Source organism: Capsella rubella, unplaced genomic scaffold (assembly GCF_000375325.1).
Source record: "Capsella rubella cultivar Monte Gargano unplaced genomic scaffold, Caprub1_0 scaffold_7, whole genome shotgun sequence".
Lineage (NCBI taxonomy): Eukaryota > Viridiplantae > Streptophyta > Magnoliopsida > Brassicales > Brassicaceae > Capsella > Capsella rubella.
The window spans coordinates 10546315-10815027 of NW_006238917.1; the positions used below are offsets into that span (position 1 = coordinate 10546315).

Genomic DNA, 268713 nt, shown 5'->3' on the forward strand with positions numbered 1-268713 from the left:
GGGGGGGAGGGCATGTGGATAAGGGTGAAGGGTGTTCGTAATGGAATAATGGGACTCAGAAGAAACTGGTAAGGGCCATGTGATATGCTGTCTCAAATAATTATTTTTCTGTATATTTTATTAAATCATTACCTTTAATATTTTTATATAATAAAACCTTAACAATGTTGGTACTATAATTTTTTTTTAATTTATAGTGATTTAATATTTTTGGACATGAAAGTTAATTATTGAAAGTTGTTTTTTTTTTTTTTGGTAATTATTGAAAGTTGTTTAAGTTGTTTAAACTTTTAAGATTACTACAAGAAAATATCTGATTTTGGACGATTGTATTGGTCGTAAATTGCGTATCTCGACAAAAAATCCAATTTGTTAGAATTCATTGGTTGGAAACTAACATTCGTCGGAAGTTATCCTTATTAAAAATAACATTAGATGTTAGTTTTACGCTTGACAGGACTAGCCTACTTAACGACTAATCAACTATTCGAAGATTATTTAGAGATTTGTTTTAGGTTTTAACTATATATATCCATGCTGAGAAATTGTTGAAAAATATTTATTGCTTTAAAATAAATTGGCACGTCCAATTTCTTTCTAAGAAAAGAAGTAATAAGCTTTTTGCGGATACGACAACCTGATAACACATTAAAAAAAAAAAAAAAACTAGTTACTCATATTATTAAAATATTATTAATCAAAAAATTATTACTACAGTTTATTCATCTTTGGAAATAAAATTGGGAAATTGTAACTGGTGTACCCAGTTGACCATTTATTTAGATATTTAACTTCCATAATTTTTTTATTAGCTCAATTTTTATGAGACAGTTTTCTCCCTATAACCTCCTAAGAAACTAGGACAATGATTTTTGCTTTGTCTTCCTTCTTCAACTGCAACAACTAAAGTAGAGAGCATTGGTTATTTTTTTGGCAAGATCTTTTATCACCACAAAACTTTTGATTTGGTCGATCCAATTTGCAATTTTTTTTTGATTTGGACCTTCACTAACGGGTTCCACCTATTGATCCTCCACTTAACTCCGCCGTTCACTACCAAATCAATCACCGGAACCATCACTGATCTTCCCATCTTTTTGGAGCTGAAACATGACTTGAAAAGCTTCAAACTTCCGACTCTCAACAACTTAGCTTCTCTCACAAATTCCCACCAGAGCCTTATACACCGTTACTGTAGCTCCGATCTCTTTTCCGGTGGTGTTGGGAGTGGAAAAGTGTTGATTGAGGGTCGTGGAGGTCGAAAGTCTCATGGTGTCTTAGTCTTTCTCCGTTGCGGTTCGGTAGCTGTTTGAAGACTGTTGCAAGATCTGCTAAGATTATGGAGCAAGACAAAGGTTCTTCGGAACCGCAATATTCGACAAATTGAAATTTATCGAATATTGAATAAGTTAGCATATGAACTTATCTTGTTAATATAAAACTTATTTGTATAACAACTATCTTACCATGTGCATACGATATTATGCATATTTTTAATATGTTATCTAAGAGGAAGAATCAACCGATGGTCATAAATAAAACTTTGGCTACTTCACTCAGAGACATGTGGATAGGAGAAAATCGTTAATTGATCGAATATTGAATAGTTTAGCATGTTAAATTTAAATTTATCAGATATTGAATAAAGAGAATTTTTGAGAAATACCCCTTTTGGTGTACCCCTTTTTAAAAATACCCCCTTAATCTATCAATTTTCAAAAATACCCCTTTTTAAATATAAAAAATTATAAAAGTTTTATATAGTTTATAAGGTACTTCTATATAATAACTACTACTGGGAGATTCGATACAAATATTTTAAAATGTTTTAAATTGTTTTAAATTGTTTTTATAAGTTTTATAAGGTTTTTAAAAGGATTTATACGGTTTTTATAAGGTTTTTATAAGTTTTTTATAATTTATTTTTACGCTATTTATGAAAGGTATATAAAGTTTTATACACATATAAAGGTAATTTTTGTATATATTTATAAGCTTACACACATATTTAGATAAATTTCAACATTTTTAGTGGGGTTTTTGATAAAGTTTGAAAATGGGGTATTTTTAAAAAGAGGTATATGAAAAGGGGTATTTTTGAAATTCCCCCTCGAATAAATTAACATGCTAAAATTATAATTTATCGAATATTGAATAATTTAGCATACTAACTTAGCATCTTGATATAAATATTATCCGTATAATAACTATCTTAACATGTGCATACGAATATTATTCAAATATTTAAATATCTTAGCACATAATATATCATTAGTATAAATAGTGTTAGCATTAATTTAACAGATATAATGTAACTTATCGCGATAACAATTTATTTAACATGTTAAAAAATAAATTATCGAATGCTAAAAATAAGTTTATTTAATACACATGTCCCTCTCGAATGTTATAAGTATTGTCAGAACAAGTCAGAAGATTATTTATATAATTTAACCTGACACTACACTCTTTTATAGCATATGTCAGAACCTATATATTTATTATTTAGTTAGCTTAGGGTTAGTTGTGTAAATTGGTTATACGAGAGTAGGGAAAACTAATTTTTCAATTATCGATCATGTTTTTTTCGTTTTTCGATTATTACAGCACCTATTTTTAACAAGCCCAATAAAATTCTAAACAACATATTCACATGTCACTTCATGATTCACTTTGGATTCAACATGTATAAATCTAGCTCTGAATGGTGTCAGAGAAAGAAGATCCGTGCAGGGAGTTTTTTTTTAGTTAAACAACATATTCACATGTCACTTCTTCATGATTCTTTTTTCTGTTTTTAGAAAATTAGAATTCTTTTTTTTTAAAGGGCTTCCAAATTAAATCCATAAAAAAAATTACAAAGATATGATTTGGTGGTCATATAGTTTTTGGAAGTAGTTAAAAGAGAAGAACATACACTTAAGTAAATTCTAGATTATGTAAAGAGAACACAAAGGATAAGGTCGATTAACCACGTCCTTCAACCGTAATCCATTGATTCTCTTGAACTTTTTGCGTAGGCTTGATTGGCCTTCCTCCTCGGGTTCTTAGAAAGGAATCACCCATCTCAAAACATGTATCAACTCTACAGTCTAAGGAAGCAAACATGTTGCTCTCATAAACAGTCCCTTGCAAGACTTCATTTGCCAATGAGCCTGGTAGGGTAGGAGTAAATAGGCTAACTATGGCTGGAGGGGTATCAACCAATGACGAAGCCTCAGTTGGTGCAGCCAATTTTAGGAGAATCTTTTTGTGTCTTTTAAACGATTTCACATACACTGGTTTCTCCTAATTACTTAATGAAATTTTAGCGTCGATTTTTTCTTTTTTTCACCAGTTTGAAAAAAAAAAAAATTATTGTCATTATTTAAAAAAATAAAACGATTTGATAGTTGTATTTTTTTGGAAATCACATGGTATGTTAATACAGTACTCGAGAGCGTGCAAAAGTCAAGAGGAATGGGGACACGATTCACCAGGGGACACTTTTAGAGTCGTTGGGTAAACAATGAACATGCCAATGCTCTCTCAAATTTGATGTGATATGCACTCACTTGGTTCTCATTTCTCTTACGTGTTCTCTCTTCTCTGTTCTTGTCTATTGAAAGATAAGAATTGATAAGATTGGTTGCTAAAAAGGTTCTTAAAACATCTAATTTAAATTTTGTAAAAAATAGCTTAAGATTACTTAAGTTTTAGTGGTTATATATGGCCTCAAGTTTACGGTTTGGTTATTAAAAGATTTAGGAGTCAGGATTTTCGAAAAACTAAGTCATGGGGTTAGGTATTCACCATTTTTGGGTAAATCACTATAAAAAAATATTGAAATTATCAAAAATATTATTCGAAAATGAATATTCATCAAGGTATACAACATTACAAGTTTACATAAATGCAGAATAAGTGAATAAACAGATGTATAAGCGTGTGCATTTAATTTGCGAAAAAACTATACCATGTGATATGTTACAATGTAGGTACATTTTACACTCGTGTGATTTCCTCACAAAATTTGGAACGTATTGATAAAAAAGGTATGGTCCAAAATCAAATAATAGAAAGGACAAAAAGCTGAGCCACAAAGATCCAAGTCACAATGCAAATCATCTACACACACATACCATAAACTTAAGAAATGCACGTGTGTCATCTTTAAACCTCTCTTTATTTACATGCCTCGGTTCGAATACTCCCAACTGATCTTATGGGCAGCTTGAGAAGCCATCAAGCCTATGTATGTAAATGTACCAACTTGAAATTTCGAGGAAACTCTAAACTCCAAAGGCTCATAAATAGGTGAATGCAAGGGGATGTTGTTGGCCAAAGACTTTCACCTAATCAAATACAATCCCTACGTGGGAACAAGATCTGTGAGTTCCACTAAGAAAGTGTCAAGTCATTGATGGCACCGTCACTTCTACTTCGACTGTTGGAATATGTCTTATTTTTATACTTTATATAATATAATTTCTAAAGTTTACGTATCAACGTAACATAAAATTACAACAACTACGAAAAGCGTGTATACATCTAAGTATAAATAAGAAATGAAAGTACTATATAGATGTTGAAAAAGTGAAAACTCAAAATAGTTTTTTCTTTTTCTTTCAAGTTGTGTATATGCTTTATAATGATTTTGTTACGTTCTTTTTTGAACAATCTTTATAATGATTATGAATAAAGTATTGTCTTCAAGATTATTTATTTTTGTCGCGATAAAGTCGAAAATGTCCCACCATTTCATTTAGACATTTCTTTATGTAGTGAACGAAAGTCGAAAACTAGACATTTTAGCTTAGTTAAGAAAAACTTTGCAAAGCTCGACAGTCGACACATAGTCTCCTAAGTCTTGCAAGCTGTCTCCAGCTGAAACATTATTCCAGAAATGAATAAGTGCTGCTTCCTCTAATACTAAGAGAGTTGTTCCAGAGATGACTAGTCTCATGAGTACTTTTCTTTGGAGGGACACATGCACCGAGTAATACTTCTTGAATATGAAAGAAATATAGATCTACTATTTTGTCAAAAATCAGAACTTGTTTTAGGTAAGAAGAATGTGTAAGTTTATGGGTTAGAATTGATAATTGATGTTTTATTCAGTAATGGCTCTATTTGAGTAGCTTAGACGACTAGGCCAAGTTACTATTCAGTAATCTTTTTGAACCTTAAGTAAATAAAACATAAGTTTTTCTTTAGGGAAATTCTCAACTCCGAGACTTGGCAGTCACTTATCTTCGAATCAAAGTAGGTATTGTATGTACATTTTCTTTTACTGTGATCTTTGAACCCTTATAGCCTTACTCAGCTACTTGGGTAGTTATGGTGAAGGCTTATTAGGTGTCTGAATGGCCGTTCCTATCTTAAAAAAGAGTTTTGCGTTGGGCCATATTAATTTTATAAAGGGCCAAATGCATTTTGGACAGCTTAAGTTAGAAATTTAGAATGAAATCTTTTTTATTTTCTTTACGATAAAGGGTATTCTAAATCGACGTAATCTTAAAGCCAATTCATATGTACTAAGCATTTGTTAGATATGTATGCCTTAATTAGGAGTTTCTATTTAAATTTCATTTTCTTCTTCTAATGTATCTGCATTATACATACTACATACATTCATTATCCTTGAGAAGCAAATATTATATGACTATATGAGCATTGGGCTACAAACTTTGATCACAAGTCTATTCTTTGGAGGGTACTCTCATGTCTAATCAAAGTACCCCTCCTGTCTCATAAACACATGAAATGAGAATCGCAAGCAAGTTTTCGTGGTCATGAATGACTCTAGCTTCACGCTTTGCTATTATTAGACTTAACGTTTCTACCATGCTATGATATAATTACCGAATCCCAAATACTATCTTCCATAGCATTTGCAAAATCCGCATATATGAAAATCTTTGGAACGTCGAAAGCCAATAAATTTTATTACTAACAACTTTATTGAGGTTTAATGATTAGTGAGGTAGGTATGGCTTCTTATGTTTTTTTCTTCTTTCTTGAACGACTTCTGTGGTTATGTTTTATATTTGTTTCTTCTACATAAAATGAAAATGTAAGTTGTGGTTTACTTTGCTACCACGGTCACAAAAAATATGTGAAATTTGATCTTAAGAATTATATAAGACGTTGAAACATATTTAAGCAGAGGTGCCTATCTATGGCCAGCCCCTACCATGTCTCTGGTTCCACCAACATTAAGAATCATATTTATCAGTGCCAGATTCTCTTATTTATGTCTATAATTTGTAACGTATGTAGGACCTTGTTTTTAAAATCTCTACAATATAATCCCTTTTCTATAACTTTACACTAATCATCAAGTAATATAAATTTAACCACTAGGATATAAAAATAAAATTTGACTTTGTAAGGAATAATTTTAATTAAATAATTTGTAAAACCAATATAAACTTTGATGTAATGAATTAATGCGTTGTCTCTACATATTTTAGATCCAAGAAAATTTTAGTGGTCCAAAATTGAGGACTTCACTTCACTTACAAGAACACTATTGTTGATGCATGTTCTATATTTATTATTGTAACAGGTGATTCTAACTGAATCACTAGCTAAACAATAAATATACAACTGTCTGTGTATAATTACATAATTAATTTGACATAGTAGCAGCAAATTGATAAATTAAAATTCGGTTGTTGTTAATTAAGTAACCAATCAGTTATTTAGAAAATAAAATATTTAAAAATAAATAGCGATCTCTCTACTAAGGATATAAATAATAAGAATCGGAATCAAGTTTATAATTTACAAATACACGTAGCTAATCAATCTATCATTAATATCCACTTACGTATTAAACTGTCATATTCTTGTCTGTCCATATATAATCTTAATATATATATAATTTTAATTTTTTAATGCTATATTATCTTTTCAAAGATGAATTGAATATATATAATAATAATGGTGACACAAAAAAATATGTAAATGTGTTCGATTTCGTTTATGCGATAATTATCATTTGAAACTCAATTTTTGGGGAAGATGTTTAAAGTCTCTTTCCTTAATTCGGCTTATTTTTGGTATTTTACTATAATTAAAGCTTCCAACGAGTCCATTTCATTGGTATGACTATTCATATGACCCACATTTTTATTTTGTTACATAGATGTGATCACATGCTAGAGCCTAGAATACGAATGATCATGAGAATATTTTGAAATCCAAATTACTCAACCACTACTCAATCAAGGTTTATACATATCAGTTTAAGTACTTGAATCTTATACAACCTAGATTTTCTACTAACATATCAGTTTTGACAATTGGTCATGGACTCTAGACGTAAGATCAACCTCGCTTGATCAAAAATGTGGTAACTACTTATTAACTATGAGCTATAAACTGTAATGGACGTTTAAGTCTTGAAATTAGTTTGAGTTTGGTTCGAAGTCTAGTTTTGGTAGACATAAGAATTAATTGTTTAATTTGTTTGGCATATATTTATATGTAAGGACCTTTGTATACCAAACGTGAATTGATTGCTATCTAAAAGATTACATTGTCAAATACAATCTGTTGTGGTCACAAGAGAGACCACAAGAGATTTGCATATCATATTGAAACACCACGTATAAGTTGGTGAAAATGGCTTAACATTATAACCCGGACCATCTCATAAATCTCTTCATACCAATCATTCACTAATTTATTTGGACCTGTCTCGTCTTGTCTAGTCTTGCCTTATCAATATTATATTGAACATTTATTTTCTTGTACTAATCTTCAAGTGGTATGATATATATCTTATCATGTCATCTTATAGTTAAATTATTCGACACTTTTACGAACATGCATGAAAACAGAAGGATTTTTCTGACCACTACTTAGTTTTGGTAGTTCATAGTCAGTTTCTCGTATTTTAGCCACTAGCTAAGTACCTCATGGATGCCATGGGATATATATATATCTTAGTTCAAATGAACTTTTGTTTTTGCTGTTAACGCCATTTTTGTGTGGTCTAACGTTTTGGTTATGGACCTACGCGTTCAAGATTATATGCTAGGTTTTCATGAATTTGGACTTGGTAATATCAAATTGTAAAGAACCCATATAGGTTTTTCGATAACCCCTAATCAATCCGGTCAATTTCGGTAAAAACGCTGTGAAATGCTAAAGAATAACCATTTCTCCGAAAGAACAGTACACTGCCTAAAAAACTCATATATGTACTTGTGTCTTGAGGTATGTATGCCTATGGATCCAATAACTATGTTTTCTTGGTGTTATATATGTGTCTTATTATTTCTCTAACAAATAGCAATTTTGTAGAACCTAACCACGCCGATTGATATGATGCTGAAGATAATTTCGAATCATTATATTTGATTTGCATGAAAATGGTTCGATTTGTATTTTGAACCTTGGCTAATCTTGTCAGTTGGTTTCTAATTTCCATGTGGCAAGCCAAACTGTGTCGAGTATAATGGTGCACATAAGTTAACGCTAGAGCAATTTCTTTTATAATTAGTTATCATTAGAATCATTATTTTAGGTTTTTCTTCAAATAATTAGTTTTAGTAATTTCTATTTTTTTTTATATAACTCATTGACATCTTTTTTTTATAGTGTATGCGCATGTTACAAGAAATAAATTATTTAAGTTTCATGCATATTCTATATTATAAGAAGATTTACGTTATATGATTTTAAAAGAAATTGGAAAACATAGATGCTAACTTCTCCTTTCTTTAATTTACCAAATGATCACAAATCCTAAAAACATTATCATATAGTGATTTTTAATATATATAAAAACTGTAACAAACTAGATAAAAAAATATACTGTATATAATAGAGTAGACCTTTTTTATGAATCAGAGTAGACTTTAGATTTAGATGTTTTTTTTGTGCCCTAAGGATTGATTATATACGTATAAACAAAATATTGCAAATAATTTGATTTTTATTTTATGGATAGTTTGTTTTGGATATACATATCCAGTCCAAATTCCTCACCTTTTCCCTTTTTGGAACTAAATTGTAGGAATTAATTACATTTGCTTATTAGTCATCGTAAGTAAAACAACTAATGGGCTTAACGAATTTATGTTAAAATTCTAATTCCTAAATTTATTTAGATATGTTTTTATCTTATATATAGTTAGGAAACTATGTATGTATAAATATCTTATTCTTCTATTGAATAAAAACACATAATACATTCTATTTCAACGTATTCTAATAACACTTGTATAATTCGATATCAATCAAATACGATATCGATATGCATATCAACTACCACAAGACCATATATTTTAAGTTAATTGCTAAAAGTCAAGCGGAAGCCTACCATAATATCCATAATGCATAATGAAAAATAGATCTCCACGTCTTCATATTATATCCACTTTTTACATCTATCATACATACAATATTGTATCCACAAGTTCACCAAAATTAGTTATTTACACTTCATGATCTTTTCTTTTTGGAACTTGAAGTAGATAAGCTTCAATTCATATATATATATATGCATTGGAGATAATTAATCGTACGCATTAATTAATCAGCTAAGAAGAAAACAAAATTATTTGATGAGGAAATTAATTCGAGGGACAAGTGCATATGTTGTTGCATCTATTGAAAGGTGTTTATGCAGAGATGGATTTGTGGTTGGGAAGATGGCCAACGAATAAGATGCTCTAAGAGAGAAAAATAACTATTTTCATCTTATCAATACTAATGTTATAGAAACATGTTATTAAAAATCTAGAAAATGAATATTGGGAATTTGAATGGTGGGAGTGATAGAAACACAAGGACGTTCATGGGGGGAGTGAGGAGATGTTGACAAGGCAAAAACGTAGCCTTTGGGGGTTTGGTATGTTTATTTCTTCCCCAATTGGATGTGACTTGTCTCACTATCTTCACCGGATTCAATTGAATAGTTCTTTGACTAAGTGGGAAGATGATGTTTTCTTGTGGATATAGGTCGGAGATCGAGTTTACCAATCAATGAATATCTACTATTAGTGTTTTTTGGTCATATTCAATGCTTTAAATGATACTTAAATCTGACCTTTAAAGATTTTAAAAACTATAATTGTTTTGGTTATCAAAATAAATAAATAAATGGAAAGAAAAAAAAGCTACATGTATTTGTTCAATTGTGTCATCAATCTAAAAATTAACAAAATTAGTTCTAATGTTTATTTTCAAGACTATATAGTCTAATGTAATTATGTTTTACTTTTCTGTAATTCCATATATAACAAACTACGTACATTGAAAAAAAAAACAACGTATTTACGTTTAATTAATAAGCTCTCCAAGATGTTTAATTAGTATACGTGAAAATGTTTGTTGTGGTCTAAAATATTAACGTCGAATTGTCCATCATAAATATGGTGCGTTTTTTTATTTTCTAGTGGTTTATGATAATGTTGTTACTATATCATATATATTGACAAAATGAGTAAAATCGTATGTTGTAAGATGATCAGATTTAATTATATATAATAAACAAACCTAATATTGTATTACTAATAAACATAAAACTATAAATGACTCTATTATATCGATAATATTGAATTGACTTGATCTTGATTTACTAATACTTTATAAATACTTTTACTTTAATATTGTCATCAGATTTGAATATTATTTTTTGCTGGAAATTGTTTAAGCAAAGTATCCTTGAGAGATTTATAATGTATCTAAGAAAAAAGGAGAAAAAAATAAAATATTTTGGTGTCCACAAAACAATGGGTGTGGTCTAGTTATAATGAACAATGAGGTCGCCAGTAAAATCCATGTGCACTTATAATTTTTAATAAGTTTGTGAACGGCTCATTATATCATACTTTGATTTATTCTTATTCTTTTTTTAGTATCCAATGATAAAATAAAATCAATATGGAATATGATTATATTACGTCTAAACTAAGAAAATGTAATTAAGCATGCAAATAAATAAAGTCACCACCACTCACCAACCCAACCTTTCCGTCGGACTCGGACATATTATACTTTCATGTGGGTTATACTTGAACCACATGATTGGAAGGTTCGGAAAACAAAGCTTATTTTTCCTAGAAATTGCCCTTATCATTCACGGACATTAAGGAGGATGTTTAGAGAAGATGGTCCTAATTGAAATAATATATATATTTAGAATTATTTGTTGACTTAAGCTTGAAGTAAGCTTGCAGAGCAAGCATAAGAAAATTAGGATTAGGCTTTATATATTTAGGAGTTATCTAAATATATTTTATGTGTTTCTCCTAATAGGAATAGGAGTTATAGTATAGTTCTTTTCTTATTTAAGGAGATGTCAAGCTGTGACATAACTTAAAAGTTTTGAGATTGAGAGATTAAGAGTTTTAGGTTTTGAGAGATTTTCCTAAAGAAATAAAGAGAGTGATTCTTTAATTTGGTCTTGATCTTTATAATCTTGAATTCTATATTTGGTATCAGAGCAAACAACAAAACACACAACCACGTTCGAAGAAAGAGCCATGGGTGACATTGTTCCGTTTGTCAAAACAAGTGGAGGATCATCCTCTATTCAATGCCCTATGCTCACGTCCACAAACTACACAGTTTGGGCCATACGAATGCGATCGTGTCTCCGTGTTCATAAGGCTTGGGAAACAGTTTCTAGCGGGACAACGGATGCTGAAAAGAATGACATGGCCATCGCCCTGTTATTTCAGTCTCTGCCCGAAACCCTTGTTCTCCAATTTGGACAGCTCACATCGGCGAAAGAGGTCTGGGACTCTATTCAAACAAAATATGTTGGAGCTGAACGAGTGAAGGAGGCAAGACTACAAACCCTTATGGCAGAATTCGATCGCATCACGATGAAAGAAACCGAGAGCATTGATGACTTCAGTGGAAAACTTGCCGAGTTAGCTTCTAAGACATCGGCTTTGGGTGAAAACATTGAGGAACCAAAACTTGTAAAAAAGTTCCTCAAGAGTCTCCCACGAAAGAAGTTTATTCACATTGTTGCCTCTCTTGAACAAGTCCTTGATTTAAAAACCACTAGCTTCGCAGAGATTATCGGACGTCTTAAAGTTTATGAAGAAAGAGTGTGTGATGAAGAAGACAGTCATGAGGAACAGAGCAAGCTAATGTATTCAAATTCGGATAACTCCAACTATTCAAGAGACGGAGGCAGAGGTCGTGGAGGCCGTGGACGTGGACGAGGACGCGGAAGGAACGGAGGAAGAGATTTGTCTCAAATCACATGTTTCCGTTGTGACAAACTAGGCCACTATGCTTCGTCCTACCCAGATCGCTTGCTTAAGTTACAAGAGGCACAAGAGAATGAGAAAACAGATAAGGATGATACACAAACAGCGGATGAACTCATGATGCATGAAACAGTTCACTTGAATGAGAAGCATTGCGTGCCTAGCAAGTTTGAGACAAATCTTGACGAAGAAAACGTGTGGTATCTTGACAACGGGGCAAGCAATCATATGACTGGAGATCGACGATATTTTGATACTTTGGACAGCTCAATCTCTGGAAAAGTAAGGTTCGGTGATGATTCTAGAGTCGATATCAAAGGGAAAGGCACAATTGCTTTCATTGATTTGAATGGAACATCACGGATGCTGACGGATGTATACTTCATACCCGACCTCAAGAGCAATATTGTGAGTCTTGGACAAGCTACGGAGTCCGGGTGTGCTATACAACTAAAAGGAGAGTATTTAACAATGTGCGATCGTGATGGAAAGTTGCTTGTAAAGGCACAAAGGAGCAAAAACCGGCTGTACAAAGTGAGGATGATGTTAAGGGACAACGCTTGCTTGTATCTAACCAGCATGAGTGAGACAAGTCGATGGCATGCTCGTCTAGGTCACGTGAATCTTGCAAACCTGAAATCAATGATAGACAAAGAACTGGTGTTAGGTGCTCCGACCATTACCATTGCCAAAGAGATTTGTAGCTCATGCTTGCTTGGAAAACAGACCCGACAAGTTTTCCCACAAGCAACCTCATATAGAGCGACAAAGCTCCTTGAACTGATTCATGGAGATTTATGTGGTCCAATAACACCAAGTACAAGTGCTGGCAATAGATACATCTTTGTTCTCATTGATGACCATTCCCGATACATGTGGACTACTCTCTTAAAGGAGAAAGGAGAGGCGCTTTGCAAATTCAAGACTTTCAAATCCATGGTTGAAAAGGAGTCAGGGGAGAAGATACAAACCTTTAGAACAGATCGAGGAGGAGAGTTTGTCTCTTTGGAATTCAACACCTTTTGTGAAAATCATGGCATTAGACGTCACTTGACTGCTCCTTACACCCCGCAGCAAAATGGAGTAGTGGAGAGACGTAATAGGACGTTGATGGAGATGACAAGGAGTATATTGAAGCATATGCATCTTCCAAACTACCTATGGGGAGAAGCTATACGACATTCTACTTACATTTTGAACAGAGTCGTGACAAGAGCACTCAAAGATCAAACTCCTTATGAATGCTTTCGAGGGAAGAAACCGGATATTGAGCACATCCGCATCTTTGGTTGTATTGCTTATGCAAAAGTCGATAAACCACATCTAAAGAAGTTAGATGATCGAACGCGCATACTCATTCATCTAGGGACAGAACCTGGATCAAAGGCATACCGATTACTTGAGCCTCAAACAAGAAGAATTGTCGTTAGCCGTGATGTAGTGTTTGATGAATCAAAAGGTTGGGAGTGGAGACATGTTGATTCATCAAAGGAAGGGGATGGAAGCTTCAAGATTCATTTTACTGAAACAGGAAATCACGGTCTTCGTGATATAGAAGGGAGAGAGGATCAAAGTGATCAAACTGAAAACAAAACAGAGGAAGAAGAAGACGATCTCGATCAAATGGAAGAAGATGTTCGGGATGAAGAAGTTTTTGCTGAGGAAGATGGTAAAGCTGAGTCAAGTATTCAGTCTCCGGTTTTACGAAGATCACAAAGAGACAGGAGATTGCCAACATACCTCAAAGATTACATCTTGCTTGATGAGAAAGAGGTAGAACTGTTATTGTTCTCTTTAAATAACGAGCCAATAAATTTTGAAGAAGCTAGAGGTTCTAAGGAGTGGACTCAAGCTTGTGAAGAAGAGATAAGCTCCATAGAAAAGTTCAAAGTTTGGAATCTAGTTGAGCTGCCACAAGGAGTCAAACCCATTGGGTTAAAATGGGTGTTTAAGCTCAAAAGGAATTCGGATGGGAGCATTAACAAATACAAGGCTCGGCTGGTAGCTAAAGGATATGTTCAAAAGTTTGGAGTGGACTTCGACGAAGTGTTCGCACCAGTAGCAAGAGTGGAGACAATAAGACTCCTCATCAAACTCGCGGCTGCACATGGGTGGCAAATACATCATCTCGATGTAAAAACAGCCTTTCTTCATGGAGAACTTAAAGAAGATGTTTATGTGTTCCAGCCTGAAGGATTTGAGATCAAAGGAAAAGAAGAGAAGGTGTATAAGTTAAACAAAGCTTTATATGGTTTGCGACAAGCACCAAGGGCATGGAACAACAAGTTAAACAAGCTTCTCCTAGAGCTTAATTTTACTAAGTGCAACAAGGAGCCTACTGTCTATAGAAAGGAGGTTTGTGAGCATCTTTTGATAGTAGCTGTTTATGTTGATGATCTTTTGGTCACAGGAACAAGCATGGAAGTGATTAACCAATTTAAGGTCGAGATGTCATCTAGATTCGACATGAGCGATCTTGGAGTATTGTCATACTATCTTGGAATTGAGGTGATGCAACACAGCGAGGGAATCACTCTGAATCAAACACGATATGCACTAAAAATCTTAGAAGAAGCTGGAATGAAGGATTGTAATCCAGTTCACATTCCAATGGATTTTGGCTTAAAGCTTGCAAAATTTGCTCATGAAAAGGAAGTCGATGCAACAGCTTTTAGGAAGAATGTTGGGTGTTTTAGATATTTGCTTCATACAAGGCCGGATCTATCTTATGATGTGGGAGTCCTAAGTAGGTTCATGCAAAGCCCTAGAGAATCGCATGCAGCTGCAATGAAGCAATGTCTTAGATATCTAAAAGGAACCACAACTCTTGGCTTGGTTTACAAACGCTGCACGAGTATACCAAAGATCATTGGCTATAGTGACAGTAGTCATAATGTTGATCCGGACGATGGAAAGAGCACAGCTGGCCATGTGTTTTACTTTGGAGATAGTCCGATATCTTGGTGCTCGCAGAAACAAGAAATTGTTGCATTATCATCATGTGAGGCCGAGTTCATGGGAGGTACCGAGGCAGCAAAACAAGCTATTTGGCTCCAAGATCTACTAAGTGAAATCACATGAAACACATGTGAGAGGGTTACAATACGTATAGACAATCGCTCAGCCATTGCATTCACGAATAATCCGGTGTTTCATGGTCGTAGTAAGCACATACATCGACGATACCATTTTATAAGAGAATGCATTGAAAATGGTCAAATCGATGTTGAACATGTTCCGGGGAGTGAGCAAAAGGCGGACATTTTAACTAAAGCACTTGGAAGGGTCAAGTTTAAAGAGATGAGAGATCTCATTAGTGTTCAAGACTTGAAGAGTGATGGATTCAAGCTTAAAAGGGAGAATGTTGACTTAAGATTGAAGTAAGCTTGGAGAGCAAGCATAAGAAGATTAGGATTATGCTTTATATATTTAGGAGTTATCTAAATATATTTTATGTGTTTCTCCTAATAGGAATAGGAGTTATAGTATAGTTGTTTTCTTATTTAAGCAGATGTCAAGGTGTGACATAACTTAAGAGTTTTGAGATTGAGAGATTAATAGCTTTAGGTTTTGAGAGATTTTCCTAAAGAAATAAAGAGAGTGATTTTTTAATTTGGTCTTGATCTTTATAATCTTGAATTCTATATAGTATAGTTCTTTTCTTATTTAAGGAGATGTCAAGGATCAAAGTGTTGTATGTCTTAATTTATTAGGATTAAACTTATATATAGTTGGTCGTTTAGTCATAACTCATTCATGGATGCTGCCTTCGAAAGTTTAGGAAATAGGTTTAAATGACCAAATACGACTAACCATGTACATATAATAATGTTGACCAAATACGATAAATGGAATTTTTACCGTCCAATATCACTAGTTGTTGTATACATAATACATGTGATGTGATACGTGAACAGTTGACTAATGGAGGCAAACGTTTAACAAATTGGTAGGCAATTAAAATAAAAAGCATTAATCATAGAAGTGATCAATACATACATTAATTAATGAACATGTTGATACATGTTTATAGAACCTAAATTTTTATAACTCGAATCTTTAATATATTGTAGATTGATATATTTACGTATATATTAATTAATCTATAATTTATATATCTCAATCAAACTAACGTTAAAATAGATCGTTTGGCACGTAAAGTATGTAACGAACCGTTTTTGAGATTTTAATCATTCTACAGTTTTCTTTTTGTCTTCGAAGCTGAATAACAAAAACAAATATGTGTATATCCATTTTGTAAGAAGTCAGATGTATAATCTCTGAATAACCCATTTAGATATTCAACAAAATATCTAAACAGTAGACTCACAATATATATGTAAATATATTTTTTTGGTAGGAAATATATATGTATATATTAGATATTTAATCAATAAATGGCTCCTTCAATTTTATAATTCTCTCTATTTATACTTATTTTAATTATCTACAAATATAATACATGTATATTTTAATATGCATCTAAAATTCATATTATAGCTTAATATTTCTTCTTAAAAATAAACACAAATTTTATTTTTATTTGCTGTAATATCATAACAGCCACCGTTTGTAGTATTCATTTTTGTCTGTTAATCAACATGCTAATCCAAAAATTTGAACAACCATATTTACAGTCCATATAAATAATGTAGCTCACCAACCTCCACACTGCGGGAGCTTCTTTGGATTAAGGACAAAGATAAAATCTTACCTCCAACTATTAATTTTTGTTTACAAAACGTTTTCAAATGGGGTTTTAATCGTCCTTCTTATTTTGTCGGTTAATCAACATGCTAATCCAAAAATTTGAACAACCTTATTTACAATCCATATAAAAAACGTATATAAATCACTACGTTATTTTTTCTTATATTTTGTGTATATGTAAATCGTTTATGACTTTATGCATCTCATTCCATTACACTAGGTATGCTCTAACTCTAGCATAATCATCTTTTAGATTATCACAAATTTGTAATTTAGACTTTTTCAAGTTTTTGACATGAAATGGTGATAATGTACTAAAAATGAATTGGGACGTGGTGAGTACTATTCAAGCGTAATCGATTCCAGCTTTTCTCCTTTATTGAGAATGGCGAATCAAGATTTATTTCAGCTGAGAGAAAACAAAATACACTTAACTTGATAACAAAATTCAAAGAGTATGAAATGCTCATACTTCAAAATCATCCCTTACGCTCCACAAGTCATGGTAAGACAGATGTTAGGAATTATAATTTTTCCAGTATTGAAATTCTTGTTCCTTAGAAAATAGAGGCGAAGAATCTCGGCTTGTTGTCTGGTGAGAAGTTATTGGAATTTGAGTAATAGTTGAGACTAAAAAAAAATTAGGAATTTGTTGATATGTGGCTTAATCCAATTAACAAAAGAATATAGAGCAAAAGTTAAAAAAATTGATGCTTGAAGGTCGAAAAAAGAAAATATTAATTTAAGTTGTTAAAAGTACTAAAACATATTATAAACATCTAAGAGAAGGCCACGTGTTGTGAACCTTTCATATCAAGAAAATGTAGGGTTTTTGTTCTTTTTATTCCAACTAAATGATTGCTTACAGAAACTCAGAGTAATCTCGGATTTACATAGCTTTTTTTTACCACTAGCTATAGTCTCTCTCTTCCTTATATCATCGACTCTTCTCTCATTCCCCTTTTCTTGCTCCCCTCTTATCAAAACTTCACCCCCCAACAAGAAAATTTAGAGAGAGGAAAAGAGATAACGAGAGACAGAAACAAAAACAAAGAAAGAAAGAGAGAAGAGATGAACCTTAAAGAAACGGAGCTCTGCCTTGGCCTCCCCGGAGGGGCTGAAACCGTGGAGAGTCCGGCCAAGTCCGGTGTTGGGAATAAGAGAGGCTTCTCTGAGACCGTTGATCTCAAACTCAATCTTCAATCTAACAAACAAGGACATGGGGATCTCAATGTTTCTGGATCTATCAAAGAGAAGACTCTCCTTCAAGACCCTACAAAGCCTCCAACTAAGTAAGTTCTAGTAAGACATTTACACAATTTCTCAAAAAAAGATCCAAAGATGTCGAACTACATACATGTGAAATATTTATGAATATATATACATAGATAATAACATTATTGGATGTATATATGTTTGTTATTTTGTATGTAGAGCACAAGTGGTAGGTTGGCCACCAGTGAGGAACTACCGGAAAACTGTTATGGCTACTCAGAAGAACGGTGAAACGGAGGAGACAATGAGCAGTGGTGGAGGAACTATCGCCTTTGTGAAGGTTTCTATGGATGGAGCTCCTTATCTTCGTAAGGTTGACCTCAGGATGTACAACAGCTATAAAGATCTCTCTGATGCTTTGGCCAAAATGTTCAGCTCCTTTACCATGGGTATTCATTTACAAAAACATAAAAATTAAATTTCGATTAATAGTTTTAGTTTTGTTATATTTTTTATAAACACAAACAATTAATTGAAGTCAATACTCTTGATGATTTTTTTTTTTCATGTCGGCAGTGAGGTCGTTTTAATTATATGTTATTTAACTAATATACATAATAAACTTTTCGATTTTTGATGATTCAAAGGGAGTTATGGAGCACAAGGAATGATAGATTTCATGAACGAGAGTAAAGTGATGGATCTGTTGAACAGTTCTGAGTATGTCCCAAGCTACGAGGACAAAGATGGTGATTGGATGCTCGTTGGTGATGTCCCTTGGCCGTGAGTTTTCTCCATCTTCTTGCCTCACACTCTTTATCATTATTTTTCATCAATAATATACGAAACTATTCTCTAACTTCTTGATAAGACCACTATTATTGATACTAATGATTAGAAAATACCAAAGGACAATCAAAATCCATGTGTTATAAATACGCACAAGTTGGCATGGGACAGAACTAAAAGAATAAGATGTTTAAATTATATGTTTAGCTCATTGTAGCTGGCACTGTAATATCTTTTTCACTATTATCGTTAAAGTATGTTTATTAATTTCAGTATATAGAGATTTCTATTTTTAGTAACCAAAACATATTATTGATTTCAGGATGTTTGTTGAGTCGTGCAAACGTTTGCGCATTATGAAAGGATCCGAAGCAATTGGCCTTGGTACGTTTTGTTCATTGTTCGTTTCTTTCAGTCTCATCTTCTTACAAATTTGTAGTTCCAATGTTTATATGGTTCTTGCTTTTGGGTTCCAGCTCCAAGAGCAATGGAGAAGTGCAAAAACCGATCCTGAACAAAGAAAATGAAGACAATAATGGATTCTTGATTTTATTTTTTTAATTTGTATTGTTATATATGATCATATATATGTGTGTTGAAATTTTAAATATTAATGGTATATAGGGTAATAGTATTGTTTACGAAAAAGTGGTCAAAAAATTGTATTTGATCAGAAGTCGAAAGTTTAAATATGTCTGTGTTTCTGTTTCTTCTCTTAATTAAGTAGAAATTAAACTTTAAGGTGTAATTGTGATAGTGATTCTATAGAGTTCTTTTTTCCCTTATATGACATACATATTCAAGTTTTATAATAGTTAATAAGTTTTACGTTGATTACTAGTAAAATTTAGGATCGTGCAAAAACTTCTTTGCTTTTAATTTTGTGTTTGATTTTAATGGTATGAAACTTAGGAACGAGATCCTACCACAGTTTACTCTTTTGTTCTCTAATTATGTTAGGAGAATTTATTAAATTCAGGACCCATGAAAGCAGTGGGGGAACAAGAGCATGTGCATGTTCATGGGTCTTTCAATTCATCCCCATTATGTTTATGGCACTCTATTTCCTCGATTATGAGTAAAACTTTATATTTAATATCTTTGCACTTCTTCTTTTATTAATAAAGAATATATATATATATATATATCATGTTCAGAAAGTTTAATTATCATATTCCCGATCAGTTAAGCATAAAGAAATGAGTAAACCGTGAACCAAAGTGCAATATGATAAACCAATAAAGCCATGAATAAATAAAAAATTGTCATGAACAAGATCGTAGCAATGTAACCTTTTGTGGCCCTGTTGGATCTCACACTTGGGTTTTAACCCTGAAAGAGTCCATTGTCTTTTAAAGGAAGTGATATATAAACCCTAGGAAGCTCGATCATTATCGTCGTTGAAGTGTCCTAAAGAAGCAGGCTTCTTAATATCCATCAAAGAAGGCTCAAAATCAGATGCAATGGACAACGAATAGTCCAGGAAGGAGAAAGCAACAAAGGACGTAGAGACCGTCGAGGGCCTCGTGGCAATGGATCAGGTATTCAGGTTGATATGATTTTTTGTAGCCATGTATATCACTCTTTATCTTAACTTTTGTTTTTTCGTAATGTAAAGCATAATTTCTACTATTTTTTTATTTTATTTTTGTTAACTTGGTCAAAAAATTTCCTATTCTTTTATCATATGTACTTTTAACATCTTGCACTATGACTTGCGGTTTATGGTTGTAAAACGAAGTCTAGTCGAAGTGACAGACGTTAAATAGTTTGATGGTCGAGTTTACCACTTGTAGGCTATATTGCCTTGTTAATTAAATTCTCTCTTTGCAAGTTACGTTTGATAATGTTATTTAGCAAATTTGGTGTTTTAGACAAAACTTTGTAAAATATGACTCTGAAGAAAGAAAGCAATGATTTGGATAGGGGTGGGCTTTACTCTCATTAAAGGCCAACTTCAAGATCCAGTCAAGAAAAGTCTGTTTTAGAGCATCTCTAACAACAAACTCTTATTAACAAATTTTTATCAATAAATAATGATTAAATATAAATTAAAGTTTTTTAAAAAGTGACAAGTGTCGAGAAGGAGAAGCGCAACCAATTTTTTTTTTCTTGTCCAACAGTTCCTGACCAATTATACCATACCACGTATGCTAAGAACCAATTCTTAAACCTATTTTTTGAGGGTCGATCTTTACCATTTTAATTGTTTCTGATTTATTTTTAATATGTTTTAAGCTAAAAACCCAGCTAATAACTTTACTTTGGAGTTGCTCTTAGTCGGCCAGACGCTAGAGAAGGAGAAAGAGTATTTTGGTTAGTTTTTAAGAAGAACGAACCAAAACATTTTCTTATAAATAAGAAATTTATCGTATAAAAAAAACATAAGAAAATATTCCGTAAATGACAAAAAAAAAATAGAACATTTCAATTTTCAAAATATATGTGTTAAACGTAAAAAAAAAAACGTATTTTTTACTGAGTTTTTCTAATCACAGTGAAAAAAAGAAAAAATTTATATTTTGTACAATTAAAATCAAAGTTGAAAACATTGGTAAACCTTAAAAACGTATGGCAATTTTATCACAGCGTATAAAATCTAATTATAACCCTATCCGATTTAATGCGATATTTAGACGTTAAATGAAAGAAATATATATTGTATATGTAATATAATGTGAAACTAATGAAGTGACATGCACATCTTTATCAAACAAAATAACATGATGTATAAAACAAACTAATACATTGCGGTTTTAAGTTGAAAAAGAAAAGGAATAAAAGAATTTTCTAAGTTTGGTAGAATGAACGTTTTATTTAGTTTCTTTGCTAAAAATATTTAAAAAGTTAGCCTAACGTTTAAGTGCAATTTCATGAATGGGTTTTAGATAGGTTTTAAAACAATTAAAATTTTGTGAGTGGGTTTGAATTACCTACTTTACTAACATTATAAAACAATAAATAAAAAATACTATGAATCTCTACTAAAAGTTAAACATTTATATATATATCATTAATTAATTAATACAAATGATAGTTTTGCTTTTTATCATTTCACAATTAAAAAAAAAAAATTAAGAAAAATGATGAGAAAACTGATGCCCCATCGGAACCATACCACCACCGTACATCGGAGCTCCTCCGCTTCCACTTCCAGCTCCTCCACCTTCCTTATCGCCTTGTCTCCCCGCCGTAGTAGTCTTCTCTCCTTCAACCTCCCTATACTTTTGCAGATAGATCTTGAGAGGTTCCACGTAATCCTCAAACCCTAGCGTAGTCATCGCCCAAAGAAGATCATCGCCGTTGATCGTCTTCCTCTTCTCTCTCTGACACTTGTCAGAAGCTTCGCCAGTGATGAAACTTATGAACTCTGATACACACTCTTGAACCGTTTCTTTAGCGTCTTTGGAGATTTTGGCGTTCGCCGGAAGTGCTTTCTTCATGATCCTGCTAACGTTAGCGATCGGTAGAAACCTGTCTTGCTCACGAGTCGAAGCATTGCCGCCGTCCTTGTGTCCTCCTGAATCGTTGTCCGAATCCGCCATCTGAGATCGAGGAGACAAAAACACAAAAAAAGGGTGGGAGAAAGAGAGGTTAGATGTTTTGGGTCCGTTGGATCAGTGAGGATAATAATCGTATCGTGATGACACGTGGGTTGTTATCGGTCGTTTGTTTGTCGATAAGATTATTACAAGTGGATGTTATTTGGATAGCAAAAGTGATAGAGAGACTTGTGTTTTGTTAGAGCAATGGCATTGCTAGGACTGAGATTTAGGTCCCATTGTTATTTTAACATTTTTTTTATGAAGGAACAAATGTGTAGTTTGTATGTACAAGCATCAGTGTCCTACTTATTTTGTCCCACTAATAAAAAAATTAATTTTTTTTATTAAATTAATTTATTGTATAAACCATGGCTATAACACAGTTGTATAAACCAAAAACATGAATCAATTATAATCTCAGCAGCCAAAGAACTTTCTCATTCAGACATCAGCTACGGTTTAGTTGTTATCCCTTTGAGAGATGGATAAAAAATGGACTAACAATGAAAATTTTACCCAAGATTGACTCAACTAGAAGGTGTTATCTCCTCAGTAGCTGAAGGAGTCTTCTTGCTGATAGGTCCTAAAGAGACTTTAACCTCCACGGTTCAGCTCCTCGGTTATTATCCCTGCTTTAGTTTCAGATTCTTCTTGCCTCGTGCAACTATAACAAAAAAGAGTATTGCTAAGTCACTCAAAACCCAGACAAACATTACACAAGTATCCAACCGCGCTATCACTAACCGGCAAACAAAGGTCACATAACTGAGTTGTGTAAACAACAATTCATTACTTCATTTCATTGTCATCACTCACTGGCAAAAATGAATCATGTAATCAAGATGTTAATACAAAACCTTCTACCTCATTTGCAACCACAATCACAAACTCTGTTACCGATTTCAAGTAGGTTTTATGACTACCTCCTACACTAGATAAAAACTTACCAAAGGATCAAAAGGCTTGCCAACAGTTGCAATAGCAGCAACACGAAGATGTCTCAAAACCTCAACGAACTGCCTATAAACACTAACTTGAAGCTTAGCTTTATCAAAACTATCAATAAGTGGTAAAAGACTCCTCATAATCTGAACTTTTGCATTAGACTCAGTACTAAGCATGCAGAACTAAAAGTGGAACATCAAAAACAAACCCAATGCTGAACTTCATAAAGACAACAGAAACAGACATCATATATGTACAAACAGACAATGTCAATAAGCAACTGATACAGGCACTGCGAATAGAGTCCATAAGCAACTGATACAGGCACTTCAACTTTCATCTTTACTCTGAAATTCTCCATAGAGAAAGGTTTAAAACACTTATAGAACGTTCTTGACTCAAGAAAGCCCACTTAATAAAATAGACTTCAAGTTATCTTTTAAGAAAACAAAATTCACACTTTAAATATAAACATGAAAAATGCTATCATCCAATTCCAAACATAAACATTAGAAGAAGTAAAAAAACAGCACTGTGAAGAATTGACATGAACACTAAAAATCATCAAATTTGACTAACTAAAGCCACATGTTAGTAAAATCATCAAATTTGACTATCTAAAGCCACACTAAACCAATCACTGGTACTATAACATCATAAACTAATCAAAATCAGTGTGCAATTTTGTAAAATTTGCAAGGAAAGAATCATAGTTCTAAACAAAGGCAAGTATGTTTCGTAATATATAGCCAAAGTTACATCTACAATTACTACAAATTCCTCAAGTCAGAGAGCAGAAGAATTAGAATCGCCTACTTGCATTCTTGCCACTCCATGAGAGTATCAAATCTTTTAAATACTGAAGATTTTAAGGATCGATTTGGTAAAATTAAAGAAGGAGAGAATCTAGAAGAAAGAGTCGAAGGCTTCATCGGAGAAGAAGAAGAAGAAGAAAGAAGATATCTCGAGCTGGGTTCAGAAGGAAGATATCTCAAGGTTCTGGTCTCTCGATTTCACTCGGCCATAGATTCGCCTTCTCTCCCCACAGAGACACTCGAGAGAAAAAGAAGAGAAAAAATGATAAACACGAAGAGACCCCAGATTTTTTTCCCTTCACTAATCCAACAACCAATACACGCCTGCCACGTGGCCCGAAGGACGGCCACACATTGTCCCGTTTGAAGGAACGTTCCTTCGTTTATTATGCATTTATGATTTTTTTTTAAATGTTATATGAGGTAGGACGATCGATGCATACGGCAATGCCCATGCTCTTAACCGGTTCTGTTTTTTTTTTTTTTTTCCGGCTTGGCTTTTATAGAGACATTAATTAGTACCAGTTAACTAAATCATATAACTACCACTTGCAGTTCTGAGATTTCTCTAGTACTCGAGAATCGTAATACACAAACAAGTCATAAGCCAAATGGATCGTGTGAGTGTGTGACCATGCGAATACACTTACACGTAAGAGCTACAAACCTACAACAAAGAAAAATAATGCTTGCACTTGAGCATGTATCATTTGTCTTTTTACAACAATCTCAACATATATGTTAGATTTTTTAAATCATGTGTTTTCTATAATCTAACTCCAAATGGGTGATATAGTGGCTGCCTAGCTAGCAAAGCATTTATAACAATAATAGTTTCCCCTTCATCAGTTCTTAACTTCTCATGCTTATAGTTCCCTATATATTCCATAGGGAATAAGACTAATTAATGATTCCATTACGTCACTTTGTATACTCTCTAATCTATAAATTATGGAGTCTGTTCTTTATTTCAAAATTAAAGGATACAAAATTCTTAGAGTATATGGGGTTTTAGTTTTTTTTTGCGATTAGAGTTGAATTAAGGTTTAGTATATATGATTAAGCTTCTTCAGCATCCTCTAAATATGGACTATATTATATAATCTTCAATTATTGAATAAGTTATTTTGTGTTTTTTTTTGGTTTTTGTTCTTATACCTTTAAAATTATTTTCCATCTGTTGAAGTTGAATGCTCTATCTTTGTTTTTATCAAAAAGGTAAATTATGGTTGATGTAATTGAACAAGTTTGCTTGATGTTGTTGATAACATTTAGTTCTTTTTATACATATTAAACATCCTTAAATTAAAGTAATTAACTGAACTGATCATTATAATTTAAGACAAGAGTTATCTCACTTTAAGGGTATTTGAGATCATATATAAACACTAGTGATTTAACGACTTATGATAACATTTCGAATCTGGAACTTTTACGATCCTAGAGATGACATGGCTACAAAATAAAACAGACCACCGACATTTAACACGGCCAGTTCAGTTCTAGAGTCTAGATCAGAGTAAATGATTAACATTTTACATTTTGATATTATATATCACTACGTATTGTATGTATTTTTATTTTCTCAGGTCTTACATTTCATACCTTTTTGTTTCAGGGTTTCTTGTTACATACACTATCTATAAATAGAGAGAGTCTGTGTCAGTGTGTATCCCTCGAAATCTCTGTGAAATTGTAGAAAACATAATGGGAGGCAAGAAGAGGAAAATTCCGATGGAGAAAATTCAGAAGAAAGAGTCACGAGCCGTTGCTTTCTCTCAACGCCGTAATGGTCTTTACAATAAAGCCTCTCAGCTTTGTCGTCTCTCCGGTGCAGAAATGGCGATCTTGACGACCCCTTGCTCTTCCAGCTCTCACGCCTCTTTCTACTCCTTCGGTCACTCCTCCGCTGATGGTGTTGTTGCCGCTTTCCTCGACGATCAGCGTCCTGTTACTGTTACTGATGAGGAGAATCTAGGGTTAGGGTTATGGTGGGAAGACGATGATCTTGCTGAATCGGAGAATCCAGAGGAGTTGAAGTGTGCGATCGAGTCCATGTCTAAGATGTTGAGAAATCTGAAGGAAGTGCGTTTGCAGAGAGATGATCAAGATGATGTGAAGAACAACGACATCAAGAAGAAGGATCTTGTTTCACACGAAACTCGAAATCTTGATCAAACCCTAAATCTTAAGTTCACTTCTGCAACAAGCGGTAATGTACCTAGAAATTTCAACAAGATCGCTCAGGAACAGGATCAGATCATGGCTGCAAGAAACTTGGATGATGGATACACCAATCAAGAACTGGATCTTGATCAACTCATAGACTTTGAGAGTATTTTGTTCGATGGGGATTACGAGATCAAGCAAGAGTATCAAGAGACTGCTGAAACTAGTCTTGTTATGAATTCAGGGATGGAAGATGTCTCCATGGCGATGACGATTGACGAATACAAATATGTCTCAAGGTGTTGAAGACAGGGCTTTGGTGCTTCAGAGAGGTTTGGATGAAGGTGATCTTTTGCAATGAGTTACTCACCATTGATGTTGTTTGAAAATACATACTCAACGCAATTCCACTTATGTATATAATGTGTCTGTGTAACCAAGATGGCTTCAGTTTACATTGGTTTGATATATTTTTGTCGATCTGGTTTGGCTTTTCCATATACTTTCTTGGAAATTGATTGAACTTAAACTGGTTCTGTTTCGGTTTTGCTTATGATAAAGTTTGAGAAGTTGTGGAGTTATATGTCTTTTTATGAATCTCACACAGGTTTGTCTTTAACGGCTAATCATCAATGGGTATTACAACTTGTGTAGAGTTTAGAGACAGATGAGTTCGTTTACCTATACCAAAGAACAAATAAGAAAGTAACCTATGAAACTGAGATTAACCTAGAACCAAAAAGTATCTAAAGACTTCAACTTTGGCGCAATAGTTGGGTTGAAACACATCACATGTACGGCTCATCCGAACCTGCAAGAGAGATGGGACCGAGTGTATCGCCTTCCAAAGTCGCGAGAACATAATAATCGTTTCTTATCTTGTGTGGTCTCTCCTTAAACCGCACAGCCAACACCACAAACTGGACAACAACTCCAACAGCAATCTTGGAGAGATCATCTTTTTGAAAATACGGTTTCTCGTCATCAGACTCTGATTGGACATAATGGTAGTCCGGCATTTTCAAGGGTGAGAGGTATGCGTATCTAAGTGGTCCTGAACTGATAAAAACTCCGTTCGACAATACCATTTTTACAACCCCTTGCAAGACATCTCCTCTTGCAGGCAAGAATGTGCGGCATGTGAAGGAGACCGGGAATGTGAGGATTTGTGCTTGATGATTGTCTTCGTTGTTGTTGTTGATGTTGATGATCTTGTTCTTGTTCTTACCGATGCTTTTTACACTGGTGATACCGAGATAGAATCCATGTTTCCTACATGCTTTCTCGTGTGTTAGAACTTGGAGTAGCCTGGTGAGAATCTCTTGGTGAAACGTATGGCCAATCAAGTGTTTGGCACATATAGCCACGTCCCGAGACATTTCTACATCTGAAAACATCTGCCACCTGAGGAAACACAGGAGACCACAGTTTCAAAGAAGAATCATATCACAAGCAGAAAAGGTTCACACATTATTTATCCAAACCGCAACCCAAAATGAGTCCTAAAGTGTAAAAGATAACCCATGACGACTGAAGTGTAAATGATAACCCATGAACATTATTAAATCAACCGCAGATACCAAATTTTTTTGATGGCTAAATAGGTTGAACTTAGAACATTTAACCTTATATGGTACCTGCATAAGAAGAACTTAGAGCTGCTACGAATTACTGATCAGCTCACTCTATTCTAATTCAGAGCAAAGCAATCAACCAAGACATAAAATCAAAAGCATAGTACTCAAAACTGAAACTGCTAATTTACATTAATCAACAAGACTAGAGATCAAAATTTCTGAGAAAATCACACAATCTGAAGTGATCTTAACAGGACAAAAGAAGATTCCTTTTTCCCTTCTCAAAGAAAACCACACTAACCCCTTATAGAGACATAGACACTGATACATGATTCCAACACTAACTTAGCTACAAAAACATCTGTAACTGCCTGATCTCAAAAACTCAAGATGACTACAAATTGGCAGAGAATATTAATGCCAATTCAGACAAACGATACAACAGTAAAATGAAACACACCCTTTGATCCTACTCTGCATTTAGAATCGCATTTACAGTGAAACCCAGTATCATAAATGTCAAATAAAGTTTGAATTTTTCCCTCTAGTTTTCAAAAACATGATAAACCCATATCAAATCGAAGGCAAAATTTTCAATCTTTACACAATAAATTTTGTAAACAGATAACTATCGAGGTGTTTACAAGTTCCAATTTCAATACCAAGACGGAATTAAAAAAAGGGAAATTTGCAAACATAGGCGAAATCTTCAACAACCAAAATAAAAAGGAGAATTTTTTGGCCAAATAACTTAGTAGTAAGCTAAAAATCTAACCTTGAAACAAGCCAAGAGATCGTACGGAGCAGAGAGAAGCCCCCGCAAGAATTTATTATACAGAACAAGAGATAGAGATTTCAACTCTTCTCTTTATAACTTGTCTTGACTGAGGAAAATATATAGATCCGGTCATAACTCATAAGGCGTACGTTACTGAACTTTCTTCATTTCTGATAATAGGCGCATATTAGTGATGTTCATTATAACTCTCTATTATACGCCTTTTCGGGGACGTGTTTGTTAAAAACTTTTGTTCTTGGTCTGGTTACGATAAACTCTAATTATCTCGGACATCTTTCCCCGCCATGGATAACACAGGCTCGGAGCTTTCGTGTCGTTAGCTGAAGGAATCAATCAAAGCTCAAGAATTTTTTGTTGTAGCTTCACGGAATCGTATTTATTTGAGTACCCAAGTCAGAGTATTTTGTGTTTAGAAATGGCGATTAGTTCAAGTCGCCATTTTTGCCCAACAACTGTAACGACGACTACTGTCGATTCGTTGAGCTCCTTCTGTAAGTTCCATGGAAGCAGTTCATCGATTTCACTCAGGTCTTATAACGGTGCTATATCGAGGAGATTTGATTTCTTTTATATGAAAAAGGTTAAACGATTATCGTGTGAAGGTAGTAGTAGTAGTAGTAGGAATGAGAATTGGAACAGAACACAGAAGCAGAGTCAATTTAGACCTTCAAAGGTACTGTTGAATCGTAGAAAAGGAGAGAGATTTTCGGATTTAGGTCTTATGAGGGGTGAGAATAGTAGTCGAAGTAGTGATGTTGGTGGTGAGAGTAGTAGTAGTACAATGGAGAAGATTGTGGAGAGATTGAAAGAGTATGGATTTGTAGATGATGATCAGTTTCAGGATAAGGAAGTTGAACAAGAGAGAAGGATTGAGAAAAGTTCAGTGGAGGATGGGTTCTATGTTGAAGAAAGAGGTGGATTCTCGGAGGAATCACCATTTAGTGTATATAGGGGCAATGATGAAGTTAGGTTTCCGTGGGAGAAGGTGAGTTCTAAGGAGGAGAAGGAGTTGGTAAATGGAGAGTGGACAGCTAAGAAGGAGAGTAGATACTCGTTGGCGGAGATGGCACTTTCGGAATCAGAGCTGAACCGATTGAGGAATGTGATGTTTCGAACAAAGAATAAGATGAGGGTTACGGGTGGAGGTGTTACTCAGGCTGTGGTAAATGCAATTAAGGAGAAGTGGAAGAGCTCAGAGATTGTGAGACTCAAGATTGAAGGATCAAGTGCACTTAATATGAGAAGGATGCATGAGATATTAGAGGTTTTCATTCTTATGATCCCCCAATTAGTGCATTATATACAAAATTTTGATATATGGATTTTAAAAAAAATTGATAAGTGAAAGGAATTGAAAAGTAGTGTTTTGTTTCTAATGTATGTATCTTCTTATTCATGGTCAAGTTACTAATTATATCTTCACTGTGACAGAGAAAAACTGGTGGTTTGGTGATTTGGAGGTCAGGGACTTCCATCGCCTTGTACAACTACAAAGGTGGCAGCAACAAGTATGTATCAGGGAACATGAATAAGCAAATATACAGAAGAACAGAGACATCACCATCTTCTTTGCCTACAAGTACAAGTTCAGTTGATCATAGTGTTCAACAAGTGCATCTTCCTCAGCAGCCAGAGAAGGAGACAGCCATTGTGGGAAATAATGACAGAACGTCCCAACAGGAAGTAGAGTATGAAGATGAAATAAATGAACTGTTAGAGGGTCTTGGTCCTAGGTATACAGACTGGCAGGGAGGTTACCCATTACCTGTTGATGCTGATCTGCTTCCAGGGATTGTTCCTGGTTACGAACCCCCTTTCAGAGCACTTCCTTATGGGGTGAGATCAACTTTAGGAACAAAGGAGGCAACCACATTAAGAAGACTTGCTACAGTTCTTCCTCCACATTTTGCTTTAGGTATTGGATTTCCTTTATGACTTTTTGTAGAGCCTAATAAAGTCTTTGAAGAGTAAGATTTTCTTTTGATGTACAGGTCGAAGTAGACAACTGCAAGGGTTGGCAACAGCCATGGTAAAGTTATGGCAAAAGAGTTTGATAGCCAAGGTTGCCCTCAAACGTGGTGTACAACTGACTACCAGTGAGAGAATGGCTGAGGACATCAAGGTAATAAGGCTTCACAGCCGAGTAACATGTAATTGTTTTTATATTAATGTAGTTACTATTATAACAAATTAGAAGGTGTCTAATAATATTCGGTGCGGAATGTTTGATATCATGATCTTGGTAAGTGACTGCAGAGATTGACGGGAGGTATGCTGCTCTCTCGAAACAAAGACTTCTTGGTCTTCTACAGAGGAAAGAGTTTTTTGTCACTAGAAGTAGCTGAAGCGTTAATGGAGAAGGAGAGGCTTGCGACTTTGCAAGACGAAGAGGAACAAGCACGTCTAAGAGCATCATCGGCTCTGGTTGTCCCAAGTATTAAAGCTAAGCAAAACCTTTCTAGGACTTTGCTAGACAAAGATGAGCAGGCAGGCCTAAGAGCATCATCGGCTCTGGTTGTCCCCAGTACTAAAGCTAATCAAAACCTTCTTTCTGCCGGCACTCTTGGAGAAACGCTTGATGCAACTGGTAAATGGGGGAAGAATCTGGATAACGATGAGCAGGTGGAGGAAATGAAACAGGAGGTTGAGAAAGTGAGATCTGCAAAACTTGTCAGGAAGTTGGAAAGGAAACTTGCTTTTGTGAGTTTCTGACTTGATCCTGTACTTCCTACCTGTCAAGTTATGTTTCACATACAGATTTAAGAGATTGCTCCTAGAGTTAAGCTGATTATTAATTTTCAATGAACCTTTCTAGGCTGAGAAAAAGTTGCTGAAAGCTGAACGGGCTTTAGCTAAGGTGGAGGAATCTTTGAAGCCAGCAGAGCAAAGAACAGACCTTGAGGGCATAACTGCAGAAGAGAGGTTTATGTTCCAAAAGCTCGGATTGAGGATGAAAGCTTTCTTACTTCTTGGTAAACCATCTTTGTAGCGATATGTAGTGTAGTTTGGTATGTTTGACCTGTTTTCTCTGGGATACAGACTCGTCTGAGAAACTTGAATTGATTACTTCAGGTCGAAGAGGGGTGTTTGATGGGACTGTAGAGAACATGCACTTGCACTGGAAATATCGTGAGCTGATCAAGATTCTTGTAAAGGCTAAAACTTTTGAGGGTGCGAAGAAAGTGGCAATGGCCCTTGAAGCCGAGAGTGGAGGTATCCTGGTTTCTGTTGACAAGATTTCGAAAGGCTATGCCATAATCGTGTATAGAGGAAAAGACTATAAGCGTCCTTCTACAATGAGGCCTAAAAATCTCTTGACAAAGAGGAAAGCTTTGGCACGTTCTCTTGAGCTCCAAAAACGCGAGGTTCGTTTGTTGATCTCAAAATCTGCAAACTTATCATTTATTTCTACTTTTTGTGACCAATTAGGTGATAAACCTCAAGGACTAACACTTCATTTGCTTTCTTATTTGGATACTTTGCATTCAACAGGCTCTTATTAAACACATTGAGGCGGTACAGGCGAGGTCAGAGCAGCTGAGAGCGGAAATTGTATGGTTTTAATTATCTATACATCATTTACTAATCAAACAAAGAACGTATATTCTTGTTCTGCAATGTTTGCTAACCCGAGACCCTGAACCCATTCTGTCAGGAACAAGTGGAACTTGTAAAAGACAAGGGAGATGAAGCATTATACAACAAGCTTGACATGGCTTATTCTTCTGACGAGGAGACCGAAGAAACAGATGTATGATCTCTTTGCCTTATAATCTTTTTATTTTCTTGTATTTTCACCAACATGGATTTTGAGTTTGAGGTCTGATATTCTCTTGTTCTCTTCGGTTATTTTAGGGAGAGGAAGATGACATGTATTTAGATACATACAAAGACGAGGGAGAAGATGGTGAAGAAGATGAGATCCAGGCCAAGGGTTCACTATCTGAAACAGATGTTGGATTTGATTCAGATGATGAATATTGGGATTCAGATGAATCAGACAAAGAGTTTGGTGATGATTTGGCATCCTCCACAACACCAGAAATAACTTTTGTAGATCTGCAGGATGAGGAACGTCACGTGCAACCATAAGCGGTAATAAAGAATGGACTGTGCAGTGAATTGATGCGGGAGATAATTTTTGACATCTTGCTTGATGCTGATCACTCAATAAGAGATACTAAGTGCATCATGACATGCAAAGATTTTAAGCTTTTGGAAGCTATGTAGATTCATATAGTTTATAAAATACATATCTCACTCTCCTCTGTAACAGATAGAACTTAAATAATTTAGACTCCCCAAGCTTAAAGCAACTATTCTACATGTTTCACCATCAAAACCACATGCCCTTCTCATAGGAGTAGCAAGAAAAATACATTTCCCTAGGTTATATATGTATATGTTTCTCTTTTCTGTCAAGGGAAGATATAATAAGAATACGACAAGGTTTTTCACCTACGAGCCAGTCTCTGGCCAGCTCCAGCAAGTAAAGCCTTACCAATGACCCCAGTGTGAAGGCCGCAAGCCAATGCGACACCTCCTACAACAACCCATTTCCAGTCCATTCTCAAATGGTCCCGTTGTCTCCTTGCATAATCCATTGCTCTGCTTCTGTCTTCATCTCTTGAAGATGATTCTGCAGAATCCATGTTTAATTTTGTAGTGATTCTTGCCATTTGAGCGATATGGGATAGAGGTGAGCCTGATTTTCTGGCGGCTTGATAGGCTCGCAAACCAGAGTTGAGCTTCTTGACGGCTCCCCACATGCCATGACGGACACCTAACTTTGCTACGTCTTTTGGGATTCCCATATCTTCATAGTGGACAAGTGATACTTCACAAGCCGTTTGCTGTCCATCTCCTTTTCGGGATTCAACTGCATTTGTTGTATATTTGCTTAACAACTATATCTCAGCTAAACAAAGAATACTTGCATTTCAAAAGGCTACCTGCTCTGATAACCCAACTGGAGAAATAAAGCTCAACACGCCTCGGCTTATCACGCTTTGGTAGAGCTGGATAAGGAACTCCCTACAATATCAAACAGGTGTTAGGTATAGTTCTGAGCTTTGAGCTTTGTTTAGAGTTGGATAAACCTAATAAAGAAGATAACCTTATGCATTGTATGGATAAGACAGTTATCTCCAGAACTAAGGCGCTTATCTTCTCTGATATATCATATTTCATAAAACGCATCTCCCAGAGAAGCAAAGAAGATAAGCCCCTTAGTTCTGAGCTTTGAGCACTGTTTCACCATAAAAACTTAATGTGATATGGAAGGTGAAACACATGTTGGATTTTTCTTTACTTGCCAAATGTTTTTCACTGATAAAGTGTTGATGCAATGGAAACTTGATAGAACTGGAAACTTAGAGACAATGGTCCCAGTTCCAAAAATTATCTCCAGGCAATTAGAATTCTCAAAGCTAGATTTTGATAATCTTGTCCCTATAGATAAACGCTAGTAGTATGCTACACACAATCGATTCGTGGAAGGCAAAAACAAGTTATCGTAGTATGACATTACCTTTGTCACACAATAATATTTCTTTCCAGACTCCCATATTCTCCGGCCAATGATATACTCTCGGTCACTACAGAAAAATGGAAACTGCAAGCAAAAGAAATTAGTACTGACAACACTTTTTAATGTGGGATTTGTTTATTAAGATGACCAAATTATCAAAAGTCCAGAGACCTTTTTTCTCCACTGAACAATCATTGTTCCTGTCTGAGTGTCCTCCTCCAAAGTTTTGAAGTTGGCAAGCATAAAATCCCATTTAGGTCGAAACTCATCATCCCAAAAGAAATCTCTAACAATATCTGGAGTTGCATCCTCAAACACAGTTTGACTGCGATAAATAACTGGACCTGTCTGATAAACAATACAACTTTTCAGACTAAAAACATAATTTGATAAAATGTTTCTATCCAGTAATTAAGATCCAAGTTCTATATAGCAAGCAAAAAGTTTTAAGTAAAATGTCATAAAAATGCCACACGGGAGCGTCAATGCAGCAATGCATCACATGAAGCTCAAAAGGAACTAATGCTAAACAAGGAAACACAATGAATACTATCTAGAAACCTCAATGGATAGATAGTTAAGAAAACGATCGTCCATAGCTATACCAAAGAAACATATCTACCTCATAATTACCAATAATCTAAAGACATTTGAGTCAGATGTCATTCAAAATTCTCTAAGGGATTCAGTTTTCCAACAAAGTATCTTGCGCCTACTACTCAATGACTTATAACTTATTTCCTAGACTACATGATTAACTCTACCATAACGAAATGGATACAAAGCAAGATTTAAAAATTTCAGATTACCTCAGGCTCATGACGCCAAGCCTGGTAACTCATATTTGGAGTAGTCTTATCCATCATAGATTGCCACTCCCTAGTTGCATTCCCAACTTCAAGCAGCTGTAAAAGATGCTCTAAATCATTCTCTGTCACAATATCCTCTGTCACCGTCGTAACATCACTGCCTCTGCAATATAATAAACCCAATTTATCCTCAGATTTAACCAATCCATAAACCAATTAACACAAAACAAACAAACAACAAAAATCACTTCTTTTGCCAATGTCATTTCAAAAATACCATAATCTAGCTAAATGAAAAAGTAAACGTTACGTTTTAAAACAGAGAACCAAAATTTTATATCTTTCTTTCAAATCAAACATAAAGCTTCTGCCTTCTGCTATATAGTGTATATACTAACCTCGAGACTAGCCCTGATTCATCAGTTTCTTCCACAGGAGTCTGCGACGAAGCTGACCCAACCGAGGATTTATTACCTCTGTTGTCGTTCCTGGACCAGATAGTGCGACAAACGGAGAAAGCAGAGAGAGCGGTGAAAGCAAGCCAAAGCCTACGAGCACCAAACCCAGGGGGTGCAGTCCATAAAAACCGAAGCTTAGAACGAAACCCTAAATAAATCAAACCGGTCCATCTCGGACGCCAAGACCATCCGATCAATAAACCGATCATAACAGCGAGCCAAATCGGGACTGCACATAGCAAGATGTCGACGAATGTCTCCGTAAAGGAAGGATTTTTAAAGAAATGCAACAGATCAAAATACGTCTCATCCATTGCGTTTTCGAAAAACTTTTAACCCGATTCGAAAATTCTCAGATTCCCTAAGGAAAATGGGATTCTAAGATCGCTAAAAATTTAGACTCCGACATGAATCATGAGAATCGAAGACGAAGACGAAGACGAAGAACAAAGAAAAAAAGGGATAATATATATTTTTCTCTTTTTAATTTATTTTTAATGAGTTTGGTGATTTAATCGGAAAAAGGAGAAAAAAATAAAACTTGTTGTTGTTGTGATATTATTTGCTGAGCTTGAAACGACGTTGGCGGGTGATAGAATGATAAGGAACAGAGCCGCGGTGGAGATGACGTGGCGTTTTCGTTGACCGACAAAGTATAAAACCACGCGTCAGATCTAAGCGCGTCGTGTTCGGTAGTGAGAGGAGAGGAATAATGGAATATACTTTTTTTTTTGTCAACAACAATAGATGTAACGACTCAAAAGAGCCAAGAGGAGGGAACATTGTTTACATACAAACAAATTTGCGGTTGGACACGTGCTCGACATGCTAACAAATCCGCCTTAAGATTAGAGCTACGAGAAACTTTTACTAAAAGAAAAGAGGAGAAAAATACTTCCCTATCTGCGTAAATTTCCTCTAAATATGTGACAAACGCCGGCCATTCTGTTGGGGAAGACACCATCTCCACCAGGTCTGAACAGTCTGTAATAAAAGTCACTTCACGTCTCCCTGCTGCAATCATACACTTCATTGCCCACACTAGGGCCTCGACTTCGGTATGTAGTGGCGAAAGACTCCTTCGTAGATTACCTGCACCCATTGTAGGTTCATCCGTTGTGGACGTACAATACCAGCCTAAACCTGCAAAATTGTCACCATCCTTCCAAGAGCCATCCACAAAACATGTATAGCCTGGATAACAAATACTAGAAACCTCGGGAGCTTGGGTTGAACCACAAGGTATACCAGGTTCAACATCCGCCTTCTCCTCCGCCTGCGCAGCCATCCATAACTGTGCCTCACTCTCTGCCAACCGTAGGACCTCTCTTGGATCCCTATCTATATTATCAAACACCTTTTCATTTCTTGCTTTCCAAATGTACCATAGAATCCAAGGATACATCGAACCATCTGAATCCTTTGGTATTCGCCAAAACAAATAGTCCATATTCGCGTATAGAGATTCCGTTGGAAAAACCCCCGGCGCCGTAGGAATTTGCGATAATGCCCACGTTTGTAAGGCGGGTGGACACTGGAAAACTGCATGTAGGGTAGATTCCGTCTCCCCACATCTGCTACATTGCGGGTCACAATGCAGTCCTCTGTTTGCCAAATTATTATTAACCGATATACATCCCCTGAGTACTTGCCATAAGAAATGTCGTATCTTAGGGGGACATTTAATCTTCCATACATGAGCTTGCAATGGAATAGTATCTGGTCCATATGGATTAACACCCCAGCGGGCCTCACGAGCTACCCTATACCCCGATTTCACCGAATATTTACCGGATTTTGTAAAAAACCAAAATCTGTAATCCGGCCCTTGCGGGAACCGTAACGGGATAGCACTGATAAGAGGAACATCCTTCGGGTCGATGAGAGCTTGGAGCATCGGCACCTTCCACGAACATGTTTGAGTATCAATCAATTGATTAACCGAAAGAGTTGGAATCGGTTCAACAAGTGAACTGTTTCTAATAGCTGGCCTCGGGCATTGAGCTGGTAACCATGGGTCATTCCATACTGAAATAGAATCCCCAGATCCAACTCCTTTAATAAGTCCTTTACTAACCAGAGGGCGAGCAGAAATAATACTGCGCCAGCCATAAGACGGGGAGTATGATTTGATCAGACCCATTGGATCTGATTTCCGATAATACCGTCCTTTAAACACTTGAGCAAACAAGCAATCTGGAACATTAATGAGTCTCCAGAGCTGTTTTGCAAGTAAAGCCGAATTAAAATCCTCCACATGTCGGAATCCCAAGCCACCTGAGACTTTGTGCTGGCAAAGTTTGTCCCAAGCCAACCAGTGCATCCCCCCAGTCTGACCATTTGAGCTCCACCAGAATTTGGCAATCGCACTAGTTAATTTAGTGGTTACCGCCTTTGGTAATCGAAAACAAGACATTACGTACGTAGGTAGAGCTGTCGCCACCGATTTTATCATGACCTCTTTTCCCCCTTTTGATAGGAGCTTCGCCGACCAAGCATTTATCCTAGACTGTAATCGATCTTGAACAAAGGCAAAGACTCTAGTCTTTGCTCCTCCCAAACTTTCCGGTAGCCCTAAATATGTCCCCATGCCACCCAGAGTTGTAATACCCATCACTGTCATTAACTTCGTGCGGACATTGCTTTCCACTAGATGCCCAAATTGAATTGACGATTTTGTGAAATTGATTTGTTGACCCGATACTTTTTCGTACTGCTTAAGAATCCCAAAGATAACCTCACACTGCTCTTTTTTTGCTTGGCAAAAAAATAAGCAAAAAAATAATGGAATATACTTAAAATTTAAAAATCAATTATTCTGTTTAGATATGTAAAGAAGCAAACGTTTTGCCATTTGCCAAATACGTTTTAATTAGGATAAGATCATAATTAATGTATAATATAGAAAGATTAATTAAGGAATTTTTCACTGAGGATATAAACAAACGAGAAGGTGAGATACACGCGAGGTGTAAGGGAGCGTGAGAGTAAAAAAGGTTTGAAAAAAGTGGATAAGGGAGTGATTCACGTGTGTTGCTGGAAGTTGGGGTAATAATAGTGACAGTGGTTTGGCCAATAGGTTTTAGACATCACATGTCTCATCGTTTGCCGCGTATAAGCCCTTTTAGGCCCATTAAGATACCCAATTAATTAATCCATTGGATTTTAAATGGAGCGTGCGATAAAATCTCTCACACGTGCGAGAAGCTCTCAACTCATAATTCAAAATTCGCAATCGGTTGAAGCGCAACGGTTTGATTCATTTTACAGTGAACAATGGTGACGCCTTTGCTGAGATTAGCCTTCGTCGAGGGTCCGAGAGAAGGCGATACACTAGAGTATAAACCCGGTTCTACGATTCGGGTTGGTCGCATCGTTCGTGGTAATGAGATCGCAATCAAAGACGCTGGAATCTCCACGAAGCATCTTCGGATCGAGTCGGTTTCTGGGAATTGGGTGATTCAGGATCTTGGATCTTCGAATGGTACTTTATTGAACTCGAGTACTCTTGAATCAGAGGCGTTGGTGGATCTACGAGATGGAGATGTTATCGAACTTGGTGAGTATACATCTATTGTGGTGAGTTTTGTGATTGATGATGTTCAGGAGGAGAAGAAGAAGCTTCCGCCTCGACCAAGGATGGGCAATAAGCGTCAGGGTAATGCGGGTAAGCGAGTTAGATTTTCCGAAAGTTGTGATTTTGGGGATGTCGAGGAAGAAAAGGGTTTTGATGTGAAGAATGTGGTGGATAAGCCGAGTTCTAGGGTTAGGAAAGTTAGAAAGATTGAGAATTCTGAGAAATTAGGGGTTTCTGATGGATTAGAAGAGGCGGAACAATTGGGGGAGAAAAAGGGAAACTTTAGGGGTATTGCTAGTATCAAGAGTTCATGTGTGAACTCGGTTAAAGTTGAAATTAAGGATTGTGCAATGGTAGAGGAAGATTCAGGGAGAGTAGTTAAGAAGAGAGTAAACAGTAAGGTTACAAGGAGCAAGGAGATTGGGAGTGTAGAGGAATCGTGTTTGGGGATGGTTAATGTAGAGAAGGAAGAGACTTTAAAGGAGAAGAGGGTTACAAGGGCTACAAGAAGCAAGAAGATTGATATTGTTGGAGATTCTTATTTGGATTTGGAGATGGTTTTAAAACGAGCCAGAAAGAGTTGTGGGAAGAAGAAGAAGAAAGTAGAGCAAAAGTTGTTGAAGAGCTCTGAAGGTGATGAGGATAATGATGCTGGAGTGCAGGGTCCAAGCTGTCCTGTTGGAGAAGATTTGAAGAGTGAGCTTGGTACAGTGGTGGAGGTGGACTTAGGAAAGATGACATTAGGAGCATTGTTTAGCTTTTTGGAGGGTCATCTGTCAAAAGAGATAAATCAAAAGACAGAAAGTATGATTGAGCCCATGCGAAGTAAAACTCGAAGAGTTCGTGAATATATTTCAGAGCAGAGACAAGTTCAGGATAAAGAGTGTCGGTGTTGAATTGAAAAAGTGTTCAACTGATATGGTGCATGTACATGTTTTCTTATGATGTGGACCTTAATGCTGTGGCTTGGCTGTGTTGCTTAGAGTTTTGACTGCAATGATTTAATTGCATAGGTTTTGCGTGTGAGATAAAGTAAACAGTGAAGTGCTGATGTTTGAGTAAGTTTCAGACTTTGGTCCATTTTATAATAATGTTCAAGAACACCGCTGGGGGCTCATATATCAGTTTCGAATTATACAAGTCATGTCCTATTGTCATTTTATTTTAGCATATTGGTGTTCTAATGCTACCAGTGAGATGCCAAGAAGTCTGACGTCTTTGCTCTAGTCTATTTTTCCTTCTTATGTGGTCAAAGGCAAAAGCAAGTTCTTCAATAGTGCCATGAAAAAATCAAATTGCAAAGCCAGTCTAGATATCTGAATATTTCATTATAGCTTTAACTGTGAGATGAGGAAAGATATATATATATTGATAGCTCCATTTTCTCTTTGTCTCTTACCCGAGCCTGTGGTGTTTTTGTTGTCACGGGAATGCTCATATGTTACATCAAGCTACCGTGCAAGTGCAATCACACACACCCTTCTCCTTCATTAACTCATTTACGTATTCTTGTTACCGTGGAGTGACTTATTTCACTGATGCTAACGTTAATTTCTCATAAAGTCGATGCAGTTCACCTTCTTTTCCTTGTCCTTGAAGTACTTACTATTATAGACCACCTCACCTTGTTTCTATAAACTTTTTGATCAATTTGTTGATTTTAACTTGAATAGGGATGCTAATCACTGAAGACGCCTTTACAGGTTTGAAGTTTTCAGGATTTTGTTTGCCCTTTGGGTCCTTGAAAAGACCAAAGTGTTAGAATCTCATTAACTAAGGTTAGTTAGTTAGCACTTTCACATGCTTCATCTTATTGTTTCATCAACATATTCATCACCTGTAAGTAAGAGATAAGGTTTCTGCTTTTTACATTTATGGCTCTCTTTTTTTTTTTCTTTTTTGAAGTTCACATGCTAAACCAACTCTTTCCTTTTTCATCCCTATATGAATACTGAATAGCATCATGCTACTATTAGCCTCTAAAAGACCACCTTCCACGCAAAAAAAACTAACTATTCAATAACCAAGAGTGTACCCATCTTATTTCTCTTATGGCTCGTAACAAGCTTGAGTTCCCTCTTGAAGCTGAGGCCTACGAGATCATCTGCAAGATAGGTGTTGGTGTTAGTGCTTCGGTCTACAAGGCCATATGCATTCCAATGAACTCAATGGTAGTTGCCATCAAAGCCATCGATCTTGATCAGTCTCGGGCTGACTTTGACAGCCTTCGCCGTGAAACCAAGACCATGTCTCTGCTTTCTCATCCGAATATCCTCAATGCTTATTGTTCCTTCACCGTTGATCGATGTCTTTGGGTGGTTATGCCGTTCATGTCTTGTGGCTCTCTTCATTCTATTGTCTCTTCGTCTTTTCCAAGTGGGTTACCAGAAAACTGCATTTCCGTCTTCCTCAAGGAAACTCTGAATGCAATATCGTATCTTCATGATCAGGGTCATTTGCACCGTGACATCAAGGCCGGTAACATTTTGGTTGATTCTGATGGATCTGTGAAGCTTGCTGATTTCGGAGTCTCTGCATCGATCTATGAACCCGTGACTTCCTCATCTGGAACAACATCGTCTTCTTTAAGGTTGACTGATATAGCGGGAACGCCGTATTGGATGGCTCCGGAAGTGGTTCACTCTCACACAGGGTATGGTTTCAAAGCAGACATTTGGTCGTTCGGTATAACAGCGTTGGAGTTAGCTCACGGGAGACCACCGTTATCTCACTTACCGCCGTTGAAGAGTCTGCTCATGAAGATCACCAAAAGGTTTCATTTCTCTGATTACGAGATCAATACAAGCGGAAGCAGCAAAAAGGGGAACAAGAAGTTCTCAAAAGCTTTTAGAGAAATGGTTGGTTTGTGTCTAGAGCAAGATCCTGCTAAAAGACCATCTGCAGAGAAGTTGTTGAAGCATCCGTTTTTCAAGAACTGTAAAGGAGTAGACTTTGTGGTCAAGAACGTGTTGCATAGCTTGTCAAATGCAGAGCAGATGTTTCTAGAGAGCAAGATTTTGATCAAGAGTGTTGGAGACGATGATGATGATGAGGAAGATGGAGAGATAGTGAAGAACAGGAGAATCAGTGGGTGGAATTTTCGTGAAGAAGATCTCCAACTAAGTCCAGTATTCCCAACTACTGAATCAGAAACTTCTGAGTCAAGTCCACGTAAAGAAGATCAAATCCAAGAAAAACCGGAAGACGAGAACATTACAATCACCGGGTCTGAACTCGGTTTCGATTTATCAAAGGAGGAAACTAAAATCCAGGAAGGTGAGGTTGTGGGGTTTGATAGAGATTTGGTGTTAGAGAAACTCAAAGTGTTGAAGAAAAGCTTAGAGCATCAAAGAGCAAGAGTGTCGATAATAATCGAAGCATTGAGTGAGGAAAGGGAAGAGAAGAGCAGAGAAGAAGAGCTTCTAGAGATGGTGGAGAAGCTGAAGATTGAATTGGAAGCAGAGAAGCTTAAGACCTTGCGTGCTGAGAAAGATACTGTTTTAGGTTAACTATTGTAAACTTCGTTAGTATTTGTTATCTTCTCTATATGTAAAAATCATTTAGGTGGATGGCATGACATATTTCTATATTTTAAGTTTACAAATTTAAAAAAGCTTAGGGTCATAATTTTTTTTTTTTTTTTTGGTTTAAAGCTTAGGGTCATATTACCAACTATAAAGAATATTTCTCACAAACAACAACAGAAAAATATCAAATATGAAGTAAGAATATCACTACAAGAAAATGAGAAAATGATTGTTACAAATAGACCAATATTTGCTGATGCTAGTTCTTATATCAGTTCTACGTTCATAGTAGTAATGTAATAATAATTTTCTTTTATTTTGCATTTTTCAAACTTCTTAATCTTAAAAAAAAGAATTAACATGAATGGATCAATTTCCAAAAAAAAAAATGTAGAACTGATTGGGCAATACGACCCTAAGTTCTTACGATCATGGGCTAAAATATAAGCATAAGCTGGGATGAACATAGGGTTGCATCATGCAACTTGCATGTCAATATTTTCTAATCACATCTTTGATAAATCAGCTCCAAAATAGTTCAGTTTCACATATGCTTTACAAGAACGAGATAGATAGCAACATCATATTGGTCTGTGTTAATATCACTCGAGTTCAAACATAAACAACAATACATATTACTAACAACAAGTATTCATTGTGGTCTGTGGATGCCTTACAGCAGCTCCAGTGGAGGAGAAATAAGGGTTGCTAAAGTTTAAGTGAACTAAAAATTTAATGACTTTTGAGGAAAAAAGGCCCAAATGAAAGAGAAACGATGCTTCACATGGCAACAGAAGCAATCCATTAGCAACGGTACGTGGCGCATTTTTAATTGGTGGAAAAGTAAAATAGTAACGAAAAAACAAATTTCTCTCTTTTCTTTCATTTTATTTGCCGGACTCTTCTCTCTATTCTCTTTATTCCTTCTATTCTCTCGTCTCTCTCATTTTAAGTACTCTTCATAGGTTGCTCAGCTGAAAATGGTCTTACGCGTATAGATTTTGATTTTGGTAGTTATTTTTATAAACATATGCATAACATGTATTAAAGTATTTCTAAAATAGTAGTATAAAGAACATGTAAGATTGATAATTTAAAAAGAAAAAGATGGAACAACAACATTGTATTTTTTATTTAATTTTTTATATATTAGAGATTTTAATAAATGTTAAGACAAAATTTGAGGTGAGGGGGGTTTGGTCGCGCGGTATATACGGGAGGAAAAGGCAAAGTACGTACACGTGTGGGTGGGTGAGGGGAGAAGTAGATACAGATAGTTTGAATCAGTCAGTCAAAAGAAGAGCTTCTTCCAGTTTCCTCTTTCCCATACATTTCTTTTACTTTCCTTGGAAATTTAACAACACAACAACAACAATGCTCTATTTGTTTTCACAAGTCTCTCTCTCTATATATATTCTTCAATTCTCAAAACAAAAGTCTAAAATCAGACAGAAATGTTGACAAAAGAAAAATAAAAAAAAATATTGATAGTGGGGGTTTTTGAACATAATTTTTATATATACTGGAAAAAACCATATACATTATATGATATGATAATCTAACAGGTTAAGTAATTAGGGGATTTAGTCAAAATTATTATGAATTTTGTCATTTTGATTTATTAAAATGACAATAAAATATATTTACGTTGGCTCTATATATAAGGTGGTATAATTATATCATTGTGCTAAGAAATAAAATCATGGAAAACAAAAATTAGATAAGTAACCATTTTTTTGGACAAAACATAGGAATATGATAGTCCTCCTTGCATTCCTTTTTTGGACGTGCATGTAAGGAGAAATTTAGCAACTGGGTTCGTTCTGTTGTTACAATAAGCCTTCGACTACTACTCTTATGTCTAAGATGATTCAACCTACAAATAAAAGCGGGTTATACGGTTTACCGCTAGGATTAAGTATGTTAATGTTTGTTTATCCTAAAATGTTCAAGTAACTTACATCATATTCATAGAATTAAACAATACTGTATGTTAAAACAAAAATACCTAACATATTAGAACAACTCTAAATATATATAGTTCTGTCTTTATTCATATGTTAAAACATACAAAATGGGATGTGACTAGTGTTAAACAATATACCTTTATTAATTATTTGGACTTTTCATATGCATTAATATAGTTAATAATTACTTTATTTTTGAAACAAGATTATAATATTAATGGAATTGCGAAGTGGGGAATGATGTAATACTTGATGGAAATCTTTTGTCTAGTTCAATCATACGAATTAGCTTATTAAGTAGACATTTTAAGATTCCACCCAATTGTAAGTTTACTGATATTTTCGGTAACAAATGATTCCTTTGTCGATAGGAAGTCTCGTTAACAATTCAATTATCTTTTTTTTTTAACTTTAATTAGGATGAGTCTATTTTTAACTTTTTAAGGTGCTAAAGAATCCTTTTTTGAAGGTTTTGTTACTGCTAAGCATTTTTAATTTATTTTATGTTTATTTTATGAAGATTATATCAGAACAAAGTAGAATTTCACTAAAAAAAAGGTTTGTAGATGCAAAAAGAAAGTAAAGGTTAGTTTCATTTGTTTATTAGGTGGTCCAAATTTCATTAATTAGGTTTAGTGGATGCCACTGAAACACCACAGTTAGTGAGAATGGATGAGATTGCGGCTTTTACAGCTTCCAAAGTTCATAGGATTTTGATAGTTAGCATCAATTTAAATTAATTATAAGCACATCATCAGTAAAAAGAAACGTAGTCTTCTACAATTTCTATGAATATGTTCTCGATAATGTTAGGTATCCTCAAATAAAATTCAGCATTATGCGTTGCTTTCTCAAATGCTTGCGACGGTTCTACTAAACACGCACGTCTCTGTCTAATAGTCGAACTAAAAAGATACAGTCTTAGTTAGCTCTTGCATTTGAAAAATTAATCTTATTTGTAATTTTCTACTACTATATAGATAGTCCCATAATAAAGTGCTAAATCGATGCTTATATTGGCGGCACTTGAGAATTACTATTGTTAACGAAGTAAATTGGTCTGATTAAGCAAACTAAAGCTGGCTCTAATTAAGCTTTCCAATGATGTGACCTCATTTGTTGTTTCTCGATATTATATTCAAAAGTATTTAAATTTGTATTAAAGAATAGTTATATACGTCCCATTGGTTTGACAAATGACACGTGAATTCATGTGAAGATGGTCCTTCATGTTTTGTTTCGTCATTTCTAGGATCCCCCCACCCCGACTTGACGTGATACATATGGTATCTACAAAGGAACTATAACACTTTATTATTGGTATAATAACCAAAATTGTTAGATTGTCACTATTTTGGCTGAAACATAACGAATGCTCTGTATAGTGACATAAGGGCATCCTCAATGCAAAAGTATTTAAATATAAGATACATTTTTCACAAATCTTAAGAGAAAATACCGTCTAGAATGATTTAAAGCGGCAGTTTTATTTGTTTAGAAGTATATTCTAATAGATCTAATTGATAATACAAAGCAATGCAAGTTTGTTGGTTTGGAAAAAAAAAAGATGACAAAATTATATTAAAATAGTTGAAACCCATATTAAAATAGTTAAAACAAAGTAAATGTACTATAGAAATAAGAAACAAAATAATAGTCTTTTTTTTTTGGGTCAAAAAACAAAAATAATAGTCTGTCTAATAATATTTTTCCGAAAAATGTATGTAGAATCTTTTTTATAATTAGTTTCAAGACAAATGGTACAATACATATAACAAGAATAAATGATTACCAATTAGAACTAATTAACAAGAAAATACTATAATGCATTACTTATATAATATCATCTGTTATGCATATTTGAATTTGGGAGGAGGCACACTGAAAATAATGACATTTACACTAACTAGATTACAAGTTTTTTTTTGTTAATACTTATATTGTTAATATATAACAAATGGGCTTGTGATGTAGAGATAAAGGTTATTGTTGTGCCGAAATTTGCTTTTATATGTCTGAAGAGAGGATGACAAATCCCTAGCACATTTACCTAATCATATGTGATTTTTTTTATTTTATTTCGTGATGTGATGTGATATGGAATAACGTCCAAGAGTAATTCAGTATTTCGATTGACTTAATCGAATTATTGAAGACAAAGAAGAAATTTTTTGTTTTTGTTTTTCTCAATATGGATATGAAATGGTGGTCTTTATAGTATTCAGGATTATTGGGTAAATATGATTAGTGGTTCAGACTCCAGAGTGGTATAGCTTTCAGATACACTACACGTTCGAACGTATAAGAAAATACTTATTTCTTTTCATACATGTGTTTTAAACTTTTAAACATCACATGATTTCTCTATGGTTTTTTTTTTTTCAACGAAAAACTTGGGTTGGTGAGTTGAACATATTTATTATTCCACTTGTACAATAAATAAAGGCATGAAAAAAACAAATTATATCGAGTATATTTCGTTTGCTCCAGAGCTATCTCTAATTTTTTTATGTTTTTTTTTCCAGATATCTCTAACTTCAAGACTTAACCTACCTGGAATAATAGTAACAAAAGAAAAAAAAAAATATTTTAAGGAATTTCTCTTCTTAAGAAGTTCAAAAATTATACTATATTTATAATAGAGAAATACACTAAAATATCACATTTTAAGTTTTATTTTCAAAAGTACTATAATTTGTTTATTTTTCATTCTAAAAATACCATAGACATAAAAAAAAATGAAGGTGTAAAGTTTATGTTTTAGGTTGAGTTGACTATTTTATATTTAAGATATAGTTTTTGGGGTTTGGAGGTAAGGTTTAGTGTTTAATATTTAAAATTTAGTTTTAGTTTTGTGGTAATTTTGAAAAAATGTATTTTAATGGTATTTTTAGAAATCACCCTTTATAATATAAGAGTATTTTTGAGAAATGCCCTTTCTGGTGTACCTATTTTTAAAATACAATTTTCTAGCTATTTTCAAAAATACTCCTTTTCAAATATGAAAAATTATAAAATTTTACATAGTTGATAAGGTAAATCAAGATCATAATTACTACTGGAAGACTAGATCCAAATATTTATAAGGTTTTAAAAAGGTTATAAACCGCATTTATAAGGTTTTTATAAGGTTTTTAAAAGGTTTACAAAGTTTATAAGGTTTTTAAATGATTTTTAAAATTTATTTATACGATATTTATGAAATATATATATGTAAATTTACACACATATAAAGATAATTTGTGTTTATAAATATAAATTTACACATTTTTTTGATAAATTTCAAATTTTATATTGACTTTTTGATAGAATTAGAAAGAGGAGTATTTTTAAAAAGTGATGTTAGAAAATGTGTATTTTTGACATTCCCCCTATATATATATATAATTGTATTATCAACCAAAAACATTTCATATATATATATACATATATATATATATATACAGTATATATATTTACGATTTCAAAGAAAAAAAGTAAATAAAATAAACCTCCTCAAATCATTATCGCCAATAACGTCTACCATTTTTTTGGGTTCATTTATGGTTTTAGCTTCCCTCATGTTTTGTGCCATTCTTTGTTCATTTGTTGGACTATAACTTAATTAATTAATATACATAGAGAGCACATATCCTTTTAGTCAGTCAACAAAATCCTTAATACCCTCTCTCATTATTTCGTTTGTAAAAAAGTCATACTAAACAATCTCCAAGTAGCATCATTTACCCAAAGATTTAAGAAACGACCACACAATGGACTTATTGTAATAATCACTAATGGTGTGCAAGTGCAACCTTATAAAATACTCACGAACCAGAACTAATATAATATCGAAACGCACATATATGCAATACTCTCGATGTTCCTTTATCGTTTGAACCACCATTACATATATTATAACTTATGATATTTGTGCCAATCAAAATGTAAAGTATCTAAAGACCACAACAGCAACACACATACAAATATTGTACTTAAATCCTACTAAACCAAAAACAAAAAGACAAACATTCGAATATACAATACAATGTTTATTCATTTCGTGGGAGTAATACTGTCCATTAATCTCGTCTCTTTGTACCTTCCAAGCTCTATAATATTTCCATTAAGAGTACAACCAAAGCTTTGACACTTATTTATGTTTCCAAACAATCAAAGCTTTGACACTTATTTATGTTTCGAACAATCAAAGCTTTGTGTAATATATAGATACTAATAACATCAAATCACTATATATTTTATTTATATAGAATATTTAGAAAATGGCTCACTGAGTCAGTATGGTGGTCTTGCGTGGACCCATGTATATGGTTCGTGCCCTAACTGACCTGCCCCATTTGGAATCAGATGCGGCGGCGCCATATTGTAGCCTGGCCCTGTCCCGGCCATCCCCGGTGGATCAGGCAGGCTACTACCGATTCCGGGCGGTGAGTCACCGCCTCCTTGAACCTGTCTTGAGCCGCCGCCGTCTTCCTCTTCTTCCATAGGTAATCTCTCGTAAGTAGCGTTAGAGAAAGTAGCAGCAATCACCATGACCGACCCTATGGCCAGGAGAGGTCCAACGACGCTACCTCCAACGACTTGACCTTGGACTCCGGCTAAGTAAACCGTTAAACCGGTTGACCCGGGTGGGGAAGGTCCAGGGAGGAAAGCACCGGTTAAAGATAAGATCTCAAACCTTCCTTGGAGTGAGACTACACCTCCTGCTGCGGCGGCTTGACGGAGGGTGACGTTAGCTACTGATCCCGTACCGCTAAGAACACAAACGCCGCGTTGTCTGCGTCTAGAGAAGTGAGCTATTGTCTCCGCAACGTCGCTACCGTCGGAGATCTCAAGGACATGGCTACGGAGTGCGTTGGGGCTGTCTCTTGTCACAAAGATTGGAGCCTTGGGTTTGTTTTTGGATCCTGGTGGTCTTCCTCTTGGTCTACGGTTGACCACCTCAACAGCTCCTTCTCTAGAGTCGTCTTCTTCGTCTTGGTCGTTTTCTTGATTCTGATTCATGGCTATACCAAGATCTCCTTTGCTAAGAAGACTTTGGTGGTGATGGTTTTGATGGTGGCCGGCGGAGGCCGAGTGGTCAACCATACCGGCTAAACCACTCTGGTTCGTCCACCAAGGGTTTGACATAATATTGCTTTCCAAGAATTTGGAAAAATCTATACAAGAAAGAAAGAAGAAGGAATTGTTAAACCTGATCGATTTGCTTGAAAGGTCTCTCTAGGGTTCCAACTTTACAAGGTCAAAAGGTGTATGTATAGCTCTTTCTTGAAAATTTTCTTTTCAATTTGATTTGCCTAATTACATATGGAATTTTGGAGTTGTTGATAATAAATAAAAGAAGAAAAGACTAAGGTAAGAGAATTAGATGCAATTTTGGAATGGAACTAGAATCAAAGCAAAGGCAAGGCTTTCGAGACTTTGATTTTCTTTTGCTAGAATCAAAATCTCAGAGGGAGAGAGAGAGAGAAAGAGAAAGTGGGCAATAATTATTTTTTCACAAGTTTATAGTATTATTATTTATATAGGGTTTATATAGAATCCAAGAACGCAATACTATGTGTTAAATTGATATTGGACCCATTCATGCGTCTATTCTATTTTTAAAGTTAAAACCAACAGTGAGTGTAATTGAATACGCCAAAGTCCTAAAGCTCCAGAAAGACCATAACGTATTCGTATTTAATGAACTCATCTTTTCATTTTCCACCAGAACTCACACACTAACTCATATCATTGAAGTTGTCTACGACTACTACACAAGTCTTGGGTTTCCTACCTTTTTATGGTAATCACATGGTGCAATATTTTTAAGAAAGATCGGTCAGGACTCACGTTTATTGGGAATAGTAAACAACAATTGTAATAACCTAGACAAACAAGAATATAAAATGGGGAACAAGACCAAATTGTGTTGTTCGTTTTTTTTTTTGAATGTTTGAAAAGAGATGGATATGTATTGTCATTGTGTTAGAATGTTTTGGCATGGGGAGCTAGCTAGGAATCATTTTCTTCTTCAAATTTGAGGAGTAAATATCTCAAATGTATTGTTTTGCAGCTTTGCATACCAAAAATGTAGTTATCGATAAATAAATTAAAAGGTTTGTAACTAAGAAATTAGCATTGGAAATTTAGGGTTGAGTGGGGTTAGTGCGCGTGAGCATTGGGGTGGTGGGGAGCACGTCATTTTCCCTTGCCACGACGACTCCACTCTCGACAAGTTTCTCACCCTATTTCTACAATAAGATAGTATATGACATATATTAAATACGTTTCAATAATAACGTACTAACTTCTAATCTTCTAATATAAGTACTTTGCCCACTCAATATATATTTTGCGTTTTAACTTAAGTGGCGGTTAAACGAGTCACTTGTAACTTTTAGGTAGATGATGATTGCATTAGCGAAAATTGTATATAAAAAGGAAAAAAGATACCTAACTATATGAAATATGCTACAATACATGGCCACACATCCGAAGTTTAACATTGTATCTCTAACTACACAAACTATATGTATTGCATGCCCACATTTACGAACTATATGTAATCATGTCGCCAACATCACGAACATTTTTTTCGGTACACTTTTCGCCGGAATCTGGCGTTGACCAGTTTTACCGGCGTTGACCAACATAAATATTCAAAAAAAAAATTAGTTTTTTAATATTTAGAAATTATGTTATTGTATCATTTATAATATTGTAAATTAAAAAATATATATACAATATTCAATATAAAAATATTTTGTATATATATTCAATGCATTGATTTTTATAATTAGTTAGTTTCGATAATTTCAAAACTAAACTAAAATAAAAAACCAATTAGGTAAAATAATAATAAAAAATAAAACTTAAAATAATAAAAAATCACAATGTTTCTTTTAAATATTTATAAGATAGAAGATCTAACAATTTTTATAACTAGTAGAATAAAACTCACACATAATTGGTTTGATTCTAATGCTTTAATATTTAAAATTCACATATTATATATTAAATATTCAAATATTAAACCAAATGATACTCATGTCCGAATATTTTTTAAAATAGGAAAATTTTCTGTTTATTATTATTTTTCCTAATTGCTTTTTTTTTTAGTTTAGCTTTGAATTATCAAAAATAACTAATTATAAAAATCAATGCATTGAATATATATATACAAAATATTTTTATATTAAAAATTGTATATATTTTCTTAATTATACAATATTATAAATGATTCAAAAACATATTTTTTAAATAATAAAAACCTAAAATTTTTGAATATTTATGTTGGTCAATGCCGGTCAAACGGGTCAACGCCGGATTCCGGCCAAAAGTGTACTGGAAAAATGTTCGTGATGTTGGCGACATGACTACATATAGTTCATATATGTGGGCATGCAATACATATAGTTTGTGTAGTTGGAGATACATTTTTAAACTTCGGATGTGTGACCATGTATTGTAGCATATTTCATGTATGTAGGTATCTTTTTTCCATATAAAAACCAAGCAGAGTATTTCTTATGTTTCATTTCTTATGTTTCATATTAATTAGATATCAATTTACAACTTAAATTTCGTTTTATAATAAACGTCGTTTCATAGTATATATGTCATGGAACTAAGTTTAGGTATGGATAGGGTCTCCCCAATTCTCTACAATTTTAAACGATGGATGATTAAAGTGTACTTATTACAACATATGTTTTGGAACAATTGGGAGCTTAAAGCTCTGTTAAGAGAGCATGCACCTATGTATAATTTGTGAGTCGATAGAGGGTATTGGACTTGGAGGTCGAATGAAGATAAATTACATCGACCCATCATTGTTTCAGTGTTTGTTCAACAAAGCAAGTCAAATTGACTTAGGCTGAGTATTCCTCCAATATTACCTATTCTCTTTGAAATAAGTTATTCATTATTAAAAATGACACGTTGTTTTTAATCACATTAATGGAAATAATTAATTATACATTATACGTGTGAATCCAAACATATATTTTTGTTTATAGTATAGCAACCTGTTGAATATATGTAGCAGAACATGTGTTGAAGCATTTTATTATATTTATTTATGAAAATCACATTCACATACAATAACATGGTACTCTAAAATATACTATTCTCTCCATTCCTAAAAATGATGTCCTGAGTTTTTTAATTCACACATATTATTAAAAACTTATATTGTTATCTTATTTTTGTTGATTTAATGTTTCATTTGTTTCCTAATAGTTATAGTAACAACACTTTCCAATTCATTAATTAATACATTAAGAGCCATATAAGAAAGTAATGTATGCTTTGATTTTCAAATAAGTTATACTGTATACATGTTACTCAAACAATTAAGTATCTTATAAAGAGAAAAAAAAAATATATATATATATATATATAACTCCCAAAAACAATCTTTTTGGAATAAAACTCCCAAAAAAATAAGTTGTTCATGAACATATAACACAATTTTAATGGTTTTTAATTTATTTTTCTTTTTGGTATATTATATTTTGTGGCTGAACCCAAAAATTATCTTCTAGTTCGTATATTATAATTCAGGGTCATTTGACTAAACAGTAGTTCCAAGAATTACATTATTTAGCATAGCAACATATTATTCACTTCTCTTATGCAAATAGTTGAGACTGTAATCTACATACAAGAAATGTTACAATGACTTGACTGAGAGAAACCGAACCATTGGAAATGTACATGTCAACAACTTGTCCATTACAAAACCAAAAATATACTTGTCGCTTATTGTCAACTTGTTACCTAAAGTGGAAAAAAATCAAACTTTTCCTCATACTGTCCTATCAACTTGTGGTTACGTATTAGGATCTTTAGCAATGTCAATCAATATACACGACTATATTTGCGTCTGAACGTTTTGAAAACTTGGTTTGAGACGCCATGGCCAAGTTGTCTTTGTTCATATTACAAGTGCTAAACTTTATCACAGAAACCAAATAATTAAGCTTTATCAATCAATTAAGCTTTATGTAGACAAAAATTTGCTAACACGATCAAAGAGCTTGTTTGTTTGCGATCAAATAGTTTGACAAATCATAAAGAAGCTTTTTGCTACATTACATGAAATGACATGATGAGATGATTTTGCCTCAAGACAAACAAGTCTCTATCTAACAATTTTTTCTTTTTTTTTTCTTTCGGTTAGTTCACTTGTCTCTTCACAATCTCTTTCTTTGTCTTGTCCCTTGACTTGTTGTTTCACTGTGTCTGAAATCTGAATCATTCACTCATTCATCAGGAGAAACCCAAAAATGGAAATGTAATTATTCTAGATTCCCAGACGAAACAGGTATATCCCTACTATAGTAAAAGAGAAGTACAAAAACTTCTTGGGTCGGGTTTTTTAAAAAAATTAACCCGAAATTTTTCAATTGGATCTTACTAAAAATTTAAAGATATTAAATACCAGTTTCCATATATATTATTTCGAAATCTACCAAATTAATCCATCAATATTGGTTTTGGAAAGTACATTAATCTTAATTTGTTTAAGGAAAAATACATTAATGTATGATTTTGTATATTGGTTTAACAAATTAACCTAAAAATCAGAAATATAAAATAATTATCAAATTATCCATAATATTTTAAAACAAAATCTTCCTTAAATATCTTATATTAATATATAGATGTATAGTTTTCTCCTATATTAACTATGATTTTCACACCAATTACGGGATAATTTATTTTCAACCATCTTTAATATATTTATTTGGCAATAGTTTCGAATTTCTGGCTTGATTATAAAGCTAATATTTTCTTCAACGCTAACCTAACTCTAAGAAAATATTATCTATATAAATAAGTTTCTGCTACCAGAAAATTGTAACATAAACACAGATATTACATTTTAACACGATAAGAAATAAGAAATCATTGGCTCTTTATTTGTTTATTCTAGAGATTTGCAACTTTACAAAACTGCATGAAAAGTCCAAGTTAAAATCATGTATTTATGATTATGCGGTGTACCGCGGGTTAATCCCTAAATTTTAAAAATGATTCATAGTATAATATTTATACATGTATATATGTCACATATTGTTCTAAAATTAACAATCCAACTAAAATCATACAATTTAAATAATTTTGAACATATTCGAAACCAACACAAAAAATACAATCTAAAATGATAGAATTTAATTAATAATCAAAATAAAGTAAAATAAACACAAATAAATTATCCCACAACGTACAAATGACTAAAAGCCCGGTAATTTTCCACCGCGCTGTAGCGCGGGTCCGAACCTAGTTCTCATGTAAAACACTACTTTCTTCTTGCATCCAAATTCACCCTCTGATATAGTTTAATAGCCTGCAAAAAGACATTAGCATATATAAGAACTCTTTCTTTGGGACTTGAACTAGAGAGTTCAAATGTATCTGTCACAAGTCAAAGTTTTCGGCTCATTATATGAAGCAGTGCACTTTACCTAATAAGGTAGTACATAACCAAGAACAGGACTACAAAATACGCAATGAGTTTGCAACTTTTTCGATTAGACTTCTTCTCAAAGACCTGTCGGTGTTAAAATCGAGTTTCATTCAGATATAAGTTTGATAACCAAAACAAAAAGGGGAGATACACAAAAGGCAGAGTGTCTATTTACAAACCAACTTGAATCGGTTAATCGTTCCTGACATTATTCCCCTCGCGGAGTCCATTTTGTTCCCCTGGACATATGAAAACAAAACAGCTTAGACAAATAGTATGTGACATAGATTAACAAATTGAAATATATGGAAATCAAACTTCAGCCTACCACTTTGTCAAGCAAGCGGTTATGATTCTCAACTTCTTCATGTATGTCTCCAGTCACCTGATAAGATATTACATTATTACTAACTTACATCTCAGGCAAGCTAAATCTGACAATCGTAGAAAACAGAAAACATCGAATACGTAAAAACAAAATGGGATTGTTTTAACGGCTAGACTCTTTTCAAAAAAAAGCATTAGAGTTCGATTCTGCCTCCACAAGATTCAATAAAGGTGTAGTCTTTGCAAGACTAGACTCAAAACGTACTAAGAAGACATTGTTCCCAACTTACATCTCAAGCAACCTAGATCAAACAAGACTAGGAAGAGGATAGCATCAAAAAGGCATTGTCTTTACGACTATTACCGAAAGCATTAGATCATCTCTCAAAGTTCGTCGAGCCAAGAGAAATAAAAACGATTGAACTGGCTCTATACTAGCAATGCTTTAGGGAATGTTCTCACGCAAACAAGCCAGATCAGTGCAGCCAAAGCCAAACCCACTAATCAAGAAATCACATAGTGTTGCTCAACATATCTAAATCCTTAACTTGTAATGATCATTGACTCTTTTAAATTCTAGAGATGATGAAAGAAACATACTCTCTTAAGAAACGAAACTCTGTCCTGCAGACTCTCCAAAGCTTCATCATTATCACGTTCGTCATGAGAATACGAAGATGAAGCTCTCAATCTACCTTCTTCAAGTCCATCAAGCCCATCAAATAGAGACGATCTCGAAGCACGATTCTCCCTGCATATAACTTCTTAATCAGATCCATTTTTTCCCAAAAATTAACACTCCAAAACTTTAATTCGAACTCTATATTACGAATTCGAGTGTCGGTGTTTTCAAAAACGAAAGAATCTGAAGAGATCTGAACGAAAATTCAAAAGGATGAAGAGGGAAGAGATCAATAGATCAAATCAAACCTTCGATAATTCATATCTCGAGCCATCATTTGATTCTTCTTCGCTTCTACTCTCTTACGGAGAACTCATCATCACAGAGGATTTAGAGCATTGCGCAGGGTTTCTCGATTTTGATCCAATTCCAGACACTATTTTGATTGCGAGAAACGTACGAAAGTTCATACTGTTACAAGTCCCAAGAAGAAGAGACGAAAGGGAGAGAACTTATTGGGCTTTGTCCGGCCCATATGGCTAATTAAATTTGATTCTGTATTTTTTTTTTTGGTCGACAAATTTGATTCTGTATTAAGATAATGAAATTGATGGTCCAACCAAATATTATTTTATACTAGTCGTTGAATGAGACTTATATAATTATTGTGTGATTCAAATTAATCATCTTTAAACGTTCAAAACAAGAAAAGGATTGAGCAACCGATACATATATAATTAGTAAATTCACAGACAGTGTCGATGAAAACAAAATAATCTTTAGACATATGCTTAAATGTAACATTATTCATTAGTCCTTTGTGTAACTTAAAAAGACGATCAAGAAAACTATGAGTTGTTAGATTTTTTTACAAAAAAAATAGTTTAAAACGCGTGTTGTTGTTACACGAACGAGCTTTCACATGTGGTCGGGCGGCTTGCTGGCCGCTTAAACCGAGATGAACGGTAGGACAAACGTCGTGGGCTCGTAGGAGACCGGCGACGCTGGATGTTTCCATTTCTTGAAAACTGGCGTCTTCTTGATCGCCTCATCTTCTTCCGGTTTCTCAGTCTTGTTCTGCGGGGTAGGAACATGGGATTGGTCGAAGGATGATGTTGGGGAAGTATCAACCGGTGACAGAAGAGGGATAGTTATGTTCCAGTTAGTAAGCGACACTGGTTTGATCACTAAAGACGGACCTTGTCTTGTTTGTAGCTGGCTACGTTGCTGCTCGTTTACAATAGCGGTGCTGTTTGTTCTTTGCATCGTGGACGCCATGGAGATTAGATTTCTGAACTTGTTGTGTGTCTGAGAAGTGATGAGAAGACCAATTATTGTGTTGATGTTGGTGTGTGATGTCTGATGTTTTATGTAGATTGTGGTATATATAAGGTGAGGGGACACGAGTACACGACTTATAACATGTTGACTAACTAGGTACACGGCTACACGCTTGGGTGTGGTCAAAGAGTTGAAGTTAGAAAATTTAGCTGTTTTGTCTTTCTTTCTTTTATTTTGTTTCTTTTGGAAATACTCTTTGACCAAATTCTTTTCGAATTTTATCTTATTTTGTTGTTTGTTTGTTAACGTTCTTTTTGAATTTTCCCAAAACGTGTATATTCCAATTGTGTAAGTTTTATACATATCTAGATGTTTTTGAATCATCTATATATGCGAACGAGTCTACATGACTACATATACACTCACATATGGTCCATAGCCTAATTATATGAAATCACTAGAATATGTTCAACACGTACGAGAGAGTGAAGCCAATGTGCGGGCATCAGCTCGTACACATGGTCTATTGGATTTTGTATCATGGGTGAAGTCGAATATGTATATGATGAATCGATCCCATACTAACCTTTTTTTTCTTTTTGTCATCATGATATTCAAATTACAAGTTAATCGGAAATAAACTCTCCTTTGGGGAGAGCCATGACGGAGCCAATATACTTGTGAAAGAGAATTTTTCTCCACGACTTTTTGCTTTTTTCGCAAGGAAATCTGAGCACCTACGATGCGGCATATACTAAAATTAGATATAATGACTTTAAGTCGCTAAAAGACCGGGTACGGACTGAAACAAGTTTTAAAATTTAATCCCAAAAAATTAATGTTCATCAATGCCGGGTCGGGCCGACTAGTTTAGTGGTCCAGCTTATATCTCTAGTCATATTGTTATTCAAAAGAAAAATAAACTTCCAAAACTTAAATATCGAAAGCATGGATTTCATTTTATCAATTATGTCTGCCCATCTTTTTCCACTTAAATTTGACATGAAGACATTAAAGGTCTGGTTTAATTTGATAGCATTCAATAGGTACCGACTGATCCAATCTAGATTTATAGAAACTGTGTATTTGTCCTTATGTAGTGTGTGTATATTTAATAGAAAAGTTGGTGGACTGATCTACCGACAGTTATTTCCACATGTACTTAATTAGAGTTAGTGAACTAATTTAACCAATCAAGTTGGTCTCTTAAGAGTCTGTCCATCAACTCATGCCAAATATATAATCATACTTGAAAATAAAATTCATAGATTGTGTTCATACCAAACTAGTTATATAGATAAATCATACTCTTCTAGTTTAAGTGTTGAACCACACTGAAAATTGTTAGCCATCTATATCTTTAATTTTAAGCAAGAAAATGACACATTCCTGCATATGTACACATCGTCTCATCGGCATTAAATAATAACATGGTGACGCTGGACCAAAATGGTTGGGAAGATTACCAAATTTAAAGACTTTAGTGGCAAAACATGTTTCATAAATGTACATGTTGGGTGTCTTCTTTGTTCCCACCTCCCTTATTAATTACTCAACTTCACTCTTACTTCTTCTACAGCTGATAAGTTTTGTACCACCTAACTTCTAAATCCTTACCTTACGGCACCATGTGTACGTTAGAAAAGCGTGGCGATCTCTTTCTCCTAACCCTAACAGGCGACGACGAGCACAGATTCCACCCGGACACAATCGCATCCGTTCTCTCGCTTCTCGAACAAGCCAAATCTCAGTCCACAAAGGGATCTGTCCTCATCACGACCGGCCATGGGAAATTCTTCTCCAACGGCTTTGATCTTGCATGGGCTCAATCAGCTGGAGCCGGAGCCATACAACGGATGCACCAAATGGTTAAATCTTTCAAGCCCGTGATTGCAGCGCTTCTTGATCTCCCCATGCCAACGATAGCCGCATTAAACGGCCACGCGGCCGCCTCGGGGCTGATGTTTGCGCTGAGCCACGACTACGTTTTCATGAGGAAAGACCGTGGGGTTCTATACATGAGCGAGGTGGACATTGGTCTGCCGCTGCCAGACTACTTCTCTGGATTGGTCGTGGCTAAGGTTGGTTCAGGTATCGCGAGGCGAGAGCTGTTGCTGAGCGGGAAGAAGCTAAAAGGAGAAGAAGCCGTGGCTCTTGGGATCGTGGACTCGGCGGCGCATGATAGTGCGGAAGGTGTGGTGGAGGCAACAATGAGCCTAGGGGAAAGCTTGGCAGCTAAGAAATGGAACGGTGAGGTGTATGCATCCATTAGGAAGAGTTTGTATCCAGAGCTTTGTCGGATGCTGAACTTAACGGGCAACAACTTGGCAACTAACAATCTCTAGACTTCTTTAAGACTCTCGAAACATTCATTGTCTCGTTGGGAGACTAATGTTCGAAAATTGACTAATGCCCGACAAAAGTCAATGTCTATTAATTTCTTATAAACTACGTTTCTTAATTAGTTTGTGACCAAAATAAAAAAAAATAGAACTTCGTATCTTTTAAAAAATAGTATTGTTATTTCTAGTAAGTTGAAATTATATTGACATGGCCATGTTCTAGTATTGGAAACTAAATCGTATGTGTCTAATTTAGTTTCTCCCAAATAGAATTAATCCCACTTAAAATCAGATATCAATAGTTACAATAGTTATTATACTGTTATAATATTCAATAAAATAAATCGATATATTATTATTTTGTTAGTTTAATTCGGTTTAATGTAAAGTGTAAACTCTGATTTATTCTTTTTATTTTGGTCAACTAATTATGATTTATTCCTTTTTTTTTGGTCAAACATTATGATTTATTCCTTTGGAAGTAAATCTTTATGAAATTAAGTTTGACCAAGAAAAAAGAGATTGAATGGTACAAGCCGGCCCATGGGCCTTTACAAATACAGGATTTATATACCAATCAAGATAAGATCTCTTCGTTACACAATTCAACATCAACAAAATATAATTCACACATTTCAATTTCAATCTTCACTCTCATCATTATTCACAATCCTCTTCTTCCCTCCGATCATCACCATGTGTACGTTAGAGAAGCGCGGCGATCTCTTCCTCCTAACCCTAACCGGAGACGGCGAACACAGATTCCACCCCGACACAATCGCCACCATTCTCTCCCTCCTCGCTCAAGCCAAATCTCAGTCCAAACGAGGATCCGTGCTCATCACCACCGCACACGGCAAATTCTTCTCCAACGGTTTCGATCTCGCCTGGGCTCAAACCGCCGGATCCAAAACCGGAGCTGCAAACCGGCTTCACCAGATGGTCGAATCCTTCAAACCGGTTGTTTCAGCGCTTCTCGATCTCCCTATGCCGACGATCGCCGCCCTTAACGGCCACGCCGCCGCCGCGGGACTGATTCTGGCTTTAAGCCACGATTACGTGTTCATGAGGAAAGACCGTGGGGTTCTGTACATGAGCGAGGTTGACATCGGGCTTTCGATGCCGGAGTATTTCTCGGCGTTGGTTAGGGCTAAGGTCGGGACGAGCGCGGCGAGGAGAGAGCTGTTGTTGAGTGGGAAGAAGATTAGAGGAGAAGAAGCGGTGGGTTTGGGGATCGTTGACACTGCAGCGTATGATAGTGCGGAAGGTGTTGTGGAGGCTAGTGTGCGCCTTGGTGAGAAACTGGCGGCGAAGAAGTGGAGTGGTGAGGTGTATGCTTCGATAAGGAAGAGTTTGTATCCGGAGCTTTGTGGGATTCTTGGTATAGAGGCTAGAGTCTTTGCGATTCCGAAGCTGTAAAGCCTCTCTTTGAGACTGAGTGTTTGGTTTAAACGAAAATTACATATGTTTTGATGATCACAGGATATAATAAACATGTTCAATGTTTGGCTTGTTTCAGTGTTGTTTGGATTTGTTGTTCTTTAGGATTGGTTTTTAAATTTGGAACCGGAAATTATCAGGATTCGGTTTTAGAGGTATGAAATGAAGAGAATTCGAGATAACCGGAAATTTGGAGTTGGTTTAGCTTGGGTTTGAAATGGTTATATATCGGAGAAGGAGAGACAGTGCTGTTTTATTTGGTCTGCTTTTCTCGAATCAGTGCTGTTTTGGCATAAATAGTGCTGTTTTGGTCTGTCTCGTCGCTATGTTTTCTAGAACGCCTAGCTGATGTGTGTCTTGTCATAGTCATAAGCTGGTCAGTTTGGAAACTATTTCTATTTACTGTAATTTTCTAAATTCATTCTTTAGAATATATACAAAATAGGAAAAAAGTTTTCTAAGGAAAAGACAAAATCATTGTTACTAATTAATCGTAGAAAAACTTGTGTTATTTTACTTATGAACATAAACAGACTTAAGTATAACACAGAATACAACATTTTTAGCTTTTTTTACCCGTATGTGGTACTGTACTGGTAGAGACTAGAGACCCATAAAGAGACTATGAGGAAATAAGAAGAAAGAAATTAGGCCGCTTAAGGTATATATGCATGCATTATGGTCTAGTTTCTTCAATGGTTTAACAATAGAACTGGCAACACCCACTACTATTACCAAAGCAACGTAGTTGTGTTCGTACCTCAGCATTTCGACTGTGCAAACACCCAAAATATTGCAGAACGGCTCAAATATGAGCCAAATAATTAGAAGTTCATCAGCTTAAACTATGCGGTTTCTAGATTATAAATTCTGAATGTAGATGAGCTCGTATACCAACCTGATTTGACCCTGCTTTCAATACTACAAGTGAACCTTCAAATTGAGGAGCAAATAAATGTCTAATAATATTTTACTTAGAGTCTAGGCAATATTTTATCAAAAAAAAAAAGAGAACTAAAGAAAATGAACCATAATTCATGTTTAAATTTGTTCGGAAGAAAGAGAGTGAAGAGGGGTACAAAAGAGAGACTTGTGGCGATAAAAATGCTCTAATAGACTTGGTTATTTTAATATTGTTATATGGGATGTTGCAATAAAATAATACAGCTTTTATATTATTTTAATACAAGAATCATTTACAGAAATTTTACATTATTTTAATATAAGAATAATTTAAAGAAAAAATGATAAGATGTTGTCAAAAGAAAACATGGTTTACACGATCTGATGATCTCTTAGGATAATCTTAAAAGATAAAAGGTGAAAAATTGAGCCAAAAAGCTAAGGATAGTCTCTTAATTAAGAACCAAAAATTGAAGTACTGATAGAATTTTAGTACTAAAATATTGGTAGCTCTTAAATCTTGCTCTTAGGACCAGATCTTTATTTTAATTTTTAACTTTAATCTTGCTAATTGGAGAACTCTTAAATATTGTTGGTGAATTTTGACTATTTGATCTTGAGAACATATTTTCAAGTTACACATCTCAAGGCCACATATACTAAAAGAGAAAATACATTCTACTCGTCTCGTGCCATGTATTATGGTTAGGTTACTTGTATTATGGTAAGTTTTCTTGTTGTAAGCCGTCATATAACCTCTTTCCGTCTAGTTAGCATCAAACCAATTTTCTCTAGAATCTTGTAGGACATGCTCACAATTGCAAAATAAATATCAATTATGACACATTTCTATAGGTTAAAGTCAATCTTTTAGATGTCATGCATAACTATAATGTCTAAATAACCTTGGTAAATATTTTGAATTATTAAATGTCATATAATCTTCTTAAATTCAACGTCCCAACTAATGTTACTAATCTATTGATTGAGGACTAATCAAATTCTTTCTCTTCTTCATCTCCTCTAATCTTTGAACTCTTTCTTGGAAATCACAGATGCACTAAAAATGGACATTTACATATATCAGATTCTCATTTAAATGAAAAATAGATAATAATTTAAAATAATACATGTACCATAAACTCATAAATATCCATAATCAAATCATATGATCTAAGAATTATAACATTACCATCTTTTATTAATGCTTATTTCCATACTAGTCCTAACATTCTCAATAATTGTTCCCACCCCTTCACCATCATCGTCAAAAGTTAAGAATGTCATTCAAATCTGAAAGAAATTGAAAATACTAACAATGAGGATAAATAATATTGGGAAGAAAAATTACTTAAAAGTACAACTGAATGTAAAGGTAAATGACGTTTAAATCGGCAAAGTGAAAGATAGTGTTAATTGTATTGAGAACAAAAGTTGATACCATGCCGCCTAAATAAAGGTTAATGCAAGTAAAGAATATATGTTGTAATCATTTGATTAATTCTATCTTATAACTAGTGCTCAATCTGTTTTTTTTTTTCTGCTTTAATTAAATTAAGACTAAATATGTTAAACAAAAGAAAAATTATGTTAGTTCTCGATTTATGTTTACCATGTTCTTTCTTATCTAATGTTTGCATAGTACTCACTACTATTATGAAAACAAATTATGAAAACAACGCATAGTTCTTTTTTTTTTGTTCACCTTTTTTTTCTCTAGATTCAAAAACTTAATTGCAGTTGAGAACACCAAGTTGATTAACAAAAAATGTCTCTAACATTTCACTTAATATTCAAGATGTACAATGTACAACAGTACAAGAAAGAAAGAGTTGTTCCATGTATTAAAAAGGTGCATAAACGTTAATAGTATCAATGAGTAGCGTTTTATTGGTTGCCGACTTAGAAGCCTTGAATGGAGGGACAAATAAAAAGTTGTTGATACATACGACATGAGAACTGCATTTTTCCTCCATTCATAATTAAATGACTTTCAGAAAAAAAAAATTGCAGATGAACTGCTAGCAGATCAAATATACATAGGAAAAATTATGCACTTCATTTTTAATGCGTATCAAATCTGAACTGCTTTTTAATTTAATAATTAATTTAAATACTGCTGTAATAATAAAATTCATAAATATTTAATATATTAATTTAAAATTTATTTGTTAAAAATTTAAATAAAACAACTTAAGTTCATAAAATTAATATAATATTTAAATCACAAAATTATTATAAAAAACTCATTCTAAGTTTTCTTATAATTATTTGTTTAAATATGTTTTTTACTACATTATTCAAAGTTTTCTGATAAATATTTCTTTATTATTTATTACCATAGTTTATTGATTTAATGCACCATAAAAATTGTACTTATTAATTTTATTTTCATGATTAGTCTACACCACATACATATAACATAATGTTATTATATGATATAAATATTTTGATGTGATAACATTACATATTTAATAAAACAATTTCAGTTCATCATTATTATGATTTCAAATATATAAAAAAATCTATACCGTCAATTTTTTTTTATAATTGATATATATTTGATTTATTTTCTCTATTCAACATATATTTTTTTTTAGTGTTCAAACTATTATATCTGCATTGCTTGCTTTCTCCATCAGAAGCCAAATACTTTCAAATGACTCGGACTTCAGGAACAACCTCATTGGCTAAACCACGTGTAAAGTATCCTACGTGGCATTTACTTCCCAACGAAGTAGCGAGTATAAAAACCACGTTAATCGTACTCGCGCGTGTAGGTCTACGAAGCAATACTCTCTTTTTGACCTTCCCAAATTTATTTCTAAATATTTTCAAAATTGGTATCTTCGTTTGATTTACGGAACCAAATCTGACTCTTCTCTTTCTTTTTGTCTTCTGCGTTTTTTTGATTCGGGAGAAGTAAAGAGAAAGCAAAGAGAGAGAGAGAGCTTCAATGGAGTTGGTTTCTTTCCTTGGTAGAGCTCTGTTTGTTTCCGTCTTTCTTCTCTCCGCTTGGCATGAGTAAGCAATTTTTTTTGTTCTTCTAGAGTCCTTTGTTCTAGATCTGCTGTTTTGTCTATTGTCGGATCTGTAGTTCAATGGTTACTTGTAAGAGATATATTGCATTGTCTTAGAGCAGAGTATTATCTAGTTCGTGGATTTAGGTTAATTTCTTAATTTGGTAACTCGGATTATAGATTAGTGTGTGAGTTTTGGGCTAGTTTTGGTGGTTTCTGAGGAGATTGAAGAGAAAGTGTGGATCTTGCTGTGCTTTGATGGGGTTTGGATTTGATAGATGTGATAGATTATTAGATCATAAGTTGACCATTGTTTGATTTATCAATCTCTGTAATTTTGGCGCTTTGGGTTTCTAAAGTTTCTTCCTTTACTGCTCTGTTTAGTTGGGGGGGTTAAAAGTTGCTTGTTGAGTTGGTCTTTGTTGGTGGTGGTATGATTGTAAGTCTTGGAATGTGTCCAAACTCTAATGTAGTTTACTTTAGCTAACCTTCCTTTGATTTAAGCAAATATTGTTAGGTTCTTTCTTATGATTTGTCACTCCATTGACTTAACCAATGAAACTCGTATCTGCAATTCTCTTTCCAGTTTCATGTATTGAGTTACACAATTGTAGTATTGTTTGGTTGTTTTTTGTTCATGGTCTCATACTCTCAGTTGATAATATGTGTAGTTCTGTACTTTTCTCTCTTCACTTGGTTATATGAGATGCATTGTAATCTGATTCACATAGATACTTTAATTTGACTTTTGTTCTTCCCCTGTTTCTTCGAGCAGGTTCAATGATTTTGGTGAGGATGGTGGCCGATCAGCTAAATCTTTGAAACCAAAGTTCAATGCCTTTGTAAACCACTTGACAACTCATACTGGCCAGCAATTGCCACCAGTTGATGTTCGTGCTTCTTTATTTCTTTTCTTCTTTGTCCACGAAACATTTACCAAATACGTTTTTGAGTTTCCTTGTTTTGTTAAATCTGCTTGTGTTTGCAGATGAAGCTTCTTGTTGCTGCTGCCATAGCCTTGAAGGGTATTGGTGGACTTTTGTTCGTCTTTGGCAGCACCTTGGGAGCTTATCTCTTGGTATGTAACAGCTACTGTTCCTTTTCAATTTATTGTTGTTTACCTGCATGAAGAAAACCCTGTTTAACTCTATGAAATCTTGTTTCAGCTTCTGCATCAAGCCCTTGCAACCCCGATATTGTATGATTTCTACAACTATGATGTCGACAGAAAGGAATTCGGCCAATTATTTTCAAAATTTACTCAGGTTAGCAAATCTTATAATAGATTGTTGTTTGTTATCATTGCCTAGCAATAGCCAATACTGAATTTGTAAAAATCTTGATCTAGACCTGAGATCTTATTATATTGTGTTTTGACTCTTCAGAGCTTGGCTCTCCTTGGAGCACTGCTCTTCTTCATTGGAATGAAGAACTCAAGGAGACACGGTAGACAACTCAGGAAAAAGGCTCCAAAGGCAAAAGCAAACTGAAAAAGTCAGATGTTTCATCGGTTTTTTCGGGTCTGTATTTTATTTTCATTTTGGAATCCGGGATGTGTTTAAAGATTGTATTCTATGAGGCCATTGTAAGGCAATGTCTTTGCATATCGTTTTGCTTGATTTCATGAAGCTTATGATACATTTTGTAGAGATATTTATGCTTCTTTAGAGAGACACATTTTAATTTCGAATTTGCTGTTCTTATTCCGTCTTATTTCACAATCTAACTGATTAGGTTCTTCTACTCACTGAATAGTAGAATATTAATTTACACAGGGAAGATAAAATATCAAGAAGCTCTCGTAGCTCAGTTGGTTAGAGCACCCGTTTAGTAAGCGGGAGGTCTTGAGTTCGACTCTCAACGAGAGCATTTTATTTTTGCTCTGAGGGGGACTGGTTCAAGCATTAGATGTGAACAGACTCAGATTAGAAAAAAAAAATCGGAACTCTGTTAAAGTCTATGTATTTGCATAAAATCTACTAGAAACAAGAAATCACAAGCTTTAGGAGTTAATTATATTTTTATTTAAAAATACAACCCAAGACCAAGAGTAAAACTTTTACACTTGCCATTACGGAAGAATCCTAAACCAAGTGATTCAGATATCTCTCTAAGTTCCCTATGGGTATCAAAAAAACAATTGAGAGTCTAGGCAGCAGGAGGCCTGAGTTCTTGATCACGAGATGTGTCACGAACCGACTGAGGCATATAATGCCACATTGGCATGTAACCGTAGCTCGGGTAAACAGCCATTTTGTTGTGGTTGAATGCGGCTGGAATCTGAGGCATGAACCCTGAAGATGGAACCACCATTGACTTCAACTGTTGTTCCGTCTTCTCCTTATCCGCCTTCAACACTAGTTTTTCCTCCCTTAGTTCGTTCTTCTCCGCCTATAAAGAAACGTAAAACTTGAAAATCTGCTCTCATTTCAATAGAACTAAGATTCTTGGTTCATGAGAAAGTTATGAACCAACCTTGAGACTCTTGATCTCCTCTAAAAGCTTTTGGTTAGTTTCTTCAAGCTTATGAGCTTCATCTCTAAGTTGATTCAAGATACGTATCGCATCATCGAGTATAGCCGGTTTATCTGTCTTCGGAGTCCTCCCAGGCTCCAAAACTGAGCTCAAATCCATGAACCTAACCAACCAATTTTTTCTTCTTAAGACACCTTAATCCACAAAACAATATCAAAATGAACACATAGACTAAGCTCTAAACATACCTCTCATTTAGCTTCTCCCTCCTCAATCTTTCACGACACGCTTTGGTTCCTCCTCCTCCTCTGCTACACGATCCAGTCCTTGCCCTATAAACAACCATCACAGATTCAATAAAAAACAATCAACTACCACCAGATCACAAAAAGTCTTGACCTTTTTCCAAAACTTACCGCTTACGCGCATAATCATCATCTAAATGTTCCTGCTCTTGCTTAACAGCTCCACCAGATGATCCAGAATCAATCTCTACTTCATCTTCCTGCACAACTCCACAATCTTTTCTCCCTACTCGTTCTAGCTCTTGAGGCAAAACACCATTGTACGACGACAAATCCAATTGAGCTCCAATACTAAAGACTTCTCCTGGCTCCTGCTGCAAATTCACACCATATGACCCAAAATCTGGGAAAGTATCTTCTTGATTAGGCTGCAAACTCACACCAAACTGTGTGTAATCATCAAGTTCTGCTCCATTGCTGCAAGAGTCATGGAACAGAGAGATCCATCAATAAAAGTAATTAACCAATAAGACTAACATAACAAAAAGGTCTACAGAGTTACATCTCCTATTCAAATCTTAGGCCAAACAAGAAACTTTACATAAGGGTTGGTCAAACCATCAACCAAAAGACACAAACTTTCTCCATGAAATGCGGAATAAAAACAAACCCTTTCACAGAAATCGAATAGAACATCAGAAAAACCAAAGCCTGGATATTTAAAGATACGATTTTGAAATTCGCAAAATGGATTGAATTCGATTAATCAAACGAAAAACAACTGAATCGACAAAGACATGAGAGAAACAGAGGAAACGGGAGTGAGAAAGGAAGAACCTTTGATCGAAGCAAAACAAATCAGAGACGAAATCATCGTCGAGAGAAGGATACATTTGAAGTCTCTCAGAACAGATTTGAGATTGTGAGGAAAGCTTCTTCAACGGAGGAGACGCCAATGTTGGAAAAAATTATATATATGTAAAGAATTATTAGATTAAAGGGATCCCATTAATAAAAACAATGTGAGTGACGACAAGGAGATAAGAATGGTGGGAACAATATTCGCCGATTTGATATTAGTGGAAATAAAAAAAAAGAAACGATTTTTTTCCTTTCACTTAAAAAATTCCTTATTCGGGAAAAGACAAATCGTGTTTTAAAATTAACCTTTTTTTAAGTAATTGAAAGAGAAGAAAATATAAAAATTCATTAACACATTTATATGTATGCATTGCATTTGCATTGTATTTGTTCTTTTGTGGATAGTAACTTTTTGTATTGAGTGGAAGTTGGTAAAACCAATCCGGTGCAAAAACGTCTACAAGAGAATCGCTTGATAGGTGTTTTGATGAGCAAGAGCATTAGCTTGAGAATTACACAACCTAGGAAGGAATCAAAATTAGAAAAAACAAAACTTGGTGAAACACAAGAGTTTCATATAGTTCTCATCAACTTCTAATGGGGGAGACGACGTAGCCATGTCCAAATTATGGTTGGATTGATATCTGTATATCGCTGCGATAGTTTTGTGTCGTTTTAACATTTACCAACCACAAAAAAAAGTTATCAAAATTATCATTATCTTATAATTTTTATTCTCAATTTATTTGGAATGTTTTATTTTATCATTATGTTGTATCACTTTAAACTGCGTTGTTATTGAATTGTACCTATGTTAACATAAAATTCATCGGATAAATTATGCGTATTATGTTACCAATCCGATGAATTATATGTTAAGATATGTACATTTAATAACGATATTGCATGTATATTTTAAAACCTAAAAATTTATAGCTACAAATATAAACAAAAATTGAGCCATTATAAAACTATAAATAACAACAATTAAGAAGGGCTAAAACATAATTAATCAACGTCATTCCCACTAGTCATTAATCAATTTGTTTTAAGTGTTGCGTAGTTTGGGTTAAGTAAACAAAGAATAATATGTTTAATTAGATGAGCCAGGATTTATCTGGTGAAGCTGTTAAGTAAAAGATTGACATAATAAAATCCACGAGGGAAGAACAATGAGATGATAGATTCTTGGAGATATGATTCAATATATTGATTGATATAGAACCAATCTCATCAAAATCGTATAAACATCAACATCGATGAAAAGAAGAGAGTCTACGACCTAACCTAGTCCATGTTTTGTGGTCGATCGATCAGTGGTGGTTACAGTGAAAGGAATAAAAAGGGTCCCCAAGTTTTTTTTATCTACCTCTTGGAACCAATGTAACGTCGTCTTTTGTCGTTCCCTAACGCAACTCACAAAATTTTATAACGACGACGTAAAATAATAATTCTTGTGAAGTATAGTATCGTCTCGTGACATTTTTATTGCTCTTGAAAACGACTCATGTGGAACGCACGATGACTATAAAATTCAGTTTTACCTTTTTTCGTCAACTATAGTCTATATATAAACTACGATACCTTACTTAAAACCAATTTGTATTTTGATTGAATTTTAAAATAAGTAGAATCTAGAGTTTATGTTTAGTTTAAGTCTAGAGTTTATCTAGTTTAAGTGTTGACGTGATAGATTTAAAAAGTGAAATTGTTATAAAAACAAAATATAGCAACAATACATATCATGTTAAATTGTTAAAGTTTAGTATAGATTCAAGAAGACAATTCTCCCTGAATGCTAACTCTGATTCGCCCTCGCAAAAGTTTATTGGTCCTTGCTTATCACCGCGGCAACAACCTGAAGACAAGTTTCTAATGAACCTCTTTGTTTAACAACACCTTAAACAGAGAGGGCATCATTATTAGTGGTATCTTATTTCAATCTTTAAACAACGTAGCAAACTTATGTAAATATAATTAAAAGTGAAACGTTTAGGAAAACACAGAAAATTTAGACCTATGGTTTTTGATCCTTACCAAAAAAAACAAAGCATCAATTACACAGAAGAAAAAACAAGAGATCATTTGATCCAAAGAAGCATTGAGTTTCCAAAATGCTTCCTGTTTTCTTCTTAAATAGATTGTGCTTCCTATTTCTTCTTGAATAGATCTCACGATCAATGAGCTTGAAAGTGGTACCGTGTTGATTGGTGGTTGTGACTTGTGAAGGACGTTGTTCCTTCGTTTACAGAGTGAAATATTGTTGCTTGAACTGCTAACTTCCTAAGATTTGACGGAGCCAACGGTATAAGCAGCTTCTAGTCCAAGAAAGATCCATCGGCCCATGTGAAATACAATTAGTATTGAAAGAACAAGTCTCAAATTTCAGCGGTGTACTCACATGAGATGAACAAGTGGTCTCTCGTCCTTTTAAGTATAGGCAATAGTCCGTAGGGATGTTACCAAGAGGCCAGCCTCCGTCTAGCTAGTCGGTAATCTATCAAGATGAGATACCCACATGTTGAAAGCTTGCTTTGGGAGTTGGGACTGCTCCCTTGAACTAAACTGAACCAACAAGTCCGTAGGGATATGTTTCATCTTTTATTTACATGCATATTTTTATTCATTGCAAGCAAACTAATTATATAGGTGAGTGGATAACACACATGCATGCATTTTTTAAAATACTCACACACAAAAGAAAAAACGCATTATCACGTATACGCTTCATTTGTGAAGTATATATATATATATATATATTTTTCTTGTGTTGGTTAGCAATCGCATCACTGCCAAAAGAACCAATGATTCAATTTATAATAAGTAGTTCGAGTTTGAGAGGATACAGTTTCTTAAGTAATATGGTCAATATATTTCCACGTATGGTTAACTTCTCTAGCTAGCAGATGCAAGCAAACCAAAATGTTAAACCTACGAATTGTGAAAGAGCTAGAGTATACCCACGTTGTGGCAACTAGAGCCAACGAAAACAACTGAATCGACATAATATTTTTTCAACTGAAACGACCCAAAATTTTTTGCTTTTTACAAGAGAACAAAAATCTCCTTTGATGATATATTCATGTGAATGGACTACAAAAAATTAGTAATTATGACAAAATATTTTGGTTATCAAATCCACAAAAAACTGAAAAATCTCTTTAGACTGCATAAAAGTGACGAGAAAGTAACCAGTGTACTTGGGAGAAACGCGGTCTCGCTGTAGCATGACGTGAGGGCCAAAGACAAAGATGGCCAACATGAAGAATAAAACAGATATAATGCAAATGATGGCTATAAGCCATTTCACATTCCCAATTTCAGTGATCACCCCAAAAAGAAAGGCCAAGGGCATGCAGAGTAAAGAATAAAGCAGTAAGAGCATGGCCACATGTAAAGATGAGCTAATGAGTGCTGGATCACCCAACTGCGCCCAAATAAGAATACCTATTGCTGCAACCGAACTTTGCATTGCCAAGATGTTATAAAGTATAAAAATCCATAGGGTTGGATTAGTGGCCAAAGTTGCTCTGCCCAAGTTTGGCTTTTGGCTGTTGAACCCACCTGGTATTGTAAAACCTGCAGCGAACGTCACTGTGGCTACAAGAGCTGCTACCACTAGAAGACAGTTGACGTAGTCTCTGTTATTCTTAGTGTCTGGCTCTGACGGTTGTGTTAATGACTTTACACTTGTACAACCTTTTGAGTGAGCAAGGTATAATATAAGTGCTAGCGTCCACCTCTGTAATCCAAAAAAATGTGTCAAGCTAGCTATAAATTATTTATTTATGATCAAAATGTGTTGTATGCATGCAAATGGAATCAGACATACCTCACGAAAGATGTAGTTTGGTTTCATCTCGGACTCGGCGATTTCCCAAGCTGTTAAGCCTCTTTTGTTACGTAATTTTAGTATATAGTTACCGTTAGCAAGCAAAGTAATGGATCTATAGTGCCATTTCATGACGGCAAGGTGCAAAGGTGTATTCCCGTCCACATCTTGCCCAATACCCAAATGTTCCGTAGCTTTATTATTCATCAACATTATTGAAACCTCTTGTTTCCCATTTTTCGCTGCGACGTGGAGAACGTTCTGACCAAGTTTGTTTAGTAGGTATTTTGAACATGGATACTCTTTTATAAACTCTTCAACAATTCTTTTATGACCTTCCTCTGCTGCCCTATGAATTGGGAAATAACCATCTTGGTCGCAGACATAAACAATATTTGTTGATCGGTGTAACAGGTTGCATACTCCGTCATAATACCCTATGAATGCTGCGTATGAAAGACAAGTCATTCCTTCACTATCTCGCTCGTCCATAACACTTGGATATTCACGAAGAAGGTAATCAAGGATACCTGCTCAAACAATTGGGAAAAACAATCAATTAATATACATAGGAAGAAGACTTTACGTACCATCTTGAGGAAGACGTATATAATTTGAACAAACTGATCAATGTACATGTTACTAATTCATGTACAAAAAAAAACATACCTAGGCTCTTGGCATCCAAGGCAGCATGTGCAAGATATTTTTTCCCTTGTAACTTCGAATCAAAGTTAAACTTCTTTAGTTCAAGGTCCTCCTTGCTTGTGATTCTCAAAATTGCTTTTACAATGTCTAACCATCCAGTTCGTACTGCCATATACAAGGATGAAACTTCTTTGTTATTTCCAAGAAAAGCAGCATCCTTGTTCGCCTTCACCAGAACTAGAGCCGTCTCTCGATGGTATTTTTCAATGGCGTAGTGCAGAGGAGTGTTTCCATCATTGTCCTTGAGAACGTATAGATTCAGCATCTCTCTCTCACTCTCTTCGGTACACAATCTATCTGAAGCAAATGTTACCATCTCAACAAAAGTCTCAACAACAGCGGTATGACCACCAGAAGCCGCCATATGAAGCGGTGTCTTACCGCTGGAGTTGGGCAGAAACAGAAGGCACGGACATTCAGAGACAAACTCCTTCACTAGTTCTAAATGACCCCATGCAGCTGCAAGATGAAGAACTGAATCTCCTTCATAGCTCTTAAGACGTGAAATTGGTGTTCCATTGCTTCTCAAACTTTGTTTCCTCCCATCACTTATTTCACTAAAAGTCTCTGGAGTCATCTGGACATCTTCACCAGGGGGAGTGAATATTTCCGACAATATAAGTTTATTAGGGAACTTTGGCAGAGGTTCAGTGTCCCCAGCGCCACCTCCTCCGATTTGAAAGGAGTCATGTGAACGAAGTGTTTTCTGAGATAGTAGCTGAACTAAAAAGTTTTATAACTGGATGTCAGAATAGTTACTTAGTTATAAATTTATAATTTAAGATAAAAACACAAAATAAATATAATTAAATACGTAAAAACATGTTAATAGAAAATTATATAAATTTAAATTGAAATACAAGAAAATAACAATATGTAAGTATGCAAATAAAATTACATCAAAAATGTAAAATATATTAATCAGTTTTTCACCAATAAACACGCAATATCAAAAGAAGAGTTCTCAAATTTCTCTACAATAGAAAAAATAAATATTACATTGGAAGAAAAAAACTTGTGCAATTTTTTTTCTAAAAAAAAACAGATAAATATTTTACCTAATCATTATTAGTTCGTTATTAGTTTTAAAGTTTTCACAAAAAAAAATCAAGTAGAATAGTTTTGTGTTTTCTTTATTAAGTAAATTGATTGGTTTTTTGTAAATTTGGAATTTGTGGGGTTAAATTGACATCCCTATTATGACTCATGTACCTGTGCCATTGTAGACTGTTCCTGTCTCTTCATCATAAGACATATCCATTGACACTTGTGCCTCAATCCTACCTAGATTTGCTTTAGAACTGTCCATCTCAAACCTAAACATATTCACACACAAATTGTTTGAAACACACACAGATTCTATTTCCTAACTTCCCCACCACAAACAAAAGTGCCAACAATCATTACATGAAGAAGGGGCAGAGAAAGACTTACCAAGCGGCAGAAGAGTATAATGCAAGAGGAGAATTTGCTAAAGGTTGAAGAGAATGGGATGGTACGTTCGTCTATTTATATGAAAAGTTTTGTGATGTCTGTAGTCATAACACGAAAAGTAGTAGTGGTGGTGGTCTCCTGTAACTTATGATAAGGTTTTGTCTGTATGAAAAAATTGCAATCCACCACACATACATAGAGCTTTCGTATGAAATCTTACGTTATATTGAAAGATGACCCCGTCAGTTACTAACTGATTAGAATAGAAGACTTTCAAGTCGTCTCGTAATATAGTCAAAATTAGTATGCCTTTTTGTTGGGGGAGAAATGGACAAACCGTGACCCCTTGTTTGTGATATGAATCACTCGTTTCTCTTCATGATTTATCTCTTTATCTTTGGTGTTACTTTTATTTAGATATCCGAGCTTGCGGTAAGCTTCCGGATTGGGTTTTATCATCTATCTATAAATTACGGTTTTACTGTTGTAGCCCAACAGCCAACTACCCAAACCAGCAACATAATTTGAGGGAGCATCTGCCCTTACTCATTTTCATAATTCTTGTAGATTTAAATGTTGTAGTATATGTATATCTAACAAAAAAAAGAAAAAAAAATTCCAATTTCTTTAGACTGTGCCCCGCCCATGCAAAAATGACTTCTGCATCCGCCACTGGCTTGAGATGGTGGTTTTGCAAGTTCTCTCTATCCACTTGTGTGTTCCAAGCAACGTCCTAGTTACCATTTCTCCCAACATCACGTCAGTAAAGTTGTTCCAGATTTGAAAAGTCAATTGATCAAGAACATTGGAAGTTCATCTACCTAGAGAACCGTCTCGCATTAATTCTTACCCATAACCCCTATTAGTCTCAGGTTCCATAGACCATAGATGGTATATATTTAATCAAGTGGTCATAATAGGAAAGTGACATGGTGAGTTGGGGCTGTTGGACTTTGAAATAAGCGGTATATGTCGTGTTCATGAATCCGGAAAATGTGTTACGTTTGACTACTAAAGAATGTTCTATGCATTGATCTTTACGTGTGTGAGATTGAACTGAGTCAATAAGAAGAAAAAAAAACCTATGCGAGTTGTACAGACCATAGTGATTAATCCATATCATATTGAATTATGAATGAGAGAGCTAGCTAGCTGCTGGTGGCTCAAGGGAAATGGAATCGATCAGAATACAAAAGAAACAATCCGCACCTCATCTAAATTTCTTGAATAAGGTTAGAATTTGAGAAACAAGCAAATCTGTATCCACTAAACCAAATACAAAAATACAAACCATGCCTTTAAATAGGCTACAAAGTATAACAAAATAAACGCTTTACCACTTCCACAGAAAACTCAAACATGTCTTTAAACCGCATAAAAGTCACGAGAAATTTACCACTGTACTTGGGAGAAATGTATGACCGCTTTAGCATGACGTGAGGGCCGAAGACAAAGATCGCCACAAAGAAGAATAAACCAGATATAATGCAAATGACGACTAAAAGCCATTTCACGACTATGGTAGAATAACTATATAATAGTTCTCATAATTTGCAATGATAAATAAATATAATTTTTTTTCTTAATAAAAATAAAGATGAATATATGACTATTAAATTTATTTTGGTTAATAATTTTTGTTTGTTTTGTTTTGGTAAAAAATCAATGATTTTGTAGTGGTCATGTGATAGACTTTAAAATACATGGGATGAGTAAATCTTGAAAGTTGTTGTTAATGATTAAAATAATGTAGGAAATCACGTTCCCAATAAGTTTGATAAAATTGCAAAATCAATAAAAATTCAACTTAACAGAAGACTTTATTAAAAATATAATAATCCAAAAACTGATAACAATAAAATCTTAAATTCTAAAAAAATTTAAATTTAAAGATCATCCTGCCAATAACCTTCCCTAACCATTTAAATAGCATATAAAACAAACAAAATATAAACTTTATGACCATCAGAGTAACTTCAAAGATGTCTTTGTACTGCATAAAAGTCACGAGAAATTCACCAGTGAGCTCGGGAGAAACGGATGGGCGCTGTAACATGACGTAAGGTCCAAGGACAAAGATCGCCCAAAAGAAGAATAAAACAGATATAATGCAAATGATGACTAAAAGCCATTTCACATGACCAACTGCAGTGGCCACGCCAAAAAGGAATGCCAAGGGCATGCAGAGTAGAGCAAAAAGCAGTAAGGGCAAGGCCGCATGTAAGGACGAGCGGATGAGTGCTGGATCACCCAACTGTGCCCAAATAAGAGTACCTATTGTTGCTACGGAACATTGCATTGCCAAGATGTCAAGTAGCAGAAAAATGAAGAGGGTTGGGTTATTAGCCAAGGTTGCCCTGCCCAAGTGTGGAGCAGAGCTGTTAAATCCACCTGGTATTGTAAAACCTGCAGCAAACGTCATTGTGGCGACAAGAGCAGCAACGAGTAGAAGAGTGTTGACGTAACGTAATCTCTGTTATTCTTAGGGTCTAGTGGCTCTGCCGGTCTTGTTAATGAGTCTACAGATTCGAAACCCCTTGTGTGAATAGTGTATAATAAGAGAGCCAATGTCCACCTCTGTCATTCAAAAAATGGGTCAGTTATATGTAAACGAATTAAATCTGTTGCATGGAAACGGAATCAGACATACCTCCTGAAAGATGTAGTTAGGTTTCAGTTCTAACTCGGCAATATCCTTAGCTCTTAAACCGCTTTTGTTCCGTAAATTTAGTATCTTGCTACTCTTGGCAAGAAAAGTAATGCATTGAGAGTGCCAGTTCATGATGGCAAGGTGCAATGGTGTATTCCCGTTCATATCTTGCCCAACACCAAGATGTTCCGTATCTTTGTTATTCATCAAGAATTTTGTAACCGAGTAGCTCCCACTCATTGCTCCAATGTGAAGCACGTTCTGACCAAGTTTATTAAGCAGGTACTTTGAATCTGGACAACGTTTTAAAATTTTTCTGACAAGTATTGAGTTATCAACCTCTGCAGCCGTATGGATTGGAAATGAACCATCACTGTTGCGGACGTAAACACTCTTTGGTGATTGGTTTAAGATCTTGTGTACTCCTCCATAATACTCTATGGATACTCCGAAGGACAGACACGTCCTTCCTTCACTATCTCGCTCGTCTACAAGAGTTGGGTATTCATTCAGAATAACATCAAGGATACCTGCTCAAACAATTGGCCGGAACAACAATTAGTATACATAGGAAGATTTTTCTATTTTGCGGAGGAAGTTACCGTCTCAAACTCGTTTTTCATAATTTGAATAAACTGCTACTAGTTTAAGCAAAAAAACAAACCTAGACTCCCGGCCTGCAAAGCAACATGTGCAAGATGTTTTCTCCCTTGCAATTTCGAATCTAAGTTGCCTGCATTTTTCAAAATTGTTTTCACAAGGGATATCCTTCCAGCCTCTACTGCCATATACAAGGAAGAAACTCCCTTGTTATTTCCAAGTAAAGGAGCATCCTTGTCCGCGTTCACCAGATATGCAGCCACCTCGAAATAAAGTCCTTCAATGGCCAAGTGCAGAGCTGTATTTCCATCTTCGTCTTTGAGAACAAAGGGATTCAGAGTCTTAATCTCTTCGGTGCACAGTCTTGATGAAGCTAATGCTACCAATGCAACGAAAAACTTAACAATAGGAGTATAACCCCCATGAGCAGCCACATGAAGTGGTGTCTGACCGCTTGAATTTTTGGCTAATAGAAGGCGTGGAAATTGAATGACAATATCCTTTACTAGTTCTAGATGACCCCATGTAACAGCAAGATGAAGAATCGAATCTCCTGTACTGCTCCTGAGACGTGCAATTGGGGTTTCATCCCTTACCAACTTCTCCATACATTCTTTGTTCCCATCACTTATTCCACTAAAAGTCTCCGGAGTCATCTCGACATCTTCACCAGGGAGAGTATCCGACAATCTAAATCTAGCAAGTAACCGTTGCACTACTACTTCACGGTCTCCCGTAAGAGGCGTGGCGCCATCTCCTTCGCTTTGAGAGAAGTCTTGTGAACCAAGTATGTCGTCCATGGGTAAGTGTGTTCCGTTCTCTTGATCATGAGACACATCCGTTGAGCTTTGTGCCTCAATTCTATCTAGATCCGCATCTGAACTGTCCATAGCAAAACCTGAAATTAAACACACAGATTTAAGTTAATCATAACTTCCCCGACCATAAACAAAAAAAATTCAACCATTGCATAAAGACTTACCGAGTGAGTGAAGAAGGTGAGTAATTGCAAGAGGATTTGCTAAAGGTTGACGATCGAGATTGAGACAGTAAGTTCGTCCATATATATTAAAAGTCTTTAATGTCTCGAGCCATGTTGATCGGAAGGAAAAGTCGTTCTCTAATCACCTATAAATTAACGGAAGGTCGTTCTTTACTCAAAAATAATTAGGAGAAATGCTCAAGCCTCAAGGCATAGCTTAAAATATGACCCGATTAATTACTAACTCATTAAGTTATAATAATTAAAGACTTTGATTGAAGTGTCGTCTCCTAATAAAGTCTTAACTTGTATTTTTCGTATAGAAAGTGACAGCCATATGACCCTATTGTATAGCTCAGCTACCCAAACTAGCAGCATAATTTGACGGAACAAGTTGAGGCGAGTTTTATGTGGAGATGCTCGTATAACATAACTGAGATACCAGAAACTCATAAAGAACAAGTTTATGTTTAGTGATGTAATTTAAGTTCATCGCAAGTTTATTAGTGTAGTACGCTATACTATAGGATAAGCTGTATGCTGTAGCCTCTACCTACATTCTATGCCTTTAAATTGAATAATATTCTTTTTTTTTTTTGGGGGGACAAAATCAAGTTTTAAATTCTATGCCATGAAAATCAAACTGATTTTTTTTAGTTCTTTTTAAAGTAGAGTATGTAGTTCTGAAGTTTTTTAATCCATTTAGCTATATAATTTTGTGGGATTATATTTAGTAAGAAAATTCTCGTTATAGAAAATATATATAGATTAAGGGAAGGAATAAATAGATACTTTATATAAAATTAAAACCATTTAGACTCATTTATCTCAAAATATTAAATGGGTTAATATATTTTTTCCATAACTTAAGAAGTCAACCAAGCTTGAAGCCTTACCAAGTCAAAGTATACAGATTTAAGTTAACCATAACTTCCCCGACCATAACAAAAAGAAGTCAACCAAGCTTGAAGCCTTACCAAGTGTGAGTGAAGAAGGTGATAAATGTAAGAGGATTTGCTAAAGGTTGACGATCGAGATTGAGACACTAAAGTTCGTCCATTTATATTAAAAGTCTTTAATGTCGAGCCATTATGATTGGAAAGAAAAGTCTTTCTCTAAAATGACCTATAGATTAAGGGAAGGTCGTTCTTTACTCAAAAACAATTAGGAGAAATGCTCAAGCCTCAAGGCATAGATTAAAATATGACCCGATTAATTACTAACTCATTAAGTTATAACTAGATTTTACCCCGTGGTGTGCAGTATTTTATGTGTATTTGTTATGTAAAATTTTAACAGTTATATTTTTAAATACGTACAGTTATATACAAAGTTCGTTTAACATAGTCTTTTGATTGCCAATATGAACAATGTATCTTTTGTGGTTTATATATATCGAAAATAGCTAGATAGGTATCAGCGTTAGAGTGAAAAAGGAATTTCCTGCTTTCTTTTTTGTTAAACAAAAACGTACTTTTATCTACCAGGGTCTATTTTCTTTCAAAATTTTTATATAGTATTCGTGATTTTGTGTAATATAAATGTTATAGTATTATAATATAAATTTTCTTTCAAAATTTATATGTACTATTTGTGATTTTGTGTAATAAAATTACTGAATTTCTTTAGTGATTAATATAAACGTTATAGTGTTATAATACTAAATTATAATATAGTTGTATTTGCAAAAAGTAATTAATGTAGAATTTTAAACGTCAGAATTTACATATACCTACGGTCTAATTGTAAATCATTTTTTCCGAAGAATATGGTACATTTGTGTGAATCATTTTTTTCTTTTGATTAAACGAAAACACTTTCGTAATGTTCCGATTTTTTGTAATTTTGTTGATAAGTATCATGATTAAAAAATTAGTGATTAAATAGTTGATATTAAGAGTGTTTGGTAATATTAATATGTTCGTTAATCCATGTAGTTTTAATTTTGATGTGTGCGAATACTAAGTAATTTTTTTATAACTTTTGTACGTTTTAGTATATTTTGTTAGCAAACTGTACTCAATATGTTATTATGATGATATTACATGTCTCATGTGTGCTTTTCTTCAAACTGTTTGTGTATTTTTTTTTTTTTTAACAATAGGTATTATTACACAGTAGTTATAGGTTTCACGTGTTTTAATCTAAGAATTAAATCAATAAGCTGTTCAATTATATTGAAGCCATTCTATCAAATAACAAACAGTTCACCAGATCTATGATATTAGCATAAACGTACATTATATTATACTAATATAAAAGATCAAACGTAAGACTTAATTTTAGTCATAGTTTTAGAATCACTACACATGAGGCTTGCCACTCTAATCTTTAATATCATATTAGCACAAAAGACAATGTTTTCTAATATGTACGTTTTCTAATAGTTTACGAAAGTATACATTTTTGTGAAGAAACAATACATCAATACCTGTTAAAGAATCAATAAGTAAACGATGGATTCCCGAGGACACTGGAACATGAGAGCAAAACCATTAGATAGAAATCTTTATATATGAAGGTTAAAAGAAGTTAGACAATCATTCAAATCCATTTTTCATTTTATAAAACGTGAGAAGCAACAAAGGATTTGACACACTTATTATTCCTGCAAAATTTTCCACAAATCAAACATAATAATCATTATAATATGTAATCAATATTCTAAACTTTCTGAATTTGAATATTAAATAGGAAGCATGAACAGATTTAAAAATCAAAACTTTGTAAGATTTGATTTTGCATGAACAGTAAAAATTTGTTTGCTAGTGTATCAAAGAGCATAGTATGAAAAGAAAAGACAAAAAAGAGCATCGTATGATTGGGTTTGATTTTGTTATTCTAGACGTGTTATTTATAGAGTTTCTTTGTGATGATAGAATTATGTTTATGTTTGATATCGTATCTAAAATGGTTTATTGAGCAAACAAAATATCTTTGAAAATATATACATATTGAGAATTAAAGTTAAGTATATACAGAAGTTAGATATGAAATATCACACTAAATTTTCGTTAATTATAATCATTTAGTTTCTATTTCATGTATTTATCTAATTTTAAATTTGCTTGGATTGTTAAGTTGGCATTTAATAGCTTACGTTTCCTCTCTCTTATTTATTTTAAATTCGTTTTAATTGATTTTTATCATTAATTAGTCATATTCATTACGGTAATATAGGGAAATATTACCTAATTTTGTTTAATTGTTTTGAAGGATATTAAATCGTTATTATTGTATATTGGACTAATAATCCATAATTCATGCATTTATGGATTGTGAAATCTTAACAAAATTAATTCTCTCATAATTAATGACACTATTAACTTTAATGACATTTAGTTAATAGTCTAAATATAAGGATATTATGTGGCAAACAATGAAAGAAAAAGTTGGTCACAAATTTGTACTTCAAAAATAATAATATAGATGCAAAACCAAAATTATTTTTTGGTTTTTGTTCAACTTATGCATTTGCATCTTCCCAATATTAACGCTTTGGCCTAGCATATCTAAAATTAGTTTACAGATCAGCTGAAATAATGATCTACGTTAACATAGTATAAACCAATGTGAGTCGGTGCATTTTGAGTCTTCTATCTATATTATTATTCTTGGTGATGACGCGAATACATTTATTCCTAAAATGACGTTAATATATTTATGATTTAAGGAATGTATGCGACGTATACGGAGGAGGTATTGAATATTATGTTTAAAAGTTAACTAAGGAGGTATTGTACTATCCGGCTTTCCCAATCGGGTTGTAAATAGATACAATGAACCGACCCGAAATAATTATTGTCACAATTAACCTTAATGAAATAGATAGATTAGTTAGACGTTGAGGGTAAATATCGGCAAAATAATTTTAAGCCAAGGGGGTCAAAAAAAGGTTGCAAAAATAATAAGATAGATAATTAAAGACTTTGATTGAAATGTCGTCTCCCAATAAAGTCTTAACTTGTATTTTTCTTAAAGAAAGTGACAGCCATGACCCTATTGTATAGCTCAGCTACCCAAACTAGCAGCATAATTTGACAGAGCAAGTTGAGGCGAGTTTTACGTGAAGATGCTCGTATAACATAGCACCAAGAAGATATGACTGAGATAGCAGAAACTAATAAAGAACAAGTTAGTGATGTAATTTAAGTTCATTAATGTAGTACGCTATACGATATGATAAGCTGTATGATGTAGCATCTACCTACATTCTATGCCTTTAAATTGAACTAAATCAAGTCTTAACATTTTTTTTTTTTTTTTTGTCAACATTGAACCACAATTGGCCTGTCCATTAGCCAAATCCCTACAAATATGTAGGGAGCGGGATTGGATCCCTGATGTGATGGTGTCCGTCCAACAGTGGACTTATCAATTGCCACTAAACTAAGGACACTTCACCATTCTTTTTATGTTTTGGGGGGACAAAATCAAGTATTAACATTCTATGCCATGAAAATTAAACTGATTATTTTTTTAGTTCTTTTTAAGCAGAGTATGTAGTTCTGAATTAATCCATTTAAATATAGAAATTTTTGTGATTATATTTAGTTAGAAAATTCTCGTTATAGAAGATATTGATAGATAGATGATTCCATGTTTTTGTCTTTTTTTAACAAAACAATTTGTTAAATAAAATTCATTTATATTGGGTTTTATTCTCATGATTTTATCAAAAGAAATAATTTTTTATGGTTTTACAAACATGAAATAATATAACAGTTTTTCGTCTTTAAATAAATTATATTAGAGTATTAAAGTCTTGCTTACAACGGTTAGAGTCATTGCCTTTGGATAGTGGTTAATTTAAACCGCACAACAATTAGTAGATTTTCACAACTAAATGATTCAGACTTGAGAGGGCTCTGAACTGAGATACAAAATAGATCCCTATTAAGAAAATAATAAGAATAATAATAAAAAAAATAGATCCTTATTATAACCAGCTTCACAGACAAATAGTCCGTTTATCATATGTGAAGTGGGATCAGGTACATCTTGCAACTTTTGGAGTGAGAACTGGACTTGCCTAGGTCCTCTTATCCAGCTAGCTAGGAAAGTGATCATAATAGGAAAGTCACATGATGGAGTTGGGGCTGTTGGACTTTGAAATAGGCTGTATAGATCGTATTCTTGAATACAGGGAACCAAGGTGTTATATTTGACCACCAATGAATGTTATGCATTGTTTTGTACGTGTGTAAGATTGAATCAACAAAGAAAAGACTAAACGAGTTGTACAAACCAAAGCCATGAATCCAAGTCTTACTAAAATATGAATGAGTGAGGGCTGCTGGTGGATCAAGCCATCAAGGGAATCGGACCATAGTGAAAACTACATATATTGTAGCTCTGTTGCTTGAAAAGAACAAAAATCTACTTTGATCAATATAATTTTGATGCTTTGTAACCTTTTACCAAAAAAAAAAAAAACAAGAAACCGTTGATGCTTTATGCATACGATGATACGAAGCAAGCCTTTAAATATATAGTCTAAAAACTTAAACAACCACAACAAAATATAAAATGTATCAAAGTCACAAAATTGCTAAAAATCTCTTTATATTGCATAAAAGTCACGAGAAAGTAACCAGCATACTTGGGAGAAACGTATGGCCGCTGAAGCATGACGTGAGGCCCAAGGATAAAGATCGCCCAAAGGAAGAATAAAACGGATATAATGCAAATGACTATCAAAAGCCACTTCACATGCCCTACTGCAGTGAGCACGCCAAAAAGGAATGCCAAGGGCATGCAGAGTAGAGAAAAAAGCAGTAAGGGCAAGGCCACATGTAAAGATTTTCGGATGAGTAGTGGATCACCCAACTGTGCCCAAATAAGAGTACCTATTGTTGCTACGGAACTTTGCATTGCCAAGATGTCCAGAAGTAGAAAAATGCAGAGAGTTGGGTTTTTGGCCAAAGTTGCCCTGCCCAAGTGTGGAGCAGAGCTATTAAACCCACCTGGTATTGTAAAACCTGCAGCAAACGTCATTGTGGCTACAAGAGCCGCAACCAGTAGAAGCGTGTTGACGTAATCTCTGTTATTCTTAGGGTCTAGTGGCTCTGCCGGTCTTGTTAATGAGTCCACAGATTCAAAACCCCTTGTGTGAATAGTGTATAACAAGAGCGCCAGTGTCCACCTCTGTAATCCAAAAAATGGGTCAAGTTGTAAATCATATATTTTGGATCAAATGTGTTGTAAGACATACCTCCTGAAAGATGTAGTTGGGTTTCAGCTCTGACTCAGCAATATCCCTAGCTGTTAAGCCGCTTTTGTTTCGTAATTTCAGTATCTTGGTACCCTTAGCAAGCAAAGTGATGGATCTATAGTGCCACTTCATGACGGCAAGGTGCAAAGGTGTATTACCGTCCACATCTTGTCCAATACCCAGATGTTCCGTATCTTCATTATCCATCAACAATTTTGCAACCCGATGTTTTCCGTTTTTTGCTGCAACGTGGAGAACGTTCTGACCAAGTTTGTTAAGTAGGTGTTTTGCATCTGGACACTGCTTTATAAACTCTTCAACAATTTCTTGATGACCTTCCTTTGCAGCCCTATGAATTGGAAAAGAACCATCTTGGTCGCAGACATAAACACTCTTCTTTGACCGATGTAAGAGGTTGCATACTCCTTCATAATACCCTACATATGCTCCGAGTGCAAGACAAGTCATACCAGAGTCATCTCGCTCGTCCACAAGACTTGGATATTCATCAAGAATAAAATCAAGGCCATCTGTTCAAAGATTTGGGAACAACAATTAGTATACATAGGTAGACTTTACAATTTTTACAAACTGGTTTTACATAATTGGAACAGACTAAAAGCAGCTGCTACTGGTTAAAGCGAAAAACAAACCTTTATTCTTGGCCATCAAAGCAGCATGTGCAAGATATTTTTTCCCTTGTAACTTCGAATATAAGTTAAACTTCTTCCCTTCAAGGTTCTCGTTGCCAGTAGTTTTCAAAATTGCTTTCACAAGGGATACATCTCCACGAGCTACTGCCATAAACAAGGAAGATAATCCCTCATTATTTCCAAGGAAAGGAGCATCATGGTTCGCGTTCACCAGATACGTAGCCATCTCCAAATACCTTCCTTCAATCGCCAAGTGCAGAGCAGTATTTCCATCTTCGTCCTTGAGAATATATGGATTCAGTCTCTCACTCTCTTCATTACATAGTCTATCGGAAGCAAATGTTACCAACGCAACAAAAGCCTCAACAACAGCGGTATGACCTTCATAAGCCGCCACATGAAGTGGTGTTTGACCGCTCGAGTTTGGCTCCAATAGAAGGCTAGGACATTGAGAGACAATATCCTTCACTAGTTCTAGATGACCCCATGTAACAGCAAGATGAAGAATTGAATCTCCTTTACTGCTCCTGAGACGTGCCAATGACATTGGCGTTTCATCTCTTATCAACTTCTTTAGACATTCTTTGTTCCCATCACTTATTCCACTGAAAATCTCCGGAGTCATCTTAATATATTCACCAGGGAGAGCGAAAAGATCCGACAATCGAAGGTTAGTAAGGAACTCTGGCACAAGTTCCGTGTCTGCCGTGTCTTCTCCAATTTGAGAGAAATCTTGTGAACCAAGTATGTTCATGGGAAGGTATGTTCCTTTTCGTTGATCATAAGACGCATCGGATGATATTTGTGCCTCCAATCTACCTAGATCTGCTTCAGAACTGTCCATCGCAAACCTGAAATCATCACACAGATTTAAGTTACTAAGTTCGCCGACTACAAAAAAAAAAAGTCAACCATTGCCTGAAGAGGGAGCGGAGAAAGACTTACCAAGTGGAAGAAGAAGATCCGTAATGCAAGAGGACTTGCTAAAGGTTGACGAGATTGAGACAGTAAGTGTTTGTCCAATTAATATTAAAATGTCGTTAATGTCTCCATGTTCATAATGGTGGTCTCCCATTAATTAAGGGAAACACTTTCTTTAGTCAGAAATAATTAGGAGAAATATTCAAGACAAAGATTAAAAATGACCCGGTTTACTAACTCATCAAGTTGTAAATTAAAGACTTTGATTGAAGTCGTCTCCTAATAAAGTCTAAATTTGTATTTTGCTGGGAATGGATAATGTGGCAACCATGATCCTGTAGCCCAACTACCCAAACCTACAAAATAATAAGCGAAGATGCTCTGGTCTCCAAATATAATACGGTGTTATTAATCCCTACTATAGTAAAAGAGAAGTACACAAGGTATTCGGGTCGGGTTTTTCAAAAAATTCCGGGTTAAATTTTCAATCGGATACTTGCCAAATTTTTTGTTAAATATTTTTCAAATATTTTAATAATATACACCAGATTCCTATCATTTAGGAAACTATATTAATGCTAAATAAAAATATGTCTTATAAGGAAAATTTGTTTATGAATATAAAGATCTCAATATTTTAAAAATATTCTAATTATTATATTAATTTCTTATATGAAAAAACAAAAAAAAATTATAATTTTTTATAAGTTTAAATATTTGATATATAGAAAAATATAATTTAAAAATATTTGGTATAACAAATATAAAAATGCATCTAAAATACATAAATAATGGTAATATAATCAATAAAAATGTTAATTAGTTAAATGTTTCGAAAAATAAAATTTGAATATATATGGCTATAAAAATGAAAGATTTTATTAAAGATTTTATAAAAACCGAAAGATTTTATATATATTAAATCTTTATTATTATTTTTTATATTTCCTAATATGTTAAATGAAAGATTTTAATCAGAAGAAAAAAATAGTATATGAAAAGAGGTTTCAAAATTATTCCAATCTTTATCAATTTGAATTACCTATAAAAAAAAGAATTATATTTTATCATTAGCATAATTAATGCGAAATTATAGAGATCCATATATATCTAAAAATGGTTATATTTGAATTTTGAAAAAAAACAGAAATTTGACAATCATTAATATATTTCAATGAGTAATACGAAATATTTTGGATACAAAAAAAATAATTAAATTTTAGGATAATTATTATAATTAACTAAAAATACTTTAATAACAATATTTTATCTTTGTAATTATTAATCATCGAATCACTACTAATAAAAAATCAGTCATAAAGAATATATTCCATAAGTTAGTTTAAATAAATTACCTGAAATTCTGAATTTTCCTTAAAATGTTCTAAATATTTTAATATGTGAATAACAAGAATATTATGGTCTCTTATTCAATATGAAGTATATTAATATTTTTATTTTATTTTAATAGGATACAAGTATATACAAATCTTTCAAACTCATATGTTCTTGTGTGATACATGTATATACATGATTTTCATGATTTTTCAATATCATATATTTTCATGATTTTTTTAAAAATACACGGGTTTTTCCTGATTGGTTGTAAACATTCTGAGTATACATTGTGAGTATACAATTTGTTTAGTAAACATTCTTTTATTTAGTTTATAAAAATATTATATTTAATTTCCGAAAACACACTTTTCTCAAAGAATTGAAACCAAATATACGTTTCGAAATAATAATTGTTGATACTAAAATGAACGAAATAATAACACATACGACAAAACACGTTAAAATAAAATAAACCTGAAAATATTCTTTCGCGTTGTAGCGCGGATCTGAACCTAGCATACGTGACAAAGTACACATACACGATAGAACATATTCTCATACTTGCCAAATTCAACACCAACAATCCATTTTAACAGTTAAAAGTTTACGTAATTCAGAAAAAAAAAAACAAAAACTGACACTTTTCCCCCGCGCTGTAGCGCGGGTCCGGGCCTAGTTAACACTGATAATGTGACATAGCAGAAAATTTATAAACAACGAGCTAGCGATCCATTGATTCTAAGAAACTTATAAACAACGACCTAGTGACTTTTTTTTTTATTCTAAGAGTCGGTAACAAGAAATGATTTGCACATGTTACTAACAAATCGTTTTTTTTTCATTTTAGATAAACCTTATCGGCTGATCCGATTAACTCTGGTAGAAACGCACTGATATGATTGAGAGTAGATTTCTTTACCAACGACGAATATCGTTGTGTTGTTAAATGAAAACAATGTCCAATTAAGCCTTGCGAACGCTGGTTCAAGGCGGAAAGATGATGCATGCAAATATGTTTGTCTTGCAAGTAATCAATCATGCTGATCTCTAAATTTTGAATTAGAAGTTGAAGAATGATGGGAAAGTTGTTGGGTAAAAACAATTCATCACCAAGTGCTAATAGATCAATTGGTAAAGATCTCTGGCAGAAGCTTAGAGGTCGCCGGTTCGAGTAGCGCTTGGGACGAAACCATATAACATGCTTTGGTTTCGGGCCTGAGGGGATGTATGGGATTTGGCCCAGAACCTCTTTGATTATTCAAAAAAAAAAAACAATTCATCGAACTATTGATAAGTGCAAGCTTATGTGAAAAGCACATGTGAAGAGTTAAAAGAGAAGCATGAGAAGAATTGTGTATAAATAGGGTTGAGTATCCCTTATAAATAAACAAGGCCTCACAAAAGAAAAAAACAAGAAAAAATAAGGAGGAAAGACAAGAGACTTAATATTGAGACCACAACAATCGACTCGAGCACACGACTAGGGTTCATCTCATGATTGGTTGTGTATTGATTCGTTTCCTGTATTTACCATCGATACACTGATCAATAAAAAAGAGACTATTCGACATTTATTTCGTGTTTTATGTAAACTAAATAAATCGATTACTTTTACCTAAACAATCAGCTTTAACATAATACAAGTACAAATTATTACTTTCTAATATAATAACCGAGAATCTAATGTGGGTAAATTGACCCGTGGTTGACCACGGGATAAATTCTAATATCCGCTTAATAAGTTAAGTTAATGCCTACGCTTTCCGCGAGCTAGTAAGTTCTTAACAATCTCGTGCTTAGTGAAATGTTAGCACATACATATTGCTGCAAGTAATATACGGATGGCTCTATGACTGCTCCAAAGCATCCGAGCCATTCCCTTCTTTGAGTTCACTCTATACTTCTGTTTCTTTCTGTTTTGTTCTATGCACTGCCCAACAGTTTGGCTAATTCTTTTTTTACCAAAGCAGACACTTTTGGCCGTAGCCGATTTGGTTAATTGCTATAGTTGAGTAATAATTTTTTTTGGGGAAAGTTAAAAGAAAAAAACAAAAAAAAATCGGGGAACATTGGAGACCCAATTCGCAATTCCCAGACATTCTTCATCTCCTTCGTAAATCGTCGATTCAAATCAGGCGTCGAATTACAGCAAAAGCCCCATCTCGTGGCTCCCAGAGATGTCGTTAGGGCAAAAGAGTGCGACGGATCCTGGTACGATGCTCACTTCCCTTTTGAACAAGCGAGAGAAGCTTCGCCAAGAGTTACGGAGCATCGAGAAACAGGTTAGGGGAATTTGTATGTTCTAGAGTTTATTCGATTCAATTAGCACCGCGCAAATGTTGAATCGACCATACTCAAATCTTGGGTTCTTTTATTTTCTAATCTTTATAGGTTTATGAATTGGAGACAAGCTATCTTCAAGAATCGAGCCATATAGGAAATGCTCTAAAAGGGTTTGAAGGGTTTTTGTCTTCTTCCAAGAGTAGTGCTAGGTCTCTCTCTCTCTCTCATTCTCTTTGATTTTGTAGAAAATTTGATTCTGTTTATTGAAATTGATTGCTTTTGCTTTAGAGAATGTAGTAACTTCTCAGCGTTTAGTATGTTTATTGTGTGGAGGAAAGAGAGTGATTGGTTTTGGTATGAACCCATTTTACAGTGCTAAGAGGTCAAGGAAGTTTCAGCCTGAAGACAGAGTCTTCTCATTGTCCTCAGTCACTTCACCTGCTGTATGTTTCTTTCACTTTCTCTCGATGCAAAGACGGTTTTTCTTGTTTCACTTGTTTTTGCGGGAGATCGAATCACTGCCAAAAGAACCAATTGTTTCCTTTATAGTACGTAGTTTGGGTTGAGAATACAGTTTCTTAAGATATGGTTGATTACTAAATGGCTGATTTCTCTAAGCAGATTCAAACTAGTGTAAAAGATGAATCAATGATGTGAAAGAGCTAGAGTTCTGTGAAATGCCTTTGTGTCTTTGTCTTGCGACTGTCATTTGTTAGTTTATTACTCTGTCTTCTTTATTCGAAAGTCGGTTGGCCTTCTTTAGTGAAAAAGGTGTTTGTTTTCAAGTGGTAGCTTAGAGTTAACCGCAGTTTTAAGACTTGTATGTTGATCTACCCTGGTCTGTATTCAGGCGGAAGAGCTTGGTGTTGGAAGAGAAGGTAGGCCCTGCAGCTACACCTATGCTGAATTCACTTTTGCCTATTATGAATCAGTTTATTACATGCTTTATCTCTGAATTATATAGATGGAAGAGCTGAATTGGGGCCAGGGCGATCAAAGGGTGGTTTGTCGACGGCACAGTTAGTTTCCCAACCTTCCTTTACCTCGTTTAGACCTGACCCGTCCTATACATGATTTTGGTTTGACCAATGTAATGAAATTATAGGGGAAAGCCAAAGAAAGGGAGAGGACAATCGATAGCCAGAGAGGCAAAGAGAAGCAGACCATCTACAGAACCAGATTATGAAGATGAAGATGATCCGGACTTGAATATGTATGGGCATGGCACACTCATGTAAGACGTTTGACACAGTAAGAAACAAATCCCGCGTGTAACCTTTCTTTTGCATCCTAGAACAGAACAGAACCGATCGAAGTAAGTCTAGGAAGTAGGAACTAATGTGCCAGCTTTACATCATCCATTATTATGAGGTTGCAGTGAGGGCTTTATCAAATATTTTAATCAGTGTCTAGAAAAGGTGAAAAACTACATGATCATATCAGTTTATAGTCACCTTTTCAATTACAATATGGATGAAAGAAAGCAGTTGTAAGAATGTGTAAGAGTGGAATTGGTTGGCATGTATCATCATGATTCATCATTTCTGATTGAAGCTTAAAATAGAATTTGTTCTTCTGGGTCCAAACTTAGTTGTACTTTCTCTTTTCTTGCTTCTTTCTATATTACTTTTCTAATATGAATTATAAAAATAATTGCCAAAATAAAAATATTATATTGTAATGAAATGATCTATGAAGAAAAGAATGTTCATACATTCACAAAAAAAACAAGAGTGGTGAACCATATGTATTCACATTACATGGAAAAAAAAATGACGTGAAAAAGTTTGTTACCATTTTTGAGAATTCACCAAAATTTTTAAACAATGAAGAAAGAATGAGAAAACAAAGTTCTTATAGAAAATTTAAAGAAGAAAATGAAAACACAATCAGGAAGAGTGTGATCAAATTCAAGCACTTCGTTTTAACCTTTCTTGGAATTCAAGAAACGACCTCTCTTTCTCCATCTTCATACTTTCTCTAAACTTGTAGATGAACTCGTCGGCTCTCTCGTCAACCTGCAAATGCGGCGACGCAGCCACCACTCTCCTCCAAGCATCTTCCATTGAATCAGCAATCTCCGGCATCCCTTCTTCGTCTTCTTCTTTTTTCTCCTCCTTTTTCCCAACAACTCTCTCTTTGCTCCCACTCGTCCCCTCACCACGTGATTGGCTTTGGCTTTGGTTTTGGTTTTGGCTTTGGCTTTGGTTTTGGCTTTGGCGTTTGCTTTGGCTTTGGCTTTGGTATTGATAGATTTGAGAGTAATAATCATCATCATATCCATAGTGACGACGCTTTGGTTTAGTGCGATCGCGAGAGAAAGCATTGAGAAACTGCCGAGAACTTTCGTTGCCGCTATAGTGATATTTGTCGGTGGTGTAGCTATTGTTTTGAAGGTACCTTGTTCTGAAAGGAACGATGAGACGGCGAGAGATGAACCTGAGGACACGAGCCGTTGAGTTTCTGACCGATGAAGCGATCTCCATGTCTCTAAATTTAGACTTGACCATGTTCGTGAAGTTCTTCCATGCCCTCTTCGCTGGATGTTGCTTCTTCTTTTGCCGCAACGAAGCCATTCTAGAGCCCTTTACCCTTTTTTTTTCTTTTTCTTTTCTTGAAATATGTTTGGCCAAATGTGTATTATTGTCAAGAAATGGTTTATATTTTAGTTCTAGCTAGCCTTCTAGGCTCTTTCATTTTCCTAATTAAAATACTAAAACAACATTGCTTTTGGGTAAAAAGTAGGGAACAAAAAGTGAGTTCTCTTAGCTTACTCCGGATGGCAAAAGAAAATAAAAACTTAGATTCTTGCTTAAAAAGAGCATATTGTTTTGCATATCTTCAGGTTATAAATCTGAATATAGATTTTATATATATTTTGACTAAAGTTCTTCACAGTGTGTTTAAAGATGGTATGAACCTGAGTTGTTTTTGAAGCTCTGTAAAAGATACATGGAAAATGAAAGTAATGTTTCCATGAAGGTGAAGAGACCCATGTGAGAGATCCGACCAAGGGAAGGCCCATAATTTTTATTTGGATAATGACTAATAAGTGTAATTATTGGAATGGGACTGTTGAGCTAATAATTATTATTTTAACCAACAACCAATCAATCAATCATACTATGCATTTATCTGCACATTCCAAAAGATTATAATTTATTAACCATAGCTTTATATTCCTTCTCATATGTACCAACCAATTTGTTGTTTTGAGACTTGTCTTCGACATTATTTATCTACTCTTAGTTATATGACTTCTGCCTTACATTAGTTTCAAGGATGAGGCTTGTGGATTCCATTGACATCAAAGCAATTTTTAATTCGGAGAAAAATACTATTGAAAAGAATTAAGATCTAATTAGTAAAAAAATTAGTTTTAAGGATGAGGCTTGTGGATTCCATTGACATCAAAACAATTTTTAATTCGAAGAAAATACTAGTGAAAAGAATTAAGATCTAATTGGTAAAAAAAATAGTTTTAGCGGTTTTGATTTGTATTATTTTCTAAATAGTCTTCTTCTTTAAAACCTATTATTTTGGAGGGGATTTTTATATTCTTATACCGGCTTAATTTTCAGGAATCTGTTTTTTTCGACTAACTTATGTAATTTCATCCATCGTTAATATATTTTGGATGACAAAAAAAGTTATAATAAGTTAATAACGTTGTGTAAGAAAATGTAAACAAATTTAATTCAATTCATTTTGTTTACACCAGCATTTTTAACATTGAGATGTTCATTTGAATATCTGTTAGAAAATTATAGAAAAACAATTAAAAGTTATGTATGGCACATCTTTATTCTATGCAAACTACAAGCCTCCACTTTCCAAAGGGGTTCTTGCCTTTTTTTTTTTTTTTTGGTAAGATTGCATTTTTTTTTTTCGTAGTGATAAAACATGGGTAATTATTTTCTTAGGCAACAAGTTAAACTACTCTCACTCAAACAAAAACATGTAATTGTTCTATGCAAATTCGGTTTCCAAAGTGCATTTCATCTAAGTAAGAGTCACATAGATATCCCAATTCTCACAAGTTACACCTAAATGAGTTTAAATCTCTCTTTTATGAGCCGACAAAAAGGAAAATATTGGGCGTCCAAAAGTTGCAATTGACGCTAATTAATAAACTCGAACGGTACTGATAGTCAAGTAAAGTTGCGCTAACGATAAATTAAGAGATTTTATAATTGCTCACGCATTTGTTAATATGCAAACTCTTTGAATAACAAAATAAAATTAAGTTCCTCCATTACAATAGTTTAGAATTTATATGGTCAAAGTCAAACTATTTAGTCACTAAAATGATCACCCATATAAATCTCTCTTTCTAAATAAGTCAAAAGTCAATATAACGGATAAGCGTTTTACAATTTCTCCTTTGTATACATCGAGAAATATTTGTGTGTATGTGATCTTGATTCTTGAACTTTTCTCGCTATTTTGTCTCATGGCTTCTTCTTCTTCTTCGCCTCGCACTTGGAGATACCGCGTCTTTGCAAGCTTCCACGGAGCCAACGTCCGTAAAACATTTCTGAGTCATTTACGTAAACAGTTTAACTACAATGGGATCACGATGTTTGATGACCAAGGGATCGAGAGAAGCCATACCATCGGACCTGCTCTCACACAAGCCATCAGGGAATCAAGAATCTCAATCGTCTTGCTATCGAAGAACTATGCGTCTTCGAGCTGGTGCTTGGATGAGTTGTTGGAGATTATCGAGTGTAAAGAAGCTATGGGACAGATCGTGATGACAGTCTTCTACGGAGTAGATCCATCTGATGTGCGGAAACAGACAGGAGAGTTTGGGATGGCTTTCTCTGAAACGTGTTCCCGAAGTAACAAAGAGAAGAAGCGAAGATGGAGTCAAGCTTTGAACCATGTGGGAAACATAGCTGGAGAACACTTTCAAAACTGGTTTGTCTGTTTTTTTTTTTTTTTTAATTCTTTTAATTAATTTAGGATTGTTATACTTTCTTGAAATTATTCTCATATCAATTTTTGTTTTATTTTTCTCACTTGTTAGGGACAATGAATCAAATATGATTGAAAAGATTACTAGAGATATTTCAAACAAACTAAACACTACAATCTCTAGAGATTTTGACGATATGGTTGGACTTGAAGCACACTTGGAGGAAATGAAGTATTTGTTAGATTTAGATTATGAGGATGGAGCTATGATAGTTGGAATATGTGGCCCTGCAGGCATTGGTAAGACTACCATTGCTAGAGCTTTACATAGTATACTTTCTAGTAGTTTCCAGCTTAGTTGTTTTGTGGAGAATCTTAGGGGAAGCTATAGTAGTTGTCTTGACGAGTATGGTTTGAAACTGCGTTTACAAGAGCAGCTACTTTCAAATATTTTAAACCAAAACGGTATGATGGTACACCATTTAGGTGCTATACAAGAAAGGCTATGTGACCAAAAGGTGCTTATCATTCTTGATGATGTGAATGATCTAAAGCAACTAGAGGCTTTGGCTAATGAGACTAGTTGGTTTGGACCTGGAAGTAGGATCGTTGTGACCACGGAAGATCAAGAGATTTTGAGGCAACATGGTATCAACAATACTTACCATGTGGGTTTTCCATCTATAGACAATGCTCTTGAGATCTTTTGTTTATATGCTTTTAGGAAAAGCTCTCCTCCTGATGGTTTTACAAAACTTACAGAAAGAGTAACAAGTATTTTTGATAACCTTCCATTGGGTTTACGTGTCATGGGGTCATCTTTACGTGGGAAGGGGGAGGATGAGTGGGAAGCTCTATTAGACCGGCTAGAAAATAGCATTGATCGAAATATCGAGGGAGCACTTAGAGTTGGGTATGATAGTTTACATGAAGAAGAACAAGCTCTATATCTCCACATTGCGATCTTTTTCAACTACCACAAAGATGATTGTGTGATGGCAATGCTCGCTGACAGTTACTTCGATGTCAAAAACGGTTTGAAAATCCTAACCAACAAATCACTCATATATAAATCTAGCAGTGGGGAAATAGTAATGCACAAGTTGCTACAGCAAGTGGGTAGACAAGCAATTAAAAGACAAGAGCCTTGGAAACGGCACATCTTAATAGATGCTCATGAGATTTGTTATGCCTTAGAGAATGATACAGTAAGTTTTTTTTTTTCCTTCAGTTTAAGTTATTCTTTGGTGAATGTAAAAAGCATTATCTGTTGTGTTATGCTAACAAATTCTTCATTTGGAGTGTCTTTTAGGATACAAGAGCTACTTTAGGCATATCCCTTGATACATCTCAAATCAACAAAGTTTTTATAAGTGAGGCAGCTTTCAAAAGAATGCGCAATCTTCGATTCCTAAGTATTTATAATACAAGAAATGTTATAAATGATCGAGTGGACATACCTGAGGACTTGGAGTTTCCACCTCATCTAAGGTTACTACGCTGGGAGGCATACCCAAGAAATCCTCTTCCTACTACATTTCATCCGGAATATCTTGTAGAACTTGATCTACAAGAGAGCCATCTTGAGAAGCTTTGGCAAGGAACACAGGTTACATTATTTTCTTATATTTGAATATGTTACTTTTTACTCATTGTGTTCTGATGTTTTTTCCTTGCTTGTGTTTTATCACTCAGCCACTCACAAATCTCAAGAAAATGGATTTGACACGATCCTCTTACTTAAAGGAACTTCCAGATCTTTCAAACGCTACAAATCTCGAGAGCTTGGAAATGAGCCATTGCAAGAGTTTGGTAGAGATCCCTTCCTCTTTTTCAGAACTTCGAAAACTACAAACGTTGATAATACACAACTGCACAAAGCTAGAAGTTGTTCCAACTCTCATCAACATGGCATCTCTTGACTTCGTCAACATGTATGGATGCTCACAATTGAAAAGTCTTCCAGGTATATCTAAGCACATCTCAAGACTCGTTATAGATGACACAGTAGTAGAAGAACTGCCAACATCAATAATGCTTTGCACTCGTCTTACGACTCTTCTTATAAGAGGTAGTGGAAACTTTAAGGTATTAACACAACTCCCTCAAAGTCTAACGTATCTAGACCTAAGGTGTACGGGTATTGAGAAGATTCCAGACTGGATCAAAGATCTTCATGCACTAGGATTCCTTCATATAGGAGGCTGTATAAAACTTAAATCGCTACCACAACTTCCTCTTTCGCTCAGGTCGTTAAATGCATGTGATTGTGAATCACTCGAAAGTGTTACTTGTGCAACAAGCTTCAGTTCACATGTGAACTACAATTTCACCAATTGCTTCAAACTGAACCAAGAAGCAAGAAGAGATATTATCCAACAATCCTTCTTTTCAGGGTTGAGAGTTTTACCAGGAAGAGAAGTGCCTGAAACGTTCAATCACCAAGCTAAAGGAAATTTCTTGACAATCCATCCAGAGAGAGGTAGTCATTTTACTGCATCCTCAACATTTAAAGCTTGCATTGTGATTTCCCCTACCGGGTTGATCACTACGGGGAGAAGGCTAATCAGTTTAACGTGTCGTCTCAAAAGCAAAAATGGTGACGTTATCAACGAAGTTTATCATTGTTTTAGCTTACCTGAACAGTCCCCTGGAACAAAATCAGAACATCTTTGCTTATTTCACAATGACTTGCTAGACAGAGATACATGTTTTGAAGTGGACGACAGTGAGATATTGTTCGAATTTAGCTGCACCCCTTCTGACGCCTATGAGATTGTTCAATGTGGTGTTGGAATATATGGAGAAGAAATCCAACAAAAGAGCGACTGCAGCAATGCGTCTAAAAGTATTTCTGACCATGGCCATTATACATATAGACATACATGCAACTTCAAATCAGACAAGGTGTGTGAAGAAGCCAATGTCCAAGTTCGCAAACGTAAGGGTTTTTGGAGTTGGCTACGTAGGAAATAGCATTTATTTATGTTTATTTTCTGGTTGTTCTATAGTAAATACAATAATCAAAGATTAGAACAACAATTAAAATAAAATAAAAAGAATTTTTCATATATATTCTTCCTCATCTCCATGAGTTGCTTTAGGGCATCTCCAAAGGTTAACCCTTCTTATGGGGTTTTAGAAAATTTTTATTTATAAATTTTGATGAATTGAAAGTTTATCCGCTCTTTCCCTTCTTTAGTGTTTCGTTCTTGATCTCTTTTCTTTTTTTAACATATCTTTTACGTTTATATATGTTTTGAATAAGATCAGGTTTACTTGATGTTTGTCTTGGACGTTAATCTGATAAACTGTAACTATATTGGCTTACAAGTTTGGTTTTATTCTCGGCGTTAAGTTTATTACACAAATTTTTCTGGTCATCTTCAATTACTGATGCATAATAAAATTGGATAATTAGTATATTACTTGTTAAAATCTCGCTCAAATTCGGATTGATATTTCGATTTTCGATCAAGAAGTATATTATTATTATTATTATTATTATTATTATTATTATTATTATTATTATTATTATTATTAATAATATTATTATTATTATTATTATTATTATTATTATATATTATGTTTTTGAATAAAATGTAAAATTTATTAGAAAAATCGGTTTTTACAACTAATGCCGCTTTTACTTAAACGGTTTGCATGTTATAAAAATAGAGGAATGAAAACAAAATTTAGAAACTAATCATGAAAACTATCTTGAATCATGCATCCTCTTAAATTTTCATCTACTCGCTCTTGAACGGTGGATATAAGCTAGTAAATTATTTGTTAAGAAGTGGAGCCAAGTAGCCTGTGGGACAAAGTTTCGTATGGATCCATGTGCATTGCAGCAGTAGTGACTATAGTTTCTATAGTTTTTTTTAGTTTCTAAAATATTTGAGATAAACATGCATTTTATGTTTATGCACATAAATTGTATGACATACTTATAAAACATATGTGTATTCTTATATATAATTAGAAAATTGTACACTCAATGAGTGGGTTATATATGAAATATTAATTTGAAATAGAATTTGAAAATTACATTAAGTTATATATAGTTTATAAGCAATTGTTAATATAAAACATATTTTGTGTATATTATAAACAGTAAAAGTAAAACAAAAAATTATTTGAAAAATATGAAACCGAATGAGATAAACAAAGTAATACAAAATTAGCACACACATAATATAGTAGGAAACTGTTAATTTCTGTTAAATTTTTTCCCCGTAAATTGTAAATATTAAATGTAAACAAAACTCACATTATTTTATGAGTATTGGTTTATCATCTTATTTTTTATCATTAGTTAAAAGTAAATTTGAATTTTAAAAAGATCAAGTTAAACTTTGTAACATGTCAAATTAAAAGATTTCACCTGAGATATATGATTTTTCTTATAACTTATTTAGAAAAGCTTTTTTAATTTAGATTATAAGAGCTTTTAAACTATGATTATGTAAACACTAAAAAGAGAAAGCAAAAGCAAACATAACTTTGTTATTTTTCATTCTAACTGATTGGAAAAAAACTCACATAGGACGACGTAGATGATATCCATTTTTATATATTAAAAAAAATTATGTAGAATTTTTCAAGAATAAAATTAATATTGAAACCATCTAAAAACGAACATAAAGATTTACATTCCTATAAAAGCTAAAGAAATGAATCCGTATTAAAAAGGCATAAGAAGTTTACAACAACATTAACAAAGAAGATGAATGATGATATCTATCTATTTTATGTACAACAACAATCATGAACTGCTCTTAAGAAATCAATTTTATGTTTGGTATCTCTAGAAAAATCTAACTTAGGGTAGATAAAATAAATGGATCTCATCTACGTCCTCCTATGTGAGCTTCATTCATACTCTTAAGTATGAAAAAGTAAGTATAAAAAGGAATTAGTAAAAAATTGAAACTATGTTAGATATATATATATATATATATATCATACTTTATAAAATAAATTTAGATCAAATTCTAAAAATGATATTTTCATTGATTTTCAATCCATATAATAACACAAAGATAGAAAATTATTTAAGATACATGAATATAGTGAAAGAAAATGAGAGAGAGAGAGAGAGATTATTTATAAGATGATAGTCTAAAATAGACAATAGAGAAGAACTTTTATAAAAGAAAACAATTTAAAGATATATCATATAGTGTCTAAAATTAAAATTTAGATTAAACTTTTACAATAATATTTAAATTTATTTTTCATCTCATACACCAACAAACAACAAACAACCACCAACAAAACAAAAAAAAATTATAGAAGATTTGAGATAAAGTGGAAGAGTATGAGGGAATGAGAGAATGAGTATTTATAAGATGAGAAGCAATGAGAGTTACAATTTAGAAGAAAAATTGTGGGAGTTAATTCTAATTTATTATGTGTTGACTAAAATTGAGTAGGAGAATTTCGTTAATGCAAATTTACATTATTTCTGTTTTTATATTAAAGTGTGAGTTGAATGTATATGATTAAACGTGGTCTAATTGAATATATATATTCAGTATTAATTATTAAAGTGTAAGTTAAATATAAAGAATGTTTAGATAAATATATATGATCAATGTGTTTTATTGAAATTTTTTTTTTCAATTTTATAGGAAAATGTGTGTTCAATATATATAATTAAAGTTGTTGTATCTTTGTGTTTATATATATAAATATGATTCATTTTATTATAAAATACCATGTTCTTTCTTAATTTTAATGATAGAAGGAAAATAATAAAAATGTAATAAAATTGTGTGAAGTTGATGTTTTAATTATGCGATAGTAAATCTTATATATATATATATAGTGTGTGTGTGTGTGTGTGTGTGTGTGTGTTCAATTTTATATCATATGCAATATGAGATCTTACTTTTATATGTATATGTCAAGTGTATCAACAAAAAACAGATTTAGTTACATATTTTGCTTTATACAAATGAATCTTGGATCCTAAATAATAATTTTACTCATAATATTTTTTTTTAATTGTTACCTAAGTATAAATTAAGGTTGACATAAATTTTAAAATCAATAGTTAAAAATAAAAATGAGAAAAAAATAAATAACACATGTTATCAACAGAAAGCGCCAAATGTCGTAAAGTGAGAAAAAGTTAGAAAAAAAACATAAGAAAAAAAAAAAACCTTGTTATATTATACAAGATTGTTTTGTTATTCTGGCTTAGTTCCAAAACAGTGACTCGAAGTCCAAGGGAGTAGTAGTGACCGATCCCACTCCTAAATATAGACATTTGCAAGCACCAAAACACCCACCAATGTATGTGTTTTCGTATTTATTGTGATAACACAGTATATATGTAAAATAAATAAGTAATAGGAATTAGGCTGAGAGAGAAATGTGGATGGAGAAGGGGAAGTGCGGTAAAGTCTGAGGTTATTTGCATGAGAGCTTCAAACACTCCTAAAATGGCGATCTTCCTTTAGAAACTCTCTTTTCTCTTTCTTACGTTTATTCTAAACCACTCTCCTGATTTCTAGGATCATTATTGTCACTGATCAAACGTAACTCATCTTTTTTTTTTTTTTTCTTAATCTTTCTTATTGGTTAGTTTCAAAGATCAATATTGTGTTTACACTTTTGAAACAATAAGGGGATTGAATGAGCTTAGTAGTGGATCAAGTTGGAGAAGGAATTGAAGACGAATGCATCTATGAAGACAGGTGAATCAAACCACCTGATGCTTCTTGAGCTTATCCTTTCTCTTCGGCTTTTTCCCTTCGGGTTTTCTCAGATGGAATGGCAGATCCTTCTAGCTATGTCAATCACGAGCGTGACATCGACCAAGTTTGTTTCTCTCCTAACTTCTTCTTCTTTCTTCTTTTTTTCCCATTCTTTGAATTCACATGCAAAAGCTTTTCTTCTCAATTACATATGTGCATTGTTTTGTAGGCACTCATTGCTTTGAAAAAAGGAACTCAGTTACTTAAGTATAGCCGCAAAGGGAGGCCTAAATTTCGCTCATTCAGGCTTTCACCGGTAATATTTCTAATAAGTGAATTTCTTGTGTATCAAGATTTGTTTGACTTGTTACAACTTACCACGTACGCTTGAACAGGATGAAGCAACATTGTTTTGGCTCTCACACGGAGAAGAAAAAGGTTTGAAGTTATCTACAGTTTCGAGAATTCTCCCTGGACAAAGAACTGTGAGTATAGTGTAAACCAAATCTTACTTTGTTAACTATCTTATTACCAAAACTTACTTTGTTAATAACTATCTTATTTCCATGGAACTCACACATCTTGTTTTAATTTGTTTATACGTACTTAGGCTGTTTTTAGGAGATATTTACGTCCAGAAAAGGATTACTTGTCATTTTCTCTCATATATCACAACGGAGATAGATCTCTTGATTTGGTTAGTAAACTATATTAACATATTAAAATTTCTTTGATTGCCTTCTTATTCTCTTTTAATATTATCACATGTGGGATCATGTTCACACTTCACACAGATTTGCAAGGACAAAGCTGAAACAGAGGTTTGGTTTGCAGGACTTAAGTCTTTAATTAGACAAAACCGTAATAAGCAGCACGTTAGAAGTGAGATCCCTGAGGTGTGTGGTTCTATTTGTGACTTTATATTTTTTTCTATGTATTATTTTGTAACTTTTTGTTAATCAACTCATTTTTCAGATATATGATAGTGATTGTTACTCTAGTGGTCGTCCTTCTACTGCATCATTAGATTTTGCACCAAACAATACACGACGAGGAAGAACATCTATTGATTTAGGAATCCAGAACTCTCCAACAAAGTTTGGTAGCTCAGATGTGGGATATGATCGTGGAAACATGCTAAGACCAAGTGTTGATGGCTTTCGAATTAGTGTCTCAAGCACACCAAGCTGTTCAACTGGAACGTCTGGTCCTGATGACATAGAATCGTTAGGAGATGTTTATGTCTGGGGAGAAGTTTGGAGCGACGAGATATCGAATGATGGGTACACGAGAACCGTAAAAACAGATGTAGTGATTCCAAGACCCTTGGAATCAAACGTTGTTCTTGATGTTCATCAGATAGCTTGCGGTGTAAGGCACATCGCTCTTGTGACAAGGCAAGGTGAAGTCTTTACATGGGGAGAAGAAGCTGGAGGAAGGCTTGGACATGGTATTCAAGTTGATGTTAGTCGTCCAAAACTTGTAGAGTTTCTTGCTCTTACCAACGTAGATTTTGTTGCTTGTGGTGAATATCACACTTGTGCTGTGTCCACCTCTGGAGATATATATACTTGGGGAGATGGAATTCACAACGTTGGGCTGTTAGGACATGGGAGTGATCTTAGTCACTGGATACCAAAAAGAGTCTCTGGTCCTGTGGAAGGACTTCAAGTCTTATCTGTGGCGTGTGGCACGTGGCATTCTGCGCTTGCGACTGCTAATGGAAAACTATTCACGTTTGGTGATGGAGCTTTTGGTGTTCTTGGACATGGAGATAGAGAGAGTGTTTCATACCCTAAAGAAGTGAGGATGTTGAGTGGCCTTAAAACCATGAAAGTAGCTTGTGGAGTGTGGCATACGGTAGCTATAGTTGAAGTTATGAGTCAGACTGGTACAAGTATGCCATCTAAAAAGCTGTTTACTTGGGGTGATGGTGATAAACACAGGTTAGGACATGGAAACAAAGACACTTATCTGTTTCCAACTTGCGTCTCTTCACTAATTGACTACAACTTCCACCAGATAGCTTGTGGTCATACATTCACAGTTGCACTCACAACTTCAGGACATGTTTTCACTATGGGAGGGACTTCACATGGTCAGCTCGGTAGCTCAATATCAGATGGTAAATTGCCTTGCTTGGTTCAAGATCGATTGGTTGGTGAATTCGTTGAAGAAATCTCTTGTGGGGATCATCATGTTGCTGTGTTGACATCAAGAAGTGAAGTCTTCACTTGGGGAAAAGGTTCAAATGGAAGACTAGGACATGGAGACAAGGAAGATCGAAAAACGCCGACATTAGTTGAAGCTCTAAAAGAGAGGCATGTGAAGAGTATATCATGTGGCTCTAACTTCACATCAAGCATTTGCATCCATAAGTGGGTCTCAGGTGCTGATCAGTCAGTTTGCTCTGGCTGTCGTCAAGCATTTGGGTTTACGAAAAAGAGACATAACTGTTATAACTGCGGTTTAGTCCATTGTCATGCATGTAGTTCCAAGAAAGCTTTGAAAGCAGCATTAGCTCCAACTCCAGGGAAGCCACATAGAGTATGTGATGCTTGTTACACAAAACTTAAAGCTGGAGAATCTGGTTATAACTCTAATATTTCTAATAGAAACTCCACAACTCCTACGAGGTCACTAGATGGGTCGGCAAGACCAGACAGAGATCTAAGGACGTCAAAGATTTTATTGTCCCCAAAAACAGAACCAGTCAAGTATTCTGAGGTTAGGTCATCAAGATCTGAATCTTCTATTGTCAGAGCCTCACAAGTTCCAGCTCTCCAGCAACTTAGAGATGTTGCATTCCCAAGCTCGCTTAGTGCAATTCAAAATGCCTTTAAACCCGTTGCCTCAACTTCGACGACACTTCCCTCAGGCACAAGATCATCATCAAGAAGATCGAGCCCTCCACGCAGTTCTGGATTTTCCAGGGGCATGGTTGATACTTTGAAGAAATCAAACGGTGTTATAAACAAAGAAATGACAAAACTGCAGAGCCAGGTTTGTAATATTATCTCAAATTCTCAGGTTTATGACACATTAAACTCGATCTAACACATTGATATATACACTTTCAGATTAAAAATTTGAAAGAGAAATGTGATAATCAAGGTACAGAGATCCAAAGACTAAAGAAAACAGCAAGAGAAGCTTCTGAATTAGCTGTAAAGCATTCTTCAAAGCATAAAGCAGCAACAGAGGTCATGAAATCTGTCGCTGAACATGTAAGTTCCTTATAAAACATACTTACAAGATTGTTTTTCTTGAACAATACGTTACAAAATGAATCACTGTTTTATTTATTACAGTTGAGAGAGTTAAAAGAGAAACTACCTCCTGAAGTATCTAGATGTGAAGCTTTTGAATCAATGAATTCTCAAGCCGAAGCCTATCTAAATGCGAGCGAAGCATCTGAATCATCTTTACCTACAACATCAGGTCAACAAGAACCAAATCCTTCTGCAAACACACGCAATCAAGAAGAACAACCATCATCTAGTGGAGGTAGCATGAGGTCTCAAGAACCTTCAAACATGGCAGAGACATCATCAGAAGCTTCATCGCCGTCTAAATCAGGAGGCAAAGAACTTATTGAACAATATGAACCTGGTGTTTATGTTACTTATGTACTGCACAAAAACGGAGGAAAGATCTTTAGAAGAGTTAGATTCAGGTATTCTTTTAAATAACTTCATCAAATCATATATACCTCTCTCCTCTCTATCTAGATTTGTGTAAAAACTGAGTTTTTTTTTTTGCAGTAAGAGAAGATTTGATGAGCAACAAGCAGAAGAATGGTGGAGTAGCAAAAAAGATAAGTTGCTTAAGAGGTATAGTAATAATAATGCTTCAACATCAAGTCCAGCAGCTTCTGATTCATCAGTTCCTACACCAACTCCACCTCAACCACCAGCTTCTCCTACACAACCAAATTCTGATGATCAAACAGAGGATTCAAAAGCAGATCCTGAAAGCTAGTAGTCATCATGTGTGTGTGTACAATATCAGTTTTGGCAATATAGATTGAGAAACAAGGCATATCATTGGAATGTCACTAATGTAGATTCGAGTCATCCAACATTATACAAATTAAAAACTACATAGACTTATTGTTTTTATTTCGACTTTTAGGCTCACCTTTTATGTAACAAACACGTTTAAAGATTTTTTTCTTAGTTGTGAAACAAATCTTGATTTATTGTTTTAAAAAAAATTGAAGCATAAAGATTAGTAAAACATCTTCAAGAATTAGTGGTATTATTGTAATCATTAGTCAACTCCAAAAGTCGAAATTTTTGTTTTCTTTATTATTACCAGGTCAATGGTCAACTCCAAACTTTTCTTGGATACTTCATTGTTCTTGAAAAGTCTTAAGCGCAAGTAGTCTTTTGTCTTTTGTCTTATTGAAGCAATCATATAATTTCTTGGTCATTGCTACGTGTTTTCCTAGTCGTTTCGTTGAAATTTTTTAGTTTCGCAATTTCTTGTAGATTTAAACTCAAGGCAATAACTTTTAACTCATCACCTATATATAGAAGATCTTGCTTTTTCTATTCTTATAGTAAGTTTTATTCATTTCTGAAAATTGATATTTCAAGTGCATTATAGAAAATGGGGCAACAACAATCACAGTGCAAGGAAGAGCTTCTGTTTCAGCAAGTGGGTTACAACGATATCGAAGCTATCAAATCTCTTCGCTGTGAAGGAGCAGGACTTGAGGTTCTTTAATTTCTTCCTCTCTACATAATCTTTTTTTTTTTTTTGTGTTTAAAATTTAAGTTTATTGACCAAATCCTCTTTAGTGTTGTTGTTGTTTTCTGATTTTTTTTAACTTTTGGTTTTTGGAATGCAGTGGGTGGATAAGTTAGGGAGAACACCATTAATCTCAGCTTGTATGAAGGAAGATCTATATGATGTAGCAAAAACTCTGCTTCAGTTGGGTTCTAATGTCAATGCTTATCGATCCGGTATTGCCATAATCAAGAATCTTCTTTCTCATTTGCCCACTTTCTTGTTTTTTGCAATGTTGGTGCTTATACGAATGTGGACATTTTGTTGGTATCAGGAGGAGGTAGCAATAGTGGGACTCCTCTGCACCATGCTGCAAAAAGAGGTCTTATAAACACGGTTAAGTTACTTCTCTCTCACGGTGGTAAGTGTTTGGTTTGATATCTTCTTTGCCAATTTTTATGATAGAAAAATCTTTTTTCACTTATATTGCTGTATTATGTTTTTTCTCTTTGGCAGCAAATCCACTGATTTTGGATGATGATATTCAGACAGCTCTTGAGGTTGCTAGAGCTGAAGGTCATTGCAGTGTTGTACGTGCAATCGAGGTATATGCTTGCATTAACACTTCTTTCGACATTTTCTGCAGCATGGAATTGAGTCATGAGGTCTAACTTTAAAACTGTTGATTCTGTAGAATCACATCTGCTTGTTCTCTGGTTGGATGCGTGAGTTTTATGGCCCAAGCTTAGTTGAATACTTTGCTCCTGACTATTTTTCAAGAAGAGTGTGAGTATCCAACTTAAACTACACCATTTCATTCTTTATGTTTGTTGAACATGAATATGAATCTTCTTCCTCTTTGGAATATATATGTATTTGCAGATGGGTAGTTGCCGTACCAACTGGTTCAAGAAACCCTGCAAAGCCTTTCAAGTTGGAGTTGGCTGTGTATGATAGTCAAGAGGTACTACAAAATTCATCATTTCATCATTGTTTGTTTCAAGTTTTGAGATTTTATATTCTTATGAATACTCTGTTTTACAATTTAGGATGCAAAACCAAGGATAGTGGTGCCATTGTGGAAAGCCAATATGGATGAACCAAAATTATCACAGTCTGATGAAACAGTGATGATTGTTGAGAATTGCAGAAGGCAGAGACTAGAGAGCTCAGTAGTTTCTCAGACGAGGCGTTGGGTTCAAGTCGATAGGCGTAAGTGTACACTACTTTGTACTACTCTTTATTCTTTAACATTCAGTAACCATAAAAAAAAAATCGTCTAGTTGTTATAAACTCATGAGTTTCTTATCTTTCTTTCAGAAATATGTCTAAAGCTGGCAGCTGAGACCAAAGGAGACAAGAAACAGCTGAACTGGTTTTGTGAGGCATGTAAAGGAACTCCACAGGTATATACTTCCACAACCTCTGCTTCACCTCAGTCTGCAATGAGCGAGATGTCAATGCCAAATCATCCTTCTATAAAATATGAGGGTAAAGAAGATAGAGCGTGTGTGATTTGTGCGGATGCATCAGCTGAAGCAGCGTGTGTGCCGTGTGGACATGTTGCTGGATGCGTTTCTTGCTTGAAAAAGATTAGAAACAAGAAAATGGGATGTCCTGTTTGTCGTGCCAACATTGATCAGGTCATTAAGTTGTATCATGTCTGAATAAAAAAGGACCATCACGTATCTCCTCAGTGGCTGGAAGATAGTTGAACCTATCTCCTATTTTTTTTTTGTGTGTGGTTGTCATATTTTTTTGTAGTTTGTATTAGTCAGTATCCTACTCAACTTCCAATGTGGCATATTGTATCCCTAGTAGTTTGTAATGAAGTCAAAGTTGTATGTTTGTCTCTTTTAGTGTTATGATATACAGTGTTTTTAGAGTCTTTCACCCTTTCTTTTATGTCCATTTTGAGTCGTTTATCGTATTTTAGTCCGTCTTTCGTGTCTTTCAAGTCGTGTTTTGAGTCTTGAGCAGGGGATAAGCGGTTGGAGCAGAATTGACGCGTTTTGGACCAGTTTCGGGCAAGGAAGTGGAATTTTAGCTGATGCAGAACATGGACCGATCGGTCCATCACCCAGACCGATCGATCCGACCGGACGGACATTCCAGGAACAAAACGATCGATCGGTCCTCACTTCCGATCGATCGATCCTATCACCCGGACAAGATCCGGCGCCTAAAGACCGATCGGTCCATCTGTTAGACCGATCGGTCCATTCCAATTTCGGTTTCCTTAACCGGAGTTAACTTCTATTTTCTTCGGTAATGGGTATTAAAACCCAAAAAGACCTGTTTTTCATGGTACGTTTTTCACAGCAGTTTTTCTGAGTTTAGTCTTGTAAGCAACATCTGGGATAGAGATTGATCCTCTTTGACAATTTGGAGAAGATTTCTAAACCTTTTTCTTATTCTAATCTATTGAATCATGTTTCCTTTAAAATCTATTTGCTTTGTTTCAATTGTTATGTCTAAGTAGTCTCTAAATTGGGTTTTAGGGTTTCAAGTAGGAGAATTCAATGATTTGATAGATTAGATGTCTTAGGGAATTCTTAATCATTAGGTTCTTCAATTTACATGTTCTCAATGATAGAATAGGATTGATCACCCTGTTTTAGAACTTAGGCTTTTATGTGTTTCAGAGATATCTTATGTTTCTTTTTTGTTGAATCTTCTTTTAAATATATGTTTTCGCAGATGGGTAGTTGTCGTACCAACTGGTTCAAGAAACCCTGCAAAGCCTTTCAAGTTAGAGTTGGCTGTGTATGATAGTCAAAAGGTACCACAAAATTCATCATTTCATCTTTTTTTGTTTCAAGTTTTGAGATTTTTTATACTTATGATCAATCCTCTGTTTTACAATTTAGGATGCAAAACCAAGGATAGTGGTGCCACTGTGGAAAGCCAATATGGATGAACCAAAATCATCACAGACTGATGAATCAGTAATGATTGTTGAGAATTGCAGAAGGCAGAGACCAGAGAGCTCAGTCATTTCTCAGACGAGGCGTTGGGTTCAAGTCGATAGGCGTAAGTGTAAACAACTTTGTGCTACTCTTTATTCTTTAAGATTCAGTAACCATAAAAACCTTTTATACTTAAGTTTCTTTTGTTTTAATCTCCTTTTTTTCTTTCAGAAATATGTCTAAAGCTGGCAGCTGAGACCAAAGGAGACAAGAAACAGCTGAACTGGTTTTGTGAGGCATGTAAAGGAACTCCACAGGTATATACTTCCACAACCTCTGCTTCACCTCAGTCTGCAATGAGCGAGATGTCAATGCCAAATCATCCTTCTGCAAAATGTGAGGGTAAAGAAGATAGACAGTGTGTGATTTGTGTGGATGCATCAGCTGAAGCAGCGTGTGTGCCGTGTGGACATGTTGCTGGATGCGTTTCTTGCTTGAAAAAGATTAAAAACAAGAAAATGGGATGTCCTGTCTGTCGTGCCAACATTGATCAGGTCATTAAGTTGTATCATGTCTGAATAAAAAAGGACCATCATGTATCTCCTTTGTGGCTGGAGGATTTTGAATCTATCTCCTATTTTTCTATGATTGTCATATTTTTGAAGTTTGTAATGAAGTCAAAGCAGTCGGAATATAGTGGACGCAGCAAGTGCATGTATTGTTTGTCTCTCTCTTTCTGTGTTACAAGCTAGTTTAATCAGAGTTTTATCCTCTTCAATGTTACTTGCTTCATGTCTCTTAGTCCAAATATAGAACACTTGGTACGTAAGTGTAGATGGCATTTAGAACAAAACTATAAAAACCAGGTTTCGAACATGGATTTAGCTAAAAATGGTATAGAGATAGGACCACTACACTTATCCTTTATCATACTGCATAACTAAATTAACTAAATTAGATTGCATTTCAAGAAAGACACTAAGGGGGTGTTATTGGTTGTTTAAGTTAAATTCAACTCTATTAGATTTTAAAATTCATAAGACTTTCAAAATCTGTGTTCATTGATACTGATTTAATATTATTCATTCTTTAAATCAGTGGAATTGTATTTACACTGACACATGATATCTTTTGGTTTTGAACAATAGAATTGAATTCTATAACAAATGATTTTACAATTTTCAATGAAATTATACCAAACTTTTATCATCACGTATTTTTTTCCCATTTCAAATTTCTGTAGTGAAGTCTTAACATATCTTTTAAAGATGAAAATTATTTTATTTTTTGTTAAAGTGATCAAATGAATCATACAACAACTGTTAAAACAAATATACACATTAATTAGGGATAAAAAAAAAAAAGACTGGGAAAAAATGATAAAGAGAGATACATATGTGTTGGGTCATGGGTGAATGAGTTTGTAAATATTGATAATGTACGTGTATTACGTTCAATGAAACTTTTATTAATTTATTATTAGATTGTCAAATCTCATGTTAGAAGATTGGTTTTCGGATTAACATAATTTACACATGAAATCAGTTTCAGATTCACTCAAAGCTTTTCAAATGAATTCATTTGTGAAAATCCACCAAACTTGAATAACATAAGACTTTCGTTAATAATTGTAAGTATAAGAACCAATAACACTAGATTTTAAACTCTTTTAATGAAGATTTTGCAAATATAAGAACCAATAACACTAGATTTTAAACTTTTTTAATGAAGATTTTGCAAATATAAGAACCAATAACACTTGATTTGAGTAAAGTATTTAAAATCATTGATTAAATAACATTAGACTTGGGTTAGAGTTAGACTCTATTAAAATTCATTATCCAATAACACCCACTAAAAATAGAAATCAGTAATAAGTGGATTCTTGCTTTTAAGAGCTTAACAAGATAGATTAATAAGAAAGCTTATTAGTGCTTTATTTAGTGCAAGAAAAAATGATAAAGAAAAGGGGAAAACACCAAACAATGACATTTCTCTCTAAGAAAGAGAATTGCTTAAAATGGTTACAGTTCATTGTTCTCATAACAATCAATTTATACTAATCTACTTGTAAAGAATTCCTAAACACATGGGTTAGTTGACACTATATTGGACTTATGTTATGAATGCTTAAATAAATAAAAGAAATTTCCCTCTCTCTTTCATCGATTTTTTATATATAAAATAAATTACACCGTATATATCTTACTATTAAATCGTATCGTGATAACTCAAACCCCTTATTAATCATCCGTTTTTTCGATTCTTTTTTATTTTCAAACAATTACATAAGGTTTTCGTTATTAATTTGAATATAGAATTTTATTTGGAAAACACCACAATAATATTTAAAAGCAACCACATATTCGATTATCATTCTCGTATAAATGTTCTTTTAAAGTTATAATAAAACGATTATGTGACAAAATTATACACTTTTCTAATAGAAATAATTTTGATAAATTCCTCTCAATGTACAACTAAATTCTGAAAGATTAATTATGTTTTTTTTTTTGTTTTTATTCAATTTGCAAGCAAAAATAAATAAAGTGAAGGTGTTAGTTAATATACAAAATTACAAACCATCCCAAACATGAGTTTTAAGAGTTAGAGAACGCCGACAAAAACTAGATTGATGGATGATGATAAAATAAGTAAAAACATATAAGCCGACGAAGCAAATAACGACCTCCACCGATCCTCTCTCTTCTTCACTTGCAGTGTCGCTGCCCATTTTCACACAGGAGACAAAAAAAAAAGCTGGTCTTTTTCCTAATTTAGAAGATAGAGAGAGAAACCCATCTCTTCTTTTAGATCCGAGTCTCTCTCTCAATCTCCTTGTTTCTTTCTCTCTATCGATTTTACAATACACTGCTGATTATATTGTCTCTCTCAAAATCAATTACCTTTTTTGGGTTAATTGGGTAAGTCCCTCTTTTGATACTTTTTCTCTGAGGCTTTCGCTCGATTTCGTTGTTGAGAGATACGAATCTGTTGTTTTTGTTTGGCTGTATGATGCTTTTGACTGTGTCTGTCATTGTTACTTGTCTGTTTGGATTATAATATGGTTTGATTTGAATTGGTATCAGTGGATAATGTATTTTTAATGGGTCGATCCGAGTTCTGTTTCCATAGCACTTCTGTTTCTCACACCAGATCTGTTCTGTTCTGTCCTAGTGGGAAAGATTCGGACCAAATAGTTTATCATACAGCACACCAAATTCTAACTAGCCAATGAGGATCAACTGTTTTGTTGGTAATTGAGTTCTTACTTATCTACTCAAATGCCAGAGTATATGTTGATGGTTGGATACTTGAGTTTCTTTCTCTAAGTGATCGATCATTCTAAGTGAGTAGTGAGTAGTATAACACATTTCTGTGTTTTTTTTTGTGGTTTGGTATTTGAATGGTTAGATTTGGTATGTGTGTGCGTGCGTGTGTGTAAGTTTTGAGTTTTATGATAATTTGTTTAGTATGCTTGTCCTGAGTTTATAAAATTAATCATGATTACAGATACTGATCATTGTCTTTGTTTACATGGAACAGATTCAATTTTTTGTAACTAGTGAAGAATCATCAATTCTTTGTACTGGATTCTTCACTTACTAGTAGTAGTCTCCATCCATTAAGCCGTAACATTAAATCTCCATTTGGCTTTACCTCAAATAAAAAGGCGATGAGGGGAAGATCGGATGGAGGGCAAAAGAAGAAGGTGATTGCTTTGGTCTGCATTGCAGCGGTTGTCCTTGTTTTCGTTTATCTGTTCTATGGCTCCTCTGATCATAGAGCATCAGCTATTGAATATGGGAGAAAACTAGGGTTGGGTGGGGATGATGATGATACTAAACAGGACGACACTTCAAGCTCGTTTGGTCTTGACGATGGTTTCACGCCAAGAAGTTTTCCGGTGAGCCTTTAGTATTTTCTCATTTCTTCTTCTTTTTTCTGTATTGATGATGGTTACGTTCAAGTGGTAAATGTTATTGTGCATTTTTTTTATCTTCCTAGGTGTGCGATGATAGGCATTCAGAGCTTATTCCTTGCTTAGACAGGAATCTCATATACCAAATGAGACTGAAGCTTGATTTGTCTTTGATGGAGCATTATGAACGCCATTGTCCTCCTGCTGAAAGACGATTCAATTGCTTGATTCCTCCTCCTAATGGATATAAGGTGGAATATATTTTCCGGTTCTATTGTTTTTATATGATCAGTGTCTTTTCATAACTGTTTTCTCTTCTAATATGTTATAGGTTCCTATTAAATGGCCAAAAAGCAGAGATGAAGTATGGAAAGTGAACATACCTCATACTCACCTTGCACATGAGAAGTCTGACCAAAACTGGATGGTTGTCAAAGGAGACAAGATTAACTTCCCGGGTGGTGGCACTCATTTTCACTATGGGGCTGATAAGTATATTGCATCAATGGCAAATGTAAGGCAGTTACTTGGTTTTGTAAAAAAGAGCATATATTATTTTTCATTAGTTGATTGTATTTTCGGAAATTTCAGATGCTTAACTTTCCAAACAACATTTTGAACAATGGTGGAAGGCTAAGGACAGTTTTCGATGTTGGTTGTGGTGTTGCGAGTTTTGGAGGTTATCTTCTATCTTCGGATATCTTGGCAATGTCCTTGGCTCCAAATGATGTGCATCAGAACCAAATCCAATTTGCTCTTGAGAGAGGGATTCCTGCTTCCCTTGGTGTGTTAGGGACAAAGAGGCTTCCATACCCAAGCAGATCTTTTGAACTTGCTCACTGTTCGCGTTGCAGAATCGATTGGCTTCAAAGAGATGGGATTCTTCTTCTTGAGCTAGACAGAGTACTCAGGCCTGGTGGTTATTTTGCATATTCATCTCCAGAGGCTTATGCACAAGATGAGGAGGACCGTAGAATCTGGAGAGAAATGAGTGCTCTTGTAGAGCGTATGTGTTGGAAGATAGCGGCAAAAAGGAACCAAACTGTTATTTGGCAGAAACCTTTGACAAATGATTGTTATCTTGAAAGAGAGCCTGGAACACAGCCTCCTCTTTGCCGTTCTGATAGTGATCCTGATGCTGTGTGGGGTGTAAACATGGAAGCCTGCATTACTCCTTACAGCGACCGTAAGTTTTCAGGAATCTCCGCAATAACAGTGTTTATTTTCCTCGTTTGTGATAGCAAACTCAAAACAGATTCCCACTGAACTCTTTTTTGGGTTTACTTTAGATGACCACAAAACCAAGGGAAGTGGATTAGCTCCATGGCCAGCTCGGTTAACCTCTCCTCCTCCTAGGCTTGCTGATTTTGGATATTCAACCGGCATGTTTGAGAAAGACACGGTATATAAAAAAACCATAAGTTCTGTTTATTGAAACGGACAAGGTAAGAACATGGGCTAATTAGTCACTCACATCATATGTTTCTCATTTGTAAAGGAACTTTGGAGGCAGAGGGTAGATAGTTATTGGGATCTCTTGAGTCCTCGAATCGAATCAAATACAGTGAGGAACATAATGGACATGAAAGCAAGCATGGGCTCCTTTGCTGCTGCTCTGAAAGAAAAAGATGTATGGGTAATGAATGTTGTCCCCGAGGATGGACCGAACACGCTTAAACTGATCTATGACAGAGGGTTAATGGGCGCGATCCATAGCTGGTAAGTTTGTCTATCTAATCAAAATGACACATTGCTTCTACCCAGAATCTGAAATCTTTAGCATGTTTTTCGGTTTTAAATCATTCGTTTTCAACGTTCCACAGGTGCGAAGCATTCTCGACATATCCAAGGACATATGATCTCCTCCATGCTTGGGACATTCTATCTGATATCCATAAAAAAGGGTGCAGTGAAGTGGATTTGTTACTGGAGATGGATAGAATACTGCGCCCGAGCGGGTTTATAATCATAAGGGATAAACAAAGAGTGGTGGATTTGGTGAAGAAGTATCTTAAAGCTTTGCATTGGGAGGAAGTAGCGAAGACTGATTCAGATTCAGATCAAGATTCAGACAATGTTGTATTCATTGTCCAGAAAAAGCTGTGGTTGACTAGTGACAGCCTTAGAGATATGGAGTGATGAAGCCACACAAAATACAGAGACATTACGACCAAATGAATCATCATACAACCAAGAAATTTCATTATTGTAGCAAACATTTATTAACGTTGTTTTGTTTTTTTTTTTTTATAACTATTGTTCTTTCTTACATTCTTATTAATATTGTTTGTATGATTTGGTAGAGAAGAAGCTATAAATTTGTAAAACAGATTGCGTAGTTTGGTGTTGACACCGTAGCGATGTTGTCGTTGTTGGAAGAAATCGTAGGTTATGTCCTAAGCAAAAATGGAACGGTAACAAAACTAATAAAGAGACTAACCAAAACAATCTAACAATGAGTAGATATAATTACTAACGATTTTAAACATTTTACTACACATTATGCAATAATGTATATTGCAATTTTTTCTTTCTTTCTTTCTTTATAAGTTACTCAACGATCACAAAACTTTCTCAAAACAAACCATGACGAATATCAAGAATATATATATACAGTATAACCTCTATAAATTAATACTCGATAAATTAATACCTCGATAAATCAATAATTTTTTTCGGTCCCAAATTAGTTTTTCGGTTCAATTAGTATATCGATAAATTAATAATCACGATAAATTAATAAAAATTTTAAAAATACATAGGTCCCAACATTATTAATTTATAGAGGTTTTACTGTATATATATATAAGTGAATTTGTTTGATTAATATGCATGGCTATAAAAGATTAATACTAAAAGTTATACAAGAAGTCTCTTACAACAAATTTTTAGTAAATAAAGGAAATAAGTATATCTAGAAAATCATATTAAACCTCTCAAAAATGAAAATGTTATGCAGAAAAAAGAAGAAGAAAACAATGGTATGAATGAAGTTGGACTTTAGATGTGCCACCAAATCAGTAGCACATTATTGTGGAAAATAAAAGTCAGTTTTTACTTATTGTTGGGAAACAGTTCATTTAATTCTTCAATATTTTTTTGTACTTCATAGATTAATTCCTCAACTATTACATATACATATTGTTTTCTAAAAGTTGTTACTGACTTAATAAAATTTAGGTTTAAGAAAAATTAGCGTGAAGCTAACAATACCGACGAGAAGCATGAAAAACCCATAAAATCTCTAAATCATAAAAAAAGTACTCTAAACGATTTTCGACAACTCGAATTCAGTGATGAAAAAAAAATCATTGCCACAAACTCGCTAGTGTTTATATATTAATTCTAGAAATTATGTTTAAGAAATTAATTGATATAATCATTTAATTGGAGAAAAGTTTAGCGGTTATAAGTTTTAGTTTTCTTTTCTTTAAAATAATAAATTTTATTAAAAGTCAACAAATAATTTTTAAAAATAGTGTACAAATTAATATATTTGTAATAACTCAAGAATTAGATATATGAAAAGAAAGAAAAAAAACTTTTAATAAAAACACCAATAAGTTAAACAATTAATAGTACATGCCATAGTTGGAAATTAATATGTTTGTAATAACTCAAGAATTAAATGAGTTATTTTTTCTCAACCCAATTTCTTGTCTCATCAATTTTTATTTTTATTTATATAAAATAAAAAATAAAATAAGAAAACTAAAAAAGAGATGTCAATAAGTTTGACATTTATTCTTTGGCTTTTGACATTGCCATCGAACATATTTCCCGTGGTGGAGTCCACGCGGTTATAATAAAGCCTCTCTCTCTCTCTCCTCTCTCTTCTCTCTCTTCTCTCTCTTCTCTCTACAACAACATACATAAACTTATTAATAATATTAATTTCACTTTCTTTCGCCTATTTTAAAATCCAATTCCATTCGTTTAGTAAATGATGAACCAATTAAACCCTTAATTTACGCTAATCAGTCTTTAGTAACTAACAATACAAAATAAATACATTAATCTCAGTAGTAAACAAATAAGAGAGAGAGAAAGAAAACATAAAAAAACGAACTGAGAAAGAAGAAGAAGAAGAGTAGTACCTCATTACTCTCTTTGCAAAATTCACACACATCGAAAGAAACAGAGATTGTAATAAAGTTTCAAACTTTTTTCTTCGATCTCCAAATTTTTTGAAAACAGAAGAAGACGAAGAAAGAAACAAGAGCAAGAATTGAGGAATCGAATCCCAAGAATCGAGGTCTTCTTCTTCTCTTCTCCTCTTTCACTTTATATATTTTTTAAATTTTCTTTCTTTCTTTTCTCTCTCACCACAAATTACGGGTCTCTGTCTTTGTGTCTGCGTTTTTGTCTCTCACCATGTTGTCTTGTTTTCTTAAAAATTCCTAATCTAACTTCTTCTTCTTCATTGCAAAGCTTCTTCCTTTGAGATCGACCTTCTTTGTTGATTTGCGGTTTTGTTGCATTCATTCTTCTTCGCTGACTCTGAAGAAGAAACAAAAAAAACTAGGGTTTCTTGTTTGATTTCTTCTTATTATTCCCCCCAAATTTGGTGTGCATTTGCTATTTCAGATCTATTAGGTTTGTGTTCTTCTTTTAAATGATCGTGAAATTGACTTATTGTTTCTTTCTTAGTACTAATCTATGGAGAATTCTGTAATGTTAGATTCATATATGTATTTTGATTTCGGGTTTAAGTAGATTAGGTGTGATATAAAGTTTTCACCTTTAAGCTCGTTTTGTTTATTTCTGGATACCAACTTCACTGCTTTGTTATGACTCTGCAAAGCAGTTGAATTGCTCTGAGTTTCCTATTCAATGTTTGGAGTTTCTACAATCATTCTTATTACTAGCAAAATGCTTCTGTTGATCTGCTGTTGGAGTCAGTGTTAATTAATATATATGTCATTATGTTGCAGGTGTGAAATCTAATCACTAGGTGCATGATATATGAAAACTGATATTACATAATTGGAGTGGGACTAGTGCTCTGCGCTTATCATACTGTCTGGTCACTTGTACATAAAGTACCTAACTCAATATCTGGTTTGGAAGGGGGAAGCTAAAGGGGGAGAGAAATGGAGACTGCCAAAGCTTGGCTGAATAAGTTAAAAGCTAAAGACAAAGTGAAATCCTCTAAAAAGAAGGAAACCACGAGTAATGTAAAGGAAGGACCCAAAACAGCTGGAGGGGAAGAAGCACTTTCAAATGTAACCAAGGAGAAGGCTGCTGCTGCTAAACTGTATATTGAAAATCATTACAAAATGCAAATGCAGAGTCTGCAGGAAAGAAAGGAGCGGTATGGTTTCATTACATGCATTTTCTGCGAGAAAAACTTCCATCCATATCCTTAGCTCATCTCTTGGTAATTACTCTTCATGCAGACGCAAAATGCTAGAGAAAAAATTAGCTGCTGCAGAAGTCTCTGAGGAAGAGCAGAACAACTTGTTAAAGGATTTGGAGATGAAGGAAACTGAATACATGCGCCGTCAGAGGCATAAAATGGGAGCTGATGACTTCGAGCCATTGACGATGATTGGGAAGGGTGCATTCGGAGAGGTAGCATTGCTTCATCTTTTAAAGATCATATTCCGTTTCTTGGCCTTTAATTGGCATGTACCTACTACGTACATCGTTTTGAAGTTCTCTGTGATGCATCATGCGTCCTTCTTGAAAGTTCTTATGGTATTTTTGGGCTGCAGCTTAGTAAGCTTTGCATGCTAATATTAATCTCCCTCTTTGCAGGTGAGGATATGTAGAGAGAAGGGAACAGGCAATGTCTATGCAATGAAGAAGCTTAAAAAATCTGAGATGCTTCGCAGAGGCCAGGTATTGAAATTCTTCCAAGTGGCGTTTGATTGAGTTTTGTTTGGTTTGTTAATGTATTTCTTGAATATGATTTCAGGTGGAACATGTAAAAGCAGAGAGGAATTTACTTGCAGAAGTTGACAGCAATTGCATTGTCAAATTGTATTGTTCTTTTCAAGATGAGGAGTACTTGTATCTCATAATGGAGTATCTACCTGGCGGTGATATGATGACTTTACTTATGAGGAAAGACACCCTTACTGAAGATGAGGCCAGGTTTTATATTGGGGAAACTGTCCTGGCTATTGAGTCCATTCATAAGCATAACTATATCCACAGGTCAGTGAAGCAGGATATAGTAGTAGCTCTATTTGTTAAATGTCCTGGCTATTGCGTCCATTCATATGATTTAGTTGTATCTCCTTTACTTTGTTCTTTACATCATTTTTGTGATACAGAGATATCAAGCCTGACAATCTGCTGCTTGACAAAGACGGCCACATGAAACTGTCAGATTTTGGATTATGTAAACCATTAGACTGTAGTAATCTTCAGGAGAAAGACTTCACAGTTGCTAGAAACGTTAGCGGTGCTTTACAAAGTGATGGTCGGCCTGTGGCTACAAGACGTACTCAACAAGAGCAACTACTAAACTGGCAGAGAAATAGAAGGATGCTTGTAAGTTTAACTTATTTATGCTCTCTTTTTTTCAGAGCACACTATCCAGTATGTTTCGTTCGTTTAAAAAATGGTCTCTCCATTGATATAGATATTTGTGTTAGATTTAACTTATTAGGTCAAGGTTATTGCTTTCAGGCTTATTCCACAGTTGGAACTCCTGACTATATTGCCCCAGAAGTTCTGCTGAAAAAAGGATATGGAATGGAATGTGATTGGTAGGTGAAGCCAACCTATTTTAATTTGTTACCTTTGGTTGCGTTGGTGCATATAATTAATATAGATGAATAATCTTGAGAGCTTTGTTTTAGGTGGTCTCTTGGCGCCATTATGTATGAAATGCTTGTGGGGTTTCCGCCATTTTACTCAGATGATCCAATGACAACTTGTAGGAAGGTAATTACTTAATCCATTTCCTTTGTGGTCATTTAATTTTAATAGTGGAAGCAGCCTGGCGATTTCAAGTCATGCATTCAATGTTAGTCTCTCTGTATCTCTTTGGTAATTCTCTTTTGATTATGGTCACCCTTATGCAGATAGTAAATTGGAGAAATTACTTGAAATTCCCAGATGAGGTTAGACTATCACCAGAAGCCAAAGATCTTATTTGCAGGCTTTTATGCAATGTTGAGCAAAGGCTTGGAACAAAAGGAGCAGATGAAATTAAGGTGTTGTGTACTTTGTTCAACTTTGAGATTTGAAGTTCCCTTATCCAAGATTATTGTGACAAATCCTAATCAAAGATTTGACTGGTTTCTTTCAGAGTCACCCTTGGTTCAGAGGTACCGAATGGGGGAAATTGTACCAAATGAAAGCTGCCTTTATTCCCCAAGTCAATGATGAGTTGGATACCCAAAATTTTGAGAAATTTGAAGAGGTAACATACTGATACTATCAGCTATTGAAATATTGGTGCAATATTTTCCACTCATGATGTGTCTTGATGTATTATGTATATACTGATATATTGGTGCCACAGATGATTTGTGTGTTCCTGATAAGGAAAATAATATATACTCTTCTTTTGATTCCTTCTGGAACAGACTGACAAGCAAGTTCCAAAGTCGGCAAGGTCGGGTCCATGGAGAAAGGTAAATCAAAAGCACTGACTTTTGGCATTATGTACCATCAGGTTTAACCGCCTTAGGTTTTTTAACTTATCCAGTAGATAAGTAATCATACTTCAACAAATTTCTATATATGGGTTACCCGGGATATGTTGTTTTGTGATGATATTATAGACACCGCCTAAAAGATTACATGCAATAACGAGCTCTGAATTTTCTCAGTCTGTCCCAAGTGTTTATGTCTTAGAAATATGTATAAATTAGCATCTGAGTGCTGCCTGTTGTTGTACGATCTTCCAGTCAATTTTGTTCACCTACAAAACAAAGCATATTTCACTCTTTTTATCCAAATTTCTTTATTGGAATTTAGAACTTGGACGAACTGCTTGGTATGCTATTAATCTGCCAATGGGGCACGTTGACCTGTGTTTGATGAAACTCATATCTATTAGAGGCAACATGAGACAAATAAGAACCTGTCATTGGAATCTGTGTCATGAACCAAAAGGAAGCATTTAAAGTGATAGTTTTTGTGCTGTCTTGAGCTTTCATAACATGTGTTTGGCTTTCTTTTTTCTTCTCCAGATGCTCTCATCCAAGGACATTAACTTTGTCGGTTATACTTACAAGAACGTAGAAATCGTAAATGATGACCAATTACCAGGGATAGGTATCTCACTTAACCCCCTTCCTTTGCGGAGGAAGAAGCAACAGAACTAGATTGCATTATGATTACCATTGCTCGTTGGCTGCATTTGTAATCAGTTTTTTTTGTGTGCAGCCGAGCTAAAGAAGAAGAGCAATAAGCCAAAGCGGCCATCGATTAAATCCCTCTTTGGTAAATCATCTGTTTGCCTGCTATATACATAAAATCAAGATGTTTGATTCTCTCTAACCAAATTGTGGAAAATAAATGAACAGAAGATGAATCAACTGGTGGGACAACAACCCGCCAAGGAAGCTTCTTGAATCTATTACCGACGCAGATTGAAGAACCAGAGAAAGAAGGTAGTAAATCAAGCTCATCCGGGTGATTACATTTGACAAACTGCACAGCCTGAACCAGAGAAAGACTCTTCTTATATAACTTGTGTGTTGTTGATTTCGTTGAAAGCCTTGTGTTTGCTCCAAAAAGACTGTTAAAAGTTTGAGTTAGCAGATGGGGTTTCAACAAAAGTACAGTCTCTCCAATGGAAATGGAAGCGAAGGCTCTCCATGAGGAGAAAAAGATTGGTTTGTTTAATTGTTTCAACATAGAAAAAATGAAGTAAATATTCTTCTCGAGGAATTGGGTTGGTTTAATTTATTTTCACAGGTAGGGTATTTGATTTTATTTATTTGGTTGCTTTTTGTTAATCAAAGCTTGGTTGTACTATAAACCCTACTCAAGATGAAATCTTCACCCACTAATGCTAATGAGTAATGACCAAAGTCTTGTTGTCTCTCTTCCTACCTTTGCTCACTTGTATGATAAGGACTAGGTTTTAACCCGCGGTTTTAATATTATAAGAAGATGTTTTATTATTACAAAGGTCTCAGTGCTTACAAGCGTATATTGGTTCTCAGCCATACAAGAGTTACCAACACAAGCATACTTATTTGGCTGTCTCTTCTTGAACACATAAACATGGTTTGTACTCATCTTCTCCTTAGCAATCAGAACCTTGTCACTGCCATCAATAGTGAGGTATCGGCCCTGATCATAAGGACATTCTCCAAGCCCTGTCAGAACTTTCTCCGAGTTCCGAAACAAGGTACAATAACTAGACCAGAACATGATGGGAACTTAGCAAAAAAAAGTCAAACAAAGACGATAATATGGCTACTACCAGAACAGTATAGTAGATGGATGCAGCTTGTTAAATCTTGCAGAAAAACTAAGCATGCGCACCTTCCCAATGAAGCTTTGGTAAAATCCAGTGCCCCGTGTGACTTCCTCACCACCATCATGCCCTTTCTTAATAACTCTCTAAAGTTGACACCAAGGCCACCACCTCTGTTTTGTGCTTCCACCATTCTGCAAACCCCACTAGTTGCCAGCAAGTCTCCCTTCGTATGACCACTGCGGACCAGAGTTAGCACATTGAGAAACACCTACCACATGCATTAGTATGTACAAACTCCTTCTTAGCAACAAATCTTACAGCACTTTGTTATTTAGCTTAGCATACAATTTGCTTTTTGCCCAATCTTAAGAAAATATTGTTTTGGTTTAGACAGAGGAAGAGAAACAGAAGAAACCTACAAATCATAGCTATGGTAGAAAGAGATTTTCAGCTAGTTCAAAAATCAATTCTTCTTAAAAATGATAAAGAAAAGGAAATTAAAGAACTTGCTCTTTGCTTATATTGGAACACAGATATTATTAGATGATAATCAAAGTTTCATCAACACATAAAATCCAAGGCCTTAATTTGTCTTCAGACTACATTTTGGAACAAATTAACACAACTACAATCATGCCAATGCCCTCCTTTGAAAACTCCCTTCACGGTCGACGAAATCAGATTTCCGCTTGTTATCAGGAGGAGCTTGAGAGCTTCCTCCTCCATCATCGAATAGGAGAGTCAAATCCTTGGCAACGAAATTTTCATCAAGATTATCCATCCAATCTGGTTCAGCATCGGATAAACTAACAGCGTATCTCTTATAATACAAACCCATAAAAGCTAAACTCACTTCTGAATCATCCATGTTTTTTGAGAGTACAATCACATTTCCTGGTGAAGGATTTTCTATCCCCCATAGGTACATGTCCAATAACATGGAGTAAATCCCCGCATGCTCGTCGTCTTCGGGTAAGGTACCGGTTTTGATTCCTGCATCGGAAAATTTACGAAGCAATCCATCATCATCCGAGAACCTACTCTCCTTACCGTAAAACTGGATTGACACATGCCCACACAAGTTCATAGCTTTGACTTCTGATTTGATTTTCTCTTCCACTGAACGAGGTTCAAGATCGTAAGGGATTGGGTAATCTTCCACGTTCCAAAACACGCATGTGTTAGAATCTGCCAACGGACAACAAGTAATCAATGACAGATCGATCAGATCAAAGCTAATCCAGATCATAGAAAAACCATATCGACTAAGAGATATATAAAGAGAGAGAGAGAGAGCGAGATCTTACCACTGTATAGTCTGAACACTTCAGACATGGTTTCGTTAGAAAAAAGCAGATGAACAGATATGGTTGCTTAAAAAAGGGTCGGAACTTTATATTAGTTGACGGAACCCTAAATTGAGATTATAGATATTTATGGGTTATTTGCACGTCAAGTCACTTTCCATAAAGATATTGCCAATTAAGTCACTTTGTAAAGTGCCGTCTGACACAGAGAAAATATGGGACGAAGACCTATCGTATACTACAATTATTTGTAAAGTTCCATCAACATTTTCAGCCTTGCGTCTCTCTCAAAAATAAGTTCTACAATTATTTTTCCCCACAACAAAAGTTCGAAACTTTTTTCCCCGTTTAATTAAAGTTTGAAACCGATTTACACATGAAGTTGGGTTAATGTTGGTTTATTGTAAACCAATCTCGTCTTAACCATTTAAAAGAAAACAAAACCTATACTACACCAACTAGGTTCGGATCCGCGCTACAGCGCGGAGGAATGTTTTCGGGTTTATTTTAGTATCGATAATTATTATTTCAAAATATTTATTTAGTTTCAATTCTTTGGAAAAATGTGTATTCAGAAATGAAATACAGTATTTAAATAAAACAAATAAAAGAACGTATATTAAACAAATTACAAACTCACAATGTATATTGTAACGAATCAATCCGTAAAGACCCGTGTATTTTTATAAAGAATCATGAAAAATGAGTAATTATTTGAAAAATAAAAGTATAATTAAATAAATATAATTGAATCATGACATAAAATGGGTATAATTACTACAAAATGAGAAAATTTAAAACCCTATAATATAGGAGTATAGTTAGCTTTTAAATTTGAAATAAAAGTTACGTCATAAAATATACTCTTATGAAATATAGTGATTTAGTTTATGATAACAATCGTAATATAATCTTATGAAATATAGTGATTTAGTTTATATAAAATAAAGAATATTTAATGTTTAATATTCAGCTAAATTTTTTAATTTTATTTTTTATTTTCAAAAGTACTTAAAAATAAGTAGTATTTTTAAAAACAATAAATTTGATTAAATAGTTATTATTATTGCTTCCCAAATAATAGTAATGATAATTTATGTAATATTTTTCTTCCCAAAAAAGAAATTCTGAGACATTGTCGAAGAAGAGATGGAAGCTTAATATGTGACTGTCGAAGGTATTTGTAGTCTACGGTGAAGAATGCAAACATATATATATATATTGCTTGAAATATTCTAAATAAGAAATTAAAATATACCTATTTCCATAAGTTATGAAATCGTATTAAATTCGAATTTCTAAACTTTAATATTATATAGAAATTAATTGTATCAATGATTAAGAATATAATCGCAAAAGTTACGGTAATGTAACCATATAAGGATAGTAGTTAAAGATTTTGTTGGTTAGCTATTTTTTTGGTAATTATTTAACATATACAGTTATTATAGTATCTTATGGCTAAGTTAGTGGATTCTAAGTGAAGATCTTTGATTTTATAGTACCGAAACATTTGTTAACAGGCTGTTTAATACTCTTTTAAATACTCTTTTAATACTCTTTTAAGTGGTCCGATTATTTAACTATCCACTAAATTCTAATCGGGTTGTTTTGCTAAATTTTCCCCAAATAACCCGACTCATGAATTTTTTGTACTCCTATTTTACTAATATAGAGATTTACTTAAACCTAACCTAATTAAAAGCAAAAAAAAAAAACAAAATTAAAACCATTAAAAAAATAGATTATAGAAACATTTTATTAAGGAAATTTTATATTTCGGTTAGGGTTTAGATTTTATACATAAACAAAATTGTATTTCGGTTTGGGTTGACAAAATAGTGGTCAGGATTTAGATTTTGTAATTAAACGAAATTATATTTCGGTTTGGATTGACAAAACAGTGTTTAGAGTTTAGATCTTGTAACTAAAACGAAATTATATTTCTGTTTGGGTTGATAACATAGTGGTTAGAGTTTAGATTTTGTAATTAAACGAAATTATATTTCGGTTTGGGTTTATAAAAGAGTGATTATATTATACAAATTTTGTTTCCATAATCTATTTTGTTTTAATGATTTTAGTTTTAATTTATTTTTATATATAGTATGACGCGACAAATTACTTCATTTTAATTGGTTAATCTAAGTGAATGAGGAGGGGGTGAACCCAAAGTATTGCTCGTAGTTGCACCTAAACCTAAAATTTCACAAAGGTCTCTCGCCCTCTTCTCATCGAAGCTATTGCCAGCCGCGTCAAAACCATGTCCCAGCCCACCAGCGAAAGATTTTTCCCACCCCCTACCACTAGACTCGACGGGAGTAAGTTGCATCTCTTGCTTGAACTTGTTCGTCTATGATCTGGTTTAGATTTCATCTCTATCAGTTACTTTTAAATGGATCTTGTCTTCTGATGTTTGGCAATAGTGGTTTGTTTTTAATCGTTATCCGTTTTGTGAAACTTCACAGGTCGTTTAACGATGGTCTACTGGGTCATCGATGATGGCCCAATCCCTTCACTTTACGAGATTTGGAAGGCATACGATAAAATCGGATCATACCTCGCCCATGTGGAGGAGTTTCGTGGGGGATCGAAACTCGAGGTTTACTTTCTTAAACCAGCCAAGGTATTGCCCAAAGAATATTGGGATCATTATGAAGAATTTATGAGAATCAAGAATGGTAAAGAAGGTGAATCCTTCTACTTTAAACCCGCTTTTCCCTTTTATATCACCTATATAACTTGGTTAGTGTGTATTCTATTGCAGTCGCTTGTCCCCTTTATATATCACCTATATGACTTGGTTAGTGTATTCTATTGCAGGTAAAGGTGTGAGATTTGAAAGGATGTTACTTGACATTCTTGTATGGTCGTTGCTGGAGAAACGTAATTATCTGATAATCTCAAGTAACAAAGACTTTGGACACGGCACCAAGTTCAACACAGTACGTGATACTTTAAAGGAGAAGGGTATCACTGTTACTGTAGCACATCCTGATTTTTTCATAAACCTTGATCCCTCATTCTTTGATCAGTTTGGCATCCCCTGAAATAGTTCCCAAGTTTACATTTACCCTATACAAAATAAGGCTATTCAGGTTCCATCTTTTTTTTAAGAAGAATAAGAAACATTAGAAGCAGGGGAAAGAGGATCACAAGACTTCCATTAGTTGCTTCACTTCAGTTTCAGTGAGTCTAGAGCCAAGTTTAGTCAGCCTGGTTTTCAATTCTTGGTAAGTAATTGTGCCCGCTTTTTTCGATATCCATACTCAGCAAACATTGTTTTTAAGACCTTTAATTTCCTCTTCCGAGAGATTCTCTGCAATAACATGCAAACCAAAATCAGAAACACAACCTATGATTAAGCAAAACAAAAGAGAATTAATGTCTTACTTGCAAAAGAAGCATTTGTAATATTTTACCTTAAGAGCTAGCTTCTTAAGTTTGTTCATTGCTTGGAATTGCTTCATCCGAAATAACACCGCGCTATCAATAGGCTTGTCCGGTGCTTCTCCTCCTCTGATCCAAGGATGTTCTGAGCAAGAAAAAAAAAGAAAACCACAAGGATCACTACGGATTAGTAAAGCACTACTACAAAACAGCACTTAGAGAGACCAAAGGGACTTTACCAAGAGCTTGTGCGGCTGAGATTCATTTTTGAGGGTCACTACCAAACTTATACAGAGTTATTTTTTACCCCACCCAACAACTGTCATAGGTTAAGTTTTTATGTTGAGTTGTTGACACATGAGAAATTTTTACTAAAATCGTCACGTAATTGGGAGCCAGCCAAAACATTATAAAGAAATTAATATGAAAATATATCATACATACACCCTTCGGAAGAAATATCGAACACGTTAGACTTTTTAGTTTTGTTACAAAAAATTCATAAATTTCGTTTCATTTTACAAAGCTACGCCCAAGAGAGAGAATCCGACCGTTCAACTTCAGAGAGCAAGGCTCCTCACTTGTCTGAACTCCTTAGTCTTTGCCTTTAGCCGACTTCAGGTGTACAATAAGCATCTGTGGCGCAATTGCCATTGACATATAAGCTCATGCAAGAGCAAGAACAATTTGAATGTATACTTGTTAAGTGAACAAAGTACTTGCAGTTACAAGTTTTCAATGTACTTTGCTCAATATTAAAAAAAAAACACAAGAAAAGAGACAATAAGTGTACCATGAGAGTGTTGAACTTGGGTTTAGGGGTGTCAAAAAGCTGAAGAAAACAAATTTCGATTTAAACCATTCCAACTCTTATTTTGTTGTTGTTATAGATCATTAATTGATGTATCCTACTATATTAATTGGAAATACACAAATAAAAACAACCTTATATATTGTAAGAATTTACATTGAAATGCCATTAGAAAAAGTTTTAAAAAATAATAATAATAATAATATAAAGATAATTATAAAAATAATCAAATGAATTAAATACGTAAAATCGCAATATAATCGCAAGTACTAGTTTTTAACCCGTGGTACACCGCGGGACGATATTTTAAAATGTATTTTTTAAAAAAAAAATTGTATGGTATATAAGATTGTACTAGTGTATTTTGTTAGTTAATTGATTAATTATATTATTTAATTCGTGTATTGCATGATTACTTATTTTTATATAATCGTAATTTGATTAACTTAATTAAATAAATCTAATAATCAAAACAATGAAATGATGTTGGCATAACATCTTTCGTTTAAATAGTCTAATTTTATATTAATTTTTCTTGTGAGCTTGACTATAATAGACAACCCGTAAAAACATATATAATTATAGTTATGTAATTTATAACCCGTTTCATCACATGACCTACACATTTATCAATAATACTTTAGTACATACATTTTTGTATTGATTGAGTAATATATGTCCGTTTTCAAAAATTCGATTTGCAACATATGCAGAAAAAATATATTTTTACTATACATATGTTTAGAACGATTAAAGATTCTTGCATGGTGTTGTGGTCAGCGGACGATGATTAATAGACAATGGAACTGTGCGCGTCGCGCTACCAAATTGGTCGATACACCGACAAATAGAAACTATGCACGTCGCGAGACCAAATTGGTCGATACACCAACAATGAATTCACAACATTATGTGAAGAACTCAATGAAATTTTGCGCCTCCTTGAAAAAAAGGAAATCAAAATCAACGACTCTATAAATTACATTGTAAAGCTAGACAAAAGAAATCAAAATCAATGCCATACAATAAATATTACACAACTTCTTACTACGAGCTGTCCAAACGACAAGAAAACAACGCGTGTGACAAATAGACGAATAGGAGCAAAAAGCATATGTCACTAAAACCGAAAGCCACTTCCTCAACATCTTATGTAATCTTTAGTATGTAATAACATCACCTAGTCAATAATGCAAGCCAACAATTATACACTATAGTATACGTTGATGACACAATTCAAAGGATGGATAGATAAATCATATAGTCAAATTTGATATTAATATATATACACTAATTACGCTGCGATGTGGACACGAACACGCATAACATCTATTAGATATCATCCGTACAACTAAACTATAAGAGAATGTCCAATGCATCATAACTTGTACTTTTTATAATTACAATAATGCTAAAAAATTTGTTTACAACTTTAGTATTGGAGATGATCTAAGCTTACTTACTTTACTAATTAGATAACTTTTCTTATTCCTTTTGACTTCTTTTGTCTAGCTTTTCATTGGCCATCATTATAGTTTAACACTATACCGAAAGTTTCACAAAATATTATAAAACCTTGTAAGTGATTGTATACAATTATTAATAAGTTTTGTTTTGCCATATGAAAATATGACTAGACTCAAGATGAATGGACCCAAAACAACATTTGTTCCAAAATTTTCTATAGTAATTAAAAAAAATTCATAACTATTATATATTTTTCTCACCTGACTTTTAAGGGAGATCTCAACAAATCAACAACAAATACATGCAGTTTAAAAAACTTACATTTCAATGATGGACTTTACTATGAAAAAAGTTCACATATACGGCAACAAAAGGCACATATATTCGAATTTTTTAAACTCCAATTTAATTTAGTTATTTTTTTGTTGCACATCAAACTGCACTAGAAATGTTTGGATATGAACTTTGAAAGAATTTTTTTTACGATGATTTGTGTATTGTGTTTGTCTATTTTCATCTCTACACACATTACAAAACGGGTGTATTGCATCACTTTATGTATATTTGAATCAAATATAATTGATGTAAATGATTTTTGCATCATTTTATTGTAAACGATAGATATTGCATCGATTGTAAAAAATGATGTTAATTTTGCATAACTTAATTTGATTGATGTTAGTAGTTGCATCAATTTATCAAAATGATGCAGACATTTGAAATGGTTATAGTAATTAATGTTAAGTGTATATATTAGTTATAAATAATCAATGATAAAATTAATAAACTAATTTCAAAATAATACTTTAAAACATATATTATTCAAATTTATTGATTAATATGAAAGCAAACTATTGTATTTTTTGAGGTAATAATAATTCATTTCTTAAGACAATTTGCCTTGGATTTTAAACTAATATCCTTAACAAAATCAAGATTTTGTTTTTTGCTGCGAACTTCCGCTTGGCTAGATGCAGTCTCGGATCCAGCGTCTGTAAAGACGCATTGATGTTTTTCTCCATGTCGCGAATTTGATGAGTTTCCAACTGAGAATTTTCAAAATCCCACCAAAAAGGTACTTCGAACTCAGGATCTCGTCGATCTAAAAAAATACCAAAAGTTGTTAGTAAAAAAGATTTTATAGTGGTAATAACTTAGAGCTATCATCTGATCAGAACTGAGAGAATATGAAAACCAAAACATGGAAATTAAAATTTTCAATATTTATAATATTTTAAACTTTTAAATTTTTTATAATTTATTATATTTTGAAACTTTTTAGGAGTTTTCGTTTTCTCAAAAATAAACGGACTAAACCAAATAAACTGGATGTTTGAAAAATCAAGCTTACTACTCATTTGTGGTTGGAAGTAGATTAGGTTAGTCATGTATTTATAATGGTTCTAAGCCATTGTCAAAACAATTTTTTACCTGATTTGGACGTTGTACGTACATTTTTTTTTTATTGAATGAGTAATATACGTCTGATTTCAAATATTCAAATTGCAACATACGTAGAATTTTTTTTTATGCTGACAAAAAAAAAGAAATTTTTTTATATATTTATTATACATATGTTTTAGTATTAAAATAAATTTAAAAACAAATAATATCATATAAAGATATAGGAAGATATTTAAGAGAAGAAAATTAGCAAATTATATTTAGTTAGATTTTTGTTGCACATCAACTTTTTTAAACTCCAATTAAATTTAGTTAGATTTTTGTTGCACATCAACTGTACTAGAAATGTTTGGATATGAACTTTGAAAGACTTTTTTTTACGATGATTTGTGTATTGTGTTTGTCTATTTTCATCTCTACACACATTACAAAACGGGTGTATTGCATCACTTTCTGTATATTTGAATCAAATATAATTGATGTAAATGATTTTTGCATCATTTTATTGTAAACTATAAATAATGCATCGATTTTAAAAAATGATGTTAATTTTGCATAACTTAATTTGATTGATGTTAGTAGTTGCATCAATTTATCAAAATGATGCAGACATTTGAAATGGTTATAGTAATTGATGTTAAATGTATATATTAGTTATAAATAATCAATGATAAAATTAATAAACTAATTTCAAAATAATACTTTAAAGCATATATTATTCAAATTTATTGATTAATATGAAAACAAACTATTGTATTTGTTTGTGTTAATAATACTTCATTTCTTAAGACAATTTGCCTTGGATTTTAAACTAATATCCTTAACAAAATCAAGATTTTGTTTTCTGCTGCGAACTTCCGATTGGCTAGATGCAGTCTCGGATCCACCGTCTGTAAAGACGCATTGATGAGTTTCTAACTGGGAATTTTCAAAATCCCACCAAAAATGTACTTCGAACTCAGGATCTCGTCGATCTAAGAAAAAATACCAAAAGTTGTTAGTAATAAAGATTTTATAGTGGTAATAACTTAGAGCTATCATTTGATCAGAACTGAGAGAATATGAAAACCAAAACATGGAAATTAAAATTTTAAATATTTATAATATTTTAAAATTTTAAAAATTTATAATTTATAATATTTTGAAACTTTTTAGGAGTTTTCGTTTTCTCAAATAATAAACGGATTAAACCAAATAAGAAATCAAGCTTACTACTCATTTGTGGTTGGAAGTAGATTAGATTAGTCATGTATTTATAATGGTTCTAAACCATTGTCAAAACAATTTTTTACCTGATGTGGACGTTGTACGTACATTTTTTTTATCGAATGAGTAATATACGTCCGATTTCAAATATTCAAATTGCAACATACGTAGAAATTTTCTTTTATATTTATTATACATATGTTTTAGGTTTAAAATAAATTTAAAAACAAATAATATCATATAAAGAATAGGAAAGATATTTGAGAGAAGAAAATTAGCAAATTGTATTTTTTATTCATTATAGATAGATTTTAGGAAATAATGTGATTAATATTAGTTTCCAATTTTGTGGTTTTGTTTTGATTTAATTGCACAACCTAATTTTTTTTCTAATTCAAATGGCTAAGAGTTTAATTATCCAAATGTTATAAAGTAAAAAAGTTATAACCAAAAATGTAATTTAAAATTAATAATTTAGATATCGATCGTCTTCTTATAATCAAAAGAGAAGTAAAAATTGAAATTTTGACAAAATTAACCTTTAAATCATTGAAATTGATATTAATTATGCACACAGGAGAGAGAATTGAGAAATTGATAAGGGATAAATTGGACATAAAAATATTTGATGCACATATTACTACTAAATCCGCTTGTATCCGAGAAACTAACATGCTAAGTGCTAACTGTCGAATCCATTACACAATTTGTTATGGTAGGCTTTCAATAATATCGTTAGCCTACTACAATTGTATTTTATTGAACAGACGAATCCATTACCTAATTTATTGAGAGAACAAAGCCCACAAGCCCACAACAATATCCTGATCTTTACAACACTCTTTGGGTAAACGTGTCATAGATTGTTTTACGTATTGAAAAGAAAATATACTAACCAGTGATATAGTTCCTTGGTTGAGTCCATTCAAAGAATTATGAGATTGAAAACATCATCATAAATTTAAGCAAGCTTCGAATCATATGTTTTTTATAGTTAGCGAGTAACAACACCGATGTATCTTTTTACAAAAATTATAAACACCAACTGGTTTCGCATTGGAAAATTTTAAAATTCTTTCTTTTGTTAAACTAAATATGTATGTTGTCAAGCTTACACATCAAAGGATTTTGCCGTTTTTTAAAGAAATAATCCAATTTTTTTGGCAACTATTAAACAAAATACCATTTGGAGTTTCACTAATGCTATAATTTGATTCGGAACTTCATTCAAGTAAACAACACATTCAAGTAAACAACAGATAAAAATATAAAACCAAGAGTAACCTGAAAAGGCAAAACTTGAAAGCATAGATGGTTGACCATGATTTGACATTTCGGTGATGTTTAAAATTCTTGATTATGAATCCTAAACGTTCCTTAAGAGATCCAAATTAGATGTGACATGTTATTTCTAAAAGGAAAAAAAAACAAATCTATAAGAATTGATTATACCAGATTCTTAGGAAATTAAAATAGACGAAGGTGGAAGAAGATAATGATCTGAATGTCTCGTAACCTTAAAAGTGACTTCAATCTTCATCGAGAGTGTGACGAAGATGAGCGTGTGGGCTATTAAAATAATATACACAGCGGTGAAATATAAACATACATGATTTGTTTTTAGTTCTTTTACTATTATTAGTGGTCTCTTAGCTAATTCTTAAGCAAAGAGACATCTTTTAGTAAATTTTAGCTTAAGAGTTAGCTAAGACATCTCAATATTTTTAAAACCGAACAAGATTGTGAACTGGATTTATCTTCTGGGTGATAGGGTTATTGGGCTTACCGGGTCAGACCACGGGTCAATTAATTAAAAATTATCATTGTGTTTATATAAATTATACATTTTTGAAAATATTAAATTAAAATAATCATACAAAATTTAACAAAATTAAAAATAATAATAAAGAAGTAAAAAAAGTTATATCTACATAAAATCAAAAGAACATTAATAAAACATCACAAATTCACAATAATTAATTTTAATTATGTTTGTGTGCTGCTTGATAAGGAATAAAAAGTTTTAACTTTCAAAAATAACTATAAACTTTATATTTACTTCTAAAATCAAATAATTTTGGTGAATCATAACCCGTCCAGTTCAATCGGTTCACCGAGTCCCGGTTATGGCGAGTTTTTGTGGGGTTTTCCGGTTTTTAGATTGACGGTTATTAGTATTAAATCCAAATGGAGAAGTAACTGGGTCGTGAGTTGACCGGTCGGTCTGGTCCAGATGTGAAAACATTGATTTTGTTCACAAAACATATGTATATAATATCTTTATTTAGTTAATCAATATATACAATAAAGCAAATCATATCAAGTTAAAAAAGAATAAGTTTTAAAAAATAAAAAATAAATACTACACCGCGGGTTCAAGTTAATTATTGTATATATATACTTGGTTCGTAAGAAATAGAATTGTTGTTTCTACCAAAAAAAAAAGAAATAGAATTGTTGTCGTTAGAGAACAGAAATAAATAAATGTTAAGAAATCACCTTAATTTGCCGTTTTTTTTTTTTTTAACTCTTTCATTGATAAGGAAAAGCTGAAAATTACAGAGAAGAAACAGAGTACAGAAAAGAAACAGAGTACGATAAGGAAGAAATAGAACTAACAACGAAAACAACTCACAAGATCACCCAAACTTCTCTTGATTAATCCGATCATGTAACCACGCCGGACCACCACGCGCTAGGTTTGAAGTGAGACGACCATCTGAGGTTACACTCTTGGCTATATCTCGAACTAGGGAGTTAGCTTTTGCCGAAGAGAGCATAAACTTAATCTCCCCCATCTCCTGAAGCACTCCACCAATCTTTGTCAACACGGCCCGGTATTTTGGCCACAACATGGGAGCTGCTAAAGCATTAAGAGCTCCTGCACAATCCGACCAAATCTCACAATTTTGAATTTGAAGATCCTTTAGAGCTTTAATGCACCACAATATACAAAAAAGCTCAGCCGTTATTCGATTCCACTTCGGGAGGAACGCATCACGAGCGTGGAACAGAGCATCGCCATTGTGATTTCGTAATAACCAAGAACCACCACAAAAAGCAGTCGTTAATCCATGAACAATGAATGTTACATTTCATAACACCTAGAACAGGCCTACACCACCGATTAGAACCCACACGGCCTCGCGAACTAGGGAGACAAACTTCTGGAACTCGGGCTTGTTGGTGGAATATCCATTCCTCTGAAGCAGTCAAAGCGGCTGCGAGCAAACAATGAGGATTTTGTGGAGTCCCTGCAAATATTAACCCGTTTCTTGCTTTCCAAATCCCCCAAATGATCCATGGGATTGCATAACGAATTTGAGCTTGAATATCAACTCGTTCTATTAGCTGTAACACGAAAGCAATATCCTCAGAAATATTCATCGAAAAACCACCTTCTGGCATAGGAAGAGATGACTGTAACCATACAGGCTTAACCACCGAACAACCAAACAAAACATGTGCAATTGTTTCTTCTTCCACCTTACAAATAGAACAAAGCGGGTTAACCAATACACCATGAGTACGCATGCATTCAGCTACTGCCAATGCTCCGGACAAGGCTCTCCACAAGAACATTTTTATCTTCGGTTCCGTATGTAAAGACCAAACCGTCTCTTTAACCTTGTTAATGGCAATGATATGCTCTGGTAAGGGATCTAACAACTCTATCTCACGGTTTAAAAGCCAGTTCCCACTCTTCACCGAATAGTTACCGTCAGCAGAGAATGCCCAAATATAGCCATCACTCAAGTTTGTAGCCGGTGGGAAGGACCAAATGCGATTAACATCACATTGGTAAAACAGTTCCTGCAACCGTGGGACATTCCAGTCACCTCCTGGGTTTATTAAGGACGACACCTTCAAGCTTAAATCCATGACAAGCTCTTTATTAGATGGTCTTCTTGGAAAGTCATCTAAAACCCATTTATCCATCCATACACTTGTGTTGACACCATCACCAATCGTCTTCATGACGCCCTTTTCCAATAATTCACGACCAAACAATATACTGCGCCAAGCGTAAGAAGGCCTAGCACCTAAGACAGCTGAGAAAAGGTCTTTGTCCACATAATATGCCTCTTTATAAACTCTAGCCAAGAGCGATTGGGGAGAGACTAGTAAACGCCAAGCTTGCTTAGCAAGAAGAGCTTGATTAAACCTTCCGATGTCTCTAAACCCTAAACCTCCTCTAGCCTTGGACCGACAAACTTTCTCCCAAGCTACCCAATGCATCTTATTCTTGTCTTCGGTAGCATTCCACCAGAACTTCATCATAGCACTTGTTATCATCCGGCATTGATGTTTTGACAAACGAAAACAGGGCATGGCATACACGGGTAAGGCCATTGCAACAGATTTCAACAACACTTCTTTTCCTCCCAATGAAAGAGTTTTTTCAAACCATCCACTTAAGCGAGACTTAAGCCGATCAGTGATATAACTTAGAAGTTCCCGTTTCGAGCCACTAAAACATTCCGGGAGGCCTAAGTATTTACCCGCTCCACCTTCTTGTTCTATGCCCGAAAATAATCCCAACAGTCGTCGCATATAAGGATCTATTCTCTTGCCAAAAGAAATAGACGACTTTTGGAAATTAATTTCCTGACCAGAAGCGTTGCCATAAAGGACTAAACACTCCAGTAACGCCTTACATTCAGGTAGATTTGCTCGGCAAAGGAAGAGGCTGTCGTCGGCGAAAAGTAGATGCTGCACTGACGGGCAAGAAAGGGAAAGCTTCATCCCCGTTAAATGACCAGCGTGCTCTGCTTTGTTCATAATATGTACCAAGGCTTCCGCACATAAAATAAACAAAAAGGGAGATAACGGATCTCCTTGACGCAACCCTCGTTCTGGTTTAATGAATCCATATGATGCACCATTCATAAGAACGGAATAAGAAACTGATGATACACAGCTCATGATCCACATAACCCACTTGATATCAAAGCCTAGCCTCAGGAGCAACTTTTCTAAAAATTTCCACTCCACTCGATCGTACGCCTTAGACATATCTATCTTAATAGCCATGAAGTCTTCATCACAATGTGGATTAGTTCGAAGAGCATGTACCATTTCATGGGCTAATAAGATGTTATCTGAAATTAATCTTCCCGAGACAAACGCACCTTGAGTATTGGAGACAATACTAGGGAGAATACCCTTTAATCTATTACAAAGTACCTTAGAGACAATCTTATAAAGTACTGAGCAAAGACTAATTGGCCGCAAGTCTGTCATCTTTGTTGGATTTGGCTTTTTTGGGAGCAAACAAATCTTAATTTGCCGTTTAAGTATACAAATCAAAGATGAAATATATATTTACGTTGAAGTTTTGTCTCTCTCAATACATCACAGAAGAAGACACATAAAAGGTTAATTCGATTTGTCCCATATTCTTCAATTCTTTTATTATTGTTTCTTTCTTTCTCTTTTCTTCCAGAAATCTCCGCAAAATCTTCCCTCAAACTCAGATCCGATTCTTCCTTCTTCATCCTATTCCTTCTTCTACATAGATTCTTTCTTCTTCTCCTTCTTTCTCCCAGTTAAAAGAATACACTTTTCTTTCTCTTTCTTGCCAAAGTCCTCACCTTTCACCGTTTTAATCACTGTGCTACTTGGGTTTTGATTTTGGTACCCGTGTTAAGTGTATGGCGATTGGGTTTTACTGCTGAATCCGAAAACAAAGATGGATCGGAGTCAAAAGCTGGATCGTCTTATCGCCGCGAAGTTTAAGTTGGGCAGGAAGCTGGGAAGTGGATCGTTCGGAGAACTTTATTTAGGTATCAATCAATCAATATATGTTCGTCCTAGTTCTTGCATTTGGGTTTTGTTGTTGGGGTCTGATTTGATCTTTTTCAATTTATGTGTTTGGTTTAGGGATCAATCTCCAAACTGGAGAAGAAGTCGCAGTTAAGCTGGTAACAACTACGAATTTGGTTTCAGTTTACAAATTTTGTTCATTTTGTTCTGAGGAAAGTTTCAATTTTTAATGGATCCTGCTGACTGTTGCAGTCTTTATAGTAAAGACTAGTTTTGACTTGAAATCAAACTGTGTAGCTCAAGTTTTCATGTTTCTTTGTTTCTTTGACACTAGGAACCTGTGAAGACGAGGCATCCTCAACTGCAGTATGAATCGAAAATATATATGTTTCTTCATGGAGGAAGTGAGTGTGGTTTCTAGGCTAGTTTATTTGAAGTTCCAATCCTCTCTGCCTCTGATAGCTTGACATGTTATCTTTCTTTTGAAATAGCGGGTGTTCCTCATCTCAAATGGTTTGGAGTCGAGGGTGAATACAGTTGTATGGTTATCGACCTTCTTGGGCCTAGCTTGGAGGACTTGTTCAATTACTGCAAGCGAATATTTTCATTAAAATCTGTTTTAATGCTCGCAGATCAATTGGTAAGTACTGAGTAATAGGTATGGTTTTATGTTATGATGTTAGGTTGGTGTTTGGGAACACTGCTCATCTCTTCGTTTGAATATGTTGTATCAATGCAGTTATGTAGAGTTGAGTACATGCATTCGAAGGGTTTTCTTCACCGCGACATAAAACCAGACAACTTTTTGATGGGTCTTGGGCGCAAAGCAAACCAGGTAATCTTTGTTTCAGCATGAGTTGGCGTATGTAGAATATATCTATGTGTGATTCGTAGAATAGGACTGGTACTAAAGCCTTCTGGTTTACTGTATTTATTTGAATCCTCAGGTGTATATCATTGATTTTGGCCTTGCTAAAAAATACAAGGATCTTCAGACACAAAAGCATATACCATACAGGTGAGATCTGAAAATTCTTACCCTTTCTTTTCGGATGTCAATGTTTACTGAATCTTTTTTTGTCTAGGAACCTGTTATAGGATTTTTTTTGGTTGATTCCCGTGCCTGATTTGTTAATGAATCACGGATTTTATAATGCACGAGTGTTTTCTTATAGCTCTCTCCCAGACCTTTGTGTTGGTGCGAGAATAGAAATATTCTCTATTTCTTGCTGAGTTCAGGACCTGTGTTCGATACTTTCATTTGTCCACTCTTCTTCCAGCTTGCTTTATTAGATTTTTTTGTAACTTTGCAGGGAAAACAAGAATCTTACAGGAACTGCTCGTTATGCAAGTGTGAACACACACCTTGGGATCGGTAAGAGCTGCTTTCATCTCATACATCCGTTGATTTCATGTCACAAGCATTTGAAACTCTTGTCTTCCTTGCTGTCTTATTTATTTTTATGCATGCTTACAGAGCAAAGTAGAAGAGATGATCTGGAGTCACTTGGTTATGTTTTGATGTATTTTTTACGAGGAAGGTAATGAACTTTCTTGGTTGCATATTAGCTTATAACTTCTTGAAGAAAATGAAATTCTTGAACTTGAGTTCATTTCTCCTGTCTCAGTCTTCCGTGGCAAGGTTTGAAAGCTGGTACAAAGAAGCAGAAGTATGACAAGATTAGTGAAAAGAAGATGCTTACTTCTGTAGAGGTACCTCATTGATAAGGTTTTGTATGCAGATAATGTTTTAATTTGTCCATTAGTACTGATATAGCATGTTTTTACTTTATGTAGACTCTTTGCAAGTCGTATCCGTCGGAGTTCACCTCGTATTTCCATTACTGTCGATCATTGAGATTTGAGGACAAACCAGATTATTCATATCTGAGAAGACTTTTCAGGGACCTTTTCATTCGTGAAGGTTAAAACTTCTGCTGTGTTTGTTCTTTATTCCCGATCTGTTATTAGATTGTTTATGGTCTATGGAGTTACAGAAATATCATCCCTTGCTTTCTTGTACGTATTTGATGGAATGAACGATGCAGGTTATCAGCTCGATTACGTGTTTGATTGGACAATCTCAAAATATCCTCAATCTGGCTCTAGTTCGAGACCAAGGGTTAGTCCTATTATTGATTTTACGTGTGAGAGTTGCAATTAATTTATCCAAAATCGTATCCGCGATTGTGATTTATGTGTTTATCATTCATAACAGCCATCTCCAAGACCAGCATTGGACCCTCCAGGACCACCTGCAGAAAGAGCTGAAAAGCCTACAGGTACATTGATGTTCTCTGTCTCTAATGTTGTAGGGACTAAATTAGTCCGATTGATACAAAGATAAATATGTTTTTAAGCTAAAAGACATCTCTCTTATATTGTAGGGACTAAATTAGTCCGACTGATACAAAGATAAATATCGAAAAATGTCTTTTAGCTTAAAAACATAGCTATGTATACTTTTGAGACTTGAGTGCTGACAATTTTGGGTGCTTAAAAACGTGCACTATTTCATCTGAACCTTCAGACCGTTAATTTGTGTCCCACATAGATATGTTTCTCCCTTCGAAGATTTTTAATTTTTGTCCAGAGATTTAACAAAAATTCTCAAGTAGGGGAAGATCCCAAACAACTTAAGTTTTTGTTCTGTTTAGTAGGACAGGACCTGCGAGGAAGATTTACAGGCGCAATTGAGGCTTTCACCAGACGAAATGTTTCAAGCCAAGGCGCTCTTGGTGACCGCTCTAGACACAGATCTTCTGATGATATACCCTCTTCTGCCAAGGAAGTGGTTAGTTTTTGGTGTTAATTTTCTAGTTGGCTAATCCTGTAGATCTATCATGAACATTTCTCTAGTTAAAGATCCAAACTCCCAAGTAATTCTCAAGTTAAATAGGAATTTTCTAAAGGATATGAGAAAGTTTGTCTGTTTTGATTTGTTGTGGCTTCACTTGCAGCTTGATTCTCGAAATGGAAGTACCTCAAAGAGAGGTGTGATATCAAGCAGCAGACCTGGCTCATCAGCTGAGCCAAGTGAGAACCGCTCAAGCCGACTATTTTCAAGTGGGTCACGTCATGCCACAACCCAACGGGTTCAACAGAGCTATGAATCCAAACAATCATCTACAGCTGCAAGGCCTGGACATGAGGATGCCATTAGAAGCTTCGAGCTCCTGACCATCGGCTCTGGGAAGAAGAGAAAGTGAAGATAAGGGAAGGAGAAGTTTAATGAGAGTAAAGCCAAGATTATATGCTGATGGCTCTGTCCTCTGAAAATAGGAAAGAGCAGTGTTTTAGCCTTGAGAACAAGATGAGAGGAGAAAGAGAGTTAATGTATTCTCACCATCTCTCATTCTCTGGTTTTAAAAGAATCTGTTAATAAAAGCATTTAAATTGTAACTTGTCATGTGTACTTCACTTTTTTTCCTCCTCTGTTTTCTAAAAAATCGATATAGGACTAAAATGTGAAAACCTATCTCGTCTTCTCCAACCTTGCGGCGTTCATAACAAACGTATTTTACTAGTCATATTATGGTCAAATGAAATTCTCAGACTTTGATGAAGATTGTGTTGACAATCTTGGAAAAGATACGAAAATATATTTTGTCTGCATCTGCTAAAACATCGTAGAACATACAATTTGGTTACAGTATCCTTTCTAACACCGAGAAATAGGCAGAGGTTACATCTTTCAAAAGCTACCATTAAACACAGAAAATAAGACATAGCGACTAATGTCTTCTAAGAGTGATAAATGGAGTGGAGCAAAGACTAATGTCTTCTAAGAGTGATGAATGGAGTGGAGCTGAGATGAGCTGCGATATTGGGTGATAAAAATTCATCAACTTGGTGGTTGGGTGTCACTCTTGAGATGGGCGTAAACGGCATCTTGTTTTCTATGGGAGTTAGCGGAAGTGGACTTGCTGGTGTAAGACATTGAGGCTGTGAGCTCTTTCCCGGTCTTAAAGTAGCGAGGTAAGCATGTCCGCTGCAGAAAGGAAGGCTCGTAGCTTGAACTGTAGATTCTTCCTCCTTTGCCACTTGAGCTCCACATGGTTCCTTCAAACATTGAAATGAAATTGCATTTAGGATCAGAGCATAACAAACAGATAAACAGAAGCTTTTTGTGCCTATTAGTTATTAGTTACGGGTTTATTACCCCAAGCTTGAGAAAGTTAAAAGCCTGGTTATCAGATCCAAGGTAGATCTCAATAAGCTTCCTCAAGTCAGCTAGTGTTGCATCCTTTGTAACTCTGAGTGTTGTTATGAGCTTTCGAGGGTTATCAGCAGTTGTTTCCCACTTAACATAGATATCTATCTGACCGGTTTTCCTCTCATCGCCTGAGATATTGTTTTCCTTTGCTTCTTCCACTGCTGCCTTATTCGTTATAGAAAACAACTGATTGTCTTTCTTATCAGGTGATGCAGCATTATTGGCTTGATCCTCCTCTTGTCCACCGTGTTGTGACAGCTCTCTCTGATTGCCACAAAGGGTGAATATGTTTTGAATTCTCAACCTTCTCGACGAGGCTGATTCTTTGTCATCTGTACTGTTGAAGCAGTTCTCTTTACCCAAACCTCCAGAATTCAAACTAGGCATTGGTGTTGTTATTAGGCAGATGCTTTTATCCTCGACTATCACTTTTTCTTCCTCTTCTTCAACCTCTTCTTCTTCGAAGACAGTGCTCAAGCATACCCGGTCAGGGAACATCTGCGTAAGCATATTCTCTGCAGGTTTTGGCTGCAAAATGTTAGTGAAACCCCCCAAACTTGATTGGTGTGAAACCCCCCAAACTTGCTTGACTGGTTCTGGTTCACCCATGTCAAGGTCCATTGACTTCACCATACCAGGATCATCATCAGAGTAAAGACTCTTGAGTCTTTTAGCAAACCCACTAGTTTCATCAATACTTCCTCCATCCCTTGAGCGCCGAAACTCAACCTCAATTTCCTCTAACCGTCTTCTCATCATCTCCAGTTCCTCTTGTTGCTGCACAATCCTTTCCTCCATTCTTCTTCTCTCCATCTCAACAAATTCCTCAGCCATTCTTCGGCATTCCTCAAGTTTCTTCTCTAGTTCCGATTTCAAAAGTTCGGTTCTTTCGTTTACTTTTTCTTTTATCTCCTCTTCATTGGTAGCACTTGCTTCCTTTCGTGTAAGTAGGGATCGCAATGCAGCAATTTCCTCTTCCTTCTTCTTCAGCTGCTTTTGTGCATCATTCCTTTCTTTTTCTTGTTGCTTCTTCTCAGACTGGAGTTTGAGAATAAACTCATCCATCGCAGCTATTCTTGATCCCAAAATAACAGCTGAAGCAGACTCATCACCCCCATTCTTATCTTTGTTTGGAGTATGAGACCCACGAACTATGCACTTTGCCTTTGCTCCATATTCTAGAGTGCATAGAGTCTTGTGCATTTCCTTTGGATCTGGACTCGCACACAGGATCATTAGAATCTTTGACTTGTCATCTTCAAAAGAGTCCTGCACCCAAAAGATATATTAAAACTAAATACATCTTCAAGTTAACTAAGGAGCCACGGACATCTTCCAGAGTATTAATCAAGAGAACACAATTTTCACCTGGAGGAGCATGGTCAGCTTACTGTCTCTGAAGGGTACGTGAGAGTCTCCATTTGCTATAGATTCCACAACTCGCTTCAGTGCGATATTTCCCTGATTGATCTTAGCTGTCTGTTGAATAGAGAGAGATATACAGGTCAGTTGAATTCCTTAATAGTAACTTTCATAGACTCAAATGAATTGAGAGAGACTAAAGAAGTAATCATTACTTGCATCTTAGCTTCAAATCCGGTTTGCCCAGCTTGGTCTATATTCTCTGAACCAGCCATGTCAACAAGCATTAACCTTCCCCCAACAGTTGGCACATCAAGTATTATCTACAAAAGGAAACAATCACTCTTGTAAGTTGCAACAGAGATAAACTATATATATATATATGCACTAATCAAGAAGATCGATATTACAATGCAGTGACTCCGGGAACTTCTTTCATTGCAAAGTGTGCTTTTCACAATTCTCCGTTTCTCCACTTTCACAATTTCTTTAGAGATCTTCCCAGCCTCTGTCCCTGAAATAAAGGTTGCATTTTTCGCCTTTTTCCCCATTACTTCAAGCCTCACCTGTAATAAACCACAAATTCCAGAAGTTATATACTAAGCTTGATCAATCAAGAACCTACATTTTCACACAAAGGAACTAAAAAGACTTTACCTTAGTGCTACCTCCCTTAGGCCAACCAATCCCTAAATTGTTACTACTATTAGTCGAAAGAAGATCATAAATCTCCTCATTATAAACCTCAAGAACAGTGACTTGAACAAAAGTAACACCATCTTGGTCCGAATCTCCCAAAATATCCCTCAAAGAACGATACACAATCCCAGGTTGCTTCCCACAACCAAACATAGTATGACTCTTCCCCGCACCAGTTGGTCCATACATCATAATCGTGCATTTATTCCCAACTTTGACACCTTTAATCCTCTCTTCTATAAACTTCTTGTAAAAATCTTCAAGACCTTCTTGCTCCGAGAAAGAAACACCATCTAAGGTGAAATCTCTGTACCCAACATCAGCTCTGACTCGTACCGTTTCGTTATCTGGGTTAACCTGCAAGATCGACGCCGGTCTCTCTTTCCGATCTGGATAATCACGGATCCGTCCGATTACTTCAACTGGATGCTCCGGCGGAGTTGGGTCTTTGGATCCATCTGGGTTTGGGGTTTTCGAGTGGAAATTGAGCCGTTGTTTGGTTTGTGGAGTTCTGATTAGAGTATATTGGGTTTGATTCGATCTCGAAGAAGATGGCGTCGGCGCCATTGTTAAAGAAGCTTCAAGATTTCAGATTTGTGTAGAAATGAGTGAAGTTTTGAAATTTGGAGATTTCAGAGAGCGTTAGAGTAGAGAGAGAAATTGAAAAGGGGATTAGGGTTTTGTGATTCACGAGGTTTGAAGTTTTGAACAAAGAAAGAAACAAACATAACCGTTGTGTTGTTGTATCTCTAAACGGCTAGTTTTGTCTCACGGGACCAGTGATTGATTTGATTTGTTGTAAACAAAATAATATTTTCGGCAAGTAAAATATTTTAATTCTCTTTTTGAAAAAGGTAAGTTGAGATTTTAATATGGGCTGGATTGTTGATTACGTAAATGGGCTTTTGTGTTTTTTTAGAAGCCCAAATGTTATAGGATTAGGGTTTTCTCAAAGTCTCTCTCTTATAAACTTCGTTCCTTTTAGATAATTTGTGGTTTTTGGGCAGTGGAGAAGACGACGGCACGAGCTTCACCGAAGAGCGAAAATGGTGATTCTCTTCTTCTCTGTTCTTTGGTTTTCTGCTAGATTTCTATTAGGTTAGGTTGGGACTTAGTATTTGGTTGCTGATGTATACTTTTTGATCAATCGAAATTATTGTTTTCAGATCAGTTTTGTGATTTTTGTCTTCTTCTTTCTTTGAGATGCTTGTTTCTGAGTTTGCATCTTCAATCGAGTATGATTAAAGTCTAATTCTAAGTTTGAGAACCTGTTGTGTTGTTGCTTTCGTTGTTGTACTTTGAGGATTCAAAATGATGTAGTGTTATACATTTGCATTGTTGCTACAATTCAAAAGGACTTGTTCATTAGATGGATTCACAGAGTGGTTATCAGTATTTTCTAGTTAAGTAGTCAGATCGTATGGTTGATATCAATTCTGAATGATGTAGGAGAATGAGGAAGTTTTATTATCAGATTGAAGGGTTTGTACATAAGCAGTTTAATGATTGTAATCGATTCTGTATATTGTTGAAACCATTTCTTGTGGTAGTTTGTAACTCAAGGGTTCGGTGTTCTCTTTATCTTAGGTGAACATTCCCAAAACTAAGAACACCTACTGCAAAAACAAGGAATGCAAAAAGCATACCTTGCACAAGGTGACCCAGTACAAGAAGGGTAAAGACAGTCTTGCTGCCCAGGGAAAGCGTCGTTATGACCGCAAACAATCTGGATATGGAGGTCAGACCAAGCCCGTCTTCCACAAGAAGGTAAGACAAAATCAACAATAATGCTCTGATTCAGTTTTGATTTGCCTTATTCTGATCGCTTATTACAGTCTGAGAACTAATGTAGTAGATAAGATTTGACTCTCTAAAATATGTCTCAGATGTATACTCGGTACTATACTTGGTAGGAATGATCTGTTACCTGGCCTGTGTCTCATCATTTGTATTTCTTTGGAACAGGCTAAGACAACCAAGAAGATTGTCCTAAGGCTTCAGTGCCAAAGCTGCAAGCATTTCTCTCAACGCCCTATTAAGGTAATGATGAGTGAAACATTCTTTATCTTTGTCAAACATTCTTTACTTTCAGTTCTGATTCTTACATATTTGTGTGTTGGATTTTGCAGAGGTGCAAGCACTTTGAGATCGGTGGAGACAAGAAGGGAAAGGGAACATCACTCTTTTAAGTTGTTTCATCTATCTACTTTTTTTGTTTTGTTTTGGTACCTTGTCTTTGCTTCGATACTCGGATATACTTTGAAATCTTGGTTGTGGTGTTTAATTTTATAGGACAGTGTCGAATGGATAACCTTCTTTTAAGTTTGTGAACCAATTCAACATCATTAGAATGCAGTAGAATCTAATCTAAGCTTTATACATACATTTAACTCAAAATTCAATATTCGAGTAACTATAAAGAAACTCATCTTAAAATGGTAAGCTTTGATACTATCTTCGAGTCAGGGATTGGCAGAGAATGATCTGTACGCAAATGATTTATTCCTTACAACATCCTTGCTTTCACTAAGAATACTCAAAGACTTGATCCAAGTTCGTCTATATGATCAACACTAACACTAACGTATCGTATATCATTTGTCTAACCATTTGACTCGACGTACTACAGTATGAATGTTGTTGTAACTTTTCATCTCAACCTTTTTTCTAATTTACATTTCAATTCGTAACTGATAGTTTACTGCGATAGGAAAAAAAGTACACAAGTATAAACTGAAATGGATATTGATCATCGTAGTTCATGAAGTCAATTAGCAATCATATATCACAATATCAATCAATAAACTTGTATTTACAAATATCAATTAGCAATCATAGATCCATAATCCATAAAAGTAAAAATCATCTTGTGAACTTATATGTTTAGATACGATCAGTGATTATAAAATCATAATCATGATACACATTTAAAAAGGTTATAAACAGTTCAATTTCATACTCATACTTGCAAAAGGTTGCAACCTCGCAATTTTCAATTTATCAATGATACGAACTTCAAATGTTACAGATTTTCAACTATACGAACTTAAAATCATTTCTTTCAGTCACCGACACGCTTTTCCAATACATACAGGTTTGTTTTACTTTCGTATGATCATTTTGCTTATCTAATCTATTTCTCATGATATAGTTTTTTCTGCAATGTAACACTCAAATAGTTCTGCGTGTTCATAACAGATTTTGCAACGGCAATAACTACACGAAGTGGCAACCATTTTACTTGACTGATAAATACACATCTAAGTGAATGTGTCGAATAGTGTAGGACGAACAAATTTATGAATCCGAACAAATCTAACCATTTGAAGAAATATTAATTATTATAAATCATAAATCGAATACACTTCTTGTGTTTACAAAATTATATAACCAAAAACATAGAGATAAATGCAGTCTATATACTACATAGTAATAATAGATCGATGCTTTTCACTTGGAACTAAAATGGAGATAGAGAAACACAAAGAGCAGTACGACCGGAAACACCAAGATAAGAGGAAGAGACGGAGGAGCCACCGGTCCCATCATCAACGGACCGAACAGTAAGATTAGTGCAACGACAACAACCGCCAGAACCGAACCCATCCCGAATCCAAACTCATTCGCCATTTTCTTCTTACTCTTTCAATACGACAATAGATTTATATGTTGCGATGATTACTTCTGTGTTGTTTAGTGTCTCTATTTGGAGATGTTATATAAACATGTTCGGACATCAATCTCTACGGTTGTGTCGTTTCCCTGAGACGTATTGAGACAACGTTTCGTATAAAATAATGCATGAGAAAATACATAACAAAACAAAACCCTTCACGTAAATTAACCACCTCTCTAGCATTAAAAACGGTGCGTTTTGGGCTTATTGGTATTGCCACGTGTTGAAAAACCTCATTGCACAAAACGCAGCGTATCAGGAACTAAATTCAAAATCTCAAGCTACCACCACTAACCTCAAAACGCCGCGTATCTGCATTTAGTGGTATCACGTGTTTAAATAGTTCCTGATGAAGCGCACCGTTTTAGGTGACTTTGTCGACATTTTTAAGTTTTTATGTATTAAAACGCTGCGTTTAAGAAATTTCGAAATCTCAACTATTATTTTATGATATTTTGGTAATCCCGCCCAAATATTTTGAAATTGAAACTCTAATTTGTTTTGTCGGCATGTGGTATTAATCCTACATTTATCGTTTTGTGCTTTTCCACTTCAAAAATCAAAAGACATTTTTTTTTTTCTCTTCTCCCAAACTTTTGTTTTCAAATCCTAAATTATTTTACCCTAAGAATTTTGCCGATGTCAGCTTCAACGAATCGCCGCCGGCTAAAAGATCTAAACGCCGGCGCCGGAGAAAATCAAATCTCTGGTAAAAAACCATCAAGGTCTGTAACTCCACTTCCGATCTCGAGTAAGAATCCTAGTCCTGGTCTGCAGAAATCATTGTCCAGCAAAGAGAATCCGAAGCTTAGTCACCGTTCATTTGGATCGACTCAGAAGCCAGTGCTTCGTCCTGTTCCCCGGATCGATAAGTCCGCCGTGAGAGGTGTTGGTGATGGTTGCGAGGGTCGGGTTACGCGATCGACGGCTTCTGGGTTGCGAGGTAGGAGTTCTAGTCCATCTGATTTGATTAGGGTTTTCTCGGATTTGAGGAAGAGAAATGAATCTAGGGTTGTTGGGGAAAAGGGTGAATCGGATCAGGATAAGAAATCTGGGTTCAAGGCTTCTGGGTTTAAACAGGGCGAGAGTGAGAATAAGGTTGGTGATGTAATCTGTGAGCCAAGTAAGGTTTGTGAGAAAACAGATGAAGAGAGTAGTGTTGCAGTGAAATCAAGCAAATTTGAAGGTTCTAGCTTGGCGAGAAACTCAGTTTCTAATGCAAAGCCACATGCTGTGCTTGGTTCCGGAGAAAAATCTGCTGTTGCTTCGAAATCTGATTGTAAAGTTGAAAAGATTGGGAAAGGTACTAGTATAGGTTTAAGAAGAAAGTCTTTGGATAATGCTGGGAAGGCAATGGAGATATCAAAGGAGATAAGAGGAAATGAAGGAAGTAGCAACAGCTCTAGTAAATACCCGAGCAAGCTGCATGAGAAGCTTGCTTTTCTTGAAGGAAAGGTTAAGAAAATTGCATCAGATATCAAGAAGACTAAGGATATGCTGGATTTGAACAATCCGGATTCATCTAAGGTTATAATCTCTGATATACAGCAGAAGATCACAGGGATTGAAAAGTCTATGAGCCATGTTGTTGATGGTCCGGAGAAAAACAAAGCTACTCAAGTGAAGAAATCCTCAGTTAAAGGATTAAATAAGGAAGAGCTGGAAGACAGACTCTTTCCTCACCAGAGGTTGTTAAGAAGCAGAACTCAATCCAAAACATCGTCACATGTCACAAAGGGGAATGACTCTGTTGTGCCCAGTAATGCAGTAAATGTTGAAGGAAAGCCATCAGCTCCTGTTGAGGAGAATGCGATAGCTCTAGAGTTCTTGGCCTCACTTGACAAGGAAAAAGTCACATTTATAGGTGATCAGAATGCACTAGAAAATTTGGAAGTGGAGGAAATGGATACCGAGGAACCATCAAAGGAAAATGATGCTTCAAAAGACGGCAATCTGACTTCCAACTTAACTGAAATTCTCAGGGCGAATGAAGCCCTTGAGGAAATTGATGATGAAGAGAATAGGGAGGAGATGGAACTGGAAGAGATAGATGATGGGTGCATGTATCAACCCAATTACATTGGGTCCAAAACTTCTACAGGAGGATGGTTTGTATCCGAGGGCGAGGCAGTTATACTTGCTCATGATGATGGCTCATGTTCCTATTATGATGTTGCTAACTCTGAGGTACTATCCGTTTATGTTTTCAGTGATTTATCTTCATTTATGGAACACCTGTTTTTTAGTATCAGGTTTGATCTACCTTGAACTATGCTGGTGTTGAACGTTGATTTTAAAATCTCATATTCACCGCAACACACACATTTCTCGAGCTACCAGAAGATGTTTAGGATAGCTTTTCTTGATATAAACTGATTTTTTTTCACCTTCTACTTGCTGAAATACTTAGTAACTAAAGCTTTATTTTGGGCTATATATTGTTTGCAAATTTTATGGTTAATGAATGTAATTCTCTACCATAGGGGTGGTTTTGTATAAAGTGACTGGAGTTTGTGCACTGTTTGTATACTATATGCATTGTCATCTTTTACATCAAAAACTTTTTTTTTTTTCAGGTGAAATCTGTGTACAGTCCTCCAGATGGTATCTCACCAAACACTTGGAGAGATTGCTGGGTAGTTCGTGCACCGGGTGCAGATGGCTGCTCAGGCAGATATGTCGTAGCTGCTTCTGCTGGGAATACCTTAGAGTCTGGTTTTTGTTCATGGGATTTCTACACGAAAGACATTCAAGCACTTCACATCGAGGATGGATCTTCCAGAGTTTCAAGAACAGCTCTTGCTCCTCTACCCAATAACACATCACATGGTAGGAACACTCCGGCTTGTGCAGTTGTACCTGAAACTCAACAATGGTGGTACAGACCATGTGGTCCTCTTATAGCCTCAACTGCTAGTTTCCAAAGTGTAGTTAAGGTTTTTGACATACGAGATGGGGAGCAAATCATGAGATGGGGGCTCCAGAATCCTGTGTCAGCTTTAGATTATTCGAGCCCTTTACAGTGGAGGAATCGAGGAAAACTTGTCATAGCAGAAACTGAAGCAATTTCTGTTTGGGATGTCAATTCTCTTCACCCTGAAGCACAGCACACTATTTCCTCTTCAGGGAGGAAAATCTCGGCTTTTCACATTAATAACACAGATGCTGAAGTTGGGGGAGGTGTTCGTCAGAGGTAAAATTTTTATTTTAATAGCATCTTCCTATTCTCCTTGCTTAGTTCCATCAATTGATCATATGAACATGAGGAAGCTAATATAATGGATACTTTAGTTTCTCTTTCATTCACTTATTAGTTTCTTTTTACCTGAAAATGCAGGGTAAGTTCCTTGGACGCTGAAGGGAACGACGGAGTTTTCTGTACTAGTGATTCAATCAACATCTTGGATTTCCGTAACCCTTCAGGCATTGGTGCTAAAATCCCGAAACTCGGTGTTAATGCTCAATGTGTATCATCTCGAGGAGATTCAGTATTTCTCGGATGTACCAATCAGAAAACAACTGTAAAGAAACATATGGTTTCTTCATCTCAAGTGCAGCAATTCTCCATCAGGAAACAGCGTCTCGTGAGCACATACAGTCTGCCTGACTCTAACTCTCACCCGCACCACGCTGCAATTACCCAAGTCTGGGGGAATTCAAATTTTGTCATGGCTACTTCTGGTATGGGACTTTTCGTGTTTGATACAGCAAAAGAGGAGACCTTGCAACAGCCTTTGACAAGTGACTATGGAAGCCTTCAAACTGTAAGGGAGATTATCGGTCCAAACGATCTATATTGCCCTTCATTTGATTACTCAGGCTGTCGTGTACTCCTCATCTCGAGAGACCGCCCGGCTTTATGGAGATACCTCTTATAGGTAAAGCATTAAACTTTTAAATATAACTTTTGTATACAACTTATATCAGATGTTAATAGTTGAATTCTGAATTTCAGGTAAATCAAAGCTATGATGGTGTGTTCCCACGATCAGTTGATTCTTCAAAACGGAGCCTATTAAGCCAAGTGTTAGCACAGCTTGTGCTGCTTCTCTTGTGTTGTGTTCATACTTTTGCTCTCTGTTACCAACCAACTATGATGCTTTTTTCTAAAATCTCCTTTCATGCTATCTGCTTTGTTTGACTTCAGCCTGTACATACATCTGGTGTTTTTGATCAGTTTCAGAGGTTTCTTATTTTTCACCATTATTTCTACTGTATCCAGAAAGGAAGATCCAAATAGCACAAACCAGATCTTACCACTGAATAATTCAAGATATTGTCATCTCACCTAATTTCTCTATACACAAAAATAGCTAATCATCCCAGTTTACTAATTTAGATGACACAACTTGTAAACTCTGTAGAACAAAATGGAACCTTGATGAGATCTTTACCTGACCCGTTATGTTTAGGCGCTGCAACTTCTTCAGACCACACACATGTTATAAACTATGTATGTCTGTCTAGTCATCACCAAACGAATATATATTCCTAATATTACATCTTTTAATCTCTCTCTCCGCAAATTATTAGTCTTGTCAAATCTTGCTCTTTCCTCGTTTGAATCTTGAGGGCCATGTCGGATCTTGCAAAAGACGCATGGCGAAAGTATCTGATTCAGCTCCAAGCCTACCCTTTACGAACCAAGGTTTATTATTTTCGATAATACCCTCAATTTCTCTCTCAAATCTTTAGATGATGATCATGTTGTGATGAAACTTTCAGGCGATCACTGCTGGGGTCTTGGCTGGGTGCAGTGATGCTATAGCTCAGAAGATCTCTGGAGTTAAACAGATTCAGTTCCGGAGATTGCTTCTCCTTATGGTTAGTTTTGCTTTTGTCTTATATTATATGTTTGTAATCTATATATGTTGTCTGAAAAAAATGTGATTTTGGTTCATCTGTGTAGTTGTATGGGTTGGTTTATGGAGGACCATTTGGTCACTTCTTTCACAAATTGATGGATGCTATTTTCAAAGGGAAGAAGGGTAATTCAACTGTCGCCAAAAAGGTTTTGCCTTTTGAACCAAACTATCATCTTCTTGAATGCTTCTGCAAACCTCCTTGGTTATAGAAGAAGTTAAACACTTGTTGGCCCAAATTTGTGTGAATACATGCTTTGAATGGGATTACAGATAACTTGTTTATAGTTCAAGTTGATGTTACATTTGGAACAATCAGTTTGGATATTTGAATATGCTTAGATTAGACTGGATATTTGAAGACACAAACTTACATGTATACTACTAGTTCGAGACATTGTAGGAGCATTTCACGTTCTGTTTCTGATGATCAATATTATATCTTTAAAGATCTCTTATAGTTTCTGAATCTTGAGGACCAATATCATGAACTAACCAATAACTGTGTTGAAGCAGGTTTTGTTGGAACAACTTACATCATCTCCTTGGAACAATTTTCTTTTCATGGCTTACTATGGTTTAGTAGTTGAAGGTAAGGATCATTTGAAAATTTTGATCTTTTTGGTTTTCTCTTTAGTGATCTATGATTTAGAGTTAAGATTCTATGTTCATGTCTTACTATGGTTTAGTAGTTGAAGGTCAAGAATTAAGGGTCATTAGAAATTTTGGTTTTCTCTTTAGTGATTAATGATTTGGAGTTTTGATCCTATCTTCATGTCTTACTATGGTTAAGTTTTTGAAAGGTACGGATCATTTAAAGTCATCTTTTTTGGTTTTCTCTTTATGTCTTGCAATGTGTATCCAGGGAGGCCATGGAAGCTAGTCAAGCAAAAAGTTGGGAAAGATTTCCCTGCAATCCAGTTAACAGCATGGAAGGTATAAAGAGTAACCAAATAAAAACACACACTATGCTACACTTTTGACAATTTATCCAATTTGGATGGTTCTGATTTCTGAAACTTTGTATGTGAACAGTTCTGGCCAGTTGTGGGATGGATTAATTATCAGTATGTCCCATTGCAATTTCGCGTCTTGTTCAGCAGCTTCGTAGCCTCATGCTGGTAAACGCTTTAACCGTTCTTTGGCATTTCTATATTCTTAAAAGGTTTTTGGTAACATCTTCTTCTTCTCTGCACTCATTCAGGAGCATATTTCTGAACCTTAAAGCCCGGTCCCCGGCGATCAAGAACGCCTAGAATATGAAAGAAACATGATTGAATCACCTTTTATCTCGAAATGTAAAAAAACTCCAAGAATTGAATCTCAAGTTAAAAACTGAATCACTTTGGTCACTGTTTGTGTTGTTTTGGTCCATTATATTAATAATAATTCAAATTAGATGCATTTTATAAATTTTACTCTTAACTCTCATCCTCAAATAACAGGCAAAATTATATAAGATATTCTACATGGTGCATGGTATATTTGTAGATATTTGTATCCTAAATAAACCTTAAGTCTTTTATAATTTTTCTATACAGTAAATTCATTTGTATATTGGTTGTTTTATGAAAAATTGTTAAGGTTTAATGAGCAAAGCATACTTAGTACTTAATTAACAACTAAACTCCCAACAATATGAATTAAAGAACTAGTTGGTAGGAGTGGGACTATAGAAAAACAAACTATCGATCGATCAGGTTGATTTTATTTACCTCACAGTCTTCACTTACTCATATTTTGTAAGTAGTTACATAAATGCTTACCACACTATTTTAGTAGATTTGAGAAAGAACACACTTACCGATTTTAATCAACTCTTTTAATTTTAAACTTTGAAGTCTAGTTTAAGTAGCTGTTGACCCTTAAGTTTCTTATTTTATAAAAAAAAATTAACTCGGATTGTGCTTAAACGTCTACATTAAATGAACTGTCCATTGACATAATCACTTCCACAGAACTAAAGTTTCTCAATTTTATCAATGGTACATAAAAGAGAGAGACTTTGAAGTAAAGAAGATGACAGGAATTGGTTTTTGAGAGATTTATTTTTCTGTACCAAGATGGAAACTTAAAGTGCGTATGGAGTTGTAGTCTTAATAGACTAGAAAATGCGTCGATGAAGACATGGAAAGAGTAAAAGATGTGATGGGCAAATATATGAAAACGTAAATTTATTTACGAATTGAAGTTAAACAAATCAGTTAGTTAGTAGTTGAAGCAGTAGTGTGAATATTTTGTTTAAATATTAGAAGAGGTCGTGTAGTTGGCTTGCAACTCAGCTATATAAACGGAGCTGGTCTCTTGGCTTAATGCGAACACAGACATAATACAAGAAATGGGGCGTCTCGTTAATGGAGCTTGTCTCTTGGCTTTGTTATGGTTCAATGTTTTTGTGGTGAGTTATGTGGCTGCGAGAGAAGGTGTGACCTTTAACAGAGATGAAGCGGAGAAGACCTTCACAGGAAGCAGCAAAGGCTTTGGAGGTGGTTTTGGCGGTTGGCACAGCGTGGGATTTGGTAAAGGAGGTGGCATTGGTAAAGGTGGAGGCACTATTGGCCACGGAATAGGCAAAGTGGGCGGTTTTGGAGGTGCGATTGGTAAAGGTGGTAGCTTTGGGGGCGGAATAGGTAAAGGCGATTGTTTTGGAAAAGGCGGAGGGATTGGAGGTGGCATCAGCAAAGGCGGTGGTTTTGGAAGTGGTGTGATTGGAGGCGGTATCGGCAAAGGCGTTGGAATTGGTAAAGGATGGGGCTTTGGCGGTGGCTGGATTGGACACCATTGAGCTAAATGAGAAGAAAGTTGTAGTTGCACTACATGGATGTCTAACGTAAAACAAGATGGTTTAACGGACTTCTGAATAAAATGAACTGGCTTTCACGTATTTTTGTAACTTTTAGTATTCCAGTCATGATAAGCTTTGCACTTTTGTGTTTCCACTAGTTTCTATAATTACGATAATTTGATATCTACTATCAAAAGATATGTTAACAATGTGGCTGCCTTTGTATTTCCAGCGTATGTGCCTATCTATGTTTGTTTCATTCCCGGGAATCTCATCACTCAAAAATGAACCTAAGTAGCCCACATACTGATAAAAACTGGAGTCTTCACTCTTCAAGCAATTTACCTCAACTCCAAGTAGGAGGACCTCAGATTCAACCTCGATGAGTCGTTGCTCCACCTAAGAACTCAAGCACCCCTTGATAAGTCCTGTACAAACACACGATGCAAAATGATTATACCCTCTTCTCAAAGCCACACTCTCACTACTTTGTACACCTTCATCTCGATGCTACCACTAACTGAACTAACTAACTCTATTTTCTACTCAAACCTTAGATTTAGCAATTTGACTCTCACCTCCATCGACTTTTGCTCACCATCTGCTTTCTTAATCAAGTACCACAAAGCATTATTCCCTGCTTAAGTTGTAACCATCAGGGCCAAAACCAAAATAATGCAATCAATAACAACAAATCCGGCAAGAATACTAGAAGGACAAACATAGTATGAAAACAGCAAAGCCTGTAGTTATAATAACTCTGCCAAAACTCAAAAGTACACTCAGCCGAAAAATAACTTAATAGAAGTGACTTATTGTAATAGATAGCACATGCTTATAAAGAGATTCAAGCAGTCCAACCCGTTATGAAGTTGAGGAGTCTTTGATTTGATCTAAGGATCCAAAAACCAGGTTGGTGAAAATCCCCTAGTTACTACTGGCCTTGTCGACTCTGGCCATCATTGTACCCACCCCCATAACCTTGTGACGGGTCAGATCGCCAAGATCCATCACCATAACCGCCTCCCATGTAGCCACCACTACCAGGGTTGTTTGAACCACCGCCACTAGGACGCCCACCAACTGCACCATATGAGGCTTGATTTCCATAACCAGAATCATTTCCACTGTACCCTCCATATCCGTAGCTTTGATTACCATAGCCAGATGGTGATTGCGCAGGAGGAGCTGCACCAGGAACTCCATATCCAGTATGAGCAGCACCACTCCCATAACCTGGGTTCCCATAACCACTCGGAGCTGGAGTGTCCCATGAGTTTCTCGGGGCAACTCCAGTACTACTTCCATAACCGGCACCTGGGATGCTCGTTGCTCCATATGCAGCAGCAGCACCAGCGCCATAACCTCCAGCAGAACCAGTGTAACCTCCATAGCTACCATACCCGGTACCATTACTACCATTTCCATACCCAGCACCGTAACCAGAAGACCCATAAGATGGTAAACCATTTCCAACATTTTGATGCTGCAGAAACCTATTAGAATCCATACGTCCATCATAATTGCTCTCATTGCCACCATAACCCTGGTAACCGCCAGAGCCACCACCACCCATTGATCGTCCAGCACCTCCAGGATTGGCATCTTTAGGAAGAGCACGCTTTACTTCAACTTGCTTACCGCTCAAATCATGGAAAGTCTTGTGCAACACACGGTCTACAGCATCTTCAGAGTCAAAGGAAATAAATCCAAACCCACGAGGACGGTTAGTAGCCTGGTCGTACATGATTGCAACATCAGTCACAGGGCCATAAACTTCAAAGTACTGACGAAACTCTTCATCAGTCAAAGTAGGTGGCAAGCCTCCAACAAAGATCTTTTTGGTTTTATTGTAAGCATCACCCCCAGAACTTCTAGATGGATTAAGGTTCCCAGATCTTCCGGACACTTGTTGCTCCTCTCTTGACATGGCTTTCTTCACGTCAACCTAAACACCAACCAAAATCAATAAAGCTCAGGATAATCTCCAAAAATCATACTTGACCCAAATCAAGAACATCACAACAGCAAATACATCTGTTTTTACTTTTCCCTATAGACCAAACCAAGCTCTCTTTTCTAATAATATATTCAAAGCACAAAACAACTATCAATTTCCCAAAAATGCCTCATTCTCCCAATTAAAACCATCCTGGGAGTCCAAGAAACATTAGGGGGAATTCAAACCAAACAAAAAAATTTCATTTTCACTCTCTCTTTTTCAATCAACGCAGCTAAAGGCAAAAGGGCAAAACTTTAAAACTTGGAAACCACCACAATTAGAGAAATGGAGCCATAAGAAAGCAATAGTAACCTCTCTAGTATCAATGTTGTGTTTGTCGTCAAGAACCCTATCGAGAACAGAAGGATCCGAGAAGATAACAAACCCAAAACCCCTAGGTCGACCCGTGAGCTTGTCTCTCATCACAATGGTCTGAGAAACCTCTCCATACTTGCTGAAATGTTCTCTTAGCTTGTCTTCATCAGTTTCCCATGAGATACCACCGACAAAAAGCTTTCCTTGATCCGAATCCATGACTATAAACCACTCTCTTACTTCTGACACAGGAAAATCACAAATCAACCTCAATCTACAAAATCCCAAAAACCCACTGCAGAAACCTCCAGAAATCACAACAAAAGGCTTGAGCTTTACGAGCAAAGAGAGAGAGAGAGCAATGGCTGTGGCCGATTTGAGAAGAAGACAGCGAACGAATATTTCTATTGGTTTGGTATTGATATTCGCGAAGGGACGAATCTGTCAGCAGCAGATAAATAAATGAACGGTCCAGATCTTTTACAATACACAGAACGGTTCAGATCTGTTTCCCGTTTTCTTGTAATAGAGATGCTTATTCACAGGGCTTAGTTCGGCCCAATTGATGTATAAGCCCACATAAACTCACTCGTGTGTGTTTCTTCTATCCCACACACGTGCCACCATATCTTTGACAAGAATGACAAAAAGATCTGTCGTGCTGTGATGAATCATCATCATCTCTGTGTCCAGATATGCACTTTGTTGTCGCTAATTACAGCTTTATTACTCCTTGTAATAATTAACCTCATATATGTTTTTATTTAATCTCTTAAAACTTAAATCTACCTCGTATATGTATGTTTTTAAAACTATAATTTAAAAAAATATATTTAGAGTCTACCAATAACGACAATACTTGCACGTTCGTTATTCAACACCTTCAATTTACAGTTACGAAGAAAAAATAAAAAGGGCAACGAGACTTTGAATTGTCGCTTTGTCAATGTCAGCTTCACTGAAAATTTAAACAAAACTTTCGAATAGTAATAATGATTAATGATTACATGACATTAACTAATTAAATTAAAATTTCCATAATTACATTTTTCAAAGGTTAATTCAAAGCGAGGAAAAAGAATATAATAATGTTTCAGTCGTTAAATGTGAAAAGAGGCGAAAATGTGGGGCTAATTTATAAAGTTTTTTTCTTCTTTAATTTTAAACAATTTTTTTTTGAAAAAATTAAAATTAAAAAACAGTTCATAGAGGAGGTTTCAGCTTTCAACAACGAAAAAGCCGTTTTGTATTTGCTTCTCTTTTTTTTTTTTTTGTGTGTTGTGTCTTTCTTCGTTCCTTCGATCTCTCTCACTATTGTCGCTTCTCTGGAACAGCTCGATCTTTGATTTGGGGGGGTTTTTTTTTCTGTTAGTTACATCTCTTGTTCTGTCTGAATCGTTTTTGTTTATGTTTTATTTGATTTTGACTTGACTAAAACCGTGTGAAAGAAGATGGAAGAATGAGAAGAAGAAGGTTGTGATATTTTTTTTTTCAATGGAGCAGCTTGTTAACTTCATCATTCGACCTCCAAGGTGAAAGAAGCTCTTAGTTTTTTTCTCAATTTAGAAACTTGCTCATTCTGAAATTTTGGTTTTGAGTTTTATCTTTCTATTTGTTTCTCTTTTCTTGGTCGTAGAATTGGGTAAGGAAGTTTAGAGTTTCAGATTTGAATTTTGGAGCTTTGTTCTTGATCTTAAGTTGATTTTGGATTTTAAAATGGATGGAAGGATATTCTAGGAATTCACTTGATTTAGGGTTGCATTAAAAGATTTTATTTTGTTAATAGACTTGTCCCATTTGCATTTGGATGTATAACTTGGTGTGTGTGATGCAGAGCTGAATACAATCCGGAACATGATCTCTTGGATCAGGAGTTCATGCTTAAAGGGAGATGGTACCAAAGGAAAGATTTAGAGGTAAACCTTTCTATTACATTTTTGAGAGTTTATAAAACCAACCAAACCTGTGGACTTGTAAAGGAGTGTGCTAAGGATATTGTATCTTGACAGGTTAAAAACAGCAGGGGAGATGTCCTTAAGTGTAGTCATTACATGCCAGTTGAGCGTCCTGAAGATAGGCCTCTTCCTTGTGTAATATACTGCCATGGAAACAGGTAATTGTTAATTTCTAACTTGTAGTAGTGTTATCCTGAGCTGTACTGGTGAAACAAAGCAGAATTACTCATCCTTTATCAGATGGAGTAGCTGTTAGGATACTATGCTTTGAAAGAAACAACTGATATGGTACTCGTTTAAGAGTTTCCAATTGTCATAAGTGGTCTTATTGCTTTGTCACATTCCTATCCATTTGCTGTTGTCTAGTGATCACCAACTTAGTCCCCTACTCCTTGGTTGCTATTGTTTCTTTTAGAATATTGTTCATTAATGGCCTTATGTTTATTCAGTGGATGTAGAGCTGATGCCAGTGAAGCTGCAATCGTATTACTTCCGTCAAACATCACAATTTTCACGCTTGACTTTTCGGGATCTGGTCTCTCTGGCGGGGAGTATGTCACATTGGGTTGGAACGAAGTATGTCCTCCTTTGATCTTTCTTCAAAATATTCCTCTTTTCTTATTCAAATATTAAGGCCTAAAGTTATTGTGTTTTCTCTAATTTGTATTCCACTAAACCAATACACCTGTGCTACTTCATTTGGTCTATAAAGGCACCTTATTATTATCTTCCTGAAGACAGATTTCCATATAATCTAGAGGTTTTGATGCTCTATTTCATGGTAGACTTAGGAGACCTCACATATTCACTAGGTTCTCTAGTGGAAAGATCATGTAGGATTGTCGTGTGCTTGGTTAAGTTGTCGATGAGTTTTCCCTTCCCTCAGTCACGGGGTTCATTAGTCTTTATCCTGCATGATAAGAGCACTTCCTTCTATTATAATTGTTAAATGTATTGTGGGTGCTTGCAGAAAGATGATCTGAAGGCTGTGGTTGAGTATTTGCGCACGGATGGAAATGTCTCCTTGATTGGCTTATGGGGTCGTTCAATGGGTGCTGTCACAAGGTTCCTTTAAGTCTTTCATTTATTAAATTACTTACTAAGATCGTTTTCATTTCCGGTATTGCATTAAAATATGGAACTGTTTACTATATAAGTGAATTTTGTTAAGCATTTGAGGATTTACTTTGGGAACCCCTTCTTCTTTACCAGTAGAGAGGAGAATAGTTTCTGAGAACCAAATGAAATACAATTTGGGCTGGTTTGTTGTCTATTTAGCTTAGAAAACATGACTCATTCATGTGTCTAAATGATCTAAGACATGTCAATTTTTTCAACCACTGCAACTTATTGTTACAATCTTTATCCCTGTCTACTGGACTATTAAATCATTGTGTTATATTTCACTTATCTTCCAGCTTGATGTATGGAGCCGAGGATCCCTCTATTGCAGCTATGGTTCTAGACAGCCCGTTCTCTGATTTGGTTGATTTGATGATGGAACTTGTAGATACATATAAGTTCCGGTTGCCAAAGTTTACTGTAAGTAAATTTAAATTTGTAGTGTCTGTTTCTTGTTAGATTTGTTCTGCCCATGGCAAGGTTTCCCAGTGTCTTTATTATATGGCTTTAACCTCTTTCAATATCTTATTCAGATAAAATTTGCAATACAATATATGCGGAGAGCTGTTCAGAAGAAAGCCAAGTTTGACATAACGGATCTCAACACCATTAAGGTCATTTCCTCTGGTAGTTTTTACTTTTTGTCTAGTTGATTAACTAATCTATTCACTAGCATGCAACATCATCATTTTGTTTGGTAATCAGTTGCATATTTTCTCACATTGTTTGGCATATAGTATTTTTCTTAAAGTGTATAAATGTATCAAATTCAATTGCTAGTTGAGATTTTGTTGCTAGCTCTATGTTTTTATGTTATGTGATGTTTTGTTTCTCGTTTTTTCAATTTTTAACGTTTATGCTACAGGTAGCGAAATCGTGTTTTGTTCCTGTTTTATTTGGACATGCCATGGACGATGACTTTATTCACCCACATCACTCAGAGCGTATATATGAAGCATACATAGTAAGTTTCCATGCTAGGGAGACTTTCTTTATATTATTCTTTTCTTCCTCTAGCTTCTCAGACGTTCTTGATAAGCCCTTGACCATGTAGCCTTTAAACATCTGAATATGCTAGGGAGACAAAAATATCATCAAGTTTGAGGGAGACCACAATTCACCCCGACCACAATTCTACTTTGATTCAATAAACATCTTTTTCCATAACGTTCTTCAACCTCCAAAGGTTGTTGGGCCAACATTTTTTGACCCGGTCGATGATTACTTTGCCAAGGTAAAGAATCTTGCAGCAATTCAATATTTTTTCTTACGTCTTCATGTCTCTTGAGCAAGAAATGTCAATGATGTTAACTGTCTTATGTTCAGGGCAGTTGGAGCACCATGCAAGAACTAAGTTCTCCACAACCCTCAGCACAGAAAGGTAAGTAATCCGGGTTTTTCTCAATATTTATTCCAGGTTTTATTGTATTCGTAGGAAACATCATATCTATTTTATTTTATGATTAGCTGCAGGCAGCACCTCTGATGCTATAGATGAAGTCCGCTTGAAAAGACCTATGAGTCGCATAGAGGTTGGTAATTTTTGACTACAGTCTGCATGGTTTTAATACTAGTGGTCAACACAGTTTTCTTACTACATTTGTGAAGTATACTTTTCCCTTATGCTGAATCCCTAAGAACATGATGGTTCTTTTTGTTACTTCTCTCAGGTTCCTTCTAATGACCCATCTAATCAATCATCATCAGAAACCAAGGTGTGACCAACTTCTGTACATGTAACATATCGTCTATGGAAGAGTTTCAGAAATGAAGAGATGTCAAATGTGTAGAATACTCATGATGTTGCATGGTATAATTTATTTCAGGAGAAAGAGAGTAATGAAGTCTCCAGTAGTTCATCTTCTGATATGATCAGCTTTGATTTATCGAATGGAGATCCATATCCTCCTCATCTTGCGGTAGCTTTAGATGATGATCAATATGTGGAGTTTCACGTAGATGAGCTGGCAGATTTTCCATCTAATGCAGAGGAAGAAGAGAGGGTGAGAATAAAAAAAGTGGATTTTGCACTATGTGCCATCTTAATGACTATGCTATATATTTGGTTATTCACATATCTTAATGGCCTCAGATGCTGATGGAAGCAGTGATGAAATCGTTGAAGGATGTGGAGGTTGAAACTCATCAGAGCAAAGAACCTTCCTGGACTAATACAGAGAATACTGAAGAAAAAGAAGCTAATGGTACTGTGTCTACTACAAAACCAGAATTGGCACATTTTGAGACAGATTCTTCTTCCGGTCCAACACCTAGTAACCATGATACGCCATCATCTTCTGAAGCCAATGCTCCATGTAGAACATCAGATTCTCTCCCAGGACCTATAAATGGTTTCGTCCCTGGTGCTTCGCCACAAATGAGTCTGGACACAAACGAGGCCATTGATTTGTCAGCACATACAAAGGCAACAGTGACTGTGGTTGGACGTAGTAGCACATCAGGAAACGTTTTAGATGGGTTGTTACGCCGATGGGATCTTAATTTCTTCAAAAGTAGATAATTCCTTTTTAAGTTATGTGTTTTGGTTTGTGCAAAATAGAATGGAAAGCTAAAATGTTTAAAGGTTTGTCATAACAAATTATCTTCTGGCTATGGTTTATATGATTTTATTCATATGCTGTGTCGTAGCAAAAATCTCTATGAAAGAGAAGATATCATATCTTGTTGGCTTTGAATCTGCACTTGTTCATTCCATATTTTTTACCAGAAGGTCTTTAAACCCTCTTGCTATGAATATGTACTGAGACCAGCTTGCAAATACATATAATGCCATCATTTTACATGTGTTTTGATCGTGTATGTTTTCCTTCGCAATTTAGGTGTGAAGCAGAGCAAATGTTGTGGAGGAAGTACACTAGAATATAGACCATTTGATCACTCGTAATAGATGATGACATGATGAGCAAAAACAAGACAATTAGGGCTTGAGACAAAGTCAATGTCTTTAAATTGTTGCCTATTTCTTAGTCCTAACTCAACAACAGCATTGCTTCTTCAATGAGTTCATTGATCGTTGAGCCATGGCGTGCCAAACCAACCGTGCCAGAGAATATATCAAAGTTCTCAAGTTCAGCAGCGGTCTCAAAGACAGTCTCTAACTCATTCTTCATGCCAAGGTTTTGGAAAGTCTTGACTGTCTGAGGATTAGCTTCAATCATCGCAATGGTTAGTTCTATTGCAAACCTCCTGATTCTTGGAACCTTTGGAACTGGCTGTTCATATTTCTTGAGAATATTGACTAATGCCTCGGCTAGTTCTTCCTCGCCCACTCCCGCTTTCTTGAACATCCATCTCAATTCTTCAAGACTCATTAACTTGAGAATATGTGGTGCTAATCCCACCATAACTTCTTGAGGCTTTCTCTCTTCATACTTGATTGCCATAAGAACCTGCATTATAAGATAACATTAGTGATGATTACGATCCATGAATCTAATCAATTTATTCTTGATCAAGACCATGAACACTCACTGTTTTTCCTGCAGATTTAATTATTTTCTTCAGCTGTTCATTGAACAGGTCAGGAGCTGTATATGCACAGAGGTTCCGCAAGATTCTCGCTGCATTCAACCGAATCAACGGGCTGTTCAATGCCTCAACCAGATCCTGAAGAACATTTGATCTTAAGATACGTTGGCAATTGCTTTTACTTCCTTGAGCTAACAAAGCTATGGATTCACCAGCAGAGACCCTCACACCACTTTTATCCTCTGGAATCTCATTGTTCAAGAATATGCAGAGAAGTCCCTTTAAAATGCCGCCCGAGCCTCCAATTTTCTCGGTTGCACCTTCGTCAAACGCAAGGAAAGTCAAGATTTCTGCACAGAGCTTTTGCAAATCAGGTTGACTCTTTCCATGGTGTAACGTTTCCCTAATGTTGCTCACTGTGAAGACAATCCCAGAGATAATCAACCTCAAGTTCTTCCCTGTGGCTCCTGTTGTGCTCACCAGCTTCTTTAACAGTTTCAAAGACCGTTTCACTGCCAAGATCTTGTAAGGCTCTGCAACCGCAACTCTTGAATCTTCCAACAACCTCTTCTCAGCGTAAGTGAAGTCAATGATCTTTGATAGTAACCCTTTAGTTTTCCCAATCTTCCCGCAGTTGTCATGATCTCGAGCTAGCCTTTTCAGAATCAGCAGTCCAAGATTGTTCAACGTCCATAAATTTGAATTATTGATACTCTTTTCTCCAATCTCATCCGTGGCTTGACCTGAATCTCTTGTGCTCTCTAAAAGAGAAGATATCGACTCAATCGCTCCCGGGATCCCTGCAACTCTCAGAGAGTTCTGCTTCTTACTAGCCAATCTTGAGAGAATCTCTGCAGCTGACATTCTTACATCTTCTTGATTCTTGTTTCTCCAGTTCAACATCTCCACTAACCTTTCTATGATTTCAAGATTTGTCCCAATCTTCTGAAGAGTATCAACCGAATAGTCTTGGTGGGTTGAGAATGTACAAAGAATCTGTACTCCAGTGAGCTGTTCATCAGGAGAATTCGTTACCATGAGCTCCATGGCAAAAATCACCATATCCATCTTCAATCCATCGAAGATGCTCCCATTGAGGCATCTAGAGAAGGCATCATAGAAGAATCTTCTCACCGATCCCGTGCCAAAGTTCTCAAGACCGCATTCTTTATTCACTTTCTCAAGAATCTTGATAACACTAATCATATATTCCCAGTAAGCTTTCTCCACAAGAAACAGAAGAGCCTCAGCGAGGGCTAGAGAGTAGAACAGAGTCAAAGCAGAGTGAAGATTGGTGCTTTTCGGTTTCAAGCCGTTGTCTCCGTAGTCTTGCTTGACGAGTTTTATCATAGAGATAACAATGCTAAAGAAAGCAGAAGCAATCTGAAGCCAGTAGAAGACTCTACTCACGTTTCTTGAGACAAAGACCCATCCTGTGTAAGGCAACATAGGAACATCAGAGCTTTTCCATGTCCTTGTCCGCGCGATCTGCCCCGAATGCCTCTCTTCTCTTCTCGGTTCCTCAACCGACGATCTATCGTCGTTCCCAGCAATATGAGCTGCTGAATGGAATATTTGGATAACTTGTTTGGCAAGGAACCTGAAGGTGTTGATTCCAGAGATTGTGTACTTAGACTGATGCTGCAGTTCAAGCTCATGGCTTCTACTGAAGAGCCGAGCCCCTTCCACTACAAGAATCACAGTGACAAACCAGAAATCTGATGTCTCTAAGCTTCCAGCAAAGCCACCAAGAAGAACAACTGTTGCCCACACGAATCCTAAAGATCCCAACCGTGAAGCAATCTGCGAGTTAAAGAACACATTCAAAACACACAAAAAAACGACTCTTAAACATAATGAAAATATGAATCTTGAAATCTCAAAAAACCTTCTCAAGAACTGCGAGTCGTAAGGCAAAAAGGGTTAGTTTCTTCTCCGGCGCAGGAACTGGCAACTGTTGTGTCGGTCTCCGAGGTTCTGGGGTCGAAGTATTGTCTGGTCGGAAAATAGTTGTGCCAGAAGAACCGAGTTGTACGACCACATCGGTAGTACGGTCAACCATTTGAGACAAAACAACAAAGATACAATAGTGTTCTTGTAATTTGGTTTCACGTAGATAATTTGATTTATATATTAAAAAATTATGATAATTAGGTTAGTCCTCAGTGTTTTTGTTTCACCATGCACGTCGTTGAGTTTGATCCATTGACTTTTGCAAGACAATGCGTCCAAAACAACAACGATCTTGGATTATTACTCATGTCGTCATTAATATGTTAACCAATCACATAATAATAACATTTCTTAATCTCGTGTATAATTGTTTTATAAATATATATGTTTATAAATTATATCCAATCATCGAAAGTTCTGTTAACAAAAAGCATTGAACGTTTTAGGATCGATCAGATCGTTACTTGTGATGGTTGAGCTGGATATTCCAATTACAGAATCCTTACAATCATGTCATATATTGATTTTCTTATCTAATTAAGAATTAAGATAATTGGTTATTAGTAATATACATGTAACAAGTTGTAAGACCGTTTTTGAATAAATTTTGATTCAAAGATCAAAGTGACTTATTTTGTTGGGGGATAAAATTGCAAACATTGTAATCACTCACGTCGATTTCAATATGCGAATACATGACGATGCATGTTCTTATATATTATAGTATCATGAAAAGATAATTTGGTCAATCATCTTTATTAATATATAGTTATTTGCAACTAAATAATATATTGATTATGCAATATCTTAGTGAGAATGTTACATATGGTAAATATATAAATGTACCTTCACTCATTATTTTCAAATTTCAATTTACCAAATAATTTCAAACTTTCATTAATAAGTTTGAACAATTTCAAATTTCAATTTACCAAATAATTACACTATGCTTCATTTTCTAAGATTTAAGATATCTAATTAGCAGCATGATATCGTTTAGAAAATAAAGTGGTGTAGATTTGAAGTGCGTTTGGAGTAATTTAAGGTCGTGTCCATAGACATGGAATAGAGATTCTACTGTAAATACAATATTTTCTGATTTTATAAAGTGTCATTCTACTGTATCCTCTTTGAACATATAAATATACATAAGATAAGTTTTAATTATTATTATATTTGTATGAATTTTCAAAAATTTTGATTATTTATATGATCAATATGTGACGTATTTTTTTAATAAAGATTTTGGAGCTTGATACCGACAAAGAAAATTACGATAGGAACAAAATTTAATTTCTTATTTAATATCAAATAAGTTAATTTTATATTAAATGTTTTCATGCATTATACATTATACCACTATAATTTTATTATGATGATTAGCCCGAACAATAGCAATGACATATATGTTTTCTTCCAAAGCGTTTGCAAAAACCACCTCTTTCACATCCTTCAACACAAAATTTCCAGCATTTTCCATCTTTATCGGGATTATCATCTATCCCTGGAAGACATCTTCCGAGACTTGGATGTTCTCTACAACATATCGACTTGAACTCATATACCCATGGTGCAATGTTTTTTTGTCCATCTACTTGAATTGAACCTAAATTTTGGTAGAAATTAAATGTGATTGTAAATTCCAAATATCAAATTTTCATAAGAAAGTTTTAAAGTATTAGTACTAGCTAGAAAGAAAAGAAAAACATACCTATGCAAAGCATAATGGCTGCAAATAAAACCAAAGAGACATTCTTGGTTCTTAACACCATTCTCTTTTTTTCCTTTGCTATACTAAAATATTAGGAACTTTTGATTCTTTTTGTTTGAATGAAAAAAATGAAGAAGTTGTTTTGTATTTATAATATTAGAATTCCAATCAAGGGTTTCAATGAACATTATCTAACATAGTAATGAACAAAATTTGTTTGGTCAACCAAATTAAATGTATTTCCAAAAACATTTACTTTCAGGTTTTTTTAAAAAGTGATTATATTTCTAATAAATGTACTATGTTACTTTGTAAGATAAAGTAAGGGTGGACATTTCATTTCTGTATAATTTTGGTAGTAGGTTCGGTTGATTATGTCGTAGTAGAAGTCTTGTTTCAATTATAACCAAAAATTAGATCAGTTATATTTTTGGTGTTTTGATTTCATTTTGGCATGTCTCTTATGAAAACTTTTTTTGTGTATTTCGAAAATCCATTTTTAAATGAATTTTTGAACATTCATCTCAATTCTCTTTTTTTTTTTTTTTTTTTTTAACCTCAAAGACTTCATATATTATTAAACAGATTCGAATAGGTTAGCCTCGTGAGCCAACCACTCCGGAACCTGAAAACTTACATGGGAAAAAACTAAACCTCGTGCACGAGCGCATTTTGCAAGGCGATCAGCACGGACATCTCAATTCTTCAACACTAATTATCTTAATGATGATGATGATTCATGATTTAATGCACATAAAGCACTATGCATTTATATATCTGCTAAATCTTTTTATAGTAATCAGTTAATTCTTCACATTTAAGCACGACTAGTGTGATAAACTATTTTGAACTAAAAACAAAAAAATAATATATCAGCTAATTCTTCATATTATTAATATTATCAGCTAAATTTATTCTTCAATTAACTTATCCCAAAAAGGAAAATAAATATAAGAGGGGATAGTCATGTCAAAGTCAAATTCATACTAAAATCTCGTTTTCTGTTAATTTTACAATTGTTTTGTAAATTACTATAGATAAGATTTAAAATATTCCTTTTCGAAATATTCAAAGTAACCATTGGAACCTAGCATCCTAATAAAAGATAATCTAAATTTGTATGGACCAGTTTTGCTAAAAAGAGGTCAATAGGTCACTGTTACTTCGAGAGTGTATGTATTTGATTTGCATGATCAATCATATATTTCTCCACTCTAATCTATGCACAATACAACTGATGTTTCTTTTTCTAAAATTGAAGATAACTAATGAGCAAGATGATATCAGTGTGCGTTTGGAGTGGCCTATATACACACACGTATCAGCATACATATGCATAAGATTACTTTTAGTCATAACTACGTTTATATGAAATACTAGAAAATATGATCGATATTATAAGAGCTTTTATAGTTTGATACCGAGAAAAAAGAGAAGAAATGGGTAAATTTTGTAATTTTTTAAATATATTTGAACAATGTTGTTCTATAGAAATTTTTTTCCTGCTTTACATATTAGATTTCTATAAATTTTGTGTGATGCATAAACCCGAAGAGTAACAATTACATTTCTTTCTAGAATGTTTGTATGGAAACTACCTCTTCCCATCCTTCAATATATAGAGAGACACAAAATTAGTATTCATTAATATTACACTTTTCTGAATTTTCAAAATTTGGTTCCAACGGTGACCAGCTTAGTGATCAAGCGATTTCGATCTGATCTCTCACTTAAAGTGATTATTTAGATTATCGATATGTGGCTTTTCAACTTTATTAATAGAGTTTTAAAAAATTTGATGGCGAAAAGAGTTAAAGAAATAAAGAATTTTGGTAGTCCAACATTTTTTTTCATGTGTTACACATTATACCAATATAATTTTGTTATTATATCTATTAACCCGAACAATAGCAATGACATATATGTTTTTTTTCAAAAAGTTTGCAAAAGCCACCTCTTTCACAACCTTCAACACAAAATTTCCAGCATTTTCCATCTTTATCAGCATTATCATCTATCCCTGGAAGACATCTTCCGAGACTTGGATGTTCTCTACAACATATCGAGTTGATTTCATTTACCCACGGCGTGATGTTCTTTTGTCCGTCGATTTTGTTGGAACCTTAATTTCAATAGAAATGTAATTTTAATTTCATACATTAAAGTTTGAGAAAAATTGTATTGCATTAGTATTAAACACTAAAGAAAACATACCCATGCACATCACAATACTCGCAAACAAAACCAAAGAAATAATCTTTGTTCTTGACATCCTTCTCTTTTTCCGTTGTTAAAGCAAAATATTATTAACTTTAATACTTTTATTTGAATGAAAACAAATGAAGAACTTGTTTCATATTTATAGTTAGAATTGCCCTGCCATGTTTCTTTGGAATATTATCTTATTGGACATAATTTTTATTGGTCAAACAAATGAAATATATTACCCAAAACATAGATGACAACTTTGACCAATTGTTTAGATTATGTCTTTGTTACTTTATAGAGTAAAGCACAAACCAATATGACGGTTTGGTATGGGTTCGGTATATTATGTTTTAGTAAAACATGTTTGAAATATAATTAAAATTAGATGGGTTTATTTTGGTGATATGGTTTCAATTTGGTATGTGTCGGTATCGGGACAAAAAAAAAAACAGAATCAAAATTGATATTGTGCTTCTAAAAATTAGATTTAAAATAATATTTATATTAATATATTGAGAACATTAGACACACAAAAGTAAAATAAAAATTGATTTGAAAAATCAAGACTAAGAAAATAAAATATAACTAACGAAAACAAACAAAAATAAGATATCAACTCACATGACTATTTTACTATGATATTATTGAAGTCTATTAAAGAACCAAATGCGGGCTGCAGCTCTCTTTCAGTTAGTGAACTCTTAAGCCCTGCCTCAAATGAATGGAATGTTGATGCTATACGTTTACACCTACCTCATCATGAGGCTGACATCAGAAAGATTGTTACTAGCTCCCATGCTTTAAAAGATGCTAGAGTCTGGCTCCCAGAAAAATCAGGCTCTTACTCCACTAAAACGGGCTATGCTCTCTCTGTGCTTGCTGATACTCCCTTAGATCCCTTCAATTGGCAGCAATGTATTTGGAACATTCAAACATCACCTAAGCTGAAAACCTTCCTATGGAAAATTGCAAGCCATGCGCTGGCTTTAGGGGCAAATCTAGCCAAAAGAGGATTAGGGGATGGAGGCCTCTGTCACCGTTGTGCGACAATGGAGGATGAACTCCACTTGTTTCTGTACTGCCCTTTTGCCTCAAATATTTGGGACCTTATGCCAGGGACAAATAAACCAAGGGACCTAGCCCTGAAAGCATCTTTCTTTTCCTGCAACAAGTTTCAAAAATGCAGAACCTTCCCCCAACTGGACTAACGACCTCTCCTTTGTTCCCTTGGCTCCTTTGGAACATGTGGAAGGCGAGAAACCAGCTCCTCTTCGAAGATCGTGTGTTCTCGGAAAGTGAAATCATTTTGAAATCCATTGCAGAGGCTAAGTCGTGGGAGGCTGCTCAACTGCATCGGTCTAAGACGCCCAGTCCTCACGCTCCGATGGTTAGTACCTCTGCTCCTTCAGGCGTCTCCTGCTTTGTTGATGCAGCGTGGACTGCAGGATCCTGTAACGCCGGAATGGGATGGATCTTTATCGACCCTGCAGGTTCGTCTCCCTCCTCCTTCTCGGAAAACAGAGCTTTTGTTGCATCAGCTTTAATTGCTGAAGCTCTGGCGATGCGATGTGCTCTCTCCATGGCGGCCTCGCAGTCGGACTGCAACGTTCTCTCAGTGTTCTCGGACTCTAAGGTCCTCATAGCACTCATCAATTCAAAGGATAGTACTACAGAGCTCAAGGGGATCCTCCATGATATTGCTGTGTTAAAGTCATCCTTTGCTTCTATCTCTTTTGCTTTTATTCCCAGGTCGTGCAATGTTTTAGCCGATTCTCTTGCTAAGTCAGCTCTGCTGGCACTTAACTGCTGCTCTGCTTCTAGAGTGTAACTTTGTTTGGTTGATTAATCTACTTCGTTTGCCCAATGAGTTATAACTTATAAGATTTCCAAATTAAAAAAAAAAAATTTAAGTTGATAAAAGAGATGAAATAAAAATACACTTAGTAAAATAAATTCGAACATGTAATGCAAATTTTTAAAATTGAGAGTTTTCTTCAACCTTTTTAAAATTAAACAAAAAACCTTTTAGTGCTAAAAAAAAAAATTACAAAGAATGATTTCGAAGAACCATCTAAAATTTGACCCAATATTTTTACGTTGCAAATGGTATGAAAATAAAGTAACGATGCATTAAACTTCAAGATAAACTTGTCGGGTCATTGGCTACTTTTTTGACATTTTACGGAAACTTAAATACATAAATTTGGGATTATGTATCTATTATTCTATATGAAATTTTAGACATTTTCTGTTTCGATGATAATATATATGATTCATTTTTAATATATTTTTCTAAATCTGATTTGAACAAACACAAGAGACATGAAATTTCTGCACTTAGAACAATGAAATGCTTCTTTTGATCTTTATATATATTTTTAGATATCTATAAATTTGTGATGCATATTAATGATCTGCATTATAACAGTGACATACATGTTTCTTCCCTATGAGTTTACAGAATCCTCCGCTTTCGCACCCTTCAATAATGCAAAATTTCCAGCATTTTCCGTCACTAGTAGTAGAATCATCAATACCTGGAAGACATCTTCCAAGTTCTGGATGATCATTATTACACGACGAATTTATACTGTACATCCATGGCTCGATCTTCTCTTGTCCATCTATTCTCTTAGATCCTATGTTTATAAGAAAATTTAATTGTTAATTAGTTTTCTCGAGCGTAAAATTATACAAGAAAAAATTGATAACTTAAAACTAAGCTGTAAAAGAAAAACCATACCCACACATAAAATGAGAGCTGCGAATATAATCAAAGAGACAACATATGATCTTAGCATCTTTTTCTCTTTTTTGCTTTCTTTGTAAAATCAGATACTATGAATTGTTGATCTTCTTTGTATGTAAGAGAACAAGCTAAAGGATTTGCTTCATATTTATAAGTAGAATTATAGTCAAGGGTTCCTTTGAATGATTTACTATAACATAGTCATGTGTCATGACCATAAAATAATTGTTTTGTCAACCAAATTTAACTTGTATCCAAAATTTACAGTTTTTTTCAAAGTCTTTATGTAAAGAAATGCATCATTTTCTTTTAGGAAACATATTTGTTACTTTGTGAGATAATAATTGACCAGTATGCATTAGTACGTGTGAGCAAGTTACCTTTGTTTGGTTTGGCTTCGGTTTTGTAGTAAACTCTAACCAAAATTAGTTCGGTTTGTTCGTGTTAGATACCGGTTTTAATTGAATCAGGTTTCCAAAGAACTACAGTAGATATAAAAGGTTGAATTAGAGTCAGGCATGTCAATCGGGCTGGTCCGGTCCGAAACCCATAAAGTCTTCATATATTTGAGTTCGGCCTGCTCCAGACCAAAAAATATCTGAGTCTATATTTTAAAGTCTGGCCCAATCCTAACATGTCTACATGACTTTTTCGGATTTTTTTGGCTTTACTTACGGATAAAAAAATTAACTTATAAGTTCATAATAGTTTTTAAAAAAAATATATTTAAAGGTATACTATAAAAGAATGCATCAAATTTTTTAATAACTTATCAATGTAACCTAAGTTAAGAAAAAAAATAAAAACCAAATAAATTGTTTACACTTTAACCCAATAAAATATGAAACTAAAATACTTTAAAATAGATGATAGAGTCAAAATTTAATATACTTCGATGATTTCAAAATCAAGATATTTATATAATATATATATATATATATATATATATATATATATAGTTTTTTTCTTTGTTCAGTTTTGACATATATAAATAATAGAAAATATCATAGACAAAGATTTTAGAAATATTAAATAAGGCTAGTAAGTAAATATAAAAACTAATTTATTAATCAAATCTTATAATCAAACTAAAATATTAAAAAAATTCAAAATATATTTTTCGGGCCGGTCTGAACCCAACCGGATTAAGTCCAAAAAAACTTTTAAACCCGAATAGGCTTAGTTCAAAAAACCCGATTTTTTCTGGACATATATATTTAAGTCCGAGTCTAATATTTTTCAAGACTGGGCCGGACTAGGCAGCAGACTTTAGCCCTAATTGACATACATAATTAGAGTATTAGACTTATTGTCTGTTTTCTTATCAACCGAACCGGACCAAACCAAACCAAACCTTTGGTCTTTGGATAGAAGAAAAACTTAACCGTCCAAATTTTGAAGAGCCCTACATTACATTCGGGCCTTCGGCTATGACTTAAGAGGCTTGGTTCAACTTTATTTATAGATGTTTGAAAGTTCATAACCAAAATACAAACCGCAATCGAAACCAAAATTGAACACGAACCGAACCGACCTGGTTCGATCCCAATTCCAATTTGGTTTAGTTATACAAAGCTGATCATAATTACACATTCAACGCAAACAAACTACACTCTTATTCATCCTAAAAGAGAAGAGCTGCTTTAGTTTTCTTCTAGAAGCTTCGATCACCGTGGCTGATAGATATGATGATTCCGGCGACAATTGAAGTTTGGATTCATCACGTAGCTCTTCTTCTGGTTATACTTTGGTGAACAAGAAGAAGACATTATCATCTTCGATCTGTTATTAAGCTTCTCTTTCGTCATACTCAAAAGCATCTTCAAATACTTAGCAACATCTGACTCTGCCATAACCAAAACACAAAAAAAAAACTTAAAAATCCACAGATCTGAAATTTCAAATCCCTAAATCTACAAAATCGTTACCAGTTACTGAATCAACCGTAGAACCACCGTCAGAGGAAGCGATCATCTCTTCGAGCTCTTCTTCCATAACAGAGAAATCATCGTCGCCGTCGTCTTCGAAATCGTACTCGGAGTTAGAACTCAGCCAGAAATCACGGAACCATTTAGACGTCGTCACCAGATCCCACCACTTCGGCGAAAAATCCTCAACCTCGCGGAATCCAACCGGATCAAACACAGGCGCGTTCGGGTTTAGCGTCGATAACCTCCGATCTACCATCGCCGACGACATCTTCCACCTTCGAAAAATTCACACACTGCTACGAAATCAGAATCTCGGAAACTTCGAATTGTCTGATTGTAAAGAAACAAGGAATCTTAGTACCTTTCTCCGATCAACGAGTCAAACTGAGTCGTAGAGAGCGAGTCACACCTGTGGAGTGAGAGATGAGAAGCTTGGGACGTTTTTAAAAGAGGTAGAAGAGAAGTGAGTAGCCGGTAAAACCGGTAAGTGTCACAGACACGTGTTACGGGAAAAGTGACGATCCAACGGTGAAGAATGATAAGAGGTTAATCTGACGGTGTAGATATGCACAATAATTGGATATACGCTCGTTGGTTTACTGGATAAGGTAGTTTTTATTTTGCTTATTACTGTTTTGGATAAACTAGAGAATTTTTTCTTTTCGTAAGTAGGAAATTTCTAGAACGTACGTAGCCTAAAGGCTAAAGCCCATTAGGGTAAACGAAGTAAATTGAATCGTATAACATGTGTTAAGGAGTGAAATAGTTTGAATTTGTATCTCTTTAAGGAGTTTCAATGTGTGAAAAGCTCAAGCTCAAGCTTCTTCTTATCTAGTGAATTATTATCATACATAAGATTCTGCAGAAGCATAGGTTCTATCATATTGATAAGTCTCGAACTCGAAAATTTCCATGTATGGTTTCTCAACTTTGCCTCAATTTCTGTTTCATCCAAATTAGAGATTGGTATTTATTGTGTGATTCACTCGTGTGTGACTTATTCGTCAGATCGTGTTGTGGCTCCTTCGTGGGATGAAGAGTTTGAGAAGGTCAAGATTTGGTCGTCAAGCAATTGTACCAATCAAGAATTTGAAGAGTTTGCTGATGCTCAAGCAGCCCCTGCTCAACATTATTCTGGTCTCTTGGGCAAAAAAATAATTTTTTGAATATTTTTTAATTAAAATTTTGTTTTGAGATTTTTTTAAATTTGAAATTAAATTTTGGGCCTTCTTAATAAAAATTATAATATGTTATAAAACTTTTTAAAATTATATGGGCCTTTTTAAAATAAAATTAATAGTTTAAAAAAATTTTGGATCGTTTTACTAAAAAAACTTCAGGTCTATTTTACATATTCTAGAAATTTTGGGTCTTTTTTCTTATGTAAATTGATTTATAAAGTCATAGTCCCCTGGGCCGTGGCTCCTTTGCCCACCCCATTTGGGCCGGGCCTGTGCTCAATATATAGCTCTACTTTCCAAAGACGGTAATTATCAAGAGTCAGCCTAAGAAATTACTATAATTTCTCTCTTATACGGGAAAAAAGAAGACTCGTTCGTCAAACAACCATATTGAAGTTTGTGTCGTGAATCCCCCTTTAGGGCAAGAATTTGAAGAGACAATGACTTAACCAGAACATGAGAAGAGACTTGTTTGTCAAGCCACATGTTTGACTTCTTCTCGGGGTTTGATATAAGAGCCAAAACGAGATCGTGATAATCATAGAAGCATTATGTGTACTCTCTCTCTCTCTGCGTTTGATTTCTAAATGGGAGAAGAGAGAGTGTAGGGTTCTCTAAACCCAAGTCAACTTTTCATTAGTATGATATTGTCCGTTTTGGGCTCATAACTCAAGTTTGCATGGATTTGCTATTGGGCTTTTTCCCAAAGATCTCATACTAATTGGAGTTGGACTTGACTTTATATATTAGAAACTTTTCTTTCTAATCTTCCGATGTGGGATATTGGTTTGTATTCCAATACTCCCCTCAAAGCATAGACCACGAACCTTTGGCCTCCTATTTTTGAGGTACAATTCTTATCGTGTCACATTGAGCGTTTTTTCACACCGAATATAGAGCCCATATCCACTCCACTACGTTCTCTATCTTGACCTAGGCTCTAATACCAATTGTTAGGGTTCTCTAAACCCAATCAACTTTCCATTAGTATGATATATTGTCCGTTTTGGGCTCATAACTCAAGTCCGTACGGATTCCTCGTTGGACTCCTTTCCAAAAAGTCTTCTTACTAATTAGAGTTAGATTTTACTATATATTATAAACTTCTCTTTTTAATCTATCGATACGTGAGATATTGGTTTGCTTCTCTAGTCTTTCACTTTTTTTGTTATTCTCAAATGGAGGTATCAGAGAAAAAATGCGTTCAAGGGCTACCAAGACTCTTGATGATGGACCTAACGTCACGTCTCACGTTCGATCATTTTGGGCTAGCCAATTAGATGATTTCAGTTACTTGGGAGTGAAGCTTTCGACTTGTAGTTTCTTCTTAAAGTAGTTTTGAAGTTCGATGGGTTCCGGCATGTTAGTTCCATAAACACCTAAAGATTTTCACGGCATATATCTGGATATTTCTGCAACACTATAATGAATGAATATACCGTTATCTTATGAATCATTTTAGGTGTTAAAAAATATAAAATAATTATGACAAGACAATATATATTAGGAATGGTTTTAGATTTTATATGGGGATAAAATATTGAATCAAAAAACTTATGTAATTTTTACTTTTGGGAAAAGCAAAAAATGATACGCAGATTTTAAAGAGATATTGCTTTGGGTACCATTTCTAAATATTCTCTAAAGATTTACTTTAAAACGTGGACGTGGTTTGCAAGTATCTATAAATCTTAGTATTAGGGCTAACGCTGAACACACACATATAGTTTAGGGTTTCAACAATGGCGCAGCTTATCATCAACCGTGTCTTCAAACCCTCTGTCTGCAAAAACATCCTCGTAAGCTTCTCTGCTTTTGCTATGTAATAATTAGGTTATGTTTTTAACTTTTTGTTCTTGGTTGTCTCTGACTAATTAACTTGACCATATATATATGGCAGAGACACACAAACGTTCGTATGTTCTCATCTACAACTCACTTCTCATCTACACCAGCCTACCCGTTTCTGTTGATTGACCACATCCTTAACATCCAACACTCTTCTCTGGATGGTCGTGTAACAACAGAAGACTTATACAAAGAAAAGAAAGTCTGTATTAACGACAAGAAACTCATTGAGGAGGTCAGTCATGCGATGACTGTCGGATTTTCACGTGATGGAGTACGTACGTTCCTATCTTTCCAACAAAGATAAACTTGTCATCTCTTATGATAACCCTTCCGACCCCAAAATAGAAAACGTGACTGTTTATCTACCTTCTCTGCCCACCGGTTGCAAAATCCAAAACGTAGCCATGTCCTCTTTACCTGTCCGGGATAAAGATTGGGTAGTGGCTGTCAAGTTATCAGGATCTCGGTTGAGTCTTTGCAGGCCTTTTGGCAGCTCCAAATGGATCAACATCGAAACCAAGTGCATAAACCCTTTGTCGAGCCTCATGTTCTCCAAGACAGATGAAAGGTTCTACATTCCAAGTGCTGGTAGCAAGTAGCAACTACTTGTGCTACTTTGATCTCGACTTTACGGAGGATGACCAGCCAGACTTCATCGAAATGGAATTTGACAAGCCTCCAGAGTATGTGTGTACAAGGAGATGGAGAAGGTGAATTCATGTTCCATGACAGACCATCTTGTGGAGTCACCCACCGGCCAACTTTTCCTCGTCAAGTGGTATTTAATAAACTAGACACTTTTAGTGTGTACCATTTTTTGGCTTGTGTATCTTATTTTGACTCTAGTAATGCATGTTTATGTATTTCTTTTTTTCAGGTACTCTAAGGAAATAGAGGACTTCGAAAACGAAACACTAATGCCCCTAACAGAAAAGTTCATGGTGGTTAAGAGAAGGTGAGCAATCGGACTAATATAACAAGACTATGATGTACACAGAATATATTGGAGATCTTTGTATATTTATTGGACATAGTGAGGCATTTTGTGTCCCGGCTAGTGCTTCCTATGGACTCAATCCTAACTGCATCTATTTTGTTGGCCATAACTTTGGTGTTTACGATCTCGCCACTAAAACTTGCACTACCTTGTACACTGACGATGATGACGTTCCATTAAGGAACTTGGACTTCCCTTACTGGCCTCCTCCTTATTAATTCCTCTCTCTACTAGCTCATAACTAATCACCGTGGCATCTTTCACGTTGTGTTTGCTTCTCTAATATTGTCATCGCTGTTTTTGCTTTCCCATTTGCTATAACTGAACTCCAATGTTTCTCTTTCAGTCTATATATATATATATATGTTTCTTTCGATTCCAACATACAGTAGTTCATTATATGCTAAAGGTAACGTTAAATTTCATACATTCCTAATGTTCAAACTCGACTGAAGATTTTGGTTCGGGAGTAGACAAAGATACAAGCCTACAAGAAGCATAATTTCTCTATAAAACAGAGCATTTTTAACAAAATCTAGTAAAGTATTAAAGGCCCCTAGTTCATCGAGAAGTAGAACGCCCTAGAATATGAACTTGTAAATTTTGCAAAAGATAACAAACAAGAGAAGTGTTTTTAACTTATTAGGATTTGAACAAACAAGAGAAAAGTTTTTTTTTTTTTTTTAACTTGATTTAGTGTTTGTGAAGTCCTTTTTTAATTACCAGTAATTAAAGTGGGAAGAGAAAATATATTTTTTAAAAAATCTATAAAAGTAGAGTCACCGAATTGTACGTGTGTTATAAAGTGCATTAAAAACGAAGAAAATAAAGAACAACAAAAAGGTACAATATCCAAAAAAAAAAGGAAATATATCAAACAAAACACAAATCCAATATGAAGTCAAACAATACTGTGTACAATATCCCAAAAAAAAGGAAATATATCATATAAAAAACCCATAGCGAAAAGGAAATAAATATTTAGGAGTCATCTCTAATCTCTATAAAAAAAACACTCTTAACAAATCGTTCAATTCATCTTTTAGGTTTCCAACATATCTATTCTCTTTTTCTTTTTGTTTTCTCTATCTCTCTCAACAGCAAAACAATGTCGAGTGAAACGATCGACCAAGAGAGAGACCAAATCTTGTCTTTCATCAACATAATCGATGGTGAAGTTACTGAAGTCGCAACTCGGTTCCTTGAAGCAACGAGATGGAATCTTCAAGATGCCGTTAACCTCTTTCTCATGGCTAGGAGACTCCAGCATCATCAAGAACTAGAGATCCCTAATGTTGTTCCTTCCGTCTACGATGCTGACATCTGTTACACTTGTCCCTTCGCAATAAGTACTGAAGAGATCTGGGACGCGACACAAGAAGATGAGGAACCCTACGGTTCTTCCTTGTACTGTCCTCCTCCGGATCTGTTCTTCAGTGGCTCCTTCGAAGAAGCGAAAGCAGCTTCCTGTAGAAAGGATATGTGGTTGCTTGTCAACATCCAATCAATGGAAGAGTTTGCTTGTCACACACTCAACACTGAAGTCTGGTCAAACGACGCCGTTTCTCAAACCATCCGGTCCAGCTTCGTCTTGTGGCAGGTCTATGATGATACATACGAAGGTCAGAAAATCTCTACTTTTTACGGTAACATCTTTGTTCCTCCAGTGATACTCCTCATCGATCCCATCACTGGCCAGAAGATGCATACCTGGGCCGGTATGATTGAAGCTCAAGCTTTTCTCCAGGAGTTGATGACGTACCTCGATGTTGGTCCTCACGAACATGTTGCGTCTCTGACAAGCAACAAACGTATCAAAACAGAACCGATTTGGTTTTCAAGCAGCCAGGCTTATAATGGTGGTGATCAAGACATGTCTACTTTCGCTGATCCTCCTTTGCCCGATTCCATTGAAGAGACATTAATGTCTTTAACCGAGCTTGACGAGGAGGCTCGTTTGTTAAGCGACCTGTTTGAGTTCCCGGCTTTGACAGAAGAGCCAAAAGAAGATTGCGATCCAAGCCTGCTATGCAGTCTCTGCGTTCGTTTTCCAGATGGGAGAAGAAAGCAGAGGAAGTTTCTCAAGAGCGAACCAGTTCAGCTTCTCTGGTCTTTCTGTTTTTCTCTCATGGAGGAGTCCGAGGAAAAAGCCTTCAAGCTTGTGCAGGCGATTCCTGGTGCTACCAAGACTCTTGATTATGGAGCTGAAGCCACCTTTGGTCAATCTGGGATTGCTAATTCGATGGTCTCTGTTACTTGGGAGTGAAGATTCCGACATGTTGTTGCTTCTTTATATGTTATCTGTTGTTGCTTCTTTTTAAACTTCTGCTTCGTTTGTCATGACATATTTATGCTATCTACAGTATGTTAGGGTAACAAAATCTTATTATTATCATTATCATTATTTTTTTTATTTTTCCAATATGAAGCAACTTATGTTTAATATAATGTCTTTTCAATTAAAAAAGATTTTTTTTATATATTTACATTAGATTTTATGCTATTATATTTACAACTTTTTATTAGATTTATCATAAAGTTACAATAAATAATATATGGTGAATTGCACATATATAATAGTATCTCATCAAATCTAATTTAGATAAATACTGTAATTATGAAAAGTAATCAAAAGTTTAAAACACACAAACAAATCAAAACCCCATCCAAGTTTAATTATCAACGTACTATACTAATCAATGGTAAAGTAGTTGTTAATTCTAAAGATTTGTGTATATCTAAAAAAAAAAAAGTAAAAAATCTATTAGACAATATAAAACAAAAATAAATTTTCCTTTTCCTTAAAGAATAAAAAGGAAGAAACCCTAAAGGAACTTTGATTTCTCTGCCTCTCTCGCTCCATATATATATATAAAAACCTATCCTAGTTCCTTTGTTTCCCAAGACTTAGTTTGTTTCTCTCAGAACAAGCAACAACAATGGATCCATCTTTCACGAACCAACCTAGAGTGATAGCAACGACATCACGGATTGATGAAGCGATAGATCTCTTTCGTAAAAATGAACAAGTCACATCTTTCCTCGAGATCGCTGTCGGTGAGACCAGAGAAACCGCAAGGAGATTCTTACAGAGAACAGACTGGAAGATTGATGAAGCCATCAACCTCTATCTCACCAACAACAACACTACTTTAATAGAGGGCTCGACAACATCAGGAACGTCCGATGATGATTCAGACTCGAGTTCTTCTTCCTCGTTTAGCCCTCCTTTTTATATGCTTCAAGAGGGTTCGTTTGTAGATGCCAAGTCTGTTTCAATAGGAAATAACAAATGGTTGATAGTGAATCTCCAGTCGAGGAAAGAGTTAGCTTCTCGTACACTTAATCAAGATGTATGGGGAAACGAAGCGGTTTCTCTAGCAGTTGAGCCTAACTTCTTTTTATGGCAGGTCTATAATGATACAGTCGAAGGTAGGAAAGTCTCTAGTTTCTACAGGGTTGAATCTGCTCCTCCTGTGGTGCTTGTTATCGATCCCATTACTGGCCAGAAGATGGGTATGTGGAGCGGCGAGATCGAAGCTGACAGTCTTTTGGAGGATTTGATGAAGTATACGGACGCTGGTCCTCACGAATACATTGCTTCTCTGACAAGGTACAGGCACACGGAAACTACAGAGACTTGTTTGTCAAGCAACAACGCCTATGAACCCCCTCCTCCTTCCTGGGGTGAAGATTTTGAAAATGAGGATAACAATCAAGTTGCGGCTCCTTGCTGGGACCAAGCATATGAAAATCAAGACCAAGCATATGAATATCAAGACCAACCATATGAAGATCAAGACCAAGCATATAATGAAGATCAAGACCAAGAATATGAAGATGAAGACGAGAGGGAGGTTTGGTCATCAGTAAGAGAGAGTGATGACTTTGTGCCTCCGTTTATTGGGGAAGAATATGCAGAGACTGATGAAGATGAGGCTTGTATAGAGTTCCCGGTTCTCACAGAAGAGCCAAAGGGAGACATTGATCCAAGTCTTGTGTGTAATCTCTGCGTCCGGTTTCCAGATGGGAGGAGAAAACAGAGGAAGTTTCTCGAGAGCGAACCGGTTCAGCTTCTTTGGTCTTTTTGCTATTCTCAGATGGATGAATCTGAGAAAAAGGCTTTTAGTCTGGTTCAGGCGATTCCTGGTGCTTCCAAGACTCTAGATTACGGAGATGACGCCACATTCGAGCAGTCCCGGCTTGCTAATTCGATGATCTCGGTTACTTGGCAATGAAGCTTTCAACGTTTAGTTTAACCAAAAATATGTGTTTTAAATTTCTCGGATGTGGTGCTGAGTTGATCATTCTTTGTTCTTTTTAAAATTCATTGTGAAATAACCTTTTCTAGTACATTCTCTTTTGTGTGAGTCAATTAGGATTATCATGTTTAAATATGCAAGTTGAGAAAAACATATCATATCACTCTTCCAAATCACACCTTAGTGGCACAAGAAGTAAAGATATATATATATATCTCTTGGCTCCGAAGTAGCAAAACGGATTAAATTTCGAAATAGTCAATTCCTAACTCACTTTAGTGTCATTCTTCACATTCTGTTTTTAGCGCAGTAAGACAAGTCCCACACAATGTGTTGTTTTAGAATGTTAATACCATTTAAAAATCAACAAGTAGATTCAACTAAACTTATTTTTATTTTTTATTTTTTTTCATGTCGGGGATTTAAAAGGAATTCAGTTTATAAAAGACAGTGTGTTTTTATGGTATCGTGATGAAGAACCAAAATCTTTCTCTATAACTTTAGTTAACTAGGCTAACAGATTTAAGTTTGTCTAATTAGTTCTTTTTTGGTTTTATATATCGTTTGGATCACATAAATGAGTAAAGGCATACAAAAGCTTCATTATATTTTGAAACGATCAAAGAGTTTTATTATGAATTACGAAATCATCTTCCAAACATATTATATTTAGTCAAAGTTCTCAATGACATTAAGAGAATGTGGAATTTTTTTGTTTCTTCTTAAAACATTTCTTTGGCTGAGAAAAAATGTTATATCCAAAGTGGAAATCAATCTTTTTATTTATTTTATATAAATAATGCTCCTATTGATACATTCCCAAAATTTTGAAAAGAACTGTATAAATCATCTTTAAAACACTTCAAATCTCATTACAAACATAGATATCACGAAAACTTAGTATTCGTATACCATATTTGGCAAAAACGTGCTACACAACAACTAAAAGATCTCTCTCGCAACCATCTTCAAAATCATCAAATGAGAAAGTCACAACGTCAAAGATGACATAGGAAGCGTTGGTGACCGTTAATACTCATCTAACTTAAATAATATTTTGGTAAAGTCTCATCTTGTGTGTTGGCCGAAGTGATAATAGTCACATTGAACCCTCGAATATGTTCGAAGATCTCGAAATGATCTTCCATATCTGTGCTTTTTTGTTTTGCCAATATTTAGATAATGCTTTTTGTAAAACCAAAATCTTCATTTTCTATATTGGTCATGTTCGTTTCATAACCGCCGGCGGTAGCAGCAAACGTTGCCGCAGGTTGTTGTTCGTTTTTGTCGCCGCTGCCGCTAATCAACTAATCTCAATTTATGCTAAAACAGAGATGGAGAAAATTATAGAAGAAGGTACATAATAGCTTACCAAGAGAACAAAGATGAGAGAAAAGGAGCAGAGAAATTGAATATGGAGCTGTTCTTCTTTTCTTCGTCGTTCGTTCTTCTGTTTAGAATTTGTAAAACATTGAACAAGAGTGTTTTTGTCAATTTCTAGATTAAACACAACATTTCAATCACGACCGCTGAATAAAACTAACATTTCAAAATTCTCGTCGCTGAACGCTGCGTCAGCTCCTTGCGGTGACCATACAAACATCTGTACTGAAATAAATCCATTGTCCGCTGCAGCCGCAACTACTTGCGGCGGTGAAACGAACAGCCCCAATATTTACAAGCTTTGACTGAAAAAAAAAAAATAATAAATGAAATAGTAACAAAAAGAATAAAATTTGTTGCTTCTAAAGATTGTTCGATGAGATCATAAATCTCCGTGGACACGCTACAACATTAAACATCTGTGTGGTTGTAATGATACGGACCTTCACGACAAAATCAAAACTAAACGGGTCATACTATCATAATAACTAAACTTCAAGGGTCAAAATACAATTTTCTTAAAACTTTTTTGCCGTTTTGTGTCCTACAAAAAAAATATCTGTACTGAACTGAATCCATCATGTTGGTGAGATCCAACGGATTATAAAATTTATCAAAAACGGGCCAAAAAAAAAAAGGTCGTCTCGTGTCCTGTGACCAGACTCACCAGAGAGAATCAGAAGAGATTCATAGTGACGAATTCTAATTAAAGTAATCAGCTCTGTTTCCGAGGTTACAGTAGAGAGAGAGACGATGCATCTGATTAATGCGGTGGCGGCGGCGAGGATGTTATCCGGACTCGGACAATCCAACAGTAACGGAGGTGAAGCGATCCCGTTTGGATCGTTTGAGTGGATCACTTACGCCGGAATCTCTTGTTTCCTCGTTCTCTTCGCCGGGATTATGTCTGGTTTAACTCTTGGCCTTATGTCTCTTGGTCTTGTTGAGCTCGAGATTCTTCAGCGGAGTGGTACACCTAATGAGAAGAAACAAGCCGGTGATGATTTGATTTGATTTGATTCCTTTAATTCTTTTTGAATTTTTGTGTTTCTATTTCTGTTTGATTTTCTGATTTTGTGATTCTGTTTGATAATGAATGATTCAGCTGCGATTTTTCCGGTTGTTCAGAAACAGCATCAGCTTTTAGTGACACTGCTTCTCTGTAATGCTATGGCTATGGAGGTAAATCTCGTTTTCAAGTCTCTTAGCTTCTCTGTATGGAATTGATAGATTTTGTTGATGGTTTGTGGGATTTTGGCAGGGCTTACCTATATATTTGGATAAGTTATTCAATGAATACGTTGCGATTGTTCTTTCTGTCACATTTGTTCTTGCTTTTGGTGAGGTATGTGTGTTTTTTTGTTGGAGGTGTTTATCTAAGTTTATGGTTTATTTATCGAGGATTTGGATGATTTTGAACATTTTTTTTTGTCTTTGGCCTTTTTAAGGTTATTCCTCAAGCGATATGCACAAGGTATGGACTCGCGGTTGGAGCAAATTTTGTATGGCTTGTCCGCATTTTAATGATTCTCTGCTACCCTATTGCTTTTCCCATTGGAAAGGTAAATTTTAAAAGTATTTGTTTGGTCAAGAATGTTCTTGTTGTTTTCAGTCATCATCTTCTTGTGTCTGCCTGTCTAAGGTTGATCAAGTGGAAATAATTTATGGATTTTGTCTATCTGTGAGCAATTCATGGGTGTTTCTTTAATGTTATTTGAGACTATCGCTATATGTTTGTTCTTGCTGTATACAATGTTCCATATTTCAAGTTTCGCTTATATTGTCTCTTTTGGGGAACCTTTTTTTAATGCTTTTGGCTAGATTTTAGATTTGGTGCTGGGACACAATGACGCTTTATTTAGGCGGGCTCAGTTGAAAGCTCTTGTATCCATTCATAGCCAAGAGGTATTATAGACTGTGAAAATGCTGACAATTTTCTTTCCTTCCTCACAACTTTTGGAAATTTGGATTACTAATATGGTTACATTGTTGCTCTGACTATTGTTTTAGGCTGGAAAGGGAGGTGAACTTACGCATGATGAGACCACTATCATTAGTGGAGCTCTGGATTTGACTGAAAAGGTATGTGCTTGACTTCCTAGAATTCCAGAATCATTGGCTTGATCTGTGAAGATATATTATTACAAGTTATTCATGTAAAGGTAGTATTTGATTTAACAGACTGCACAAGAAGCTATGACACCAATTGAATCGACCTTCTCCTTGGATGTAAATTCAAAGTTGGATTGGTGAGTTTTGGTTCTTAGCTGTCTTACTTTACTGCCTGAAATATTTTACCTGTTGTCTTGGTGTTCCTCTAATATTGATTCTGCAAAATCCTTGCATGGCAGTCGTTTCTGCAACTATTTTTAGCTCATACTCTACTTTGTATCTCATACTGCTTTCTCTGTAATTAATCTCTTAGGGAAGCTATGGGTAAGATTCTGGCACGAGGCCATAGCCGTGTTCCTGTCTACTCTGGTAATCCAAAAAATGTTATCGGACTTCTTTTGGTAATGTCATTGACTATTTTCCATGTTTCAATGCTTGACTACTTTGTTTATCTCATGCATTGAAAAATTCTAATCAAGAAGTTCTTCCTTCTTCTAGGTGAAGAGTCTACTTACAGTTCGCCCTGAAACAGAGACCCTTGTCAGTGCAGTTTGTATACGTCGAATTCCAAGGTTTTGCCATTACTAGTTTATCCTCCAGTCTTTTCTCCATGTTGTTTCGGGGAGAGCATCTGTATGTAGAATGAAATTTGTATTGTGATGTTTATAATGCTGCAATAGGGTTCCAGCTGACATGCCTTTGTATGATATACTGAATGAGTTTCAAAAGGGAAGTAGTCACATGGCTGCAGTTGTGAAGGTTAAGGGAAAAAGCAAAGTTCCTCCTTCAACTTTGCTTGAAGAGAATACTGATGAAAACAATGACTCCGATTTGACTGCACCACTGTTACTAAAACGAGAAGGAAACCACGACAATGTCATCGTCACAATCGACAAGGCTAATGGACAATCGTTCTTTCAAAACAATGAGAGCGGACAACATGGGTTCTCACATACTTCAGACGCTATAGAAGATGGTGAGGTAATCGGTATCATCACTTTAGAAGATGTGTTTGAAGAGCTTCTGCAAGAAGAGATAGTGGATGAAACAGATGAATATGTTGACGTACATAAAAGGTTCCGCTAATATACTCTATGGCATAATATCTTATACAACAATGTTTGAGCCACTGATTTATTTTTCTTCTCTTTTGCAGGATTCGAGTAGCAGCAGCTGCGGCTGCCTCGTCAATAGCGAGAGCTCCTTCAAGCCGGAAATTGCTGGCACAAAAGGGAACTGTGAGTTAGCACTCTCTTGTTCTATAGCACTCTTTTGTTCTTTGTGTTGTTGTGCAGAAGAGAAAAGTTTAGAATTGATGTAACTTGTATCTGCAGGGAGGACAAAATAAGCAAGCGCAGCCGACAAAAGGTTCAGGTCAGGAACAAGATAAACTGCTTGGAACTATTGCCGAGCCTATTCGGAGAAACAACTGATGTTGTGCCCCTTGCTTGAGGAGCCAAAAGCTCTGTTGCGGTATCAGAAATGGAACATAGAATAAACTAAAAGATCCCAAATATTCTGTTCCATTGGTAATATTCATCATATTTATTTATACATAAAAAAAAAAAAAAGTCAGCTGAAGCAATGGTTCGTCCCAATTTTTGAAAATGTTTTTTTTTTCTTTTTTTCTTTTTATATATATAATATGTATTCTACAAAATACGTAAAATTTGTACATCGACTACTCCCAAACTTATAATTCTTTTTATTATTATTTTGTTGTTCACTCTATTTTGTTAAAGAAGCCACAGGCTTTTTGTTTGTGGTATTTTGTAAATGGCTAATAGCAATAGTTTCGAAACAATTGCGTAGAAGGTTTCACCGGTGGCTTTTGAGTTTTGACAAAGTCTTTACAAGAAAAATCCATCGATAGCTTTGTCAAATTTGGTGTCTTAGTTACCTACAAACATATTGAACTGTTACAAACAATTTGAAATATAAAATTCGAATGAAGATACCAATAATTGTTTTTCCAGATTAAGAAAATTCTAAAAGTAAAACAATGATATCAAATAAATTATAACGGTAAATTAAGAGACGAGATTGTCTAAAACATTTTTGAGACTGTTTAGTAAAATATACGTTAAATAGATGCAGGTACAAGATGTGACTATATAAACATATCAAAACAGATAGTTACGTTAAGAAAATATCAAAAAATATTTAAAAGGGAAATGTGTAACAAAATGAGAGTCAATTATGATAAGTTAAAATATGTATGGAAAAGATAATAATTTCATTCTAAAGTGAAAAATACGATAAAGAAATAAAATTTTCTAAAAAACTTTTTATGATTGTTAAAACAGAGAGATATGATATAAGATAACTCTCGTACGTAAGAAAGAGATTTAAGAGACATGATCATCCTAAATATTATTAAAATGTTTATAATTAGGATGATCATGTCAATTGAATCTATTAAAATATGTAGGATGATCATGTCTTGAATTTACAAAATTTGTAATGGTTCACCAAATAGACCAAAGATTGCAACATTTCATCAAATAAACTAAAAGTTGCAATGATCATCAAATAAATCAAATGTTGTAGTGGTTCAATAATATGGTAAAAAAAATTCACTTAATTATATTTTAGTAACAAATATTAAAAATATAATTCATGAAAATTTCAATCTTTGAAAGAATGTCTATCTTGTATACAATAAGTCTTCTCTATGCAAGTCTTCGAGCAAAGGAAGCCCCATTTCTCTCTCTTTTCTCATACTATATTATATAGTTTATATGAGAATTTTTTACACCATATAATAATAGTCTATATATGTACTGCTAGTTGTGGTGTGTGCTGATATACATATCCTAAAACTCTTGGTGATCTCTTCTCTCAAGCTAGCTACTAATTTCTCCCATGGCGGCTTGTTCTTTTGTCAGCTATAGATACGACGTTTTCCCAAGCTTCAGTGGTGTAGATGTTCGCAAGACGTTCCTCAGCCATCTTCTCAAGGCTCTCGACGGCAAATCTGTCACTACATTCATGGATCATGATATTGAGAGAAGCAGCCCAATCGGCCCTTCGCTTTTAACTGCGATAGCAGAAGCGAGGATCTCAATCGTCATCTTCTCAAAGAACTATGCTTCTTCGACGTGGTGCTTAAATGAATTGGTTGAGATTCACAAGTGCTATAAGAAATTGGGTCAAATGGTGATTCCGGTTTTCTACGACGTTGATCCTTCGGAAGTTGGAAAACAGACCGGTGATTTTGGTAAGGTCTTTGAAGAGACATGCGTGGTCATCAAGGAAAAACAACCAGAGGATCAGAAACAAATATGGATGGAAGCTCTCACAGATATAGCAAAAATAGCCGGAGAGGATCTTCTGAACGGGTACGTACGCTGTTTTGATTATTCCATTATTTTATGTGTGTTTCTTTATTTATTCCATTACTTTTTTTTTTTGCATAGACTTCGATTGTGCTTTCTTTTCGTTGACACAAGTACTCAATATTGTTATTAGGTCTAGTGAAGCAGACATGGTTGAAAAGATAGCTAATGATGTTTCGAATAAACTTACCTCATCCACGAATTGTTTTGATGAATTCGTCGGGCTCGAAGCTCGTTTAAAGGAAATGGAACCATTATTGTCCTTGAAATCCAAGGAAGCTAGAATGATTGGGATTTGGGGGCCTTCAGGGATTGGTAAGAGTACCATTGGAAAAGCTCTATATGGTCAACTCTTAAGCCAATTCCACTTTCACGCTTTCATACCTCATGTCTATAGCATCAAGTCTAGGTGGGAGGAAAAATTTCTGTCAGATATTTTAGGTAAGGATATAAAGATAGGAGGGAAGTTAGGTGTAGTGGAGCAAATGTTAAATAAGAAGAAAGTTCTTGTGGTTCTTGATGATGTGGATGATCCAGAGTTTCTTAAGACCTTGGTGGGGAAAACTAAATGGTTTGGACCTGGAAGCAGAATTATTGTGATCTCTGAAGATAAGCGAATTCTTGATAAGGCTCATGATGTTGACCATTTATACGAGGTGAAGTTCCCATCTCAAGATATTGCTCTTAAAATGTTATGTCAAACTGCTTTTGGGGAGAACTCTCCACCTCATGATTTTAAGGACCTAGTTGTTCAAGTTGCGAAGCTTGCTTATAATCTTCCTTTGGGTCTCAGTATCTTGGGTTCGTCTTTAAGGAAAAGGGGAATAAAAGAGTGGATGAAAATCATGCCTCAACTCCAAAATGATTTGGATGAAAAAATTGAGAAACCATTAAGAATCAGGTTCGACAGGTTAAGTGAAAAAGATCGAGAGTTATTTCTGTACGTTGCATGTTTTTTCAATGGTTGTAGAGTCCGTTACTTCGAAGATTTCCTTTGCAATAATGTTGGGCTTAAACCGTTGATTGATAAGTCCCTCGTACGTATTACACCACAAGGATATATAGAGATGCACAATTTTGTAGAGAAGTTGGGTATTAAAATTGATCGCGCAGAGTCCAAAGGTAATCCTGTAAAATCTCGATTTCTGAAGAATGCTGAGGAAATTCTAGAAGTATTTACTCATAAAACGGTAAGTTTTGTTTTCGCAACTATATTTTAATGCATCATCTTATAATTTATTTCCGGTATAATTTATAATCGTATAAAGTTTTGACACTCATATTAAAAGAAAGAAAATCATTTTTGTTATTATACTGTACATTAGATTAGTAAGAATAAATTGTTGCTATGGCTAAACTAATAGTTGTTCTCTTGCAATATTTTTTTTTGCAGGGAACGGAAACTGTGGTCGGAATATTCTTCAAAGCATCAGAACTTAGTAATGAATTTATTTCAATTGATGGAGACTCCTTCAAAGGCATGGCTAATCTCCAATTTCTAAAAATCCATAACTATTCCTTGTGGTCATCGACTGAAACCTGTATAGTGCATCTACCTTACGGCCTCGACTACTGGCCACGTAAACTCAAATGGCTAGAGTGGAATAGTTTTCCATTGAAGTATTTGCCTCGTAGTTTTAATACTGACCATCTCGTTGAACTCAGCATGGAGAACAGTAAGCTTACAAGGCTATGGGATGGAACTCAGGTAACAATCATGCATTGTATTAATTAGTTGTAGGTATATGCTAATTACATAATATAACATAACCCTCTTAATAATTAGTTGTAGGTATATTACTATATTTAGTAACATGTGTGTTTTTCTCTTTTTCCCTATTTTGTTTTCAGCCACTAGGAAGCCTCAAGAAGATGGATTTAAGTCGGTCCAAATATTTGAAAGAAGTTCCAAATCTTTCTAAGGCAATAAACCTCGAAGAATTAGATCTTCATGGATGCATATCTTTGGTGAAGCTTCCTCGCTCGATTCAGGTTGCCATTAAACTGAGGAAGTTAAATATGCGTGGTTGCATCGAGCTAAAGAGTTTTCCAACGCATCTCAAATTGAAATCTCTCCAAGACCTCGATCTCACTTTTTGTCATAATTTGACAAATTTTCCCGTAATTAAAATGGAGAATTCAATCCATATGCCATATGAAGTTGAGATCCGTGTAGATGATTGTTTATGGAACAGGAATCTTTATGACACAATGTGGAACAGAGATCTCCATGGACTCGACTATCTCGGCTGCCTTAAGAGATGCTTACCATGTGAATTTCGTCCGGAATATCTCGTTCGTCTCGTAGTGATAGGCAACAAAAAGCTTGAGAAGCTATGGGAAGGCGTCCAGGTAACGTTCTTAATGTTTATAGCATTTACTGATTCTTGTTTCACATAACCAAAATTGTTAATATGGCTTGTGATCCACGGTTTGATTTTACATACATACATACATAAATAGTAGTTTTTAACATACGTAGGTATATAATTGAATTGATTATATAGTTCATAATGATCCAATTTTTTTCTGGTTTTAATTTCAGTCCCTTGGAAGTCTCATAGAGATCGATCTGTCAGAATGTACAAAGTTGAGAGAAGTTCCAGATCTATTCAAGGCCATCAATCTGAGGAGTTTGAAACTCAACAAATGTGAAAGTTTGGTGACTTTACCTTCTACAATTGGGAATCTAAAATTCTTAGAGAGGTTGGAAATGAGAGGGTGCATATCGCTGGAGGTTCTTCCAACCGATGTCACCTTGTTATCTCTCGAAATCCTCGATCTTAGTGGTTGCTTACGTTTGAGAAATTTTTCCTCGGATTCCATGGAGTATCGAAAAGCTCTATTTCGAAAACACGCGCGCCATTCGCGAATTTCGTTGTTGCATTGAGAATTTCTCGAGGCTCATTGTACTCAAGAGTTGGATACAAGGCATCGTAGACTAGGACAAGTTGTCATGACTCGTGTTCTTTGGACGGTTTTTGGAGGCTATCATGTTGCTTTTGGAGGACCATTCCAACCGGGGTAAGTTATTGTGCAGAACTTGGGTGGTTGAGTCCTTTTAGACTCAGGCAGAGCAACTAGCATGAGTTCACGGACACTGTCACTGATCATGATGAATCATGTTTAGAAGACTGGAATAGGTAATTTTTGTACAAACTGATATAAGCTGAAATCGATCATTAGCCTTATATTTAGTGATTACCTCTTGAACCTTAATGTAATCTTCTTATATACTACTTATCAATGTGAATTAGTAGTGTTGTTTTCTGTTTGTGGTAATGTTTATTAGTCCGACAGTATTGATATTAAATCAGTTATTTGTTTTATCTATATTGCAATGTTCTATGTTTTTATTAGTCCACGCAACAATTTTAATTTGCCAGACATCGTTCTCAATGAAATAAAATGACTACAAAATTATTTTATTTAAGAGAATTTTAAGTAAGTTGTTTCAGCAAAACCCGTTCTCAAAATAAAAACAATACAAAATAAGTTTATTTATAAGAATTTTAAGTAAATTGTATTTTAATAAACTGATTATAGAAAATGTAAAATACATATAATCAAAACACAAAGTCTGACTATTGAAAAAAAATATATAATTAATCACCCGCTGGTTGAAATGTTGTCAGTAAAAGCCAGGTTGTTTAACTTTCTAAAAAGCCGGTTTGATAAGATGTCAGATTGTTTATTTGATTTGATTATAGTGGAACAAAGCCTCACTTCTCTAATAATTTTGCTGCAAAATACAAAATTCAGGAATCTGATTACATTCTAAACATTCAAGTCTGGACTTTTGGATTAGGATATGGATGGTATAATGGATTAATGTACCAGATTCATATTTATGTTTCTCATAAGTAGCATAGACTTCTTTGACAGATTCCATTAGCTAAATGCTTCTCATGAGGTGTAGCTTGTGATGTTACTTAAGTGTAACATGACCTATTGCCCTTTATTGAACAAAGATACCCAATAGTCAGAGAACCATTATGAATGTTAACATGTTAGTTAACATAAATTTTTACATTTCGCTTCTAGCATTCAAAGTGGAAAAGATGCTACACTTATAGAAACAAACAGCTGACTTCTCATGTTGTCTAAAACCAACAAATATATAAACTTTGATGTGTTTAAATTCGGATTGATCTGTCAAATGGCTGCTTATGTATGCCTGAACTTGGTTCGTATGTTCTTTGTGCCTCACATGTAAAGCATCAATCATTTCACGCAAGTGTTTGGCCTCCTCTTTCATCATATCGAAAATGTTAGACAACTGTATGTTGGCATCTGCAAAAAAAAAAACGGTGAATTGTCTTTAGTAGTTAAAAAAATCAATAATTGGCAAACTAATTAACGAACCTTTTGCCGATTTCATAGAAAGTGAATTTTCTGATATGCTTACCGCTTTTGCCCTCTGTTTAGCAATGGTGTTTTGAAAAAGTCCCATCAACTCCATAGTAGAGGAGTGACGCAAAGCAAGAGCTTCTTCAACCTTTTTTACAATATCATCCGCTATTTCTAGTATCTAAGGGATCTACTTGCAGAAGTCTACACATAAACGTTTCATCAGCAAGACATGGTGGAGCTGAAGGAGACATATATTGTAATTTGTTACGCAGATGTAATCAACTATTATGCTTAAAGAAGAGAGGGAGTTTAGAGCCTCTTGATTAGCCCCAACACGAACTCCTAGCAATGTCAGATCATCCACCAACTAAATCGTCAAAAAGCACAAATAAAACCATAGACCCTCCGAATTAATTATCGAGCAATGCAATTAGTCGTTCTACAAAGACAGAAAGGCACACGACCACCGGGAAACCAAGTAATTGCTGACATGATTCCAAAACCGGTTAACTGAGATAAGTTCATCAAAATAATATGTTTCGTTGATCTGCAACTTGGTTTTAACATCGTAGAACTGTTTCTTCTATTGGTTTAATTGATGGACCAATTTCTGATTCTGAAGCTGTAAAACGGTTGAGGAAGTCAACCTGAACAAGAAAAAGAAACCAAGTGCTAATATCGCCGGTTCGAATAGCGCTTGGGACGAAACCATATAACATGCTTTGATTTCGGGCCTGAAGGGATGTATGGGCTTCGGCCCGGAACTTTTGATAAAAAAAAAAAATCCTTATTTCCATCATTTTAAAACTGCAATGATACACACAACACATTGGCACACCAGCTTACATAATCTCTAGAAGCCAGCTTATCTTACTTGAAATCCAAATCCAATTTCTTCTCAAAGACAACTTCTTCTTCTTCTTGCGGCGAGAGGAGAGATAATAGGTCAAATTAAAATTACTATTTTAGAAAAAGAAAAAAATATCTCTAATGTGTCCAACAGGATCCGCGTGGCTTTTAAAACGGGTCAAAACTAAATGCACGGGTCTTATTTTTTCCAATTGGATCTTTTAATTAAGCTCCAATAATACAATTATACCCTCTTTAATTTTAATTAAGTGTCTCTAATACAACTAATTGAATGGCAATTTTGTAATATTTTACAACATTTTAGACATGCTTAATTTTGTACTTCTCTTTTAATTAAAAGAAGATGTTGTAACGGGTTATCAACTAAACCTAATTTCAAAATGGTTCATCAAATTAACCTAATTTCGAAATGGCTACAATGATTCAGTTAAATGGGTGCAATGATCTACTCGAATATATTTTGTTGATTAAAAACTCAATAAAAAATTGTAATCAGTGAAGAGTTATCTTAATTGGTAAATCTGTCAACGCATATGAAAATAAATTAGATTAGATATGTTAAGACAACATCAGAATTTGTAGTAATGTTAATGTAACATCAAATTTTCAATATATGAAAAAAATTGTTAAATAAAAAACTCACAGTATAAGCTGCTGTTCAATTATCAGAAGAAAGTTGTGATATCTCATATTTAAAATTAAGATATTAAATTATTATAGTTCCAAAAAATTATCATTTAGATCAAGAATTATAAAAATAAACTTAAAATGATGTATGTTAAGAAAATATGCAACTATCAGTGACATTTATTTTGATATTGCTAAAAAAAGGAAAAAAAAATTATCTTACAAAAGAGTGCGACATCAACTGTTAGTGGTATTTATTCAGATTGCTATTATAATTCTCAATTTCTCATCGTCTTTTTTTTTTTTTTATTACCGTAACATCTCCATGCATGACTTACCGTATCAAGCTGAAGGAACACTTGCCGATAAACAGTATTCTAGTACATGACAACTTAAGACAGCTAAACGAACATGACGTTTCTGTCTATTTGCCTATTAACTACGATCTTTGGAATCTTATCATAATTTTTCTTTTTTTTTATGTCTTATCACAATTCAGTGAACAACAACCAGAAATTTCAATATCCATCTTGTATACAAAAAGTCTTCGTCTATGCAAGTCTTCTAGGAAAGGAAGCCCATTTCTCTCTCTTTTCTCATACTATATATGTACACTGCTAGTTGTGTAGTGCTGATTTACTTATCCTAAAACACTTGGTGATCTCTTCTCTCTATTTTCTCCCATGGCGGCTTGTTCTTCTGTCAGCTATAGATACGACGTTTTCCCAAGCTTCAGTGGGGTAGATGTTCGCAAGACGTTCCTCAGCCATCTTCTCAAGGCTCTCGACGGCAAATCTATCACTACATTCATGGATAATGATATTGAGAGAAGCAGCCCAATCGGCCCTTCGCTATTAACTGCGATAGCAGAAGCGAGGATCTCAATCGTCATCTTCTCTAAGAACTATGCGTCTTCGACGTGGTGCTTAAATGAATTGGTTGAGATTCACAAGTGCTATAAGAATTCAGGTCAAATAGTGATTCCGGTTTTCTACAACGTTGATCCTTCGGAAGTTGGAAAACAGACCGGTGATTTTGGTAAGGTCTTTGAAGAGACATGCGTGGTCATCAAGGAAAAACAACCAGAGGATCAGAAACAAATATGGATAGAAGCTCTCACAGATATAGCAAAAATAGCCGGAGAGGATCTTCTGAACGGGTATGTTGTTTTGATTCCATTACAGTATTTCTGTTAAAATATTATTTGTGAAATTTAAGTAGCTTGATACAGATTTGGCCAAAAATAACTAAAGTAACCCTCTGTTTTTGGTTATTATTAGAATGACATAATATTTATGTCAAAAGTCCAAAAAATCTAAACCTTAAAAATGGCAAGTAAGAGAAAAATTCTGTCATACATATATTAAGTATATATGGCATAATAAGCTGAACAAATTTATAATAGTTTTTGTATTATAATTTTATTTTTCAAAATATATATGAAAATTAAAATTATGTAAGAAATTTAAAAATACATAATATAGAAATAATCAAAACATAGCGCTAAAAAAAGAAATAATCAAAACATAAAATTTATGTTTATTTTTATTAAATTTATAAACGAAAATAATTAAAAATATATAAAAAACTAAATGGAAATTTTATTTATCATAATACATAAATAAAAATTATCAAACAAGTTAAGTTCAAAATGTAATAAATTTTTAAAACATGAAAATTTTAAACTTAAGAACTTAAAATTGAAAATTATTGTTTGCCTATTGGGCAAGTAGGCTATTGGTTCTCACATCTGTTTGCCTTCTCATTAGATCTGGGTTCGAATTCAGTCCCTGTCAAAGAGACACTTATTATTTGTAATGATGTCAAAAAAAAAAAAATGAAAATTATTGTTAAACAATAATCGATCATAATAAGCCACACTAAATTTGTTATTATTCCTTTTAATCACTATATCCATTTCACTGATTAACTTTTTAAAATCTTAAATTTAATATATAAAAATCATAGAAAAGAAAAAGAGGAATTCCTCAAAATACCATCATTTTGGTTTTCTTTCCAAAAATACCACTAAAATCAAATTATTGTTCAATGGTATAGAATTTTAAATCTTTGGTTTGGGTTGATTATTTGCAATTTAGGGTATAGTATTTAGGGGGTAGGGTTTAATGTTTAGAATTTATAATTTAGAGTTTGAAATTTAAATTTTAGTTTTAGTCTTGTGGTATTTTTGTCCTAAAAAAAAAATGATGGTATTTTAGAGAATGACCCAAAGAAAAAATATAAAAACTTTTCATCATTATATCTAATAAACAAATCAGTCATATAATTAAAACAAAGGCGGATTTGCACAACTAACATTTTTATGATACCTTTTTCTACAATTTTCAGCAAAAACTTTTCCGCAATTCCTTAAAAAACATTTTCAAACACATTATAAATAGTTTTAAATCCCTTAAAAATCATTTTAAAAACCTTGTAAATCTTTTAAAAGTCATCCAAAACCTTTCAAAACTTCACTAAACCTTTTAAAACCATTGTAAAACATTTTATAACATTTATAAACACTTGTAATCCCTTTAAACCCCTTATAACCGTGATAAATCATTTAATAAAAACTTTTGTAAACTTCTAAAACCCTTTAAAACCCTTGTAAATACTTAAAAACCATTTTAAAGAACTTGTAATACCTTTAAAAGTTTTATAAACCTTTTAAAAACCTTTCTAAACTTCTAAAATCCTTTACAACCCCTTGTAATCCTTTAAAACTATTTTTAAATCCTTGTATATCTTTAAAAACACTTATAAATCCTTTTAAAAACACTTGTAAATCCTTTTAAAAAACCTTTAAAAATCCTTGTAAATTTTAAAAATCTTTTAAAAATCCTTTTAATCCTTTTCAAACTGTTATAAACTTATAAAAACTTTTAAAAACCATTGTAAATCATTTTAAAACCATTCAAAAACCTTTGTAAGCTTCTAAAACCCTTTACAAAACAATTACAAATCTCTTAAAAACCATTTAAAAACTCTTGTAAATTCCTTTAAAAACCCTTGTAAACCCTTTAAAAGACCCTTTAAAAATTCTAGTAAACCCGTTAAAAAACTTTGCGGGAAAATTTGGTAAAAAATTATTTCGCGGGAAAATTTGTGCGGAAATTTTTTTGGAGGGAAACTTTTTGCGGGAAAGTTTTTGGCGGGAAATTTTTGGGGGGAAAACTTTTGGAAGGAATATTTCTTCCTTTGGGAAAAAATATTCTTTAAACTAGGGGTAAAATGACCATTAAAATTTAAGAGAGGGCAAAAATGAAAATGGCAAAAAGGGTATTTTTTAAAAAAGTATCATAAAAAGGTTATTAGTATCAATTTCTCTAAAACAAATATGTTGTCACTATATGTACATCTATAAATATGTTATATAACAACAGATTTTTAGAAATAAAAATAAAACTGTCATAATGTCAATAAATCTATCATAACATAAAAAACAAAAATTATCTCAACGTAGGTCATTCTAGTAATTTTAATATTTTTTAACAAATCTGTTATCAAACGAAAGATTTTTAGTTAAATTTAAAAATATGTCGTAACTTTAAATAAATCTGTTATCACTAGACGTCAAATTAGTAATTATTTTCCGTAAGCAAATCTGTCACAATACGACGAATTTTAAACGAAACTTTTCGAGGAATCCTTCATCAGTGGTTGTGAATGACTGATTTTTCTCAATCTTTTCGACCAATAAATCTGAAGCAACTGTGAAAAATAAATATGCCAGACATTATAACAAGTCTGTCATATATTACAAAAATTTGTGGTGTCTTCATAAATAAGTCTGTCGTATAAATTAAATTTTTCACTAATTATAATAGGTCACTAATTATAAATCTGTCGTAACTCGTAACTATCCTTAAATAAATCTGTCATTCAAAATAAATCTACCGAAGAAAATCTGTCATGTAAACATAAATCTGTCGTAAACAAACAAATCTGTCACAACTACTCTGGCAGACTTTCAATATTATTTTCAAAATCGCTGATTTTTTTTCCTAACAAAGCAAAAAGGGATATTATGGTCATGAAAAGTACTCAATTAACCCATATTATTTTTCTCTGCATAGACTTCGATTGTGCATGTCTGGGTGCCTCTTTTTGGTTGACACAAGTACTCAATATTGTTATTAATTAGGTCTAGTGAAGCAGCCATGGTTGAAAAGATAGCTAATGATGTTTCGAATAAACTTACCTCATCCACGAATTGTTTTGATGAATTCGTCGGCATCGAAGCTCGTTTAAAGGAAATGGAACCATTATTGTCCTTAAAATCCAAGGAAGCTAGAATGATTGGGATTTGGGGGCCTTCCGGGATTGGTAAGAGTACCATTGGAAAAGCTCTATACAATCGACTCATTAACCAATTCCACTTTCACGCTTTCATACCTCATGTCTATAGCAACGAGTCTGAATGGGAGGACAAATTTCTGTCAGAGATTCTAGGTAAGTATACAAAGATAGGAGGGAAGTTAGGTGTAGTGGAGCAAATGCTTAACAAGAAGAAAGTTCTTGCGGTTCTTGATGATGTGGATGATCCAAAGTTTCTTAAGACCTTGGTGGGGAAAACTAAATGGTTTGGACCTGGAAGCAGAATTATTGTGATCTCTGAAGATAAGCGAATTCTTGATAAGGCTCATGATGTTGACCATTTATACGAGGTGAAGTTCCCATCTCAAGATATTGCTCTTAAGATGTTATGTCAGACTGCTTTTGGGAAGAACTCTCCACCTAATGATTTTAAGGAACTAGTTGTTCAAGTTGCGAAGCTTGCCTATAATCTTCCTTTGGGTCTCAGTATCTTGGGTTCGTCTTTAAGGAAAAGGGGGGAAAAAGAGTGGATGAAAATCATGCCTCAACTCCAAAATGATTTGGATGAAAAAATTGAGAAACCATTAAGAATCAGGTTTGACAGGTTAAGTGAAAAAGATCGAGAGTTATTTCTGTACGTTGCATGTTTTTTCAATGGTTGTAGAGTCCGTTACATCGAAGATTTCCTTTGCAATAATGTTGGGCTTAAACCGTTGATTGATAAGTCCCTCGTACGTATTACACCACAAGGATATATAGAGATGCACAATTTTGTAGAGAAGTTGGGTATTAAAATTGATCGCGCAGAGTCTAAAGGTAATCCTGGAAAATCTCGATTTCTGAAGAATGCTGAGGAAATTCTAGAAGTATTTACTCATAAAACTGTAAGTTTTTTTCGCAACTATATTTTAATGCATCACCTTATAATTTACTTCCGGTATAAATTATAATCGTTTAAAGTTTTGACACACATATTAAAAGAAAAAAAAATATGTTTTACATTTTTATTATTATACTGTACATTAGATTAGTAAGAATAATTTGTTGCTATATGACTAGACTAATAGTTGTTCTCTTGCGATATTTGTTTTTTGCAGGGAACAGAAACTGTGGTCGGAATATTCTTCAAAGCATCAGAACTTAGTAATGAATTTATTTCAATTGATGGAGACTCCTTCAAAGGCATGGCTAATCTCCAATTTCTAAAAATCCATAACTATTCCTTGTGGTCATCGACTGAAACCTGTATAGTGCATCTACCTTACGGCCTCGACTACTGGCCACGTAAACTTAAATGGCTAGAGTGGAATAGTTTTCCATTGAAGTATTTGCCTCGTAGTTTTAATACTGACCATCTCGTTGAACTCAGCATGGAGAACAGTAAGCTTACGAGGCTATGGGATGGAACTCAGGTAACAATCATGCATTGTGTTAATTAGTTGTAGGTATATTACTATATTTAGTAACATGCATGCATGTTTTAAATCTTTTTCAAAAATGTTTATGAACGTGTGTGTTTTCTCTTTTTCCATATTTTGATTTCAGCCACTAGGAAGCCTCAAGAAGATGGATTTAAGTCGGTCCAAATATTTGAAAGAAGTTCCAAATCTTTCTAAGGCAATAAACCTCGAAGAATTAGATCTTCATGGATGCATATCTTTGGTGAAGCTTCCTCGCTCGATTCAGGTCACCATTAAACTGAGGAAGTTAAATATGCGTGGTTGCATCGAGCTAAAGAGTTTTCCTACGCATCTCAAATTGAAATCTCTCCACGACCTCGATCTCACTTTTTGTCATAATTTGACAAATTTTCCCGTAATTAAAATGGAGAATTCAATCCATATGCCATATGAAGTTGAGATCCGTGTAGATGATTGTTTATGGAACAGGAATCTTTATGACACAATGTGGAACAGAGATCTCCATGGACTCGACTATCTCGGCTGCCTTAAAAGATGCTTACCATGTGAATTTCGTCCGGAATATCTCGTTCGTCTCGTAGTGATAGGCAACAAAAAGCTTGAGAAGCTATGGGAAGGCGTCCAGGTAACGTTCTTAATGTTTATAGCATTTACTGATTCTTGTTTCACAATAACCAAAATTGTCAATATGGCTTGTGATCCACGGTTTGATTTTACATACATACACACATAAATAGTAATTTTTAACACACGTAGGTATACAATTGAATTGATTATATAGTTCATAATGATCCAATTTTTTTCTGGTTTTAATTTCAGTCCCTTGGAAGTCTCATAGAGATCGATCTGTCAGAATGTACAAAGTTGAGAGAAGTTCCAGATCTATTCAAGGCCATCAATCTGAGGAGTTTGAAACTCAACAAATGTGAAAGTTTGGTGACTTTACCTTCTACAATTGGGAATCTAAAATTCTTAGAGAGGTTGGAAATGAGAGGGTGCATATTGCTGGAGGTTCTTCCAACCGATGTCACCTTGTTATCTCTCGAAATCCTCGATCTTAGTGGTTGCTTACGTTTGAGAAATTTTTCCTCGGATTCCATGGAGTATCGAAAAGCTCTATTCCGAAAACACGCGCGCCATTCGCGAATTTCGTTGTTGCATTGAGAATTTCTCGAGGCTCATTGTACTCAAGAGTTAGATACAAGGCAACGTAGACTAGGACAAGTTGTCATGACTCGTGTTCTTTGGACTAGAGCAACTAGCATGAGTTCACGGAGACTGTCATTGACCGTGAATCATGTTTAGAAGACTGGATTTGGTAATTTTTGTACAAACTGATATAAGCTGAAATCGAGCATTAGCCTTATATTTAGTGATTACCTCTTGAACTTTAATGTAATCTTCTTATATAAACATACATTAGATCATCGTCTCTCTCACAAACTTAATCGATCTTAGATTACGTATTCGTCTCACTCACTGAATTTTATTTGAATTTAACTTATGATTACGATGATTTAAGTTTGAGGTTTATTTATAAAAATTCATATCATAAAAGATAAGCAAGTTGAGCTAATTTATTAGATATCATGATATAATCTCTATCTATTATGGGTTAAGCAATTTAGCTCATTTGACATCGTCCATATTTTATCATCTAAGTTCAAAATTTGCATATAAAATATTTTTGGGGGAAAAAAATAATCATGGATGAAAAAAAATAATCACACATTTGCAAAATATAAAATAACAATACCAGTGGAAAATGAAATAAACGAAAGCTTCTACTGGTAACCATTAGAGGAACAAAAGTAAAAAGAACAAAAATAACAATACGGAACGGAATAAACAACTTTTTAGGAATGAAAGGAAAACATGCAGAGGAAAACAAAATAATAAATGGTAACCAAACAATAACACTATCTTTTATAATATGTTTGATTAAATAAATCAACTTTTAATAATAATACTAGATATAATTTATATATAATGAATTTGACACTAATTTTAAAATATATTTTTGAATGAATTTAAATATTTAATGTTAAAAATTAATAATTTATATTAACCTATTATAGATTATAATAATTTTTTATTTGTTATTTATGATATAAACATCTCTTAAATATGTTTTACTATCCATACAATAAATAATGTATAGTAAGATTTTTTAACATGAAATTCATATCAAAAATATTTTTTAATGTCAATACATGATAAAAATATGAAAAATATTATATTATGAGATTAAAATATTATTAATAAATAATTTTTTATTTATTTTAAAATAAAAACGAATTTTAATATTTGTTTTTTTTTTGTTCCATTTGTTACTCATCAATTTTGGGGAGAAACATTTTTGTTCTATTGTTACTCATTTTGTGAGGAATGATGTGGAAAAATGATTACTTGTAAATGGTAAAAAAATTGAAGAATGAAGAGGAATGTCATATTGCTTCTCATTTTTTTCCTAAATCATGGTTACCAATGGAGGCCGAAGTAAATAAGTAAAATATATGTGAATAATTTGTATTAGATCCATTTAACAATGGGCGAAAAATTAATAATGAAAAGTAACGGGGTGGATTTAGGAGTAAAGAAAATATTGGGGACCAATAATAAAAAGATTAGAGGGAAAAAAAAAACAAATATTGCTGTTTATCCTAAGAATTCAAAATTGTACAAAACCCGACCCTTATTAGGTCGACGATGAGAGGAGAAAATATCTAAAAGAAGGCGTCGGCAATTGCAAAAACCAGATAGAGACGAAGGAAGAGGATCCTTCAAAGATGCATCCGATTAACGCGGTGGTTGCGGCGAGGATGTTGGCCGGAGTCGCACAATCTAACTCCGTAGGAAGCGAGGCCATTCCGTTCGGATCGCTGGAGTGGATCACTTACGCCGGAATCTCTTGTTTCCTCGTCCTCTTCGCCGGAATTATGTCGGGTCTCACTTTGGGTCTCATGTCTCTCGGTCTCGTCGAGCTCGAGATCCTCCAACGCAGTGGTACTCCAACAGAGAAGAAACAATCAGGTGATTGATTTATCGATTGAATCAATTTGATCAAATCCTTTTTGGAATCTCATGTTTGAATTTTGTTGTGATGGTGAGAATTTGCTTGCGAATGTTTTTTTATTTATTTCAGCTGCGATTTTTCCGGTTGTTCAGAAACAGCATCAGCTCTTAGTAACATTGCTTTTGTTCAATGCTCTTGCTATGGAGGTAATTATCTTAATTCAAGTCTCTGTCTTTGATTCCAAAACCTTTTACGCTCGTTATGATGATGAATCAGGGTATAAAGATGGTTCATTTGTTGAAATGTTGCAGGGGCTACCTATATACTTAGATAAGATATTCAATGAGTATGTCGCTATTATTCTATCGGTCACGTTCGTGCTATTTTTCGGAGAGGTTTGTGTTTTTTCTTCTGCTTCCAAGGTTTTGCTAGGTTTTGCTAGGTTTTATCAAGGCTTCCTACTGAATTGAACATTGTTTTTGTTTCAGGTTATTCCTCAAGCTATATGTACCAGGTATGGTTTGGCAGTGGGAGCTAATTTGGTATGGCTTGTCCGTATCTTAATGGTTCTCTCGTACCCAATATCTTTTCCTATTGCAAAGATGTTGGATTGGGTACTGGGACACAGCGACCCTTTATTTCGGCGAGCTCAGTTAAAGGCTCTTGTATCCATTCACGGTGAAGCCGCTGGAAAGGGAGGTGAACTTACACATGATGAGACCACAATCATTAGTGGAGCACTTGATTTGACGGAGAAGACTGCGCAAGAAGCCATGACACCAATTGAATCAACCTTTTCCTTGGATGTGAATTCAAAGTTGGATAGGTGAGTTTTGGTTCTTAACTGTTATAGTATCGTGAACTCTGTCATGTAGGCTAATGTATATTTGTATTTTTGATTCCGAAACTGGAGCATGGCAATCATTTCTGTAACTATCTCTATATACATATCTGACTCCGTATTCTTAACTTTTTTGCTTGTGATTAATCTCTTAGGGAAGCTATGGATAAGATTCAAGCACGAGGTCACAGCCGTGTTCCTGTCTACTCTGAGAATCCTAAAAATGTTATCGGACTTCTCTTGGTAGGTGTTGTTGATTCCTTTCCGTTGTTATGAGTTGCATGTTTCAGTTGTAGCTTATGCTAACTCTAATCCAGAAATTCTTCTGTTTTCTAGGTGAAAAGTCTCCTTACAGTTCGCCCTGAAACAGGGACTCTTGTCAGCGCAGTTGGGATACGTCGAATTCCAAGGTCTTTCCGTTACTATTATGCTTGCTATCTTTTCCATACTCCTTCCTTTAGCATTTCTGTGAACAACAAAGTTCCTGTTTTCATCAATGATCAAACAGGGTTCCGGCTGATATGCCTCTGTATGACATACTGAATGAGTTTCAAAAAGGGAGCAGTCACATGGCTGCAGTTGTGAAGGTTAAGGGAAAAAGCAAAGGTCATCCTTCGACTTTGCCTGAAGAAAATAGTGGCCAAAGCAACGTCTCAAGTAGTAAATCCGAGTTAACTGCACCTCTGTTACTGAAGCGAGAAGGGAACCACGACAATGTCATTGTCCGCATCGACAAAGCTAATGGACAATCATTCATCAGCGAGGCCGGCAGACATGGGTTTTCGCATACTTCAGAGGAGATTGAAGATGGAGACGTGATAGGTATCATCACACTGGAAGATGTGTTTGAAGAACTTTTGCAGGAGGAGATTGTGGACGAAACAGATGAGTATATAGACGTGCATAAGAGAATTCGGGTTGCGACTGTAGCAGCAGTAGCCATTTCATCATTAGCGAGAGCACCTTCAGGCCGAAGGTTACTAGGCCAAAAGGGAACTGTAAGTTTCACTCTTGCAAAACAAATGGTTAACTGGAAAGATATGTAGAAATAAGAACCGGGTTTTGTTTTTCTTTGCAGGGAGGACCAAAAACGCCAAAAGCATCTTCTACTCCTAAATAGGTTGATAAACTGATCGGAACCATGACCGGTCCTCCTAGATCGAAAAACTGATGATTTCAGGTGGGTGGTACTGTTGAGTTTTTGCTTGAGATGTGAGAAATAAATAAGGCTTGAAAGTTACAGATAGATCAGTTTTGAGCACCTTCTCTTTCACTGCTTAACTACATATGTATAATACAAACATGTAGATATAATAATCTACAATTCTTTCAACTTTTCTCATATCCAAGAATTGATTCTTTTTGTATATTCTTGTCAGATTCTTCGCTGTCCTACTATAAACACTTCCTCACTTTATTCAACCATACACATTTGCTCATGTGCAATTTCTAGAGGGGGAAAAGATTGTACCAGAACTTGCAGACGTTTTAGTAACCCACTAAGCACTTAATTGTCCTGTAATGCTTTGACAAATTTAGTTAAATCAGTTCTAATTCTAAAAGCATTCGAGGGACCATAAAAGGCGGCTAAAGCACACGATAAAGCACATAAGAGTGTGTGTACGTACTTTATGTAAGAAACCATAGAACAAAGTGAATTTTACTATTTCAAGATTCTATTCTCTTGAGATAGCTGGAAAATATATATAAACGTAGATACCAAATCATCAAACGTAACCAATTACTATCGATGAAAAAAATAGTTTATCCCTTAAAAACCCATTAAACCCACTGGCTGTGGCTGCTAATACCCTCCACTTAACCTAATAAGCACCACTTAATTCATAAGAGGTTGTACGTACGTGTGACTTGTTTAAATAGGGGACGTACTGAAGTACTAATCGTTACACACCAAACTAACACAAGAAGATCAAAGATGGATACAATGAGTTTGAAAAAGATAGAGAAAGCGAGGACGTTGAAGATGAAGAAGAAGTTGCAGAATTTGAAGGAGAATAAATTGCTTGTAAGCATTAAGGTGATAGGGAGTACTGGACCCATACGTTTTGTTGTCAAGGAAGATGAAACAGTCACAAATGTTATAGATATAACTCTGAGATGCTATGCTAGCCAAGGAAGACTTCCTCTTTTCTCTTCTCATCTCACCTCTTCATTCCTACTTTACACTCCCTACTCTCCAGATCAACGTGAGATTTCTTTGAATCTATCTTTTGCATGTAGATCTTACAAATTATGATTACCATATTTTCACAAATTAACGTAAACATTTAGGAAAGTAAACAAAAACATAGGTAGTATGGTAGCATCGATTGGCTCGGTTTTTCCAAAAGAAGTTGATCAACCTTGCTCTCTCTAGTTTCAAGTTTGTTTAGAGGAATGAATTATACTACCAATCAGTATGATCATTGATTGGTCTAAGGTTATTTACATGAATGTTTCATTGCATGTCCAAAAATTCGTAGTCAAACAATTTGTTTTTTTGAAGAGGCGGTAAAATACATTAACGTCGTTATTGCTTTATATGTATATTAATGTAATGTAGCACTGAATCCATGCGCAAGAATCGGGTCGACGTTGTCCATGAACTTCATTATGTGTAAAAATCCAGAAGCTAATGAGAACGTTGAAGTTTTTGCGGACACAACCCGAAAGATTAGTGCGATGTGGAGGCTGTGGCTGAAGAACTCTGTAGGACTAATGCGTCCATTACTCAAACATAATTTCCATGGTTCTGTTCGTTTTTTTGTAGTTTCTGGTGATAACGATCAATGACCAAACACATGGACTACGTACATTTTGTTTGTGTTATAGGCAGTTTTTGTTCTTCTTGTTAAATATCTCTTGGATCGATGAAAGTATGGTCGTGATCTATACCATTCGACTAAATCAACCCTTTTAAAAAGTATATAAACAAACAAAATTCTAAAAGAGGTTGCTTTGCATGCAATACACAACGTATAATCAATACTAATCATCATTTTAAGTTTTGAATTGTGTGTCTACTTGGTTAACTTCCTCGTTTGCGTTTTCACGTTTCGTGATTATCAAGTAATCTTTTATTGTTGTTGCTAGGACTAAAATGTTTCCATAAAAAGAAACCTAAAACAATATTTATTTAGTAAAGAGGAGGAAAGTATTATCTACACAGAGAAAAAAAAAAAGAGATGCATCACGTAGAAGGGTGATTAAAGTTTGAAGAGTTTATCACCCTTGACGATAGGGTTTTGTTTGGTTAACTCGTGAATGGCGACAGCTTTATAATCAGATGGACAAGAATGCTCCTCCGGGTAACGGTGAGTCCCGCAGAACATGTGGCCACATCTACACTGAAACCCTAGCAATCCCACCTTCTTCTTGCAACTATTGCATCTACTACTCTTCTTCTTCACCTCCACCGCAGTCGCCTTCTCGGCAGCTGTGACCTCTTCGGCCGCCTCTGCTGCTGTTTTCGAGTTGTTGTTCAAAGTGGCCAAGTATCTGGCAGACTCGTCCTTTAAGAAATCGTTGTAGCACTTAGAGCAGAGGTTCTTTGTCTGTGACGTGCTGAAGAAGCCACATCCTCTAATGCATAGAGAAGGTTCTCCTGTCATTACTCTTTGCCTTCTTGTTTTGGCTCTCCACACAATCCAATCTTATGTTTGCAACGTTTTGTGTATAAGAGTGACTTCGCCTTCTTATTTGTTTTGACTCTCTGCAATCTTATCTTACGTTTGAAATTTTGCATGTCTTTGAGTTTTTTATAGAGCTTTTGAAGACTTATAAATATATAGAGATCCCTGCCAGATTCAGGTGTTCCTAATCAAATTCGATATTTATCTTCAATTTTTTTTTTGTTTTTTTGGCTTTATTTGTGGACTTGTCTATAAATAGAATCATAATGCAATATTGATTTCAGCGGACTAATTATCCAATTCTACGTGGAAAAACATATATAACATTATCCTTTGAAAATAAAATTATATAAAGTTTTTAACTCAATGAAAGTCGAGTAATTAAAAAGATTACTCATCAGATGCTTATTTTAGCCTTCTAGAAGTACTTCATCGCAAAAGTAACAGAGAGAAAAGAGAGAGAGAGAGAGACGAGACCGTGACTCCGTGGTAAGCTCTGAACAATGCAGGATGCGAAGACCAACGGGTAAGTTGATTCAATGGAAACGTACATCGCTTGCATTAAAAGGCCTCTCCGTTTATTTGATTTCATCAGCACGTTTCTCCACCCTGAGATAATTTCAACGATCCTCATTAGCAAAACCAATCGATAGCTTTATGTGTTAGAGAAACACATATAGAAACCAGGAGAAGTGGAGAAGTCTGAAACCTGCAGGCTTTGCGGTTCGGTTTTGTCTCCATTGTTGTTAGACTTGGAATTGGCTTCAACACGCTTCCCTTTGAATGAGAAATTGAATCCAGAAGCAGTAGCAGACCCTCCAAAACGTTTTGAACCAAAATCCAAACGGTCGATCATTCGTGCGACACCAGCTATTCCTGCATTCATCTCACGTTGCACTCCTTTGCTCAATTCTTTCACTGAGTTATTGCGAGCAAGTAGCTTCTCTTTAAGACCTTGTTTACTTTTAGAGATCGAATCCTTGTACCTACAGGTATGTCCCAATCAGTTTCTGTTACCAACTTCTGAACAAATGAGGAAGGATTGATTGACATACTTTGCAGAAGCTGCAGATAGTTTGGATTTAATGGCTTCTGGAAGCGAGGATGCTTCAGGTGGATCTGGACTTTGAGATGAACGAGATGGAGAAAGGCCAGGGGAGATTCTGATGACAAATAGGGTTTAGGTCAGTTCTAACCAATTTAAAGGCTTGAGAAATTTCCAAAAAGTAGCTTTGTAATGAAAAGACATGGTCTCGCATTCAATAGCCATCTAAAATATTTATCAGTGGACAAAAATCCAGCCAAGCGAAACAGGAGATATAAGAGTCTCTGCATTGTGTAGCCTTGTCCCATATACACATTTTCTCGAGCAAACTCAAACTAATAGAAACCGTATAAATCATGAAAGCTGGTTAGAGAGGCAACCCAAGCAAATAGAAACCAAATAAATCATGGAAGCTCGTTATCTGTTCAAGTCCATACCTGGATGCGTTGTTGCTATCTGTAGGAGCGGAAGAGTGACCAGAGACAGGAGATGCGGTCAATGAGCCAGGACTAGGACAAAGGTTTGCGAGTTGATGTTCATCTTGAGAAATAGCAGATATACGATAAAGATTGATAAAATCAGAAGGATGCATCGTACTGGGAATGGGATCAGTACTGGACGAAACAAAACTGGAGGAGGTTTGATTCTCCCTTCTGCGAAGCAGACAACGTCTATGGGCAGCTTCGGTGAGTTGCCTCAAGAATTGTTCATCAAAGCTGTTAAACTGCGATTCCTCCTGGGAAAATAATATATCACCTCTTAGTCAACAACTAGAACCAAACCACCTTAGTTTTACAAAACCACAGTGGATACATTTCGAACCTCCTCAGAGTGAAAATCCTCAAGAGAGTGATGAATAGAAATTGGAGATGATGAAGATATGTTCCTAGTTTTCAACAATCTTTCCTTTTCCACAGCAGCCAAAAGCTCTTGGCTACAAAATAGGAACCGTTCTAATTAAAACCTAACTGTGAGCAAATAATCTTTGTTCTTAGATGAATGAGTACCTAGCAGGATCTTTCAAAACAAACAGTTGCCAGCAAATAGGGCACTCTTTGCTTCTCTGTGACCTGTGTAATAACACCCAATTTACAAATCAGTCACTGATAGATGAACAAGAAATAGAAATCTAAACAAAGAACAAATAAGATCAAAGATTGGATTTTGACATAGTACCATTCAATGATGCATTGAAGGTGATATTCATGTTTGCAACTTGTAACCTGAAAGTGAACATCCATTTGGCAGAAGATTTAGATATTGGAAACATCGGAGAAGTAACAACAATGGAACATAATTTATGGTAGATTCCATAGGGCCAGATATGAGAAAGCGAGACGATGAATCGAACATGTTCACCGATGGGTTTAAGAACAAATCATCGAGAAATCTAACGATCTCGTATTACTAAGGCATAATCTCAGTTTCAAATTCCAGTTATTCCAAGATTTAAGGCAAAAGGGGGATAACGAGATCGTAAAACCCAGAAAAGAGGTGAAGCGTATCTAAGACAAATGTTAGAATAACAAAGAGAGAGGGAGAGAGAGAAGAGTTCAGAATCTGACAGTGGAAGGATCCTGGAGAGAGAAAGGCTCGAGACAGATGCTACAAGCGTCATCGGAATCATCATCGGAGGAGACGAAGAACGCAGAGGAAGAAGAACCAATGGCGGAGTTTAAAGAGGAGTCGGATAAGTTGAAAGCGGAAGAATAAGTGAAATTAGACATTGTTGTCGAAACGAAGAGGAGGAAGAAGAAGCTTGAGGATTGAGAATTTGTGAGATTCAAGAGGTTGAAGAAGAAGATGAAGATGGATTTGATCAAAAGATAGAGAGAGAGAAGAGGAGACTGATAAGTCAAAGGAAGCGAAAAGTCAAAAAAAAAGAGCAAATGGGAAGGAGGTAGGAGGAGAGTAAAGTTCGATTCGACTGTTCGTTCCCACTTTTACCTTTTCTTTTTCTCATTTTTTATTTTTTATTATTCAAAGTTTGTTATAAAAACTTATATAAATGGACTATTGGGCTTTGCTAGTCCACTAGTTTTAGATTCTAAACGTATTTCACCATCAGATATAATGGACCCAATTTCCGAAAAAGTGAGAAGAACACATATAATTTAATGAAGTTTTTTCTCTATAATTTGTTTTTCTATCATTTTCCCCAAATTATATAAGCATTATGAATTATACATGTATATTTTGTATCTAATGAATAATGGTTAACTTAATTTCAATGAAAATATATTTTACTTTAAAGATAAATTGAGAATTTGGTTTTGAAAGTCACATTGATAAATATAAAAAGATGTTTTAAAACAAAATTAAAACTATAGTATAACACACTTTGGAGTACTAACAAAAACTTTTAGTATAACACACTTAGGATTTGCTAGCACGAATTTTTCGAACCACATTATATTTCTTATGTAAACAATATTATGTCAAATTGGCTTCTTTGAGCTAATCTTTTTAAAAGTTGTTAAATAAAAAAAAAATTAGTAATAAAATTCTTCACTATTTCTTTAGTTTTTCGATTTCAGATTTCTTTCTGAAATTTCGATTTTTCTGAAATTTTAATTCGATTGATTGTTTTCAATATCGAATCTTCTTTAACAATTTATTTCTGTCTATTGCATATCCAACGACGACTGCTTGCTCTACTACAACTCTTAGTATGGTTTATCTTATGTGAAGATTTTCTTGTGTGGCATGTTCATTGGTAGAGGTAAAACACCTTTCCGTTGTATTACAAGAGCTTACAAGACCAAATATGCTTCTAGTTATTATCGACATTCACCAAACCACATCCTAACCAAATTACGTATGTTTGCCAAAAGAGAACATAAAAATGTGTAAGCAAATTGTCATTTCGTTCGAGATGCAATCCAAACTTCGGACTATTGCACCTAATTACATGAAAACTACAAATCAACTAGCTGAAATTTTGACAAAACCACTCCTCTAACAATTACAAAATCTTTTTGACAAATAGGCATTCGAAACATTCATGCTAATTACTATTTTCCGATATAAATTTTTACCAACAAACCGTTAATATTGTTATTTGTTGAAAATCTCTCAAACAAACATGAATTTTTTTTTGTAATTCCAACCCCAAATCCTTCTAGATTTGAGATATCTAGAATTTGTTTTATTAAACCATATGTCCAAATTATCTTGACAACTTTAGAGAACTTGATCTTGAATTCAGATTCCGACAAATGGCAATACCGATTACAATTTTCACTTGTTTATGTTTGTCTATACTTTATTTTGTTTTATAACTTTAATTGTTAAATCATATCTATCATCTCTATGATCTTATCATACTGTAATTAGGAGAGATGCATTGTCTCTACTCTCTTACAACTCGATTAATCAATAAGACCCGGAATGGAATAGAATACTACGGTGTTAACGAAATGCAAACAATATAGTCTTTTAATTTTAATTTTTGTGGTAATCTCTATCTTTCGTAAGCAAAAAGTAGAGCGTGGTCTGAAAACCATCCAAGACCATATTGTTATACTTATCGGCTACTCCCACTACCCAGCTTCCTTCTTCTTCTTCTTCGCTGACTCTCCTGGTTTCTCTACTTTACGATTACTCGTTAGGTAAAGATAAGATACTCGAGAACTACTACTGTAGCCCTTTACATCAAGTCAGCTTTTTAGTTCTTCTTGTTGTCAGTTATGTGTTAAAAGATAACTTTTGTCTGAATTGCTCCCATGGGTTTCCTCTAAGATACAAAGTTTCCTCCTTTTTGTGTGTTTTGTAATTCTAATTACGTTTTGGCTTCTTCGTAGGAGGGAATTGTGAATTAAGGTGGAGAAAGATGGTTGTGTTTGGGAATGTTTCTGCGGCGAATTTGCCTTATCAAAATGGGTTTTTGGAGGCTATTTCATCTGGAGGTTGTGAATTGATGGGACATAGCTTTAGGGTTCCGACTTCTCAAGCACTTAAGACAAGAACAAGGAGGAGGAGTGCTGGTCCTTTGCAGGTTTTTTTTTTTTTTACTTGGAATTCTCGAAATTTTATCTATTGTGTAAGTGTTGTTTTGATTAAAGAGAGGTCATTACAGGTAGTTTGTGTGGATATTCCAAGGCCTGAGCTTGAGAATACTGTTAATTTCTTGGAAGCTGCAAGTTTATCTGCATCTTTCCGTAGTGCTCCTCGTCCTGCAAAGCCTTTGAAAGTTGTTATCGCTGGTGCTGGTATGTGTCAATAAATAGTGATCCGTTTAAGATCTGATGAAGTTTGTTTAGTAAGCCTGATGCACTTTTGCCTCTCAAATAATTGCAGGATTGGCTGGATTATCAACTGCAAAGTACCTGGCTGATGCAGGCCATAAACCTTTGTTGCTAGAAGCAAGAGATGTTCTTGGTGGAAAGGTACTTCGATTGGTTCTTAATCGTCGAACAACTCATGCTTGTTTACATTCATCATTCTTGTGAGATTTGCTAATTTCCAAAGGCTGTACCAATTATGTTTGCGAGACTACAAGATATAACTAGTGTTTACAGCTCTTAGGTACACAACTGTGTACATGTATCTCTCTTGAGTCTTTTACTGCCAAATTGTTTATTTTTTATGTTCTTATGTTTTCTGTCTTGTTCTGTACACTGCACAACCTCTTCCAATTCATAGGTTTAGTATAAAACAATATAGAGTAGTTTACTGGAAGAATTCTTATGAATATGATTATATATTTTGTTACATTGTTGTTGTGTTCTGTGACTCTTGGGTTAGGTCCTTCTTTGTTCCATTTAGAAAGTTTACCTTACCTTTTATATTTGAGAGGATCTGTTAACAATGTGAAATTTTTTTTTTCCTGCAGATAGCTGCATGGAAAGATGAAGATGGGGATTGGTATGAAACCGGTTTACATATATTCTGTAAGTTCAAAAATTTATATCTTATCTGGTGCTCCTCTTATATAAGTTGTTCACGAGAGGGTAGATGATTAACAACTTGGATTGAATTTACATTGGATTTACAAATGTAAGCTTCAGGGTCTGATAATAGATAGCTGCATAAGATACGTCTGTTTGCAAAGTGATGCTACACACACAGAAAATAAGCTGATGTCAATTAGATCATATGCATTTATTAATTCTGATAGTAACAAGTTTTTATAAAGTTTTTCCCTTATTATCTTGTACTTGTTTTGAAATGTACTCATTGAGATAACCAAGAAAGACCCCTTTCATTTATTAGTTCTACCAACAAATTTAGAATAAAATGCAGAACAATGTTTAGCTGTTTTCCCTGTTATTAATATTCTTTAGTGAAGTTCTTTACTTTTTCTCTTGACTCTCTTCATATTCTTGCCGGAAGTCGGTGCTTATCCGAATGTGCAGAATTTATTTGGAGAACTCGGGATTAATGATCGGTTGCAGTGGAAAGAACACTCCATGATTTTTGCTATGCCAAGTAAACCTGGTGAATTTAGTAGATTTGACTTCCCAGATGTCCTACCAGCACCCTTGAACGGTGAGAGGATAAAGTTATGGCATACTATTATCTGCTAACCTACTAATATAATATTGCTGCTTCATGTAGTTTGAACTTTAAAACAGAAAATATATGATGAAAACAGTGGTTGAATCTATAGTTAGTGGCATCCTGAATTTGATTTGATAATATTGGATTAATAGGCAGAAACTTGAGTTGAATGTAAAATAAATTATGATGGAACTGAGTAAAAAAGTAGGGTTAGTAACTATGTTGCATATGTGTATGTGATCTAGACGTCGTAAAGAACATGGTCATTTTTCTTTCCAATGTAAGGAATCTAGTTTCGAGTTTCCATGTACTAGACTGGTAATTTAAAATGCAAAATTCTGTTTGCTGGTCAAGGCAAGATGACAACTGAACTCCAGTGTAGCATTAGTGCTGAAATGTGTCTATGGTGTAATTAATGTGTTTCTGGCAGATAATACAAGTTGTTGATGTTGGATTTACTTTGTAGGAATTTGGGCTATTTTGAGGAACAACGAAATGCTGACATGGCCAGAGAAAATAAAGTTTGCTATTGGACTTTTGCCAGCCATGGTCGGCGGCCAGGCGTATGTTGAGGCCCAAGATGGTTTATCAGTCAAAGAGTGGATGCAAAAGCAGGCAAGTAGGCTATTTGAGTTCACATCAACTAAATTTTCTAGAGTAGTTAGCATGGTGGATCATGTTTATTTGTCAACTTTATGGTTAGCTCAGATTTTTCCAGATCATGTGGTTGTTTTTGTTTTATTCTCCTGCATGTACTTTTGCTCGTCAGATAATAATAGATTATGATAAAGTATACTTGTCCAGGGAGTACCTGAGCGTGTGACCGACGAGGTGTTTATTGCCATGTCAAAGGCGCTAAACTTTATAAACCCTGATGAACTGTCAATGCAATGCATTTTGATAGCTTTGAACCGATTTCTTCAGGTTTGATATTCCAGCCCTTCAGATTTCTTCAGATTTTGAGAACTTGCAAATGCAAACTAATAGAAATTACATTGACAGGAAAAACATGGTTCGAAGATGGCATTCTTGGATGGCAATCCTCCAGAAAGGCTTTGTATGCCAGTTGTGGAACATATTCGATCACTAGGTGGGGAAGTGCAACTTAATTCTAGGATAAAGAAAATTGAGCTCAATAACGATGGCACTGTTAAGAATTTCTTACTCACTAATGGAAGCACTGTGGAAGGCGACGCGTATGTTTTTGCCGCTCCAGGTTTACTACCATGCTGTCTTGTGGGTTTATATCTCATCTGGTATCCTGCTTATTAATATGCGGTTTCTGTTTTTTTTTGTAGTTGATATCCTGAAGCTCCTTTTACCAGATTCCTGGAAAGAAATACCATACTTCAAGAAATTGGATAAATTAGTTGGAGTGCCAGTTATTAATGTTCATATATGGTGAGTGAGACCGATACCTCTCTTTTTCTTTTCTCTGGCATTTCGGTGTGAGATCACAAGCAGATCTTAACTGCTATGAACTGTTATCGTAGGTTTGATCGAAAACTGAAGAACACATATGATCACCTACTCTTTAGCAGGTGAATTTCTTATTTACGCAGTTTTGAGGCATTACATCTTATAGAATATTTAGCTGGATATCGTGCTGAAAAAAGAGTTTTACATTAATACTTGACTTTTCATCAAGAATAAGAAATGTATAGTCTCGAATCAGCAACAGTTAAGGCGTGTTCTTGGTTTTTGTTTTGGTGTTTTTGCAGAAGTAACCTTCTGAGTGTATATGCCGACATGTCCTTAACTTGTAAGGTAAGAACGCATTCTTGTCTTTCTAAACCTGTTCCTCTACTATGTATCTATCATAAGAGATTAAAACTTGGTGCACTAGTACGTCTCTTGTCTAACACTTACAAGTATCTTGTCAATTGTCATATATTTTGTTGGCTTACTTGATTTCAGTTCTAGTTAAACCTAGATTTTCCTAAAGTTAAACAAAGCATTTACTTTCATGATTAACTGTAGGAATATTACGATCCTAACCGGTCGATGCTGGAGCTAGTATTTGCACCAGCAGAGGAATGGATATCACGGTCCGACTCTGACATCATAGATGCAACAATGAAAGAACTTGAGAAACTCTTCCCGGATGAAATCGCAGTTGACCAAAGCAAAGCTAAAATCTTGAAGTACCATGTCGTCAAAACTCCAAGGTTAGAGAAATTACATCAAACCCAACATTGTATAATCTCCCATTTTATTTAAACTTCACAAGAGACTTGGCATTATGATGATAGACACAACATATTCCATTTTTGTTGCATGATCAGGTCTGTGTATAAGACCATCCCAAACTGCGAACCATGTCGTCCTCTACAGAGATCACCTATTCAAGGATTCTACTTAGCTGGAGATTACACTAAACAGAAGTACTTAGCTTCTATGGAAGGTGCTGTTCTCTCTGGCAAATTCTGCTCACAGTCTATTGTTCAGGTAAACCAAAACTTTGCCATTTAAAAAGCACATTTGTCCCATCAAGTTAAACTGTTCAGGTTGTATAGAGAGATTGCTTAAGTTGGGGTTACTGATTGAACAGGATTACGAGCTACTAGCTGCATCTGGACCGAGGAAGTTGTCGGAGGCAACAGTATCATCATCATCATGAGAGAGTAAAGCTTAAAGATGATTTGCTTGTAAGCATTATTTATTTATAATTTGTAACTGTTTGTGTATAAATCTCATTGCAATCCAGAATTGTATTGACCCTACTCTCTTCAGTAAATGAATCTCACAGATTTGACATCTCTCCTTTTCCTTTATCAATTTTTTCTTAAATATAATTTTTTTAAAGTACTAATTACTGTCGAACTTTTGTAATCATATAATGATTTATCATTTTGTCTCATCATTTTGGTAACTTTATTTGTGATATAACATCTTTATTACAAAAGGTGGATCTATGATTGATCCGAGGCAACAACAGAACATGTTGTAAATCTAAACATTGAGAAATAAAGAAAAATAAGAAACGAAAATTTCCAACCACAAAATTGCATCTAAGGCTAGCTAGTAGGGTGTAAGAGAGTCTCTTGCAAGTCACGTGAGCAACGAACTGAAATTGCTTTTGGCTTTGAGTAGTGGAGACAGCAGGTGATACATCATACTCATAGAGTACACAAGACATCAAACAATATCGTTTTCGTTTTGTATGTGTATACAAATGTGGAACAGTTTGATTTTTTTTTTTTAAAGCTAAAATTACAATTGTTACAATTATAATTTTTAAGGCCGATTCAAATTTACTTCCGTAAATTAGGGTCTGACTGGTTTAAACGAAAAATTGTGAAAGCGGGAGGTTGCGGTTTCAAGCGTTATTAGGCGGTTTGATCGACTGGTTTTGCGTTTATATGGTTGCGTTTGCGGGAGTTCTATGATTAGTTGACCAGTGGGTGCAATAGCGGTTAAATCAAAAATTGTAAAAATAAATGTCAATATGATTATAAAAATGTATAAATGCAATAAAAACTATATTACTATGATTAAATAAAAATATATTGAAAAAGTAGGCAAAAAACAATATATATATTGAAAAATGAATATGATTAATAACTAAAAACCATAAATGAATTACCAAAATACTAATTTTACAAAATTAAATATATTTATGAAAAAGAATAACTTTTTTAAACATGGTTAATAATTAAAATCCATACATAATTAGTTAATTACTAAATATACATCTTAATAATTATTCAAATGTCAAACAAATAATTTATATAGTGAAACACAAATAATAAATAATATTGAAAAATTATATTTAGAGAATGATTATTTATTGATACTTAATGTGAATATATATAGGACTTGATGACGAAAAAAATATATAGGACATGGTAAAATATATTTCAGTTTATAGATTTTCCTTCTTTTTAAGTTATTTTCTTTTTTAAATCAGTCGTAAACGCTTGTGGGAGAGAGCTTTTAAAATTTAGTGGAGTGTTTTTTATAATTGGTACTAACCGCTAGCAACTGCAACACTTTAAAACTAGGAAAATAAGACCTAAAAGGGTTTGGTTGTATAATTCATCATAATTTTTTGGATTTCTCTCAATCGTCCTAGATAGGAACAAAGTAGCAAAATGAGTTAATAATAAATTACAAATACGTAAAAAGATCAAGCCTTCAATGAGAAACAAGTTCAATGAACCAATTGTACTAAAATTTCTTTTTCTATAAAGTCGATGTTTAATTTCAAAACATATGGCAATCTAATTTATTGGTCAATCAAATAATTTTCAAACAAAACAAAAATTTTAGTGAACCACTAAACATGATCTCATATTTGTTCTAATGTTACTCACGAGATTTGAAATTAAGAAAAACATATAGAGAAACAAACTCCAAAGACATATATATCTTTCATTCAGGTATCTTCACCGTTGTCAATTACTTTGAATTCTATATAATCTATATAATCTACCACTACAACTTTATGTTTACCAAAATATATAGAGTGATCCATGGATCCCAACACAAAAAGCTAGTGATATTGTTCTTATTTTATTGTACAAAATGTGTATTGATGGAGCATCTTTGGGAATAGATTACACTTGTAAGTTGTAATCAAACGATATATTATATCCGTATGTTGGACAAGTTTAGAAAAAGTCATTAGTTTGATAAAAGAATAACTATATAACTTTGTTTCAATTATGATTACATGCGCTAAAATCATCAAATGAAACACAAGTAAGTAGACTATACTAATATTCTCAACAAATAAGCAACAATATATCATAAATCAAAAATTTTTATTTTATCTTCTATAATATTCAAAAAAAAAAAAAAAAGAGGCCGATTTGGAAATCAAAAGATGGATGCTTGCTTGCTCAAATCAGTGTTTAGAAATAGAATCAGAGTCCGTCCTCATCCTCCTTGCAACGGAGGCTACGACAATGCAATGATGTATACAAGAACGTCGTAATATAAAAACGATACTTATCTACCTTCCAGGTTCTATCGTGTGGGTACTATATTTTTAGGAGGGCTAATTCTATTACGAACACTGTCAGGTTTTACTTGGGAGCTAGAACCGCGGGTAAACTGGTGGCAAGATCTGAAGGAACACTCGTGGTGGCAGGCTTAAGAAATATCGTTTGGACAATTTATCTTCTTAAAAAAATTTATGAATCTTTAGTAGAAGTTGACACATTTTACTAAATAAACCTAAAAATACGATTTACTACATAATTATAAATGGGCCCCACCCACCCGATCGTTGTTTGGATTTTGGTTAAGTGAGAGTATTTGTGTAAGTTCGTAGTGGGCTTTTGCTTCGCTTCATCGTTTCCCCTAAAAACTCAACAACACCACAAAATCTCAAAATCAATCAATCAATGCTTTTAAATCGAAACTCCCCCAAAACTTGAAACTGTTTGTTGTGTTGTTTGTTGTTACACTTCTTCCTCATTCTTCTTCTTCTTCATTCTCCTCTAAAAACATAAAACCTAAAATAACAAAACACACACTCATGGATTCGTCTCAGGACCACTGCAACTCTCCAGGTTCTTCTTCTTCCCCTTAATCATTTCCACCAATGTGTCTCTCTTCTTTAGGGTTTTCTCTTCTTTCCTGTTTCTTGCTTCTCAGATTCTCTCATACTCTCTTCTTGTTTTTATTAGATATTTCTAGCAAAGTTTTGTTTTTTATTTATGGTTGCAATAATGGTTTCTTTCTTTTTGTCTTTTAATGTCGTTTCTATTTGATTAATGTTTCTTCTGATTATGACTTGTTTCGCTTTCTGGTTTTTAATTCTCTCTATAAAAAGTTCTCTTTTGTATGAAAAGAGTTGTCTTTTTGTAGAATCTGTCATCAGTTTGAGAATATGGACACTGAATGACTTTTTATTTTTTGTTTGTAAACCTTTAGGAGGAGGAGGAGGTAAGAGTCATGTCTGCACTAAATGTGGTTGGAGTTATCCTAATCCTCATCCTAGTGCTAAAAACCGTCGTGCTCACAAGAAAATCTGTGGAACTATCAAAGGATTTGAGATCTTTGACTCTGATAACCCCAATCAGATTCTTGATGAGCAAAAACCCCCAAGTAAGAAGAACTCTTTTTTTTTTTGCTTTGGATGGATTAAAGTTTAAAGATTTGTGTTGTTTTGTTTGTTGCTGATGTGTAAATGTACTATGTTGGTGGTAAGGTTCAAGAGTTGTGGAAAAAGGTGATGAGAGGATTGGGGATGTTTCTGAAGAGGATGTGTTTACTGATGCTGTTTGTGAGTTTTCGAGATCTGATTCTCTCAAGGAAGAGATTGCTACAAACTATGCGGCAAAGGGTAATGAGATTCCTGGTGAGTTAGTTACTTCCTTCGATTAATAGTGTTTTGATACCTTTTGATGCTAATGTGAATTTGTTGGTTTATCAGTGCTAACATAAGTTTTGTTTCATTTCTAGTAATAAAGTTTTTCTTAGTTTAGTTTCTTTTGACCTTTCTACGATATCCCAAACCTGCAGAGTGTAGACTATAAAGTTCAAAGGGAAACTCTTTAGTTCACTGACTCATCTCTTTATCACATTTCTCGGTTTTGTTTTCCCATTTGGCTTTCATGTTTTGCTCTGCTTTATTTCGACTATATAGCTGATGAATTTGGAACTGCTCAGGTGTAACTCCCCAGTGCATTAATTCATCAACGGGCAGTGTGGTGAAAAGCTCTGAAGTGGTTCAAGATAGCTGTGAAGTTCCACCTGTGGAAGTCCTTGAGAACTATGACGCCCCAAGTGCAGTAGAAGCAGCATCTGATAATCGACAAGGTGAAGAGCGTTCTACTGAAGAACACTCTGTAGCATCTGAAACTGTGATTGAGTCACCACAGGAAGCTCAGGTTATTGACGGTGGTGATTCCATATCAAATGTTGTATTAGAGACAGAATGCAAAGGAAAGTTAACAGAAGAATCTGAAACTACTAAGTTAGCATCTTCATTAACGAAAAGAGAGGACACTTCAGATTCATCATGGAACGATGAAGTGATTTACTCAGACGTGGAGGGTCCCTACGACTTCACATCAGAAGCAATGAGTATGACTCATCCTGGTGAAGCTAGCCGTATAATCAGTGAGGATATTCCAGTCCATACTTCTCCAGCAAAAGCTGATACAACTCAGGTTAACAGTGCCAGTCAATCTGTTTCTGAGGATATGCCTTTTGTTGATAGTGCTGATGCCTCTTTGCATGGAATCAAAGGCCTTGAAGAATTTGAAGCGAGTCATTCTGTGAATCCTTATCGTGCTGAGACATCTAAGGGTGAAGTATGTGAAACAGATACTCTTACTGAGGCAGAGAATTTAGAAATTCAGCATGAAGGCTTGACTACTGGTTCAGAGGTTCCTTCATCAGACAAGCTTCTCGTCGGAGACAAAACTGAACCTCAAGGCCAAACTGATTTGGTTGCGATCAAGGAATTTCCTAGCGCAGAGAACATAATGATATCTAAGATTGGCTCCGAAGATATCAAAGTGAAAGCTGAAGAGGGTGAATTATCATTAGGGAATGCAAATACTGATGAATCAGAAACCTTGAGAGATTCTCTACCTGCTGTAGATTCTATAGTTGTTGACTCGAATGTTGATGTGAGCAGTGCAGCTAACAAAACTGGTTTAGCTGATCTGGTTGGTCATGAGAGGGAACTTATTCAAGCAAATGTTGTAGCTGAGGATGGGAACAACCCAAAAGACACGCCGAGTTCTGAATCCTCTTGCTATGTTTCCCCAGTGTCTGTTGTATTTGAGGGAGATGATGCAGGTGATCAGATAAAAAATTCAACAGAAAGATCTAAAGACTCCGCTCTCCAAATCGGTGCTGGATTTCCGGAAAGTAAAGATAATGTTTGCAGAGAGATCAACAACGGGAGGCCTGTGGAGGAAAGCAGTTTCGTAAACGAAACAAATACAATGGAATATCCTATTAGCCATTCTGGATCCACAGGCACTGCGCCTGATGACACTGTTAAAACAGCGAATCAGAAGTCACTGGAAAGCGGAAGGACAGAATTCAATAGAGTTGTTGGTGGCTTGGGGGTAATTCAAGCAAATGAGATTGACAGTAATGTCAAAGCACACAACTATTATGCTGAGGTCCCAGTGACAATAGAATCAAACGACCATCGGGATTTTGGGAGATTGCAGAATCTTTCAGAAGCTCACATTAGATCTCTGGTCTCAAGTCCACTAGTCACTAGAAATAATACATCTAGTGCGTTAGAATCCAACTTTGGATCAGTTACAGGTACGTATTCCATCTTATATGAGCAAGAACCCAAAACCCTCCTCAACATATAATTCTCATTGAAATTTATATTGTATATCTTTGTAATAGCCAAATTCTATTTTGATGGAACAGGAGTAAGCGTTGGAATTAACAAACCAGAAAACGTATCTCAGAACCAAGAGATCACCTTGGAGAAGACAACAAGCTGGAGCAGCACAGCAAAGGAGCAACACGTCCCGCTAAAGAACCTTCTGAGTGAAGCAAGATCACCAAGGCTGCAACAAGAGGCAAAGGCTCATCATGAGAATAACAACATACCGAGAGTGAGTTCAATACTGGGACAAGAGACATCCCCTGAAGACGGTCGCTGGCCAGAGAAAAGAGAAGTCAGCGAGGAATGGAACTCGCCAGCAAAGTATCCAGTGGACTTAAAGAGAGAGGAGAGGAAAGTGAAAGGAAGACCCTTTTGGGTGCCATTCGTTTGCTGCTCCAATGTTAAATAAACCAAACCACTCTATTGTATAATGGTGTAGGAGATGATGAATTGATTCTACTACGGACTTGCTAGTACAAAGACTTGTTTAGTACTTAACTAGTTTGGTTTCTTTGTAGGAGTTATTATTATTGTTGCTTAGGCTTTCAAAATACTTTTATGCAGACCACTTCTTTGTCTTTTACCTTGACTATAATTTTTCTTTTCTGTTTGCTTTAGAGTTGGTGCAATTGGTTCAGTTAACCGAATAATTGTGAATTGGTTTGTAAGCGTCAAACCGAATTCAAACTAAACCGCACCAGAACCGAATCTATGTTCAGAACTTTTGCAGAGAGCTTCGAAAGAGTGTAAATGGAGAATCTGACGACGGCGCAATTTCTCCACAGCGCGACTCTACAGAAGAAACCATCTCCTCCTCCGCTATGGAATTCGAACACAAGCTTTCTCAGTTTCTCAACAAGAAGAGCTTGTTCGATATCTAAAACCTCTACTCTCCGCCGCTCTTTGCCTTTGTCTATCAATGGCTACGCGACGACGCAGCCCACCTCTCTTCTCCACCACCACCACCAGCGGTTTATCAGTTCATTGCCGCGGCGGCTTGGTCTTCCCGGTTCGTGTCCTTTACAATTGCTTCAAGAGGATGGAGATTGGAGCAAAGACCATTTCTGGGCTGTAATTCGTTTTCTCCGTCACTCTTCAAGACTCCACGAGATTCTTCCTGTAATTTTTTCATCTTCTACATCTCTATCTCTTTCATGAAATCTGAGAGCATTTTGAAAATGATTTTTTTTTTGTTTTTGTTCTTTGAATTGCAATCTCAGGTTTATGATGCGTGGAAGAATCTTGAACCATCGCGAATAAGTGTGGTCAATTACGAGAGGGTTATAAGGTTTTTATGTGAGGAAAGATCGATGAATGAAGCAATTCGAGCTTTTCGTAGTATGATTGATGATGATGAGCTAAGTCCGTCTTTAGAAATCTATAATTCAATCATCCATGGTTATGCTGATGATGGGAAGTTTGAGGAAGCTATGTTCTACTTGAATCAGATGAAAGAGAATGGTCTGTCACCGATATCCGAGACATACGATGGCTTGATTGAAGCATACGGTAAATGGAAAATGTATGATGAGATTGTTTTGTGCGTTAGGAGAATGGAATCTGATGGTTGTGTGCGTGACCATGTTACTTATAATCTACTTATACGCCAGTTTTCCCGTGGAGGGTTGCTTAAGAGAATGGAGCAGATGTATCAGAGCTTGATGTCGAGGAAGATGACTCTCGAGCCTTGTACATTGTTGTCCATGCTTGAAGCTTATGCGGAGTTTGGGGTTATTGAAAAAATGGAGGAAACGTGTAACAAGATTATAAGGTTTGGGATTTCTTTAGATGATGGTTTAGTTAGGAAGTTAGCTAAGGTTTACATCGATAACCTCATGTTCTCGAGGCTTGATGATCTGGGTCGTGGCATTTCTTATTCTAGAACCCGTAGGTCTGATCTCGCTTGGTGTCTCAGGCTTCTGTGTCATTCTCGTCTTGTGAGTCGAAAAGGTTTGGATTATGTTCTTAAAGAGATGACAGAAGCTAAAGTTACTTGGAATACAACTTTTGCCAATATCGTACTTTTAGCTTACTCAAAAATGGGGGATTTTAAGAGCATCGAGCTGCTCCTTGATGGGCTACGGACAAAACGTGTGAAGCTTGATCTTGTAACTGTGGGAATTGTCTTCGACTTGAGTGAAGCTGGTTTCGATGGTACTGGAGTTTTTATGACTTGGAAAAAGATTGGGTTTCTTGATAAGCCTGTGGAAATGAAGACTGATCCTTTGGTTCATGCTGCTTTTGGGAAAGGGCAGTTTCTTAGGCGCTGTGAAGAAATGAGAGGCGAAGATCCAACACCATGGACGTACCAGAATCTTATGGAACTTGTGGTTACGAATCAGAAAACTGTAGTTTAGTAATGTAAATTTCGACCTATACAAACACTAGACTGTATGTAGAGACTAACAGTTGTGTAAGCTTCTCTTAAGTCTTCTTCTCTTGTACACGATTGTCTCTGCTTGTATTTGTCTTGTTTCTCTGTCTTGTATAGACCCTTACACGGTGTTGTGTTAGTTACATTTACACCATTCCCCCTTGTTGATTATAGCTTGGAGAAGTTTTCCATTTCTTCGATAACCTGTTTCTTCTTCTCGGTGTATGTTTCACTTCCACTTGTGCGTCCAAATGAGTTGGATACCATCAACTGAACAAGATAGTTGCGGACTTCACCATTATCATGTATTGAGGAAATTGTTTGTTGCTCTTGTTCTTCAACGGTCTCATCTTGAGTTCCATTCCTGTGCATTTGTTTTCTAAGTTCCTGCAGGACCAGAGCTTGTTATAACAACGATTTGATGTATCCAAACGAATATTGAGATACCTTATCTACGTTACAAACCTGGAAGGAACGATTCAATTTGGTCACTTGCTCGGAATTTAATAGCTCAGCCTGCATAAGTTCTCGAAACAATATTACAATCTCTCTGCTGATATTCATCCCATTCAGATTTTGAATCATGCTAGAGATGCAAGACTCATCAAAAACAGTTCTCAACCACGCTGGCTTGTTCTTGAGTCTTAGCATGGCAACGGTTACATAGACTGCCGGCTTGTGGTGGTTCACAAAGGTATTTGATGCTGAACAAGGCATGGCTAAGGAAACTGACATTTCTTCCGCAATAAACCTGTACCATGAGCTGGTCTTAAGCATCTCCGTTCTTCCTTCCATGTCTTCCCATCCTAAAATCATGGACAGACAAAGCGCAGAGTTTGTCGCTACTCTTATGTCATCACAGAATACAAGACCACCTAAAACAGCCTTCACTGATTTCAAGTAACCTGAAGAACACCGTAGTTGCTCGTTTTTTATGTCAATCTGCTGTGATAATCCAGTGAACAATTCCAAAAGACAACAAGAGGCGATGAGCTTGATTTGCGGTGTTCCAAAATGCATCAACCTGCAAAAATTATGGCAATGGATGCATACTACGGGTAGTGTATCCAGGTTGCTTGATGGGCCAAAAAAAGTTTGCCAGTCCACTGCTCCAGCTAGTACAATCTGCAAGCTAAAGGCCAAAAGGGAGTTAAAGAACAGTTAGAAGTAGGAGCTAAAATTGTTAATAATTTCCGACGCTACCTTCTTAATGAGAAAAAATAGAGTGGTAACGTGAATGCTAAAGCCTTCCCGATGTCCGTTTCATCCTGATACTGAGTCAATGCTGGACCCTTTGAGCAAGCTACAGCAACCACAGTGTTGATTGCGGATACCAAATACGAATTCAACACAATACTTCTTGAAGCTTCAACAAGTGCTCCATCTGATGAGTGGTACAAAACCAACGAAAGAATGCCAATCACCATCATACCTTCATGGTTCTGTGTTATGGCAGTGTCTCGCAACCTCAAATAGTTTAACAACTACATAACAAAGAGGATTCACTGAGCTATTTGATATAATGATATTGTTGGTCGAGAATAGGTCTTAAACGACAATACCTTTATAATCACAGCATCCAATGATTCATCCTTTATAAGCACTCCAGGTTGCACAGAAGCTAAAATATTGAATATTAGGAGAAGGAGTGTTGTGAAAGATGAACCCAAGGATGAGTTAGTAAAGCCACAAACAAGTCTATGGATTGCACTGCCAATGCCATTGATGATTAAATTGTCGGAGACAGTTGGGAATATAGAAACAATCTTGATCATCAGATTTAAAATTGAGATAACATTAGTCTCCTGCTCTCCCTTCTCTGCGAGCTGTGTCAACAAGTTAACCAAAAGAGTTGCAGCATAGTTTTCTCCTTCTGATATCAACTTTGCAAACCAATATGTGAGTGATCTCTGTCTGCCATCTCCATGTACATTGTGAACTTCATTTCCAATTAAATTGCTCTGAGAGATCTTTTGGATTTGGTAAGTTAAACTTTTGCTGATACTTTCTTGTTGAAAAAGCCACTTCATAGATTGTACATGAATATTACTGAAACTCAAGTCCCAATCATATTCGTTTAGTAGATGGAAGAGTATTCTCTCAGCTTCTAGACTGTAGGATATCTGGTATCTCTCGTTTTGAAGACTTCTGCAAAGACCATACAGATTCACTAGGTGGTGGAGCATAGCTGGAGAATCAGAGATGGCACATATTAAACTTGTCTTGTTTAAAAGGATGTATTGCTCCAAAGAAGCTAAAACCAGCTTATCATCTGCAAGCCTGCAAAAGATGCAGACTAATATAAGGAAGAGAAATAGATTACAGATATTTAGTGCGTCCATCAAAAACGTGATTTAAAAACAGAAGCCTAAGTCACCTGTCGTTGTATATCCAACTGGTATGGAAAATCAGCAGAGCTGCGGACTGGCAAGAAGCCAATTCTTGATTATTGGAACTATCTTGCCCGAGCAAAAACAGCAAATCTTGTGGATCAGTAGGAAGACAAGGAATAGCATCTCTGATATGTGACCCTGCTTTCTGTTCAAGAAGAACATCAACAAGGGAACTGAGCATCAAATATACCCTCTGTTTTATCTTAGCCGTAGAAAAGTTTCCTAAGCATCCAAATGAAAAACTGAACCAATCTGCTGAAACAAGCATTTCTGCAAACTCCTTGGCCTGAATATCTGAATTTTGTAGCAGAATAGAATGGAAAGTTTCCATTATGCCAAGAGTTGCTTCCTCACTGACCTCGTTGACATCAGCGAGAAACCATGGCAATAGATGTGATGCACACACGTCTATAACAGAGTGTCTTAACTCAATACAGCTGGTCTTGTTCATGGATGTTGGTGCAGTACAATATGCATATACTTCATTGAGTAAGTACACTGCATGCAATATCTGGGTTGAATCTTTCTCAGGGAGACTAAGAGAGGCCAAAATGGCATGTCTCAAGGATTCTTGCAATGATGTTAACACATCTGGAGTCTCAGCAAAAGATGGAGTTTTCAATAGGGAAACAAAAACTGAGCAGATAATCGCAAATGCATCTGTAAATAATCCTATCTCCTGCGAATAATATCTTTCAAGCATTCTTTTTAGAACCAGAGCAATTTCCTGAACTTGAGAACTAGAAGCAATCCCAGGGAAATCAGAAATACAGCTTGAAATAAGCTTCAGTGTCTGAATTTGAAAAGGATGGCAAGGAACTTCGCCTACATAGTGAAGCACTTGGATGACTGAAGGAAATCCAATAACAAGTCTCTTCCGAAAAGAATGCTCAGCTAGGGAAAATAGATCAAGGACTCTGAGGCATGAGTTGATGACCTGATCTTTCCATTCTGTTCATGATTAGGACGTCAGTCAGATACATAAAACACATATCTATTAATGCTCGTACAGATGTGAACTTCCAGAGGACAATACAGTAAGCAAAAGATAGCTGTCAAACGGAATAATCATTAGCAATGTATACTAACACCAATTGAACAATATGTTAAATTTGTGTAAGAAACAATGAATTATGCATTTGACATCATAAATGTGTACGATAACTTCATTTCTTAGCTTCTAAACTCAAACTTCCCCTAGTTTATTGATAATTTCTGGTCCTTTCAGTATAATGGAATTCCCAATAGCAATATTTTAGTCACTTATCCAAAGAGAGCACCTTTACCTGATAAGCGCAGTATCTCAAATATATAATCTGCAACATTTTCCTCTACGAGAACTTGAATCTGTCTGCTTGGTGTACTCTCTTGGGATAAATAATGGAAGATAAGATCAAGGGTTCTTATTTGCACCTCGCTATCAGTGGAAAGCAGTGGACCTTTGATGGCCTCGGCAAATAATACATTTAAACAAGGCCTGGCGACTACAGTCTCAGTTGTCTGCATAGGGTCATCATCCATTCCATCCAAGCTCATGCTGCTGAAATTATTTGTACGTGAATTTGCTAAAAGACCTTGCTGGGCCAAGATGGTCAAAAGGGCTACAAAGTTCAAAAATCTATGTTAGCTGAAATACAAAAAAATTTCAGCTATTAACATATATCCACCTCCAAGATTTAGAGGTGGAATGTCTACCCAATAGGAATGAAGCAAATAGATAGAAGCTATACGCACCTACACAATTCAAGCGAACATCATCTCTCTGTGTCTTTGCAAGAGCTTCCAAAGATAGGCATAAGAGCTTAGGACACAATGAAGAAAGAATCTCAATTCCATCAACATTTTGTTCTGTGAATTGTAGAGCAGAAAACTTGTACAGAGCAAAAAGGATTTCACCACGGATCTCCTCACTAGTATGAGCAAAAAGAGGATAACAAACACGTGATAAATCACAACATGCCCATACAAGATAGTAAGAACAATGGTCTCCAAGTGGCTTATGCATATTACCTCGGTAATTGAAGACCTTCAACAAGTTGGCATACAAGAGCTTCTTTATCTCTGATATGGGAATTTACGTCTATGTTCTCACAGCTCATCAGAACACCAAAGCAGTGAAGCTGCAAAACCCAGAAATCAAGCAATGTACGATAGTTTCCAATTGCAGATCTATACCCAGTTAGATGGATTCATGAAATTCTCAACGAGAATTCCCAATTGAAGAGCGATAAAACCCTAAAAAAGATAACAATACCATATGAAGCTGTCTTCGGCTCCAACCCAAAGCACCAGAAGAGAGCTGATCGGAGATTCTCTCCACAAAATCCTCACCGATTGAAGATTCCACAGCGGAACAGAGAACCGAGATGGTATCCATGATCTGGATAGCGATTGGAGCATCATCAATCGAAGAGAGAGCGTGGACGAGAGGCGATACGAGAAAGTGGATATGAGAGGTGAGTAGGGTTCGGAGGAAGATAGGTTCAGAGAGAGCGATTGAGAGCTGGTGGAGCGCGTAGGAGATGTGTACGGTGGGAACGCGTTGGTCGGAGACGAGATTGGAGAAGCAAAGGAAACAGAACGATCCGCCTTGGTCTGTGCGCAGAGAAATTGTGGATCGGTGGCCGTTGGCGCAGGGCGGCGACGGAGATTGATGGTTAGGATCCGCCATAGATTCATGGAGGAGATGATCGGAGGAGTATTGCTCCTGTGAGTCTAGGAAGAACATTGAGAGAGAGAGAGCGCGCGAAAGAGAGAGAGACTGGGAGATTTCGAATTTTACCACCGGTGGATCCAAAACTTCTATTTTAGAAATGGCGGCTCCATTTCTCTAACAAAAACAAAACTCTTTTAAAAAATAAGTTTTATTTTAATTAATTTTTTTTCTCAACCAATTTTTTTTATTTACTAAGAAAAAATATTATTAATTTTAAAATAGATATTAAAAAAATAGATTATATTTCCGATTTGTAATATAGTATTTAAAAATTTGTTTTATTACAAATGATATTAAAATTACACATAGATAATTTGACAACTTTTAAGTAGATTTTCGTGAAATTTTATAAGTTACATTATAATTTTACGATACAGAAATTTAGTTCTAATATGTCTACAATATCGATTTATAGTGCCTACGATAAATATACAGGCACTGATTGGTAACCATTTTATAAAATGGTACAAAACTTTAAAAATATAGTGCATTAAAATTTACCAATAAAAAAACATTACTAATAAAAGTTTTTCTAAAAATATATTCTCAGCAATTTTTACATTTTTCGTGTACCGTTTTTTCGTACAATTTTATACTATTTTATAACATTTTACAGTTTTTCTGTACAATTTCGTGTACGTTACTATCAGATCTTATTTTATTTTTATGTTTTACAAGTATTATATTGGATATTGTCAGTTAGTTATGCTAATGTATAATTATTTTTTGAAAATTAGACAATTTTAAGTATATATGAACTAAGTATTCTAAAAATTTAGCTGCAAAATTGTTTTTCTTCACAATTATATTAATTTAAAAATATACACATATTATAATTTTGTTTCAAAATCATAAATGAAATTTTGGATAGTTAGTTTAAGATGAGATGATCGAATAATTCGAATTCGAAGCACTTGCTCTCTCTTCCTCGTTGCTCAAATCATCTTCCTCGATGCACTTATCGTCTTCCTCTTTCTGCTATCCTCGTCCAGCGAAGAATCTCTTGACATTGTTCTTCACAGCTCGAGCTTTATCAGGAACCACACAGAACCCTCCTGATCTCTTCTCCCTTTTACATCATTCCCCAAACGCTAAGCATCTACGCCATCTCCACGCTCATCTTCTTCGTACCTCACTCTACTCCAACGTTGTGCTCAGCTCTAAACTCGTTCTCGCTTACTCCAAGCTGAATCGTCTCTTTCCTACTTCGCTTTCTGTCTTCTGGCACATGCCTTGTCGCAACATCTTCTCGTGGAATATAATTATCGGCGAGTTCTCAAGATCGGGTTTTGCGTCGGTTTCGATTGATTTGTTTCTTCGTATGTGGCGAGAATCATATGTTAGGCCTGATGATTTTACGTTGCCTCTTGTTCTACGAGCTTGCTCTGCTTCACGGGAAGCGAAACTTGGGGATTTGATTCATGTTTTGTGTTTGAAACTTGGGTTTAACGCAAGTTTATTTGTTAGTTCGGCCTTAGTGATTATGTATGTTGATATGGGGGAAATTATAAATGCACGTAAGTTGTTCGACGATATGCCTCTTAGAGACTCTGTTCTCTATACGGCTATGTTTGGTGGGTATGTTCAGCAAGGAGAAGCTCTCTTGGGTTTGGCCATGTTCAGAGAAATGACGTATTCTGGATTTGTGTTGGATTCCGTGGTGATGGTGAGTTTACTTATGGCTTGTGGACAACTTGGGGCATTGAAGCATGGGAAGAGCGTCCATGCATGGAGTATCCGAAGATGCTCTTGCTTCGGCTTGAATCTCGGCAATGCCATAATAGATATGTATGTAAAGTGTTCAAAACTGGACTATGCACAAGAAGTATTTGTAAACATGCCGGATCGAGATGTGATCTCTTGGAGCTCTCTTATTTTGGGTTATGGCTTGGACGGAGACGTCTTCATGGCTATTAAACTCTTTGACGAAATGCTCCAGGAAAGAATTATACCAAATGCTGTCACTTTTCTTGGTGTCTTATCAGCTTGTGCCCATGGCGGTCTTGTGGAAAAGTCTTGGCTGTATCTCAGACTGATGCAGGAATATAAAATAGTTCCTGAGTTGAAACACTATGCTAGTGTGGCGGATTGTATGTCTCGAGCAGGTCTTCTGGAGGAAGCAGAGAAGTTTCTGGAAGATATGCCTGTGGAACCTGACGAGGCTGTTATGGGTGCTGTGTTGAGTGGGTGTAAGGTTTATGGAAATGTAGAAGTTGGAGAAAGAGTGGCGAGGAAGCTAATTCAACTTGCGCCTGGAAAAGCTGGCTATTATGTAACGTTGGCCGGTATATATTCAGCTACAGGTCGGTTTGATGAAGCTGAGAGTCTGAGGCAGTGGATGAAGGAGAAACAGATTTCTAAGGCTCCCGGGTGTAGCTCAATATGAAAGATAGGATGTAGATTTTTGCGTTTTTTGGTTGTACATGTGAAAGATGACCAGAATGGTAAAGCTCAAAAACCGCACCAAAAGCTAGATTTTGGAAATGAGGCTCAAACATGGCTAACTGTATACATGGGAAAAAAGTTGTGACAAGTTCTTGTCACTTACTCTAACTGCACAGAAAATAACAGTAAGATTAACTCATACAAGCTTAACTTTCAATTATTGAAGAACAAAGAAGGGTTTGTTTTTGGTATGTATATGTCTCTATATATGTGTAATAGTTAATCTTTTTGTAAACCCGGTTGATCCTTGACCCGAAAGCTTTTTCTGGTTCGGTGTTTGGATCGATTTAGAAAACACTTGTCTTTAGCTACTATGATATGTTTTGCATTATGATGATTTTGGTTTTGTTTCAATCGACCAACCCTGCAAGTGATCTTTATGTCGATGATATATCAGATTTTAGCAGTAATTTAGGGTTTTAAGAGAAGAGACTTTGATATGTATGCATACAAGAGGGTGTCCAGGTCTTATGGATTCACAAATACACTAACAGATAATGCTTCTTATCTTGATCTTCCAAACAATTTCAAACAAAAGAATGAAGTCAAGACAGAAGCTGATTTTCTGATTACTTGAGGTTCCAAATTCGATCGCAACGGATTCGAGAAGACAGAGAAGATCAACTTATTGATGAGTCGCAAAGAAAAGAGAGTGGTGCCGATAGTGAATGCAGTATTAAGTATTAGGGATGCAATATCCCACATTGGAAGTTGAGTAGAATCCTAACTAGTATATAAGATATATGTGACTCTCCACTCATGGCCAATTGGTTTTAAGTTTGAAACCCACAATCTAATATGGTATATGGTATCAGAGTCTGGTCCGCACATACTCAACCCAATCCACAATCGGTCTGGCCCATATTTGGCCCACCGATTCATGACCGAACATACCGAGATCTATGGCCAAAAGAGCCATCATCTCGAGGGGGCGTATTAGGGATACAGTATCCCACATTGGAAGTTGAGTAGGATCCTGACTATTATATAAGATATATGGGCCTCTCCACTCATGGCCAATTGGTGTTAAGTTGGAAGCCCACAATCTAATATAATATTATGAGAGTCAATATAATATTTCCTAATCACTAGTGTGTTCTTCTCTCATCAACATTCAACATGGTATCAGAGCAGGTTTGCTCTCGAGTTTTCATCTAACAATCAAACTCGTTTTCTTTTATTTTATTTTTGTTAAGCCAAGTGTTTCTTTCATTCAAGTTCATCATGAACCTCTGGATCTAAGCCATCGTGCTTCTCTTCATTCAAATCTATGATATAGACCTCTGAATCTAAGCTACAAATGCTTTTTTATTTTTATTTTTATTCAAGTTCATCATAAACTTCTGAATCTAAACCAAAAAAAATAAAAAACAATAATAACTTCTCTTTGTTCATGCTTCAAATAAACATCTGAATCAAGTCATAATATTTATTTTAAAAAAAAAAAAGTCTTCGGCCTCGATTGTTAACCATGATTTAGGAAAAAAATGAGAAGAAATGTGACATTCCTCTTCATTCCTCAATTTTTTTATCATTTACAAGGAATCATTTTTCCACATCATTCCTCTACATTACTCACAAAATGAGGAACAATAAAACAAAAATGTTCCTCCCCAAAATTGATAAGGAACAAATGGAACAAAAAAAAAACAAATATTAAAATTCGTTTTTTAATTTAAAATAAATAAAAAATTATTTATTAATAATATTTTAATCTCATAATATAATATTTTCATATTTTTATCATGTATTGACATTAAAAAATATTTTTGATATGAATTTCATGTTAAAAAATCTTACTATACATTATTTAAAATTTGTATGGATAGTAAAACATATTTAAGAGATGTTTATATCAAAAATAACAAATAAAAAATTACTATAATCTATAATAGGTTAATATAAATTATTAATTTTTAACATTAAATATTTAAATTCATTCAAAAATATATTTTAAAATTAGTGTCAAATTCATTATATATAAATTATATCTAGTATTATTATTAAAAGTTGATCTATTTAATCAAATATATTATAAAAGATAGTGTTATTGTTTGGTTACCATTTATTATTTTGTTATTCTTTGCATGTTTTCCTTTCATTGCTCAAAAGTTGTTTATTACGTTCCCTATTGTTCTTTTTGTTCTTTTTCCTTTTGTTCCTCTAATGATTACCAGTAGAAGCCCACTTCACATTTTAAGGAAAGAGATTTTTATTCAATTTTTTTTCTTTACTTATAAATGCTTTATTTTTTTTAATACGAAAAAAAAGAAAAAAAAATCCGCTTCTTCGTATCAAATAAGGTTAATTACCTTCTATGCTTCCATCGCACGTCTTGCTTACGATCATCACCATATGATACGGTCCATATCTACCTATGTTTATTGGATCTGTCCAAGATCTGATTTAGTCACCGCCAAGAGAAAGGCTTCCAACGAAAGCAAGTTTTGTTACGTTTGTTCAAGCACAAACGAGCTCTGTCACCTTACCCATTCTACTATTCCACGAAGATCAATCTCAAGCCATTAATTCCACTTTTGTTTGATCACTTCCTTGAGATTGAAGGGGCGTATAGAAGTGTGTAGAATAAGTTAGAATATCTTTGAATATATTTCTCATAATTATCTCATTTATGTACTTATGTATATTAGGGAACTATATCATTTAGGTTTAGCATTCTCCTCCCTATATAAACCTATGTAACTATTATTGTAATTTTTATGAGAGTCAGTATAGTATGTAACTAGTGTGTTCTTCTCTCATCAACATTCAACATTAAGTATCTTATGAATTAGCTTCTTTTTTTGTTTTTTTTTTTGTAAACTATGAATTAGCTTCTCAAAATCCAAATCGAACACTGGATTAAATTGAAATCAGACAAACAAAAACAAGAACTGGCTAAAACATGAGTGATGATTATTACAAAGAAAAATTAGCTAGTAATAGTATGTCAACATGAGAGCACAAAAAACAAGAGATTAACCAATAAATGAACATGCTCAACAAAGTTGTTGAGATACAAAGGAATCAGGTCATAAGTTTTAACACATCCTAAACAAATTAAAAGTTCAAAAGGACAAAGAAGAAGAGGCATAATGCCAAAGTATTGTGTTAAATTCCTTGTGGCACTTGTGGAAGTTTCGAGAAGTATTGTGTTAAATTCCTACTGCAGTCATTGTACTAAAAAACTGTTATTTTTTTTTTTATCTTTTTTTTAGCTACGCCGCAACATTGATCCTACTAAAAAAAATTATTTTGACCTTAAAAGAAATTTGAATTACCAAGAGAATTACCAAGAGCAGACAGATTTGACCACATATTGGGATTACATATTGGAATATCCATGAAAGAAAACGCAACGTAATGGGCAACTATTGTCGTCCATCTGTAAAACCACACAAACAATCAACTTTTGGGAAAAAGCTAGCCGTGTTTACAAAAGATACCTAATTACTTAAGTTCAGACAGAGAAAGAGAGAGATTTCTGTTATGCCCTATATGATTTGCATACACAGAGAGAGAGAGAGAGAGAGAGAGAGAGGGAGTGAGAGAGATCCTGATGAGTCGTGTCTCTGAGCTGGGACTCTCCTAAGCTTCCTGGTCCGACAGGAACGGGTGATCCAACAGTTGTGGAATGGTGGCGCGTTCTTCAGGGTCAAGTTTCAAACAAAGTCTTACAAAATCCCTCGCAGTATCAGGTAAGGTGGGAGGAACTGTAGGTGCCACATTGAGTAAGAAACAACTCTCGATTTTCGACGTTCTGTAACTATTGGGCCACGGAGGTTTGTTTGTGAACATCTGAAGAACTACGCATCCTACCGCCCATATGTCATGCGCTTCCACGAGCATTCCCTTCAAAACTGACTCTGGAGACATGATGTCTGGACACGCTAGGAATCTGCTGTCAAGGCTCCACCAGCTGACATTCTCACCAAGCTCTACAGAGGCCCCAAAATCTGAGATTCTTACTTCTTCTAATTCTCCCTCACGAGGGAAAAGAAGAACGTTCTGGGCGTGGAGATCTCCGTGTATAAATCCAGCCTCATGGATTGATTTAAGTGCAACAAGGATCATACGCGTCCATTTGCTCACAGTTGCTGGCGGGAGTCCCTTAGGGTGCAGTTTGATCATAGCTCCTAGAGTACCACCTCTTGCATACTCCATAAAGATTACGTAGACTTTTTCACCAAGATATGTTTTCCTCTCATGGATGGAGTCTCCCTTACATTGGATCACTCCAATTGCCCCTCTAAGACTTTTCATTACTCTAAATTCCTTTTCGGCGGCTGCCAACTCACTGCTTCCAAATGTTTTCCTCACGTATCGTACTATATTCCCAGCAGGTGTGGCAAAATCCATGACCTCTATGGATGTCTTCTTATCCTTGTCAGAAGCAAGATGACACACCACTCTCCCATCATTGCTCTCAAAAACTAGTTTGTTCTCAGAAACCTCTTCTTCTCCGAGTTTTGCTCTTGCTAAAGCTTTTTGTTTCAGCTCTTTCAAAAAATCTGCATAGGTGAGAGGAGTGAGCAAACCAAGCATATCGAGAACATCCCTGACTGCTTTCTCAACCTCCGACAGAGACACCACCATCGACATCAGGTGCTTCTTTTGCGATGTCTTGAGCTTGATGATTGAAGTGCTGATGAATCCCATTGCATCTTGAAAAGACCCTGAGAGTAGTTTGGCAGTGTTCAAGTCGTCTGACATTTGAGTTTCAAAGTGACTTTTCACATTCTTTATGATGGCTTTGGCTTTTGCAGTCTGATCTGTCTCTGTACCATCTCTGGAGATTGCTTCTTGATGTGGGGAGAGTGCTTCGGTTAGACTTTGTAAAGTCTGAATAAACAAAGAGTAAATGGTAAGAAACATTGCCACTATTACAACTCAAGAGATGCTAGCTAGGAAAAAATAAATAAAGGATGGGTACTAGACCTGATAAATAGATAATAGAGTATCCGACGATCTCTCTAGCTGCAATACCGAAAAGCTCAGAGGAGACCGGTAGTGTGCACTGATCAAGAAGTGTCTCAGAACCAGCGGATGGTACTTCGCCATGATCTACACACATTCAACAATGCTGCATTAGCTATAAGAAACACACAAAAAAAAAACCGGAAGAAGGGTCAGCTTAAGACAATGGAACAAGTAAGAAACATACATCTCTAATGGTAACAACGTTGCCAAGTGATGATCCCATCTTCACGTTGTCTTTGGTGAGAATCCCATTATGCAACCAGTAAGTCACACCACTATCATCACAAGCAGCACATGTCTGGGCGATCTCATTCTCATGGTGAGGGAATTTCAGATCTGAGCCACCACCATGGATGTCAAACCTCGGAGACAGATAAAGGGAGCTCATTGCGCTGCACTCGATGTGCCATCCAGGTCTTCCTGGACCCCAGGGGCTCTCCCAACTTGGTTCATCGGGTTTTGCAGCCTGCATGTATGATATGCAAATATCAGCATAAAATTCAAAAGCCTCAGCTCAAGGGTCAGAGCTAGACAAGTACTTCAACAAAAGGAGGAAAAAAAGAGAGGATTAGATTCTGAGACAAACCTTCCATAGTGCAAAGTCAGCAGGATTGCGCTTCCTTGGATCAGCAGCGACACGCTCACCAGCTCGAGTATGGTCCAGCACTTGACCGTAATTTGGTGACTTATCAACAGAGAAGAACACGTCACCGCGCACTTCATACCCACAATCTTTGGCAATGATCTGTAACCAACAAGGAAGCATAGAGGTTAGTGAGAGCTACAGTAGCATCACCATATAGCGGATCTAACAAGTAAGAGCAAAGAATAAAAATGTGAGGTTTCCCAATGCATACCGTTTCAATCATCTTGATTATGTGCTCCATATGGTCACTGACACGAGGCTGGTGGGTGGGAAGGAGGCACTGAAGAGCACCCATATCAACAAGATACTCATCGCAAAAGCGACTACTGAGATCTAAGGGGTTCTCCCCACACTCTTTAGCTCTGTTGATTACCTGTACAAGCCAAAAAGAGAATGTTGTGAACCTAATCATAACCAAAGAGGGCAGAAAAGAAAGAAGTAGGACTCTCATATATAAGATTGAAAAGGTTACAGGACAAAGAAAATGCCATACCTTGTCATCAACATCTGTAAAATTCCGGACATAAGTAACTTCATAACCCAAATGCTTTAAGTATCTGCATAAACGACAGAAGAAGCAGATAAATAAATAGCCAGCTCAAAAAGAAAAGTCACTCACAGATCTAGTTATCCAGCTTGGTTCGGTGTTATCAAATGGTAGTAGAGAGTCTAACGATACACTAACACAGTATCAAATGTTGTATACTAGACAGAAACCTCCAATTTGATGCAAGAAAAGAAAAGAAAGAAAGACAGAAACCTCCAATTTTAACTCAGGCGACCTAACGAACTTAAGTTCAGCAACAGTGCTACCACAAAATCGAACTATGAAGCTTGTTCAAGACCAGACCTGTATAGGACGTCAAAGGAGACGGCAGCACGAGCGTGGCCAAGATGGCTGAGACCGTAAGCAGAAATCCCACAGAGATACATCCGGATCTTGCCGGGGTTGATGGGCTTTACAACTTCCTTCTGTTGAGTCCTCGTGTTGTACAAAGTCAGCTCCCTCTTCTCCATCTCCATATTTGACATCGCTTGCCCTAGATCTGCTCTCTCGAAAAAAGCTTCCGTACTCTGCAATGGCAATGGGGTTTTCTTTACTCAAAATGGGGTTTAGCTCTCTCTCTAGAAACTTAAATGATCAGGCAAATATAGAAACTTGGAGATCACTCTCTCCACTCTCTCTACTGACGTCATCATTTATTTAGAATTGTGGGCTTCTTTGGGCCTTTCGCTACTTGTTCGGCCTTTTATCCAACTCTGGTCTTTCAGTTCTTCTTTCTCTTGGCCTGGCCACGCCTAATATTTGTATTATTTTCTTATTTATTATTTTTAATCCTAAGAAGTGTGGTTCGATTTTATATATTTATATTTTATTTTAGTGTTTTTTTAGTTTTTGGCTGACTTCATTTCTATTGTACATATCTTTTGAAAAACTTTTTTTATTTTTTATTTTGAACTTCTTTTAACCTGCACTTTATCGTGGGGTTAAAATTTTTTAATTTTAAGTTATATTTATTTTATTTTTATTGAGTTTGTCAATATTGTATGATTTTACTTTGATTGTTACTTCTAAAATTTCATGCGTATTTGATGCGTCCCCGGACATCGAGTCACCAAAACCGCCGTCCGTCCGTCCGAGAGCACCATCCGGCCGGCCGCATCTATCAACCGTTCCGGCAAAGTCTTCAACAAGCGATCATCCCGACGACAACGATTCAACATCAACACTTCAAGACATCAACAAGGATCATCAAGACGAGCAAGGCGAGGTCATCTCATGATCTTCTTCAACGATCAACCTTTCGACAAGCCGAGCTTCAACCATTCTCACTGAAGGTTCGTGGAACGCATCACCACCGAGGAACCTTCGATCAAGACAAGCTTTGGGAAAGCTTAGCTCGAGTGCCTTCACCTCCACGTCCGAGTGAAGGCATCCCGAAGACTCTTTTTCCCAACTTCGGGTTTGTCCCAATGGGTTTACCGAAGGGGTTTTAACGAGGCAGCAAGTCTAATGCACCTCCACTTCGATCCCACTCGACTCACGACTAGGAAACTTTAGTAGACAAGCTCCGGAGCCGAGGAAGTGAAGATCCTATCTCCAAGAAGGCATCCATCTTCAATAAAGCCTTCTCCATCGATCCTTATCGATCTGTTTCTATTTTCTCGAAGAATTCTCGGTCGTTCCACTTTTTACCGAGAATTTCTCGATCCTTTTACCTTTTTATCGAGAATTTCTCGATCCTTTTACTTTTTACCGAGAGAGCCGTTAGAAAACGCGATTTCTTGCTTTTCCTTTGTGTGGAGCTTAAAGACCCACGTGTATAGGGCAACTTTAAGCCCACTTTCTTGATCACTTGTCTATTTAAGGGCAAGTCTCTCGATTGTAAAAGACACGCTTGAATAAACTACCAAAAATGTTTCCTTTTCTCGCGTCTCTCTTCGTTTTCTCGAGCCGTAAAGGTTAGAGATCGAAAATCTTTGAAGATTCTCGAACCGGGTTTCGTTAATCTTTAAGCCGACCGTATCGTGAGTTATTTCCATAGCTCACGTGTCGTCATTCGATCCACACACCACCCAGTCCGAGTACTCCTTCATTTGTACGAAAGGTACTATCCCTGGACGTGACATCTCTTTTGTATTGTTGTAAGTCGCTTATGGATTCAGCTTAGCCAATAAAAACCTTGCATGCAGTATTTACAGAGTGTTTAAATTTAAGAATAAGGTTATAAAAACCATAACACAGATGAAAAGAATCATCAAAATCGATGAGTCAACCGACACCGTGGCAATGTCGGAACATCAAAGTTGAGTAATATGACGTCATTTCAAAGCGAAGCGAAATACAAATATTTGTTTTCGAATTATATGTTCCTGTCTCGTATCCATTCCTATAAGTTTATATTTTTCTATATAAAAACATCATTTACATGTAACTAAATATAATTTTTTAACAACATAATAAAATTAAGATTTAATTTAATTCGTGTTCTAGCATCAGATTGATGATGTTTTAAAATTACTTTTGTGGTATTTTTGAAAAACAATGTATTTTGGTGGTATTTTTGAAAAAATAAAACTTATACTTAGTCCTGGACAATCGGTTACCCAATCGGGTTTCGGTTCTACCCATTTGGGTTTCGGATAAACCGGTATAAGACCTATAGATCCCATTTGATAATTTACAAAAAATTTAGTTCGGTACGGTTAGTAACTAACCGGATTCGGAGCGGTTTTCTACAAATATTTAGATATATTTCAACAGTTTGGTGGCTTTATTGATAAAGCTAAATATTTTTCTTTGTTGTTTATTCAACAATTTGGTGGCTTTATTGATAAAGCCATTGACCCAAAACCATATAATTGATCATACAAGATATCATCCGATGACAAGATAAGAAATGCAAACAGGAAATCTTTATAATCCAGACAAATCCAATGCAAAAGACTTCAACCATGCGAGTACCTTCCAAGATGTATTAATGAGAGACCAAAATGAAAAAGAGCTCTAAAATGGTATAGGACTGTGACTACTTTTTCCACAGGATTGCACGGCCAGTTTCGAAAGATGCTCAAAAAAGACTTGCATGCTCACATCATTAGTGAAGATTATGTCTGACCCAGCTGACATCTCGTTTGCATTGTTGTAAGTCGCTGATGGATTCAGCTTAGCCAATAAAAACCTTGCCTGCAGTATTTACAGAGTGTTTAAATTTAAGGATAAGGTGATAAAAACCATAACACAGATGAAAAGAATCATCAAAATCGATGAGTCAACCGACACCGTGGCAATGTCGGAACATCAAAGTTGAGTAATATGACGTCGTTTCATGGGTTTAGAGTTCTCAAATTAAAGAACTGTCAAAGCAAAAACTCAATGAATCTTCAATTCGAGAACCCGAATTGATCGACTATTTCATTCAGATCTGTTTTTTGGAACCGTTACATATGTGAGAAAGGGAAATAAGGAAAAAACTAAAGAAAAATGTTATTTAAATCCCGAACTTACAAATTTTGGCCATTTTAATCCTCAACTTCCACTGTGACCAATTAAAATCATAGACTTCTCGTTGACGTTGTTTTTAAATCACCATCTTCTGTTGACTGAGCCAGATTGAACATGTCGTCAAATCAAATCCTCTAACAGAAGAGTTAACAGCTGTTTATGATCGTTAATCGATCTCTGTTAAGTAAAAAAATGAGAATCACAAGGACTAAACTTTTTATATCAAGGAATTAATAAAAATTAGATGGGAAACCGAAAAATTAGAGTCTAGATGAGAAGAGAAGGTGTTAAGCATGTGACTTAACAAGAAGAATCCATTAGCAACGTGACTAACAGAGAAGAAGAAGATAATGAGTCTATTCGTTTGGTCGCTGCGGCGAACACAGGTTTTGTTGTTCGTTTGGTCGCTGCAAGTTGCCGCAGCGGCGAACGCATGTAACTAAATATAATTTTATATGTTCCTGTCTCGTATCCATTCCTATAAGTTTATATTTTTCTAAATAAAAACATCATTTACATGTAACTAAATATAATTTTTAATATATGTAAAATTTCACATAATCTTTCAAAAGTAGAGATTTATACGTCCCTAAGTTAAATTTTGTTCAATATTTTGAGATTTTGAGAATTAAATATAACTACAATTTTTTTTTTCAATCGGTTATCCAAAAACTATATATTATATTTGTCAAAGATAGTTTAAAATTGTACGTATATGTGAGATAATGTTTGTAGATAATTATTTATTTACCGTGGGTGGTGAGAGTGTGAGTGCCGTAGGAGTCGGTTCGTCCGGGAACGGTACTAGTGTTGTTGGAAACCCGGTTGGGGGTGTTCCAGCAGGTGGAGCCCAGGGTCAAAATCATCGGCTTGCGGATTTGCTGACGCAGCTCTTAGAACGGTTATTGGGTGCGGTACCGCCAGTGCATGCTCCTGTTTGGCCTGAGATGCAGGCTCCTGTGGGGCCTAGTGTGCAGCCCGTTGGGCATGGTGTGCAGCCTGTTGTTGAGGTTGTATAGCCTGAGGGGGTAGGTACGGTGATCGAGCAGCCGTACTACCTGCGGATGTTGGAGCAGTTACAGCGGTTGGGGATGTCCTTGTTTTTCGGAGGCTCCGATCCGGCTGTAGCGGATGAGTGGCGAGTGCGATTGAAGCGGTATTTCCAATCGATGAGGTGCTCGGAGGTGTATCAGGTGAACCTGGCGGCCCACTACTTGGCTGGTGATTCAGATTTGTGGTGGCGAAGTGTGCTGGCCAGGATGGGTCAGGGATTGGCGGTATGGGAGATTTCTTGGCAGAGTTCAATACACTGTATTTCCCGGCGGAGGCACTGGACCGGATGGAGTCGCAGTTCTTGGCGTTGACTCAGGGCGAGCGGTCGGTGCGGGAGTACGACTCGGAATTCAGCCGAATCTTGGTGTACTCGGGGCGTGCGGGAGATCTTGAGCAGATGCAGGTGCATCGGTTCATGAAGGGTCTCAGCCCTGACATGAGGGTGCGGTGCAAAGTGCGGGCTTATGCATCGCGTGTGGAGCTGGTTGAGGTGGCGGCGGGGATCGAGGACGAGTTGAGGAGTCACAAGGTGATTCATAGTCCGTCGGTGCAGCCGAAGAATACCCAGCCGCAGTCGGTTCCGAGCAGAGGTGGCAAACCTGCTCATGGACAGAAGAGGAAGTAGGATGACACTTCCAGGATGAGTCCGGGTGACCGGAAGTGCTTCAGGTGTGGGAGCACGGATCACAGGGTGGCGAGTTGCCCGAAGAAGGGCAAACTGTAGGTAGTTACCTGTGTCTATTACCACTGTAGAGAGATGGTGCAACCGGTGATGCAGCCAGTGAGAGCAGTCTTTGGCTCAGCTGGGAGCACCGCCGGTTCCACAGATATAGGGATTACGGGGGTCCTCGACCGTGGAGACAGGAGAGCCAAGCACTAGACGGCCGATCACAGGTTTAATTCTAAAACTCAGTCTGTTTCCTTCTGTTGTTTTAGAATTTGTGTTGCTTTCCTGTGATTTTTGGGGTGGGCGGTCTTAGTGAAAAGGTTTTGTGTAGAGACCATGTTGGTGGGCGGGTTCTTCTCCCACGTGATGTTGGATTCTGGAGCTACGAATAGCTTCATTACCCCAGAGTGCGCAGTGGATGGTAACATCCGAGGAGATCTCGATAGTCGTTTTCGAGCTATTAGAGTCGCAGGAGGTGCGTTGCTAGCGGTTCAGGGACATGCTAGTGGTGTGGATGTACAGATTGCAAGAGAGTCGATGCCGGCTGATCTATACATTAGTCCGGTGGAACTGTATGATGTAATTCTGGGCATAGATTGGTTAGATCGCCACAGAGTTCATCTAGATTATCATCGGGGAAGAGTCTACTTCGAGCGGCCCAGACCGAAGATGTATTACTAGGGTGTGAGACCGATTTCGGGGAGTTTGATGATTTCGGCAAAGCAGGCGGATAAGATGATCCGGAAGGGGCGGGAAGCTTATTTGGCTACGATCGTTATACCAGAGACGGTTGGAGAGGTAGTAGTGGATAAGATCCGGGTGGTCCAGGAGTTCGAGGATGTGTATTAGTCGTTGAAGGGATTACCACCTTCTCGGTCTGATCCCTTCACGATTGAGTTAGAGCCCGGTACAACGCCGTTGTATAAGGCTCCGTACCGGATGGCTACAGCGGAGATGGCTGAGCTGAAGAAGCAGTTGGAGAATCTGCTGGGTAAGGGTTTCATTCGTCATAGTGTTTCACCGTGGAGAACACTGGTGTTGTTCGTTAATAAGACAGATGGGAGTTTCCGGTTGTGTATCGATTACCGGGGACTTAACCGAGTTACGGTGAAGAACAATTATCCTTTGCCGCAGATTGACGAGTTTTTGGACCAGTTGAGGGGAGCTACGTGGTTCTCTAAGATTGATTTGGCGTCAGGGTACCATCAGATTCCTATCGACGAGGCGGGTATCCGTAAGACGGCGTTCAGGACAAGGTTTAGGCATTATGAGTTCGTGGTGATGCCTTTCGGGTTAACGAATGCACCCGCGGCGTTCATGAGACTGATGAACAGTGTGTTCCAGGCGTTTCTGTATGAGTTTGTTATCATTTTCATCGATGATATTCTGGTGTATTCTAAGAGTCCTGAGGAGCACGAGGGAAACTTGCGGGTAGTGTTGGAGAAGCTGAGTGAGCAGAATCTGTATGCTAAGCTTAGCAAGTGCAGTTTCTAGCAAAGAGAGATGGGTTTTCTGGGTCATATTGTGTCTCCAGAGGGAGTTTCTGTGGATCTAGAGAAGATTGAGGCTATCAGAGATTGGCCTAGACCGCAGAAAACCACAGAGATTCGAAGCTTTCTGGGATTGGCGGGTTACTACAGACGGTTTGTGAAGGGTTTTGCCAGCACAGCTCAGCCGATGACCAAGCTGACGGGGAAGGATGTTCCTTTTGTGTGGACGCCGGAGTGTGAGCAGGGTTTCGCCCAGCTCAAGGAGATGTTGACGAGTACGCCGGTTTTGGCTTTACCGGAGCAGCGAGAGCCGTATATGGTGTACACAGATGCTTCGGTAGTTGGTTTGGGTTGTGTGTTGATGCAGCAGGGTAAGGTGATCGCCTATGTTTCGCGGCAATTGCAGAAGCATGAGGGAAACTACCCTACGCATGATTTTGAGATGGCAACGGTAGTCTTTGCTCTGAAGATTTGGAGATCTTATCTGTATGGAGCGAAGGTTCAGGTGTTTACAGATCATAAGAGTCTGAAGTATATATTCACGCAGTCCGAGTTGAACTTGAGGCAGAGGCGCTGGATGGAGTTGGTTGCAGACTATGATCTAGAGATAGCTTACCATCTCGGTAAGGCTAATCTGGTTGCCGAAGCTCTGAGCATGAAGCGGTGGCTTCAGCCCGAGGGCAAGATATGGAGACCTTGGTGGGAGAACTTAGCACCTTGCGGTTGTGTGCTATTTCCTAGGAACCACTAGGGTTAGAAGCAGCTAACCGAGCAGATCTTCTGACCAGAGTTCGAGCGGCTCAGGAGAAGGATCGGGGCTAGTTAATGCATGTAAGGATACTGAGTCGAAGTATCAGGTAGCAGCCAATGGTACTATCCTTGTGCATGAGCGGGTTTGTGTGCCCAGGGATGAGACGTTGAGACGAGAGATCTTGAGTGAGACTCATGCGAGCATGTTCTCTATTCATCCGGGAGCGAACAAGATGTACAGAGATCTGAAGAGGTACTATCATTGGATCGGGATGAAGAGGGACGTGGCTAAGTGGGTCTTTGAGTGCGATGTTTGTCACCTAGTGAAGGCTGAGCATCAGGTACCAAGTGGACTAATGCGGATTCTTCCCACTCCATAGTGGAAGTGGGATATGATCACAATGGACTTCGTGGTGGGTTTGCCAATGTCTCGGTTCAAAGATGCCATTTGGGTTATTGTGGACCGTTTGACCAAGTATGCACATTTCTTGGCTATCAAGAAGACTGATGGAGCGGCAGTATTAGCTAAGAAGTATGTGCACGAGATGGTGAGACTTCATGTAGTACCGGCCAGTATTGTGTCAGACCAGGATTCGAAGTTTACTTCGGCGTTCTGGTGGGTTTTCCAGAATGAGATGGGCACTAAGGTGCATATGAGCACTGCTTACCATCCTCAAACAGACGGGCAGTCTGAGCGGACCATTTAGACACTTGAGGATCTGTTAGGATGTGTGTGTTGGATTGAGGTGGTCAATGGGCAGATCACTTGAGCTTAATGGAGTTTGCTTATAATAATAGCTACCAGGCGAGTATTGGGATAGCTCCTTATGAGGCGTTGTATGGAGGCCATGTCGGACACCTCTATGCTGGACTCAAGTGGGGGAGAGGAGCATTTATGGTGCGGATTTTGTTCAAGAGACTTCAGAGAAGATTCGGGTTCTGAAGCTGAACATGAAGGAGGCGCAGGATTGGCAGAAGTGTTATGCTGATAAGAGGCGCAAGGAGTTGGAGTTTGAGGTTGGAGATATGGTGTATCTTAAAATGGCGATGTTGCGTGGTCCTAACAGGTCCCTTACCGAGACTAAGCTGAGTCCGAGGTTTATCGGTCCTTTCAGGATTGTGGAGCGGGATGGACCGGTGGCGTATCGGTTAGAGTTACCTAAGGTTATGCATGCATTTCATAAGGTGTTCCATATGTCGATGCTGAAGAAGTGTCTTCATAAGGATGATGAGGTGTTGGCTAAGATTCCGGCAGATCTTCAGCCCAGCATGACATTAGAGGCGAGACCGGTGAAGGTTCTTAAAAGGTGGGTAAAGGATCTTCGGCGTAAGAAGATTCCTTTGATGAGAGTCCAGTGCGACTGTGATGGAGTTTTGGAGGAGACTTGGGAGCCAGTGGCCAGGATGAAGGCAAGGTTCCGGAAGTGGTTTGACAAGCAGGTCGAGGAGTAGACCGTTGGCTTCTTTTGCTTTGAGTTTTGTTTTGTTTGTATCTCTTTTGTATTTTCATTTTTGGTGTAATGATTTTGACATTGGAGATTAATAAGATGCGTATTTCTTAGTTTTGACTTGTTGTGTCATGTGTAAAGAAATATGTGCGAGTTTCTAAAAATAGAAAGTGTCGGGTTTGACGGTTCTATTTTTGGAGAGTCTCGGGGTGGTGGTTAGTATAGCATTGCGATGCTATAAGTGGACCACGGGAGGTATATCTGATCGAGAGATATGTTCGGGGGCGTTTAGACTTATTTGCTCGGATATGATGTGATGGCCTCAGATGACGATTCAAGTGCACGCTTGAGGGTGACGACCCGAGAGCAAGCATGAGACTTCCCCGATACCGTAGCTAGAAGGCGGGTGGCCTAATAGTGAACCGGTATGACTTGAGGGTTGCGACCTGAGAGTGGGGGGAGTGGTGAGACTTCGTGGATACCGTAGTCTAAGGCAGAGGCTTAAGGACGAGCCGGTATGATTCATGGGTTGCGACCTGTGCACGGGGGAAGTGGGTGAGTATGAGCAAATAGGATTTGGAACGTGAGTATATGGATTAGATAAGAGCCACATATGAGTCAGTTCTAGGAATGCGGACTGGGTAGACGGTAGCACGGAGTCCTAGACGGATGGACCGTGTTGAAGGATTCGAGGACGAATCCATGTTAGTGGGGGAGAATTGTAACGCCCGTTTTCTGGAAATTAATAAGAGACTTGAATGTGTATAAGAATTAGGGTGGAGTCGGTTTAATTCCGGTGGATTTCTTAAACTGGTCGATTTGTTTAATCGATTTAAAGAAGGTATAATTAATGTCGGTCTAGGTAAACCCTGGTTTAATCAAAATTAAACCAAAAACCCTAGTTTTATAAAAAACGCTTCATTCTCTTTTGTTTTGTCGCTGTTGTTTCTGAGAGTTGAGTTGAGAAAAGGAGAAGGAGAAGTTCACTTGTGAGAAGTAGAGGGTTAGCTTTGCTTTAGTGTTGAAGGCAAGAGAAACAGATTCGTCACGTCCTGGTAGAATTGAGTTACGACGTATCAAATCTTATCGAAAGGTAATGAATTTTGGTAGGTTTGTTCTTAAGACGTGGACTTTGATTCTCCTTTTTACAGAAGTTAATTCGAATTAATACTCAGTGAGTTATATACAGTTTGGTTAGACGCGTTTTCTCTATTGCGAACTGGGATCAGCGTAGTTTGTAAGTGCGATCGTGGTTTCATCGCTTCTCTGATCGGCACTAATTTTTGTGGACAGCTTTGTGACGTCTGGTTCTTGCTTTTCACCGTAGGGATTAAGAAGTTAACGGTTGTTTATGTTTTAGGGCTTCGTTTCTGCGGCTGTAGTTTTTCTTCTATTTCTGTCCTTTTGGTTCTTAGAGATTTTTTGTTTGGTTGGTTTTTTGTAGGGCGTTGTTTGCCTGTTGCAGTAGCGAGGAGAGTCTTTCCTGGTTGTTTTTGATATTAAAATCACCTTGTTAAGGTGAGTGCGTGACCATGAGCTTATCTAAGCGATTGAGATTGAGTGACTTGTTTTGTGATGATTTGTAGTTGAATTGGAAGTGTTATTGGATGTTTAGCTTGCTGGATGGTTTGTTTATGTTATATATGAGGGTGTTATCTCATTGCTTGTGTGTACAGCCCGTAGATGGGAGGATCGCCCTCACTAAGTATTTATGAAATACTTATGCATCTCTTTCTTTGATATAGGTAAAAGCAAAGTGTGATCCGTGGAATCATGGCGAGGAGAGGAGGATGATCTAGGCGCTCATTGGTGTTTTAGATTATTGTTAGATTTGTTAGGGTGTTAGAATGGAATTTAGAAACATGTTAGGATGATCGTGTTTTGGAATAATGTTTGGTTGAACTTGCTGGTTTAATGAAATTGTTTTATTGGATTTTTGGTTAAGTCTTCCGCTGGTTAATATTGTTTGTTTACTTTAATGAGATTGCTTGGCTTAATTGATTTAAATTATTATGGTTGGTTTAGCTGGTTTGAATTAATTGGGTTAATCCGGTTTGCATGTTTAAAAGAAAAAAAAATGGGATTGATTCTTTCAATTAGATATCATTCTATATAAATTATTAATTTCGAAATTATATTAAAATATTAAATTAATATTAGATATGTTTATGTATATTCAAAATAGATATGTTTACATATATTTAATGGAGATTCTCAAAAATAGCATGATTCCATGTTTTTGGGTCAGAAATATCATCAGGCCCAACAAATTTCATCCCTAACATTTTTCATTAATCAAATTGACCAAACTACCCCCCTCATTTCTCACCCAAATCGACACACACAAAACCTAATTTCTCTTCCTCACAATTGCCGACACCGACAAAACATTATCGCCGTCGCGTCGCCGGATAATACCTCGAATTCGCCGGTTTCTTCCCGAATCAGACCTAGCCGTCGTCGTCGTCTCCCGAAGCAAGCCTTCCTGAATCAGACCTACACTCAAAAGGACGATTTAACTTGCCTGTATCCTGAAACGAAGTAGACTCGCGTCGCTGATTCCTAACTTGGTTTCGACTCTCCTCGCCGCTGTCTTTCTGAATCAACTTCGCCTCACTGCTGTCTTTCTGAATCAACTTTGCCTCGCTGGTTATGGACATGTCCATTGACTGGAATGGTAAAATTTGGTTTGTGCTAATTTATGGTCGTTTTAGTATACATTTTGTGCTACAGAATACTAAAGTCGTGATAAGTAATGAGAATGCTAGAGTTTGAATTGTTATAGAGAATGCTAGAGTTTTGTTTTTGTGGATAGCAACCTGAGTTCGATTTATGAATTGCAAGCCTGAGAATGTTAGTTTGGTTTACTGAGAATGATAGAGTTTAGGTCGGGTCTGTGGTACATAATGTTAGAGTTTAGTTTTTGTGAATGTCAGCATGAGTTCTTGGTTTAGTTCAGCTGAATTTAGTTTAGATACAACAAGAATGCTAGAGTTTGGAATGTGTTTTCCATTGACTTGGTTAATGTGCAGGTGGAATTGGATACATCAAGGACATAAAGCAAGCATAAGTTTGGATTGTTGCAGAAAGCATCACGAAAGCTCAAATCTATTCACCGCAAGCGGCTGCTGCCATCATTCCTGCTTATGCTTCTGCTTTTTCAGCCTTTATTGCTGAGTCTTCTGGTCATTTTCAGATTTCTTCATCATCCACTACTTTAGATGAGTTTTGTTTAGAACGGTGATAGTAATTTTTTTACAACAATAATGTTAGAGTTTGATATGGAATTATTTTTCTTTTTGTTGTGGTGTGCAAATCATTAGTAGTTTTAAAGGGTATTACATGTTGGGTCTGTGTTTTTTTTTTTAATGTAAATGGATGAGGTTTCAACGTGGTATTGTTCACATTTGTTATCATCCCAATCTCCTATTATCAAATATATGAATTTGAATCCTACAATGGCAAAGCTCAAGATGATAAGTATGAATGAGAGGATAATTTGTTGCGTCACTTGGATCGTCCTTAATTTTTTTGAAGGAGTCATTGCATTTAGGAATTCTTTTTGGATGTTTCAATTATTGAGACATGCAATCTACTTATCATTAAGGAAGGACTCCTTGATATTTATGAGAACTTGTTAATATTCAGGAAAGACTGCTTGATATTTAGGAAGAACTTATTGGTATTTAGGAAGAACTTTTTGACATTTAGGAAAGATTTTTTGAAATTTGGAGAGACACAAAATCAAATCATTACTCTTGAGATTTCTGATACATTTAGGGTAAATTATAAATAAAAAGACTTAAACATCCAAATTAGAAAGAAAGACTTATTGTTAAGGAAATCCAAATTAGAAAGAAAGACACCAAAAATTCAGAAAAGATTCCACGAACTTCAGGAAAGATTCACGAACTACAGGAAGATCTTCACAAAACGTCTGAACTTGACAATCGTTCTGCATATACACAGATAAAGAACCCCATGCCATCTTCTTCATTCTTACAGGAAGTCCACAACTAAGTTTGATAACATTGACTAATTAATCCAGTTTGAAAACTTCAGTCACCATCTTTGCTAAAACCTTATACGTGATATCATCATCAACTTCACAAAGAGATCCTCCATTGTACCAATCGAATGCAAAATCTCAGGATCCATTATCATTATATTTTCACTCCCCACAAGCTAAGTATAATTCAATTCTATTGACGAGATTCAAACAACCAAAGCTTAAGATACACAAATGTAACCTTACTATATCTATGTGTTCTTTAAACACTAATCAAATGTGAAATCACCTTACAAATTTGGATATGCAACGTTTATTCCACCAAGCTTGTTCGTTCTCCATCAACGCAACATCGATTTTTGATTGAACATAGTCGATTCACTACACCCAACACTAATCAAAGCAAAATCGATTAAGCAAAATCGATTCAAAACTTTAAACTCAAATCAAAGCAAAACCTATTACAAGGAACCGATTCACTATTCGATTAGTTCTCAAAATCCTCAGCAACACAAACAACGATTCGAATCCACAACAACACAAAATCACCAACTTGATGACAGTTCTCAAATCCAGAAAATCACCTAATCGAATCTAGAGCAACACCTAATCAAATCCAGAGCAAAAAACTAATCAAATCCAAAGCAACACCTAATCAAATCTAGAATCGAAGCTGAAATGATGATAACACCTAATCGAAGCATAAATCTACCAAAACAGAGAAGACAACGACGACAACGACAAACGCAATGAACACTGTGAAGAAACGAACCTTACGACGATGATAGAAGTGTGACAAGAATGGTGACACGACCTCGCCGGCGGATACCAATTGGAAGTTCACCGGCGATTCAACGGCGTGCTCGTCGCCGGAGAGCGTGACATGAGCTCGTGATTGGAGATTGTGTGATTCAATCACACTCAAATCGTATTATGTTAGATTGAATTGTGTAGTTTGTACATAAGGGTGTTTTAGTCTTTTAATCAAAAAATTAATGATATTAATATCAAATTAAAGAGTGTATGGTATTTGTGTAAGAAGAAGTTAAATGATGCTAGTCTAGGGAATTTCTCTATATTTAATTTTGAATTTAATTATCCACTTTTTATGTTAGAAGATTATTATGATTTACATAAATATAGATAGTTGTTTTTTTTTTTTGTACTGTCATTAATTCTGTTTGGCAACTGTAATATATTTCATGAAATTGTTTTTTTAAATTGGGGGGTGTTTGGATTCAAGTTGTCCTTCCCAATTAATAGTATATGTATTTTATTTTAGTGTTCTTTTAGGTTTTGGCTGACTTCATTTCTATTGTACATATCTTTTGAAAAACTTTTTTTTTTGTTTTGTTTGAACTTCTTTAAACCTGCACTTTATCGTGGGGTTAAATGTTTTTAATTTTAAGTTATATTTATTTTACTTTTATTGAGTTTGTCAATATTGTATAATTTTATTTTGATTGTTACTTCTAAAATTTCATCCGTATTATACCATGCTACAATTTCTTTTTACTAATTTAATCAACTTAAATAGTTTTGTTTACTATCTAATCTTGTCGGTGTTAACAACATAATAAAATTAAGATTTAATTTAATTCGTGTTCTAGCATCAGACTGATGATGTTTTAAATTTACTTTTGTGGTATTTTTGAAAAACAATGTATTTTGGTGGTATTTTTGAAAAAATAAAACTTATAGTTAGTCCTGGACAATCGGTTACCCAATCGGGTTTCGGTTCTACCCATTCAGGTTTCGGGTAAACCGGTATAAGACCTATAGATCCCATTCGGTAATTTACAAAAAATTCAGTTCGGTACGGTTAGTAACTAAACGGGTTCGGAGCGGTTTTCTACAAATATTTAGATATATTTCAACAATTTGGTGACTTTATTGATAAAGCTAAATATTTATCTTTGTTGTTTATTCAACAATTTGGTGGCTTTATTGATAAAGCCATTGACCCAAAACCATATAATTGATCATACAAGATATCATCCGATGACAAGATAAGAAATGCAAACAGGAAATCTTTATAATCCAGACAAATCCAATGCAAAAGACTTCAACCATGCGAGTACCTTCCAAGATGTATTAATGAGAGACCAAAATGAAAAAGAGCTCTAAAATGGTATAGGACTGTGACTACTTTTTCCTCAGGATTGCACGGCCAGTTTCGAAAGATGCTCAAAAAAGACTTGCATGCTCACATCATCAGTGAAGATTATGTCTGACCCAGCTGACATCTCGTTTGCATTGTTGTAAGTCGCTGATGGATTCAGCTTAGCCAATAAAAACCTTGCCTGCAGTATTTACAGAGTGTTTAAATTTAAGGATAAGGTGATAAAAACCATAACACAGATGAAAAGAATCATCAAAATCGATGAGTCAACCGACACCGTGGCAATGTCGGAACATCAAAGTTGAGTAATATGACGTCGTTTCATGGGTTTAGAGTTCTCAAATTAAAGAACTGTCAAAGCAAAAACTCAATGAATCTTCAATTCGAGAACCCGAATTGATCGACTATTTCATTCAGATCTGTTTTTTGGAACCGTTACATATGTGAGAAAGGGAAATAAGGAAAAAACTAAAGAAAAATGTTATTTAAATCCCGAACTTACAAATTTTGGCCATTTTAATCCTCAACTTCCACTTTGACCAATTAAAATCATAGACTTCTCGTTGACGTTGTTTTTAAATCACCATCTTCTGTTGACTGAGCCAGATTGAACATGTCGTCAAATCAAATCCTCTAACAGAAGAGTTAACAGCTGTTTATGATCGTTAATCGATCTCTGTTAAGTAAAAAAATGAGAATCACAAGGACTAAACTTTTTATATCAAGGAATTAATAAAAATTAGATGGGAAACCGAAAAATTAGAGTCTAGATGAGAAGAGAAGGTGTTAAGCATGTGACTTAACAAGAAGAATCCATTAGCAACGTGACTAACAGAGAAGAAGAAGATAATGAGTCTATTCGTTTGGTCGCTGCGGCGAACACAGGTTTTGTTGTTCGTTTGGTCGCTGCAAGTTGCCGCAGCGGCGAACGCAACGTTCTGCGGTTAACAATTTTGAACGTCGATTTTATTTAACGATCAAAAGCGTTGCGTCTGCCGTACCGCTGCCGCCACCGCAACCGCCGGCGGTGACTAAACGAACATGCCAATGTTGTTTTGTTGATCTTTCGATCATCATTAAAGAGAGAGAGTGGAAGAAGAGTTTAAGTAGAAAACAATAAAGAGAAAATTGGGCTTAACACTAAGCCTAAATCATAGCCCCACTAAGGCCCACTCAACTTCAGTTTTGGTTTGTATCAGACTCATGGACAGTAGAGTAGGTTATTTACGCCCTGTAATTGGACTGGTGAAAGCTTTTTTTTTTTTTTTTTGGTTCTAGATCTATCGATAAATCTCTTTTTATCAATTCGAAAGATGTCGTCGGAGATGATGGAGGTAGTTTTTGACAATTCCAACATGTCGTCGGAGATGAAGGTGGAGAAGCCGGAGTTGACGTTGTACAACACGATGACACAACAGAAGGAAGTTTTGAAACCCATCAACCCGGGCAAGATCCGAATGTATGTCTGCGGGATTACCGCCTACGATTTCAGCCATATCGGCCACGCTCGTGCTGCTGTCTCCTTTGACGTCCTGTACAGGTCTGGTCTTTCTTCTAACAAGCTTCATATTTCGGTTTCTGTAATAAAATCCAACATTGATACAATTTTCCCCTTTCTTTAGATTCTTCTCTCTAGTTAACAACCATGGCTGAATTGTTAGGTCCGTGAGTTTTCTTAGAATCGGCTATTTATTTATCTGCTTCTTCTGTCGTTTATGCAGATACTTAAAGCATTTGGGTTATGAAGTTACTTATGTCCGGAATTTTACAGATGTTGATGACAAGGTATGGCATTTTCTTTGTCCTGTAACCTTTTCAATCTTATATATGAGAGTCCTACTTCTTTCTTTTCTGCCCTCTTTGGTTATGATTAGGTTCACAACATTCTCTTTTTGGCTTGTACAGGTAATCAACAGAGCTAAAGAGTGTGGGGAGAACCCCTTAGATCTCAGTAGTCGCTTTTGCGATGAGTATCTTGTTGATATGGGTGCTCTTCAGTGCCTCCTTCCCACCCACCAGCCTCGTGTCAGTGACCATATGGAGCACATAATCAAGATGATTGAAACGGTATGCATTGGGAAACCTCACATTTTTATTCTTTGCTCTTACTTGTTAGATCCGCTATATGGTGATGCTACTGTAGCTCTCACTAACCTCTATGCTTCCTTGTTGGTTACAGATCATTGCCAAAGATTGTGGGTATGAAGTGTGCGGTGACGTGTTCTTCTCTGTCGATAAGTCACCAAATTACGGTCAACTGTCTGGGCAACTGCTGGACCATACTCGAGCTGGTGAGCGTGTCGCTGTTGATCCGAGGAAGCGCAATCCTGCTGACTTTGCGCTATGGAAGGTTTGTCTCAGAATACTATCCTTTTTTTTTTTTCTTTTCCTTTTGTTTAAGTACTTGTCTAGCTCTGAGCCCTTGAGCTGATGCTTTTGAGTTTATGCTGATATATACAATACATGCAGGCTGCGAAACCCGATGAACCAAGTTGGGAGAGCCCCTGGGGTCCAGGAAGACCTGGATGGCACATCGAGTGCAGCGCAATGAGCTCCCTTTATCTGTCTCCGAGGTTTGACATCCATGGTGGTGGCGCAGATCTGAAATTCCCTCACCACGAGAATGAGATCGCCCAGACATGTGCTGCTTGTGATGATAGTGGTGTGACTTACTGGTTGCATAATGGGCATGTCACTAACAACAACGTGAAGATGGGAAAGGCACTAGATAACTTTTTTACAATTAGAGAAGTATGCTTCTTTATTCTTCCATGCTCATAAATTTAGTCTTCTTTGGCTGCGTGTGTGTGTGTTTTTTTTTTCTCATGGCTAATGCTGATTTACTGAATCTGCTGTGTAGGTCACAGCCAAGTATCATCCACTCGCTCTGAGGCTCTTCTTGATGAGTGCACAGTACCGGTCTCCTCTGAACTATTCAGTGTTGCAGCTTGAGACTTCGTCGGATGCTTTATACTATGTTTATCAGGTTCAGTCCCAACCCTCTCCGCCCTTTTGTTTTTTTTTTTTTGGTTCCAGCATCTCTCAAGTGGAATAATGTTGCAATTTTTCTAACTCCAACCCTGTGGTCTTTGTCAATTCAGACATTAGAAGATCTTGTTGAAGCACTCTCGCCGTATCGAGAAGCAATATGTGAAGATGGCGGAAAGGCTGAACAGACTGCAGAAGCCAAAGATATTGTGAGGGGGGTGCGAAGTGAGTTTGAATCAAAATTGTCAGACGACCTGAACACTGCCCATGTACTCGCGGGTGCCTTTCAAGACGCGATGAAATTCATCAACGTGTCAATCACCAAGCTCAAGAAAATGCAAAAGAAGCAGAGAATGTCGCTGGTGGTGTCACTGGTCGAGGTTGAGAAAGCAGTGAGGGAAGTTCTTGATGTGCTTGGTCTGCTCACTACTCTCAGCTACGCAGATTTTTTGAAAGAGATGAAGCAAAAGGCATTGGCAAGAGCAAAACTAGGAGAAGAAGAAGTCTTGCAGAAGATTGAGACAAGGAGAGTGGCGCGGATGAATAAAAATTTTGAGCAAAGCGACGACATTAGAAAAAATTTGGCACTTCAAGGAATATCCCTCATGGATATTCCCGGAAGAGCCACTGTGTGGAGGCCCTGCCTCCCTTGTAGTTCTCAGCCTAAATCTGGTGCGAAGCAGGCAACACCTCCTTGATTTTCAACTATGGGTGCTAATATATATCTAATGCCTCTTCTCCTTTGGCCTTTTGAACTCTTTATTTGCTTAGATTGTGTTGAACTTATGTCATGACTCCTTTGTATCTCAACATTGTTGTTGTGTTATTAATTTATTACTGGTGATATCTCCCAACACCTCCACGTTCATTTGCTCAATGCGGTGTTGTTGTGGTATTTTCGGTTTTATGTGTGTTTTCTCATATTGACCAACTATGGTTTCGGCAGATGTTGCTGACAAGCGTGAGGTTAATGATCAGTCATCACTCATCACTCATGTTTAAGCCAATTCTTATTCCGGTGTTTGATTTGGATTTCAGAAGCTAAATCTTTTAGGATACTTAAGCACTGCATTCAGTACTATAGTCTGTATATCATCACGCCCTCTCTGGATCAGTCAATCAACTGTAGCTTTTTCTTTGTGTCTGATCAGTGATCACTAAGTTAACCTTCCTTAATTTTTGTCTCTAGTCCGCTGAGATCAAATTTGGAAGCTTAAGTAATTCATTTCTATTTGATTGAAATGGTTTTCCTTGGAGAAGAAGATCATGATCGGAAGCAGTATCTGTTAATGTATTTTTGAATCCATAAGACCCAAAATTACTACTAGAATAAAATACTATCATTTGACATTATGATCACTTGCAGACTTGGTAGATCCTCTGCACTATCCAGCCTCTAAATGCACCATTGAAACAAACCAAAACCGTCATAATGCAAAACATACTGTAGTAGCTAAAGGCAAAGTGTTTTCAAATTCGGACGGAACCAGAAAAGCTTTCGGATCTAATCTTACTATAACTAACTAGGTTATTAACCCGGGTATATTTGTATTAATTGTTTCAAACTGTTATAGATTTAGTAATCATTAAAATGCGCAAGTATGTATGTATCAATTATTATAAAAATAAAAATAAAAGACTTAATAACCATTTAAATATACATTAATAGGTACTACACAAAAATACAATAAAATTTTAATTTTGATTTGTTTGAACATAAATTATTTTATTTATATTTTGAGTATCATTTATATTATTTACAATATTGTGTTGATAAGAAATAAAAAGTTAAAATTTTTATATGATTAGTTAAAATATTCATACTAATATATTGGTGGACAAAAATAAAAATTTTAAAAAAATTTGAAAATATCTCTGGTCTTTTTTACCTTCAACGCTCTAATGGAATCTTGTTATTTAAGTTTTTATGATATATCAGAAATATATGGTGGGGACTTAACTTCTACGACTTCTTCATTTTAGTATCCGCAATTCCACTATTATTCCTCTTTACTATTCTCTTTATTTTAGCTCTTTTAAATAACATTATATAAATCGTTTGACTATCTAAACTCATAAACTCTCTTTTGTACAACTATTATCTTTTTTTTTCATCCAGTAAAACTAATCAAATTGACTCAATGTACAACTATTATCTCTCATATAATATATGATCTATTAACAATATATTTTAGCACTTCTCATTTCTCCTAATCTAATCACAATCGTACGTAGTAATATATATAGTACAACTACTACCTCTCATATATAATAAATGATCTTTTAATAATATATTTTAGCACTTATTATTTCTCCGAATCTAATCACAACCGTACGTAGTAATATATATATATAATTTTTTGCTTGTATATATGTAATCTCTTGCTTGAATTTTTTTACTTCATACATGTGAACAAACTTAACAAAATTAGTGATAGTAATATGGACTATGTAGTAGTAATAAAAAAAATTAAAGAATTCATATGTTTTTTAAAAGTTGGTTTGTGGTTTTTACCTTAGCATTCGTCTGCCTAACCTTATATCCAATTCATTCGCTTTCACGATCATAGAAACTACTATATAAAGTATTCATAGTACAAAAATAAAACTCCAATTAAGAAAGTTAGAATTGGACTAAATAACAAAAACAATACAACAAAATTAAAAAAAAAAAACTAAATTAGAACTTTGAATGGAATCACAAAATCATAAGTGAATGATAAGCATCTCAAAAAAGCAAATATAAAAAAAAACTATATTATCATAAAATAAATTACAAAAAACTAATCAATTAGAGCTACAAATTTAAGCCTATTAATTAAACTATATTGTATACTAATGTTGTGGTGGAGACCCTATATTTATAGTTAAATTGTTAGGCTAACTTTTAGAATTTTTACTTTTTAAAATTAGGAATTTACTCGAAAATAAATATTCAAAATATTTTTCATATATCTTTTATTTCCATATATCTTATATTCTTTTCCTTTTTGCAAAAAAAAAATTAAAACTGAAAACAAAAATATTTTTTAAAAATGTTAGTTAGTGAGATGGCTAATTCTAATTGATCGTTTAAAATCATATGTGGACGGTCTTAAAAGCTTATAGCCTCAACTTTTATATAGTATAGATTTTATGTGCGCCTAGAGAATAAATGTCATGAACTTGTCACAAATTTTCATGTATACAGTTGGCGGCTATGACTGAGCCTCACTACCAAAATGTAGATGTAAGTTTCAACAGCTTTTGCCTTTTAGTCCGATTTCGATCTTTACCATTCTGGTCATCTTTCACATGTACAACGAGAAAATGCAGATCTCTACATCCTATCTTTCATATTGAGCTATACCCGGGAGCCTTAGAAATATGTTTCTCCTTCATCCACTGCCTCAGACTGTCAGCTTTATCTGACATCTTTGTAAACTTTTTAAAAACATTATAAAATCCTTATAAAAGTCTTTTAGAACATTTTAAATATTTTGAACGAGACTCACAGTAGTAATGATGATCTAGATGTACTTTACACCATATAAAAGTTTATAATTTTTCATATTTGAAAATGTATATTTTTGAAAATGAATAGAAAATATGGATATTTTTGAAAAGGGGTACACCTAAAAGGTCATTTCTCAAACGTTATAGATAATATTTTTGGTGATCGATAATTTAACATTACTAGACTTTTCATAATGAATGTTTAATAACAATTTTTAAATATGTATGATACATATATTATTTTGTTCAACATCTTTTAGACGGGCCCTAATCTATATTAGAAAATATGATATTCAATTTTTATATTTTTTTGTTAATGTTATGATTTTCCAAATTTTAACACATGCAATGAAAACATAAATTTTAATCCGCGTTTTTACGGGGACCCTTATCTAGTTTAATATAAAACCGTTTGATATGTTAAAATAAATATTTTTATCGTAAACATATTCCGAATCATTATTGTAAAAATATTATAAATCACTACCGTTGATTTTTATAATACAACTTATGATGTTTTACGAAAATCGTTTACTTAAAACATGTAACAATTATATCGGGTAGTTTTGATATTAATATTGAATGAGATGAAACAAAAGTTAGAAATCTTAAATATTAAATTACAAATTCGAAAACTGAAATATTTTTAATACCTAATTTCAAATAAATATTATTTTCTTAATAAACCAATAAAAAATGGTTGAGAAAAAGGATTAATTCAAATAAAAAATTATTTTTTAAATATATTCTATTTTTTTAATACCTATTTTAAAATTAATAATATTTTTTCTTAGTAAATAAAAAGAAAATTGGTTGAGAAAAAAGGATTAATTCAAATAAAAACTTATTTTTAAAATAATTTTGTTTTTGTAAGAGAAATGGAGACGCCATTTCTAAAATAGAAGTTTTGGATCCACCGGTGGTAAAATTAGAAATTTCCCAGTCTCTCTCTTTCGCGCGCTCTCTCTCTCTCTCTCAATGTTCTGCCTAGACTCACAGGAGCAATACTCCTCCGATCATCTCCTCCATGAATCTGTGGCGGATCCTAACCATCAATCTCCCTCGCCGCCATGCGCCAACGGCCACCGATCCACAATTTCTCTGCGCACAGACCAAGGCGGATCGTTCTGCTTCCTTTGCTTCTCCAATCTCATCTCCGACCAACGCGTTCCCACCGTACACATCTCCTACGCGCTCCACCAGCTCTCAATTGCTCTCTCCGAACCTATCTTCCTCCGAACCCTACGCACCTCTCATATCCACTTTCTCGTTTCGCCTCTCGTCCACGCTCTCTCTTCGATTGATGATGCTCCAATCGCTATCCAGATCATGGATACCATCTCGGTTCTCTGTTCCGCTGTGGAATCTTCAATCGGTGAGGATTTTGTGGAGAGGATCTCCGATCAGCTCTCTTCTGGTGCTTTGGGTTGGAGCCGAAGACAGCTTCATATGGTATTGTTATCTTTCTAGGGTTTTATCGCTCTTCAATTGGGAATTCTCGTTGAGAATTTCATGAATCCATCTAACTGGGTATAGATCTGCAATTAGAAATTATCACACATTGCTTGATTTCTGGGTTTTGCAGCTTCACTGCTTCGGTGTTCTGGTGAGCTGTGAGAACATAGACGTAAATTCCCATATCAGAGATAAAGAAGCTCTTGTATGCCAACTCGTTGAAGGTCTTCAATTACCGAGGTAATATGCATAAGCCACTTGGAGACCATTGTTCTTACTATCTTGTATGGGCATGTTGTGATTTATCTCGTGTTTGTTATCCTCTTTTTTCTCATACTAGTGAAGAGATCCGTGGTGAAATCCTTTTTGCTTTGTACAAGTTTTCTGCTCTACAATTCACATAACAAAATGTTGATGGAATTGAGATTCTTTCTTCATTGTGTCCTAAGCTCTTATGCCTATCTTTGGAAGCTCTTGCAAAGACACAGAGAGATGATGTTCGCTTGAATTGTGTAGGTGCGTATAGCTTCTATCTATTTGCTTCACTCCTATTGGGTAGACATTCCACCTCTAAATCTTGGAGGTGGATATATGTTAATAGCTGAAAATTTGTTGTATTTCAGCTAACATAGATTTTTGAACTTTGTAGCCCTTTTGACCATCTTGGCCCAGCAAGGTCTTTTGGCAAATTCACATACAAATAATGTCAGCAGCATGAGCTTGGATGGAATGGATGATGACCCTATGCAGACAACTGAGACTGTAGTCTCCAGGCCTTCTTTAAATATCTTATTTGCCGAGGCCATCAAAGGTCCACTGCTTTCCACTGACAGCGAGGTGCAAATAAGAACCCTTGATCTTATCTTCCATTATTTATCCCAAGAGAGTACACCAAGCAGACAGATTCAAGTTCTCGTAGAAGAAAATGTTGCTGATTATATATTTGAGATACTGCGCTTATCAGGTAAAGGTGGTCTCTTTGGATAAGTGACTTATATACTGCTATTGGGAATTCCATTATACTAAAAGAACCTGAAATTATTAACAAACTAAGGGAAGTTTGAGATGTGAAGCTAAGAAATGAAGTTATCATACACATTTATGATGTCAAGTGCATAATTCATTGTTTCCTATACATTTTTAACAACTTGTTCAACTAGTCTATACATATTTTGCCAATTACAATTCCGTTTGACGGCTACCTTTTGCTTACTGTATTGTCCTCTGGAAGATCACATCTGTACGAGCATTAATAGATATGTGTTTTATGTGTCTGACTGATGTCCTTTCCATGAACAGAATGTAAAGATCAGGTCATCAACTCATGCCTCAGAGTCCTTGATCTATTTTCCCTAGCTGAGCATTCTTTTTGGAAGAGACTTGTTATTGGATTTCCTTCAGTCATCCAAGTGCTTCACTATGTAGGCGAAGTTCCTTGCCATCCTTTTCAAATTCAGACACTGAAGCTTATTTCAAGCTGTATTTCTGATTTCCCTGGGATTGCTTCTAGTTCTCAAGTTCAGGAAATTGCTCTGGTTCTAAAAAGAATGCTTGAAAGATATTATTCGCAGGAGATAGGATTATTTACAGATGCATTTGCGATTATCTGCTCAGTTTTTGTTTCCCTATTGAACATTCCATCTTTTGCTGAGACTCCAGATGTGTTAACATCATTGCAAGAATCCTTGAGACATGCCATTTTGGCCTCTCTTAGTCTCCCTGAGAAAGATTCAACCCAGATATTGCATGCAGTGTACTTACTCAATGAAGTATATGCATATTGTACTGCACCAACATCCATGAACAAGACCAGCTGTATTGAGTTAAGACACTCTGTTATAGACGTCTGTGCATCACATCTATTGCCATGGTTTCTCGCTGATGTCAACGAGGTCAGTGAGGAAGCAACTCTTGGCATAATGGAAACTTTCCAATCTATTCTGCTACAAAATTCAGATATTCAGGCCAAGGAGTTTGCAGAGGTGCTTGTTTCAGCAGATTGGTTCAGTTTTTCATTTGGATGCTTAGGAAACTTTCCTACGGCTAAGATAAAACAGAGGGTATATTTGATGCTCAGTTCCCTTGTTGATGTTCTTCTTGAACAGAAAGCAGGGTCATATATCAGAGATGCTATTCCTTGTCTTCCTACTGATCCACAAGATTTGCTGTTTTTGCTCGGGAAGGATAGTTCCAATAATCAAGAATTCGCTTTTTGCCAGTCCGCAGCTCTGCTGATTTTCCATACCAGTTGGATATACAATGACAGGTGACTTAGGCTTCTGATTCTGAATCACGTTTTTGATGGACGCACTAAAGATCTGTAATCAATTTCTCTTCCTTATATTATTTTTCATCTTTGCAGGCTTGCAGATGATAAGCTGGAGCAATACATCGTTTTAAACAAGACAAGTTTAATATGTGCCATCTCTGATTCTCCAGCTATGCTCCACCACCTATTGAATCTGTATGGTCTTTGCAGAAGTCTTCAAAACGAGAGATACCAATTATCCTATTGTCTAGAAGCTGAGAGAATACTCTTCCATCTACTAAACGAGTATGATTGGGACTTGGGTTCCTGTAATATACATCTAGAATCTCTGAAGTGGCTTTTTCAACAGGAAAGTATCAGCAAAAGCTTAACTTTCCAATCCAAAAGATTTTTCGGAGCAACTTAATTGGAAATGAAGTCCACAATGTATATGGAGATGGCAGACAGAGATCACTCACATATTAGTTTGCAAAGTTGGTATCAGAAGGAGACAACTATGCTGCAAATCTTTTGGTTAACTTGTTGACACAGCTCGCGGAGAAGGGACAGCAGGAGACTAATGTTATCTCAATTTTAAATCTGATGATCAAGATTATTTCTATATTCCCAACTGCCTTCAACCATTTAATCATGAATGGGCATTGGCAGTGCAATCCATAGACTTGTTTGTGTCTTTACTAAATCATCCTTGGGTACTTTTTTCACAACACTCCTTCTGTTAATATTCATATTTTAGCTTCTGTGCAACCTGGAGTGCTTACAAAGGATGAATCATTGGATGCTGTGATTATAAAGGTATGGTCGTTTAAGACCTATTCTCGACCAACAATATCATTATATCAAATACCTCACTGTATCCTCTAGTTAAACTATTTGAGATTGCGAGACACTGCGATAACACAGGACCATGAAGGTATGATGGTGATTGGCATTCTTTCTTTGGTTTTGTACCACTTGTCAGATGGAGAGCTTCAACAAGTATTGTGTTGAATTCGTACTGGGTATCTGCAATCAACACTGTGGTTGCTGTTGCTTGCTTAAAAGGGTCCAGCATTGACTCAGTATCTGGATGAAACTGACATTGGGAAGGCTTAGCATTCACTTTACCACTCTATTTTTTCTCATTAAGAAGGTAGCGTCTGAAATTGCTAACAATGTTAGATCCTATTTCTAACTGTTCTTTCAAATCCCTTTTTGATCTTAGCTTGCAGATTGTTCTATCTGGAGCAGTGGACTGGCAAACGTTTTTTGGCCCATCGAGCAAACTGGATACACTATCCGTAGGGTGCATCCGTTGGCATAATTTTAGCAGGTTGATGCATTTTGGAACGCCGCAAATCAAGCTCATGGCCTCTTGTTGTCTTTTGGAATTGTTCACTGGATTATCACAGCAGATTGACATTAAAAAAGAGCAACTACGGTGTTCTTCAAGTTACTTGAAATCAATGAAGGCTGTTTTAGGTGGTCTTGTATTCTGTGATGACATAAGAGTACCTACAAACTATACACTGTGAGATATCCCAACTTAACCGACTGGTGTGATACTTTATCTTTCTATGCTCTACATACCAAGAGAAGCTTTATAACTGTCTCCTCAAACATAACTTGGTCCAAATCGTGTAACAGGTACAAGAATACAAACATGAGAGGGAGTGCAATGCCTATCATAGGAAGACAAGGGAAGACAAAAATTTATCAAAGAGGTCTCTGCATTCTCCTTGTTTTGTAGTTGTTAAATTATCTGTGCTTGCAAGGCACTGCCAATACACTAGAACCATGAAGGTCTGATGGATAGTGATTGGAATACTTTCTTTGGCTCTGTACCACTAGAAAGATGGAGCACTTGTGGAAGTTTCGAGAAGTATTGTGTTAAATTCCTACTGCAGTCATTGTACTAAAAAACTGTTATTTTTTTTTTATTTTTTTTTTAGCTACGCCGCAACATTGATCCTACTAAAAAAAATTATTTTGACCTAAAGAAATTGAATTACCAAGAGCAGACAAAATAGAGGAACGATTTGACCACATATTGGAATATCCATGAAAGAAAACGCAACGTAATGGGCAACTATTGTCGTCCATCTGTTAAAACCACACAACATCAACTTTGGAAAAGCTAGCCGTGTTACAAAAGATACCTAATTACTTAAGTTCAGACAGAGAAAGAGAGAGATTTCTGTTATGCCCTATATGATTTGCATACACAGAGAGAGAGAGAGAGAGAGAGAGAGAGAGGGAGTGAGAGAGATCCTGATGAGTCGTGTCTCTGAGCTGGGACTCTCCTAAGCTTCCTGGTCCGACAGGAACGGGTGATCCAACAGTTGTGGAATGGTGGCGCGTTCTTCAGGGTCAAATTCGAAACAAATTCTCACAAAATCCCTCGCAGTATCAGGTAAGGTGGGAGGAATAGTAGGTGCCACATTTCGTGCAAGAACACTCTCAATTCTTAAAATGTTGTAGTTGGACCATATGGGTTTGTTTGTGAACATCTCTAGAACTAGACAACCGACAGCCCATATATCATGCGCTTCCACGAGAATTCCCCTCAACATCGACTCCGGTGACATGATCTCTGAACACCCTAAGAACGGTTTCTGAATGCTCCACCAGCTGTTGTCTTCCCCAATTCTTTTCGCCACTCCAAAATCTGATACTTTTGCTTCCATTAATTCCCCCTCCAAAGGAAAAAGGAGGACATTGCAAGAATGCAAGTGTCCATGTATATAACCTAGGTGGTGAAGCGATTTAAGCCCTATGAGAATCATTCTTGTGAACCTTTTCACAGTTGCTATGGGCAATCCCTTATGTTTTTTAATCTCATCATCAAGAGTCCCAGCTGCTGCATACTCCATGAAGAATCCATACACCTTATCATTTTCACCAAATGACGTAATCTCATGGATGGAGTCTCCCATACACTGCACAATTCCAGGTACACCTCTCATACTAGATATTACTTCAAATTCTCTTCTAGCAGCTAGATCTGATTTCCCACAACTTTTCCTCACATACTTCACAACATTTTCATCTGGTGTGACAAACTCCATAAGCTCCGCTGTTGTGCATTTTGAGGCATCATAAGTAAAACGATGCACCACTCTCCCATCATTGCTCTCAA

At 35.5% G+C, this 268713-nt stretch overlaps 57 protein-coding genes, 1 long non-coding RNA gene, 1 other non-coding gene and 2 pseudogenes across 70 annotated transcripts in view; 34 read left to right on the forward strand and 27 right to left on the reverse strand.

Moving 5' to 3' along the window:
• The first annotated feature begins 17875 nt into the window (after window positions 1–17875).
• On the forward strand, window positions 17876–19707 carry LOC17878625 (auxin-responsive protein IAA14). Its single transcript, XM_006284414.2, has 5 exons — window positions 17876–18226; window positions 18369–18598; window positions 18797–18932; window positions 19261–19322; window positions 19415–19707. The coding sequence occupies exons 1-5, from the start codon at window positions 18006–18008 to the stop codon at window positions 19450–19452; spliced, it is 687 nt and encodes a 228-aa protein (XP_006284476.1). The 5' UTR covers window positions 17876–18005; the 3' UTR covers window positions 19453–19707.
• Window positions 19708–21950: 2243 nt separating this feature from the next.
• On the reverse strand, window positions 21951–22762 carry LOC17880503 (nuclear transcription factor Y subunit B-3). The gene has a single exon (XM_006285353.2). It carries the CDS (start codon window positions 22481–22483, stop codon window positions 22013–22015), a length of 471 nt encoding a protein of 156 aa, XP_006285415.1. The 5' UTR covers window positions 22484–22762; the 3' UTR covers window positions 21951–22012.
• A 3188-nt stretch (window positions 22763–25950) lies between these two features.
• LOC17878201 (agamous-like MADS-box protein AGL97) lies at window positions 25951–26718 on the forward strand. Its single transcript, XM_006284851.2, has one exon. The coding sequence runs from the start codon at window positions 25951–25953 to the stop codon at window positions 26716–26718; it is 768 nt and encodes a 255-aa protein (XP_006284913.2).
• A 264-nt stretch (window positions 26719–26982) lies between these two features.
• On the reverse strand, window positions 26983–28840 carry LOC17880637 (DNA-directed RNA polymerase subunit 7-like protein). The gene is made up of 2 exons (XM_006282649.2): window positions 28765–28840; window positions 26983–27816 (listed from the first exon to the last, which is right to left on the reverse strand). The coding sequence occupies exon 2, from the start codon at window positions 27807–27809 to the stop codon at window positions 27201–27203; it is 609 nt and encodes a 202-aa protein (XP_006282711.2). The 5' UTR covers window positions 27810–27816; window positions 28765–28840; the 3' UTR covers window positions 26983–27200.
• Window positions 28841–29057: 217 nt separating this feature from the next.
• LOC17880691 (CRM-domain containing factor CFM3B, chloroplastic) lies at window positions 29058–33100 on the forward strand. The gene is made up of 9 exons (XM_006285638.2): window positions 29058–30052; window positions 30220–30703; window positions 30780–30910; window positions 31045–31488; window positions 31604–31760; window positions 31861–32153; window positions 32281–32340; window positions 32444–32539; window positions 32644–33100. Exons 1-9 carry the CDS (start codon window positions 29204–29206, stop codon window positions 32878–32880), a joined length of 2751 nt encoding a protein of 916 aa, XP_006285700.1. The 5' UTR covers window positions 29058–29203; the 3' UTR covers window positions 32881–33100.
• On the reverse strand, window positions 33052–36082 carry LOC17878309. The gene is made up of 6 exons (XM_006283692.2): window positions 35526–36082; window positions 35128–35290; window positions 34490–34666; window positions 34319–34402; window positions 33741–33822; window positions 33052–33667 (listed from the first exon to the last, which is right to left on the reverse strand). The coding sequence occupies exons 1-6, from the start codon at window positions 35897–35899 to the stop codon at window positions 33243–33245; spliced, it is 1305 nt and encodes a 434-aa protein (XP_006283754.1). The 5' UTR covers window positions 35900–36082; the 3' UTR covers window positions 33052–33242.
• A 2779-nt stretch (window positions 36083–38861) lies between these two features.
• LOC17878699 (FHA domain-containing protein At4g14490) lies at window positions 38862–40329 on the forward strand. The gene has a single exon (XM_006282579.2). The coding sequence runs from the start codon at window positions 38862–38864 to the stop codon at window positions 40056–40058; it is 1197 nt and encodes a 398-aa protein (XP_006282641.1). The 3' UTR covers window positions 40059–40329.
• A 725-nt stretch (window positions 40330–41054) lies between these two features.
• LOC17877523 (serine/threonine-protein kinase BLUS1) lies at window positions 41055–42751 on the forward strand. The gene has a single exon (XM_006283572.2). It carries the CDS (start codon window positions 41214–41216, stop codon window positions 42669–42671), a length of 1458 nt encoding a protein of 485 aa, XP_006283634.1. The 5' UTR covers window positions 41055–41213; the 3' UTR covers window positions 42672–42751.
• A 5749-nt stretch (window positions 42752–48500) lies between these two features.
• Window positions 48501–50142, reverse strand: LOC17877752 (AT-hook motif nuclear-localized protein 20). The gene has a single exon (XM_006285767.2). It carries the CDS (start codon window positions 49784–49786, stop codon window positions 48932–48934), a length of 855 nt encoding a protein of 284 aa, XP_006285829.1. The 5' UTR covers window positions 49787–50142; the 3' UTR covers window positions 48501–48931.
• Window positions 50143–54810: 4668 nt separating this feature from the next.
• LOC17879181 (bet1-like SNARE 1-2) lies at window positions 54811–56523 on the reverse strand. The gene is made up of 6 exons (XM_006284670.2): window positions 56373–56523; window positions 56043–56193; window positions 55444–55500; window positions 55295–55354; window positions 55114–55199; window positions 54811–54995 (listed from the first exon to the last, which is right to left on the reverse strand). Exons 1-6 carry the CDS (start codon window positions 56399–56401, stop codon window positions 54971–54973), a joined length of 408 nt encoding a protein of 135 aa, XP_006284732.1. The 5' UTR covers window positions 56402–56523; the 3' UTR covers window positions 54811–54970.
• A 363-nt stretch (window positions 56524–56886) lies between these two features.
• On the reverse strand, window positions 56887–57887 carry LOC17880405 (uncharacterized protein At4g14450, chloroplastic). Its single transcript, XM_006286022.2, has 2 exons — window positions 57825–57887; window positions 56887–57516 (listed from the first exon to the last, which is right to left on the reverse strand). Exons 1-2 carry the CDS (start codon window positions 57885–57887, stop codon window positions 57013–57015), a joined length of 567 nt encoding a protein of 188 aa, XP_006286084.2. The 3' UTR covers window positions 56887–57012.
• A 996-nt stretch (window positions 57888–58883) lies between these two features.
• LOC17880569 (enoyl-CoA delta isomerase 3) lies at window positions 58884–59912 on the forward strand. Its single transcript, XM_006284383.2, has one exon. The coding sequence runs from the start codon at window positions 58974–58976 to the stop codon at window positions 59688–59690; it is 717 nt and encodes a 238-aa protein (XP_006284445.1). The 5' UTR covers window positions 58884–58973; the 3' UTR covers window positions 59691–59912.
• A 370-nt stretch (window positions 59913–60282) lies between these two features.
• On the forward strand, window positions 60283–61205 carry LOC17879791 (enoyl-CoA delta isomerase 2, peroxisomal). Its single transcript, XM_006284928.2, has one exon. It carries the CDS (start codon window positions 60384–60386, stop codon window positions 61104–61106), a length of 723 nt encoding a protein of 240 aa, XP_006284990.2. The 5' UTR covers window positions 60283–60383; the 3' UTR covers window positions 61107–61205.
• Window positions 61206–64866: 3661 nt separating this feature from the next.
• On the forward strand, window positions 64867–66740 carry LOC17879112. Its single transcript, XM_006284605.2, has 5 exons — window positions 64867–65054; window positions 65826–65940; window positions 66039–66128; window positions 66217–66315; window positions 66436–66740. The coding sequence occupies exons 1-5, from the start codon at window positions 64987–64989 to the stop codon at window positions 66538–66540; spliced, it is 477 nt and encodes a 158-aa protein (XP_006284667.1). The 5' UTR covers window positions 64867–64986; the 3' UTR covers window positions 66541–66740.
• A 105-nt stretch (window positions 66741–66845) lies between these two features.
• Window positions 66846–66919, forward strand: TRNAT-AGU. The gene has a single exon. It is a non-coding gene; the product is annotated as a tRNA-Thr (tRNA).
• A 77-nt stretch (window positions 66920–66996) lies between these two features.
• LOC17878959 (transcription factor bHLH104) lies at window positions 66997–68726 on the reverse strand. Its single transcript, XM_006284127.2, has 5 exons — window positions 68608–68726; window positions 67942–68247; window positions 67774–67857; window positions 67526–67688; window positions 66997–67441 (listed from the first exon to the last, which is right to left on the reverse strand). The coding sequence occupies exons 1-5, from the start codon at window positions 68661–68663 to the stop codon at window positions 67199–67201; spliced, it is 852 nt and encodes a 283-aa protein (XP_006284189.2). The 5' UTR covers window positions 68664–68726; the 3' UTR covers window positions 66997–67198.
• Window positions 68727–71767: 3041 nt separating this feature from the next.
• On the reverse strand, window positions 71768–74568 carry LOC17879374 (protein ACCELERATED CELL DEATH 6; the record flags this gene model as incomplete). Its single annotated transcript, XM_023779315.1, has 4 exons — window positions 74384–74568; window positions 73133–73894; window positions 72464–72993; window positions 71768–72373 (listed from the first exon to the last, which is right to left on the reverse strand). Coding segments are annotated over exons 1-4 (2010 nt in total), but the record flags the coding sequence as incomplete, so codon positions are not given.
• Window positions 74569–76929: 2361 nt separating this feature from the next.
• LOC17880556 (protein ACCELERATED CELL DEATH 6) lies at window positions 76930–78745 on the reverse strand. Its single transcript, XM_023779402.1, has 3 exons — window positions 77920–78745; window positions 77256–77785; window positions 76930–77182 (listed from the first exon to the last, which is right to left on the reverse strand). Exons 1-3 carry the CDS (start codon window positions 78743–78745, stop codon window positions 77024–77026), a joined length of 1515 nt encoding a protein of 504 aa, XP_023635170.1. The 3' UTR covers window positions 76930–77023.
• A 5542-nt stretch (window positions 78746–84287) lies between these two features.
• Window positions 84288–86548, reverse strand: LOC17880763 (protein ACCELERATED CELL DEATH 6). The gene is made up of 3 exons (XM_023779078.1): window positions 85705–86548; window positions 85052–85581; window positions 84288–84984 (listed from the first exon to the last, which is right to left on the reverse strand). Exons 1-3 carry the CDS (start codon window positions 86546–86548, stop codon window positions 84334–84336), a joined length of 2025 nt encoding a protein of 674 aa, XP_023634846.1. The 3' UTR covers window positions 84288–84333.
• Window positions 86549–89812: 3264 nt separating this feature from the next.
• LOC17880917 (disease resistance protein RML1A) lies at window positions 89813–98142 on the forward strand. 3 transcript variants are annotated; one of them, XM_023779860.1, is made up of 6 exons: window positions 89813–90245; window positions 90355–90479; window positions 94708–95169; window positions 95279–96374; window positions 96479–96775; window positions 96862–98142. In XM_023779860.1, exons 1-6 carry the CDS (start codon window positions 90141–90143, stop codon window positions 98140–98142), a joined length of 3366 nt encoding a protein of 1121 aa, XP_023635628.1. In that variant the 5' UTR covers window positions 89813–90140. The 3 variants fall into 3 exon arrangements, with proteins under 3 accessions (XP_023635628.1, XP_023635629.1, XP_006284652.1); XM_023779861.1 differs by lacking the exons at window positions 94708–95169; window positions 95279–96374; window positions 96479–96775; window positions 96862–98142 and adding exons at window positions 90620–90689; window positions 91097–91124; window positions 91211–91295; window positions 91351–91832 and having other exon boundaries at window positions 89851–90245; window positions 90355–90455; XM_006284590.2 differs by lacking the exons at window positions 94708–95169; window positions 95279–96374; window positions 96479–96775; window positions 96862–98142 and adding exons at window positions 90620–90689; window positions 91097–91124; window positions 91211–91265; window positions 91352–91832 and having other exon boundaries at window positions 89874–90245; window positions 90355–90455.
• On the reverse strand, window positions 91979–92909 carry LOC17878981. The gene has a single exon (XM_006284435.2). It carries the CDS (start codon window positions 92820–92822, stop codon window positions 92157–92159), a length of 666 nt encoding a protein of 221 aa, XP_006284497.1. The 5' UTR covers window positions 92823–92909; the 3' UTR covers window positions 91979–92156.
• Window positions 98143–101863: 3721 nt separating the features above from the next.
• LOC17880869 (PH, RCC1 and FYVE domains-containing protein 1) lies at window positions 101864–105854 on the forward strand. The gene is made up of 10 exons (XM_023778477.1): window positions 101864–101873; window positions 101945–101997; window positions 102103–102189; window positions 102269–102358; window positions 102484–102570; window positions 102668–102769; window positions 102849–104876; window positions 104954–105100; window positions 105185–105549; window positions 105638–105854. The coding sequence occupies exons 1-10, from the start codon at window positions 101864–101866 to the stop codon at window positions 105852–105854; spliced, it is 3186 nt and encodes a 1061-aa protein (XP_023634245.1).
• Window positions 105855–106416: 562 nt separating this feature from the next.
• Window positions 106417–110152, forward strand: LOC17881036 (putative E3 ubiquitin-protein ligase XBAT34). 2 transcript variants are annotated; one of them, XM_006283930.2, is made up of 8 exons: window positions 106417–106595; window positions 106729–106843; window positions 106942–107028; window positions 107124–107212; window positions 107302–107393; window positions 109308–109389; window positions 109478–109640; window positions 109748–110152. In XM_006283930.2, the coding sequence occupies exons 1-8, from the start codon at window positions 106488–106490 to the stop codon at window positions 110092–110094; spliced, it is 1083 nt and encodes a 360-aa protein (XP_006283992.1). In that variant the 5' UTR covers window positions 106417–106487; the 3' UTR covers window positions 110095–110152. The 2 variants fall into 2 exon arrangements, with proteins under 2 accessions (XP_006283992.1, XP_023635635.1); XM_023779867.1 differs by lacking the exons at window positions 109308–109389; window positions 109478–109640; window positions 109748–110152 and adding exons at window positions 107490–107571; window positions 107657–107819; window positions 107928–108492 and having other exon boundaries at window positions 106426–106595.
• Window positions 110153–112211: 2059 nt separating this feature from the next.
• On the forward strand, window positions 112212–115820 carry LOC17878152 (probable methyltransferase PMT3). 2 transcript variants are annotated; one of them, XM_006283301.2, is made up of 8 exons: window positions 112212–112440; window positions 113063–113423; window positions 113525–113689; window positions 113770–113952; window positions 114030–114624; window positions 114728–114840; window positions 114937–115157; window positions 115262–115820. In XM_006283301.2, exons 2-8 carry the CDS (start codon window positions 113193–113195, stop codon window positions 115575–115577), a joined length of 1824 nt encoding a protein of 607 aa, XP_006283363.1. In that variant the 5' UTR covers window positions 112212–112440; window positions 113063–113192; the 3' UTR covers window positions 115578–115820. The 2 variants fall into 2 exon arrangements, with proteins under 2 accessions (XP_006283363.1, XP_023635631.1); XM_023779863.1 differs by lacking the exon at window positions 112212–112440 and adding an exon at window positions 112757–112772.
• Window positions 115821–117475: 1655 nt separating this feature from the next.
• Window positions 117476–122452, forward strand: LOC17879556 (serine/threonine-protein kinase tricorner). 2 transcript variants are annotated; one of them, XM_006285128.2, is made up of 14 exons: window positions 117476–117693; window positions 118373–118752; window positions 118838–119012; window positions 119199–119282; window positions 119359–119600; window positions 119720–119939; window positions 120078–120157; window positions 120251–120335; window positions 120476–120607; window positions 120703–120816; window positions 120983–121030; window positions 121592–121676; window positions 121788–121844; window positions 121928–122452. In XM_006285128.2, the coding sequence occupies exons 2-14, from the start codon at window positions 118532–118534 to the stop codon at window positions 122038–122040; spliced, it is 1656 nt and encodes a 551-aa protein (XP_006285190.1). In that variant the 5' UTR covers window positions 117476–117693; window positions 118373–118531; the 3' UTR covers window positions 122041–122452. The 2 variants fall into 2 exon arrangements, with proteins under 2 accessions (XP_006285190.1, XP_023635632.1); XM_023779864.1 differs by lacking the exon at window positions 117476–117693 and adding an exon at window positions 117805–118034.
• Window positions 122453–123366: 914 nt separating this feature from the next.
• Window positions 123367–124189, reverse strand: LOC17879292. Its single transcript, XM_023779868.1, has 2 exons — window positions 124140–124189; window positions 123367–124020 (listed from the first exon to the last, which is right to left on the reverse strand). Exons 1-2 carry the CDS (start codon window positions 124165–124167, stop codon window positions 123464–123466), a joined length of 585 nt encoding a protein of 194 aa, XP_023635636.1. The 5' UTR covers window positions 124168–124189; the 3' UTR covers window positions 123367–123463.
• Window positions 124190–126329: 2140 nt separating this feature from the next.
• Window positions 126330–127566, forward strand: LOC17880944. Its single transcript, XM_006282685.2, has 3 exons — window positions 126330–126460; window positions 126608–126829; window positions 126963–127566. Exons 1-3 carry the CDS (start codon window positions 126403–126405, stop codon window positions 127187–127189), a joined length of 507 nt encoding a protein of 168 aa, XP_006282747.1. The 5' UTR covers window positions 126330–126402; the 3' UTR covers window positions 127190–127566.
• On the reverse strand, window positions 127119–127858 carry LOC111829762. The gene is made up of 3 exons (XR_002833117.1): window positions 127769–127858; window positions 127562–127674; window positions 127119–127458 (listed from the first exon to the last, which is right to left on the reverse strand). It is a non-coding gene; the product is annotated as an uncharacterized LOC111829762 (long non-coding RNA).
• A 9941-nt stretch (window positions 127859–137799) lies between these two features.
• LOC17879501 (casein kinase 1-like protein 11) lies at window positions 137800–141661 on the forward strand. Of its 2 annotated transcripts, none has more exons than XM_023779865.1 (14): window positions 137800–138203; window positions 138301–138341; window positions 138518–138587; window positions 138675–138823; window positions 138923–139018; window positions 139131–139201; window positions 139497–139558; window positions 139661–139724; window positions 139812–139896; window positions 139981–140107; window positions 140232–140305; window positions 140402–140465; window positions 140844–140977; window positions 141144–141661. In XM_023779865.1, the coding sequence occupies exons 1-14, from the start codon at window positions 138110–138112 to the stop codon at window positions 141390–141392; spliced, it is 1380 nt and encodes a 459-aa protein (XP_023635633.1). In that variant the 5' UTR covers window positions 137800–138109; the 3' UTR covers window positions 141393–141661. The 2 variants fall into 2 exon arrangements, with proteins under 2 accessions (XP_023635633.1, XP_006283701.1); XM_006283639.2 differs by having other exon boundaries at window positions 137801–138203; window positions 140841–140977.
• Window positions 141662–141763: 102 nt separating this feature from the next.
• LOC17879987 (kinesin-like protein KIN-10A) lies at window positions 141764–145147 on the reverse strand. Its single transcript, XM_006282381.2, has 6 exons — window positions 144419–145147; window positions 144172–144327; window positions 143977–144084; window positions 143768–143878; window positions 142346–143668; window positions 141764–142245 (listed from the first exon to the last, which is right to left on the reverse strand). Exons 1-6 carry the CDS (start codon window positions 145025–145027, stop codon window positions 141958–141960), a joined length of 2595 nt encoding a protein of 864 aa, XP_006282443.1. The 5' UTR covers window positions 145028–145147; the 3' UTR covers window positions 141764–141957.
• Window positions 145148–145409: 262 nt separating this feature from the next.
• On the forward strand, window positions 145410–146815 carry LOC17877817 (60S ribosomal protein L36a). The gene is made up of 4 exons (XM_023779871.1): window positions 145410–145509; window positions 146048–146227; window positions 146426–146500; window positions 146590–146815. The coding sequence occupies exons 1-4, from the start codon at window positions 145507–145509 to the stop codon at window positions 146647–146649; spliced, it is 318 nt and encodes a 105-aa protein (XP_023635639.1). The 5' UTR covers window positions 145410–145506; the 3' UTR covers window positions 146650–146815.
• Window positions 146816–147833: 1018 nt separating this feature from the next.
• Window positions 147834–148130, reverse strand: LOC111829761. The gene has a single exon (XM_023779873.1). The coding sequence runs from the start codon at window positions 148088–148090 to the stop codon at window positions 147911–147913; it is 180 nt and encodes a 59-aa protein (XP_023635641.1). The 5' UTR covers window positions 148091–148130; the 3' UTR covers window positions 147834–147910.
• Window positions 148131–148715: 585 nt separating this feature from the next.
• Window positions 148716–152342, forward strand: LOC17878653 (KIN14B-interacting protein At4g14310). Its single transcript, XM_006282493.2, has 4 exons — window positions 148716–150323; window positions 150713–151329; window positions 151474–152014; window positions 152092–152342. The coding sequence occupies exons 1-3, from the start codon at window positions 148776–148778 to the stop codon at window positions 152012–152014; spliced, it is 2706 nt and encodes a 901-aa protein (XP_006282555.1). The 5' UTR covers window positions 148716–148775; the 3' UTR covers window positions 152092–152342.
• A 170-nt stretch (window positions 152343–152512) lies between these two features.
• Window positions 152513–154411, forward strand: LOC17878241 (peroxisomal membrane protein PMP22). Its single transcript, XM_006284531.2, has 7 exons — window positions 152513–152784; window positions 152862–152960; window positions 153046–153147; window positions 153515–153590; window positions 153864–153934; window positions 154034–154119; window positions 154203–154411. Exons 1-7 carry the CDS (start codon window positions 152713–152715, stop codon window positions 154252–154254), a joined length of 558 nt encoding a protein of 185 aa, XP_006284593.1. The 5' UTR covers window positions 152513–152712; the 3' UTR covers window positions 154255–154411.
• An 870-nt stretch (window positions 154412–155281) lies between these two features.
• LOC111829759 (glycine-rich cell wall structural protein) lies at window positions 155282–155882 on the forward strand. The gene has a single exon (XM_023779870.1). The coding sequence runs from the start codon at window positions 155337–155339 to the stop codon at window positions 155781–155783; it is 447 nt and encodes a 148-aa protein (XP_023635638.1). The 5' UTR covers window positions 155282–155336; the 3' UTR covers window positions 155784–155882.
• LOC17878119 (heterogeneous nuclear ribonucleoprotein 1) lies at window positions 155874–158490 on the reverse strand. 2 transcript variants are annotated; one of them, XR_002833116.1, is made up of 4 exons: window positions 158098–158490; window positions 156645–157731; window positions 156362–156420; window positions 155874–156211 (listed from the first exon to the last, which is right to left on the reverse strand). XR_002833116.1 is itself a non-coding variant. In XM_023779866.1 (2 exons), exons 1-2 carry the CDS (start codon window positions 158317–158319, stop codon window positions 156718–156720), a joined length of 1236 nt encoding a protein of 411 aa, XP_023635634.1. In that variant the 5' UTR covers window positions 158320–158490; the 3' UTR covers window positions 156444–156717. The 2 variants fall into 2 exon arrangements, 1 of the variants encoding a protein (XP_023635634.1); XM_023779866.1 differs by lacking the exons at window positions 155874–156211; window positions 156362–156420 and having other exon boundaries at window positions 156444–157731.
• Window positions 158491–159356: 866 nt separating this feature from the next.
• Window positions 159357–163978, forward strand: LOC17879323. Of its 2 annotated transcripts, none has more exons than XM_006283390.2 (14): window positions 159357–159632; window positions 159935–160016; window positions 160110–160213; window positions 160505–160631; window positions 161026–161120; window positions 161474–161597; window positions 161711–161791; window positions 162043–162141; window positions 162256–162411; window positions 162504–162558; window positions 162645–162709; window positions 162848–162892; window positions 163004–163180; window positions 163270–163978. In XM_006283390.2, exons 1-14 carry the CDS (start codon window positions 159595–159597, stop codon window positions 163696–163698), a joined length of 1677 nt encoding a protein of 558 aa, XP_006283452.1. In that variant the 5' UTR covers window positions 159357–159594; the 3' UTR covers window positions 163699–163978. The 2 variants fall into 2 exon arrangements, with proteins under 2 accessions (XP_006283452.1, XP_006283451.1); XM_006283389.2 differs by having other exon boundaries at window positions 162651–162709.
• A 189-nt stretch (window positions 163979–164167) lies between these two features.
• Window positions 164168–166728, reverse strand: LOC17880923. Its single transcript, XM_006285060.1, has 3 exons — window positions 166555–166728; window positions 164670–166469; window positions 164168–164587 (listed from the first exon to the last, which is right to left on the reverse strand). Exons 1-3 carry the CDS (start codon window positions 166726–166728, stop codon window positions 164168–164170), a joined length of 2394 nt encoding a protein of 797 aa, XP_006285122.1.
• A 1196-nt stretch (window positions 166729–167924) lies between these two features.
• LOC17878670 (defensin-like protein 21) lies at window positions 167925–168426 on the reverse strand. Its single transcript, XM_006285376.2, has 2 exons — window positions 168331–168426; window positions 167925–168225 (listed from the first exon to the last, which is right to left on the reverse strand). Exons 1-2 carry the CDS (start codon window positions 168389–168391, stop codon window positions 167999–168001), a joined length of 288 nt encoding a protein of 95 aa, XP_006285438.1. The 5' UTR covers window positions 168392–168426; the 3' UTR covers window positions 167925–167998.
• A 1799-nt stretch (window positions 168427–170225) lies between these two features.
• Window positions 170226–170608, reverse strand: LOC17877748 (defensin-like protein 21). The gene is made up of 2 exons (XM_006285700.2): window positions 170545–170608; window positions 170226–170452 (listed from the first exon to the last, which is right to left on the reverse strand). The coding sequence occupies exons 1-2, from the start codon at window positions 170600–170602 to the stop codon at window positions 170226–170228; spliced, it is 285 nt and encodes a 94-aa protein (XP_006285762.1). The 5' UTR covers window positions 170603–170608.
• A 2274-nt stretch (window positions 170609–172882) lies between these two features.
• Window positions 172883–173383, reverse strand: LOC111829760 (defensin-like protein 21). Its single transcript, XM_023779872.1, has 2 exons — window positions 173282–173383; window positions 172883–173177 (listed from the first exon to the last, which is right to left on the reverse strand). The coding sequence occupies exons 1-2, from the start codon at window positions 173337–173339 to the stop codon at window positions 172945–172947; spliced, it is 291 nt and encodes a 96-aa protein (XP_023635640.1). The 5' UTR covers window positions 173340–173383; the 3' UTR covers window positions 172883–172944.
• Window positions 173384–174731: 1348 nt separating this feature from the next.
• Window positions 174732–175759, reverse strand: LOC17877893 (polyadenylate-binding protein-interacting protein 2). 2 transcript variants are annotated; one of them, XM_006282681.2, is made up of 3 exons: window positions 175580–175759; window positions 175216–175493; window positions 174732–175133 (listed from the first exon to the last, which is right to left on the reverse strand). In XM_006282681.2, the coding sequence occupies exons 2-3, from the start codon at window positions 175484–175486 to the stop codon at window positions 174955–174957; spliced, it is 450 nt and encodes a 149-aa protein (XP_006282743.2). In that variant the 5' UTR covers window positions 175487–175493; window positions 175580–175759; the 3' UTR covers window positions 174732–174954. The 2 variants fall into 2 exon arrangements, with proteins under 2 accessions (XP_006282743.2, XP_023635637.1); XM_023779869.1 differs by having other exon boundaries at window positions 174792–175133; window positions 175216–175511; window positions 175580–175665.
• A 2382-nt stretch (window positions 175760–178141) lies between these two features.
• Window positions 178142–179465, forward strand: LOC17879445. The gene is given in 7 exon segments (XM_023778478.1): window positions 178142–178198; window positions 178300–178559; window positions 178561–178840; window positions 178842–178934; window positions 178937–179028; window positions 179128–179200; window positions 179202–179465. Coding segments are annotated over 7 exon segments (1119 nt in total).
• Window positions 179466–180293: 828 nt separating this feature from the next.
• LOC17878004 lies at window positions 180294–183641 on the forward strand. Its single transcript, XM_023778479.1, is given in 3 exon segments — window positions 180294–181509; window positions 182278–182332; window positions 182334–183641. Coding segments are annotated over 3 exon segments (2361 nt in total). The 5' UTR covers window positions 180294–180355; the 3' UTR covers window positions 183486–183641.
• A 1858-nt stretch (window positions 183642–185499) lies between these two features.
• LOC17880462 (DUF21 domain-containing protein At4g14240) lies at window positions 185500–188735 on the forward strand. The gene is made up of 12 exons (XM_006283543.2): window positions 185500–185889; window positions 185998–186074; window positions 186154–186237; window positions 186341–186454; window positions 186714–186797; window positions 186903–186974; window positions 187074–187141; window positions 187318–187405; window positions 187503–187576; window positions 187685–188080; window positions 188161–188242; window positions 188339–188735. The coding sequence occupies exons 1-12, from the start codon at window positions 185646–185648 to the stop codon at window positions 188435–188437; spliced, it is 1482 nt and encodes a 493-aa protein (XP_006283605.1). The 5' UTR covers window positions 185500–185645; the 3' UTR covers window positions 188438–188735.
• A 1245-nt stretch (window positions 188736–189980) lies between these two features.
• LOC17880898 (disease resistance protein RPP4) lies at window positions 189981–193635 on the forward strand. Its single transcript, XM_023779862.1, is given in 7 exon segments — window positions 189981–190345; window positions 190476–191532; window positions 191736–192050; window positions 192194–192310; window positions 192380–192694; window positions 192888–193148; window positions 193150–193635. Coding segments are annotated over 7 exon segments (2553 nt in total). The 5' UTR covers window positions 189981–189995; the 3' UTR covers window positions 193288–193635.
• A 3130-nt stretch (window positions 193636–196765) lies between these two features.
• On the forward strand, window positions 196766–203360 carry LOC17877855 (annotated as a pseudogene).
• Window positions 203361–204633: 1273 nt separating this feature from the next.
• LOC17879758 (DUF21 domain-containing protein At4g14230) lies at window positions 204634–207378 on the forward strand. Of its 2 annotated transcripts, XR_002833013.1 has the most exons (9): window positions 204634–204966; window positions 205079–205155; window positions 205261–205344; window positions 205438–205775; window positions 205946–206033; window positions 206127–206200; window positions 206299–206788; window positions 206869–206970; window positions 207170–207378. XR_002833013.1 is itself a non-coding variant. In XM_006283598.2 (8 exons), the coding sequence occupies exons 1-8, from the start codon at window positions 204723–204725 to the stop codon at window positions 206908–206910; spliced, it is 1437 nt and encodes a 478-aa protein (XP_006283660.1). In that variant the 5' UTR covers window positions 204634–204722; the 3' UTR covers window positions 206911–207159. The 2 variants fall into 2 exon arrangements, 1 of the variants encoding a protein (XP_006283660.1); XM_006283598.2 differs by lacking the exon at window positions 207170–207378 and having other exon boundaries at window positions 206869–207159.
• A 1013-nt stretch (window positions 207379–208391) lies between these two features.
• Window positions 208392–208664, forward strand: LOC111829395. The gene is made up of 2 exons (XM_023778480.1): window positions 208392–208544; window positions 208623–208664. The coding sequence occupies exons 1-2, from the start codon at window positions 208392–208394 to the stop codon at window positions 208662–208664; spliced, it is 195 nt and encodes a 64-aa protein (XP_023634248.1).
• Window positions 208665–208996: 332 nt separating this feature from the next.
• Window positions 208997–209576, reverse strand: LOC17878104 (putative zinc finger A20 and AN1 domain-containing stress-associated protein 8). The gene has a single exon (XM_006282725.2). The coding sequence runs from the start codon at window positions 209399–209401 to the stop codon at window positions 208997–208999; it is 405 nt and encodes a 134-aa protein (XP_006282787.1). The 5' UTR covers window positions 209402–209576.
• A 124-nt stretch (window positions 209577–209700) lies between these two features.
• LOC17880017 (E3 ubiquitin-protein ligase RHF1A) lies at window positions 209701–212381 on the reverse strand. Its single transcript, XM_006286122.2, has 8 exons — window positions 212033–212381; window positions 211644–211690; window positions 211475–211537; window positions 211290–211401; window positions 210905–211203; window positions 210478–210585; window positions 210132–210408; window positions 209701–210031 (listed from the first exon to the last, which is right to left on the reverse strand). The coding sequence occupies exons 1-8, from the start codon at window positions 212192–212194 to the stop codon at window positions 210014–210016; spliced, it is 1086 nt and encodes a 361-aa protein (XP_006286184.1). The 5' UTR covers window positions 212195–212381; the 3' UTR covers window positions 209701–210013.
• A 1579-nt stretch (window positions 212382–213960) lies between these two features.
• LOC17878253 (15-cis-phytoene desaturase, chloroplastic/chromoplastic) lies at window positions 213961–218741 on the forward strand. Its single transcript, XM_006283366.2, has 15 exons — window positions 213961–214078; window positions 214271–214464; window positions 214546–214678; window positions 214767–214855; window positions 215302–215359; window positions 215802–215957; window positions 216436–216584; window positions 216774–216893; window positions 216972–217185; window positions 217268–217370; window positions 217463–217510; window positions 217691–217736; window positions 217950–218137; window positions 218255–218417; window positions 218521–218741. The coding sequence occupies exons 2-15, from the start codon at window positions 214300–214302 to the stop codon at window positions 218587–218589; spliced, it is 1701 nt and encodes a 566-aa protein (XP_006283428.1). The 5' UTR covers window positions 213961–214078; window positions 214271–214299; the 3' UTR covers window positions 218590–218741.
• Window positions 218742–221367: 2626 nt separating this feature from the next.
• On the forward strand, window positions 221368–224872 carry LOC17880406. 2 transcript variants are annotated; one of them, XM_023779732.1, is made up of 5 exons: window positions 221368–221488; window positions 221853–222026; window positions 222130–222279; window positions 222591–224213; window positions 224328–224872. In XM_023779732.1, the coding sequence occupies exons 1-5, from the start codon at window positions 221455–221457 to the stop codon at window positions 224696–224698; spliced, it is 2352 nt and encodes a 783-aa protein (XP_023635500.1). In that variant the 5' UTR covers window positions 221368–221454; the 3' UTR covers window positions 224699–224872. The 2 variants fall into 2 exon arrangements, with proteins under 2 accessions (XP_023635500.1, XP_006283154.1); XM_006283092.2 differs by having other exon boundaries at window positions 221856–222026.
• A 140-nt stretch (window positions 224873–225012) lies between these two features.
• On the forward strand, window positions 225013–226817 carry LOC17878245 (pentatricopeptide repeat-containing protein At4g14190, chloroplastic). The gene is made up of 2 exons (XM_006283510.2): window positions 225013–225408; window positions 225510–226817. Exons 1-2 carry the CDS (start codon window positions 225040–225042, stop codon window positions 226644–226646), a joined length of 1506 nt encoding a protein of 501 aa, XP_006283572.1. The 5' UTR covers window positions 225013–225039; the 3' UTR covers window positions 226647–226817.
• LOC17880881 (protein PRD1) lies at window positions 226791–231792 on the reverse strand. Its single transcript, XM_023779163.1, has 9 exons — window positions 231311–231792; window positions 231067–231176; window positions 230791–230966; window positions 230343–230657; window positions 229041–230007; window positions 228226–228943; window positions 227867–228147; window positions 227129–227795; window positions 226791–227050 (listed from the first exon to the last, which is right to left on the reverse strand). Exons 1-9 carry the CDS (start codon window positions 231782–231784, stop codon window positions 226832–226834), a joined length of 3927 nt encoding a protein of 1308 aa, XP_023634931.1. The 5' UTR covers window positions 231785–231792; the 3' UTR covers window positions 226791–226831.
• Window positions 231793–232697: 905 nt separating this feature from the next.
• On the forward strand, window positions 232698–234571 carry LOC17878138 (pentatricopeptide repeat-containing protein At4g14170). Its single transcript, XM_006283602.2, has one exon. It carries the CDS (start codon window positions 232725–232727, stop codon window positions 234156–234158), a length of 1434 nt encoding a protein of 477 aa, XP_006283664.1. The 5' UTR covers window positions 232698–232724; the 3' UTR covers window positions 234159–234571.
• Window positions 234572–235028: 457 nt separating this feature from the next.
• Window positions 235029–235145, reverse strand: LOC111829756. Its single transcript, XM_023779838.1, has one exon. It carries the CDS (start codon window positions 235137–235139, stop codon window positions 235029–235031), a length of 111 nt encoding a protein of 36 aa, XP_023635606.1. The 5' UTR covers window positions 235140–235145.
• Window positions 235146–237658: 2513 nt separating this feature from the next.
• LOC17879666 (cysteine--tRNA ligase 2, cytoplasmic) lies at window positions 237659–240948 on the reverse strand. The gene is made up of 7 exons (XM_006285572.2): window positions 240694–240948; window positions 240337–240400; window positions 240055–240216; window positions 239784–239942; window positions 239382–239663; window positions 239156–239281; window positions 237659–239059 (listed from the first exon to the last, which is right to left on the reverse strand). The coding sequence occupies exons 1-7, from the start codon at window positions 240873–240875 to the stop codon at window positions 237806–237808; spliced, it is 2229 nt and encodes a 742-aa protein (XP_006285634.2). The 5' UTR covers window positions 240876–240948; the 3' UTR covers window positions 237659–237805.
• Window positions 240949–256622: 15674 nt separating this feature from the next.
• Window positions 256623–259248, forward strand: LOC17878260 (cysteine--tRNA ligase 2, cytoplasmic). Its single transcript, XM_006285650.2, has 7 exons — window positions 256623–256928; window positions 257110–257173; window positions 257294–257455; window positions 257568–257738; window positions 257858–258139; window positions 258249–258374; window positions 258490–259248. The coding sequence occupies exons 1-7, from the start codon at window positions 256702–256704 to the stop codon at window positions 259072–259074; spliced, it is 1617 nt and encodes a 538-aa protein (XP_006285712.1). The 5' UTR covers window positions 256623–256701; the 3' UTR covers window positions 259075–259248.
• Window positions 259249–262792: 3544 nt separating this feature from the next.
• LOC17878757 lies at window positions 262793–267520 on the forward strand (annotated as a pseudogene).
• A 73-nt stretch (window positions 267521–267593) lies between these two features.
• The window catches only part of LOC17878848 (calcium-dependent protein kinase 1), a 2058-nt gene continuing 938 nt past the window's right edge, over window positions 267594–268713 (reverse strand). The window contains exon 3 of the mRNA XM_006286265.2: window positions 267594–268713. This exon is cut by the window's right edge and continues 412 nt beyond it. Within this exon, the coding sequence (XP_006286327.2) occupies window positions 267878–268713 (836 nt within the window). The 3' untranslated portion in view covers window positions 267594–267877.

Excerpts from the sequence above, each read along its gene's own strand:
- LOC17878625 (XM_006284414.2), top strand. The coding sequence starts at position 18,006 with ATGAACCTTAAAGAAACGGAGCTCTGCCTTGGCCTCCCCGGAGGGGCT. Across the intron at positions 18,933-19,260 it reads GTTGGTGATGTCCCTTGGCC|GATGTTTGTTGAGTCGTGCA; the intron begins GTGAGTTTTCTC and ends TATTGATTTCAG. Across the intron at positions 19,323-19,414 it reads ATCCGAAGCAATTGGCCTTG|CTCCAAGAGCAATGGAGAAG; the intron begins GTACGTTTTGTT and ends TTTGGGTTCCAG.
- LOC17880503 (XM_006285353.2), bottom strand. The coding sequence starts at position 22,483 with ATGGCGGATTCGGACAACGATTCAGGAGGACACAAGGACGGCGGCAAT.
- LOC17878201 (XM_006284851.2), top strand. The coding sequence starts at position 25,951 with ATGGGAGGCAAGAAGAGGAAAATTCCGATGGAGAAAATTCAGAAGAAA.
- LOC17880637 (XM_006282649.2), bottom strand. The coding sequence starts at position 27,809 with ATGTTTTCAGATGTAGAAATGTCTCGGGACGTGGCTATATGTGCCAAA.
- LOC17880691 (XM_006285638.2), top strand. The coding sequence starts at position 29,204 with ATGGCGATTAGTTCAAGTCGCCATTTTTGCCCAACAACTGTAACGACG. Across the intron at positions 30,911-31,044 it reads GAATGGCTGAGGACATCAAG|AGATTGACGGGAGGTATGCT; the intron begins GTAATAAGGCTT and ends AAGTGACTGCAG. Across the intron at positions 32,154-32,280 it reads TTGAGCTCCAAAAACGCGAG|GCTCTTATTAAACACATTGA; the intron begins GTTCGTTTGTTG and ends TGCATTCAACAG.
- LOC17878309 (XM_006283692.2), bottom strand. The coding sequence starts at position 35,899 with ATGGATGAGACGTATTTTGATCTGTTGCATTTCTTTAAAAATCCTTCC. Across the intron at positions 34,667-35,127 it reads CTTGGCGTCATGAGCCTGAG|ACAGGTCCAGTTATTTATCG; the intron begins GTAATCTGAAAT and ends ATTGTTTATCAG. Across the intron at positions 34,403-34,489 it reads TTGTTCAGTGGAGAAAAAAG|TTTCCATTTTTCTGTAGTGA; the intron begins GTCTCTGGACTT and ends TTTTGCTTGCAG.
- LOC17878699 (XM_006282579.2), top strand. The coding sequence starts at position 38,862 with ATGGTGACGCCTTTGCTGAGATTAGCCTTCGTCGAGGGTCCGAGAGAA.
- LOC17877523 (XM_006283572.2), top strand. The coding sequence starts at position 41,214 with ATGGCTCGTAACAAGCTTGAGTTCCCTCTTGAAGCTGAGGCCTACGAG.
- LOC17877752 (XM_006285767.2), bottom strand. The coding sequence starts at position 49,786 with ATGTCAAACCCTTGGTGGACGAACCAGAGTGGTTTAGCCGGTATGGTT.
- LOC17879181 (XM_006284670.2), bottom strand. The coding sequence starts at position 56,401 with ATGATGGCTCGAGATATGAATTATCGAAG. Across the intron at positions 55,355-55,443 it reads ACCGCTTGCTTGACAAAGTG|GGGAACAAAATGGACTCCGC; the intron begins GTAGGCTGAAGT and ends TCATATGTCCAG. Across the intron at positions 55,200-55,294 it reads CGATTAACCGATTCAAGTTG|GTCTTTGAGAAGAAGTCTAA; the intron begins GTTTGTAAATAG and ends TAACACCGACAG.
- LOC17880405 (XM_006286022.2), bottom strand. The coding sequence starts at position 57,887 with ATGATACAAAATCCAATAGACCATGTGTACGAGCTGATGCCCGCACAT. Across the intron at positions 57,517-57,824 it reads CACATTGGCTTCACTCTCTC|CGTGTAGCCGTGTACCTAGT; the intron begins GTACGTGTTGAA and ends ACCACACCCAAG.
- LOC17880569 (XM_006284383.2), top strand. The coding sequence starts at position 58,974 with ATGTGTACGTTAGAAAAGCGTGGCGATCTCTTTCTCCTAACCCTAACA.
- LOC17879791 (XM_006284928.2), top strand. The coding sequence starts at position 60,384 with ATGTGTACGTTAGAGAAGCGCGGCGATCTCTTCCTCCTAACCCTAACC.
- LOC17879112 (XM_006284605.2), top strand. The coding sequence starts at position 64,987 with ATGGAGTTGGTTTCTTTCCTTGGTAGAGCTCTGTTTGTTTCCGTCTTT. Across the intron at positions 65,055-65,825 it reads CTTCTCTCCGCTTGGCATGA|GTTCAATGATTTTGGTGAGG; the intron begins GTAAGCAATTTT and ends TTCTTCGAGCAG. Across the intron at positions 65,941-66,038 it reads AGCAATTGCCACCAGTTGAT|ATGAAGCTTCTTGTTGCTGC; the intron begins GTTCGTGCTTCT and ends TTGTGTTTGCAG.
- LOC17878959 (XM_006284127.2), bottom strand. The coding sequence starts at position 68,663 with ATGTATCCTTCTCTCGACGATGATTTCGTCTCTGATTTGTTTTGCTTC. Across the intron at positions 68,248-68,607 it reads TTGTTTTGCTTCGATCAAAG|CAATGGAGCAGAACTTGATG; the intron begins GTTCTTCCTTTC and ends TGACTCTTGCAG. Across the intron at positions 67,858-67,941 it reads GATGATTATGCGCGTAAGCG|GGCAAGGACTGGATCGTGTA; the intron begins GTAAGTTTTGGA and ends GGTTGTTTATAG.
- LOC17880556 (XM_023779402.1), bottom strand. The coding sequence starts at position 78,745 with ATGGACAGTTCAGATGCGGATCTAGATAGAATTGAGGCACAAAGCTCA. Across the intron at positions 77,786-77,919 it reads TTTGCAGGCCGGGAGTCTAG|GTATCCTTGATGTTATTCTG; the intron begins GTTTGTTTTTTT and ends TTGTTTGAGCAG. Across the intron at positions 77,183-77,255 it reads CTAACTACATCTTTCAGGAG|AGGTGGACATTGGCTCTCTT; the intron begins GTATGTCTGATT and ends TTTGAATGACAG.
- LOC17880763 (XM_023779078.1), bottom strand. The coding sequence starts at position 86,548 with ATGGACAGTTCTGAAGCAGATCTAGGTAGATTGGAGGCACAAATATCA. Across the intron at positions 85,582-85,704 it reads TTTGATGGCCAAGAATAAAG|ATGGCCTTGATTTTATTCTT; the intron begins GTTTGTTTTTCG and ends ATCTTTGAACAG. Across the intron at positions 84,985-85,051 it reads CCAACTACATCTTTCAGGAG|AGGTGGACACTGGCGCTCTT; the intron begins GTATGTCTTACA and ends TTTGGATTACAG.
- LOC17880917 (XM_023779860.1), top strand. The coding sequence starts at position 90,141 with ATGTCGTTAGGGCAAAAGAGTGCGACGGATCCTGGTACGATGCTCACT. Across the intron at positions 90,480-94,707 it reads CTCTCTCTCTCTCATTCTCT|TTCTTCTTCTTCGCCTCGCA; the intron begins TTGATTTTGTAG and ends TCTCATGGCTTC. Across the intron at positions 96,375-96,478 it reads ATGCCTTAGAGAATGATACA|GATACAAGAGCTACTTTAGG; the intron begins GTAAGTTTTTTT and ends AGTGTCTTTTAG.
- LOC17878981 (XM_006284435.2), bottom strand. The coding sequence starts at position 92,822 with ATGGCTTCGTTGCGGCAAAAGAAGAAGCAACATCCAGCGAAGAGGGCA.
- LOC17880869 (XM_023778477.1), top strand. Across the intron at positions 102,190-102,268 it reads GCTCATTCAGGCTTTCACCG|GATGAAGCAACATTGTTTTG; the intron begins GTAATATTTCTA and ends ACGCTTGAACAG. Across the intron at positions 102,359-102,483 it reads TTCTCCCTGGACAAAGAACT|GCTGTTTTTAGGAGATATTT; the intron begins GTGAGTATAGTG and ends ATACGTACTTAG.
- LOC17881036 (XM_006283930.2), top strand. The coding sequence starts at position 106,488 with ATGGGGCAACAACAATCACAGTGCAAGGAAGAGCTTCTGTTTCAGCAA. Across the intron at positions 106,844-106,941 it reads TGTCAATGCTTATCGATCCG|GAGGAGGTAGCAATAGTGGG; the intron begins GTATTGCCATAA and ends TGTTGGTATCAG. Across the intron at positions 109,390-109,477 it reads CTGTGTATGATAGTCAAAAG|GATGCAAAACCAAGGATAGT; the intron begins GTACCACAAAAT and ends TTTACAATTTAG.
- LOC17878152 (XM_006283301.2), top strand. The coding sequence starts at position 113,193 with ATGAGGGGAAGATCGGATGGAGGGCAAAAGAAGAAGGTGATTGCTTTG. Across the intron at positions 113,690-113,769 it reads CTCCTCCTAATGGATATAAG|GTTCCTATTAAATGGCCAAA; the intron begins GTGGAATATATT and ends AATATGTTATAG. Across the intron at positions 114,625-114,727 it reads CATTACTCCTTACAGCGACC|ATGACCACAAAACCAAGGGA; the intron begins GTAAGTTTTCAG and ends GGTTTACTTTAG.
- LOC17879556 (XM_006285128.2), top strand. The coding sequence starts at position 118,532 with ATGGAGACTGCCAAAGCTTGGCTGAATAAGTTAAAAGCTAAAGACAAA. Across the intron at positions 119,283-119,358 it reads AGATGCTTCGCAGAGGCCAG|GTGGAACATGTAAAAGCAGA; the intron begins GTATTGAAATTC and ends ATATGATTTCAG. Across the intron at positions 120,158-120,250 it reads TATGGAATGGAATGTGATTG|GTGGTCTCTTGGCGCCATTA; the intron begins GTAGGTGAAGCC and ends GCTTTGTTTTAG.
- LOC17879292 (XM_023779868.1), bottom strand. The coding sequence starts at position 124,167 with ATGTCTGAAGTGTTCAGACTATACAGTG. Across the intron at positions 124,021-124,139 it reads AGTGTTCAGACTATACAGTG|ATTCTAACACATGCGTGTTT; the intron begins GTAAGATCTCGC and ends GTCCGTTGGCAG.
- LOC17880944 (XM_006282685.2), top strand. The coding sequence starts at position 126,403 with ATGTCCCAGCCCACCAGCGAAAGATTTTTCCCACCCCCTACCACTAGA. Across the intron at positions 126,461-126,607 it reads TACCACTAGACTCGACGGGA|GTCGTTTAACGATGGTCTAC; the intron begins GTAAGTTGCATC and ends GAAACTTCACAG. Across the intron at positions 126,830-126,962 it reads AATCAAGAATGGTAAAGAAG|GTAAAGGTGTGAGATTTGAA; the intron begins GTGAATCCTTCT and ends ATTCTATTGCAG.
- LOC17879501 (XM_006283639.2), top strand. The coding sequence starts at position 138,110 with ATGGATCGGAGTCAAAAGCTGGATCGTCTTATCGCCGCGAAGTTTAAG. Across the intron at positions 139,019-139,130 it reads TTGGGCGCAAAGCAAACCAG|GTGTATATCATTGATTTTGG; the intron begins GTAATCTTTGTT and ends TTGAATCCTCAG. Across the intron at positions 140,466-140,840 it reads AAGAGCTGAAAAGCCTACAG|TAGGACAGGACCTGCGAGGA; the intron begins GTACATTGATGT and ends TGTTCTGTTTAG.
- LOC17879987 (XM_006282381.2), bottom strand. The coding sequence starts at position 145,027 with ATGGCGCCGACGCCATCTTCTTCGAGATCGAATCAAACCCAATATACT. Across the intron at positions 143,669-143,767 it reads AGCTGACCATGCTCCTCCAG|GACTCTTTTGAAGATGACAA; the intron begins GTGAAAATTGTG and ends TTTTGGGTGCAG. Across the intron at positions 142,246-142,345 it reads TTAACTTTCTCAAGCTTGGG|GAACCATGTGGAGCTCAAGT; the intron begins GTAATAAACCCG and ends CAATGTTTGAAG.
- LOC17877817 (XM_023779871.1), top strand. Across the intron at positions 146,228-146,425 it reads AGCCCGTCTTCCACAAGAAG|GCTAAGACAACCAAGAAGAT; the intron begins GTAAGACAAAAT and ends TCTTTGGAACAG. Across the intron at positions 146,501-146,589 it reads TCTCTCAACGCCCTATTAAG|AGGTGCAAGCACTTTGAGAT; the intron begins GTAATGATGAGT and ends TGGATTTTGCAG.
- LOC111829761 (XM_023779873.1), bottom strand. The coding sequence starts at position 148,090 with ATGGCGAATGAGTTTGGATTCGGGATGGGTTCGGTTCTGGCGGTTGTT.
- LOC17878653 (XM_006282493.2), top strand. The coding sequence starts at position 148,776 with ATGTCAGCTTCAACGAATCGCCGCCGGCTAAAAGATCTAAACGCCGGC. Across the intron at positions 150,324-150,712 it reads ATGATGTTGCTAACTCTGAG|GTGAAATCTGTGTACAGTCC; the intron begins GTACTATCCGTT and ends TTTTTTTTTCAG. Across the intron at positions 151,330-151,473 it reads GGGGGAGGTGTTCGTCAGAG|GGTAAGTTCCTTGGACGCTG; the intron begins GTAAAATTTTTA and ends CTGAAAATGCAG.
- LOC17878241 (XM_006284531.2), top strand. The coding sequence starts at position 152,713 with ATGTCGGATCTTGCAAAAGACGCATGGCGAAAGTATCTGATTCAGCTC. Across the intron at positions 153,935-154,033 it reads TCCAGTTAACAGCATGGAAG|TTCTGGCCAGTTGTGGGATG; the intron begins GTATAAAGAGTA and ends GTATGTGAACAG. Across the intron at positions 154,120-154,202 it reads AGCTTCGTAGCCTCATGCTG|GAGCATATTTCTGAACCTTA; the intron begins GTAAACGCTTTA and ends GCACTCATTCAG.
- LOC111829759 (XM_023779870.1), top strand. The coding sequence starts at position 155,337 with ATGGGGCGTCTCGTTAATGGAGCTTGTCTCTTGGCTTTGTTATGGTTC.
- LOC17878119 (XM_023779866.1), bottom strand. The coding sequence starts at position 158,319 with ATGGATTCGGATCAAGGAAAGCTTTTTGTCGGTGGTATCTCATGGGAA. Across the intron at positions 157,732-158,097 it reads ACAACATTGATACTAGAGAG|GTTGACGTGAAGAAAGCCAT; the intron begins GTTACTATTGCT and ends GTTGGTGTTTAG.
- LOC17879323 (XM_006283390.2), top strand. The coding sequence starts at position 159,595 with ATGGAGCAGCTTGTTAACTTCATCATTCGACCTCCAAG. Across the intron at positions 162,710-162,847 it reads GACCTATGAGTCGCATAGAG|GTTCCTTCTAATGACCCATC; the intron begins GTTGGTAATTTT and ends TACTTCTCTCAG. Across the intron at positions 162,893-163,003 it reads AATCATCATCAGAAACCAAG|GAGAAAGAGAGTAATGAAGT; the intron begins GTGTGACCAACT and ends AATTTATTTCAG.
- LOC17880923 (XM_006285060.1), bottom strand. The coding sequence starts at position 166,728 with ATGGTTGACCGTACTACCGATGTGGTCGTACAACTCGGTTCTTCTGGC. Across the intron at positions 166,470-166,554 it reads GACTCGCAGTTCTTGAGAAG|ATTGCTTCACGGTTGGGATC; the intron begins GTTTTTTGAGAT and ends TTTAACTCGCAG. Across the intron at positions 164,588-164,669 it reads TTAAATCTGCAGGAAAAACA|GTTCTTATGGCAATCAAGTA; the intron begins GTGAGTGTTCAT and ends CTTATAATGCAG.
- LOC17878670 (XM_006285376.2), bottom strand. The coding sequence starts at position 168,391 with ATGGTGTTAAGAACCAAGAATGTCTCTTTGGTTTTATTTGCAGCCATT. Across the intron at positions 168,226-168,330 it reads AGCCATTATGCTTTGCATAG|GTTCAATTCAAGTAGATGGA; the intron begins GTATGTTTTTCT and ends ACCAAAATTTAG.
- LOC17877748 (XM_006285700.2), bottom strand. The coding sequence starts at position 170,602 with ATGTCAAGAACAAAGATTATTTCTTTGGTTTTGTTTGCGAGTATTGTG. Across the intron at positions 170,453-170,544 it reads GAGTATTGTGATGTGCATGG|GTTCCAACAAAATCGACGGA; the intron begins GTATGTTTTCTT and ends ATTGAAATTAAG.
- LOC111829760 (XM_023779872.1), bottom strand. The coding sequence starts at position 173,339 with ATGCTAAGATCATATGTTGTCTCTTTGATTATATTCGCAGCTCTCATT. Across the intron at positions 173,178-173,281 it reads AGCTCTCATTTTATGTGTGG|GATCTAAGAGAATAGATGGA; the intron begins GTATGGTTTTTC and ends TTATAAACATAG.
- LOC17877893 (XM_006282681.2), bottom strand. The coding sequence starts at position 175,486 with ATGTCGTCGGCGATGGTAGATCGGAGGTTATCGACGCTAAACCCGAAC. Across the intron at positions 175,134-175,215 it reads TACGGTTGATTCAGTAACTG|AGTCAGATGTTGCTAAGTAT; the intron begins GTAACGATTTTG and ends TGGTTATGGCAG.
- LOC17880462 (XM_006283543.2), top strand. The coding sequence starts at position 185,646 with ATGCATCTGATTAATGCGGTGGCGGCGGCGAGGATGTTATCCGGACTC. Across the intron at positions 186,975-187,073 it reads CTCTGGATTTGACTGAAAAG|ACTGCACAAGAAGCTATGAC; the intron begins GTATGTGCTTGA and ends TTGATTTAACAG. Across the intron at positions 188,243-188,338 it reads TGCTGGCACAAAAGGGAACT|GGAGGACAAAATAAGCAAGC; the intron begins GTGAGTTAGCAC and ends TTGTATCTGCAG.
- LOC17879758 (XM_006283598.2), top strand. The coding sequence starts at position 204,723 with ATGCATCCGATTAACGCGGTGGTTGCGGCGAGGATGTTGGCCGGAGTC. Across the intron at positions 204,967-205,078 it reads AACAGAGAAGAAACAATCAG|CTGCGATTTTTCCGGTTGTT; the intron begins GTGATTGATTTA and ends TATTTATTTCAG. Across the intron at positions 205,776-205,945 it reads GTGAATTCAAAGTTGGATAG|GGAAGCTATGGATAAGATTC; the intron begins GTGAGTTTTGGT and ends TTAATCTCTTAG.
- LOC111829395 (XM_023778480.1), top strand. The coding sequence starts at position 208,392 with ATGAACTTCATTATGTGTAAAAATCCAGAAGCTAATGAGAACGTTGAA. Across the intron at positions 208,545-208,622 it reads AACATAATTTCCATGGTTCT|GCAGTTTTTGTTCTTCTTGT; the intron begins GTTCGTTTTTTT and ends TTTGTGTTATAG.
- LOC17878104 (XM_006282725.2), bottom strand. The coding sequence starts at position 209,401 with ATGACAGGAGAACCTTCTCTATGCATTAGAGGATGTGGCTTCTTCAGC.
- LOC17880017 (XM_006286122.2), bottom strand. The coding sequence starts at position 212,194 with ATGTCTAATTTCACTTATTCTTCCGCTTTCAACTTATCCGACTCCTCT. Across the intron at positions 211,691-212,032 it reads CTCTCCAGGATCCTTCCACT|GTTACAAGTTGCAAACATGA; the intron begins GTCAGATTCTGA and ends GTTCACTTTCAG. Across the intron at positions 211,538-211,643 it reads CTTCAATGCATCATTGAATG|GTCACAGAGAAGCAAAGAGT; the intron begins GTACTATGTCAA and ends GTTATTACACAG.
- LOC17878253 (XM_006283366.2), top strand. The coding sequence starts at position 214,300 with ATGGTTGTGTTTGGGAATGTTTCTGCGGCGAATTTGCCTTATCAAAAT. Across the intron at positions 217,511-217,690 it reads GATCACCTACTCTTTAGCAG|AAGTAACCTTCTGAGTGTAT; the intron begins GTGAATTTCTTA and ends GTGTTTTTGCAG. Across the intron at positions 218,418-218,520 it reads GCTCACAGTCTATTGTTCAG|GATTACGAGCTACTAGCTGC; the intron begins GTAAACCAAAAC and ends CTGATTGAACAG.
- LOC17880406 (XM_023779732.1), top strand. The coding sequence starts at position 221,455 with ATGGATTCGTCTCAGGACCACTGCAACTCTCCAG. Across the intron at positions 222,027-222,129 it reads TGATGAGCAAAAACCCCCAA|GTTCAAGAGTTGTGGAAAAA; the intron begins GTAAGAAGAACT and ends GTTGGTGGTAAG. Across the intron at positions 222,280-222,590 it reads AAAGGGTAATGAGATTCCTG|GTGTAACTCCCCAGTGCATT; the intron begins GTGAGTTAGTTA and ends GGAACTGCTCAG.
- LOC17878245 (XM_006283510.2), top strand. The coding sequence starts at position 225,040 with ATGGAGAATCTGACGACGGCGCAATTTCTCCACAGCGCGACTCTACAG. Across the intron at positions 225,409-225,509 it reads GACTCCACGAGATTCTTCCT|GTTTATGATGCGTGGAAGAA; the intron begins GTAATTTTTTCA and ends TTGCAATCTCAG.
- LOC17880881 (XM_023779163.1), bottom strand. The coding sequence starts at position 231,784 with ATGTTCTTCCTAGACTCACAGGAGCAATACTCCTCCGATCATCTCCTC. Across the intron at positions 231,177-231,310 it reads GCCGAAGACAGCTTCATATG|CTTCACTGCTTTGGTGTTCT; the intron begins GTATTGTTATCT and ends TGGGTTTTGCAG. Across the intron at positions 230,967-231,066 it reads GAAGGTCTTCAATTACCGAG|TGAGGAGATCCGTGGTGAAA; the intron begins GTAATATGCATA and ends TGCTCATACTAG.
- LOC17878138 (XM_006283602.2), top strand. The coding sequence starts at position 232,725 with ATGCACTTATCGTCTTCCTCTTTCTGCTATCCTCGTCCAGCGAAGAAT.
- LOC111829756 (XM_023779838.1), bottom strand. The coding sequence starts at position 235,139 with ATGATGGCTCTTTTGGCCATAGATCTCGGTATGTTCGGTCATGAATCG.
- LOC17879666 (XM_006285572.2), bottom strand. The coding sequence starts at position 240,875 with ATGTCAAATATGGAGATGGAGAAGAGGGAGCTGACTTTGTACAACACG. Across the intron at positions 239,664-239,783 it reads CTGACTTTGCACTATGGAAG|GCTGCAAAACCCGATGAACC; the intron begins GTTTGTCTCAGA and ends TCATACATGCAG. Across the intron at positions 239,060-239,155 it reads CTCTATTATCTATTTATCAG|ACTTTACAAAGTCTAACCGA; the intron begins GTCTAGTACCCA and ends TTGTTTATTCAG.
- LOC17878260 (XM_006285650.2), top strand. The coding sequence starts at position 256,702 with ATGTCGTCGGAGATGATGGAGGTAGTTTTTGACAATTCCAACATGTCG. Across the intron at positions 256,929-257,109 it reads TCCTTTGACGTCCTGTACAG|ATACTTAAAGCATTTGGGTT; the intron begins GTCTGGTCTTTC and ends TCGTTTATGCAG. Across the intron at positions 258,375-258,489 it reads CTTTATACTATGTTTATCAG|ACATTAGAAGATCTTGTTGA; the intron begins GTTCAGTCCCAA and ends TTGTCAATTCAG.